At 35.4% G+C, this 288358-nt stretch overlaps 1 protein-coding gene across 1 annotated transcript; it reads right to left on the reverse strand.

Moving 5' to 3' along the window:
* Positions 1-103433: 103433 nt before the first annotated feature.
* On the reverse strand, positions 103434-105609 carry LOC149548144 (uncharacterized). The gene has a single exon (XM_089792166.1). It carries the CDS (start codon positions 105208-105210, stop codon positions 103903-103905), a length of 1308 nt encoding a protein of 435 aa, XP_089648292.1. The 5' UTR covers positions 105211-105609; the 3' UTR covers positions 103434-103902.
* Between the last annotated feature and the right edge of the window lie 182749 nt (positions 105610-288358).

Genomic DNA, 288358 nt, shown 5'->3' on the forward strand with positions numbered 1-288358 from the left:
AAGGATAGCATTTTCAAACTATAGCTTATAATCAAATTAATTGATTATTAGCAACTTGGTCTAGGTAAATGATTAATTAATTTAGCCAAAATGTTGAGAAGGAGGCTAATAGTCTAGGTGACTATTTTTAGGTGATTACAGTGTGCACATGTATATTGTATCCCACTTTGGGGATGTGCACTTGCACATGTGCGCAACCCTAGAGGGTGTGCACCTTCGTAGGTGTACAACTACGAGGGTGTGCACTGGGTATGGAGTCTATATAAGACCCTGAACCCCCTACTCTTCCTAAATTTTTGTTTCCTCCCTCCAAATTATGCACCTTTGCACCCTTTTCTTTTGCACAACCTCACACTCCACTCCCTCCTACACACAAATACAAACAAGGTCAACCCTTCATTAGGTATGCATATGCGCACCTTCATGAGGTGTGCATGTGTGCACCTTCATGAAACATGAAGAGGAAACTCAAAAAAAAAAACTAAAAGAACTTCTAAAGCTCCTATAAGGTGTGCATATGTGCACCTCTATGAGGTGTGCATGTGTGCACCTCCGCACACATTTTACAAGACTAAAAGAGCTAAGTACCCCTACCCCCATTTTGTACACACAATGCATAGTTGTGCACATACACATGTGCAGACCTTGCATAGGTGTGCATGTGTGTAGGTGTACAACTATGCACTTATCCTATTATTGGGTTGATTCAACACACCAGAGCACTTCTAAGGGTGCAATGCATGTGCTAAAATTCATAATAGGGCATTTTAAATGTGGGGAACTACTTTTTCATGGATTTGACCTATTTGGGTGTCATTCTAGGGTCTTTTAGGTCAAGTTTTGCATTTTAAACATGCAGATAAAATGGCATCCTCATCCTCTTCAATGGTAGAGAAAATGACACCAAAACTAGTTGTGTTTAAATATCAAGGAGCACCAAAGAAGTCAAGCTTCCAAGATGGACATGTAGAGATTAAAGACATGGATTTGGGACATATAGACTAGAACACATTCCTTAACATCTGCAATAAACCAAAAGAAAGATCAGCAATGGTATTTGCATTCATCCAATCTATCCTTTTGAAAATAGTATCTCACTTGACATCAGTTCAATCCTCAGAATTGACAATGACCTTAGCTGGGCACTATGTGATCAAAGAGAAGGTCATAACGAGCATCACAAGAGAGATAGTCCTAGACCTCCAACCTTGGAACATAGAAAATTTGTTTCACTTCCCAAGGGCAAATCAATACCTACAAATCTTATATGATGGGTCACAAAGATGGTACAAGGAGAACAAGAAAGAGGCAAAGGAAATAGTGCAATCCTCTTTCTTGATTGATATAACACTAGTGGGTCTTAGAGTAGGCAAAGGTGATATGACAAGGGGATACATGAAGGATGATATCAGATATGCAATTTTCCTATTGAGTAGAACTATATGTTTCCTAGTAGTAGGTCACCTTCAAACTTAGATGGTTAATTTCATTGAAACCATGTGAATGGAAAAGATGCCAATTGATTTGGCTACCATCCTAAGTGACAAGTTGGATGAGAAACTAGTAGATATCAAATTTGACCTACAATATGACATAATATATGTTGTACTTACTATTAGAAAGAACTATAGATTACCCAGGCCTTTACAGAGAGCAAAGCATGTAGGATGCAAATTCTTGGCCCTATGTGGTATACCCACAATTGGTAAAGAAGAAGCTCGCACTATGAAGTATGGAATACAAGTGGTGAATGATGGGTTTATCTTTGCAATTATCAAGTTTATTGGAGGAAACTATGCAAAAAGAATGTCAATAGAGGTAGCACCCACTAGTACATTTGGGGGTCATTTTTGACCAAAAGTTTCAACAATAGGCCAATTTGGCTTGTCAAATTCATTTTTCTAAATATGATCCCAATAATGTCAAAATTTTGATGAAAGTTAAATTTAGCATCAATATTTTGACATTGTCTGGGATATAAAGAAATTGAAACTTCATTTATTCACACAACAAAGGGCGGGTGGGAGGGAGGCTTCATGAAGATTTTTATAGCATCGTTGAAGGTAAGGGTTTTTATAAAACAATCTGCAAGGCTTACCTTGTTTCAAACCAAGTTCATTTTTTCTCCATCTGGTAAGAAGGTCATTGAAGAGAAGCTACCGACAAAATCAAGAGTGGAGATGAGATCTGGATATTATTAGCTTATCCATTCTAATCATTTTCTAGGGTTTGAAGCCAATTTGGTTAGTAGACTATTTGATGATCTATGAACATATCCAAAAACATTTAAGATATTTTATTGCTTATGTTATGACTCAGAATGATTTTGTACTGTTATATGTAAATATTTGTGTGTGTGGTTAATTTTAGAAAGACTTGTAATCTATCTTGAATTATAAAGAATGCATGTTGGTGTACACAAACAAGTGTTGCATTGCAATTTCCTCCAAAATCCAACAGGACAAATTTAATAATCAAGGTATGGATAATTTGATTTTTTTCTGATATTAGTTGTATATTGTTGACTTCTTATATTGGATGCATGATAAATATATTGTTGACTACTAAAAAGTAAGGAGCAATGCTACACCATTTTTCTTCAACATTATTCCTGCATACAAAATATCTTTAGGTGTTAAAATTTAAATTTCTTAGTAGGAAATATTTTTGATAGAAAGTGAATTTAAATCATATGGCAAACATAATCATCTAAAAATTGCTGCATATTAGCAATTTGGATGTCTTGCACCCTTACTGACCATGGAAGAAAACACTTTTAACGCTTTGTATTTAACATCCCAAGATAACTCCACCACATCTTTTAAGAAATATTTAGTGAGTTTAAAGAAAGCACTTAGTTTCTTAAACACATGATTCTCACTCATTTGTATTTTTATTAGAAAGAAATTAAATGAGAACAAAGATTAAACATTGTATCCATTGAGTGACCCATAAAACTTAATACATTAGTAATGCTACTGTTATACACTTCCCTGTATTTTTTTTGTTTTAAATTCTTCTTTTGATGTAAGTAATGGGTGTAATAATATTGTTTGGGCTTCTAAGCCTTCAAACTTAAAACCCACATCAAAAAAAATTCTTTCATCACCAAGGGCATACTTCCACATTTCTACTCACCCAATCTCAAGAGCCCATGATCTATTCTCTATCTTCTACAATGTTATTTCAGACTATTAGCTCACCAAGCATACTAGTTGCTTAACCTCAAATATTGCTAGAATATCCCAAGTAGGTGGGTGGTGGTAAAACAAGAACCACAATGGACATCTCCATCCTAATAACCTTGTACAAACCAATAATTGGGATTTTCCATCATGGGAATTAGGAGGGAGGAACCATTTTAGCTAAAATCATTATTATAGTCTAGGTTAACTAGCAAACCCAAATAAATGAAAACAAAACACAAACTAATTCTATTCAATATAAACTAATTAGTACACTACCAAATGATTAAAAACACAACTTTTCATGATAAACACAAGTACATACTGAACACTGCAAGAAGATCTTAGATTTGTACTTGTTGTCTACACATCTCTTTCCCACCAAAACACTTATTTATTTGATTCAAATTCTGTACAACACATTCCAACCCTTTCCTAGGTTGAAGATATTCACTTTAAAGGTCAAACCTCTTGACCTTACAAATTCATTCCTACATGTTCGATCAAAACAATAAATTGATTGTTGGTCTTCCATTTTTGTAAGAAAAGTTGCATGACAACTTTTTTTTTACAATTTTTGCAATTTTCCAATACGTCGAAAAAAATGACTTTAAATGCCTACCAATATTTCAAAACAAATGACTTTAAATGCCTTCAAATATTTGTTGCATGACAACTTTTTGTCAATTTTTGCAACTTTTCCATATTTCTAATCAAATGTCTTCCAATGCCTTCCAAGGTGATAAAATTGCATATGCAGATGTATGTATGTATGTATGTATGTTTATATATATGTATGTATATGTATGTATGTAAGTATGTATATATGTATGCATGTATATATGTATCTATGTATATATATATATATATATATATATATATATATATATATATATATATATATATATATATATATATATATATATATATATATATATATATATATATATATATATATATATATATATATATATATATATATATATATATATATATATATATATAGAGAGAGAGAGAGAGAGAGAGATCTTGTGGATTGTGGAGATTAGTGGAGATCTAGGATTTTGTTGTCGTGCCCTTGTGATTGTTGTATATTTATATATGTATGTATATGTATGTATGTAAAAAAAGAGATCTTGGCACAATAGAGAGATCCGACCATGGGAGAGCATTTGAGTGTGAACATAAAATTGGAAATAATTTATGTCATGTTTTCTTTTTCTTTTTTTATCGAAAATCAACTTCACATTATGTTGTAACTCTGGCATAGGTGTTTGAACTAGTTCCAAATAATAAAACAATGGCATTACCTCTAAACCATGCAAAGGATGTTGAAGTGGTTCCAAATAATAAAACAATGACATTACCTCTAATCCAACTAATAATACAAAAAAAAAAACTCATTCAACCCATGCTAAGTGACAAGCCATGTACATCTTTTTCAAGTTTGATATTTCTCTTTTTACTAACTCGCAATCCAAGAATAATTTTTCAAAACACATACTGACCAATTGGAGATTGAGCCAAAAAATTGTAAGAATGATTGTGCATGATAATCATCTTTTTACGTTATTTTTGGCATAGTTGTTCTTACATTTGATGATTTTTGGTGAGAACAAAATTCCAAAATAATCAAGTAGGTGATCCAAAATTAAATCATAATTGGTTGAGGCATGTCTAAATACCTTATTTCACATGTTATTAAATGTTTCTTGAATGTTAAAGGTAGTAACTCCTTATGCTCAACTCTTCATTGAATTTATTCTCACTACCACAATGACATTAACTCTAAACTATGCAAAGGATGTTGAAGTGGTTCCCAACCTTGAAACACTCTTATAACTTAAGAAATGGAAATGCAAATGCATATGCAATACATGAAAAAATGCACGACTTGTAGTCTTTATATATAGAGAGATATTTTCTAAGTTTCTTATTACATATTAGCACAATAGAAAAATTGTTCCAGATGCATACATATTCTAAAATCCAAATAATAATAAAATAAAACTCACTCAACCCATGCTAAGTGACAAGTCATAACGTAGTTCAATTGGTGTAGTTTCTAATTAGCTATGTTGATTACAAATTCTTGTAGAACTATCATCAAATTAGGTGCAATAAATGAACAATCAATTGTTCCCAGCTAGCATTAACTTGATTGGTCTATTTAGACCCATTGATTATTTTCACAAGTGTTTAAACATAACAATATAAGGAATGAGTTAGGATGTATATAGGTTAACCTTACATTAAATGTAAACTACAACGCAAAGGTTGCACTAGGGTATTATAGAATTGTAATTATAGAAAACTGCCTGATTTTCCTGAGTGGATGTATGATGGTGAAGAGTTGTATTAGGTGAGTAAAGCTCACTAGTGGTTATAGGAATACAGCTACGTCAAAACAATTAGAAACTAGGACTACATATTCATTAAAGTGAGTAGTTCAAGGGTCTTGATCACATATATATGAGTATTGAAGTACTATTTAAATAATAACTTGAATCATTGAATGTTTACAAGATCAAAGTATGTTACAAGTAAGTCAATCTGAACATTTTAACCCAGCCACATTTAAAAGATAATACATAATGAATAGTACAGATAATACACATGATAAGAATAAGTTTAGCAAATCAAGACCAACAATGTTGTCAAAATAATAAATTTAAATTATTAAAGACATCTTTTTTTAGCCTCATGGCTCAAAATGCATTGTCTAAGTAGTAGGTATGAAATAAGTTTAACAAAACAAACATTAATAGTGTTGGATACATTCCAGTCCCAGAAGCATCTCTTGCAATCACAACTGATGTCAAATATTTTTAGACTTGGTAGCAACTTCTCCAAACTAGCATCTTCTAAAAGAAATCCCTACATGTACCAATAAAATCAAAACTGGAACCTCAATTAAAGGTCCAATAGTTGTAGCTAGATTCCTCAGAATCTATACCAAAACTTGCAACAACAATAGTTATTGCTAGTTCAAAGTTGTTACTTGACGTAGTGAAAGATTGTGTAATAGACTAGGGATATGGGATTTTTCTAAAAAATGCATATAAGTTTTGGATAGCCTAGTCCATGTCAATGTCACTGGTCAAAACCCACATGTGGCATAAAGGATAAGACCAATTGTGGGCTATAGAGATCCAGGCAATGACCATGTTCCTCAATTAGGACTAGATAAATCTTTGGACTGGAAAGTAGAAAAACATATTCAAAATATTGAGGAATGAGCTATATTGAAAGTGTTCCTATTTATTTTGCAACATTCTGACTATCCAAGGATCTTTAAGATTAGGGTTGCAAATTTATACATTGGCGAGAAGAATTAATCCACACTCTCTGCATATACAATCCTAACATGTAATATTTCCTATCCATATAGGGTCTCCATGGCACTTTCCATGATTAAAATCCTTAGCCCTTTATAATAATATCCAAAACTAAGATTTAGTATTAAGAATTGGAACAGCATTGACAGAATAAATGGCCTGAAAGAAGTTATCTATTTCATTTATTCTTGGTAAATAAGACACCAATCAACTTACATGAACTATTTATTGGACTATATAAACATACAAAAGAAAGGAATAAGTAATGAATAATTAAGTCAAAATTGTTATGTCAAGAATTAGATTATTACAACTAGTGATTCGAAGAATAACCAATACACATGGTGTTGCATGAGTAAAGTAAAATGGAAGAAGATAAAATTTTATATTCAGATTCATATACTTACAAAGAGTCCTAAATGGAATCCCAAATTGATAATAGTGGGTATGGCAATGGTAGCCAATTCTAATTCACCCAAGTCTCCTGCAAAAGCCTGAGTCACAACACTTGTTCCATTCAGAGCTACACGACTAAATATGGTAGGCCATGCAATAGCCCATATTTTTATCGATTCATTTGGAATCCTCTTTCCTAACTCACTTGAACATTTAAATGATCCACTTTCATTACTTCCTTACAAATTACATGAAATTTCATTGCCCCCTACAAATGACAACAAAACTTCTACATCCCCACTCTATTCATCACAAATAAGGGAACCTTCTAAAGATTCTACCATATCTCCCATCTTTACAGCCAAATTTTAACATACAAGAGTCAAACGCACCATAAATCTATAAAATATAGCCCCAATGTGATAAATTTATAACACAATCATACATCAATGGGCATGTTGACAATGTCGATTGAAAAAATGATGATCCTAACAAGTGTCATACAATGAACATGTTCCATTAATAGTCTTCTAAATAGCAGTCTACTGTTAGAAAATACAAAATACAATAAATAATGACCATAATATTCTTTGATCAATTTTTTCAATGAGTAAAAAAAAAATTTAACTAGTGTTCATTGAATTTCAGTGATATATAATGAATCTCCTTCACATTTTCCATGGCTATAGAAACTTCTTTATTCTCATGGACTTTGTTGAGGACATCAAAAACTTGTGTATTTTACTATTTAAAAGGTTATTTTTGAAAGCACAATCTTCTCTAGTCTTCTGACCAAGATATTTTCATGCAGACAAATGCAATTCAAGATCTAATGGTGGGACTTCATATTCATTATAATTGACATTTTTTGCAATCTTGTAAGAAGAATCCATAAAATCATCAGAATAGCTTCTCTTAGTCCCTACATGTAAAACTCCAGGTTATTTTAGTGTGTTGATTCTGACAAAATCAATCTTTTTAAGATTTTTTTTATCATTCTTGTTAGCATATTATTAGCTTGATATATAATGAGAATATTTCTTTCTTTTTTTTGAAAAACTCTAGCTTTGGTCAAAATTTCAGTGCAGTTCGTCACTAATGGTATAAAAAACTTCTCAAATCATCTTTGGCTATGTCAATAGTTTGACAGGTTTTTCATCGATGGTATAACAAACTCATTGAAACATCTCTAGGTGGCATGATCACTTAATAGGGTTTGTCATCAATCTATAACATACTTGTCGAATCAACTCTAGTTGGCATCGATAGTTTGACATTTTGAATTAGTTTTCTGGCATCGGCATGTGACATAGATGGGGATAATTTTTTATTGATCTTCTTGTTGATACATCAACGAATCTAGGATGCATCAAAATTTCAATGCAATTATAGAGACATTGACTTTCGACATTTAACTATCAAAATTTTGACCAAAACTGTGTTTAAAAAGGGTCCAAATTTACTAGTGACCCACAATCATAGAGATCAGCACCTACTACATTTAGTTTTAAACCTTCCCATATCTTTTGGTATTTGGTACTCTTGAATGCCCCAAGAATATCCCAAGATACCCATCAAACAAACTGATACTCCTAGACTTCTACATATGATAGAGTGAGAAAACAACCTAAGAAGACATGGGTCTCACCCATCACAATTGATGCCTTTGAGGTGAAGTAAAAGCATGATATTTCCATCTTTGATTTTGAGTGGAATCAATATTTCTTGGAAGAATACAACTCCCCTTGCCCTTTCTTTGACAACATTGGAGTGGTGCAGCATTTGGTAGGGAAACAGTTTGTACATGTTGATGTGTTGGAGGATCATTAGATGAATGTTATAGATGACTATGATATTTTTATAAGGGATTATTATAGGATGAGTTTATACTTAGTAGAGAAAGCACTAAACATGAAGATTCCTCTTAAGACTATGGAGAAGAATTCCAAAGAAGTCTTGACCCCTCTCGATAACAGAGATAAAATCTATGATAGGATGATCATGAATGCAGAAATAGGGAGGGATGAGAATGATGATAGAAATCATCAAGACAAACATGTGGTCAAATTAACAAAGGAATTGATCAAGAAGCCATTTAGAATGGATCTAGTTCCTCAAGCCATATGCCCCTACAAGCCACAACTAGGCCAATCAAAGGAAAAGTTGCTAAGGTTATTGTGCCAACCTACCCCACTTAGTTGTCAGTAAGGTCAAAAATGGTTCATCAACACAAGTGAGAGGTTGAGTACTTTGAGGCTGATAGAGGCACAAAAAGGAAGAGAGAACGTCTGAAGGAAAAGAAACAAGAAAGTCAAACTCAAGCACCACCACAATAGGCACAAGTTGAGTATCAATTACAAGAGTATACATAAGATCCTTTAGAGTAGGTATAACCAGAATGGCTAGAGTAAGAACAAGTTGAGGAGAAGAGGGTTCTACTAGTAACAACTATAGAGGAAGAAGCCTCCCCCTTTGCTCCAAAGAAAACAAGAATTGAAAATATTGTGGTGGGTACACTGAGGAGGAGACTAAACAATAAAAGTACTCCATCCCCATAGGTTCCTAAGACCATCCTAGAAGATGAGGATGAAGAAGAAGGGAAACAAATATAATTTTTCCTCTTAATCCAAAGGACTTTCTTAACCAAAGGTGTAGAGGAAGAGAGGAGAAGAATCTCCATAAAAAAACCTCCATCGACTCGAAGAGAGCCTATCCAAGTATCAACATCAAAAGATGAATAGAAAAAGTGGATAGCAAAGATGGAAGGTGAAAGAACTTATGTCTTTGACCTTTTTGACTTTAACTTTATGCCAGTGGGTACTAAGATGGTAGGTGAGAAGATTAGTTACACTCCCATTAGTATGCCTTTAGGAGAGGATTTAAATCAATTTCCTCCTCTACTTCAAAGACCTTTTGGCATTCCACCACCACCATCACAGGATTTGGTTGTTCTAGACAAAGGGTTAGTAGCTTCACCTCCTCCAGCAAAAGAAGTAGAACCTGAAAGTCAAGGAATGGAGGAGGATGAATATCAACAACTTCATGCCAATGAAGTATTTGAGGAGGGAAAAATATAGGAAACTAATCAAAGTCCCCCAGATATAGAGGCTAGATCTCTTAATCCCAATAGAACACAAATATTCCTTCTCAAGATCTTTCTTAGTGCAAGAAGACTCTAGAAAGAAGTGATAAGGGAAAAGATCTTATTGTAGAACCAACCTCTTTAGCCAAGTACATATCACCCATTGGCACCACACTAGCATGGCTAAAGAGGGAGGTAATGTCTCATTAGAAAAGGTAGTTGGACCTAATAATAGAGGAGTGAATGAAGGAACTGATTAAAGTAGTGAAGAGGCCTGAGCCACCTAAGGGTGATGCAAGAGCACTGGCCTTCATATTAAAGAACCAAGAACAAGACCTACTTGCACATATTTTCATTCCTCCTCCTCCTCCTAACACCAAATGACTAACTCTAAAAAATTATCAAATCAAGGAGATCATGTTGGGAAGGCCCATGATGGACACAGCTAAAGTGATCATCACCACAAGCATGAAAGAGGTGTCTAGGCATGTGGACCAGGATGAATCAGAACTTATAACATTGTGAAAGTAGAATGAGCTATTGAGAGGCTACTTGAATAAATTTGTTAGCCCCATTGACCTATAGAATCTAGAGATCACTCTTGGAGTGGCATTAGGAAGAAAAGGAGCAAGACAACAGTTGGATCCATTTTTGGAGGCATGTCTACGATGGCATGATAGTTTTGAAGAGAAGGGATTGCAAATAATACAAGTCAATTTGAACCTATTACACCACATCCAATCAAGTTTCAACAAGTTGGTTCCTATAGTGAACCAAGATTTTGGGTTGATGGGTGAAGTACATACCTGGGCCAAGGACTTGCATGCATTAAAATCAATAAGAGGTCAAAGGTATTGAATTATCATGAAGGTGTATACTACAGAGGAGCTATATAAGTTTGATGATTGGATATATAAAATATTGGTAGGTAATAAAGTAATGGAGGGATTGCACGAAGATATCCAGCAAATTAAGGATAAAGCTCAAGAGTAGTTTTTGGAAGCAGAGAAGTATTATAGTGCCACTTGCCTTGAAATTTTTGAGGATGAGTCTAAGCCCAAGATTTTTGTAGTGAAATTAGTAGTCCAAAAATTTAGAGGGACATTTGAAGAAGCTTCATCAAAAGATGACATTAAATAAACCTTCAAAGCTGAAGAAGCATTGTTGGAACTAGACACCAAGCTTGAAGATTTTGTAGAGACAAGAATAGAAGTCAGCAATTACTGGTAAGTGGTAAAGAATAAATATGAGGCTTTGGATCTACCAGTAGATATCCTAGTACCTAAGATGATAGAAAAATTCAAGAATAAACATCTAGACATTATTTTTGTGTAAAGAGGGAAAAAAAACCCAGATGCTGGAAATTAAGTTTTGACACTTAGAAATTTTTTTAATTTTGGAACTTTTCACCAAGGTACATAGGTGCACTTTTCATAGAGGTGCATCAACAGTTTTGAGTAAGAATGAATGTGCCAATAGTTAGCTACCAGTTCCTAATTTGGAGCATTCCATGCACTGGAAATGCATTTCGACGGTAGTTCAACTCCCAGAAATGCTTAGAGAAGGTCAAGCTTCCATTTTAAGAGCTTCGAGAGACTCTCAGATCATCTTATAGTTTCATTCTTCTTATCTTCTCATTATTTTATTCTTTTGTGTCATGTAAAGGTTTATGCACCCATTAATGGATATAAACAAGGGTAGAGACCTACTTAGCACCATTTTAGTTTGTATATAATTAGATTTGTTTTATTAGTTTTTAGCATGATTTTGTATTTTAAAGAGATCTCACTCCTAACACAAATGGAGGAGATGATTTCTTATAAATACATGGATGTAATATGTACTCTAGGCTGTTATTTTGATTCATTTTGATTGCAGTTATTCTTGTTGGAGTGTGTTATTTTTGTGAATGCATGTTCATGAATCATAATGGAGCCAATGGTTTTATTATGTTTTTACGATTGTGCGATCTTTTAAAATTAGTGTTCGCCTCATATTAACAAATTTTGCTGACATAACAAATTGGAGAAAGGATCATCTTTGCTCTTTCATAATTTCTTGTCTTGCATGAGCATAGTTTTCGTGGCCTTATGATTTGATGAAACGTGAAACATCTTTTGATCTACATTGATTTTCCATCAAACATTGCTCCTAATTTCATTAGTTTCCTACCTGATCCATTTGACAATTTAATTCACAAATGTGTCGTTACCATTTTTTATGTCTATTAGGAGTTTCCATTTCATTTATTTTCTTTAAAATCTCATTACCTTATCTTTTTTATTTTCTTTTCTAACACTTGGTTAAAATAGGAATTCATATAGTTGCATCAATAAATTGTATTCATCATAAAAACATAAAATACCATAAATATATTTCTTTTGTGGTTACATTTTTCAACTAGCAATAGATCAAATAGATTATCCAAAATTGGTTAGACCCAGTAATGGCCCTCTCATGAACATACACATTTACCTTCAAATGAGTGGATTCTAGTAGGTTGTAAGACTGCCTGAAACCTTGGAGTTGATCCTCAATTAGCTTTTCAAGAGAGAGGTTTGAAAGGATCTATGTCATTCAACATCATGCAATATGAAATCTCAATAATACCCTTTTGGGAACACTTCAATATTTTGCGGGTTTCAAGTCCTCAATCTATCTGTACACACCTTTGCTATTTTTATGCCTAAAATTAAGGGTTTTAAGCATTTCCAATCAGCACCCGCTAGGGTCTCATGGAATGCATAGAAAAACGTATCTTAGAAAATGTTTCTCACACACATACCATCCTCATACATCCCTCCTCCTTCAACTCTCAAATTGAACTATCCAATACATTCAATCCATCAATTTCATCTTGCAAGCATTGTGATCGCCTAACCATGCATTGAAAGCTTGCCTAAGGCATCACTTGAAAAATAGAAAACAAGTTATAGAAAGCCTCTCCATTGGTATATACACTATAAAATGACTCCAATTCCATGTCCCTCAGATCCATGATGATTCCACAATGAGGATTCATGGAGGGGTCATTTTTCCCAAACTTGACAAAACAAGAACAACAGACTACCTATGTATGAAAGATTTTTCAACTATAACAAAATGAGCTCCTATAAACTTGAAATATAAATCAAAAATTATTGTAAGAGCATGAAATACAAGAATAAAATGAGAATAAAATTCATTTAATCCATTAGGGCATTTGAGCAATGAAAAACTTAGACATTTATCAATTCTGAACAGCAACTCATGTCTTTCAATTTTCAAAACTTGTTTATTACCAATTCTAACCCTTGGAATGGGTATCCTTCATGATTTTATATTTTCCTCAAGGGTTTTCAAACATTTATCCTAACTATCAACTTCATTCACCCAAAAATGCAACATTTTGTCAAAATCTTATCGAGCAACTTTTCAAAGTTGTTGACAACTTTTGCAACTCTTAGCAATTTTTACATCCAACCTTTGGAAAATTCCTAATAGGTTTAGTATGGTCCCTTTATGATCTCTAGGCATGATTTAGGATTCAGAGCATTTGCCTATTTGACAACTTTATAATAATTTACATATTTTTGACATCTTTTACATCTTTGCACCCAATGACAATGTATGACCTCCAACCTATGTAAAAGGATGTAAAAACATCATAGAGGACACAATAAGTTCAAAACCATACCTTCCTCATACTTATAGGGTATAATACCCATACCCCTAATCTTCTTAACAACTAAAACACAAAGTAAGCAAAACAACTCAAAAATAACTAGAATGGATTGAGCCTAGTCAAATCCATCTAGGAGAAAACACATAGGACCTTATAAGGTCCAAACACAACCAATTGACTTGGCTAAGGTTAGTACAAGCCAAAAACTAAAATGTGAAAATAGGACTCGGAGTTAGCCTAGGTGTTGTTGCACCATACTCCCCCAAACATTGAGGTTCAATCCATCCTTGGATTGAGCAAGTTGGTGTCTATACCCAACTTCTTAAAGTTTCCTTCTTGATCCAAGTAGCCTCTACATTTTCTTTGTTGTGCCACTTGATAAGATGTTCCCAATAAGTTGTAGTCCTAGTCTTCTTGTAAACCCTTGAGTCAAGTACCTTTTCAGCTACCTTAGGAGGTGGAGGAGTTAAGGTCGGGTCTTCTACATATTTAATGACCTCCTTAAGTATCAAATCATCATTTGGAGTAAGGCCTTTGTACCTAATTAGATCAACAATATTGAAAATTGGTAAAAACCTAATATCTTCAAGAAGTTCCACCTTGTAGGCATTATTGCCATACTTAACCAAGATTTCACAAGGTCCAACCTTCTCATCTAAATATTATGAGGAACTCCATTCTGTAACCTTTCTTTGTTTAGATGAACCATCACAAGATCCCCAACTTGGAATTTCACATCTCTTTTACTATCATCCACCTTATGCTTGAGTTTCCTAGCATTTTTAGTTAAAGTCTTCATTACTATTTCATGGACTTTCCTCATGGAGTGGGAAAATTCCTTATCATATCCACTACATTTTGCATCATCCTTCAACTCTCTTAGTTCAAACACTCCTCTAGTATGTAGCCCATAAAAAATTTCAAAAGGGCTCTTACCAATTGATCTATTGACGGTATCATTATATCCATATCCATCTTGTCCAATGAGTAGATCCCAAACCTACCCATATTCCTTTGTAAGACATCTCAAAAAGTTACCAAGACTCTTATTTATGACCTTAGTTTGACCATATGTCTAATGATGATAGGAAAATCCAAAAGACGGATTGGTACCTAGTTTGTGCCATAGTATTTTCTAAAAATGACTCATGAACTTGGTGTCCCTATCAGAAACAATACCCAAAGGTAAACCATGGATTCTTACCAACTCCTTGAAGAACAAACGAAAAATTTGACAAGAAACATGGATTATCTTATAAGGGATAAAATGAGTCATTTTTCTGAATCTATCCACTACAACATAAATATTGTCAAACCTTTACTTAGTCCTTGGTAACCCTACTACAAAATCCATACTTAAGTATTCCCATGGCTTGCTAGGAATTGGGAGGTGCTAATAAAGACCTACATTGGAAGATATATCTTTTTCCTTTTGACATACTACACAACATTCAACATATTATATGATATACCTATTCATTTTAGGCCAAAATTAGAACCTAGTGACTAACTCTTGAGTCTTATTGACCCCAAAATGACCACTAAGTGTCCCATTGTGCTTTCTTGAATCAAATTCTCCCCCATTGATCCCCTAGGAACACATAGTTTACTACCCCTAAACAAAAAATCATATTTCAAAGTGTAATCATAAAATTCACCATGGAAATTATTCTTATACTCCTTACATACCTTGTAAATATCTTCAAAATCTTCATCATTGGCATATAGATCCTTGAAGCTATCAATGACAATCCTCTGCAACTAAATCTCTTGTATTATTAGAAGTCACATGCTTAGGGCATCAGCTACCTTAGTATGCACTCCCTTCTTGTGATTGATGTTAAAGGTGTAGGCTTTTAGGTATTCAAGCCATTTCATGTGTTTGCTACTAAGATTGTCTTAGGAATTAAGGAAACTGGGGGCTTGGTTATCTGAATATACCACAAACTCCTTCGAAAGTAAGTAATGCCTCCACTTCCTCAAAGCTTGGACTAGGCCACATAACTCTAAGTCATCGGAAGAGTACTTCTTTTTGGCATCATTAGGCTTCTCACTACAAAAGCCATTGGCCTCCCTTCTTGGCTTAGAACTACCCCAATTGCCACATTGCTAGCATCACACTCCACTATGAAGAGTTTTTCAAAACTAGGTAGCACAAGAATGGGTTGAGTAGCTATCCTCTTCTTGAGTGTTTCAAACCCATCATTTTCTTGAGTCCAATTAAATTTTGTCTTCATTCCACCTTTGATCTAGTGTCTAACATTGGGGCACAAATAGCACAAAAATGTTTAATAAACTTCCTATAATATTAGGCCAAACCATGAAAACTTCTCACCTATATTGCAACTTTGGGAGTAGGCCAATTAAGGATGGCATCCACCTTACTCTAATCCATCTTCAAGTTCCCTTGAGACAAAAAAACCCTAGGTATACTAGCTCCTACTTTATGAAGTCGCACTTCTCCAAATTTATCATTAGCTTTCCTCACGTAATTTCTTGAAAACAATTTGTAAATTTTTAACATGCTCCTCTTTAGTTTTTCTAAAATTCAATATGTCATCTAAATAGACAATAACAAACTTACAAATGTAATCCTTCAATACCTCATTCAAAAGCCTCACAAAATTAGATGGAGCATTTGATAAACCAAATGTCATTACAAGTCATTCATACAAACCTTTTATAGTCTTGAAGGTTGTCTTCCATTCATCCCCTTCCCTTATCCTAATTTTGTGATAGCCACTTTTAAGATCTATCTTGGTTAAGTACCTTGCTTCCCCTAAATAGTCTATTAGGTCTTCAATCCTAGGTATTAGGAACCTATACCTAATTTTGGTCCCATTTATGTCTCTTGAATTAGAACAAAGTCTCGAAGTTCCCCCCTTTTTAGGTGCTAAAATAGTAGACACAACACAAGGGCTTATACTCTTCCTAATTAGGCCTTGGTCTAAGAGTTCTTGGATTTGTTTGGCAATTTCCTCATTTTTTTGAGGGTCATTTTATAGGCATCTTTATTAGGAAGGGTGGCTCCTAGAATAAAGCCAATTTGATGGCTAACATGTCTCTTAGGAGGTAGGGTAGCAGTTTGTCCATCACTAACAATGTCCTTCTACTCTTCAAGCATTGCTTGCACTTCCTTAAGTAATCGTGTTTTCTTTCCTTCCTTATCAGAAACTTCTTATTTATGTTTTAATGCTAGTGCTAACCCTACTCCTCCTTCCTCTAAGGTCTTCAAGAACTCCTTTTTACCCACCATGACGGCATTAGGACTTGGAGATTTCACCTCTCCTTCTTCTATTAAATATTGGATCTTGAATGTCACACCATCTTCCTTGAAGGAGTGTGCATTTTTTGCTCCATCATGCATTTCTCGCCTATCAAACTTCCATGGCCTTCCTAGTAGAAGGTGACATGCATCCATAGGTAGAATGTCACATAACACCTTCTCCTTATACATTCATATTAAGAATTCAACCCATGCTTGTTCACTTACAATAACATGGAGCCCCTTGTTGAGCCATGCAACCTCATAGGGATTGCTATGTGGAACTCTTTTCATATTCAATTTTCTAGTTGCCTCCTCTAATACGATGTTATCTATAGAACCTGAGTCTACGATGACCTTACCCACTTTTTCCATCATCTTACATTTCACCCTAAATAGTGCTCTTCTTTTACTTGGTTCTTCCTTTATGGGTTCCTTAATCAATGTCCTTATTATCATTAAATTTTCACCTTATTATGATTCTAAGGGCACTTTAGATGGTTTTTTGTTGTTGCTAGACTCTTCTTGCACATAATTGACTATTTTTACACTTCCTTGGGAAGTAGAACCCTTCTCAAGGAATCTATATGTAGGGTGTCACATCTAGTAGCAATTATAGCACTTCATGGTTGAAAAGCAGGATCCTCTACCTTGGTTGTTGCTTCTTCCTCTTCCACCATTGTTGGAATTTCTTCCCCTACTGAAACTTCCTTTATCAGAATTCCCTTCTTGTTTTTCAGTCCACTTAGCTTCCCCTTGGCTTCTTGAGTCTAAATCTCTACCACCATAACCTCTTGGATTCCTACCATCTTTGCCTCTACCCCTATCTCTAAATTTTGTGTCAGATTTTTTCTTGTTCTTTTCTTACACTTTCAATGCCAATTGGAAACATCTATGGATTTTTTTAGGTGTCCATAGGTTGATTTGTTCTTGTATGTTCCACTTCAACCCACCTAGATACCTAGACACCTTAATGGGTTCTTCTTTTGAGTCCTTGATCTCAAACATGACTTCTGAAATCATTCAATATATGTTATCACATCCATATCTTTTTTCCTTAAGCTTTTCCTTTTCTTTTGTATTTGAATATCATAGTCTTCATGTAGGTATTGTTCTTTACCTTCATCACCATGGCTTTCCAATTTGCAATTGGTTTCTTTTCGATCTTCTCCCTCTCTACTTGGAGATACTTCCACCAGGTTACTATTGATCCTCTTAGCCTAGATTTGGCTACCTTGACCTTTTGTGCTTCAGAGACCCACTCACACTCAATGTGGTTTTCCATCCCTTTAATCCATTCCATCACAAGTTCAAGGTCCATCTTCCCACTAAAAAAAGGAGCTCCTTTTAGGGCCTTTCCACCCAATTCCTTGATGGCTTTTAGGAATGGATCCTCATTCAATGGAGGGTATGATTTAGGAATTATGTCTTCCTCATCAGCCTTTCTCTTACCTTTATCACTAGTTTCTCCTTCTTGATCTATCTTTTTGGTTGCCTCGACAACTTCCTCCAATTCGTCATCTCCTCTAATGCTTCCTCTAGGAGCCTATTCCTTTTTTTTTCTCCTTCATCTCCTTGGAAAGTTCTTCATTTCTCAACATGTACACCTTCCCTACTGACTATTTAGTATACAAAGACATGCCACTAGCCCCAAATCTTTGGTGGCTTTGATGCTAGTCTAATGTAAGTTGGATTGTTTACTAGCCCTTTTCTTCACTAAGGGCTCACCTGAAATTATCTCATAGCATAGTAGGGTTCTCCTTAGTCACCCTAACCTCAAGAGGGTTGCTACCTTATCCTTTTCATTTCCCTACCCAACTACACCAAGGTTTTCACAACTTCCTCCCTTCCTAGAAACATCTTCCCTTGTCCTTCAAACTCACAATTTCATCAAACTTGGTCATTCTACCTTCAACATGGAGTGAAGGATGCAACTTTATTCTTTTTAGACTCCCCATATTCATCTTGTCTCAAATTCCACAAGTCTCCTTATCAATTCCTTCAAACTTGACAAAATTGTCCTAATTAGATCTATTAGAATTAAGCCTCCAAAGTTAGTTTTTGGGCTACAACTCCAAATTTCCCTTAACAAGATGGTAAACTAACCTCAAATATGGATACCCTAGGAACACTTCAATATTTTGTGGGTTCTAGGTCCTCAAGCTATTAGTTCACCCCTTTGCTATTTTTATGCCTAAAACCAAGGGTTTCAAGCATTTCCATTCAACACCTGCTGGGTCTCATGGAATGCATAGAAAATTTTGTCTTAGAAAATTCTTCTCATACACATGCCATCCTCATACATCCCTCATCCTTTTGGAACTCTCATATTGAACTATCCAATACATTCAATCCATCAATTTCATATTGCAAGCACTATGATTGCCTAGCCATGCATTGAAAGCTTTCCTAGGGAATCACTTGAAAAATAGAAAAAAAAAATTCTTCTAGGCCTCTCCATTGGTATATACAATGTACAAAGACTCCACTTTCAATTCCCTCAGAGCCATGATGATTCCACAATATGATTTATGGAGGAGTCATTTTTCCCAAAATTGACAAAACAAGAACAACAAATTACCTATGTACAAAAGATTTTCCAACTATGAACAAATGATCTCCTATAAAGTTGAAATATAAATTAAAAAGTATTATAAGATAATTAACTAAATAATAAAACAAGAACGTAATTCATTTAATCATTAGGTCATTTGAGCAATCAAAAATTCAAAAATCTATCAATTTTGAACAACAACTCATGTCTATCAATTTTCAAATCTTGTTTATTACCAAATCCAACCCTTGGAATGGGTCTCCTTCATGATTTTATAGGTTTATTAAGAGGTTTCAGATAGTTATCCTAACTATCAACCTCTTTCACCCAAAAATGCAACATTTTGTCAAAATCTTGTCAAGCAACTTTTCAAAGTTGCTAACAACTTTTGCAACCCTTAGCAATTTTGACATCCAGCCTTTGGAAACTTGCAAATAGGTTTATTATGGTTCCATGTTAGGGAATTATTTATTCTTAAGAGTATCAACTTACATTATTTTGACTAATTTCACCTATTTGACAACTTTGCAACAATTTACATATTTTTGGCATCTTTCCCATCTTGTGCCAAATGACAATGTATGACCTCCAACCTATTTAAAAGGATGTAAAAAAATCATAGAGGTCACAATAAGTTCAAAACCATACATCCTCCTGACTTCTAGGGCATAAGACCCAAACCCTTAACCTTCCTAACAACCAAAACACAAGGTAAGCAAAACAACCAAAAAAACAACTAGAATGGATTGAGCCTAGTCAAATCCATCTAGGAGAAAGCACATAGGACCTTCTAATGTCCAAAGACAACCAAATGAATTAGCTAAGGTCAGTACAAGCCAAAAACAAAAATGTGAAAATAGGACTAGGAGTTAGCCTAGGTGCTCCTGCACCAATGAGTGGTGTTGACTAATAATGAGTGCTTAGCATTAATCAAGGCTAAGCTAATTGGACAGGTGACTGAGATAGATTAACAATTGGCTACTTTCTAGACATAATTTATTGAATAGTTATCTTGGTTGATTGGGAATAGACTGGCCTAATTGACTCAATAATTATTTACATGATGGAGAAAACTAAATTGATTGATTAATTAGACTAAATTGATTGAAAAGAGGACCTTTTAGTCAATGTCGGCTAGATGGGTGGAACTGGGGGATTATTTACATTAAATAATTTGAAAATTTATTTAATTGTTCATGTCAGAATAAATAAATTAAATTATTTATTTATTTTTAGAAGAATAAACCTACATTGGGAAAATAGAAAAAATCAATAAATAAATCATTTATTCAATTTTAGAAGATGGGGTTAGTAATTGGAACTATTAGTTAATTGTGGTAACAATAACAAAGAAGAAGAATTTTAATTAAATAATTTACTTATTTAATTAAAATTAGAGAAAAATATTAGTTAAATAACAACTATTTAATTAATTTTTAGAAGCATAATCGAGGAGTCTTGACAAAATATTGAGTAAAATTTAAATGATTATATAATTAATTAAAATTGTTCAATTATTGGAATCTGAGAGAAATGATGATTTTGAATTCAAATCAGACAAAAAGATACAAATTAATTAAATAATAAATATTATTTCATTAATAAGAAAAAACATTAGTAAGATTATTGTGCACAAGCAACGGGACAATTTTTAGTGTCTACACCAAGAAGATAACACTTTCAAATCAGATAAAGAAATTACCAATGTTAAAGATTTGACTATAGAATTATGCATTTACATTCTCAAAAATAAATGTCTTAATCTATTGAATAACCTTCTTAAAGAGAAGAGCTTATTTTTTGAATATCCTCTTCTTTCTAGCCCACCATAAGCTTCATGCTACAATGGTACAAGAACTCCTTTAAAGGTCTACAAAGAAAGAACCTCTATGGAGGAGAGGCCATCTTGAAAGTCTACTAAAGATTTTTTTAATGGACTTGGCAATTCTAGCTTCTTTTGTAACCATTCCCAACATATATGTGTAAAAGAGCATTAGAAAAGCAAGTGGTGAGTGGATTCAATATGATTATTGCAAAGAATGCATTTAAATTCTTTAGCACTACAAAACTTGGTCAGCCAAGAACTGATGATGATTTTATTATTTTTTATGGTAACTTGAAAAATGTCCCTACTTTTGGTAAAATAGCATCATTCTAGTAGAAATAAGCCCTTAAATTAATATATTATTCTTTAAATGTTAAAGAGTGATAAACATGATTTTACTCTATGGCAGCTTGACATACTAGCTAAACAAATCAAATAATCAGATTCTAGAGAAAAGTAAACAATCCTTTGCTTAAGAATTTGAGAAGAGAAAGTATTTGTTCTTGGGGAAAGGGCATCTGCATGAAATCTTGCCACTCTACCAATTGTTTACATTCTAAAGAGAAAACACCAAAGTAATTTTTTAATCTATAACCTCATGTTTTCTTAAGAACCATCATAGTTTAATGGAGATTCTTTGTAATAGTGGCCATCCATGAATCATGCCAAAACTTAGCATAGTTGAATCTTGTGATGATCCCATGTTGAGAAATAATCCTCTTCACTTTAATATGGAAGATGACCTTATTTTGTCCATAAAATAGTTGAGAATCCATTATTTTGTCTCACCTCATCAAGTGGATGGATGTACTATCATCCATTAATGTTTGGTGATGGTAATTTTGTCTATATGATAACATCCTTCAAAAGTATAGCACATCTAAAATTTGTTTTCTGATTGTGAGATACATTGAAGATCTTATGTTGGAGAATAATCATCTTCACTTAATATGGCCAAGAACCTACTTTAGTCCATAAATAATTGAGAATGAAATATTTTTCTCACCTCATCAAGTCATAAATGCAATGTGCCCATTTGGAGGTCCTTTAGTAGTGCAATTGTCATCAATTTTTTGGGTTTGTGCCAAGCTATTGATAAGGGTAGATTGATGTTGTCAATAATCACAGAGGGTTTAAAAGCATCAAATGAAGCCTTCAAATGTTGTTTTTGAATTTTGGTTTGGGATCCAAGATTTTTAGAGGGAGCATCTATTTTAAGTACCCTAATGTTATAGTTCACTGGAAAGAGAATGAAAAGTTTTAAATAATGGGATGCTTAGAAGTGACTTTGAGAGTTAGAAATATTTTAAATGTAAACTAAATCACCTTGAGTTAAAAGTGATTTATTTAAATGGATGGGCTTTTATTATTTAATATTGCTTGTAAATTTAAAAGGGAAGAAATTTTTATTAAAGAAAATAAATATCATTCATCAAAAATAACAAAAAAATCAAGGGAAAAAGTGTTTTTCAAAAAAAGCAATGAAAGAGGAAAAGCTTTCTCGATTTTTTTTTTAAGAAAATGTATTTTTTTCAAAAGAAAAAGTAAAAAGATATAAAAGGAGGATTGGGGTTCTCATTTGGCCATTGTTGAGTTTATTATTTCTAATATTTCCCTCCAAAGAAACCCTATGTAGTTATAGAGTTGGACTTGGCTCAACCCAAGATTTGTGAGAGCAGAATCCACTACATGCAACATTATCTATGTTCTTGAGGGACACAATAAGGAAAATCATCTTGGTGACTTCATCTCACAGGTCACAATTAACCATAGTTGTGAAATTTATTTTGAATTTGGAAAAGACTTATAACTTATCAATTTGTCATAGGAAAATTGAAAAGGAAGAAGATGGAAGGGTTTTTTATACATACATTTATTTTGCTAATACATTACAAGGGAGGGATTTGTAGAGCTGGTAAAATAGGGTTTTGGTGTCTTCTTTAATTTTTTGGAGTCAACTAGTAGAATTGCATTGATATAATCTTCTTTGTCATTGCTAGATTTTTCTAAGAATTGACATCCATTTTAGGAGGGATAATTTGTGGATTTCATGAATAGAAATGTAATCTTATTTAATGATTTAGGTTGCTCTTACTTTTGGAAAGAAGTGCACTTTCAAATAAATAAATAAAATTGATTTCATATATTTATAAATTTACTTTTGACAATGTCTAACTCCAAAACGACAGGGTTTCTTCAAAGAGATGCCAAAAATAAGAAACTCAACATGCTCAAATGAAAGCGTAAATCCTCCTTTTATAGATTTGCTATTACTTTTCAAAAAAGTAAGCACCATTTTGCTATTTTTTCAAGAATTATTTTCCTACGTTCATTTCTTTTTCCAAAATACATGAAGCTTGAAATTTTAGGTTTCTTCAATAGAAAACATCAAAGCAAGGATAACTTTAAGAAAACCCCCATTGGAAACATGTGTAAAATTTTGGTGAATCAAACATTGGTTTAGGGGAAAATAATTAATTTCTACTAGCAAATTAATTTTTTTGAATAGGAAAAGATTTAATTTTATTGGTGATATTTTTCAACTCTATGAAAATTCTATAAAATCTTGGTGAATCTATCATTATTGATGAAAATTATGGACAAAAGTACACATACCTAGAAACCATGATTTTATTATCATTATTATTATATGAATCCTAATTGATTATCAAAGTTGGAGGTTAAATTTATCCCACTTTTATCATTATAGTTTATGTCCAAATTATCGAATGGTTGTATGCAAGCAACATCCCTATAAGTTATGATCATTGGAGGATCCTGAATCAATGACCTAAATCCTATTTTGGGAAAAACTTTTAAAAGGATACCAAGTTTTAAAGAAAGTCCCAAAAGTAAAGGTACATGTTCCCAATCAAATCGATTTTGGGCCAAAGTGAGAAAGGATAAGAAGTTTCATGGAAAGTCTCTGGAATAGAGATGCATGTCAAATCTACATACTCAATGTGTAACCTAACTTCAATTTTTACCAAATATTGGCTAATGTGACATCAATTAAGATAAGAACTAGAAATTTTAGGTGTATATATAATTTACCAATGGAAAAAATAGATTGTATTGGCAAAGTCATCACTAAAATACAAATACTTGTGTATTATTATTGGTGATTGGCCTAAGCATGGTGCCAAATTTTTGTAAAGTGCAAGTGACATGGCCACCCCAAAAGTGCAAAAACAATAGCCAAATTTTGGGTCCTTGATGAGTGAGATTAGCCAATTGGTGAATATTAGCCACTAACGTTATCCTTGCATCAAAGCATATTGCAATAAAAAAGAACAAAAGTTCCAATTGATCTCTCCACGTGAGACTTAATTTTGTCAAAATTTTCAAATCTAATGACCTTTTTCATCACTAATCTAGTCAATTTTCCTTCTCTAGATATTTGTTTCAACTACTCCACTCTCTTCTTGGATGGATCCTTCAATTTGCATCCTAATATTGTTTTTATTTGTGGCATGTTATGGCTCAACCCTCAATTGAAGATCCTTGATTTCTGCTTAAACTTAGGGTATGTCTCTAATAATGTTGTTGAGCTCATGTAACAATGTTATGGATATGATTGTTCATGCATTGCTTTAATTTCATACAATAAACATAAAAATAGAACTTCCAAGAAAATCAAAATTCTTTAAAAACTAATACTGAAATCCACATATTTTTTACATTTAGTCTTAAATAAGAGAAGTATTCATATATATATATATATATATATATATACATTGATTCTAACATAAGGAGCTCTCGAAGAAAAGAACCAGGAAAAAAAAATTGTTCATAACCCCATCAATAAGAAAAAGCAAAGCAGAAATGAAGGACTCTCAATCCAAATTATAATATCCCAAGAATGATACCTCCAATTTATAATTGATAGAGGAAAGAAGATAGAAGACCTAACACTAACATCTAAATATTATATACAAATATTCCAAAAATCACTTACACCCATACTTTGCCACTCAAAACATAATATATCTAGAGATGAAACCATAAAGCCGCATAAAAGTAGAATGCTAAAAAAATAATGCTTGTCCTTCATCCTCAACCAAATCCAACTGCTGAAGAAATCCCATACTGTAACCTATGCAAATAACAAAATGCAAAAAACACACAAACAAAATTTACAACATAATAAATCTCCTTATCCCTCTATAAAGCTTGTTGTAGGGTTTGAGTGTCCAAGCTTAAGGGTAATATCGAGAATGGGAATGGAAGGAGAAATCAGTGGGAACATGGGTTCCTGAGAAGAATCATGCTCCAAAAGATCCAAGATGGCATAAACAACCTGATGCACACTATTAACACAATCTCTAGACAAGTGATCACCCTATTGGTGCAAAGTAGTCTTAACCAGTCGAAAAGACCGCCTCTCTAGAGCCTTTTTAATACTCTTGAAAACCAAATAAACACCATGATTACTAAGAAGTTCATGGTGGTGAAATAAACTACCTATGAGAGCGGTGCCACTCCAAAGATCATATTTCTAGCAAGCTTTAGAAAGCTTGCCTCCTGCAAAAAACCAGTCTTGATAAATCTAGTAACTATCAACTCCAAATGAAACAGAGATTGCAACAAGTCCAGGGTATTTGACAAGAAAATTGATAAAATATGAGAAGGATAAATTATTCTTTTTCCTAGGGGGAAAAGAATAACATTCCCAATAATTCTCTTTATTCCTCTTCGTATATGTGGATGGTCACAGTAGAACATAGTTTCCAACATGTCATCTTTGATACAAACCAAAAATGGAATTTCCTAATCTTTGGATGTGTTGTTATTGGAGATTTGAACATAAATATCATTGATAATTTTTAGGTATGGGTTGTTATTCTCTATACTTAGTTTTTGGTTGTGTTTTTTAAACCTAGGCTATGATTTTGGTTGAAAATGAGTGTTTGCACTTGATGATCACATCTATTGGATCTCTAATATATAAACTCAACATTCTTGTTATTGTAAACTATAAAGTCATCTCCTTTCCTCTAAAAATAAAACATTAGAATGTAGATTGAATGCCATAAATATGTCCTAATTTTGCGTTCAACGCAAAGAGCTTCATGGGTTTTGTCCTACGAGCCAAAATTGTAGAGATCAAAATAATAGCACATAATAAAGTAATCCTCTCACCTAAGTTGGTGGCCTTATAGGAGAAAAATTTCCAAGGTTTGGAAAAGCAATGCTCATGTCCTTAATTCTCTAACTTGGAACCCAAGGAAATGGGAATGTTTTTACCATTCATATCTTTAAAAATCACCAAGAAGAGAATTATTAAAATAAGTATCTTCAATACTTCACTCAACCCCACTTTAACTCTTAAATGAATCAAATAATTTCACTCCATCACTTTAGTTTGTTGTCACTTATTTACAATATCAACTTGTCCCTTTATTAATACTTATCCTATGTGGAACAAAAATTAGGCTACTATTTTATTTAATTATACACAACTAAACTAAAGGGGACATTATAGCCCTCCCTTCCTGATATTTTTGGTCCTCCAACAATTACAAATTGGGATGTTACGGGATAAGCTCACATTCCCAAGTAGCATCCACAATTGACAAGTCATTCCATTTTATTAGATATTCTTGGACCACTTTGTTTCCCAGCTCTCTCTCTCTCTCTAATCACCAATTCCTTTAGTTACTAGCACCAAATTTCTTTCCTTGTCAAGTGATGGCATCTCTAGAGATGCATTTTTATGTTGAGTATTACCTTCTTAAGGCAAGAAACATGGAAAACATGATCTATGAATTCTCTATTTGTTAGCATACATTTTATGTTGATTCTAAGCATGTTGAATGCCATCTTTCAGTGTCATGATAATGTCCTAATAACTATGAATTGTCTCCTTTGAATAAGGGACCTTACTATTATCAAATGTCAAGTCTTCAAAAAATAAAGCACCATACCTGCACAAGGATTTGAATGGTAACATGCCACTTGACATGTGAAAGTTAGTATTGTAACAATACTCGCATAAATGAAGCCATCTAACTCAAGCACATTGTTGCACTAAAATATAATTTCTAAGGTATCCCTTATTCCACTTGTTTACAATTTTAGTTGCCTATCCATATAGGGATGTTAACTAGTGCTTGGAATCAATTCTTTACCTACCAATCTAAATAACTACTATCAAAACATATCGATGAATCGGATATCCTAATCACTAACAATGGTCTTAGGTAGGCCATGCAGCCTAAACACTTCCTCAAAAATTAATTCCACAATTTGAGGTATTGAAAAATCTCTAGCAATCACAAATAAATGGGGATATATTGTTAACCAGCCCACAATTACAAAGATGCAATATTTCTCCTAAATGTGTACACATCCTATAATAAAATCCATGGATATTCCTTCCCACTCTTGTTCAAGTATAGGGAAAAGCTAAAGAAGACCTACATGATTGGTATGTTCTAACTTATTATGTTGACAAGTCAAACACTCTCAAACATGTTGCAACACATTGTCCTTAACACCCTTTTAAGAGAATATATCTTGCACATGATGATATGTTTTGAAAAAACCCACATCTCTTGCTAGAGGGGCATCATGCAATGCCCTCATAATGATGTCCTTCAATTTATAACCTAGTACAAGATAGATTATGTTCTTTTAAATCATGTTATTTACTACACAATATGTGTCATCCTACACCCATTATCAACCAAATCACAAGAAAACATGTTTTTGGAGTACTCAATCAACATTTGAGATTTTCGTTAAGCTAAAATTTTAGTAAGAGAGCAGAGAGTTGGTTTCCTAGAAACAACATTAGAAAAAATATTATTTTTTCCTTGATAAATTCTATATCAAAATCATACACCTAAATCTTGCTTACCAATTTTCATTTTCATTCATTGACCTTTTTGTATTCCAATAAATGCTTAAAACTATTATGATTCATCTTGACCACAAATTTTGCACCCACTAGATACTATCTAAAGTTAGCTAGAACATGCATGATAGCTAGCATTTACTTATCATAAGTGGAGTACAATCTCTCTAGATCTCTAAGTTTTCTCTCAAATGCAATAGGGTGCCTATTCTACATCAAAACTACACCAATCCCATAACCTGATGCATCAAATTCAACAACAAAGGGTTGTGAGAAGCTAGGTAGTTTCCATATTAAACATGTGCTCATGACTTACTTGAATTTGTCAAATGTAATGTGTGCCTCGCCAGTCTAATGGAATGCACCTTTCTTGGTAAGATCTATCAAGGGTGATGTCAACTATGAGAAAACCTACGCAAATCTCTTGTAGCAACAACACAAACCTCAGAATCCTCTTAATTTATAATGTTCTTCATATGTGGCCAATCGAGAATCGCTTGTATTTTCTCTTGGTGTACCTTAACAACATCAACTCCAATTACATGTGTGAAGTAAAGAATCTCAGTCATTCCAAACTCACATTTGGGAGCCTTTGCAAATAGCAATTGTGCCATCATGACGCTCAAAACCACACCTGGTTGTTGCAAATGATCATTCCAAGTCTTGTTCTATATTAATGTTTCATCAAAGAAGGCCAAAACATATTTCCTCAACTACTCAAAAGGTGTGGTTCATGCAATATTGAAACATTGTTGATGTGTTTGTGATTCCAAAGGGCATGACAAAGATCTTGAAGTGCTTGTGGTGACAAGAGAAAGCAATATTTTGTATATCTTCTTCTTGAAAAATAATATGATGATAACCTAGATGAAGACCACCTTTAAAAGAAAGAAAAAAAATGTAGCCCCTTGTAACTCATCTAGAAGTTCACCAATCCTAGCAATGGGGTGCCTATTCTTAATGGTCCTTTTGTTCAAGGCTCTATAGTCTATGCATATGTTTAATGCCCCATCCTTCTTTACAAAAATACAACTAAAGAAGAAAAACAACATGAGTTGAGACATATATGACCCATTTTCATTGCTCCTTAATTGTCACATAAGGCATAATGACAAAAATATTTGCACCCTCCTCTAACTAAATAACATTTCCAAACCATCGATCAAGTGGCCCATCGACAAAAAGAGCTCCAAACAATGCACTATGCTTATCCAACACAATCTGGATATCAATATGATATTGTGGTTTACTAATATGGGAAGCTTTTTTGGACACAAAATAGTAGGTTTCCTACTCGACATCATCATCCTTGAATAGAGCCTTTTTTCTCCTAATTGAAACTACTCAAGAACCACCACATACCATAGCCTTAAGCATGGTTTTCTTACCATCAATCATGAATTCTAGTGATATATTCTTGAAGTCTTTAACATATAATTCTAGTGACTCTAACCAATGTATTCCTAATATAGCATCCACATTGATCAACCCAAGCACATAAAAGTCAGTTGTTAATGTGTACTCTCCAATCTGAATATTCAGGTGTGACACAACTCATTTACAACTTGGTGGGAAACCATCCACACACAAAACCACTAAATCCAGAGAACTCCTCAACCTAAAGTCTAGGTTTAATCAATAGTCCTTCACTAATATAAATATGCATAGCTCCACTAACCTACAAACAACTAGTTTGTTGTCCCTTAAGGAGACCTTTTAGCTGAAAAAGATAGTAGAGGGGTCCTCCAAATAAAGTGGCAATGTTTAGAATGTCTTTGACTGTAGTATCCTCCAATTCTATATGTTTGAATCTCCTCTACAACATCCTCATCAATATTGTCTTCTTGCTTATTGTGTTCCTCACCATCAAAATGGACCTCAATCAAGTGCACCTTCCCTTTTCCAAGGCAACAAGGACCTATTTCCCATGGTTCTATGCAAGAAAAGAATAATTTCTCCTCAACTCAATTTTAGATTCATATTCAGCTTAGAAGGCATGGTCTTTCACTAGTTGCAATTCATATTCTTTTGCTAATTGACTTTTTTTCTATCAGGTTTCAATGAGTTGAACTATTTCTTCTATGGCTAAAAGGAGAGTGTGACATCCAAGAGAGGAGATGGTCCAATAGCATCATCCAATGAACTAGGCCTATGAACCTTAATGAAACCCTTCAAATTGTCACTTAAGCATTCTACAAAGAGCATTGTGACTCTTTTTTGTGGCATATCAAGAAACATTACAGAAATCTTTTAAAATGTTGATGTAAGTTTCCAATTGTCCTACCTATTTTTGTTCAGCCAATTCTATGTAATAGAATTCTATGTCTTTCCTTTATTGCCTTCTCCTCTTCCATGGGCTTGAGTGCCAAAAAATAACTTAATTTATGAACCCATGAGCTTGTTGGTATTTCTTTAGTTACATTGCAGGTCAATAAAGAAATTTTATTCAAAGCATCTGTTGTAACATCCCAATTTTTGACCCAATTTAAAATGTTCATATAGTTGTTGAGTTTTCACGTGAAGTCAGTTGATAGTTAAAAAAAATTATAATCATGTGCTATGGTAAGAGGGTTAATCGTTATAATTTTATATGAAGATGAAATGCTAGTTAACCATTATGATGATATTTTAAAGCTATTTTGGGAAGTTGATTATTTATCATGAATTCATAGGAATTGAAAAAGTGGTTAGCCATTATGATCATTTATGATTAATAACTCGTTATAGTTTAACTGTGGAGAATTTCCTTATATGGAGCACATCAAAGGGGTGGAAGCATTGTCAGAAAAGAATTGGACACAAGGGCACCACCATCAGTGGAAAAATAGGTATGAACCTTGAATCACCATGGCTAAGGGTAAATGACTAGGCAAACAAGAGTGTACATTGGACAATACCATGAGCTATTGGACAATCAATAAAACATTAAACATTTTAACATAATCAAAATGTGTAACTTTAATGGTTTATGTTGACATTCTCATCACTTCAAAATAATACAAATATATGTATGTGCACATAAGAGTATGGTGTCACCATAGTATTAAATTATACAAGCTCATCCCTATTAATATACATATAGATAAATATGTGTATACCTTGATAGGATATGAAGATAAAATAATTTCCCAAGAATACACATATATCGATATGTGTATCCTAATAGGTATAATCTTGGACAAAATAATAATATGATGTCATCGTTCAAAAATAGTATATATATATATATATATAATTCTTTTGATTAGGAGACTTTTGAATATTTTCCTCATAACTATTAGAGATGAGGAATACACTTGGCATATTCTTTTAAAATTAGTGAACCAAGAAGCCAGTTATCTTTTTTTATAATTGCTACCAAGAGCTACAGCCTCCTTTAAGCCTTCTATATTATTTTTGTATGTCTTCATGCTCGAATATAAGTCTGAGAGAAAGCACCCAAATTCAGCAGTTCTTCTTTCACTCCCTCTTCCCTTTTCCTTTCCTAAATTCTATGATTGATATTGAAGATGAATCCAAGCTACTATTCTTGTCATCAAATGGTCTTTGATTCTAAACTCCACATTGAAAATCAGATTTTGAGAGCCAGCCATTCGAAGTTAAGAAAAGATCTATTTCTTTCATTGATCAAGTTATGTGATCAATTTTCCAAATCTTATTTGGTATATGTATTGCATTTGATAGTATAGATGCAAGGATAGTTTCAATGATTCATAAATAAGGATGCTTGGTTATGATATTGAATAGCACATTCGATCAAGCTATCTCACCATGTTAAGTCTAAACCAAATACACATGTCATGCTAAGATTTCCTCTTTGTTTTGGTTGGTCTTTTAGATTCAAGTTCTAATCCTTTGAAGTTTTCTTAAGTGAAGTTCTTGAGTCTTAAGGACTATAATGTGTCAATGCTGAAATATTATTTCTCTAAGCTGAGTTTTAGCAAATGAATTGATATCCTCTATGATTAGACACCTAGGACTCACCTAGTTAATTAGAAAAGGAGGAGGGTGAAGAGGAGTAAATAAATTTCTACAAGAACAAGAAAAATAGAATCAGAATTGATATTATAATTTCATTAATTTTAAAGAACTACTCAATAACTCATGCATGTCCATCCAATATGTACCTTCTTTCCAAGTCGAGTGGTGGAATTAAGTACCAATATGCTCTATGGATGGTCAAGGTGCTCCATGTCTATTCTAGGTAGGGAGGGCCTTTTCTCGAATGAGATTATGTGGAGATAATTTTAAGGGTCTGTGGTTGGGAGGTTAAACCCCTGACAATGTTTCCCCTCTCCACAAGACATCAGGACATGCACCAGACAAAGATAACTTATGCATTCAAAAATTTGGCAAAAATAGGTATTTACTTTTATGATGTTTATATGAGTAGGAGATATGATGGATTGATTTATATCATTGATTCAGTTATTCCTTTAATGAAAGAAACTCTTCATCAATGTAATTGGTAACTAGCTAGATCGATTGATCTTTCAACTAAACATAAAATATAGCTATATGCAAGGAATAGGTTTATTTGATGGATTGTTGTTTTTATCTTCATTTATTTGAAAAATGAATATGAGGGTACCTTCTAACTATATGTTATTTCCATAGTTAGCAATAGAAAGAAAAAGAATGAGGCAGTGGTATTTGACACCTTAAATGATATAGTGGTATTCGATGCCCTAAATGATATAGTCATATTTGACACCCTAAATTATATTGTGGTATTGATGCCTTAAATGATACAGTGGTATTTGTTGCTCTAAATGATACACTTGTATTGATGTCCTAAATGATACAGTGATATTTGATGCACTAAATGATACAGTAGTATTTGATGCCCTAAATGATACAATGGTATTTTTCATTATGATAAAGTGATATAGCTATTTGTTCCTTAAGCGGTATTTATGAATTGAACTAGGTTTTTTAGAAGCATCCCTAGAAGGATTTCAATTTTGAATTCTACAGTATGTAGATTTTAAATTCCTTGTTAAATTTATTGATGGTGTCTTCAAATGTTAGTTATAAAAAATTTGTTAAACTAATTGTAACCATTAATCTCATTCCCATGAATGTATATGTTATAACTATCTTCCTATGAATATGAAGTATTAACTATATTTTTTTGATATGTTAGTTGTTATTTAAGACTCAGGAAAAGAGGTTGTTACATATGGTATCAAAGCTCTGTGTTCGGCACTGAACCTTGGGCCCAACACTATTTTAGAGAAACTAATAATGTAATGTTGAAAGAGATTTATTTTATATAACTAAATATTTTACAATCAAACGAGGAATCATCCAGAATAGTTAGGAAGGGTTGAGATGGTGGTGTAGTCCTTATGAAATGAATAGATGAATAAATTTGTAAAATCATAAAAATTAATTGAAACTAAGGAAAAATGACATGATTAGCAAGTCGAGCGGTGGTGATCGGATTGTTCATTTGCCCATCTAAATCCTTAGCCAAGGTATATTAAGGGCATGCATGACTACATGGATCACTAAGCGGTCGGTGGTGCTAGTTGACAGGGAGAAGGTTGGTGGAGGTGTGTCCTCAACCTTGTCTATTTCTGAGTGGACACTCTAACACCAGGATGCTCGGATGGCAGGACTAGAATGATACATGTGCCTTATTCCAAGAGGGAGGGCCATTCTCAATAGAGAATGAAAAGATTTAACTAGGTCCAAATGTTGAGGCTTGCACAATACAAACTAGTTACTACAACCTTGATGTAGTGTTATCTAAACCTTGATGGTGACTAGATATTTCTTTTTTAGTTTCACATTTCCAACATTATACTTTATGTAATTACATTCATGTTCGTATGAAATGGTAGTTAATATTTTGTTATCCATTTTTAGAATTGAACTAAAGGGAAAATCAAATTGTGAACCTTGATTTTGAGAATTCTTTAACTTGAAAATAATAATCCTTTCTAATGTTATTGATTAAGGAAAATAGGTTTTCAAGGGGGGCTATAATCCTTTACATATCAAATAATTTTCAATGAAGCCCAAACTAAAAATACAATATTTTGAAGGTGAAACAGGTCGCTCGCCAAAAATAGAGTGACTAGGGTCGCCTCACAGATAACACAATGCACTACTACCACCTTAACAAGTTTTGAACGAGATCCTGAAATCCCATGGTTCCAAATCTAGAACCCTGTCAAACTACAAAGAAACAACAAGCCAAAAAGGCTAGGAGAGCCAAACAAAAAGGGACAGCCTTAAACATAATAGGTTAGCAGCAAGTTAAGAAAACTAAGCCTCAAGATTTACATCTCTATCCCTTTCTAATGTTGATTAAATGAAGGGAAGGTCATTTTGTACTCCAGTATGGAGTTAGCTCACTTGCATAACTAAAACTATCAATGCTTATTTATAGATGTAACTTTTTTTTGGGTTAGCTTTTTCCTTGAAACATCACATAAACAAGATGGGCATGAAATTCTAGGTCACACAATTGGGAAAGTTAAATTTCCAAATATTTATAGGTGATTGGCAACCACGCTCAGGTAAGCTATTCGATAAGAGCCCTATGTTAAAAAAAAATTAGATGCTTATTATCAATCCATGACCCAAGGAGGTTCAAGCTATGAAATTGTAGCATGAAAGGTAGAGTTCCATGAAAATGTAAGAGTTTTGTGGACTCAAAGTCTGAGCCACAACCAGAACATGGTGGACAAAACATACAAGCATCAAGCCGCACCCCCACCTCAGGAATTGCATGTGGGCATGTAGTCCAAGTTCTACGAAATTGGGATATAGATTGTGTGGTACCATGTCTATCCAAACCTCTATGGTTTTGATTAGAGGTATGATGATCTTTCATATCACAACATGTTTTAACCTTTTGGCACATTATTATATATACACGTGCAATATTGATGTTACATGGTAATGAAATATCAAGACATAATGAGCTATTTAATATTGTTTTAGACATGAAGTGTATTTCTATCATGAGATTGATTATTCTAATGAAATATTATTGTGATAAGATGGGCATGGAGGCCGAGGGTACATAGATGGAAAATATGGACCCACTAACCTTTTTCAGGTGATCTGTGAGTTTACAAGGATGATCTACTCATTAATGGGTACCATATACGAGATGGTATACATGAGTGATTTAAATTATGTGATCAAGTTATGATCTAGAACATTTTAGCTAAGGAATTACAAATTTTGAATGCTTATCTTACTCTTAATTATTGAACATTGAAAATTCTCTTATACGAGATATCAATATGAGAATTGGCCTAAATAAATTATGAGTGTCTACATGAGTATGACAGGGATACGAAATAGAATATCCTAAAACAAAATCAACTCAAGTGATGCCGATATGACTACAAGTATGATAAAGTAAACTCTGGGGAGTGTGTGTTTCATTTTGATTTTATGATATCATACAAACATTTTTCTAGAAGCAATGATGTAAAGGAATAATGAAACTTGATTTTTAGTAATGACTTAGATTTTGATTCAATTTTGACAACAAATGATATCATGATACTATATATACATCTTGTATTTGGAATATTATTTTAGTATCTAGAATTTTAGAGATGATCAAGGACGATGAAACATAAAGGGGAATGGTATGTTACATTCCAATTTTGGGTCCAATTTTAAATGCTCCTTTATAATGTTCGTTAAACTTTCAAGTTCATCGAGGACAATGAAACACAAGGGGAATGGTATGTTACATCCTAATTTATGACCCAATTCAAAATGTTCATATAGTCATTGAGGTTTCACATGATGTCAATTGACAGTTCAAATTTTTTATAATCATGTGAAATGGTAAGAGGGTTAATCATTATCATTTCATTTGAATATGAAATGCTAGTTAACTGTTTTGATGATATTTTAAATCTATTTTGGAAAATTGATTATTTATCATGAATTCATGAGAACTGAAAAAGTGGTTAGCCATTATGATCATTTGTGATTAATAACTTGTTATGGTTTAATTGTGGAGAATTTCCTTGTACAAAGCACGTCAAAGGGGCGGAAGCATTGTCAGAAAATAATTGGGCATAAAGGCACCACCATCACTAAGAAAATAGGTATGAACCTTGAATCACCATGGCTAAGGGTAAACAACTAAGCAAGCAAGAGTGTACATTGGACAATACCATGAGCTATTGGACAATCAATAAAACATTAAATATTTTAACATAAAATGTGTACTTTTAATGATTTATGTTGACATTCTCATCACTTCAAAATAATACACATATATGTATGTGCACATAAGAGTATGGTGTCACCATAGTATTAAATTATACAAGCCTATCTCTATTAATATACATATACATAAATATGCATATACCTTAAGAGGATAAGAAGATAAAATAATCTCCCAAGAATACATGTATTTAGATATGTGTATCCTAATAGGTATAATCTTGGACAAAATAATAATATGGTGTCACCATTTGAAAATATATATATATATATATATATATATATATATATATATATATATAATTCTTTTGATTAGGAGACCTTCGAATTCTTTCCTCATAATTATAAGTCTCTATAAGAGACAAGGACTACACTTAGCATCTTGTTTTAACATTTGAAGACACCATCAATGAATTTTGGTTTTGAATTCTACAATGCAGATTTTAAATTCCTTGTTAAATTCATTGATGGTGTCTTCAAATGTTAGTTATGAAATTTTTGTTAATTGATTGTAACCATTAATCTCATTCACATGAATGTATATGTTATAACTATCTTCCTATGAATATGAAGTGTTAATTGTATTTCTTTGATATGCTAGTTGTTAGTTAAGACCTGGGAAAAGTGGTTGTTACATATGGTATCAGAGCTCTAGGTTTGGCACCGAGTATTGGGCCCAACATTGTTTTTGAGAAACTGATAATGTAATGTTCAAAGAAATTTATTTTATATAACTGAATATTTTGCAATCAAAGCTAGAAAAATAACACTAGGGAATCATCCAGAATAGTCAAGAATGGTTGAGATGATGGTGTAGTCCTTATGAAATGGACAGATGAATAAATTTGCAAAATCATAAAAATGAATCAGAACTAAAGAAAAATGACATGATTGGCAAGTCAATCGGTGGTGATTGGGTTGTTCATTTGCTCATCCAAATCCTTGGCCAAGGTAGATTAGAGGCATGCATGCCTAAATGGATCACTAAGAAGTCTGTGGTGCTAGTTGACAGGGAGAAGGTTGGTGAAGGTGTATCCTCAACCTTGTCTATTTCTGAGTGGACACTCTAACACTGCGATGCTCACATGGAAGGACCAGAATGGTACATGTGCCTTATTCCAAGAGGGAGGGCCATTCTCAGTAGAGAATGAAAAGATTTATTTAGGTCCAAATCCCAAGGCTTGCACAATACAAACTAGTTACTACAACCTTGATGCAATGTTATCTAAACCTTGATGGTGACTAGATTTTTTTTTTTTCAGTTCCATGTTTCCAATATTATACTTTCTATAATTACATTCCTGTTCATATGAAATGGTAGTTAATATTTTGTTATCCATTTTTGGACTTGAACTAAAGTGAAAAAAAATTGTGAACTTTGATTTTGAGAATTATTTAACTTGAAAATAATAATCCTTTCTAATGTTGATTAAATGACAACGTCATTTTGTACTCCAGTATGGAGTCAACTCAATTTCATAACTGAAACTATCAATGCTTATTTATAGATGCAACTTTTGTTTGGGTTAACTTTTTCCTTGAAACATCATAGCAACTAGATGGGCATGAAAGTCTAGTTCACACAATTGGGGAAGAAAAATTTTCAAATATTTATAGGCGATTGGCAACCATGCTCAAGTAAGCTACTCGATAAGAACCCTATGTAAATTTGTTTTAGATGCTTATCATCAATCCATGACCCAAGGAGGGTCGAGCTAAGAAATTTTGGCATGAAAGGTAGAGTTCCATGAAAATGGAAGAGTTTTGTAGACTTAGAGTCTAAGCCACAACCAGAACGTGGTGGACAAAACATACAAGCATCAAGTCGCACCCTTGCCTTAGGAATTGCATGTGGGCATGTAGTCCAAGTGCTAGGAAATTGGGATACAAATAGTGTGGTACCATGTCTATCCTAACCTCAATTTTTTTGATTAAAGGTATGATGATCTTTCATATCATAACATGTTTTAACCTTTTGGCACATTATTATATGTACACATGTAATATTGATGTTACATGGTAATGAAATATCAAGACATAATGAGCTATTTAATATTGTTTTGGAGATGAAGTGTGTTTCTATCATGAGATGATGATTCTAATGAAATGTTATTGTGATAAGATGGGCATGGAGCTCGAGAGTACATAGATGGAAAATATGGATCCACTAACCTTGTTTAGGTGATCTGTGAGTTTACAAGGATGATATACTCATTAATGAGTACCATATGCCATATGGTATGTATGAGCAATTTAAATTATGTGATCAAGTTATGATCTAGAACATTTTAGCTGAGGAATTACAAATTTTGAATTCTTATCTTACTCTCAATTATTGAACAATGAAAATTCTCTTATATGAGATATCAATATGAGAATTGACCTTAAAAAGTTCAAAGTGTCTACATGAGTATGATAGGGATATGAAATACAATATCCTAAAATACAATCAACTCAAGTGATGCCGATATGACCACAAGTGTGGTATATCATACAAACATTTTCCTTCAAGCATTGAGATAAAGGAATAATGGACCTTGATTTTTGGTCATGACTAATATTTTGATTCAATTTTGACAAGAAATGATATCATGATACTATATATACATATTTTATTTGGAACATTCTTTAGTGTCTAAAATTGTAGAGATCATCTGAATGATGAAACACAAAGGGGAATGGTATGTTACATTCCAATTTTTTGTCCAATTTTAAATGCTCCTTTATAATGTTTGTTAAAATTTCAAGTTCATCGAGGACAATGAAACATAAGGGGAATGGTATGCTATATCCTAATTTTTGACCCAATTCAAAATGTTCATATAGTCGTTGAGGTTTCACGTGAAGTCAGTTGACAGTTAAAATTTGTTATAATCATGTGTGGTAAGAGGGTTAATCTTTATAATTTCATATGAAGATGAAATGCTAGTTAACTGTTATAATGATATTTTAAATCTATTTTGGGAAGTTGATTAGTTATCATGAATTCATAGGAATTGAAAAGGTGATTAGCTGTTATGATCGTTTATGATTAATAACTTGTTATGATTAAATTGTGAAGAAATTCCTTGTAGGGAGCATCTCAAAGTGGCGGAACCATTGTCAGAAAAGAATTGGGTACAGGGGCACCACCATCGTTGGGCAAATAGGTATGAACCTTGAATCACCATGGCTAAGGGTAAACTAATAGGCAAGCAAGAGTGTACGTTGGAAAATACCATGAGCTATTGGACAATCAATAAAACATTAAACATTTTAACATAAAATGCGTACCTTTAATGGTTTATTATGACATTCTCATCACTTCAAAATAATACATATACATGTATGTGCACATAAGAGTATAGTGTCACCATAGTATTAAATTATACAAGCTCTTCTTTATTAATATACGTATACATAAATATGTGTATACCTTGAGAAGATATGAAGATAAAATCATCTCTCAAGAATACACATATTTAGATATGTGTATCCTAATAGGTATAATCTTGGAAAAAATAATAATATGATGTCACCATTCGAAAATAGTGTAGATATATATAATTATAAATTATTCTTTTGATTAGGAGACCTTCGGATTCTTTCCTCATAATTATAAGTCTCTATAAGAGACAAGGAGTACACTTGGCATCTTCTTTTAAAATCGGTGAACTAAGAAGTCAGTTGTCCTTTTTTATAACTGCTACCAAGAGTTGCAGCTTTCTTTAAACCTTCCATATTATTTTAGTATGTCTTCATGCTCCAATATAAGTCTAAGAGCAAGACCTGAATTTGGCAATTCTTCTTTTGTTCCCTCTTACCTTTCCCTTTCTTGAATTCTACGATTGATATTGAATATGAATCCGAGCAACTGTTCTTGTCATTGAATGGTCTTTGATTCTAAACTCCGCATTGAAAATCAGACTTCAAAAGCCAGCCATTCAGAGTTGAGAAAATATCCATTTCTTTCAATTATCAAGTTATGTGATCAATTTTCCAAATCTTATTTGGTATATGTACTGCATTCGATAGTATAGATGCAAGGATAGTTTCAATGATTCCTAAATAACGATGCTTGACTATGATATTGAATAGCACATTTGATCAAGCTATCTCACCATGTTAAGTCTAAACCAAATACACATGTCATGCTAAGATTTCTTCTTTGTTTTAGTTGGTATTTTAGATTCAAGTTTTAATCCTCTAAAGTTTTCTTAAGTGAAGTTCTCGAGTCTTAAGGACTATAATATGCCAATACTGAAATAATATTTCTCTCAATTGAGTTTTAGCATATGAAATGATATCCTCTATGATTAGACACCTACTATTCACTGGCTAATTGGCCAAGAAAAAGAGTGAGGAGGTGAAAATAAATTTCTGTAAGAACATGAAAAATAAAATCACAATTGATATGATAATTTTATTACTTTTAAAAAACTAATCAATAGCTCATGCATGTCCATCCAATATGTACCTTGTTGCCATCTCGAGTGATGGAATTAAGTACCATAATGCTCTGTGGCTAGTCAAAGTGCTCCATGTCTATTTTGGGCAGGGAGGGCCTTTTCTCAAATGAGATTATGTAGGGATAGTTTTAAGGGTCCTCGGTTGGGAGGTTAAAACCCTAACAATGTTTCCCCTCTCCATAAGATATCGGGACATGCACTAAACAAAGATAAGTTATGCATTCAAACATTTGGCGGAAACAAGTATTTCCTTTTATGATGTTTATACGAGTAGAAGATATGATGGATTGATTTATATCATTGATTCAGTTATTTCTTTAATGAAAGAAACTCTTCGTCAATGTAATTGGTAATCGGCTAGATTGTTTGATCTTTCAATTGAAACTGAAATATAACTATATGCAAGAGATAGGTTTATTTGATGGATTGTTATTTTTGTCTTCATTTATTTGAATAATGAATATGAGTGTACATTCTAACTATATTTTATTGGCATAATTAGCAATAGAAAGAAAAAGAATGATACTGTTGTATTTGACGCCCTAAATGATACAATAGTATTTGATGCCCTAAATGATATAGTGGTATTTGACACCCCTAAATTATATTGTAGTATTTGATGCCCTAAATGATACAGTAGTATTTGATGCTCTAAATGATAAACTGGTATTGACGTCCTACATAATACAGTGGTTTTTGATGAACTAAATGATACAATGGTTTTTTATGCCTAAATGATACAGTGGTATTTGTCATTACGATAAAGTGATCTAGGTATTTGTTCCTTAAGCGATATTTATGGACTATTTCATTTTTCAATTCTATGGTGTAGATTTTTAATTCCTTGTTAAATTCATTGATAGTGTCTTCAAATGTTAGTTATGAAATTTTCGTTAAACTGATTGTAACCATTAATCTCATTCACATGAATGTATATGTTATAACTATCTTCCTATGAATATGAAGTATAAATTGTATTTCTTTGATATGCTAGTTGTTAGTTAAGACCCAAGAAAAGTGGTTGTTACATATGGTATCAAAGCTATGAGTTTGGCATCGAACCTTGGGACCAACATTGTTTTAGAGAAACAGATAATGTAATGTTCAAAAAGATTTATTTTATATAATTGAATATTTTACAATCAAAGCTAGAAAAGCCACACCATGGAATCATCCAGAATAGTCAGGAATGGCTGAAATGATGGTGTAGTCCTTATGAAATGGAAAAATGAATAAATTTACAAAATCATAAAAATGAATCAGAACTAGGGGAAAATGACATGATTGGCAAGTCGAGCAATGGTGATTAGGTTGTTCATTTGCCCATCCAAATCCTTGACCAAGGTAGATTAGAGGCATGCATGCCTAAATGGATCACTAAGAGGTTTGTGGTGTCAGTTGACAGGGAGAAGGTTGGTGGAGGTGTATCCCTAACCTTGTCTATTGCTGAGTGGACACTCTAACACCACGATGCTCAGATGGCAGGACCAAAATGGTACATGTGCCTTATTCCAAGAGGGAGGACCATGCTCAATAGAGAATGAAAAGATTTAACTAGGTCCAAATGTCGAGGCTTGCACAATAAAAACTAGTTACTACAACCTTGATGTAGTGTTATCTAAACCTTGATAGTGACTAGATATTTCTTTTTCAGTTGCATGTTTCCAACATTATACTTTATGTAATTACATTCCTGTTCATATGAAATGGTAGTTAATATTTTGTTATCCATTTTTGGACTTGAACTAAAGGGAAAGTAAAATTGTGAACCTTGATTTTGAGAATTCTTTAACTTGAAAATAATAATCCTTTCTAATGTTGATTAAATGACAAGAAGGTCATTTTGTACACCAATATGGAGTTAGCTCACTTGCATAACTTAAACTATCAATGCTTATTTATAGATGTAACTTTTGTTTGGGTTAACATTTTCCTTGAAACATCACAGCAATTAGATGGGCATGAAGGTCTAGGTCACACAATTGGGAAAGATAAATTTCCAAATATTTATAGGCGATTGATGACCACGCTTAGGTAAGCTACTCATTAAAAACCCTATGTAAATTTTTTTTAGATGTTTATTGTCAATCCATGACCCAAGGAGGGTCGAGCTAAGAAATTTCAACATGAAAGGTAAAGTTCCATGAAAATGTAAGATTTTTGTGGACTTGGAGTCTAAGCCACAACCAGAACGTGGTGGACAAAACATACAAGCATCAAGCCGCACCCCCGCCTCAAGAATTGCATGTGGGCATGTAGTCCAAGTGCTAGGAAATTGGGATACAAATAGTGTGGTTCCTGTGTATCCTAACCTCTATGGTTTTGGTTAGAGGTATGATGATCTTTCATATCATAACATGTTTTAACCTTTTGCCACATTATTATATGCAAACATGCAATATTGATGTTACATGGTAATGAAAATATCAAGACATAATGAGCTATTTAATATTGTTTTAAAGATGAAGTATATTTCTATCATGAGATGATTATTCTAATGAAATGTTATTGTGATAAGATTGGCATGGAGGTCAAGGGCACATAGATGGAAAATATGAACCCACTAACCTTTTATAGGTGATCTGTGAGTTTACAAGGATGATCTACTCATTAGTGAGTACCATATGCCAGATAGTATGTGTGAGTGATTTAAATTATGTAATCAAGTTATGATCTAGAACATTTTAGCTGAGGAATTACAAATTTTGAATGCTTATCTTACTCTCAATTATTAAACATTGAAAATTCTCTTATACAAGATATCAATATGAGAATTGACCTAAATATATTATGAGTGTCTACATGAGTATGACAGGGATACGAAATAGAATATCCTAAAACACAATCAACTCAAGTGATGTTGATATGACCGCAAGTACATTAAATAAACTTAGGTGAGTGTGTTTCATTTTGATTTATGATATCATATAAACATTTTTTTGGAAACATTGACGTAAAGGAATAATGGATCTTGATTTTGGGTCATGACTTAGATTTTGATTCAATTTTGACAATAAATGATATCATGATACTATATATACATCTTGTATTTGGAATATTATTTTAGTGTCTAAAATTGTAGAGATCATCAAGGACGATGAAGCACTAAGGGGAATGGTATGTTACATTCCAATTTTTGGTCTAATTTTAAATGCTCCTTTGTAATGTTTGTTAAAATTTCAAGTTCATCGAGGACAATATAACACAAGGGGAATGGTATGTTATATCCTAATTTTTGACCCAATTAAAAATGTTCATATAGCCATTGAGGTTTCATGTGAAGCCAATTGACAGTTAAAATTTGTTATAATCATGTGAAATGGTACGAGGGTTAATTGTAATAATTTCATATGGAGAATAAATGCTAGTTAACTATTACGATGATATTTTAAAGTTGTTTTTGGAAGTTGATTATTTATCATGAATTCATGGGAATTGAAAAGGCAATTAGCTGTTATAATCATTTATGATTAATAACTTGTTATGGTTTAATTATTGAGAATTTCCTTGTAGGGAGCACGTCAAAGGGGCGAAAGTATTGTCTAAAAAGAATTTGGCACAGGGGCACCACCATCACTAGGCAAATAGGTATGAACCTTGAATTACCATGGCTAAGGGTAAACGACTCAGCAAGCAAGAGTGTACGTTGAACAATACCATGAGCTATTGGACAATCAATAAAACATTAAACATTTTAACATAATCAAAATATGTACCTTTATTGGTTCATGTTGACATTCTCATCACTCCAAAATAATACATATATATGTATGTGCACATAAGAGTATAGTGTCACCATAGTATTAAATTATACAAGCTCATCTTTATTAATATACATATACATAAATATGTGTATAACTTGAGAGGATATGAAAGATAACATAATCTCCCAAGTATACACGTATTTAGATATGCATATCCTGATAGGTATAATCTTGGAAAAAATATATATATGATGTCACCATTCGAAAATAGAATGTTGTGTGTGTGTGTATTGATTAGGAGACCTTTGAATTCTTTCCTCATAATTATAAGTCTGTATAAAAGATGAGGAGTACACTTGGCATCTTCTTTTAAAATCAGTGAACCAAGAAGTCAGTTATCTTTTTTTATAATAGCTACCAAGTGTCACGGCTACCTTTAAGCCTTCTATATTATTTATGTATGTCTTCATGCTCGAATATAAGTCTAAGAGCAAGCACCCAAATTCGGTAGTTCTTTCATTACCTCTTCCCTTTTCCTTTCCTTAATTCTACGATTGATATTGAAGATGAATTGGATCTACTGTTCTTGCCATCGAATGGTATTTGATTCTGAACTTCGTATTGAAAATCAAACTTCGAAAGCTGGCCATTCGAAGTTAAGAAAATATCCATTTCTTTCATTGACCAAGTTATGTGATCAATTTTCCCAATCTTATTTGGTATATGTATTGCATTCAATAGTATAGATGCAAGGATAGTTTCAATGATTCCTAAATAACGATGCTTGGTTGTGATATCGAATAGCACATTCAATCAAGCTATCTCACCATGTTAAGTCTAAACCAAATATACATGTCATGCTAAGATTTCCTCTTTGTTTCAGTTGGTCTTTCAGATTTAAGTTTTAATCCTCTTAAGTTTTCTTAATTGAATTTCTCGAGTCTTAAGGACTATAATGTGCCAATACTGAAATATTATTTCTCTCAGTGGAGTTTCAACAAATGAATTGACATCCTCTATGATTAGACACCCAAGACTCACCTAGCTGATTGGCCAAGAAAGAAGGTGAAGAGGTGGAAATCAAGTTCTGCAAGAACAAGAAAAACATAATCAGAATTGATATGATAATTTGATTACTTTTAAAGAACTAATCAATAGCTCATGCATGTCCATCCAATATGTACTATGTTGCCAAGTCAAGTGGTGGAATTAAGTACCAGGACGCTTAGTGGCTAGTCAAGGTGCTCCATGTCTATCCTGAGCAGGGAGGACCTTTTCTCGAATGAGATTATGTGAGGATAATTTTAAGGGTCCACGGTTGGGAGGTTAAACCCCTGACAATGTTTTTCCTCTCCACAAGATGTCAGGACATGCACCAGACAAAAATAAGTTATGCATTCAAACATTTGGCAAAAATAAGTATTTACTTTTATGATGTTTATATGAGTAGAAGATATGATGGATTGATTTATATAATTGATTCAGTTATTCCTTTAATGCAAGCAACTCTTCGTCAATGTAATTGGTAACCAGCTAGATCAATTGATATTTCAACTGAACATGAAATATAACTATATGCAAGATATAGGTTTATTTGATGGATTGTTATTTCTATCTTCATTTATTTGAATAATGAATATGAGTGTACCTTCTAACTGTATGTTATTGCCATAGTTAGCAATAGAAAGAAAAAGAATGATACGGTGGTTTTTTATACCCTAAATGATATAGTGGTATTCAATGCCCTAAATGATATAGTGGTATTCGATGCCCTAAATGATATAGTGGTATTTGATGCCCTAAATGATACAATGGTATTGACGTCTTAAATGATACAATAGTATTTGATGCACTATATGATATAGTGGTATTTGATGCCCTAAATGATACAGTGGTATTTGATGCCCTAGATGATATATTGGTATTTGTCATTACGATAAAGTGATATAGTTATTTGTTCCTTAAGCGGTATTTATGGACTAACCTGAGTTTTGCAGAAGCATCCCTAGACAGATTTTGGTTTTGAATTCTAAGGTATGTAGATTTTAAATTCATTGATGGTGTCTTCAAATGTTAGTTATGAAATTTTCATTAAACTGATTGTAACCATTAATCTCATGCACATGAACGTATATGTTATAACTATCTTCCTATGAATATGAAGTATTAATTGTATTTCTTTGATATGATAGTTGTTAGTTAAGGCCTGGGACAAATGGTTGTTACAACATCCTTATATTCTATAGGTTAAGTGTCTTGCCTAACTTGTTCTCAAGGTCTCATGTCTGACCTTTCCAAATGGTTTCTAACCTTGTCCGTAAGTTGGTTCATGAAATGATTTAAGCTCATTAGTTGCCAATGCCATACATCAGCTAGAATTTGCATGCATTCATCTCAAGCCACCAAAATATCATATGTGATGTGTGTCTCTTCCTCCTGTACCTATAGAATTGTTCCCTTTCAATTTGACGAGGTAAAAGGGTGGGATGTAATGGTTAATCAAACCTTGTATATGTTGTCCTCACAACATTGGAAGTTGCTCTATCTCGGTTCCCATGTCCAGCTTCACTTCTGCTATGTAGACTACTTAGACCTTGATCATGTACAATCAACTCCCAGTTGTCCCGTAGCCGTGATCATTCTATCCTAGAATTGTTGCAACATTTGTTGTTGTTGGGAAAAAATTGTTGAGAAATCATTGAGTTGGCTATTCATATCCCTAGGCAAGCTATATACTCTTCTTTCTCTCATCTTTTTTTCAATTGGGTTGCTTCCAATCCCTTCCACTTGATGTCTAGATCAACTTCTTGTATTGTACTTGTGTGATTCAAATTTCAAACCCTCTAGAGTGCATGAAACCACCTTAATGCATTAGATTAGGAGCAAAAGGCAATCAAGTTTCTGGCATGCAACTGATATAACTAACATGCAACCTCCCAAGCTGGCAAGATTTGTGGCTCTAATGCCACTGAAATGTCCATTCTTCTAGAATTGATGGAATTTACAAATTTGTCTTGTTTGAATGCATTAATTTATGTTACCTGGCCACCCAACTTCATCCCATGGCCAGCTTATTACATGAAGTCTTAAATAAGAGAAGTATTCAAAATTTTGACCATGCACATACCTAGAAATTATGCCCAATCTTTGGATGTATTGTTCCAAGATATTCGGAGACAAATATTGTTGATAATTATCAGGCCTTGGCTGTTATTTTCTATACTTAGTTTGTGGTGGTGCTTTTTGGACCTAGGCTATGATTTTTGGTTGAATATGAGTGTCTGGACTTGCTGCTCACATCTATTAAATCTGATATATAAACTTAGATTTTGTTGTCACTGTAAACTATAAAGGTTGCCTCCTTTCCTCTGAAAAGAAAGGACCAGAATGTAGATTGAATCCTGGACATTTGTCTTGGGCATTTGTTCTGGGCTTGCATCCAACATAGTAAACTTTAGGGGTTTCATCCTGAGAGCCAAAATTGCAGAGATAAAAACAATATTGCATGAAAGAATATTTGTCTCACCCAAGTTGATGGCCTTGGAGAAAAATCACTCAAGCTAGAAAAGCAGCAATCACATCCCTAATTCTCTAACTTGGTACCCAAGGCAAATCATAAGAATGTTTTCTCCATTCAAATCTTTAAAAATCACCAAGAAGAAAACGCTTAGGATAATTATCTTCAAAACTTCGCTCAATCACATCCCTAATTCTCTAACTTGGTACCCAAGGCAAATCATAAGAATGTTTTCTCCATTCAAATCTTTAAAAATCACCAAGAAGAAAACGCTTAGGATAATTATCTTCAAAACTTCGCTCAACCCCACTTTAACAACAAGAGCTCTGGTAGAGCTAGAGTCCCTGCCTATTGTTGAAGAAAAATACACTTTGATAAATTTTAGCATGAGTTACATACTTGTTGGGAAGTTGTATACATGTCAAAATAATTGTTTTAAAGTTTGAGATCTAGACATCATATAAGAGATTGTCTATATAGGTTGGGATGTGCATTTGATTATTTATTAATTGAATTTCAATTAATGAATAGATATAGTAAATGTGCATCTAAATATTAGAGTTAAAGATGGACAATATATTTTGTCCAAAATTTACTATTGGAATGTAACAATTATAAAATTATGAAATTTTAAATTTTTAAAATAATTTTTCAAATAACTTTTAAATATTTTTACATGATGAAAATTTCATGTATTTTAAGAAGCATAGATTGTTTAAATATAAAATCTAAGCATAGATTATTTACAACATTCGTCTATTTAACTCCAAAATAGGAGAATTTTTTTCAATGTTTAATGAATGCTAATTTTATATATTGAAATTATTATTTAAAACTAAATATAACAGTTGAAAAAGTACAAAAACTATAAATTCTCCTCTTAATTCATATGATCAATATTACTTTTGTACTTTTTGTAGCAAATACTATTGCATTCACTTATGTCGAATTGATGAATTAGTTCTCAATCAATCAACCAATGACAAGTAATATTTTTTCTCCTAAACAAATATTTCTAATGTTTATTTATTTATTTATAATTTAAAATATTATAGAATTTATTTATCTTGATTCACAACAGAAGAAACAACGTGGGATGCTTATCAGTGTCTCATTCACGATTCCTTCTATACTTTGCTTTGGATGCCTGCCAGTGACAATCTGCTTCACATAGATCTTCAAGGGAAAATTACTCAAGGATAGAAGTTACTGAAAAAACTACGGGAAGCTTCTAGACAACCATTAGAAGTTTATAGAAGAATCTTGCAAAAATCTAGATTTGACTGCGTTAAATTAGGAGAAACGGTTCCATTCAAACAATTGAAGCTTAGCTAGAGAAGGCTATTTGCCAAGAAAGAAGGAAGAAATGATCTTCTGGACACGGGGAGGATTTGCCCTGTACCAACATACTCTCCTGAAGAAATATCCAGTCACAACATGTGCAGTTTCAGCTGCTTTCTTTGTTCACCGTGCCGCTGAAGGGAGACTAGTTTCGAAGTTTCTGGAACTTTCTACATATTTTATTTTATGATATTTTTGAATTCGAAAAAACAATTGTATCCCTAACAAAAATAAGAGCAGCCAATTGGAAAATAAAAATAATTTATAAATACTTCCAGTTTCAAGCATTAGAAGTTGATTTATTTTCACCTAAAAATTATTTCAGGTTAAGCACCTGGGAACATTAGTTCCCTGCCTATCTGTAGGCAGGGACTAATAATAAGGTGAATTAAATAAATTCACTTCAGCACGCTAGCTTTTTGCCAATTATTTAAAATATCACCTTGCCTCTCTATTAATAGATACTTAGTATATGAGAGACAAAAACTAGGGTAGTATTTTCGTTCAGTTATTTATGTCTAAGCCAAAGGGGACGTTACATCAATTCGTTCAGGTCCGCATTTATTTGTAGGAAGTTGTACCACTTGGCAGATGAAAATGCCAACAAAAGTATCCAACTAAGCTTCTTTCAACTCACATATGACATTACAAAACTCAAAAAGCTGATGTATCTCATGACATCCGATCCTTTAAGGTACGACCCACCCATCTTGGGAATGTATTGTTTTTTTTCCGATGTACGCTTAATATTATTGTAACATTATTATTTTGTCTAAATAAAGTCTTTATTTTATCAAAGATTCAAGCAAGTTGTGATTTATATTCTCCAAAAACAAACAACCCTTATAAGTAGAGAAATAGCTTATCCAGTGATCTACGTGGTATTAGATTTAAGTAGTAAAATATGTCATCAATTAACATGAGTTTAACGTGATGCTAATTTTGATTGTGTTTTCAAAGCTGGAACAATCATTCGAGTCATGCGGGGAATAATAGTATGATGTTTCATAAATTTTGGTTGTATGCACTGCATTTACATGTTTCGCCATTGTCACATTAAGCATCCAAGACCCGCCGACTTTGACTTCTTGCTGGTTCAGGTTCCGATATGTTCATTAGTTGTATAGATAATCATAAAACATAACTTTGGATAAAACATAAAAATTAAACACGAGCACTGGCGACCTGAAAATTCCATGTCAATCATCAAAAATTACATCGAAATGCTTTATGTTAGTGCAATTGCACATGGAGTATCAATGCCATCAATTGGTCAGTAACAACCACAAGCAGCACCAGTTCCACTTCCACTATGTACACCATACAAGTTCTATGTAGCAACCTCGTGTCCCTCATCCTTGATTGGGAATAAAGATAGCTGACTGTTTGGATTTTTTACTTTTTTCTATTAAATAATAGGTTTTTAGTTCCCAATTGAGTTTACCCAGGCTCGTGACCCAACCGTGTGGATTCCACCTGGAATCTTATAGGCTCAGAATATGACCCTGGCAAACACGGAGAAAATCAGATATTGTCTGAGTTTTTCCTTTCTTTAGAACCCAGTAACAAAGCTAAATACTAAATAGTCTTAATATCTGTGATACTAAAATCCAGCCAGACAAAGCAACACAGGCCAGATCCAAACCAGCTATGGTCCAATTTGACCTTTTTGTAGAACTTTGGTAAAGAAGTAAAAAATCCTAATATTTCGGATACCAAATACAGAAAGACAAAGCAGCTATCTCATGTGACTGGATGAATTATTTTCAGAACCCTCACCCTGTGGCAAAACTGGCGCTTCAAGTTCCTTAATTATGCACCATGTGTAATCCCAATACCTGATTGCTATTTCAGTTTTAATTCAAGCCTGATCCTATCAAGTACAAGATACAAATATAGTTTTCCAATCCTCTCAACAAAATTTACATTGTAAAAGTTGTCACCAATTATCATGAGTAAAATTAAACACAGAGCACTGGTGACTTGAAAATTCCATGTCAATCATCAAATATTAAATCGAAATAGTTTATGTCAGTGCAATCGCACATGGAAAATCAATACATATCACCATATAGCACTTCATCAAGAGTATCAATGCCATCGAGTGGTTGATAAGAACTACAAGCAGCACCAGTTCCACTTCCACTAGGCACACCATACAAGTTCTATGTAGTAGCCTCATGTCCCTCATCCTTGATTGAGAATAAAGATAGCTGGATGTTTGGGTTTTAACTTTTTTCTATTAAAAAATAGATTTTTAGTTCCCAATTGGGTTTGCCCAGGGTCCTGTCCCAACTATGTGGATTCCACCTGGAATCTATAGGCTCAGAATATGACCGTGGCAAACACAGGGAGAAAACCAGCTATTGTCTGAGTTTGGCCTTTCTTTAGATCCCAGTAACAGTTGTAAATACTAAATAGTCTTAATATCTGTGATACTAAAATCCAGCCAGACAAAGCAACACAGGCCAGATCCAAACCAGCTATGGTCCAACTTTGGCCTTTTTGTAGATCTTTGGTAAAGAAGCAAAAACTCCTGATATTTGAAATACCAAATACAGAAAGACAAAGCAGCCATCTCCTGTAACTAGTTGAATTATTTTCAGAACCCTCACCCTGTGGCAAAACTGGCGCTTCAAGTTCCTTAATTATGCAACATGTGTAATCCCAAAACCTGATGGCTCTTTCAGTTATAATTCAAGCCTGATCCTCTCAAATACAAGATACAAATTTATTTTCCAATCCTCTCAACAAATTTTACATTGTAAAAGCTGTCACAATTATCATAAGTTTATGGCACTGGTACTTTCAAGAGCACCCTCAAAGCTAGAATAAAATCAATACAATCAAATGTGCAGCATGTGTACACTAATATGTTAGCAAGAAACACTAATCTATTTAAAAACAAAAGCATTAACTAACAAAACTAGTATAAACTTTAGATGAGACAAAGTGAGGTCTTCAAATGAGAATATGAGTCATGGATAGGTTCTCTCAATGAGGATGATCACTTGATTAGTAGATGTGTCCTTTGATATGGATTTGGAATGTATGCTCAAGCTTCAAAATGCTTCAATGGAGATGGATTTGGGATTTTTGGTGTGGATATGTGAAAATGGTATGAACTTGGCTTCTCAAATTGACATGGTAACTTTAGCTTAAGGATTGTGATGATATGGCTTGGGAGGGGATCCAATTTATAGGCTAAGGGCTTGAGGGATGGAGGGGTAAGATGCAAGGATGGCAAGATGGTGAGGGAGGGCTAGGATGCACTCAAAGGGGAGCACATGGATTGTGCTTGTTTAGCACCAATAGGGAAGTGACACTTGTCACAAGGAGGATGAGTGTGAGAGGATAAGAAATGGGTTGGTCAAGGGCTTGATGAGGGTGGTTGAGTATGTAAGAGTCATGAGTGAGGATGTAAAAGCCATTTATGGCTTTGTAAGAGCATTCATGGCTTGGTGGTTGGGATATTTTGAGGGGAGACTTTGGTTTGGTTTAGGAAAGTCTTAAGCTTGCTTAGGAATGTGCAAATGATTAGGGGATGGGTTAGGCTTGGGTTAGGATTAGATTAGGGATGTTAGAGATGTGCAAGTGGATGGCATTCATGAGGGTGGGTGAGTTAGTGGCTAAGCTTAGTTAGTATGGGTGGATGGGGTGGATTAGGCTAAATGGAGGATTTAGGATAGTTTAGGGGCTATTAGATTTGAGGGCTTTATTTATCAAATAGATTTATTTAATAAATGAGAGTTTTGGAATTAGATGGGAGAATAGGATTAATTGATAAATAAAGAGGTTATTTGATTTATCAATTAGGACTATAGATAATTAATTAAATTAATCAACTAGAGGATGGCAAAGGATTTAATTAAATAAGAATTTAATTAATGATGCCTTTAGAGATAGCTAAATAGGATTACCAAAGCGGTGTAATCAAATTTAGGTGTCTACATTTTGCCCCTCTTTAACATAGTGTTGAAACAACACTATTTCAAAGAAGTTCGAATGGAGACGACACGAGGAAGATGTTTTAGCAACAAGGTTGCCCCAGTCTCGTATAAGAAAAGGAGAGACTAGACTTAGAGATGCCCCCCTCAAGAAGGCGGCGGGGAGAGAGGACGAGGGTCAACGGCTTCTTGAAAAGCAAAAGAAAGCGAGACGAGCAGAGACACAGATTGGCAAAGAGAAAGGGCGGAATTAGCTCAAACTCTCACGACGGAAGAATGACAAAAGGAAGTCAGATGCACAAGAGGAAGCAAGCATAGGACGATCCAGGATTGGGGAGGAGGAGTGAAGGGGTGGAGCGTGATGAAATGAGATGAGGAGGAAGGGATGGATGAGGGGAAGATAAAGTGGTTTGGATGGGGGATAATGGAGATGAAAGGAAGTATTACCACGTAGTTGAGCACAAGATTTAATATAGGAATGTTGGTTAATGGCCAAGGTTACTAAGAACAGCATGGCCTTTTTACCAACTTTCCAAAGGACATACGAACGGACGCAAAACAAACACGCAAGGATTGCCCCAGCATCGTACATGAATCCCAGAGGAAGCAGCGTGGAACCGAAACTGGGTAACCCATAAGCAGAAAAGAAAAATAAACAAAAGATCGGATCAAGACCGTACGCCCAGATTGCCCCATTCGCAGCATACCATGATAGGGAAGATCGTGGCAACCGTGAGGAGGGAACAAGGAGAGTGTTTGGAAAAGATACGTGAAGACCCAAAAGGGAAGAAGCCAAATAAAAAATAAAGCGAAAATTTAAAAGAGAACCCTTTGCCAATGAGATGGGTAGGATGAGGTACTAACGAACCAAGATTAGACAGGAAGAAAGCTATATCCTACAAGGATCCATCGGAGAGTACCTAAGCAGAGGGATAACACCTTGGGGACAGGAGATCGAGCTAAAGGATGCAGCGGAATAGCTAATCAAGATTGGTTACAAGTGTACAAAGTTGTTTGGTGTTGGTTTTGTGGGATGAGAACGTGTTTTGGAAGGGTGGGATGACCAAGAGGGGTAGGCAGGGTACCGGGGTGGGCTATAAGGGGCGAAGAGGGGGCTAGAAGGGGTCATCTGCAGTCAGATTGAGGGGGAGATATTACTGATTAGGAGCTCTGCAGCGGAGATTACGATGGCAAGTATTGGGCGACCAGAGCACCGAGCGGACATAGTGCGACGACTACGAGTACGAGGGACGCCCGATCGATCGGTAGGGTCTAAAACCTCTTCGTGATTTTTGTTTATGCATGTGTTATATCATTCCCGCGAAAGCGAAAACGCGATCCCGCAGGCACAGGTCTAGCGAGAACGCGAGCAGGATCAGCGGGATCGCGATCCCGCAAAAAATGGCGTCGAGTGGGAGGATGCGGGGGTTTAAACAGTCATTTGCGAGAAAGCGATCCCGGGATGATATTTCATGCGGGAACGGGATAGAGTCAGCAAGACCGCGTCCCCGCGACGAGGAATGCGATTCAGGTAGCGGGAACACGTCCCCGTGGGTTAAGATCGTTGGATAGCGGGAAAGGGGTTAAAAGGGGATAGTGTAGGAACGCGATCCCGCAGGATCAAGGGTCGGCGAGATCACCAGCTAGAGAGATCGCGGGAACGCACTAGCGGGATCGAGGGAAAAGGTCAAGGGATTTAGAGCAGAGTCAACCGCGCGATCCCGCTGGAATATAGTTCCATGGGAATGTGAGAGGATAGGCTTTGCAGGAACGTTGTTTCCGCAAGAACGTGGTTTTTGGAAAAATAAAGTTAGAAAAAGCTGGGGTTGAGGGAAGGGAGGGTGTAGGATAAACAAGGAGATAGAAAACTGACGGTTGGATTGGTTTTGGTTGTGTGCAGTGGTCGCTGGATGCATTAGTGTCACGGGAGCAGCGAGCAGCAGTGTTGCGCATGGGAGAGATGTTGACACTGGCTAACTGGGCGCGAGTCGAGGCGATCGGGCTAGGCCACCTGGCGAGGTTGCCCCATACTCGTATATGACGATGGTTACAGTGCTGTGCGAGAGATGGCACAGTGAGACAGCAACGTTTCACCTACCGACGGGGGAGATGATGGTGACACTGGAGGATGTGTACCGGATATTCAAACTGCCAGTGCGAGGGACGCCAGTCATGGCGACCAAAGAGATGACAGCAGAGGCGGCTGTGCAGAGACTAATGGGGCCAAGAGTGGAGTATAGGATCCGGAGGGGTCAGTTTGCATTGGACAAGCATCTGGATCGCGTGACGGCGGAGAGGCGGATCTACTTCTATGTTTTGGGGCTAGTTTCGGGGTATATTGCCCCAGATACAAGTGGTACAGGTGTGACGCTAACGTTGATACTAGTGGTGATGCAGATTGTGGATGCGGGACGCCCAGCTACATGGGGTTCTCTGATGTTGGCCAAATTATACCGAGACCTTCATCAGATAGTGTACCAGGGCAGCGGCCGACAGGGGAGGAGCATTGGGTTCTCGACACTGTTACAGGTGTGGGCATGGGAGCATATTGCAGTGCTCAAGCCATTGGGACGCAGGGATAGGCAGCCAAAGGAGCCATTGGTATATAGCTGGGCGGAGCCTTTGACATATCATCATACAAATTCAGTGGATTATTGGAGAGTGTGGATTGATGAGATAGTAGCAGTGGTGTGGAGGCCATACATGGGCCTGGGACCGTGGGCAAAGGAGGGAGAGCAGCTCCCCTACACCATTTCTCTATGCTTTGTGTTCGGGAGATGGGAGCACATTGTAGAGCAGTACAGGCCGGACAGGGCACTGCAACAGTTTGGGTGGTAGCAGGTGGCAGTGGGAGATCCGCACTGGTATCAGCGAGTTACCCGTGAGCCGGTGTTGATGTACGGGCCATCCCTACGGAGGGATGGGTTGTTGAGGGCGTGGCGAGCGCTGGAGCCGCAACAGTGGGATTGGTTCGGCGAGGCAGTAGATGCGGGCTCCACACAGGAGTACCGAGATACTTTTGTGAGGCCGAGACCAGTGGGGAGAGCACAGGGCAAGAGGGCAGCAGTGGTGGCAGGGGAGCTAGCCCGAGCAGCCCGACAAGGGCGATATGTGGCGAGGGGGTTGCGGCAGCGTGCAGCAGCGGTTGCACAGGAGGATGAGCCTGCCCGTCAAAGGAGGGTGGTGGGGGAGGAGAGGAGAGTTGAGCCAGAGAGGAGAGCGGAGGAGAGGGGAGCCCAACCAGAGAGAGGAGGAGAGGAGGCACAGGGGCGCTAGAGGGCGGCAGGGGGAGAGGCAGGAAGATCGTCTGCTGGGGGAGGAGATGACGGGTTGGCAGGCCGGTACGCCTCGCTAGAGTAGGCACACGCAGTGACAAGCCAGCTGCTCCCGGATTCGCAGCAGGAGAGAGATCAGCTCCGAGTAGAGCGAGATCAGTTCAGACAGGAGCAAGATATAGCCCAGGAGCAGGCAGACAAGGCAGGTGTGGAGGTGGGGAGGCTACAAACAGAGGTGGGCCGGATGGAGGGGAGGTTGGATGCTGTGACTACGGAGCGGCAGGGGGTGCAGGCTAGACTAGATGCCCTCCAACAGGAGCGAGATAGGTTGGTGGTGGAGGTGGCGACCTTACGGGCACAGGTGGCAGTGGGAGGGGGTTTGGAGGAGCTGCAGAGACTGTGGGCAAAGATGGAGGAGTTGAGGGAGAGGGCTAGGTTCTACCGGGGGAGGTACCATGCTGCAGTGCCAGCATCACAGATTGAGCATTACAGGCGGCCGACTCGGTCAGGCACAGCAAGTACCCACACAGGGATGCAGGGAGGAGGGTAGAGTGGATGGAGCACTGGGGGAGAGAGTGCAGGTGGGTCCCGGCGCACAAGGCATAGTCAGAGGGTAGGGCCGAGCCAGTGGCGTGGGATGGGAGAGGAGGCAGAGAGCTCTGGGGCAGGGGGAGGACTGATGGGGCCACCACCTTTACCACCACCAGCACCAAGGGCCAGGAGAGGGGCAGAGGAGGAGACTAATGATGCAGAGACGATGGGTTGACCATTGATGAGTAGGCGTCTTTTGTGTGGGATACGAAGTATCATGTATATATCGGCTTTTTGAGACACATTTTGTGCGGGCTCAGACCCATTTGTACTATATGGACATTGTACACTGATGGACTTTTATTCTTTCATTCTTTCATTGATATATAGATATGATGATTCTGGTGTTATATGTGTTATGGACTGGTGGGGTTTATGTATAGTGGTTGATAGTGATGTTTTGATGGTATTCCTGACGATCGCAGGATGCGACATGTGCTATGATTTTATGATTGTGCTGACAGTTTGTGATGCAGGATGTGATTTTTGATGACATTGTATACACGATATAATATGATTTTGATATGATTCAGCTATGATAGTGCAGATATGATGTGATGTGATTTTGATCTATGATATCGCAGGTGTGATGTGATTTGATGTGATCCTTGATGACATGTTTTTCCTTATGATATTGTAGATGTGATGAGATTTTCTGTATGATAGATATCATGTAGTATGATAGGTGTTTGATATGATCCTGATGATGTGATGTTGCTTTATGATAGATGTGAGGTGATCCCGGAGAATTGATTTCTTTGGAGAGTTATTTGGTATGATGTTGTATAAGTACAAACTATAAAAACAAGTGACAAAAATGAATTACCAACTAAAGGATAAACAACAGATTTATGATATGAAAAAATGAATATAATGACAATTTTAACACAAACTAAAGATGGATGAAAGATCTAAATGAATTACAAACTAAAAAAAAATGGAGTATGACTTAATGATGAACTACAATGCTAAAATAAAACCTATCCTAATGATAAATGTCAACAATGCTAAAATGAATCATAATCTAATGCTAAAATGAACTATAATCTAATGATGAATGACTTATGTTTAAGATGAACTAAAAGAGAGAACAGTAAACTTATGATATTCTACAAAGAACACAAACTAAAAGATACACTTGAGATTTTATGATAAGCAAGCGGGAATAACATAAAACACTGAATGCGATGATATTCCGCGATATGATAAAGGATACAAGCTATGATAATACGAGTTTTTTAGGAGATGCAAGACAAACAATGATGGTGGAATGAGATAACCAATGTTTGACTTATGATAGCGTTCTATGATATGAAAAGTGATCATAGGAGATACTGACTCTAAGGAGAATAATGTTGGAAAAAGAGTGACCAACAAACTCGCAATCAGGAGGATAGCAGAGATTTCTAGAGCTAGGATAGTAACTTATGATAGGGATCACATCATGATGAGAATAAGATAAGAATTTATGTTCGAGGCTTTGAATCAAATGATTCTGAGGGTGGAAAAAGTGATAGTTCAAGGGAGAGGGGTAATGGCAAGGAGGAGGAAGCTTGAGCATGGGGTACTTCGTGAGGAAGTACCACTATGTAGTGTGAACACTTAATTTGATATAGGATTGTTAGGGATCTGCCAAGGTTACTAAGAACGTCAAGACCTTTTCCCCAAAATTCCATAGGACGGACTCAAACAGGCATGCAAGGATTGCCCCAGCATCACACATGAGTCCCAGAGGGATCAGTGTTGGAATGATGCTGGATGATCCACAAACAAACGATACTACCCAAGTGCATCATGTTTTATCGAAAAGATGAAAGCATGTTGGAAATATGCAAGGATAATATCAACTGACTCTCAAGCAGCAAAAGATTGTGATCAAAACCAACCTTCTTAGTTGCTCCAGTCAAAACACACCATGATATGAAATGATTATGCCGATCTTGAGGAGGAAACAACAAAAGGTACGTGGAAACAATCAACCAAAAAGAGAAACAACAAAAGACTCCGCAAAGTGAAAAAGAAACCTTTTGCCAAAGAGATCAACAGACGAGCTACTAATGGGTGGCAACAAGACCTGGACAGTATGTACAAGTGAGACTAGTTAAAGACATGGGAACTTGAGACTAGGTAGCAAAACATAGTAGTAGGTATATGCGTGACAAGGGAAAGCTCAAGATGAGGAGATAGCGTTGTTATAATACATGGCTTTGTTGAGGTGGGTTTATGTAAAGCGTGATTTATGTACAGGGGTCCAGATATTGTTGTATTCACAGAGGTACGGTTTATGGGAGACAAAGGTTAGTGCAAGGGGCATGAGACACGTTATATGGATCGTATATGCTACATATGGTAAGGATAAAAAGCACATGATAAGGAAGATCTAGTAGAATACAATGGTAGGATACAGCGAGTATGATACACGGGATGCTATAATACAGGAATGAGGTGGGATGTTTGCATAGTGCAAAGTGCTAGAGGACGCAGTGGCGAAGCATGGTGAATAATGATAAGGAACACCTTGGAAAAAGCGGGGGGGGTGATAAAGGGGGTTGTGTCGGTGATAGATAATGGAAGAGTTGTAGTACACCTGGCACCTATTTGCTAGATTTTCACCAAGGACCTATCCAAGGCGCTTGAATTGCCAAGTTTTCACCATTGGACGCTTTATTTTTACTTTAGGCCTTTTTTCTTTCCTTGACTTGTAAATGCTGTCCTTTAGGCGTAGAATTTCTTGAGGTGAATAATGTTAGTAGGATCATTTAGAACTTCACCTTCAAGGGTAGATAGTTGATAGGCTCCTTAGCCAAAAGATGTCGTGACCACATAAGGACCAAGCCAGGTGGGCTCGAACTTGCCTTTCTTTTCTTTGTCAGCTTGAACCTTCATATTCTCTTTAAGGACCATGTCACCTTCCTAAAAACTGCGCGGATGGACTTTCCTGTTGAAATTGCGCTTGAGGCGACTTTGATAGACCATGAGATGGTAGTAGGCCTGTTGCCTTTTTTCATCAAGTAGATCAAGTTGAGTAAGTCAAGCCACTCTATATTCTTCATCAGATATCTGTCCTCGGAGAGTTTTGCGGAGTGATGGGAGTTCAACCTCGATAGGCAGGACTGCCTCAGCACCATAGACCAAGGAGTATGAAGTTGTGCTAGTGGCTGTATGGAATGAAGTGCGGTATGCCCAGAGGGTAGGATTAATTTGCAAATGCCAATCACAGTCGGAGTCATTGACAACTTTCTTGAGGATTTTGAGGAGGGTTTTATTAGTTGCCTCAGCCTGACCATTACCTTGTGGGAAATATGGGCTCGAGAAGCGGTGGTGGATGCGGAGGGAAGTGCACAATTCTTCCATATTTAAGTTTTCAAAATTACCTCCATGGTCTGTGAATATGGTCGCTCGAATGCCAAAGCGACATATGATATGATACAATATAAACTTTGACACCTGAACTCCCATGGCAGTAACAAGGGGAACTGCTTTGACCCACTTAGTGAAATAATCAGTGGCGGTGATTATCCACTTGTGCCCTTTTGAAGAAAGTGGTGCAATAAGACCAACAAGATCAAATCCCCAGCAGGCAAAATGCCATGGTGGTGCAATGGGTTGCAAGTCCTGTGTTGGAGCCCGGATTAAATTAGCATGTTGTTGATAAGGTAAACATCGTTTCACAAATTCACATGCATCCTGTTCTAGAGTAGGCCAATAATATCCAGCCCGAAGGATCTGCTTTGCTAGCACCATCCCGCTCGTGTGAGCACCACAAAGTCCAGCGTGTACCTCTTTGAGAGCCATCGCAGCCTCATTTTGATCTAAACATCGAGAGAGAGTATCATGATAACCACGACAATATAGGGTTTGGGCGATGATAGTGTAACGGGAAGCTTTGCGAATAAGGTTTTGGCGTTGGGTTCGTGTGAGGTGAGGAGATATGATACCATTTAGTAGGTAGGCATGAATTTCGTGGTACCATGGAGATTGGGGACCAACCAAGATACAGACCCGTGTTGATTCATCATTCTCATATGCAGGTTCATGTAGCTGCTCAACCAAGAATTCATATTGCATAGCTTCGTGTGGTATTTCTAAGAGAGAACCAATAGTAGCCATGGCATCAGCTGCCTTATTCTGGAGTCGAGGTATCTGTATGAACTGGCTCTGAGTAAAATGCTCCTTTAGTTGGTCAACCAGGTCTTTGTAAGGTAGTAACTTGTCATCCTTGGTTTGATATTCATCCAAAGCTTGTTTGATGATAAGCTGAGAATCACCATAGACCTGAAGCTCTGTGATATTCCATTCAATGGCAATTTTGAGTCCTGCAACAAGGGCCTCATACTCTGCAATGTTATTGGTACACCGGAATTGTAGTTTGAAGGATTTAGGGATATAATCACCTTGAGGTGTAACCAAAAGTATGCCCACACCGGAGCCATGAGATGTATAAGAGCCATCAAAATATAGCTTCCAGAGTGATTGTTTTTCTATCAAACAGAGGTATTCGTTTGGAAATTCCATGATGAGTGGGTGATTTGCAACTAAGGGGGCATCAGCCAAGTGATCTGCAATAGCCTAGCCTTTGATGGCCCTTTTGTCAACATACTGAATGTCAAACTCACTGAGAAGCATAACCCATTTTGCCAAGCGTCTGGTGAGTACTATACGATAGAGCATATATTTCAATGGATCAATCTTTGATATCAATTGTACAGTATGACTCAACATGTAGTGACGTAGCTTCTGGGTGGCAAACACTACTGCTAAACATGTCTTCTCCATTGGTGTGTAGTTGAGCTCATATCCCACTAATGTTCAACCGATGTAATAAATAGCTCGTTCTTTCCCTACATCGTCAAGTTGTGCTAGCAGAGCACCTAATGCTGTAGGAGTAGCTGTGATGTACAATATGAGTAAGCGCCCTGCAACTGGAGGAACCAAAATAGGTGGATTAGCTAAGTATTGTTTGATGAGCTCAAAATTGCACTGGCAAGCTAGGTCCCATTGGAAATTTCGATCTTCCTTAAGCAAGTGAGTGAAAGGTTGACACTTATCAGCAAGCTGAGAAATGAATCGCCAGACTGATTGGAGTTTTCCTTGCAAAGAACAAAGGTGCCTGAGTGTCTTAGGAGGAGCCATATCCATGATTTCTTTGACCTTCTTAGGGTCAATCTCAATACCGCACTGTGACACAATGAAGCCTAGGAGCTTTCCTGAAGTAACACCGAAGACACACTTCTTTGGATTTAGCATGAGACGATATTCTGCCAGTTGGTTAAACACTTCCTCGAGGTGAGATAAGTGGTCCAAAGCATTGAGAGATTTGACTAGAATATCATCCACGTAATCCTCAAGTATCTTATGGATTAGGTCATAGAAGATGACTGTCATCGTGCGCTGGTAGGTTGCCCCGGCGTTCTTTAACCCAAAGGGCATCATATTGTAGCAGAATGTGCCCCAAGGTGTAGTAAATGTTGTCTTATGCTGATCTTCTTCTGCTATACGAATCTGATTATATCCAGAGAAACCATCCATTAGTGACAAGAGTTCATGACCTGCGGTGAGATCCACAATCATGTCGATATTTGGCAATGGAAAGTCATCCTTTGGACAAGCTTTATTAAGATCCCGAAAATCGGTGCAAATTCTGATATCACCAGAGGGCTTGGTAACAGGTACCATATTAGAAATCCATTCAGAATAATCTATTGGTCGAATGATTTTGGCCTCCAACAACTTCTCTAGCTCTGCTTTGACTAATAAAGCTACCTTGGGGTATATTTTTCGAAGTTTCTGTTTGACGGGCTTGGCCCCTAGATCTACTGGCAGATGGTGTACAACTAGTTTGGGGTCCAACCCTGGCATATCCTGATATGACCATGCAAAGCGGCCTATATTTTCACGGAGGACTTCAAGAAGAAGCTCTGCTTGTTCAGGTGGTAAAGAGGTTGCGATGTATATGATATGTGGTATCTCTGTTAGATTAATATCTATAGGCCGAGTTTCTTCTGTCAAAACTGAAGATATAGGAGGTTGATGCTCCTGTGGGGGGAGGATGAAATCTCCATCCTCAGGTGCCTCTGAGAGGTTTTCACCGTTGGATACGTCCTTTATTTTTTTGAGTTACCCAATGGCGCTCCAGAGGAGTTTTCACCATGGGATGATTTTCTCTTATTTTTTTGCTTTTTTGTTTCTTTTGGGATTTCATTTTTGCGACTAGAGATTTCCTCCTCCCCAAAGTAACCTGCAGGATCCAGCTTGTAGACATATGTTGATGGTGGAGGCGACCGTTTATGTGGTGTTTCTGCCCCCATGAATTTAAGGAGCGCGTGCTCGGTAGAGAACTCGTCAACATGAACGACACTTGGTTGGTCCCAATCTATGAGTTCGAGGTGAGTGAGGGGGAGGTCTATGAGATTCAAGGATAACTGGCAGAGCACAGAGGCTCCAAGGATTATTTCGTCAAGGAAAATATCGTTGTAAGCTTTTTTTTCAAATTCCTCAGGGATGTCTTCAACCTCAACGAGAGTGTTTTGGATGTTCATAAAGGCGTGGCCTTCCGTTGTAGTGCCCCCAGTTGTGGGGAGTCCATAGCCTAAGCTTTTGGTTTTCTGCCCTTGGTGTGCTTCTATAGGTTGTCTCATACCTGATTCCTGGCAGCCTAAACCACCTCCCTGATAATCCCATTGCTCCGTGGTCAAGCGATGTGACCAGGGATATTTCTGTTTAAAGTGATCAAGAAGTGTTTCACTTTTAGGAGGTGGCTCCTTGTATAGCCATGTGTTAATGTCTAGTGTATTTTCTGCTCCATCAAGGATACCCTTGGTGACAAATGTGGTAGGGCCCAACTGGTGCAGTCAAGAGGTGGTTTCTGGTACAGCCCCTTGATGTATTGGGCATCCTTGATATGTGGGTCAAGTGGTAGAGTGCCAACAGCAAAAGCATCCGTGAGACTATACTCACCACAACCTTGGTAGTTGATCTTAACTACGGAGAGAGTGGAGGCTAAAATGGTGTCTGGATCGTGGCAGGTGCCAGAGGAGCTGGCCATGGTGGTGCCAAGTTCGATCCCAGGACAGTGATTGGTGTATGAAGCTTCAACTGTATTGCAATAAGCAAAGGGTTCAGGATCGGCGTGGATGGTTATCTCAATGCCATTATGCGAAAATTTGACGCACTAATGATATGTGAATGGAACGGCCTTCATGGCATGAATCCATGGACAACCGAGGAGGATATTATATGGAAGATTAAGATCAACTACATGACAAAGTGTTTCTTGAGTGGCTGGGCCAACTCTGATAGGGAGCAAGATGGTTCCTTCAGTAGTATGCTCCAAGTTGTCATATGCCTTGATGGTGATCACCTCGTTGATGATATCTACTTCAGTATATCCTGCCTGCTTGATGAACTTTAGAGTACATAGGTTTAGAGCCGATCCATTATCTATCATGACACGTTTAACTACAAAGTCAGAAATCATAACAACGATGCGAAGTGGGAGGATGTGATCGGGTTCAACTGTTGGGATATTAGTATTTTTGAAGGACAGGGCACAGGAGGCTAAAAGATGGCCAACCAAGTTGCGAAACTCAGTGGCGTTAATGTCGGAGGGGATGCGTGACTCACGTAGAGTGCTGTCAAGGATCTCTTGATAAAGTGGGCTTGTCCGTAAGAGATCCAGGATGGAGATCTAGGCCGGCGTGTTTCCAAGGTGTTCCAAGATGTTATACTGTGGCCCTAGTGAAGGTGATTCTGATGGAGATGCTCGAGATGGAGGTGGTCGTGCTGATGGTGGTCTAATTTGTGTGGATACAAGTGGACCAGCTATATTGAGTTGTGTCCGACAGGTAGCAACTGCACACTGAGTGTCTAGGCCTTTGATATTGATGACATTGATAGATGGTTCAACTTGGGATATGCAACCAATTAAGCTACCATAGTCTAAGTATGTTGAGGTATAATTCTGAGACGTGTCTCAGGTTGTCACCTTGTTTACCTGGAGCATTGTTAGGTTTGTTGACAGGAGGGTTTGTAGGTGCCTTTCCCGGTTTGGTGTTATGAGGAGGGAAAGCATTTTGATACATCATTAATCCTGCATTAGGTGAGGGTTGTGCCCCCACTGTGATCTCTTTCCGGTCAATGAGGTCCTATACATAATCCTTAAGTTGCATGCATTTAAGGGTAGTGTGCCCTTTGACACGATGGAATTTGCGTTATCTTTGTACCAGGATGCTCTAGACTGATTGGGTTCCAAGGGTTGTGTTTGTGGATATCGAACAAGGTTATCTTTGGCCAATTTTTTGAAAATTGTATCAAGAGGTTCCCCCAATGGGGTGTATGTTTGTGGTTGCCTCTGAACACGGGGTTTACTACCTGCCGACAATGTGATAGCATTAGTTTGATTATGTGGAACCTGTATTTGCTGATGAGTTTGCATGGGTGGTCGGTGATACGTAGGAGGTTGTTGTTGATAAGTTTGTTGTTGGCAAAATGTGGTGGGAACATTGGTAGCTGCCCCAACAATATGGACCTGTCGAGTGTCAATGGCACCATTTGTTACTGTATTCTTGTTTTTGTTCCAATATCGGGTTTTGTCATTGCTCGACCCACAGTCCTGGGTATTTTCTTTGTACAATCTGATGACACCATCCTTAATGAGGCCTTGCTCGAGGCCCATTCCTTTTTCTTTGATGTCCTTGTATGTTTGCAAACAGTTCATAACCATATGATGAGCGAGGCTAGGGTGTGCGTTGTTTATGAACATCTTGACAAGATGGCGCTCAGGGATGGTGCAAGAGATCCTTGTTGTGAGGATTTGCTAGCGTTGTAAGTACTCTGTAAGACTTTCTCCTCCTTTTTGTTTAGTGTGGACAAGGTCCACTACAGATAATTCAATCTCAACGAGATGGGTATATTGAGCAACAAAGGCCTCAGAAAGTTCTGCAAAAGTTTTAATAGTACCTTGAGGGATACGACAGAACCATTCCAAGGCTAGTCCTGCTAGGCTTTTGGGAAAGAGCCGCATGAGGAACACATCATTATAAGCTACCTCCTGACAATGCATATAGAATTCCTTAACATGAGTGACTGGATCACTCTTCCCCCTAAATTTGTCAAATTTGGGGGTCTCGAAATGTTTAGGAAATGGAGTCAATGTGATAGTCCTGTCAAAAGGGTATGGGCAATCATTTTCAAATTTGACAGTTTTGGTGTATGTCCCATCCTTGAGGGCTTTGAGAGCATCTTTCATCTCTTCCCATTCAAATTTTACAGGTGGAAGAGCGGGTGCCCCCGATCCAGGTGCCCCCGGTGTAGGATACGTGCCAGAGCCTAATGTGTGATATGGAGAACTCTGATGACCATATGGCGTCTGTGGAAAAATGGTTTGCATAGCCGGTGGAGTGGATGCTATGGTTTGCTGGGATGTGGGTTGTGCATACTGTTGCATCTACTGAGGTAAGTGTGGTAGATAACTATGAGGTTGCTGCCCTATGAGGTGGTTCTGTGGGGGTGCTTGGGCATACTGCTGATGTGAAGATTGCGGCTGGAATGGTGGTAATGCAGATGATGCATGTGCTATGCTCTGGGAATGTATACCATGCCCAATATATGTGGGTTGCGCGCCTGCTTGAGAGTAGGACTGATTTGGAGTAGGCGCAAGATAATTAATTTGCGGCAAAGTGTTTACTGTAGAGAACTGCAGTGGCGGTGGATTTGGGCTATTGCCTAGAGGTGGCATGGAGAAATAGTTGGTGAGGGGTGGGAGTGAATAGCTATGTGAAGCAGTGGATGACAGTGTCGAAGGTGTGAACGCGACTGCAGTGCTAGGGGGAAGACTAATGATAGGTGCCTATGTCGTAGCAAAATTCCAAGGTCCCAAAGGAAAAGCGGCTGAAGAGCTTTGGCTAGTTACAAAGGGGTTGATAGTGATGTTTGGTGGGATGGAGGATGAGGTATTGGACCCTAACGGTGGTATTTGAGTAACAAATGGACTAGATGCCATATGGGGTGGAAACGAAAAGGTAGTGCTACTAGATGCAAATGGAGGATTTGGTGGAGCGGAAAAATGAGTGGTGGAAATAGATGCAAATGGTATACTTGAGGTTGGTTGAGATGTAGTATGCACTAATGGTTGAGTGGGAATGGGGTGTGTTCGGTGGAATAGGAACTGGCACCTGGGTCGAGGGGATATTTGGGTCTGCTGGTTCTACCTGAGGTGGTTGCCATCCAAACAATGGGTGAATAGGATTTGTTATGTTGATAGGTGGTGGACATCCAAACTCAAAGACACCAACATTGTCTCATAAGAAATTTGCCATAATGGTTTCCTTGTTGCGATCTATGATGGCATTTACGATAGTAGCATGACCAGGTTGGTTCATGAAAGCCTCAATATCTATGGATGATCCTGGTTCTTCTGGGATTTGCGGTGGTGGGTCTGATGGTGTCATGGATACCACAGAGTATGGTTGAGCTCGAGATGTGTTACCACTATGACTAAGATCCATGTCTTTTTTCCGTGTGTGCCTACCAAAACATGTGGTGGGTGGCATGAAAGGATGCTTCTCCTAAATGCAGCGAAGGATGATACTAAGGGTGTTAAAAGGATATGATGCTAAGTGCAAGAAGCTTGTGTGTTCCTAAAATATGAATGTGGGAAATGTGATGGTGATGCGAAAGGTGTAACCCTAACCTTTGGCTCAAGGTGATGTGGGGCACCAAAAGCAACCTATTCCTAGCAAAGTGTTGTGTTTCAAGGATACTCAAGATGATGAGAGATGTGATGCAAAAATGTTTCTGAGTGAGGAAATAACACTGAGATTTTAACAACGCAGGTGGAGGATTCTTCTTCAACAACCTAAGATGAGGGGAGATGGTCTAACTTCAAATGCTTGAATGGGATAGTGTAATTCCTAGATGAGAGACTAAACTTATATGTGTGTAAGTGTGTGCGGAAAAAAGGAAGGACCTAATCAGAATGAGTAATAGTAGAGTTGTCGATAAGGCTTGTATTAACACCACGTCAAAGGGTTAGGTTTTGGATTTTGTAGTCCCATTCAGTTTGCAATGCTACTTCAACTCCGTCTTTCTCAATTTGATCCAATTTGGCAATCCTAGGGTTGGGGGTATGCTTCTTATGTTCTGCTTCGATTTCCTTATAGGCTGGTATTTGAGGAAGCTTAGCCTTCTTAAACTTAGTCTTAGGATGGCTTGACATGAGATATTTCCAAGGATTAAGATCACAACCGTGGGGTTCTTTGGAGGCAGTGACTACGCTAAGTATGCCCTATGCTAGGATTGACCAAGTTTGGCAAACATTCATTCAACAAGTAAAAGATCAAGCAATAGATAAGAACAACTAGATAGAAGTTTTGATTCCCAGAATGTGATACTTGCGCCAAGGAGTGTGTATGTTTTTACAAATGTTTCGAGCAATCACTTCAAGCACATGAACATCTCAGATGGTTGGCTACAAAGCTGATAGTTGGTTTATCTAGGGAGTCCTCGATATACACAAGGTACGTGAGGCCCAAATTCGTAGATGAAACCAAAAAGATGTCACACAATCGAGAGGAGCGGTAACCCACTTCTGCTCTTTCACTTCTCAAGGGTATAAAGTTCCTTGAGGCTTAGCCCGAATGACAAAATCTTGATCCCAAGAGAGGTGTCTTTGGATTCACCTCCCGATCTTTATACTCTGCCAGAACGCTGGAGTTGAGGTCGTCTCAAGGGGTGATGAAATCCCCAAGCAGGCCTCCTAAAACTTAAACAAGATTTTGGATCCTAATCTTATGCACCCAAGATGGCCTCGAAAGACGACAAGGGGAGAGAAGACTTGGATGATCTTGGGCTAAAAAACAGAATTCTTTCCCAACTGACACTTAAGTTTTCTGATCTAGACTTTTGAAAACACGCGTGATTAAGATGCAAAGGTTCAATTCCAACTTGAAATGTGCCAACAAAAGAGAAGTGATCGAAGAATGAATACACCAAGAAGATTTAGGGTCAACAAAAAGTAAACTCGCACGCCCGGAGGCCCTCCACGTCAAGTATCGATTGATTTTTCTTTAAGGCATTCAAGATTGAGTGTGATTTTGTTTTAAGCCCAAAATAAAGATGTGGGTAAAGTTCGATTTCAAGCGCGCGCTCAGAGGCCGTCCACGTCAATTGATTCTTCTTCAGTTTTAAAGCCCAAACTTGAAGTGTGATCGATTTAATCTAGATTTTTGGACATTCAAGAAATCTTATAAGTTAAAACAAACCCTCAACAACTAATTAAGTAGAATTCGATCGTGGAACACTTAACACTCTCTTAGGTAGACCCATCCCCATATATGGCGCTGATATTGCAACCAATGGTTAGAATGATGGATGATTAAAGAGGGTGAGTCCAATGAAAAACTACTCAATTTGACTCTTGTTGATTTGTTTTTAACTTAACCAATTTAGTAAGTGTTCAAAAATCAAACTTGCCTAAGTTGCATGCAAAAGAGAGATTTGTTTGTTCTTTTTAATGCACCAAAATGAAGTGTTTGATTTGTGGGGTTTTTAGACATACAAGTTCATTTTTTCAATTTGCAAAGACAAATGACGACTTTGACAAGACCAACAAAAAAAAAGGGAGCGTTCTCGCAAGGGTACCCGCGTTCCCGCAAGCGGGTTTGCGATCCCGCTAGAGTTCCTGTTCGCGGAAATGACAATCCCGCCACAAATCTGGATCGCGGGAATGACAGGAAAGACTGTTAAAAAGAATTGAAGCCGCGAACCAAAAACCCGAGAGCTCTTTTTTGACAGAATGATCCCGCGGGTTTATGCCCTTACAACGTTCCCGCAAGCGGGAGTGACGATCCCGATGTCAAAAATTTATTACAGTCCCGAGAAGTTTAAGATAGGAAATGGTAAGGCGGGAATGACGATCCCGCTGTTTCTGAGGCGCGTTCCCGCTAGAGGATTTGTCGGCGGGGATGAAAAGGCTTGTTTGATGATACGTGGCAGAGGCTGTGTTGATGAAGTGCGAACTCGCAGTCGCGGGTTCGCGTTCCCGCTGGAGAATAGCAGCGTTACCACATCACGAGATCGCGTTTCGATGGTCGCGGGGATGCAAAAAGTTGTGTTTTTTACCGTTTGTTGGGTGAAAACCGAGGACAAGGTTGGGAGCGCGTTCTTGAGGAGTTCAAAGTGGTCCTGCAAGAAAAATCAAAAGGTAACACAAACAAAAGATATTGCCATTAATGTTAGCTTTGCATGGTTAATCAAAACATGAAAATGAGAAATAAGCATGTAAAACTAGCATAAATGAAGATTAAAAATGACCCTTGCGAGATCCCACCGAGCGTGCCAAAATGTGTACACTAATATGTTAGCAAGAAACACTAATCTATTTAAAAACAAAAGCATTAACTAACAAAACTAGTATAAACTTTAGATGAGACAAAGTGAGGTCCTCAAATGAGAATATGAGCCATGGATAGGCTCTCTCAATGAAGATGATCACTTGATTAGTAGATGTGTCCTTTGATATGGATTTGGGATGTATGCTCAAGCTTCAAAATGCTTCAATGAAGATGGATTTGGGATTTTTGGTGTGGATATGTGAAAATGGTATGAACTTGGCTTCTCAAACTGACATGGTAACTTTAGCTTAAGGATTGTGATGATATGACTTGGGAGGGGATCCAATTTATAGGCTAAGGGCTTGAGGGATGGAGGGGTAAGATGCAAGGATGGCAAGATGGTGAGGGAGGGTTAGGATGCACTCAAAGGGGAGCACATGGATTGTGCTTGTTTAGCACCAATAGGAAAGTGACACTTGTCACAAGGAGGATAAGTGTGAGAGGATAAGAAATGGGTTGGTCAAGGGCTTGACGAGGGTGGCTGAGTATGTAAGAGTCATTAGTGAGGATGTAAGAGCCATTTATGGCTTTGTAAGAGCATTCATGGCTTGGTGATTGGGATATTTTGAAGGGAGACTTTGGTTTGGTTTAGGAAAGTCTTAAGCTTGCTTAGGAATGTGCAAATGATTAGGGGATGGGTTAGGCTTGGGTTAGGATTAGATTAGGGATGTTAGAGATGTGCAAGTGGATGGCATTCATGAGGGTGGGTAAGTTAGTGGCTAAGCTTAGTTAGTATGGGTGGATGGGGTGGATTACGCTAAATGGAGGATTTAGGATAGTTTAGGGGCTATTAGATTTGAGGGCTTTATTTATCGAATAGATTTATTTAATAAATGAGAGTTTTGGAATTAGATGGGAGAATAGGATTAATTGATAAATAAAAAAGTTATTTGATTTATCAATTAGGACTATAGATGATTGATTAAATTAATCAACTAGGGGATGGCAAAGGATTTAATTAAATAGGAATTTAATTAATGATGCCTTTAGAGATAGCTAAATAGGATTACCAAAGCGGTGTAATCAAATTTAGGTGTCTACACAGCATTCTTAGGATGGTTGGCATATTTTTCTTTTACTACATTCATATCTAAGGACTAATGATTAAATAAATTGTCTAAAATATTGTAATGTTAATAATTTCATGGGATGCAACAAGCATCTCAGTACACCACAAAAAAAGGCATATTTGTGGCAAAATTGTCCTTTGGGTTCCTCATTTCTGTGCAATTAGCTTTTTAGTTCCCAATTAGGTTTGCCCAAGGTCCTGTCCCAGGTGTGTAGATTCCACCTGAATAGGTTCAGATGTACGCAAGCCAAATCAATAGGCTCAGAATATAACTTTGGCAAACACAGGCCAGACCAAACTGTTTGTTGTATGAGTTTTGTCTTGCCTTAATATCTGTGATACTAAAATTCAGCAAGACAAAGCAACACAGGCCATATCCAAACCAACTATGGTCCGAGTTTGGCCTTTTTGTACAACCTGTTAAGAAAGCTAAACGTCCTAACATTTGTGATAGTAAAAGTAAAAACAAAGCAATCTCCTCTGACTAGATAAATTATTTTCAGAGTCCTCATCTTCTGCAAAACTTGCTCTTCTAGTTGCTTAACTATGCACCATGAGTAATCCCAATACCTTGATTGCTCTTTCAGTTTTATTAAAGGCTTATCCATCAAATACAAGATACCAAATAAATTTTCCAACCCTCTAGATAAATTTTACATTGTAAAAGTTGTCATGGATTAACAAGAGTCTATGGCACTGGCAAATTCAAAAGTATCTTCAAAGCCAGCTCAAAATCAATACAATCAAATGGGCAACATTCTTAGGATGGCTGGCATATGTTGCTTTTACTACATTTGCATCTAAGCACTAATGATTAGATAAATTGTCTAAAATATTGTAATGCTAATAAATTCACAATACGAAGCAAACATCTCAGAAGCTGAAACACCACAAAAAATCCAGATTTGTGGCAAAAATTGTTCTTTGGGTTTATCAATCCTGTGCCACGTAATATCTTGATCCATTCATTGCATTTCTCTTTCAGTTAAACTATTTCTTATTAATCTTTCTGAATGCGAGATGAAAAATACAGTTTCATAACTTCAATATAAATACCACCTTAGATATATGTATTATTAAATTATTTGTTCTTTAATAACATTTACACTGAATTACTGATCCAGTGCGTAGGGGTTGTCCCAGTGGACAGCAGTTGAAATTGTAGCAACTTAATAGTGTTAAAAGAAGAGACGTGTGGTAACAGCAAATAGTTCCTTGATTGTAAGTATATGAAACACAAATAAGTTAAAAAATGGAATATTACAAGGGAGTACACAACAAGTAATAGCAGATAATATACATGCAATAATTGCAGTATATTACCATATATGTAAGCTTTGTACCAGAGCATTTACATATATCTTTGTATGATAGAGTCTCAGATAAGTGCAAACAGATGGCATTTAATGGCAAGAGACATGTTCCACTTCCTCTATGCTACTAGTGGAATGTGTACCTTATGTAAGTTGATTGGAGTCATGCTGGCCGTGTGAAGGCTATAATGCAAATATGTAGGCTGATAGCATTGCTTGAAAGTGAGAATCAATATGCAAGTACCTCCTAGCTCTGCTCTGCTACCTTATGTAAGTTGATTGGAGTCATGCTGGCCGTGTGAAGGCTATAATGCAAATATGTACGCTGATAGCATTGCTTGAAAGTGAGAATCAATATGCAAGTACCTCCTAGCTCTGCTCTGCTCTACCAGCCTCTGCCATGTCAGTGTGTAAAAATGAAAAGAACATGAAACACATGATAGTCTGCATTCCCTGGATGAATATTGCTGCCATTCCACTGACTTTGCCCAGATACTTAGCATGAAAGACAATATCATGTTGAAGGTAGCTCTGAAAATTAAAATTGTAGGAACCGTACCTTTGCACCTTAAAACTTACAAAGTGGTGCTCCAAAGTGCAGTCAAAACTAAAGAACAAGATGCACATGATTACAACCTCAACTATCTGCTAATGTTGGTTATCTTTTTAAATTCACATCCATTATGCAGGGGTACAGATTGGCCTGCACACCTGGAGCATTCGCCCCTCTTGGAGAAGTAATGGTCTTGATCACATTATGTTTGGAGTACATGAACTAATTTTTTTTAAAAATTTACATGCTGACTTCTTAGTGCAAAATAGATGCTCCACTTCTGCAAGACAATCCATCCAAATTCCTTTTTCACAAATTATGAGGATGAAGTTATGAACAACTAAGGATATCAGTGAACCAGAATTAAAACTGTGCTTATTGTACTTCCTACATGATTTACTAGGGGGAAGATTCTAAACCTTGCCAGACATAACTCTTCTGCCACTATTGTTGTATATAATAGAAGGAAATGTGTGCCTTATGAATGTAGGCGGGTTTTTTGCACCGAGTCTACCTTGGAGAAAAGATATTTTGATGAGGATGTGTGATTGTATTTGTTAGTAGTTACATCTGGGCATGAGCTTATTTCCATGACAACGTAAACTGGAGTGGTTTGGGACAATTCTCCAGGCTACCCAAGACTGGCATTTTTTGGCCTCATTCAACCTCCAGAGGATTTAGAATGCCTGGGCCTTCTCTGACAAGAACTCGGCCACAACATCCCACTTTTCCTTCAAAACAGTGAAACCAGTTCCTGAAGTGTTGTTCATAATTGAAAAACGAATACAATGGATAAGCAAGGTGCCAGAAATTAGTGAGGCTTACAATGTTATCCGATTCTGTCTGAGCATCTTGTGTTGAAGTATGCTTGGTTTGCAGCTCTCTACATTCTACCTGTAGAGCAGTCAACATTTCTTCATTAGCAGCTAATTCTTCATTAAGCCTCTCCATGGCTTCATTACATCTCTCCAAGCTTAATCTTCCAGATACTTTATCAACAAGGTGGCTGTATTAAGCTTATTGATCTGCTAAATTCCTTGCAAAAATACTAATGGTTTCCACTTTTGGACAGAATGCATTTTAAAAAACTAACTCTAAATTCTTGCCTCTGAGATGGCGGGTCCTTTTCTTAAAGTCTCAATTTTCATACTGCAGCAATCAAAAAAAATCATGGTGAGGACAGTTTTTGATGCCTTGTACAAACTTCGGACCGAACCTGCGGTTTGTGGGTTGAGGTGCTGGATCTAATACAACTACAAGACAACAGAAGACTTGATCCATGTATGCTATGGTCATTAGAATTTGCATTGATTGAAATAAGTGAATTTCGTAAACATGTGAGTCACTACATGCATGAACACTACAATGCCAAGTTGTATGCTAAACTCCTTTCTTGGATGAGTTAATGACTACAAATTTTTGAAGGTGATCATACTCTACAACATTTATGTAAAGATGCCAACAAATGAAAAAAATCTGTTTTGGAAGCTTGTTCTGAACCATTGTATTGTCATGGTCATAATCTTTCAATGGTACCCCAACATTCAGTGCCCCACAATGCATTGGAACTAGAGAACAAGCTCTATGAAGTTGCAGGCAATGCTTTTAAGTTGGCAGACTTACCCAACTCAAATTCTGCCTTGGAGGATTCTGGATTCTGCCTTCAAAGCTATCACCTTCATCATTTTTGTTACATCCCAAGATTTTGACCTAATCTTAAACTTGTGCATAACCGTTGGATTTAACGGATTATTCTTTCATGATCATGTGAAATAGGTAGTTATTTTTATACGTTATATTAACTGTTAATAAAGATGGTCGTTAACCATCAACTGTTATTAGATAATTAGCAGTTGCTTGATTTAAAATAATGATTATTATGTTTATATGAAATTATTATAGAATTATTATTATGGCGAAAGTGTTTTCATGGGTGATTGCAGGAGAAGTTGTAGAGGGAGGGAAGCATTGCTAAATGAGATCATCGAAATGAGATGTTCACTTATTTCAGTCATCAGGATCAAAAGGTATGACCTTAAACTTCTTTCTAAAGGACGCAACAACTTGATCACAGGATACATTTATGGGACCCGCATGAGCTATTAAGAAAATACTCTAAACATAAAATAATCAAATTAAAATATAAAACATACCTCAAAGGTTTTTAGTTGATCTTTCATTATATATATATATATATATATATGAACATATAAATATAAAAATGAAATGGCACCATTATATTAAAATAATTTAATAAAATGATGTCACCCCATTGATATACTTACATGAACGTATGTGTATATATATATATAATATTCAAAATTATAATCTTTCCAACTCTTTCTTCCAACCTTTTTATTTTTTTTCCTTTCTCTTACAATCAATTTAAATATTTGGCAATTCGAATTGTCATATAATCTTGAAACCAGCGGAAGCCAAGAAGGCACGGCTTTTCTTTTAGCTGGAGCCTTGTATGAAGTCCAACACCCTTTTATAAATGCTCGTCTGCCTTGCCGGGGGACACAATCAACTTTAGCTTTCTACACCCCGACTTCTTTCTTTATCTCTACATTTCCTTATTCACTCTGTCACCTTCAGCACTAATATCACACAATCCCGTGAGCTGAAGCCCCTCCTTCCAGTCTAAATGTCCATCCAAGCAGCAACTCTACCGTATGAACTCGGCCTCTAAGAAATAGGTATAGTGCATAGTTACGTCTACAATGTCTAAAGGAGAGTAGATTGTCAATTCGAATTGCAGGGATTCAACATATTCAGTATATACATCAGGTCATGTGATTACCATTTCAATATGTCCATTTTCTATAGCAGTCGGACCTCTTTTCTTTGTCTATGATCATGTTATTTTTAACTTGCTGAATAATCACTATAATTCATAATGAACTGTCTTTTTACTTTCAATGTAACCAGAATCATCATAAAAAAAAGTTGATTTGTTTTCCTTTAAGAAAAGTTCTTTTAAATGTATCAGGAACCTATATGATTGATACTAATCTCAAGAGCAAGTTTTATAATGTTGCAATTCATGATGAAAGATATCAAGAGCAGAATGCTCATAAACTACCAATACATCTGGGATTCACTGGCAAAGAAGCCATGGAATGGTGAGAGGTGTAAAAAGAGCAGAATGCTCATAAACTTCTAATACACCTGGGACTCACCGGCAAGGTAGCCATATATGGTGAAGAGGTGGAATAATCCGCAAGAAAGCAAAAGAGAAATCAAACATGATTAACTTAAATGATAATATACTTAATAGCTCATGCTCATTCTTGTAATGAAACCTATTGTCAAGTCGAGCGGTGGTGATCGGGTCATTGAACCCATCGGAAATCCTTGGCCAAGGTAGTTTATAGGCATGTTTTCCATCTAATAATCACTTGATATCAGTAGCGACAGTTATGTAAGCATGGTCGGTTCATAACTGAGTGGACATTCAAAACACCAGGATGCTCAAGTGGCTAGACTGAAGAACATCCCAAGCCCGACCCCGAGGTAGAGAGGACCATTCTAATTTAATAGAATGTGTGGGGATAAGTATGGTCCGAGGTTGAGAGGTTAAGCCTATGTCAATGCTTCTCCTCTCGCCAATGTCGAGGCTTGCACAACCAGCTACAGATCCTCCAATGATACTCGTATGTTCCATTCCTTCTTTTCTTGTTAAGCATTTACTTTACTTGTTTGTTTCGTTAATCAGTTGATCATGAATATAGTTATGCTAGTTAGTCGTTAATCTAGTTATTTCAGCTGATCATGAATATAGTTGTGAATAGTTAATCGTTAATCTAGTTATTACAATTGATCATGAATACAGTTATGCTAGTTAATCGTTAATCTAGTTATTTCAGCTGATTGTGAATACAGTTGAGAATGGTTAATCGTGGATCTAGTTATTTCAATTGATCATGAACACAGTTATTTTCTGTTAATTGTTAAAAGCAGATAATGTCATGTGAAAAGGATTCAGTTTGTAGTTTAAACCGTCTTTGTTTTAGATATGTAAATCCGTTTGTTACAATTTTAACCCATCATTATAGCATTCATTTTTTTAAGTTAGTTGTTTGCTGTTAGTATATGGTAAATATGACAATAAACTTAACTGTTTTAAAACTCGAGCACTTGAAAACATGTGATATGTAGAAGCAGTGTTTCCAACATTCCAACCTTGGCCTCTATTATGTTTTGAACTTATTTTGTCATCTCAAGGTCCATACCAAGTTTCATTTTGTAACATGCAATCATAAGGAATTTAAATTAGAGTAGCTGGAAACTCCTCTGTTTCTCCTCGGGCATATGTATCCCCATATCTGATTACATATCTGACATGGCCCGGATACATGTCGAATAATGTACCCACATACTCTACTATTTGTGCATATTGTAGAGCGTTAAATAAACTTAAAAAGTATTCTCTAATAACTTAGAAAATAGTATAAATTATGTGTTTTTTTTATTAACGTTGTATCCAGAGGTATCCATATCCTATACCGCATCCATATTTGTATCCATACCATGTCTATGCAACTTTAATTTAAATAACAGTTAGAGTCTAGAGGCTTAGTTTCTTCAAAATATTTATCTTGATAATACAGTCCAGTGTAGGAATGAAAGATGGTCTCAACGGTTGACATTAAAACCAACTCAGCCAGGCAGAAAAGCCAGGCCAACTTCTGACTCTTAACTTCACATTATAATCTAGCAAAGGCCAAGATGTTAGATCTCGGTATAAGAGAACTAATCTTCCTTCAGGAATCCAGTAAAACACTCTAAAGGCGTATCAATTGTAATGAGAATTTTAATCTCTAGAAGACCCAAAAGGCATAGAAACTTTATATCATAATAATTATAACTGAAATTGTGATTTTTGTGTATAGGCGAATACAGACTAATTTTCAAGTACTCACATTTATCTTTCAAACACACATTAGATTAGCAAAAAAAAAGTGTTCCCATTAATGTTTCTCATGAATTGTTTCTAATATCTTTGTAAATGGGATCACAAAAAAAACAGGAATAAAACATTCTTACATGCTGAAATGGTTGATAACATGATACAATTTTCTTATACAAAGTACACATTTCACCCAGATTTTATCAATACTTCATGTTTTATCAGAACCAAAGCTGCTTTTAAAGTGGAGAGCACTGCAGTGAAAAGAAAAAATAGTCACAAAGCTCAATATATGCAATAGATTAAAAAAATATTACATTCGTTTGCATTTAGTGTTCTTAATTATGAAGTGCAACCAACCAAGCAAGAATATGCAAACAAGAATAATTGAAAGTGAGATCAAGAGTAATTGAAATTTGAAAGTAATTGACTTTCACTATCTCACTGATGTTTGTTTAATTGACTTTCACTATCTCACTGATGTTTGTTGAGTCATCTATGGCCATGCTGGTTTTCTTTTTTGTTGGTTGTTCTATCTGATTACCAATTAGGATAAAGATGGTACAGTAAATTCAGAGCAAAATCTGAATCAGAATGATATCCAAAGATGCTGAGAGTAGGGAGTTTGTGGTACAGCTTTAGCTGTTATTAAGATTTAAAAAAACTGGATGACTCACAGAAGAGACGTTACTGGGGCCATAGTGCAGTACGGTAGATATCAATTACAGAGCTGTATTATTTGCTGATTTATGTTGGAGTCTGCAGTTTTTGACAATACTCCGTAGATTTAATAGATTGAAATTGCTTGGCAGTTTTTTCCAATGTATCTACATTGGTTCTGTATTCTGATGGAAACAATAAATGGTTATCTATGGCCATGCTAGTTTTCTTTTTTGTTGGTTGTTCTGTCTGATTACCAGTTAGGATAGAGATAGTACAGTAAATTCAGAGCAAAATCTGAATCAGAATGGTATTCAAGGATGCTGAGTGTAGGGAGTTTGTGGTACAGCTTTAGCCGTTATTAAGATTAAAAAAAATTGGATGACTCACAGAAGAGCTGTTACTGGGGCCATAGTGCAGAAAATAGATATCAATTACAGAGCTGTATTATTTGCTGATTTATGTTGGAGCCAAGTTTGTTTAAACTGCAAAAACAAAGGTTAACTACATCAGTTCAGCATGAAACGACCTAGAGGGGAGTCCACATGAACTAGGAAAGAAGGGATAGGTGAAAAGCAGGCTCCCAAAGAAATAATGATGAATTGCTTAGGAGATTAAAAGCCCTTGAGGCCAGGTTATATTTGCATAAGTACAGAAAGGAAAAGGAGAACCTGTGAAGTGTTGTTAGGGTAGTAGACTCTATGTAGAGGCTAATTAAAGTTGTGACCAAACAGGGCTCTAAGCTAAAGATTGATATTTAAATATTTAAAGGAAAACTCAACACATTTATTCCTAGACTGGGTGTAGGAGTTGGAGTAATAATTCAAGGCAAGACACTGATGAAGATAATTCTACAAGAGTGAAAGTTGAAGCCTTGAGATTGAAATCACAAACCAATCTATGCCAAGAGAAGATCAAGGGTTGCAAAAGAAAAAATTAATGTGATACTGACCAACTTTGGACACTTCAAATTTGGATGGATATACATGGCAATGAAAGGTAAGAACCAACCCAATGTGTGAATGGATTAAAGTTTCAACTTCAAAATGAGTTCACCTTTGATGCAGGGGCATCTAAGGTTCCTAAAGATTCAGGCATTTTTATGGAAAGCTGGGGGTGCTCGGTCATCTCTATGGTGTTTCTCGGTTGGAAGCTTGACCGAATGGGCTTGGTGGATAAGCTTGGTGCTCAATCAAAGAAGGGTGGATGCTTGGTCGCTGAAGGTACTCGGTCGTTGTGGTGCTCGGTCGTTGTGGTGCTCAGTCGCTGAAGGAGCTCGGCAACTATGTTGGTTGCTCGGCAATGCTTGGGAGTTTGCTGACATTCGGCAGTGTGTTGGTGCCAACTGGAGTTCTTGGTGCATTTAATGCGTGTAGCGTATGATTGTGACATGGATTGATCTAGGAGTTTGTGTGGACCTATTTGGGTCTTGGTTGTCTCTCCTATGTGCATTTGATTTGTGTGGTAAGCCTTCTAAGGCATTTGCTATGTAATTCCTATTGGAGGCTGACTTATGGCTCAATGTGTATTTAGTGTAAGGGTTTATTTAATTTGTAGCTTACTAGGCCGACTTGTGGCTTAGTTGGGTATAAGTAGGGGGTCTTGTGGAATCTTTAGGCATTCATTCATTCCGAGGAGTGAGTCAGATTCATCCATCTTGGAGAAGAGGATGTGGAGGAGCGAGCTTTGAGAAAGGCTAGTAGTTGAGGCTTGGGAAACAAGGAGATTGCTTGGTGGGCTTGCGAGCACAAGTTTAGATCTTCCTTGGTGGGTTCTACCAGAGTGCAGATCTGGACTAGCTAGGGTTTGGATTGGATCTTGAGGGATCTTGCAGAACTATTACTTGCTTTGTATTTGGCCGTAACCGGGAAGGTCTTACAGCCCAACACATTGCATGTAATCAGTTATTTTATGAATAATTGTTGTGTTTCCTCTATGTGGTTATTTGTTGAGGGCTAGGACATCTCCTTTGGGGATTCTCCTGCTTTGCACTGTGTCAGGTGGTATCAGAGCTAAATTGTTCGTGAGCGTGTAGACTGATTGCCGAAGTTGAGGCAATTTGCACCAGGACCTTTGGTTGAGAGAAGTTGCTTTGAGAAGATCTTGATCTGGTGGTGGATTGTTCTTTCTAGAGTCCTAGATCCCTTGGTTGTGAGGTGGCAGATCGTGGTTCTAACTTGCAATTGCAGAGGACTTGCAAATGGATCGATGGATGCGAAGATATTGATCTATTGTTGATTTGTTGCAGAGGGTTTATGAAGTCTTGGAAGATGGCTCTAAGAGGATTGGACCTTGGAATGATTGTGAATCTCTGTGATGTGGTGGAGGAGAGGAGGCTTTCTGAGGTTTCTACTCAATTTGAAGCTAGTTTGGCTGATTGAATTAGGATGGGATGAGGAGGGCATTCCGTAGATGTTTGTGGAGTTGGAGTCTACCGATCCAGAAAAAAGTTGTCTAGCCGGTTAGAAGACTTGTTCGAGAGAGAAGAGGGCATGGCAAGGTCGAGGTGGAAGAGGTTGGTTTTGTTGATCAGTTTGTGGAGTCTGATACAGAACCTGCAGAGCAACTTGAGGCTGTTGCTGAGGATATTCCTAACCTTGTTGATGCTGAGATGGAGATTGGTTTTCATGATTAGTCTGTCGAAACTGACATGGAAATTGCAAAGCACTTGGTCGTGGATGATCTGGTTGTTGTTGGTGGTGAGTTATATGTTGCAGGGCATCTTGTTGTGAGCAATGAGATTGCTGGTGTTGAGAGTTTGTCATATGTTGCTAAGGGGTTACATATTACTACTGATGTGGAGTTTGTTGTTGCTGGTGTGGATTCACTCGTCGTTGATTTACTAATGAAGCATTATGTTCAGTTTGTTCCTGGGAGTGAGCATGCTAATTAATAGGTTGAGATTCCGGTGTTTGATAGGATGATGCAAATATGGATGATTTGCATGTTAGTTTTCTTGCCCCTGTTGGAGTGGAAGCCTTTGGTGAAGATGAAGACAGTTGTGGATTTCTCATTGGGAATCAAAGTGTGGGATACACTTTCCTTTGTACCCCAGGAGTCTGATGCAAGGGCATTTGAGGTTCCTAAAAATTCGGGGATTTTTATGGAAAATTGGAGGTGCTCGGTCATCTCTATGGTGTTTCTCGGTTGGAGGCTTGACTGAATGGGCTTGGTGGATAAGCTTGGTGCTCGGTCGAAGAAGGGTGGATGCTCGATCGTTATTGGGCGTAGTGTTGGCTAAGGTGCTCGGTCGCTCAAGGTACTCGGTTGTTATGGTCCTCAGTCGCTGAAGGAGCTAGACAATTGTGTTGCATGGCATGTGTTGGTTGCTTGGTAATGCTTGAGAGTTTGCTGCCACTCGGCAGTGTATTGGTGTCGACTAGAGTTCTTGGTGCATTTAATACATGGAGCATGTGATCGTGACATGGATCGATCTGGGAGTTTGTGGAACTATTTGGGTCTTGGTTGTCTCTCCTATGTGCATTTGATTTGTATTGTAAGCCTTCTAAGGCATTTGGTATTTAATTCCTGTTGGAGGCCGAATTGTAGCTCAACATGTATTTAATGTAAGGGTTTATTTAATTTGTAGCTTACTAGGCTAACTTGTGGCTTAGTTGGGTATAAGTAGGGGGGCTTGTGGAGTCTTTAGACACTCATTTATTTGGAGGAGTGAGTCAGATTCATCCATCTTGGAGAAGAGGATATGGAGGAGGAGCAAACTTTGAGAAGGGCTAGTAGCTGAGGCTTGGGAAACAAGGAGATTGCTTGGTGGGCTTGCGAGCACAAGTTTAGATCTTCCTTGGAGGTTTCTACTAGAGTGTGGATCTGAACTAGCTAGGGTTTGGATTGGATCTTGAGGGATCTTGCAGAAATATTACTTGCTTTGTATTTGGCCGTAACCGGGGAGGCCTTACAGCCCAACAAATTGCATGTAATCAATTATTTTATGAACAAGGAGTTGTGATTTAGTATCAGATCTTGCATTGTTGTTGTGTTTCCGCTGTGTGGTTATTTGCTGGGGGCTAGGACATCTCCTTTGGGGATTCTCTTGCCTTGCACTACGTCAACCTTGTAGACCTACTATGGACGAGACATATGAATATGCCCTTAAAAGCCAAAAAGGCAAGCCACAAAACTGAACTAGAAAAGATAGATGATCAGTGAAAGAGGTGATAGCTACCAAAATAGAAGAAAACAAGGTTCCTTGGAATGTGATATGAGTGAAGATCCAACAAAAGGCTAGAATGTGATAGCCAACGTTAGAGGAAGAGAAGGCTTCAAAGTAAGGGATAAGGAAGCATCCTTTTGGAGATTAAAAGCCCTTGAGATGTTTCATATATAGTAAAGAACATGTTGCTTATATAGCCCACAAACCTTTAATAAAACATAGGAAGAGGAACTTCTAATAGAGGAAGTTGAAGCAAATATAGGGGAGAAATCGAGGTTGCGAAAAAACTTTAAATTTGAGGACAAGTAGGAATTGGAAGTTGATTTGAGGAGAAAGACCATGTTAACTTTGTGGGTGGCCAAAAATGTGCCCCACATGCTAATTTTTTGATTTTTAATCTAAAGAGCATCTAAACCCTAATTTCAACCAATAAAATATGCATTGGGTCATATGATGATCATTCATTCATCTCTCAAGCATTTTTCACCATTTTCACTTTGGTCTACAGTTGAAGCATTTTTCTTTGAAGGTGAATGCTACGGAGGACTCAAACCCGCATCAAAGACTTAGGAATCATTGGGGAAGGCAGATTTAGTGGTCAAAGGTAAGTGAATCTTCATTTTGTTCAAGTTTTTAATGAATTTTTCAAGATTTTTCATGATCTTTTAGGAAGTTTTAAGTCTTTTTTCAAAAATTTTAAAGAATTTTTTATTACTCTTATAATTTTTATGCATATTAAGGGGTTATAATGTCGATTAATTCTTTTGCAATACTGTGTGAGATTTTCTTTTCCATTTCAGGTTCATTATTCAAAGTCAAGCAAAATGGCTAGAAGTGCAAGTGGAAGCTCTAGTTCAATAGCTATAACAAATCCCTTTAAAATTGATGCAGTTTCATCACTTTGGCATTACACAACAATGATTAAGGCAGTGCCAAGTGGTGGGAGTTATATTTGGCAGTGTAACCATTGCAACGTAGAGTATTTGAGATAATACTATCGAATGAAACCTCACTTCATTCCTAGCACTGGAAAACGAATGGAACCTTGTAAGGGGGGAGATGAGAACAAGCTACCAACATTTAATCTTGCAATATGATAGAGAACAAGACAAATATGATAGGAGAAGCAATAGAGGAAAGATATTGACTACTCCATCCCCTGCCCAGACAGCCTCAAGGAAATCTCTTAATGGCCTAGTAAAATCTCTTAGCCCACATCCTTTCTTACCAACACCATCACCTTCTGAACCACAAAATGTTCCATGAAAAAGAGGTCCATTGGATGTAGCCTTCAAAAATGAAATGAGAGAAAACTATTGCTCCTTGATCATATGCAAATGGGCTTCCATTCAATCTTGTTAGATCACCTTATTAGCGGGAGATGGTGAGTACCCATTGCAAGGCACCTCCTTGTTATGTTAGTCCTAGATATAAAGAGGAGGGAGCCACGTTATTGTCAATGGAGAAGGCCTCGATAAAGATGCAATTGAGAGTGATCAAGGATACATAGGCAAAAACAAGTGTGTCCATCATTTCTAATGGATGGAAAATTTGCGAGTATAAGCTTTTGATCAATGTTATAGCAGTGTTGATGTCCTTGTACCATTCATTTAAGGCATACATCCTCTAGTTCCTAAACTTGTTGAACCAATCTGTTGGTTCGCAAAACCACAGATTGGAAATTCAAGAGCTTTGCCAATTCTTCAATAGGATTCCAAATCAGTTCTGGCCAATGAACGGGAATAATTCGAATTCCCCTACACTTCAGGCTTTGCTACACCTAGGCAGGTCAAACTTTGCTTCAAACCTGATCATTTGGCTCAAAGTTTTTCTATGGCAAATTTAACTTTGTGAGTTCCCCAGTTGGCAAGGTCATTGAACTCGGCCAAAATGAAATTGAATGCTGAGTGCTTAAAATGGTTGAATGTTTATTAAAGTTTATTGATAATTGATAAGATGCTTGCAAGAAGGAAAATATAAATTTCTGACTTCAACCATAATCCAAATAATTGACCTTCAATGATTTAAAAGACCAGTGCCTTTTCTTGTTCCACCAACAGAGTCAACTATTATGAAGATTATTGCGTAAAACTCTATGAGACAATATTTCATCAATAATATCATCAATTACTCCTGAACTCTGCAAAAGACAAATCTTATATGCAATTCGCTGTCAATCTAAAAGGAATTTAACTTCTTTGGCTGGAAGTCCGATTAGATAGAGATAAGGAAACACGTTATATATTCCACACTATCTCAATTGTCAAACAAAGAATGTAGGAAAATATCCAATGCAAAAATAAAACTGTCAGAATAATTCAATAATCTATGTATTGATCATAAAGGACGAATCCACATTTTAATTGCACTTTCTTTGCCTCAAATAAATACAGACAAAAAGGGCTTTTATTTCATTATTAAAACATAATATTTGCATTTATATTAGAGTCATACTTTAATATTTAATCATATCCTTACAATTGAATATATCTCTCCCGAACATTTCTCAATATGTTTTATTTCTTCTTCTCTCGAAATGGACCTCTGATTTATATATATATGTGCTTTTTATTTCAAATAAAGGTGTGTCACTTACTCAAAATAGACGTGTCTATTCATTTAACAATTTTTTTTCTTAACAATATCGTTAATATTCATGACGACTAACCACTGTCCTTGTGATTATATTGGGCCAAATGTGTGTGTGCTTTAAAATTAATTCATAGGCAATTCCCGACAGTATCTACAGGCTTCAAAAATTTGGTTTGAAATTTGAATACTTTTGATTTTATACTCGACGACTTTATTCTTGATCAAATGAAGACACGGGCTTTTCATTTCATTCACTTATAACGTGGTCCACATCCAACGCTGTGTGAGATGGACATCACCGTGAGTTTAACCCTTCCATTTTATTGCGTGTCTCCATATGTTTTCCTCCACAAACGGTGATGTAGCAAGACTCATTTGACAGGGAGCCTCTGTAAATTTCCAGCACTCAAACATATTTTTCTTATTACTATATTCGATCCTGTGAATATTTTATCCTTTGTCTTCCGTAAAACATCTGGTCTTCAGTATTCGCTTGCGTACGTTCGAGCATTGAGGCCAGTAATATATTTTCGTACAGTTTGAACATTCTCTGCACCTTTCATGAGCTGGCGAACATGGAGGGCATAGCATTCTCTAGAAAGGCGGACAGGAGTACTTCCATCCATAACATACGTCTTTAAATAATTTACGACCTGCATATGCTATACTTCCACTTTGAACATCTTCTCAATGTACATTCACCTCCTCGATGGACTGAGGTCTATCGTAATGTTCTGAACTGTAATTTAATAGGGACAGATTAAAGTTCCACCTGTGCTCCATATTACGTGGCCTGGAAAACGAACTCTCTGTCATCGAGAACACATTCATCCAAAAAACAAGGCATATTCCAATTCATGTCAACATTTAATGCTTCGAATAACACTTTTTTGGCACGCCAATAATTCATTTGTTTTTGCTTTGATGATATACACTTTCTTTGATATGATTACAGATAATGAACGTGTCCTCACCACTGATCATGACTCAACTTCCTGTAGTTTCGTTTTGGAATATTCTCATGAGGTGTACTAGGCATGATAGTCTTCTATTCACTGGGAGGTTCGAGTGTTCATTAATTTACTGGTGACTATATCCCTTCATCATAACAGGGACACTCGAATTTACTTGACAATAGTGTCTTTCACTGTTCCAGACTGCAATGAAACTCCCTTTCTTTCTTTTTGCTGTTAATGGTTTTCACTGTCTGGACCTCTGTATACACAATATCTATTAACATACCCTCTTTATCACTGTAAACTTATCCAGCTATGAAGATATGTGTTTGTATGTACTGTTGACCCGTCATGCACCAAAACTGAATATGTACAATCATCATTGCTGATTAGGACAACTCTCCATGCAAGTTGCCATTCCTTAGACCATAATTGTTGTCCTGTTCTATATTCCATTTGAGGTCAAACATAATGTTATTGCGTATATTTCCATGTTAACATACACGTTATTTGTATGCTGCAAACAGTCAGTTCGCTGTTCACAATGAACGCATGATATCTCAAACACTCGCACACGACGGCAACCGAGTTAAACTTCCAATAAAACTCTGTTCTTTGTTTGCCGTAAAAGAGCATGTTTCACACATCATAGCCCATTGTATCTGAAATTCTTTTTGTATCAACTGGTTTCTGCTAGTTCATTGTCTTTTGTTCATTCTAATAGAAATGATGTTTTAATAAATCTGTCTTTGGTGAGTATGCTGTTTGACCTTCATGTATCTGTCACTGATTTCTGTAAAATTTGGAATCCAATCTTTCTATGTTTATATAAATCTGTTTGCTGCATATGATTACTTTGTCCCAACTTCAGTATCTCTCAAACCATTGTATTGTCCTTCTTGTCATTAATGGATTGCTGCTGTTTGTCTATTCATTCTTTCTTTAATTCTTTGTGAACCACTTACAACTGCCCTGCTCATGACTTTTAATGCTTTGAAGCATATTGTTTGAATATAAGTAGTGGGTCAGATCTAAAGATTTTCCCTTTGGCATGATATTTGAGGCTCTAAATTTTGCCAAAATTCCATCACAATCTAGGACCATCAAAAGTGATCTTTTGTGCAATCTTCATTGGTTGAATTTCAATCTCGTATTCCTAGATAGTGGCAACCCACTTCCCTCTTCTTTCACCAAGTTCATTTGCATTAACAATGTCTCCCTGCGACGTTAGGAACTACAACGTGTACCTTGCTTCTCAATATAAAGTGTTTAAACTTCTTGATCATCTTTACTAGTGCATTACCTTGCTTCTGAACATTGGGATACTTCAATTCTGCATCTTTCATGGTACACTCATTAAGGCAATGGGATGCTCCTCTTCTTCTATTCTCTGTGTGAGTATTGTTGCACAAGTGTGATCTGAAGCAAATGAATACAGATAGAATGGCTTAGTATGGTCCAGCCTCACAAGAACTGGCACATTAATGATAGCCCGTTTAATTTGTTTAAAATCATTTTTTGTTGTCCAGCTCCAATCCATTTTTCCTCCTTGAGCATACGGTTCATAGGCTTCACTATCTCTGCAAATGTTGAAAAGAATATTTGTACAACATTAATCTTCCCAGCGAAAGATTTCAATTCTTTCTTACTGCCTAGCAGACTAAGTTTCAAGATGGCCTCAGCTCTATCTGGATCAATCATTATTCCTTTCTCTGAAATCACATGTCCTAACAATTTTTCTTCAGCAACTCCAAACATGCACTTCTTCAGGTTGAGCAAGATTCCATACTTCCTACACCTCAAAAATACTTTCCTCAAGGCTTCAACATGATCTTGTCTCTTTTTTGAAAAAATTTGAGGTCATGCATGTAGATGATGATACATTTATCTCTCAAATCTTTAAAAGCAATGTCCATGGACCTTTAAAATGCTGCTCCTACGTTAATTAGGTTGAAAGGCATCCTCCTATAGGCAAATGTTCCCCAATTGATGAAAGTCGTTTTCAATCTGTCTACTTCAACTAGCACTTGATTGTATTTAGAATACCCATCCATAAAAGACATCGTCTATGATCCACTCACTATTTGTAATACTTCATCCAATGATGGAAATGGATAGTTGTGTTTTTCCAATGCTTTGTTCAAATTTTGAAAACTACATACAACTTTATTTCTTCATTCTTTCTAACAAGGACCGAATCGGCAACCCATGTTGAGTGTCATACTAGAAATATGATCTTCGTTGTCAACAACTTCTTTACTTCATGATAGATCAATGCTTCTAACAAGGGATTTACAGGCCTTTGACATTTGTCGAAATGGGTTACTCCCCTATTTGAGTGGTATTGTATGTGTGATGATGGATGGATTGTATATCTTTAAGACCTCATAGTTCCATGCTAGGACATCTTGAAATTCCCTCATTAATTTGAGAATGTCTTCTTTGTCTTCTAGAGTGCAAACCTTCCCAATGAAAACATTCTTTGGATCACAGAGTGTGATCCGAAACGTTGACACAAAAAACTCCAATCTCTTCCAAAAACTGTTGCTATACATGATGGATTATGGAAAATTGATGTGTTTAATTCTTTGGATCTTCATCCATTCCGAGGTTTGCCTTTTCACATTCACCCCCTTCAAAGGGTTGATGCTTGATCTTGTTGAATTGGTTCACATCAAATATCCTTTTCAACTGGATCATCCCCCTTTGGAATAGTATTTGTCTTTAAATTCATGATCCCTTATGGATCTACTTCTACTTCTTTAATCTCATCATCATCAATATATTGTGCTAGGAAAACACTTGTGCTTGTCAAAAAATTCAATATGTGCCTATCATCATCAAATACCTGAAAGTTTGTCAGGTTAATGGGAATTAATGGTACTGATACAAGTTGTACCATAATTTTCTTTAGTCCTTCAAGAGTGAGGGGTGTCAATGAACTTGTTGTTTGTGGTAAAGCATTTGCTTTTATGGTTTATGTTTACATGCACTTCTTCAGGTTGAGCAAGATTCCATACTTTCTACACCTCAAAAATACTTTCCTCAAATCTTCAACATGATCTTGTCTCTTTTTTGAAAATAGTTTGAGGTCATCCATTTAGATGATAATACATTTATCTCTCAAATCTTTAAATGCAATGTTCATGGCCCTTTGAAATGTTACTCCTACGTTAATTAGGTTAAAAGGCATCCTTCTGTACACAAATGTTCCCCACTTGATGAAAGTTGTTTTCAATCTGTCTACTTCAACTAGCACTTGATTGTATTTAGAATTTTAGAATACCCATCCATAGCTCTCAATCCTCTTGTGGCTGCCAAAATAAACGATAGGCATCTGCCTTAGCCAAGATTTTGACCAGATATGAAATGAGATCGATAACTCGAGTGCCTCAAATAAGGGATTCTTTTGAGTATTAGTAGCATGCATTTGTAAGACGGTTTATGATCCACTCACTATTTGTAATGCTTCATCCAATGATGGAAATAGATAGTTATGCTCTTCTGATGCTTTGTTCAAATTTTGAAAATCTACATACAACCTTATTTCTTTGTTCTTTCTCGCTAGGACCGAATAGGCGACCCATGTCAAGTGTCATATTGGAAATATGATCTTTGTTGTCAACTTCTTCACTTCATGATAGAATAGTGGTTCTAACAAGGGATTGACAGGCTTTGACATTTGTCGAAATGGCTTACTCCTCTATTTGAGTGGTATTGTATGTGATGGATGGATCATATGTCTTTAAGACCTCATAGCTCCACGCTATCACATCTTGAAATTCACTCATTAATTTGAGGATGTCTTCTTTTTCTTCTAGAGTATAAACCTTCCCAATAAACACCTTCTTTGGATCTTCTTACATTCTCAGGTTTACCTTTTCACACTCACTCCCTTCAAAGTGTTGATGCTTGATCTTGTTGAATTGGTCCACATCAAATATCCTTTTCAACTGGATCATCCCCCTTTGGAATAGTATTGGTTTTTAAATTTGCTTATGGATCCACTTCAATCTCATCATCATCAATAATTTGTCCTATGAAAACACTTGTGTTTGTCAAAAAAAATTCAATATGTGCCTATCATCATCAAATACCTAAAAGTTTGTCAAGCTATTGGGAATTAATGGTACTGATACAAGTTCTACCATAAATTTATCTAGTCCTTCAAGAGTGAAGGGTGCTAATGAACTTGTTGCTTGTGATAAAGCATTTGCTACTTTATTAGAAGATTGATATCCAAACTTTATATTGAATGCATCAAAGTTCATTATGAGATCCTATACTATGTTATGATTCAACGAAATTGTAATCTATGTACTACTAAGTATGTTTCTCCAATGGACTGGTTAACTCATATCCAACCCCTGATCCTTTCTTAGTTTTAGATCCATCAAATCTCAATGTCCGCACTTGATTATTTCCTTGAAGCTCTCTTTGAGGATCTCTATACATGCTTAATTTGGCATTCACTTCTTCCTTGTTTTGTTGTATTGGGGCTCGATTCCACTTTGCTCCCATCTTATTATTTTTTTGGCTATGTCTTCTTGTGGAGAGTTATGCTTTCAATTTACTTTATCATATTGGGTCCCTTGCATATCTTCCAACTTCAATGCTCCAGGAGTTCTTTTCTCCACCTATTCTAATGTAGTTTTGCACATGGGGCAAGACAATTCTAAATGGAATACATTGTGTATCCTGCACCAATTAGGCAATATCAAGTCTCACACTGAGGTATGATTTCCCAATTCAAGGCCCTATCTTACACTTCTCAACAAAAAAATCTTGGAATTTTCAAACATTCCTCCTTCATAAGAACATGAACCTTGGTCATTTTCTATGGATACTTCTGTAGAGTTTTGGTCTCCACCAGTTCTTTTCCTTTCTGATTATGAGAAGTTTTTAACATTAATCTCTTGTACCTTTGATTTGTGGTTGCCAAGATCCATCTTAGCCAAAAGGATCTCATTGTTCCCCCATATTCTGTTATTGTCAATTTTAATCTTGGGGTGCTTTCTACCCTTATTTGATTTGGAATTCCTCGCCAAGGCAACATATGCGAGAAAACACTAGCCATGTAACCATTCAACCTCCTTGTTCAATCCCTTCCTAGAAGCATGCCATATGCATCTAGAATGTGTATTACTGATATATCAATAAATTGCTCCATTTTGGGATCCAATGCTAACTACATATGTATATTACCAGTTATTTAATTCACCGATTACTAGAAATTGTGTCCTAATTGCATGACCTTGTTTGTGCTTGTGGGGATAAGTCCCTATCTATTACAAATCGCAAAGGGTATGACATCGCTTGAAGCTCTTCAATCAATCAAACAAGTGTATAATAATTTGCCAAAAAATGTCATGGATAAGGGGAATGGAGCAGGCTTGTCTTTCCCTCATAGAAAACGATTGGAGTATCTTTTCTAGTGGTGATCTTTGTTTCCATCTCCATTACTCTATCCCCTTCTTCTAACTTAATAGTATTTTGTTTCTTCATGGTGCCTTCGATCACAGTGAAACTTTGAGTTGTATCTAGCATGCTTTGTGCAATATATATTGGTTGTGTCAAATCTTGATGGTTGTGTTGGTTCCTAGAACCGCAGATTGGAAATCCAAGAGCCTGCCACTTCTTTGATAGGACTTCTCAATCAATTTTGGCCAACGAATGGGAATACTTCTCAATTCCCTTGCACTTTAGGCTCCGCTACACCCAGGCAGGTAAACCTTCACCTCAAATGCTGACTGCCTGGTTCAAGGCTTTTCTATAGCGAATTTAAACTTCTGGAGTTCTCCAGCTGGCAAGGTCCTCGAACTCAATTTAAATGGAAACTGGACGCTGGATAATGGTTGAATATTTTGTATAATTGAATAATAATTAGTTTGATGCTTGTAGGAAGTAAGTTATAGATTTTCTAACTTCAATAATAAAAAGTCCAGTGCCTCTGCTCATCTGGGCAATAGAGTCAACTTCAGTGAATTTTCACGTACAACTTTATAATGTTTCACACTTTACTGCCAACAATTAAATAATCAAGATGCGACAGACCAAATATCATGCAATCTTAAATTAGTCCAAATTGAACTTTAACTCCTCTGGTAGGAAGACAAACTGGATACAGATACGGAAACCATTTAATATTTCACAATATGTAATGATTGAATTTAAAATGCTAAATGATCGTGTCCACTTTTCTGACATTTAAAATTGTATACAAAATTCCAAAAACAACAATTGCAAAGGACGATTCATTTGCAATTTAAATCTCCACACCTTTAATAATAAACAAAGAACCTTTTATTTTCTTACAAAAATAAAATAATAGAATTTATATTACAAAGTCATAATATTGCTCCTTATCCCTCCATACAATAAAAAAATATAAAATACTCCTCCTTGAGAATATGAAAAATGTTCGGATATCCATTGTTTTTCAAATTTCTAACTTAATTTATATCTTATCTTTTATGAGGCATAACTTTTCAAACACGTAAGGTCATACCCCTTGTAGACATAAGTTACGTCTCCTCTTAATTGAAATATTTTTAATTTAAAATTTGATTTAATAATTTCAGTTTCTGTGCATTAATGGACTTTAGTTTTAATAGATTTATTTGTTTCAAAGTCTTCATCGTATAATAGATGTCCCTTCATCTTCATTCGATATGCAGTGTGCTCTGGTGAATCAAATCATGTCAAAGCGGTATTCTGCCTCATCTTTAGCTTTCGTTGCCCATGAGTTGAAAGGGATAATATTATCTCTTATATCTCTTAAATATTGTCGCATCTTCCTCCAAAACAAAATTGTGCAGGTTGCGCGATAAGCCATCAAATACTAGCGTCATATGGTCCAAGCAATATCCATGAACTCTGCTGTGTTCCTTGTTGAAGTTTTGCTAGGACCTCATCAACTACGGCTCCTTCATTCCGATTGTGCATCATCAGGATTTGGGTTCAACTGGCCTTTCCTCCATCAGGATTTGGGTTCAACTGGCCTTTCCTCCTTCCACAATTTTCAACCGCTGAATGCATTTTTTCTATGCACACATCATAAATACTATTGTATTAGTAATAAATCAAATCTTTATTATTTTTGGTTTTGCCGGCAAATACCATTCCATCATCTCCAGGCATTCAGGCTGCTGCTCCATATCTTCAATTTGTTTATGATCAGAGGACATCACTGGGCTATGGCTTCAGTGGGGGAACACTGTTCTTTCCAGGCAAGTTTAGAAACCTTACTGCAGATGTTTGGCTTCTCAAGATTTACGGCAACTTGATATCTCAAGACTCCACCTCTTAATTAGTTCCAGATCTCCTCCTGTCACTGTGTAATTTATCCATATTGTGTGTGTCTACAAATGTTGCACAGCTATTACACAAGTCACAGTGCATGACTTGACAGGTTAACTTCAAAAATGGTATTTATTGTTACCTGAGAAATAACTATGGACAGATACATATAAATCCCTATGACTCTGTTGATAGGATCGAAACTTTCACATCACTGCTGTAGCATTAACAAACTGTACATATTCTGGACTCCACCACTGTTGTCATTATGATTTTAAAACAATTGTTTATTCCATAGGTCCAGGTGATCTTAGAAATGCATGTCATACAGTTTCTTCAGATATGTGAAAAGTAGCAAGAGGAATCTTTTTGATTGTATATCCAAGTACTACTGGCAGGAGAATACCATGGATGAACAGTTTATAAACTTGGATGTGATGCAGAATTACATGACTGAGCAAAATTGTATAAGACTCCATGTGAAAAGGCTGATCTTTTTAGAGTTGGATTTGCATAAGACAAATGGTGTGTGAGGCTTGGAAATATGGAAGGAAAAAATCTATCCTAATAGCCACAAAGCTAATAATCTAAAAGATAAAATTGATAGTGATATGGCTTAAAAATTGTACAAAAATGGAGATTATAATTTTATAATTTTGAGCTCCATCAGGTTGCATGTATTTTGGTTGTCATATGGAGTGCTTTGCAAACCATTTGTATTTTAAGCCAGGTTTGCAAACTGGGAAGCTCTAGTTGTTTGCAAACTAGGAAGCTCTAATTGTATTTTGAGTAGTACTTCATGTGGCTTCATTGTGGCCTCCTTGATTTGTGTTATCCTTCAAGTTATTCAGGAACACATCTCTTACCTCTGCTATCTTCGTCAGCTCAAACAATGTCAAATTTATTTTGACCTTCTTCAATTCCTTAGTCACACTATGTCCCAACTTCCTTAGCCCTTCATCACATAGAGGATTGCTAGTAGCTTGAGCATTTTTATTGCTTTGAACTCCACCCTTTCTTTGAGTATTATTGGGGTTTTAATTACTTTGTCATATTCAGGTGAAATCTTTGGGTAACCTAGTGGCCTGCTCATATTTGGATGTAGGGGTGTGTTGAAATTGTTGGGAGGAAAAAATGAGGTTAAAGGCTGATTAGTTTTCTCATTCCTCTGATAGACTTTGTATCCATCATTTACTTGGGATTGTTGGAATGCATGCACCTCCTTAACGCCCTGCACCATAATGTTATCATTCAATTGGGGAAATAGATATCATGTCCCTTGTGTTTTTTCTTGCATTAGTTCGTTTGTTGCCCCTAGTGTGTATTCTAAGCATGGTGTCCCCACTAGACCATTAGCTAAGGTTGGTGGAAAATTTCCATTATGTTCTACGTATGCTTCAAATTGAAGTAGGTACGAGTACTCCTCAAAAGTCAAGCACCAATCATGTCTTGTAGTAGGAACAATATCATATCCAGTAACCAGAGGATTCTCCTGATTACTTGAAACATCCAACACGTTTTGAAACGAATTTGTTGCTTTCTTCAATTCTGGACACTACAGCTCTGAATATTGATTTGTTTCATGTATTCCATACCATTCTAATAATGTTTTCTCAGCTAGGAATATCTTCTCTGTTAGCATTTTCTCTAAGGCTGGTGGGTTATCGAATAGCAACACTAGATTTTCATTGTTTGGATTCTTATTCCATGTCTTCTTTTGATAACCTTGATAGTTGTTATATCCTTGATTGCTTGACTAAGTGCCACCTTGATAACTACCTCCTTGATTGTTCCTTTGGAAATTACTATCTTGGTTACTTCTTTGATAATTTCCATTTTGATTGTTTCTTTGATAATTTCCTTGATGGCCCCCCTGGTGGCTATTTTCATGTCCTTGTAAATATCTCTATACGCTTTGAAGTTGATTGTTTTGATTTCTTATCAATGTGGTTTTTGTGGACAATTTCTTGACTTGTTTGATCAACTCTTTTATCTCATTATTTTCTTCTTGTATTTTGTAGATATACTTACTCCTTGAAGATATACAAGTAGCCTATAAAAGTCAATCCCCAGGATGCAGCATGACTTGGTTTGATGAACCTTGGTACATAGGTTGTGGAACTCGATTACCTAGAACCATCAGACTCAAACCTATCAATGGTCCTTATATGTTTTGCTTCATTTGTTTACCCACCATTATGGCCTTAGCATATTCCTCATTCAAAATTGTTAGCGAATTAGGCAAATGTCTTGTAAGGCATTGTAATACATTTCAAGCATGTCTACATCTTCAACCGTGTAAGGAGCTTGAAGCCTTGTATATGCTTTGTTGAAGCAATTATTGAAAAAACTAATCGATTCATTCTCTTCTCTCCTAATGTCAACAAACTGCTTGTGCAAATCCAAAGTTGAGATGCGAATCACAAACTTCCCAAAAAATGTTGTCTTCAATTATTCCCACATAGTAATAGATGAGGTTGGCAAGTGGACAAAACAATAGAAAGCTTCATCTCCTGGTGAACGAGGGAAGAGCCTGCATGAAACATCCACATGTTAAATCCTCCTATGACACAAAGAATCCTCAAAAATCTTGATATGCTCTTTTGTCATTCAATTGGGATCATTGACATGGCACTTAGAGAGAAAGAAGGATTCTTTGGCAAATCGTGACAGGCAGAAAAAGTAAGCAAAGATGCGTTATTTTGTATCGAAGTTGTCACTATCATTGTTTGAACTAGTTGAACTGATGTAGCTTGAGCTTGAGCAATCTACACTTGAGGTGTTTGGAATGAAAATTTTGAAGGCGCGGTTATGTTGGAGTTCTACTTGCATGACTTGAAAGACCAGCATCACTCGCAATGTGAGCTACTCAATGACTTCTCTTTCTATGGAATTGCAATTCTGCCAAATCGTCATCTTGTTTTGGAGTTCATCACAATACCCTTTGAAATCGTTTTGATTGTAGCTTTTCAAACCTTTTTGCTGAGAACAAACCAATCTTCCTATCCAACTTGTATCAAGTATTGATCTTCTTCTTGATTTTCTTGAGCTAATCTTTCCACTTTTCTTTCCCTTTGAAGCCTCTTTTGGATTTTCCTTTTCACATTCTAACCTCCTCTGAATTCTCCTTTCTATTATTCATGCGTGCCTTTCTTCTTCATTGAATTGATCAATAGTATCTAGATACTTTAAGTTGCTTCTCCTCTATCCCCAAGTTGTATTAGCGTAATTATCTTGAAGTGTTTCACACTTTTCTTTGGGTGGACGTGATTTAGGAAGCACCATTCTTCATCATCTTTTGTTTGGTCAACAACCATTCAATTGTGCTTTCATGTTCTAGCCTTTTTTAGGCTTTATTCAATTCTTTGGGCTTTTTCATCTTCTTTATCCAACAAATCAGTAATGCCTAAGTATTGACAGATATTTAACCTTTGATTCCAAGCATGTGAAATGTTGCAATGATGTCCTCTTGAGGTGATTACCACTTTTTGGTTCTCACGATCGAGGAAGCACCATGTTACACAATTTTTATGTGTTGTTGACTACTTCTTGAGTGAACTTCAAACGAGGCCCTCATAACGCCATTTTATTTTGATGTGAGTTTTATTCCACTACAACATGCAAAACTAAATACTTCATATTGTGAATGGAATACCAAATTTTCAACCCTTTCTTGAATAATGACACCTTAGATGCTAAAGATTGCAAAGACAAATCACTAAGGCAACTCCAAGATTCCTTCAAATGATGGATACTCACTCAATAATAATAATGTGATATATTGGTATCACAAGGGGACTTACAATGTTCGCAAAGGTTTATCAACTTGACTTCGAATGATATGGCTTTGCAATATGCAATGAAAATATAATGACTTCAAGCTTGTGAACTTGAACTAACGAATTTAGACTACTTTCTACTTCTATCCTAGGATACAAGGGCTTGTGAATATCTATGCGATATTACTAGGTGTAGTCTTGTGACTCTTGCCATCAACTCCATGCACCTAGTACAATCTTCTAAGGTATACTTGAAAGATATTCAAATTACTACCATTCCATTGATTACATCTATAAATGCAAATCAATAAGCAAGCACTAATTGAAGTTAAGCTTATGATTTTATGTCATGTAACCATGTAACGTGTACTTACAAGAAGCAAGAAGCTAGTGGTTTAGTCTAAATGTGTGCACCAAAGATAGTTCTACAACGACTTGTATCTAATATAAACTAATTGAAACAAATTCTAAGTAACTGCTTGAAAGAAAATCTTATTCTAATTGAGAGATGTAAAGACCATGCAATACTCCAAAATGATCATAGATATTCACCATGTCAACACAACGAGTAGAGAGCAATTTTAGTAGTAATTTGGCAACAATTCTCCAACATAACTCCTTTTAGAAATGATAAGAGCAAACCTTTATATAGGGAGCTCTATTACAACAAATGGAAAAAAATCAAATCATAATCAATGGTCGAGATTAATCCACAAGAGCCCTAATTAGGGTTTCCATCAATGCTAACAAAAATATTAAATGCCCACTCAATTATGATTAAGCATCACAATGTGAGCCAATAGAAAGATTACATTTCTTTTCAAAAACCAATGAGAAAATAGAATAGGCATAACCATTAGATAAGATGCACCAACAAATGCGCCAATGAGAAGAGAGATTAAGTAGAAACTTGTAGAAGAAGCCACCAAATGGACTAAATCAGAAGCACCACCCTGTGGGCCAACGATAAAATTACAATGCTTTCATTAACCAATCAGAAAATAGGTTAGGTAGAGGCATTAGATGACTTCCACGTTGACACTTGGTATAATTTGATTGGTTGGTCCTCAACATGTGCAACTTTGAAATTTCTAATTGGCTAAGGATGAGTGTGTGCCACCTCAACATGCATATCACATAGACTTGAGAAATACCCCTTGATGATGAGAAAATATCTTTTGATCCTCAATCTTATCAAGCCTTCAACTATGATGGCTCATATCCTCAAATTGCTTTCATGTTCATGCATTTTTCCACGCTTCGGAGCTCTTCACCTTGAAATGTCCTTATTTACATAACTTGACCTTGCACAACTTGATTTCATGTCGGTGTCTCAACCTTGGTATATCACTTGTAAGTGCGGCATGTAGTTATATTGATCCAATTGAACTTGGATTTCCAAAGGAAATTCAAGTTTGATAATTATCTCCTTCATTTGCATACTTGATTGCTGCCCTCGCACAACTTGTCCTTTGAATTTCACTTCAATGCCCTTAAACTTGGGCTCGGACTTGTTAATTTGACTTCAAACAACCTTGCCACCCCTTCTTGGAATTCAAACTCTAACCTTGTCCATCATGCTCAAATTGCATCTTCAACACCTGTCATGTCTAACCTCCAAAACAATTTCATTAACTATATTTTCATATTTCGAATTTTCATTTTGAAAAATCATGCAATGGTTAGTAATAACAAGCTAAGATTATGATGATTACAACCATATTGAACCACCTGCCATGTCTAACCTGCAACACAATTTCATTAACAAGATTTCCATTTTTTCAATTTTCATTTTTTTTAAAGTCATGACATGGTTACTAATAACAAGCTAAGATTGCGATCATTACAACCATATTGAACCACCAACACAACCCTTAAATCAAGTTTAACATGCTTTAAAAGTTCACATTCCAAACTCTCAATCCAAAATTTTCTTTTCAATTTTAACTCAAACTATGACCATAATCTTAACATCTATACCTCCACATCCTTAGCAACATTATAAATGCTGAAATCTATATCTTGCTGGTAATAAAATCTGAGTTTGAAAACTTCAGACTTATGGATAAAATTTGCTAGACAAGCCTGATTTTGTCAAAATCTGAGCAAGCTTATTCGAATTTCTTGGTCTGAGATGGTTACCATGTCCAAATTAAACTCAAGGTTGACTGATCTTCATACACAGACTGCAACTTTAATTACCAAGATTCAACCTTTTGATGGAACTTCAACTGCCTTGATGCTATGTTTGATCGCATATGGCTCTTGATCCTGCTCGCTGCCTAGATGTTCTATAGTTTATGTGAACTTTGATCTGCACTCTACTTAATACTATGTCAAATTCCCTGCTTCTTGATATGAGATTCGATCAGCATTGGGTGAAGCTGATTGGCTCTGCCTTTCTTTTTTAATTCCACCTGCACTAGATGATTTGATCTGCACCTAAGCATATTTTTTATTTGTGACTTAAGATGAATCACATAACCTCCTTATATAAGCGACTTTGGGAGATGAAACATGCCCCTTCAGGTAAAGCCAACCTTGGTTAGGCTGGGCTAATTAAACAAAGATCACACCCCTGTACAGTTAAGAAACTATCATATAAGCAAACAAGATCAGCCCCTATAGGCATTAAGAAAGTCACACTCTTCTGTGATTCAAAATGGTTTGTTAAATTATTGAGTTCAGGACTTTTTTGATTCAATTATCTCCCCCTTGCACTTTGATTTTGTCTCCCTCCATTATGATCAAAATAGCTACATCTCTCTGGTTATAAATCATAACTCATCCACATTAAAAAAAATCACCTCTGTTGGCCACTGAAATCGCACTGTTCATTTATTAATTGTCTCTTGACATTGCCATTTCAAGAGGGAATTGCATTTCCCCATGCTTAAAATCAAGCCTACTTGTCATTGGTGATCACTGTCAAAGGTGATGCAATCGCAACCCTTCTACATATAATAAAATCTCCACTTAAATGGACCCTTACTAATGAAGATCGTAGGCCATTGATATAAAAAAATCATATGCCATTGATTAAAAATCAATTGTCATTTACCACTGAGATTCACACCATTAATCATGAATCACCTTTCTCCCATACTAAGATCGCAGCCTTCCCCCATACTAACAAACTCCAGCTTTATGGTGGGATGTTGATCTGGAAGATGTCACATAGATTAATGAAGAGAAGGCACATCATTCCCTGAGGCTCCATTGGCTGAGGCAGCACCTCATAGTGTATGCAAAGTTAGCAGATGCCAATTAGAGGCTGTAAGCATATTTTCTGTGTTTTTTTTAATTTTCTAAGTGACACTTGCAGCCTTTGGACTTTATGTTGAAATTTTTATATAATATATATGCACATAGATAATGACAACAATTAAATTTAGTTAATTTGATTGTCAACTCTCATGCAAAATCTCACTTCAACCCTAATATTATTTATTTAGGATTCTATAACATATATGTTAAGTGCCTTATCATTGCCATAATGTGATATTTGAAATTTCTTACCTTTTCAAATTTCCCCTTATTACAATAGCTCCCCTGCCATCCCCTAAAGAATGGCCTCCTACAAATCTGTCCCAGAAATGCATCATCCCATCCCCTCCAATCACTGTCCCAGAAAAAGTGGAGTAGCATAAACAAAATGACTTTTATGCTAAGAATAGTTTAAATGCACACCCACCATTATTAATCATGAATCACCTTACACCCACCATTATTAATCATGAATCACCTTTCTCCCATACTAAGATTGCACCCACCCCCCATACTAACAAACTCCAGCTTTATGGTGGGATGTTGATCTCAAAGATGTCGCATAGATTAATGAAGAGAAGGCACATCATTCCAAGGCTCCATTGGCTGAGGCAGCCCCTCATAGTGTATGCAATGTTAGCAGATGATAATTAGAGGCTGTAAGCATATTTCTGTGTGATTTTTTCATTTTGTAAGTGACACTCGCAGCCTTTGTGTAAAGTTTCTGCAAATTCTAAGTAACCAGATCTGAGATAATACCTTTCTGTATGGTTGCTGTTCTGATCTTCCTTCTATCTGACCTTGAAATAAGATGTCGATATTAATTGTTATTCTGAAATATATTTGTCTCAGCAAGTATTTGATTTGTGGCAGAGCTGCTTAAAGGAGCAGACTTGATATTCTATTGTGTGCTCTTTAACTACAACCACACCTTACTCATTTACCATAACCAAAAGGCATGCCCCTTAAAGGTACACGACCCTATCTAGGTGGGCCCACAATGCTCTCTCATAATCGGTGCCTAGAAGGAGATATGGTTTAACAAACAAACATCACTAAATTTAGTTAAGGTTAATGCTAACATATACTCATCACAATAAATCGCCGATCATGCCTAGTCAAGGTGCAATGTGTTAATAAGCCTTCAGATGGTATTACATGAAAGATGAAGTCTATGTGATCTGCACAGTCAAACCAGTATGATGATCGTAGTTATAATTTTAACACGTTGGACTTTATGTTGTAAATTTTTATATAATATATATGCACATTGATAATGACAACAATTGAATTTGTTAATTTGATTGTCAACTCTCACGTAAAATCTCAATTCAACTCTAATGTTATTTATTTAAGATTCTATAAAGTATAGTGAGTACCTTAACAATGCCATCATATGATATTTAAAATTTCTTACCTTTTTATATTTCCCCTTTTTACAATAGCTCCCCTGCCATCCCCTAAAGAATGACCTCCTACGAATCTGTCCCGAAAAAGCATCATCCCATCCCCTACCATCTGTGTCCCAAAAAAGTAGTGTGGCATAAAAAAAATGACTTTTATGCAAAGTATAGTTTAAATGCAGGCTCACGTAACATTAAATTTCTCACTCAAATACCATTGGTCAAATGATCAAGAAACAATTGCCAACACAACTGATGAAATTGCACAAATTAATGCTGGTAGTGTGAATGAAAATGAGCAGCCAAATGCAAGTGCATGAAGGCAACAATGACACAATGGAGCAACGGCTGACAGAGATCATCAAGGCATGTAATATGTGAATGTTTAAGTGGTAAATACCTTGTCTTCATGCAAGATAACAGACATTTGATGATGTAAGTTATCTATTTACATGAATATCTTTAATACGCTAGCAAGGACATCTTATCCAGGAAATCAAGCACTAGAGCACTGACAAAACAAATTATTCCGTGTGACAAATAGAAAAGTGCCGGCATTGAACCATAAACCATGTGACGAAGACATGAATGTCGGCATTAATCATGAAACCCCATGAATACCTTGTTTTTAGCATGAAATCCATAGTCCAAAACTAAGTTGGCAGACTGGATTTCAGGCTCAAACTGAACAGACATGATCTTCAAAACCAAATTTCAAGCATTCATCTATATGATATATCTGATAACTATGCATCTAGTAGCATAGAGAAGATTCCGGAAATATTATAAATGGCTTTAAAACTGTACCAAATCAACAGTGCAGGTTTGCTACATACTTGCAAAGATAATATATCATTGAGTTGGTGTGGTTTGATGGAAAAAAATTCAAACATAATATTATATAGATTCCTTTTCAAGCCAAAATTTGAAAAAGAAGCAAAATTTTGATAATATGGTTGCATTTAAATTGCTCGTCATGTCTCTCAACTGACTGACAGAGGAAGCAGTTGCCCAGACAGTCTCAGCATTATGTCAGACTCCAGAATCTTCTTAACAATTAATTATCTTTCTTTCAATTTCCAGAGCATTGCAATCAGTGAGATTCTGATGAGTAATTGTGTTAGATCCAAGAGCAATTTGACATTTATCGTCAATCGTTGAATTTTAAGAGCAACGATTTTGCAATCAATAAGATAAATTATTTGTTACAGACGAAATCGTCAGTTTCGCAAGGAGAAATACAGATGGGTTTACCCACCTCCATCATACCTGGACTATAGACCAAAAAAATGGCCTGTCACTCGTCTTCCCATGCTATCAATACATGTAGAACTTATTCTACTTCCAAATGTTGGACTCTTCTCCCCTAACCATCTCACTCCCTGCATCTCTGTCCCAGTCACCTTCATCATAAGAAAGCTTCTCCAAGCTTCCGGTAACATCATCCGCTTGCGATTGAGGCTCCTCCTCTGAGAACGCCGAAAACCTACCAATCTGGGGCAATCTACCTTCAGCCCTCACAATCATCTCAGCCATCTGATCCAATTCAGTGTCACTATCACTTTGATCGGAATCATACTGGTACCCGTGATCAATTACCGTGTCCTGAAAGTCAAGAATTTCATCAAGGATGGCCTCTTCGGCAGACCACTTGTGCACAACAGTATGAATTGCATCCCAGGCATTTCCAGAGGTAACCTGATCCCAGGAGAGCCACAAATCAGCATGCCTTATCAAGGCACGGCTATCTCCAAGGACAACAGTTCTTGTGTTATTCTTTCTGGCCTTATCTAGCATGTCGGCGAAATCAGAGTCGTCGGAGATAAGAAACATGCAATCAATACCTCTACTCATGGAATGCTGAATTTGAGCTTTTAATGCTGCATCTGCAGCCTGCGGTTTGTCTTCCACTGTTTTCACATAAACACCAGCCCTTCTGAGCTCGGAAGCCAGACCATAGCCAACCTTGGGAGTTACCAGAGTCCGAGCTGCATTCCGATATTTTTCGTCACTTTCCCTAAACTGCTCCCTGAATTTGGCCTTGCGCTTCCCTTTGAGAGAATTCATCCTGCTCAGCTTCTTCTGCCTCTCTCTCTCATGAAGTTGCTTGAAATGTTTCTTCAAGTCCACATTGGTCTTGCATTTCCTCCCACAAACTCCACAGATATAGGGTTGCTCTGGTTTGATGAGGCCTCTGCTTTCCATAAAGTCCACTTGTTTTCTTTCACGCCTCTGCTCTACAATCCATTGAGGGACATGGGTGAATGCATGCCTGTTTGCGAAGGCTGCCATGTCAACAACTTCTCCAAACTTTCCAGCAATCTCTCTCACTGCAACTGCTGCATCAAATGGAGCAACCCTTGGAGGCTTGTTATCCAAATCCCAGTACACAGCCACCTTTTTCTGCGTCTTCCTGGGAAAGCCCTCGTCATTGATTACCATTGCCATTGTCCGACTCTGTCTCCGCATCTTACATATTGCTATTGTGGGTTTAACACTTACTTGTAGCCTTTGCTTTCCGAATTTTGATGGGATAGGTTTTATCAATATGTGGGACTGGTAATGAGCAGGGATGATCCAGAGCTTACTTGAATTGGAATTGCTATATAATGGGATATCCAGTAGTGGAAGGGGAAGGAATGCCATCTGCTTCTCTTCTTCAGATAATATGATTCCTTTAACACGGCAAGGTATTCCAATTGCAGAACTCAGAATCGGTGGTGAGATAATCGACGAAGAACAAGTAGCCACACAGCAAAATCTAACTCAACTGCAATACTCGGATTCAGTGGTAATCTTAATCTACCGATACCAAATAGCCCTGGAGAACTTTCGCGTTTTGATTTAGAGCAAATGCTACGAGATGAAGCTCGATTAATCCCGCTTCTACCTTGTTCCGCTAGATTAGTTCCGCTCTTATCTTGGGCTGATCATGTGAGTTCCATAGGCTCCTTTTTTTATTTTTAGATGGACGGTTCAGACGTGCCAGGCAGCTCAGCGAGGCATGAAACCTGTGAGCTACCAACCAGCGAAAGCCATCTAGATGTTTGGCTGTCGAAGTCTACAAGCTCCTAACCAATGAAGGCCACCTAGACATTTTAGAAACCCGATATAGGCCCACTTAGTGGTTCGTGTGTCTAAAATGTCTTTGGCTTAGAGCCAAGGACTGAAGAGCATCCACATTGCCAAATTTGCCCAGGGCACAATCCCGGCCTCATCCCTTATGATGTCCTTGGGCCTTGCACTCAGTAAGACTTGATCCGTGGTGGGCTCTTTGTGAGCCATTCAACTTCACCAGTAGACCAAGGGCCCGTTGACATAGGCTACTTTAGTCTCGTAGACATCATTAAAATCCGTCATATCATATCATATCCCTACAAAATTGAAATTACCAATTTTTCCTTGGTATGCTAAAACTATGTCGAAGAGACCATAGAAAACATTTTTGATCTAATTTTTTGTCAATGGGAAAAATGTAGAGCTAAGATGTAGCAATAGGTCTAAATTACACTAGCAATTGCACGTTTTTGTGTTTGCAACAATAAGTTGATAGATGTTCAATAATAAAATTATTTATTAAAATATAATCTTATCTAAGAAAATTAGATTATTAATAATTTTTAATTTAAATAACATAATATTTACTAAAATCTTTTTTTTTTAAATCATAAAAAAAACTCCATTAAAAAATCTATTATGAAAAAATAATGTCTCTAACAAATATTATATTGACTAAATAAATTATAGAAACTAAAAAACAACGTTACTATGGAGATCACAAGTAAATATTTTTTTGAATAAATAGGAAAAGAAAAATAATAGTTAAAAGTGGAGATTTAAAATTTAATAGTTTTCAATTTAAATAACATAATATTTATTAAAATCTTTTAAATGAATAATAAACATTATTTATTTAAATTCAATTTAGAAAAAAATAATCATTTAAAAAAATCCTATCAAAAAATCTATTATGAAAAATTAATAAGAGCAATATGAAAAAATAACAATGTCTAACAAATGGCGAGCGGGAAGGGGAGCGGGCAGGGGAGAGATGGGGATGCACATGTTCAAATTTCAAACCTGGCACTAGGCGGGAAACCTCGGGGAGGTGGATCTCGGAAACTAGGTACGCAGGATGGGATCCAGGCTGACTGTGGAGAGGCAGAGTCTGGGGATAGGGACCAACGTGCAGCCAGTAGAACCCAGGATAAGCCAGAAACGCAATCCAAGGTGGACAGGCCAAGAAATCTCCCAGTGAAATGGGACTCGCTCTTTGGTGTTAAGCCTTCTGGTAAGTCCTCTTTCCCTTCAGTTAAGGTTGTGTCAGGCCTGGAAAATGGATCGTGCACAATAGCCATTCTAGATGAAATTCTTGACCACAGCATTGCTACAATGGCATCCACACTTGTGGGGAAGTTTATGGGTCAAAGACCAAACATCGATGTAGTTCGGTCCTTCACAAAGCAAAAATTGAGTCTGAAAGGGCAGGTCAGTGTTAATGCTATGATAAAGGGATTTCTTTCTTTTGAATTCACCTGTAAAGAGGATATGGCTGACATCTAGTGTAAGGACTCTGGATCATTGGAAGGGCTACCCTGGTGCTGCAAAAATGGTCTTCAAAATTGGATTTAAACGAATCTTTCTTTCAACAAGCTCCAGTATGGGTTAGACTCCCTGAGCTGCCCTTAGAATTCTGGAATGAGGATGTTTTTATGGGTGTGGCCAATTCTTTTGGAGAGCTTCTCTCAATAGACCCAACTACTGCTTCTAAGAGCAGGCTGACCTATGCAAGGATCAGTATAGGTGTTAGGGAAGGGGTTGATATGCCTAAAGTGGTGTGCTTTCAGTCAAAACTTGGCACTCATATTTAGCAGTTGGATTATGAGAGTGTCCCGTTTGGATGTTATCATTGTTTTAAGACAGGCCATAAGGCTTTTCAATGCCCGAAAGCAAAGTTAGTTCAGAAGAAGAATCCTTATGCTACTTCTCTCTTCAGGGTCAAGAAAGTATGGAAAAAAAAGACCATCAACCAGGGCCAGAAGGGTCCTCTTTCGACGAATAAGAAGGTTGCAAAAACTTCAAAGAAGGTAAATCAAATGCAACCTTCTGATTCCACTTTGCCTTTGGGCACAGATGGAAAGACTGTTCCTCAGGATGTGTTGTTGAAGACATCCCTGAATTCCTCTCTAGTCATTAGGGAGTGGCAAATGATTAATGTCCATCCCCAACTGATGGAGGGTGCTCTGGTTGAGGAAAGGTTGGATCCTCAAGTGATTTCAGGAGATTTAGAAGGCAAGGATGCCCCACAGCAGGCTGTTCAGGAGGCTATGATGTCAAGTTCTCCACTTTCTATAAGAGGGCTTGACCTAGCTTCCATTGAGGAGGAGAAGGATAGAGTTAATAGGGATATTATCATCTATCAAGACCCAGAGGAAAATCTTGTTTCCTCTATAGCTAGAGGGACCAGTATAGGAAAGATGGATGTTTTGGTGAAGGATATGGACCAGTGGGAGGATCTTCCAAGCAACCCAAAGTTTGCTCTCAAGGCTTCTAGGTCGTTGAATTTTGGCATGGAGAGCGAAGTTCTTCTATCCCCAAAGCCCAGGAAGAAAAATGTTAGAGAACCTTCTTTGGCCTCTCCGGTGGAGACTAGGAGCAGCTGCAAACTAGATGTGGGCCCCAAAAGAGGCAAAAAATCAAAGAAGGAAGCCAGAGAGGAGGAGACTAGAAGAAGCTTGGTGAATGGGCGCTAGAGAACTCTTCAAGAGTGTTCCAAGAATTAAATATGAAGATCATATCATGGAATATTAGGGGTCTTAATGGAGCCCATAAACAAGAAATTATCAGGAACCTGATTAGATATCAGAGACCAGAGATCTTGATGATCCAGGAAACTAAGATGAAAAAGGACTTTTTGGGGAAGATTAAGTTTAGCAACTTGATGAGTGGGGAGGCTTCGAACTTTGATGATGCCTCTGGGGGTCTGTTGGCCCTTTTTAACACCAAAAATTTTAGAATGGAATCTGCTTACAATGAAGGTAATATTCTTTTGTGTAAAGTTTTTCATATCCCTTCCAATGATTGTTGGTTCTTGTTGAATTTATATGCTCCCAACAATAAGAGAGAAAGAAAGAATTACTGGACTAGAGCTCGAAGTCTGGTGCAGAGTAGCAATTTAAAGAAAGGAATTATTATGGGTGACTTTAACACTCCTCTGTTGGATGAGGAGAAGAAGGGAGGTCTGTCTCTGGATTGGGAAAGTAAATATGACCTATCAAACTTCATTAATGGTCTGGCTTTTCTGGATATGGACCTCATGGGAAGTGCCTTTACTTGGTCAAATAAATGCATTGGTTAGGACTGTATTCAGGTCAGACTGGACAGAGCTCTTATCACTCCCGACTGGTTGCAGTCTTCCTCTTGCAATTTAGCTCTTTTGCCTAGAGTGGGTTCAAACCACTCCTCTATTTCCCTTTCGGTTGTTCCTATAGGCCCCAAAAGGCCTCCCTCTTTTTGTTTTGAAAAAATGTGGACCTCCCACCCTGATCTTTTAGACAAGATTAAGCTCTGGTGGAGTATTGATGTGGAAGGCACAACTATGTACAGGGTAGCTAGAAAACTTAGCAACGTTAAAAGAATGGTTAAAGCTTGGAACAAGTCTGATTTTGGCCGCATATTCTTTGAGAAGGAAGTCCTATCTGACAATCTTTCTTCTATCCAAGCCTCTATTCAGGAGGATGGGTATGATGAATTAAACAAGGAGGCTGAGTTGTCTATCCTTTTAGAATTACACAACATTATCAATAAAGAGGAGAAGTTCTGGAGACAAAGATCAAGGGTTAACTGGCTCAAAGAGGGAGACCAGAATACGAAGTTTTTTCATTTTTCTACTATAAAACATCGAGCTAATAACAGAATCACAGGTTTAAAGAAAGGACAGGGTATGTTGACCAAGGATGATGAAATCTCAATTGAAGTTGTTTCTTTCTTCTCCTCCCTGTTGTCTTGGGATCCTATGCTATCCAAAGTGGATCAAGATGACATTGTTTCCTGCATCCCTTAGATCATCCATCCTCACCATAATAAACTGCTTCGGACCATTCCCTCTGATTCGAAAGTTAGAGAAGCTCTCTTCTCTTTGCCGACCAATAAATCTCTTGGCCCTGATGGTTTCCCTACTTTCTTTTTCCAATTGTTTTCGCCAGTTTTGATGAAGGATGTGGTGAAGGCTATTCAGGAATTCTTTGGGGCCAGAAGCATTTTAAAGGAGATTAACTCTACTTTTTTAGTTCTCATTCCTAAAGTTCCTGGAGCCAATTCCTTGGACAAGTTTAGACCAATTAGCCTATGCAATTCTTTTTACAAGATCATTTCGAAGGTTTTTACTTCCAAGTTGCTCAAGCTCCTCCCTTTGATAATATATTAGCAACAAACTGGATTTGTCCCGAGCAAACAAATTTTAGACTCGATAATGACAGTGCATGAAGTGATTCACTCTATGGAAGCTGAAAAAAGGGAAGGGATGTTACTTAAACTGGACCTATCAAAAGCCTATGACCGGGTTGACTGGTCTTTCCTGGATATGGTGCTTAAGGCTTTTGGGTTTGATGACAAAACATGTAAGCTAATTTCTCAGCTGGTAACTACTTCCTCACTTGCTATTTTAGTTAATGGATCCCCCTCTGATTTTTTCGAACCTTCTCGCGGTCTTCGTCAAGGGGATCCTCTTTCGCCTAATTCTCTTCATAATCTTGGCGGAATGCATAGGCAGACTTATTGAGAAGAATAAGAAGGAAGGGAGAATCAAAGGTATTAAACCCTCTTCTAAAAGTGCCCCTTTTATGCATCAACAATTTGTTGATGACACTATAATGGGAGGGGAGGCTTCTGTTAAGGAGGCAAAGGCAATGAAGGACATTTTGGATACCTACTCCAAAGGGTCGAGATAGCTCATCAACTAGGATAAGAGTTATGTTTTCTTTATCAACACTCTTGAGGACAGATAGAAGAAAATATCTAGAATTATGGGATGTAGTGTGGGGAAGCTTCCCTCTACCTATCTTGGACTCCCATTGGGCATGAATCCTCTTGATTTTTTCTGGAATGACATTATGGACAGATTCAATAAGAAACTGGTTGGTTGGAAAGGGACCTCTCTAAGCCAAGCTAGAAAATGCCAACTAGTTAAATCCACCCTTCAGAACTTGCCTGTTTATGCTTTGAGCCTTTTTGTGATCCCTGTGAAATTTGCTGAGACGATGGAAAAAATTCAAAGAGACTTCTTATGGACGGGGGCTGAAAGGAATAAAAGGTATCCCCTAGTTGCTTGGGAAAAAGTTTCCTCCCAAAGAAAAATGGAGGTCTTGGCATCAAGAAGCTAACTCACCTCAACAAGGCTCTTTTGGCTAAGCAAATATGGCATATCTTCAGCAGCACAAGGGAATGGAGAGACATTTTAGTAAATAAGTACATAAAGAGGCCCTTTAAACAGTTTACCCTCTTCAATGAAGATATCCCAAGAGGATCTGCTATTTGGAATGGTTTTTTAAAAGTCAAGGACCTAGCAAATTCTAGAGTCTCTTGGAAATTGGGAAATGGGGAGGATATCTAATTCTGGTCCTATAGCTGGCTTATTCAGGGCCCTCTTATGAACAACCCCAGCTATGAGGTCTGGGTGAATGACTGCATCAACCATTTTGGGGAGAAAGTTAGTAACTATAGGAACGACCAGGGATGGATAGACCTTTCTGTCATCTCTGAAGATCTTAATCCTATTATGATAATGCTAAACTCTATGGCCCTAAATAACAACAGGGATGAATTGGTCTAGGGAGATAACGCCAATGGGTTATATACTGCTGCCTCTTGGTATTCAGCCCTTTGGAGATTAATTGAGGTTCCTCCTTGGTCGAGGGCTTGGCTCCTTGGCCTCACTCCAAAAATTAATGTGTTCTATTGGCTGGCTCTATAGGAAAAAATCCTCACCCAGGATAACCTCATTAAAAGAGGTCATATTATGCCCAACAGATGTGTGTTATGTAAAGATCAGATGGAGACTGGCAATCATTTGTTCATTCACTGCTCCTTCTCTAGGGAGGTTTGGGTTTTCCTCACCTAAGACTTGGGCTTCAGTTGGTGTGTGCCTTTTAACCTTTTGGATCTCTTCTGTCAATGGAAATGCATGTTCAATAGGTTTGATCTTCAGGAATTAAGTTCCTGGATCTTGCCTCATTTCTGTTGGAGCATTTGGAAGGAGAGAAACAACATAATCTTCAGAGATAAAGAGGAGCTGACTATAGTGATAGGGAAGAAAATATTTGCTAACATTAAGGAAAACTATTTAGTGAGGAAAGGGGGAGATATAGAATTAGGTGGCAGAAAAAAGGAGAAGGCAAAAGACAGAAAGACAGGAAGACAAATGGCTTCTCCCCCTGGAAGGATGGAATAAAGCCAACTTCGACGGAGCTTCCAAGGGAAATCCTGGCTCCTCAGGAAGTGGAGGCATAATAAGGAATGAAAATGGTGATGGTATTGCGGCTTTTCCCCTCCCGCTGGGATTTCAAACCAACCACTTTGCGGAAGAGAATGATGCGTGTAATGCTATCAAACTGGCTTTTGAAATCGGAGTTACTAACCTTTGGCTTAAAGGGGATTCAAACAACATTATAAAATGTATTAAAGGCAACTCTCAGTCATCATGGTCGATTGCAAATCTTATTGATGAGACACATGAGACTCTTGCCAAATTCAGTAGAGTCCACGTCACTCATATATTTCAGGAAGCTAACCCGGTAGCCGACAGGTTTGCTAATATAGGGGTCGGCGCAAACCAAATAATGACATGGCATCCCAGAAATAGTTTTTCGGTGGATGTCAAAAGCATGATCGAACTGGACAAGATCCAAGGAAGTACGGAGAATATCAATGTGTAATTATGAGTATGAATGGATTAAGGGGAAAGGGTACTTCCCAAAAAGGTAGCATGGGAAATCGTAATTGCTATAATTTATTACAAACTATTTGACACGCTTTGTGGGTCATTTTTTGCATTTGCAATAAGAGCAATAGAAAGGTTAATTCTTTCTAAATTCTGCTCATACATAGAGGGTCCTATCAATTACAGTGCGAGGTGCATATGAGAATTGAGTGTGTGTAGAGTACAGATATGGTAAGCGAAAGGTGTAGAAAGGAGCCGGTGGGTGAAATAGAGAAATGGAGGAGCAGGGAAAAAGTTTGGGAGCAGCTGGATCAGGGCAGGATTACCAGATACATTACGAAACTGCATGGATTTGATCAAGAGGTGACCAACAGTATGGTTGGATCATGGAAGGATGGTGAACGGGGTTTCTTTCGAGATCACTGAGGAGGTGATATCAACCGTTTCTAAAATCTCAATTGAGGGTTTTAAGCTCTTCAGGGACAAGAAGCTCTCCGCTAATGCTGTGCGGGATTTTGTGAAGGATGCGGAGGAAATAAAAGCCCTAAAGAAGATTGACACGTACTATGTTCCTGATACCATGAAGAAACTGTGGAGGTATGTTCTGAGAGCTGTAATTGAGTATATTACTCTGGACCCTAGGTTTGATCGGGCTCGTACCCACCACTTTGTTCTTTTGAATCATTTTTGGCACAGCTGTAAAATTTCTTTTCCTTTTTACTTGTTAACTTTCATGAGCAAGGCAGTGGATAGCTTCACAAAGAAGCCCACTAATAACCTCGCTCTGCATAAGGGGCTCTTGCTGCTTATTTATGAGTACTTTAAGGCTCAGACAATAAGCAATGTCCCCCCTCAGACTGAGAATGAGACCTTTGGAAATTCCAACTTCTCTTTAGACTCAAATGATATTCAGAGCTTAAGCTTTGACGATGGCATGATTTCTTCAGCTGTTAAAAAAGTCACCCATCTGGTCAAGAATTCGCCTTCTTCCATAACCCCTAGTAGAAAAAGCCCTAGGGTTCATGGGCAGAAGCAACCTGTGAAGGAAGAGAAGGTTGACAGCGATGATGAGGAGGATGTGGAGACGAAAGAGGAGGAAAAGGAGATACAAGAGGATATGAAGGAAGACCGGGGAGGGAAGAAAAGAGGGAGGGTCTAGAGGATGAGAGAATGCAGCAAGAACTGGATATTCGTTGCCTCTTTCTCCTATCCATATTCAAGCCCAACCTGAGGAGCAAAAAATGGATTCTGAGACCGAGGGAGGGGAGGTGTAGGTTAAAGACGGGAGGAAAGCTTGGAAAAACTTTAATGTTAGGACCTTGAAAATGAGCATTTTTAGAGAGGCCATAAACCCGTAGGTCCTCGTGCAAAACCAAGAAGGGTCGCGGCTTGAAGAGCTCATAGACCCGGCGATTGTGGCTATTTCGGATAAAGCAAGGGAAACTGGGATGAACCTCTTGAACAATGCCCGCAACAGTATGATTGATAACTTCATATCAATCAAGTGGCTTTTCCATGAGCTGGAGGAGGTCAAAGAACAGGTGGGTCATATGGAGGAAAACAGGAATGGAGTGGATTCTGATAATAGAGACGGCCACAATGAGAGGCTCAGTCTGGCAGAGAGAAGGATTAACAACCTCGAGATCTACAATCACAATCTCTCGAACTAGATGATTTCGCTGCTAAGCTCCATTAACAAAAACATCATATCTTTAAGTGGTTGGATCAAAGACAGATTTATGAAGGAAGATGAGGAAGGAAAAGATAGGGAAAAAGCCAGACTGGTGGTAGACCCCGCAAAGGACAACACCAACAATGGTCACGACCAGGAGGATCAAAGGGCGCACCAACAGGAGGTTGAGGAGAACCAGATGGCCTATGAGGTTGCTTAGGTCATGCAAGAGCTGGAGAGAAAGAATGAGGACTAATCCACTGCCTATTCTTTTGTTTCTATCAATGCTTTTTTTTGGCTTTTTGTCAGGGCTTTTGCCTTTGTCGGTTCTTGTTCTTTCTGTTCCTAGTCTTTTCTATGTTCTCTGTTTTTCGGTTGGGCCTTGTGCTTATTATCAGCCTTTGAACTTGAACTCTTTTGGCTAGGCTTTTCTTGCTTATTTTCAGCCTTATTAATGTTTTAACTCTTGGGTTTCAGGGTCCCTGTAAAACCTGTTTATCTAATAAAAAACAATGTCTAACAAATATTCTATTCACTAAAAAAACTTATAGAAACTTAAAACCAATATTTAAAAAATAAAATAAAACTAATAAAAAAACAATTAAAATAATTTAAAAACTAAAATCTAAATCAATTTCAAAAGTCAAAAGTTAAATAAATACAGATCACAATATGAGCTAATGTGGAGATTGCACGTAATTATTTTTTAAATAAATAGAAAATGAAAAACAAGAGTTAAAAGTGGAGATAACAACTAATAAATATCAATATAACAAGAGTTAAAAGTGAAGTGAGATAATAAAAACAAACCGATAAATAATTAATGGGAAGAAATTACATTTTTCCACCAAATTGACAACTTTTCTCAGGAACAAAATTCTCACAAATAGCCTATCGGCTACATCAAAATCAGAACATTGAAATGTAGTCATACATAATTTCAACATTTTTAATTGTAGATATATAGATGAAGATGGAAATAAACATAAATATATAGAGATATATATAGATAAATAAATAAAAAGTATAAATACTTTTATCATTTAAAAATATATTTAAATAAGAACTAATTGATTGAATTGTTCATCTTTCTTATTGAAAAATATAAAATAAAACTTATAATATATGAACATATTTTTCTATTAATTCCAACACATACTTCCTAATTATCTAAATTAATAAAATAAAATATCTACAAATAAATAAATTGGCCAATAGATTTGATTTGTATTCTTCTTTGCAAAAATGATAAGAGAGATTTATATTGTGGATTATGGTTTGTTAATTTTTTATTTTCAAATGACATTTTCAGTTTACACCATAAATTTTAATTTTAAATTTTTTTATTATATTAGTTCAATTTATTAATGCTAATTCATTTTTAAATTTTTTTATATATACATATTAAATATATTTTTAATATAAGATATTAAATTTAAATATTTAAATATATTTTTAAAAATTATATATTAAATTATAATTATATTTATTACTTATTTTATGTATTACAATTATTAATTTAAATATTATATAAAATAATACATAAAAATTAAAAAGTTTTATTTGAGAGTTTTGTATTAAATGGTGCTAATCTATTATATAGGTCTCAAGTAAAATAACAAATTATCTTATATAAAGTTGACCATAATGCATGAGGTAACTAAGTTATTTTGAACTTGGTGCTACGAATAAATTATTTTAAAAATTTATAAATACTAATCTAAAAATTATGGTATGGAAAGGGGGGAAATACAATAATGGGGTTTTTTCTATGTGGTTTTGGAAAATTTTCTTTCTAAAATTCAATTTCATCTTTGCTAATTTTCACTCGAGCCAATAAGATTTTAGGTAAGTTATATTTTTGTAGTTTAATAAATATGAAAAAAATCAAACTTTGAAAAATATTATAGACTAATTGTTGACAATACGGTTGGATAGATGTCTTGATGGTTGTCATTTATGACAACATACATTTATGCATTTAGAGTTAGAAAATTGTCTAAGTCTTAGACAATTTGTAGTAGCACAGTGAACAAATGTTAAGTGTACAGATGACTCGTTGTGAGATAGTTCATGCGCAGTTGAGGGAAGCTTCATGATAGTATCATGATGACATGTGCCAGTGTGCAGATGTGTACATATGGTACAGCGTGAGATATGGTTAAAATACCAGTGCGGGTATTTAGCAATATAGAACATATCATAGCAGAGAATTGCATTCTACAGCTTCAGGAATTATTTTGGTGACAAAATAATTACTAATTTATGATGAGTCAACTATGTGGATATTAATCCATAAGTTATTTTATATTATGTCAAGCGTGTGAACACATGAAGGTCGATTGAGCATAGTTTTGTAATTATGCAAGGTATAAGTAAAGATCTTATCTTGCATAGATAAATGTCCTATCTATGATAGATGAGCAAGTGTTATATGATGCGAACTATTGTATAGAGAGCTTGAAAGATTTGTGAGCCTTATGTGATGCCAATTCTAATGTATGATCAGAACAAGTGCGAAGTACAATAGACAACAAGTATTGTATGTATACCTATTCTTGTGAAGAACTGAATTGTATAATTACATGTTAGGCCAATGGGCTCTTATTGCATACATTGTATTTGTTCTACCAACTCCTAACAGGGTTGTGGCTTCTAACAAGGCCTAGTCTCCTAACAGGGACTCAAAACACTATATGTATTTCATAGACTCCTAATAGGGTCAATAGCCTTAACAAGATCATATTGTGTAGTGAATCATCTAGTGGGTATCATCCCCATTGAGGTTTTCCCTTGGCCAGGGTTTCCCTAGTTAACAAATAATGGTGTTATGAGTTATCTATGTGCATGGTTATATTTATTGTTCAGGATTATTGGTTTACTTTCATATGCAAGTTATAAAGTAATTAACAATATTCAGTTGTGAGAAAATTTTTGTAGAATACTAATTCACACACCCCCCCTGCCTCAGTATTATCTATTTTAACAATTGGTATCAGAGCATAGTTACTTTGAAGAAGTTTAACATCTTAAGTAAGATCCCTAAAGATATGAAATAGTTGAAGAAAAACCTTGAAGAAGCTCTTGAGCAGATTGATCTTCTTACTGAAGAAAGAGATAACCCGAAAGATAGGTATGAAGATGCAAAAGTTTTCATTGGCAAGTTAAAAGACAAGATTGATGATTTAGAATCTATCAAGGAATCAATTGTGCAGACTAGTGAAAATGATGAAGTAGGAGATCTTCAGAAGGAAAATGAGATCTTGAAACATGAATTGAAAATTGTTGAACTTGAGTCTTAAGAGAAATAGTGGCAAGAATGAACCAGAACTGAAAACTGAGAATGCAGATCTTAGATCTTAGTTAAGTCTAGTTACATCTGAATTAGATACTATCAAGACTGAACATGTTGAGTTAGAGAAGTACAACATTTTGTGAAAGGAGAATTCACACAAGCTAAGCAACAGTTAGAAAAACTTTATTCCAGTAGTGAAAAGATGGATCAATAGATATTTCATTAGAGACCTTCTTATGACAAGACAAGACTTGGATATCTGTTTGGAGAGAAATCAACCAAGAAAGTTAAAATTAGAAGAGAGCCTAATCCAATTATTGAATCACCTAAGGAATCTGATATGAGTAAGGTAGAATCAAGCACATCTACTGAAGTATCAAAGGAAGTAGAATTGATTGATTTTTTAGCTAAACCTGATGAACTTAAGAAAATAGAGTAAGTTGATAAACCTAAGCAAGATGAACCACTTAAGGAAGTAAGACATGAGTTTAGAGGTAGATGCTTCATATATAATGAAGTTGGACACATGAAAAGAGATTGCACAGGTAAGTCTTTTAAACCCATTACTGATTTCTATTGTTATAATTGTCATGGCTATGGACATAAGGTAGTAGAATGTAAGAAACCTAAATTTGATGGTAATAACGCAAATAATAGAATATCTAGGAATATTAACCCTAGATGTAGTGAAAGAGGAAGATCACAAAATAGATCCAATTATGGAGAGAAATATAATGGAGAGAAGAACTAGTTTGTGTATTCCAAGTGAAACAATCCTAGACACACTGCAAGAAATTGTAGAGCACTTGAGAATCAGAATGGAACTAATCAAAGGAGAAATGCACTTGTATGTCAATAATGTAATAACTTCAGACACACAGAAAGATATTGCAGAATGGATAAAAGAGACATTAACAAAAATCTGAATAATAGAAGGAACAACAACATAAATGATAGAAGGAATGTTAATGGCAGTGACAACAGTCAAAAGGAAGCCATTAAGGAACATGTTGATGAATTCAAAGAAGCATTTGTGACAGCTAAAGATCTAGAAAGCTCTTATATAGTTTTGGAGGAACAAATTTTTGATGCACCTGATAAGACATTGAAGTCACAAGTTGTTTGTGACTCATCCTATCTAAATTAAGCAATTTTATCTGTGGGAGTGCATCAGTTGGTCAGAAATGATGTTAGAGAGAGAGTTGGATGTTGTGTAGTTAATAAGAGGTTAAGGACATAGAGAGAAGACTATGGTGAAGTGCTCAAGTTTTGATATGATCGCAGTGAGCAGGAATTGAGAAATCAAACTTAAAGGTATACAGAGACGGTATTTGAATCTGTGGTAGATATGCATTTAATGCACAGTGAGATTTGAAATGATTTAAGGATCGCAAGCAAGAATGTACCATTTGTTCATGCAAAGTGTCTTGAGCAAATTGAAGAGCGATTTGACATCTAATTAAGTTAGAAGTAACGTTTGAGAAGTGAAAAGTTGTAGAAGCCCTAAATCATGATTTTAAGGTATTTTGTGAAGCTTGAATCTAGTATTTTAGTATTTACAACTCAATGGAAAGTCAAAATGTGTATGATGTAAGTGAAATACCATGATATAAGTTTAAGAAACACCTGTTTATTTCTTTATTGGATGATATGTTGGGTACATTTTTGCAAGTTCCAGAAAATATGTTGCATGTCAAGGATATTAGAAGTTACATCATTGTAAGATTGAGAACATGGGTGATGAGGAGATTCATGAGGACATGGGAAGGATGTGTAATAGTGACTTATCCTTGAAGTCTGAGTATGCACACCTAGAGAATTTGAATCTAGTGAAGTATATGTTTTATATAGAGTTTGACAATCATAATTGGACCTGAATAATTTTAAGTAGGGTACATGATGATATGTTTTGGTTAGGAGATGAGAAGATTTTTATTGAAAATGACCTAATTCACAAGGTCATGGGATTGAGTAATGAAGATTGCAATCCAATCAATGAGAAAAAAGTTAGGAAGATGGTTGAGAGAAACCTAAATATGAAGTTTGATGGGAGAAACATTAGGGTGGACTTCATTTAGGATAGATGAGTAAAGTTGTTAACCAAGATATTAGGGTACAAGTTGAACCATGGATCAAGGGTTAACTCAGTACCAGCTGGATTTTTGCATGCAGCTTATGTAATGGCTATGCAAGCAAGAAAGGTTAATTTATGAGAGATTATCAAATTGCAACTATTGGATTACATTGCAAAGATTAAGAAGACATAGAATGCAGTTTTCAAATTTGAGTCCTTGTTGAATCATATATTCTTTTATGCTACAAGGAAGTTTCTTGGATTGATAAGTTGGGATAGCTACGAGTGCGCAATGAAGTTGGTAACTCAATGCTATAGGTCAAAACCAAAAAATGTCAGAGATGATGACATCGACAAAATGATGAAGAATTTCTAGTTTGAGATAAAATAGAGGTGTACCTCCCTCTATGGTAGAGAAGTACATGGAAGAAATATGCTTCAATGGTGGAAACTGACAACACTTGCATGGAAGCAGTAATTCCCAGAGTTAAATTTATAGAGCCTATGCAATATGAGATGATCACAAAGCTCATAGAAGGGTATGAGCAGATTATTCTTGAATCTAAGAAGGATATTGAGTGCCCTAGATGGGGTACATATGAGGAAAGGATGAGAATAGTTCATTCATAACTATACAACAAAGAAAGTAAGAAAAAGGTTGAGAAAGAGATAGATTCCATCCTTAAGGAATCAGGCATGACTAGAGAAGAGTTTGATGAGATTAAAGGTATTGCACTGGAGATGAAGGCTAGTGGAAAAATTGAAGTGTTGGCAGCAACTCCCATTGCAGTTGTAGGACCTTTAGAGGGTGTGATAGTAGCACAGCCATGTGTGCAAGCCCCAATTGCACCATATGTATCAATTCCACCATTACAACCAATCAAAACAAGGAGTGATCAACCTAGAAGTTAGCTAGAGGTTGAATCATCTGTTGTGCAAAGGAAATTAGATAGATTAGTAAAGGTGAAGCATGAACTTGCACCAACAACCAAGAAAAGGGTCAAGAAGAACACCAATGGACCTGGAAAGAGAAGAAAGTCAGCACAAGTCAATGATTCTAAGGAATCAGAGGATGAAACTATAGATAGACCAATAGTCCAAAATGCGCAAGAAGGAAGAACAACAACTAGAAAGAAAGCATGGAAACCAAAGGTAGAAAACCTTAACATGAAAATTATTAATGATGAAAATTTCGTATAGTTGAGTAAATATTATGATTTGTATAGTAATATGGATAGAAGACAGTTATAAAATGTCATTGTAAGGAACATGATTTTGAGGAACAAAAGGTTCGAGAATATATAGAATAAAATACCAGAGGATCTATACAGTAGACTTGTAAATAGGAAAAGGAGGATATCAAAGGAAAATAAGAGTATGAGGATCACAATGATCAATAAATTATGTGATGTTGATAACAAGGAGGAATCAGATAGAATTTTGAAGGGTATCAAGCCCTTGTTGAGGAGCAAAAGAAGATAAATTCTTCTGATGGGAGGCCACTATGAAGATGTTAGGAAAGAAATCGAAGAGGCAATTGTAAAATATATGACCTTAGTGCCTGAGGTGAGTGCATAGTCTAAACCTAAGAGTCCAATATATTTACAAGTACATACACCTTCCAAGGAAAAAGGAAGAAGTAGAGGAGACATAGTAGGCACCCTCACCACCTCACATTGTTATGGGTACTAATTCTATACAAGTGGATAGTATGCACATAACTATGGATATAGAGGAGAATCCTTTTTCAACATTTGGCCAATCCATTGTTGGAAATATTATTGCTTACTCTAGCTCTGATGATGAGGAAGAAGAAATGAAGAAAGAGGCAGAAGCAATAAGAAAGGAAAGAGAAAAGGCATAGAAGAAAATGAAAGAAGAGGAAGCAAAGAAGAAAGTAGAAGAGGAAAAGAAAAAGGGAGAAGATGAAAGGAGGAAAAGAGAAGAAGAACAAAAAGAGAGAGAAGAAGAAGATAAGAAGAAAGCTGAGGAGGAAGTAAGGAAAGAAGCAAAAATGATAGTCAAAGAAAAGAAGAAGGCTGAGGAATAGAAGAAGAGTGTAGAACTGAAAGTAGTTCTACTCTTTCTTGTAGTAGCTCCAATGACACCAAAAACAAAATCAATAAAAAATCCATCAACGACAGTGGTAGTGACATTAGATGATGAAGATTAGAAAGGCTTGATGAGCACATTGAGTAAATTGTTTGAGAAAAAAAAATCAGTAAAGTCTTTGGAGAAGACACTAACTGAAGTCTTGGACAGAATGCAAAAGATAGTTACAACAACTATAGTTATTCCAGACTTGCAGTCAAAGGCCATGGAGTTGGTGAAAATCTTTGATAAGGAATTTACAACTTTAGTAGAAGTAGCTTTAGTCCAAGCTTAGGTAAGACATGATGCAACACTATTTAACATGGTATGCACCAATGTGCAAAATGATCTGAAGGCACTTGATGGAAACATTAAAGGATTGAGAAAAAATATTGATGAAGGGAAAAGACTATATGGACAATGTGCGTAGTCATACAAGTACCTTACAAACTTTGAGAGTCAGATAAAAGGTAAGTTAAGTGAACTTGAAACACTTTTTGTCAAGTTACAACTTCCAAAATCCAGAATTAAAGAAAATGGAGTAGAAGTGGAGAAGATACATGATGCGATCAGAAACTTGGAATCTGATAAAGAGAAAGAAGCAAGGAGACTCTCTAGTCTTAGAGAAATTTTTTCATCAAAAGTCAACATTTTATAGAGGAAACTTGAGGAATGTCTCATAACTAAGGCTTCCTATGACAAGTTTTCCTATACTGACTTGAGTGCAGTTGAAGTGGCATCCTATGCACTTTACGCACTAATTAGTATCTCAAAGATAGTAAAGGAGAACTGGAAGAAAGAGATAGAAAGACTAAAGGTTATTTATGAAAATTGTTTTTCTAGATTAATAGGTTGATCAACTATAGAATGCCAAAAGTTTTGTGGACACAAATTTTGACACCTTTATCATTGATGTCAAAGGGGGAGTATTATGTAGATATTATGTAGAGTATGAAAACTGTATAGATGTATTTGTATATGTAAAGGGGAGCTCACATATGTATCAATATAAGGGAGTGATAAGGAATGTAATGATTCATCAAAACATGAATAAATTGTTATATTTTGAAGGCAATTTTGTAGTTACTTTTATTTTGTTTTTGTTATGTATGACATCATTTTAAGAGTTGGCCAATTTTTTCAAATGTTTCCATCGATGCCAAAGGGGGAGATTATTGGAAATGTGGTGAGATAGATGTCTTGGTGGTTGTCATTTATGGCAACATACATTCAACATTTCATTTATGCATTTAGAGTTAGAAAATTGTCTAAGTGTTAGACAGTTTGTAGCAACACAGTGAACATATGTTAAGTCTATGGATGACTTGTTCTAAGTTAGCTCATGCATAGTTGAGGGAAGCTTCATAAAAATATCATGATGATGTGTGTCAGTGCGTAGATGTGTAAAGATAGTACGATGCGAGATATGGTTAAAGTACTAGTGCTGGTATTTAACATTGTAGAATAGAGCATAGCAGATAATTGTATTGTACAGCTTCATAAATTATTTTGGTTAGGAAATAATTACTAAGTTATGATGAGTCGAATATGTGGATATGAATCCATAAGTTATTTTGTATTATGTCAAGGATGTGAACACATGAAGGTCGATTGAGCATAGTTTTGTAATTATGCAAGGTATAAGTAAAGATCTTATCTTGCATAGATAAGTGTGCTATCTATGATAGATGAGCAAGTGTTATATGATGTGAACTATTGTACTAAGAGCTTGAAAGATTTATGAGCCTTATGTGATGCAAATTTTGATGTATGATCAAAACAAGTATGAAGTATAACAGACAACAAGTATTTTATGTATATCTATTCTTGTGAAGAACTAAATTGTATAATTGCATGTTAGGGTAGTGGGCTCTTCTTGCATAGATTGTATTTGTTCTACCAACTCCTAATAGGGTTGTGGCTTCTAACAAGGCATAGTCTCCTAATAGGGACTTGAGACACTATATGTACTTCATAGACTCCTAACAGGGTTAATATCCTTAACAAGATCCTATTATTTAGTAAATCATCTAGTGGATATCATCCCCATTGGGGTTTTCCCTTGGCCAGGGTTTCCCTAGTTAACAAATAATGGTGTTATGAGTTATCTATGTCTTAGAAACAATAATCCACCAAGATAACTAAGAGGGATGGGGGGGGCGGGAGGGGGCGGGGGGGGGGGGGGGGGGGGGGGGGGGTGAATCAATTATCCGACAATTAAAACATTTATCTTCCTTAAATAAACTTAACCATTCAACCAAAGTAAATAACAACCATACAAAGATGCACATAGACAATTACACCGTATATGTTGACTAAGGAAACCCTTGATCAGAGGGAAAACCATGGTGGGAATGATACCCACAAGATGATGTACTAATATAAATATTCCTTGTTAGAGGATGAACCCTATTAGGAGTCTATTACAATATTCAGTACATATGAGTCCCTATTAGGAGACTTTGAATCTCTGTTAGCAGATTCCAACCCTATTAGGAGTTGTAGTTCAATATATGCAAGATAAGCCCACTACCCAAACATGCAATTTCAACTACAAGAAGAGCCCACTGCTCAAACATGCAATTTACTATTATGTTCTTCTTTTTTTGTCAATTGAACCAATCACTGGTAGACCTTGTAGAGTAGGTAACAAACCTTAGATCCAAATATAAAACCTCAGATCACTCAGTAAAACCTTGGTAATGAAGTTTCCTTCACTTTCGTACTGCTCTACTCAACTTTGCATTTCGTTGTTACTATTGCTTATCATCAATCAAAAACATGCCATATGATAAAGTAAAATGTCCTTCCTTTATATTGAGTCCTCAAAATGGTTCCCTGAGTCAGCTATTAGACCTTAATTACTTGTTATAGGACCACAGAACATGTTACACTTAGCGATAACATTAATCTTTCACTTTGCAATTTGAATATCTTTCTATACATGGAATATTATGATGAGTGAACTTAGCCACGTCATCACCAACATGTATTCTTTACATCCTCAACCTTGATTCTCAAAATAACAACTCTGCTGAGAGATATAACAAGTTTACTAGAACATGCCTCTATAAACTCTATCTCAGAAAAAACATCACCAATACTTACATAACTTCTTTCAGACTTTTCATTTCTTCTTTAGATGTTAACTGCATATACTAGATACTTAGATGTATCTCTCATAACCTCAAATAGTTAGAATACTCAACTAGTCATCTATACCAACTTGATCTTTCCATTGTTCTTGTGTCAAATACCACAAAAAACTACTATGTTGACATCAATGACAAACTCAGTCATGAATGTAACATATCATCATAGTAACATATCTATAATACTCCCCCATAGGAATATCATTAGAATTTATGCTTTCAATAATTCTCACAACAATCTCCCCCTTTGGCATTGATGGAAACATAGATGAAAAACATCTATTTCCAAGAATACAAACAAAAGACTATTCATCTTCTTTTCAAATCCTCTTCATCAATCATTCTCCCCCATTGATATACATCAATGTGCTTCAAACTATCATTCCATGCTATACTTCTTTCAAACATATTGTACTCATGCCAAACTTCTCCCTACTATCATGTTTTACATGTTGTTTTTCATGCCGAACTTCTCCCCCATTGACATCAATGTTAAAGGTTTCAGCAACCAATAAAACTGCATCAACAACTAATTCTTACTAGCTCAAGTGTCCAAAGACATTGTTCAAAACAACATCCAACAAGAGTCCTAGATGATCTTGTCCATCACAGATACTCCCCAATATAGGAAGCATCAACATTTAGTCTCGACAATAATGGTGCTCTATTACATTGGACTAATGCACTCTTGCATCTTCTACTCTGATGTAGGAAGGGGCATAAGCCTAAGCATACCTCGCAAATATTCAAAAGTCTCTTTGGGAAGAGGCTTAGTGAATATATCTGCAATGTGCTCTTTAGTGCTCACATACTCCAATCTAATTTTCATTTTTACAACTTTCTCTCTCAACATGTGATACTTGATAGAAATGTGCTTGGTCTTAGAATGCAACACTAGATTCTTAGACATATTTACATTGCTTGTGTTGTCACAATGTATAACAATAGGCTCACTAATTTCTATCCTTATATCCTTTAGCATCTGCTTCATTCAAACAACTTGATTGCAATTGTTTGCTACTGCAACATATTATGCTTCTATTGTACTTTGTGATGTGCAATCCTACTTCTTTCTTAACCAAGAAACCAATCTTCCTCCAAGAAAAAAGGCTCCACCATTGGTGCTCTTTTTTTCATCCATGTTGCCTGACCAATCATCATCAGTATAAGCACTTAGAGTAAAATCAATAAACCTATCATACCATAATCCAAACTTAGATGTTCCTTTCAGATATCTAAATATCCTTTTGATTGTTGCATAATGTGCTTCTCTAGGATTGGCTTGGAACCTTGCAACAATTCCAACTACATTTTCTATATCCAACCTTGTGTGAGTAAGATATTGCAATCCTTCAATCATAGATCTGTACTTCTTCTGCTCAATAGTAGGTGTCTCATCCTTTGTAGATAACTTGTGTCTAGTTACCATAGGTGTTCCAATGGGTTTGCATGTTTCCAAACCAAACCTTTTCAGTAAATCCTTCAAGTACTTAGTTTAAGAAACAAAGATTTCTTCTTTATTCTATACAATCTTTAATCCTAGAAAATATTTCATTTCTCCTATCATACTCATCTCAAATTCTTTCTTCATCTCATCTGTAAACTTCTTACTTTCCTCATCATTTCCTCCAAATATAATATCATCAAAAAATATTACCAAAATCATCAAACCATCATCAGTTTCTTTCCAATATAGATTACTATCTTTCATACCTTTGCTATATCGAAGCTTTGTCAAATGCTTGTCCAACCTTGCATACCAAGGTCTTGGTGCTTTCTTCAAGCCATACAATGCTTTCTTCAACTTGTATACTATGTCCTTATCATTTTCCAAAGGACAACCTTTAGGTTGCTCAATGTACACTTCTTCTTCAAGTTCTCCATTCAAACATGCCGACTTGACATCATCTAGTACACTTTGAATTTCTTCTTTGCTGCATAGGCTAAGAATAATCTTACTACTTCGATTCTAGCCACTAGAGCATAGGTTTCATCATAACCTATTCCTTCTTGTTGTGAGTAACCTTTACATACCAATCTTGCTTTGTTCCTTACAACTTCACCTTGTTCATTCATCTTGTTCTCAAATACCCATTTAGTTCCTATCACATTCTTGTCTACTGGTCTGGGGACCAATTCCCATGTCTCATTCTTTACTATCTGATCCAATTGCTTTTTCATAGCTTGTTTCCAATTATCATCTTTACATGCTTCATCTGCATTCTTGGGTTCAACTTGAGATATCAAACATAGTTCTTCATTGAATCTACTTCTTGTCATCACACCTTTATCTCTACTTCTGATGATCTTCTCAAATGGGTGATTCTTTATCATATTCTTTCTTGAAGTAGGAGTTATTGTCTCAACTCTTGGCTATACTGAAGTTTCTAAACTTTGTTCCTGCCTTGGCTCTCCTTCATTCTACAAATCATTGTTAGTCTCAAGAAATACTTCATTATTCCTTGGCTTAGTAACAACATCATCATTTGAATTGTAATCAACTATTCTCTCTTGTATCATGAATTTCTCATCAATTCTCATATTTGCACTTTCCATAATAGTCTCTTCTATTGCTTGCTCTTCATTAACCAATCTAATTTCATCAACGTTGTCTTTCAAGGATCTTTCCATACTTGCTCTAAATTCTTCAACTTTACCAAAAAGTAGATTCTTTCTAGCTTTTCTTAATCTCTTAGGACATCTAGATGAAAAATGAACAAACTCTTTACATGTCCAACAAACAAAAAATTTCATACCTTTTGGTTCTCTCTTTGTAAGTAGATCAATACCTTCCTTTATCTTTATGTCTTCTTTTGATCTGGATCTATCTTCACTTGTGCTACTGTTTCCTTATATACAACAGAAGATTCTGGATCTAAAAACTCAATGCTCTACTCTTTACACAAATCTGATAACTCACCAAGAATTTCCATCATTCAGGAGTCAAAATTTCTTCTGTCAAATGTAGGACTATCTTTCCTAAACATGCTTGCCATGGATCTCCCAAAGTTGTTAAACTTTATCTTGAAGGACCTGATGGTCTGATACCAATTGTTAGAAAAAATAGTCCACTAAGATAACTGGGGGGGGGGGGGGATGGGTGTGAATCAGTTTTCCAACAATTAAAACATTTATCTTCCTTAAATAAACTTAACCATTCAACCAAAGTAAACAAAAACCATACAAAGATGCACATAGACAATTACACTGGATATGTTGACTAGGGAAACCCTTGATTAGAGGGAAAACCCCGGTGGAAATGATGCCCACAAGATGATGTACTAATATAAATATTACTTGCTAGAGGATGGACCCTGTTAGGAGTCTATTACAATATTCAATACAATGAGTCCCTATTAGGAGACTTTAAATTCCTGTTAGAGGATTCCAACCCTGTTAGGAGTTGTAGTACAATGTATGCAAGATGAGTCCACTACCCAAATATGCAATTTCAACTACAAGAAGAACTCACTGCTCAAACATGCAATTTACTGTTATGTTCTTCTTTCTTTTGTTCTTTCAACTAAACCAATCATTGTCAGACCTTGTAGACTAGGTCATGAACCTCAGATCCAAATATCAAACCTCAGATCACTCAGCAAAATCTCGACAATGAAGTTTCCTTCACTTCTACATTACTCTTCTCAACTTTACATTCTACTATTACTGTTGCTTATCATCAATCAAAAACATGCCATATAATAAAAAAAAATGTCCTTCCTTTATACCAAGCCTCAAAACAATTCCCTGAGTTAGTTGTTAGACCTTCTCAATTAATTATTATAGGACCACATTAAGAACATGTTACACTTAGTGATAACATTAATCTTCTGCCTTGCAAATTGAATATCTTTAGCCATGTCATCATCAATATGTCTTCTTTACATACTCAACCTCAATTCTCATAATAACAACTCTACTAAGAGATATAACAAGTTTACCAAAACATGCCTATATAAACTCTATCTTAGAACATGCATCACCAAAATTTACATAACTTCTTCTAGATTTATCATTTCTTCTTCAGACGTTAATTACATATACTAGATACTCAAATGTATATCTCATAACCTTAGATAGTTAGAATATGTAACTAGCCATTCATACCAACTTGATCTTTTCATTGTTCTTCTATCAGATACCACATAAAATTTCCATGTTGACATCAATGAGAAACTTAGTCATGAATGTAACATATCATCATAGTAAAATATCTAAAATACTCCCCTATAGGAATATCATCAGCATTCATGCTTTCAATAATCTTGCAAAACTATGTGTATGGTTATATTTACTGTTCACCATTGTTGGTTTACTTTCATATGCAAGTTATAGAGTAATTAACAATATTCAGTTAAATGAAAGGTTTTAATGATGCCCACAAGACCATTAGTTTAAGTGACCAAAAGCCCAACTAAGAAGCCTGCTGAGCTTTCTCCAAATTGTTCTTTTTGTTATGAATTTGTATTAGAAGATGAGTTGTCACGTGTAACCTTGCCTCCTTGAAAAGTTCCATCATGTTGCTCACTTGTAAGTTGTCCTTGTAATTGTTGTGAATATCTTCATAAGTAACACACTCCTTAACAAAGTGTCATTCTATTTCCACCACTTCTTTGCTGCGAAAGGTATAGATTCTCTCTTCCCACTCTTCTTTAGGCACCTTCCATCTACTAGTTTCACATCATAAATAATGAGAGTTGGTCCATACCTGAACAATTAAAATTTTGGCCTTACATTTAATTATGGATCCTATATATTATTTGTCTCCATGTTCCCATGTGTGATTAAATTCTTTAATAGAATTTTTTTGCTACCTAATATATTAGTCCATATGATAGTTCTAAATTTCTCTAACACCCATTTGTTTATCTCTATATTGGTGTTTGGACACTCCTGAGGGTTAATGTTCCATTTTTTCAACCACTTTTTGTTTTGTTTCCTTTATGTTTTTTTTTCTACGTTTTAGCTCCTCCTCAACCACCAATTTAGGCCAATGATGATTATCCATATTTCCCACTTTTTTAAATAGCTAAGCAATCAAATAATTGTTGAGACCTCAACTAGAAACATTTCCACCTCTGCCAAAAAGATCTCATTAGGCACTATTGACGTCACCTTGAAATTAGACATAATGAGATGTTTTTGGATTATTTCTATTTGCCACCATTTATGATTTGATACATTGCTCCTCCAAACTTTACACCCATAAAGAATAATCGAAACCACCAAAAGACCAAAGAGGGTCTTCCTAGTTTTCCAATCCCATAGTTATGCTTTCCTGCATCTATTCCGAAGGAGGTAAGAGTCCTTCCATCCCCCTTGTATTCTTTTAGATTTGTGTGTGTTCCAACTTAGTCTATAATGAAAGTTGATTCCCAAATATTTGTACTCCTCCACAATTTCTCATGCGTTGCCCTTGAATATGAATGTGTGTTGTTGTTTTTTCTTTTTCAAAGAAAAGATCATGACTTTTGTTTTAGAAATATTGAATTCCATTCCAACCTCTTAGTAAAAGATCTCTAGGTTTTTCAAATGCTTTCTCAAATCTTGTGCAAATTTTTCCATAAGGACATGGTCATCATCATAAAGGAGTAATTTTATCACATAACCTACCTATTGCATGCCTTCTCCCTTATCTTTGTTTATCCACTCTTCTAGTTTATCAATGTATAGGCCAAATAGTGTAGGGGACAAAGGGCACCCTTTCTTGACCCTAATGTCACTCCCAAAACACTCAGACATACCCTCTTTAGTTTTGACTTTTGTTTGAACTAGTTCATACAACTTATAAACAATAGCCATGTATTATTTTGGTACTTCCAATTCTTCCATTATATGCCAAAGCTTATCCCTAGGGATAGTGTCAAAAGCTTTCTTAAAATCCACAAAGCAACAAAAAACTTTCACTCCCTATTTTTCCCACACACTCTCAATGATGTACCTTAGAGTGATGCAATGGTTAATGGTGGAGTATTTTGGTCTAAACAAGCCTAACCCTTTGTTTTTTTCCCCTCTTTTTCTGCCCAATCATTGATTCTATTCTCTAACATACTCCAAAATATTTTTCCTAAAAGAGGGTTCACCATAATGGTATAGTAAGTAGAGGGGTTTTCGACATCCCCACTCTTGTATAGGGGAATAACCATGCTAGTGGTCCACTCAATAGGAAAGCAACCTTTAGTAACCTTATTAAAAATGTTCTTGATGTGTGGGGCCAAGTGATCTACTCCCCACTTTAGAAATTCTACTTGTAGATCATCAATATCTTGAGCTTTGCCACTTACTAGCTTCTTTATACCCCCCTTAATGTCTTTGATAGAAAATAATTTTGCAGTAGTGCCAGTTATAGAAGGTGAGACCTCCCCATTTGGTCTCTCATATAAGATCTTTGCATAATCCAATCATTCAGTATCTGTAATATTATTTTCTATTTTTTTAACCTGTTGTAATTCTCTCCAAAAGTCCTTAGGATTGTGTTTCCCTAACAAAATTAGCTCTTTCCTTCAAGAAATCACATACTTATCTTCTTTAAATTTTATCAATTGATTGTACTCCTTTATGTTTTCTTTTCTTTCTTTAGTCCATTTAAGAGCTCTCTTTGCAAATTTCAATTCTTTGTCATGCCACAAAATAGTCGAAAAGGTGTTTGAAATGTTCCCTTTTGGTCTTGGTCTATAACATCCCTTTAAGGAACTTTGAACTAACGGGGTCAACATGTTTTTGTTTATGTTCTCACTCTCTCTCTTTTTGTCCCTCAAATTATTGCTATGATTAATTAACTGAATCTTTTTTTCAAGAGCATAGCTAAATATCTCTTTATCCTCATTGTTTATGAGGATTTTACTTGGATTATGACCTTTTGTGCTAAAATTTTGGGTATGTTCACTTTCAAACCCTCTTCCTCTAACATCATATCTAATATGAGATAGAGAGGAGGGATAAGCATATAGAGAGGAAGGGTAAGAAGATAGAGATATAGATAGAAATGGAGATGGAGATGGAGATGGAAATAGAGTAGAGGGATATAGAGAGAGAGAGGAGACATATATAGATGAAAGATCAATAAATATGTTGAGAAGGAGATATAAAGAGAATGAGATAGGGAGGTATAAAAAAATGAAGATAGAAGCATGAACTGATATATATAGAGTGGGAGAGAGAGAGAGAGAGAGAGAGAGAGAGAGAGAGAGAGAGAGAGAGAGAGAGAGATGTCTACAAAGAGGAAGAAGAAGGGAGAGGGGAAAAGACATATGCATAAAGAGAGAGAGAGAGGGAGAAATGTATAGAGGTAGTGGTAATAGAGGAAGAAAAAGGTAGATATGAAGATAGACTAAGAGGGGAAGAGGGTGACAAATAGATAGAGAGATAGAGAGAGGGAGAGGGGAAGACAAAAAATAGAGACAGTGAGATAAAGAGGAAGTGATAGAGAGATATACATGAAGAGAAGTGATAAGGAGAGATAAAGAAAGAGATATATGGTGAGATAAAGTAATGAAGAGATAAAAATATAAGGAGATATATAGGAAGAGAGGGTGCAATGCCCCTCCTATTTTATTTATGCATACCATCTTATTAGATGTGGCTTTGGCCTTATATGCTTGTATTGTGTGATCATGTTGGATTGGTGAGAGGTTTGTACCTTTAGGGTCATTTGGTTTGTCATTGCATCAGTAAGTTATTTATATTTTATACCTAGAGGTGAGAACTATTATGTTGTGACTAGTTTTATATCTAATTTGTGATGCCTTTCTTTGGGCTCTTCATGTGTAAAATTGCTTCTATATGATTGGCTGAATTTTTAACTGTAATTATACATTCATATTGTCATTACTGTCAAAAATATAAAGAAGAGGATATTGGTTGATGATCACTCTCATCAAACCCTACTCCATTGACCAAGAAAAGAGAAGATAAACGTGTAAGTATGATATAATTATACTGAGCTTAGTATACACGGAGCGATCCTTTACTTATAGAGCATAGACTACATTGAGAAAGGTAAGCATTACCGAGTTAGGACACTGAGTTACAAAATTTATAGAAGGCATAAAATGGATTATTTATCGAGTTATGTGGGAAGCACATCACTATTTGAAATAACAAAAAATCTTGTGTGGAATGATCATCGAGTGGAAAATATGTCTATACTAATCAAGCCTATAAGATTTATTAAGAAATATAATCCAATTGTGAGTGATTCCAAGGTACAAAAGAGACAAATGAAAATAGAGAAAAGTAAATGGAAGGAACATAAAGAGATAAAGATTATTCTAGATCGTTGATTTCGATCTATGTTATATTCTAGATGTTTCCTAACCTCTATTTATGTCAACGATTGAAAGAGTCAAAGAGAATACTATATAAGGACCCTTAAGAAACAATTCAAAGGTTGTTGTTATCGTTGTTTTTTTATTATTGTGAAGTTATAAGAGGGATGTACTAGAGGATGAGAAAGAAATTCTACAATAGATCAAAGTTTCAAGCAATGTATGAAAGGATTTGACAAGTCAATCACATGAGGTGATAAATCATTGAGCATAAAGTGGGATCTGATTGGCAAAGTAAGTTACATGTATACATATCAATTTATTGTTATTCTTTAATCATTGTAGTAGATAAAATCCTTTCAAAAGGTAGACCTAGTAGTCTTATTGTAAATCTCTTGACCAAGTATACACTTTGCATAGTGTTGCACAATCTTGAAAAATGTAGATCCTTGTAGATCTTTTATATTACTCCTAGTAGAGTAAGTCACTAGAGGTGACATAATATTGTAGCCTTAACAAGGCAAACTCTTATTGCAGTATTGATGGATTGTGGGTTCCATCCGCACCATAGTTTTCCCTCCAACCAAGGGTTTTTGCGTGATCATATAAGTGTGTTATGAGTCATGCTTTTGTGGTTTATGTTTACATACATATGTTGAAGTAGATTAGCTATGTTTAGTCTCATTTCAATATTGAAGTAATGAAAGTGTGTGTCTACCGAGTGAATGAACTACAAAAGGATAGTAATATTTGAAAGAGTACTAAAGTTTTTTAGGATATTGATTCACCCCTTGTCTTAACATCTTACCTCTACTGAATAATCCAAAAATTGGTATCAAAGCCAAGCTATCTTGTCAAGGGGTTTAACTAGCTCATAGTAAATATATGAAATATGGAAAGGTATAATCTTGGTAAGATTGTTGAGAATTAGAAGTTGGAGCTACGAATGACCCTAAATTAGATAAATGACACAATATATCAAGAAGAAGTGATCAAGGAACTATTTGATGGAAATATGTCTAATGAATATGATGCTTCCATAGCTAACCTCTTGGAGAAAAATCATAATCTTACCTAGCAGATAAAATCATAAAAAAGAGAACAAGAGTACAATCTACAAGGATGTGTGGAGTCTTGGAATAGAAGAGACAAGTTGAGGATGAGAAAAAAATGAGTAAAGAAGATAAGAGACAAATCACTACAAGACTAGATGTAAAGGATGAAGAAATCACACGACTGAATCAGAATCACTATGATTTGGTAAATTAGTTACTCAATGCAAACACTAAATTGGAAAAAAAGATGAAAGAGATAGTTGAGTTGAGTTGAGATATGAAAATGAAAAGCTAAAGAATGAACTTAATGTTGAGAAGGAAAAAATTGGAAGGATGAAAAGATCAAAAGGTAGTATAAGAAAGTTGGATGAACAACTAAGAGAACAAAGGTGACCAAGTGACACCAGTGGATTACATTGTACCAATAAATATTGTAATGCCCCACCCAGAGATCCTTGGAACAAGGATAAATATAAGCCAAGATAATATTTTTTTTTAAACAAGTATGGATGCACATAACAATTGACATACAAGGATCACAAAGATGGCAACAGAAGACTAACCAAGTTCCAAACATCAATGGATCTCCAAACACCACTACTAACCAAAACATAAACAAGAAAACAAAAGAGATCAACCAACTTGAAAGACAAAAGCTGTCTCCTAAAAATTGGCTATGTTTGAAATCCTGAAGCCCTAAAATTTGGCTAAATCTAAATTCCTGAAGTCTTGAAATTTCTTAGAATCTCTATCTGAGCTCATAGAGGTCTAGAACCTATCTCAAAAGACTCATTGCATATATTAAAATGTATCTTAAGTATAAGGAATTAAATATACATCAACTTATACTTAAATGATATATTTTAAACCCCATAGGAAATATGTTTTGAACTAGGAAGGTGTAAAACCTAAAAGGGTGTCCAAAACCAACTTCTAAACTTTTCTCAGACAAGCCTAGATAGCCCTTGTTTTTTGTGTGAGGCCAATAGAGTGCTAGATTCTTACATGAAGATGTGCCACATGCCATGCGAAGAAGTGCCTTTCCACATGAAGATGTGCTCAAAGGTGCAAGGAAGTGTTTGGCCATATGACCAAGACACCCCAAAATTGGTGTAGGGTTTCATGCAAGAAAGTGCCAACCCACACGAAGAAACCCAACACACCATGCAAGATCTTACATCCTTGCGCAAGGATGCATGATTTCATGTGAAGTCCCAAATCAGCACACAAGAAACAAAAATGCAGAAAATACTAAGTTAATAAAATTTATCCACACTGGGGAGTATCGGATCCACATTTTGAGGCAAGGACACTCGAAAAATAATTGAAAGATGAAAAGTTGGAATCTAACAGTCTAACAATCAGTGAAGGAAAAGTATGAAAGGGAACATCGCAGTGTACTAAAGCAACATCATAATGAACAATACAACCAAACTAAGTACATGGTTCCTCCCTATACACTCGAAAGTGTCCCACTCTAAACCATTCTATCCAAACGATTCCATGAGTTCGGAATGCTTGGATGCCGGCTTAGAGCTCCCTATCCACGGAGTGCAAGAGAGTATATTTCAAAAATAAAAAGGCTCTCAGATGAGCCTTAGAGATACTCTTCTTGCTAGTAAACCATGCAATGGGAGGTTCCAAAGACAAGAATGCAAGAATGCAAATGTCCCAAGGAGTTCCTCAAGAATGCAATGCAACTAAAGATTAAACTAGAATGAATATGAAAAATGCAGCTATTCTAAGCATGGATGAGAGTGTTACAATCCAAATATTAAGCTATGTGAGAGATTATTGCAAAATAGAAGCTAAACTAACATGCAACATGAATCTAAGCTAAAATGCCATGGATGAGAGAATGTAGACAAGGAAGAGAAGTTCTCCACAAAGCTCCAAAGAAACCTGTTAGAAAATTTGCAGCATAACAATATTCAAAATGAGGATGGATAGAGGGGGAAAGCTCTCTTCCTTTTAAAGATGTATGGACGGTAGAGATCAAGATGAAGATGGTGGATGATCAACGGTGGAATTCAAAAATAGGAGTGATCCATGTGCACACACAAGTCAACCAATAGAATATAAGTTGACTTGTCATATAAGACAAAAGTCACAAAGTCTTTTCTTTTAATTGCAAAATAGAAAAAGGACTTTATGTGTACACTTTAAGTGGGTTAGAAGAATGGGGTCTTTTATTTAATTAAAAGGGGGCATGTTCTTTTAATCAAATAACGAACTTAGGATAGCATAGTCAAACTATAGGTTATAATCAAATAAATTTATTATTAGCAATTTGGTCTAGGTAAATGATTAAATTAATTTAGCCAAAATATTGAAAAGCGAGCTAATAGTCTAGATGACCATTTTTAGGTGATTACATTTGCCCCTCTTTGACTAATGCGTGATCGATCTGGGAACACATTATGTCAAAGAAAATTGAAGCCAAGTAGGCAATGGTAGATATAGATGTCTGATTCCGAAGAGTGAAATGCAGAAATAGATGGCAAGTCCTGAAAGCACAGCCTGATAGCAGTAGTACTGAACACTAGGAAGATGATGTTAGGATCCAAAAAGAATTCTAACACCTAGCAAAGCGAATAGATCAAGAGAAAGTGATAAGGTGAAACAAATGCTCCTAAGAAATAGATAGCTGTAACAATTAGCAATAGAGTATTTCTGCCCCCTCGGGATCGAAATCGAAATGAGGTAAGAGGAAGCAGAAACTAGCTAGATATGAGAAAATCGAGATATAGTAATGTCTGATATGACAGATAAATGATTAGAACCCAAGAATGACTATAAGAAATTGATAAAATGCCCTAGTTTGACTAGAGTTGACCTTGAAGGATATAGCATAAAAATTAGGTCAAATCTAGTAGAGAGATGATTTAGATGTGAAAAGGTGAATAGAAGTAGATATGAAGCATAGAAATGATGAAGTCATGAAGAAATGAAGATGCCCCAGTGATAATTCAAAGATTAGACCTCAAACGGTCAGCTAACTACTCAGAAGAAGTTAAAATTTTAAAAGACAATTTTGACCATCAAGATGAACTTGAATTTGGATTTCGATCCCGAAAATGAATCTAGGACGTTGAAATTATTTAAGAGGTCAAAACTTTATATAATGTGATGATAAGATAGAAAAGAGATGAAGTGAAAGATTAAGAAGGTGAAAAGACATGAACAAGAAGAAAGTAAAGAAATATATGAAAGGAGTTAGCTGATATGTCCACAAAAAAGATGAAGAGAGAGCTCTCCCCATATGCAAGAATGCAAGACTATGCTAGAAAATGAACCTAAAATGCAAGCTAAAATGCAAAGTGGTTTACCAGCAAGAAGTGCATAACATTTAGACTCTTAATTTCATCATTGAGCATTTATTAGGGACATCATGAGATCATACAACCATCACTAGTATAATTATGAGGATATGAATATGATTGATATCAGATAGGTATGTGGAAATCCAATCTAAGCATCAGAGACATGTAAGTCAAGATAACTACGCGATTAGATTCTCTAAGTTTAATTTAGCAAGATCATGCCTATACCAAGGCATAAGTGCCAGGATAAACCCTAAGTGCGGTCTTGCAAAACAGTCAAGGATGATACATTTGTAAGTCAAAATGTTGGATAGGACAAGCATAAATGCTTACAACACTATAGAAAAACAAAGTATACCCACAAGCAGAAATCAAGAAAATATGTCCCATGCCCCCAGTCTTCTAGTCAATGACATCATTGAAAGACTATTAGGGAGGGAACATATGGAAAAGAAATTATCATCGACAGCACACAGAGTAGATAAAGATCAGCATAGCTCAGTCGTTTAAGTGTTAAAGTGCATGTGTATAAGTCACTTGGCCATTTCTTCAAGACTTGATTCTGATAGTGAGAAATATCGTGACATCGGAGACCGTAGGTAAACTATCTGAAAAGTGTTGAAAAACACTTGATGTCAAGGTGGGGGAAGTGTTGAGAAACACTATTTTGTGAGTTGTCAAAGAAACCCAAATGCACAAGAATACCTCAAAAAGGCTAAGTATTTATGCCCCCAAGATGAGGACAAAAAACAATTCCAAGCTAGGAAATGTGTAGTAAAGTAGGTGATTGAGACTGATAGACATAGGTGTGAGGGTTTCAAGTAGTGCTTGTTTTCAGGTTTTCACCACTTGACAGATTTTTTCAGGACTTTTTTCAATTTTTTTGTATTTTTGTATTTTTGATTTTTTTGGTGATACATCAAAGTGCCTATTGCTAGGTTTTCACTAAGAAGATCTTTTTTTCAGGACATTTTCTAGTTTTTAGGATTTTCTTAGCATCATATATGATTTTTTGGATTTTTTAGAATAATTTAGAGATCACTAGTTCTCAAGCAAGATCACATCATTTTCTCCTAATGTCTAGCAAGGTATAGGACACGATGGAGAAACAAGCTAGTGGATAAGCAGAGATGGATAAGAAAGGAGTATGAAGCAAGTAAAAGTGATCCTCAAGGACTAACTCCTCAAGAGTACCCAAGCTAAGGAAACAGGTGAAATAGTCATATGAAGCATGTTTTGGATAAGCAATGGAAGAAATGAGCAAGATAGCATGTAGGATAAGTAGTGAAGCCAACAAGTGAGATAGCATGAAGCATGTAGTTCAAAAGAGTAGCCATGTCAAGAGACCTATGAGAACCATTTTCATTTATTATGATCAAGACCAAGGGGTCAACTAGATAGGATAGTAATGGGACAGAGCAATAAAAATAAAGCTCAAGATGGAGGCTATGAGGGAATGATAAAGCACAAATAGATAATCTCATGGATAAGATAGCCAATATGCAAAGATAGCTCAACATTGTCAAGATCAAAGAGAGAAGAGGGGATAGATGGATGATGGAAGAATTATGCATGATTCCTGTTTGCCAGGTTTTCATCATGGTACTTATCCAAGGTACCACAAGATGGAGTTTTCACCATAGGATGCATTTATTTCTCTTTACTTTTGCTACCAAGGTGCCACAAGAAGTAGTTTTCACCAAGGCACATTTTTATTTATTTTTATTTTTTATAGAAAGAGCTCAAGCTTTTTTAATGTAGATAGTGCTCCTATAGAAAAGATAAGTCATGATAAGCCAAGACCATAGAAAGGTATGCTCAAAGATGTTGATAGGGTGATGAAAGAGAAATGGTAGTAGGAAGAGTATATGGAGGATAATAGTTCATGTATAGAAAGTAAGTGTAAGCTTTAGAGGATTTCATGAGGGTAGCTGAAATATTGGACAAGATCAACATTGACACACACCTTGAAGGGTATTGGAACAATGGAGGAATCATGGATGAAATAGATTGAGATTTAGATGTATGATCTGGTAGAAGAGATTTGGAAAAAAGTCGAGTGGAAGGCTTTGGAATATTTTTAGGAAGATTTTTGGAAGAAGATGGAATGGAAGCCTTTGGAAGCTTGAATGTCAACTTTGAAGTATTTTCAATATTCAAGTCTTTTAAAAGAGACTTGGAAATCCACATAGCTTTAGATTTTCCTTTGGATACTTCAAAACACATTTCTTTAATAATGGGTTTAGGAACCCATATTTTCTTTGATTTAACTTTTTTAATAGTGGACCTTTGCGGTCCCTTTTGTGCATTCTCCTTCTTAGCATTCACATGTCGATTAGATGGGACATAGTGATCTTTCTTTTTCAATGGATTCTTATGTTTATTCTCACTTCCAAAGGACTTGAGATTTGTGGATGAATAAGGCTGATATGACTGGTTTAGGTGGATAGATGGGTGATAATTCATCAAGGATGAGCGTCTTTGTTGATCTTGAGGTATGATAGGAGAGCTAGGGAATGAGCTAGGAGTGAATGTAGGAGATGGAGGAACATAAGGCCCCAATATGGATGGAAGGTTTGAATGCTTTAGCTTAGATGGATAAGGACCAAGGGTAGATTTAGAAGAAGCAAAGGGATAGTGGGAAGGGATATCAATATCTTTAGAGTGAGCACCATGGTCAAAGCCATCAATAGACTCATGTGTACCTTTGATAGGAACAACATTTTTAATAGAAGCACTTGAAGCTTGAGCACAATTTTGAAGTGGTTGTGGAGAAATAGAACATGAGGGGATGCTTTGATCTTGACAAGTAGCTTTGGATAGCATATGAAGAGAACTTTTTTCATAATTTTCAGTAAGCTCAAGGGAGATAATGGAAGTGGTATCTTCATCATACTTAGGAGGTGGAAAAGATATAGGATATGGAGGGGAAAAATCTTGAAAGAGATGAAAGGGTGCTTGATCTTGATCTTTCTTGACATTTATAGGTTTTTCATTTTGAGAGCCCTCTTGACATGAAGCCACTTCTAAAGAAAAGGGAGAATGAAGAGTGAATGGAGTAGTGCATGAAGGTTGAGGATGTTTAGGATTGGTAGCATGGAAAATTTTTGCAGCCAAGTGAAGGTTAGCTTGAGTTTCTTTTAGAGATAGCCCTTGAAGATACACGTAGTCTATGTGGAAAGCATTAGGTTCTTTATTTGATGGAGACATGTTGGAAAGCTTTGAAGTGTTGGGAGATGCACGAGTGTTGGAAGAAGTGGAAGATGTAATGGAGCCACTACTAGACATAGGTTCATCAACGTAATCTTGCTCAAGAGAAGTATCTTCAGCACATGAGTCACTAGAGGTATCAATAATTCCATTATCAATAAGATCTTGGATTTTATGTTTTAGCTCAATGAAATCCAAAGTACTATGCTCATTATGTTGATGATAATCACAATAGATATCCAAGAATGGGTTTCCATATGAGCTAGACTTAGGTAACATGATGATCTTATTGCCAAGAAGTTTTTGCAAAATGTCATCATAAGAATCTTCCAAGGGAGCAAAAGTTCTATTAGAAGTATGTCTAGAGTCCTTTTGTTGTTTCTCAAGTGAATAGCATGCGTCCATGTCTTCATTATTATCTTGGTCAAAGATAGGTCCATCATGAAATTTTGGCATAGGCTCAAAGGAGGTATCACTTGCTTGTTCTCTAAAGAGGTCTTTAGATCTAGAAGATGAAGACATTTGATGTCTTGAAGTAGAGCATGTAGACCTAGAAGAAGAGGATGAACTCAAAGAAGGTGACTCACATAAATGTAAAGATATTAAAGAAGATTCATGTAATGATGCAATCTTCTCCTCTAACTTTTTCTCAAGTTTAGACTTCATTTCTAACATGCGCTTATAGAGATGAAGGTAAGAAAGATCATTTGTCTCTTCTAGTTCTTTGTATTGTGCATATAGATCTTGAAACTCTTTAGTGACATGGAGGATATCATGATCATCTAGATTCGGTTGAATTTTGGTAGCACAAGTTTTAGATCCCATAGTTTTAGATCAAAGCCAAGCATAAAAGAGCCTAGAGGATAACTTGATGTTGAAACTATAGGAGGTAGAGTGTTCACTTGCCAAGATAGTAGAGAGAGATTAAAGTGACTTGTCAAACAATATGTCCAAGAAACTTATGACATGAATGACTCAAGTCAATAGCTAGGCAAGATGCCCAAATAGCCAAATAGATAGAGCAAGCAAGGTGACAAGTGAACAACTTTCCCAACCCAAGAGTGTAGTCAAGAAATCAAGGAAACCATTTTAGCAAAAGGATAACTAGCAAGCAAACATAGACCATGAAGACAAAAAGACCAAGAGCACTAAGACCAAAAATTCACTTTAAGCATGTTCAAGAACTAGAGACATAGCAAATCAAATTCAAATGATGAGACTCCCCTTAGGAAGCAACACAAGAAAAATGTTAAGACTTGATGCTTTGACTTGGTTGACAAAGTTTGACAATAGTTGATAGCATAGAAAGTTTGATGTTCAAAAATAATTTCTTTCCAAGCAAGATAGTGACTCATGAAGTAGTCTTCAAACAATCAAGCAAGGGACAAATCAACCTTGCATGATACAAGCATATGTGAGGTCTTAAAAGAAATCCCTAGAACTATCATCATGTGTATGTTCAAAAGATTTCCATAGGTCTAGCACATTTGAGAACACATCAAGCAATATCTACCTAAAGGACATGGTTCATTACTCAACAACTTGGCCCACACTTGATGCTCCTTCGCCTCACACCAAGTGGTTGCCCACAAGAGATATTGAATTTTTCATGGAAATGCCATAAGCATAACCAAGGGAACACAGATGGTGAGTGTAAAATCTTGGGGTGATTCGGGTAGTCCACTAGGATCGATCCTTGCACCAAGAAGTTAAGCGGCTAAAAAAGGTAGTTACTAACTTAGGGTGTTTAGATAGGGCTTCCATTCATAGTGTTCCTCTTGCTCCCAATTATGGGACACCTCACCTTGCAATGAGTAACCGATATCGCGATCACAAGAGTACCTTAAGCATTCTTGCCTAGTGATCTCCCTATGGTCGAAATCCCATAAGCAATCACACTAGGCAAAGAAAAAAACTATGTCTACCAAAGTTTTGTGTCTTTGATAGCCTTGAGTTTATAGTGGGTTGGAAGAGCCAGGTAATCGGCTTGTCCCCACTTGGGTCGTTCCTCTCAGGTTGTCCAAGAGCAGGCCCTCTAAAGGATTCTAACTACACAAAGTGGATCAACTTTTGGAAGTCAAGATTTCTGGTTCACCACAAGGGTGAAGAGCATACTCTCCTATTCCAATTGTTTTCTACCAAACACACCAAGAAGATTTAGTTACCCCTTTCTTTTGAAACCAAATGGCAAGTCAAGATTTCTGATTCACCACAAGGGTGAAGAGCATACTTTCCTATTACCAAAAGACTCCAATCACAAGTTTTATGTGCCTATGAAAAATGAACAATTAGTCAATGCCACACATGGAAACACAAAAAGCAAGAAATTTTGAGTTTTTATGCTTTGGACAGCCCTGCAAACAATGTTAGTAGCCCTTGCGCATTTGAAGCTTTGACATGCGTTCTTTTTATGCAATGTTTCAATTTTTTTTCATAAGGATGAAAACCTGTAATCACAACTTGTTAGCACCAAAATTTAGTGTGAAATAACATAAAATTCTGCAATAAAAAGTGGTGAGTTTCCTCAAAAATCCAATTTATCTTCCAACCAAGTGCATGTAAAGAAAGTGCAAGTTAATCACAAATGCTCTCATTTTTACTCTTTGATTTTGGCCTAGTCAACACGATTGGACTTGTTTGCTATTATTTCTTATCCAAAAATAAAAATAAAAAGAAGAAACCCATATTAAAAATCAGAGACCTTTCCAAAAATGCAAAAAATTTAAAAAAATCTCTTGATTTGCGCTCTAGAGATCGATTTTGTCAAAACAGGCCAAATTTATCAAATCAAAATTTTTATCCTTAATATGACCTCAAAATTAAAAACACAAAGAAAGAACCCCCATTATAATTGAAAACTCTTTCTGAAAATGTAAATTTTTTTGAAAAATTCTCTCATTTGCAATCAGAAACGGCTTTTTATGAAAAATAAAGAAAAAATCATAACTCCCAAAAATAATGTCAAAATGCTCTAAAAATCGGACTAAGATATTTTTATTACATTCCCAACTTGCAAAAAAAATTTCAGAACCAAACTCCAAGCGGTTTAAAAGATATGATCAAATCTTTAAACCAACTAGATTTTTGGCCTTCAAACCAATCTACTTATGGGTTGGCCTTAAAACCCAAGTGATAATTTTACAAAAGCACTTGATTAGATCCAATATGATACTGTAAAAAACTAGAGATGAAAAATAAAAAGTAAATGGAGGTAAAATTTTGATTTAAGCCCGACGGTGGGCGCCAAAAATGTACACTCGAAAGTGTCCCACTCTAAACCATTCTATCTAAACGATTCCATGAGTTCGGAATGCTTGGATGCCGACTTAGAGCTCCCTATCCATGGAGTGAAAGAGAGTATATTTCAAGAATAAAAAAGCTCTTAGATGAGCCTTAGAGATACTCTTCTTGCTAGTAAACCATGCAATGGGAGGTTCCAAAGACAAGAATGCAAGCATGCAAATGTCCTAAGGAGTTCCTCAAGAATGCAATGCAACTAAAGATTAAACTAGAATGAATATGAAAAATGTAGCTATTCTAAGCATGGATGAGAGTGTTACAATCCAAATATTAAGCTATGTGAGAGATTATTTCAAAATAGAAGCTAAACTAACATGCAACATGAATCTAAGCTAAAATGCCATGGATGAGAGAATGTAGACAAGGAAGAGAAGTTCTCCACAAAGCTCCAAAGAAACCTATTAGAAAATCTGCAGCATAACAATATTCAAAATGAGGATGGATTGAGGGGGAAAGCTCTCTTCCTTTTAAAGACGTATGGACGGTAGAGATCAAGATGAAGATGGTGGATGATCAACGATGGAATTCAAAAATAGGAGTGATCCATGTGCACACACAAGTCAACCAATAGAATATAAGTTGACTTGTCATATAAGACAAAAGTCACAAAGCCTTTTCTTTTAATTGCAAAATAGAAAAAGGACTTTATGTGTGCACTTTAAGTGGGTTAGAAGAATGGGGTCTTTTATTTAATTAAAAGGGGACATGTTCTTTTAATCAAATAATGAACTTAGGATAGCATAGTCAAACTATAGGTTATAATCAAATAAATTGATTATTAGCAATTTGGTCTAGATAAATGATTAAATTAATTTAGTCAAAATGTTGAAAAGGGAGCTAATAGTCTAGATGACCATTTTTAGGTGATTACACTCCCAACCATAATAGCATCATAAGGCCATTATGGACCCTAGCCATCCCTCATGTGTAACATCCCAAGCTACCAAAAGGATCGTTGGTACTATCATATAGGGACAACACTACTAAAACATGCTATAACATAAGCATAAGGAAATCTAACCTGCTAGGAGTAAAGCATAAGATAATCTTACAAATACAGATAACATCATCTATCATATACTAATCATCATAATAAGGAAATGTGTCAGTAGCTAACATCATCAAAACATGATATACAAACATCTCAATGAAAGCATAAATCATAAGAAAGCATACTATGGAACCTGAAGTACAAAGTGAAAACATCTAGCAATGGTCATGCTAGAACAATAGACCATCTCTGTACACCAGTCCCTAGTAGTGGTATGGGTAGCTACACCTTCCAACCAGATGGCACTTGTAGGTCCACTCTTACTGTGCTAATGGAGATAATGATCCAACCACAAACACATGCAAAGAAAATGCCCATGGCTAACACACATGCTAGACAATATGATGACTAAAACCAAGACAAAGACAATGAATAAACTATAGGTCCTAGTTAGACACTCAAAGGGCTACTAAGTAGGGGCTGACATCATGGAGAGTCACTTGGCATTGACAAGCCCAAGCTAGTATTGGCAGCTAAACTCCCCGACAAGAAATGCACACTCTAGGCGATAGTTCTTCCCAATAGAAGGCACACAAACCCAAAATTTTAATTATCTTATATTTTATTACCACCCAGTGTTTTATTTAGTTATCACTTATATAAAACTTCCTTTTCCAACTGGAAAATAGTTACCAGGTTGCGAGATAGATGCCCCTCCATATGCTACCCTACCCTACCCATACTCATCCAATGATGAGTTCCCATAGGCATGTAAACTCCCAACCCAACCCAATGATCTTATTTCTGGAAGTACCACAAAATATTAGGACTCACAAGTCACTCAATAAATGTACATGCACATACTTGTGTGTGGCGCACCACCATTACAAAGATCATAACACAAGGACTCGATGAGAAAATAATATAGAAAGTCAGTCGACCAAAAATAAAATTGGGAGGATGGATGCGACATGCATCTCAATACAACATAAAAGTACAATAGTGGTCTAACTAACATCCAAATGGATCATCTAGGTCCAAGACCCACATTGTGCTAAGAAAACTCGAAAAAATAGGGTGACACACAAAATGAAGTAAAAACTCCAAAATGGGAAAACTTCAAAATTAAAACCCATTTGGTCTTTGGGTACAAAACCCCCAAACATCTAATAATATTTGGGTTCAGACACTATATGCAAAAATGACCAGCATAATCGTGTGAAACCCCAAACCCCCATCCCAAAAATTAGGAAAATGTTCATACCTGACCAACCGGGCAAAACCAACAAACAAAAACGGAGGGGAACACTAGTTCTCAGCCTCCAAACAAATGGCTACCAAAAATAGAACTAAAACAATAAAACAAAAAAGCCCTACTTGAAAGCAAAAGGGGCAAAAACTAAAACCTGCACAATAAAATAAAACGTTCGTCGAAGTTCCTGAAAATCATGGCAAAGCAAGGTCTACCTGAGCTGGATCCAACAAGATTGACTTCGTAAAGATCCCACACTCACAACTCCTAGAACAAACAAAAATCCAATCCTTCAAGAAGAGGATTTTATAAATGCTCTCAAACTTCTATTTTCAAAAGTGAGAATTGAATTAAAAAAATCCCTTTTTCAATACTTATTCACTTTTCGAGTGAATAGTCAATTAGGTAAAATAGCCAGCTAGAGTAGCTAGACTCCAAATCAACCCAAATGAAAATAGGTTATTCCTCATAATGGGAATTCACCTAAGGCAAAGTTGCCAGAAATTAAATTCAAGAAGATTTAAAGGTAGAAAACCTAAAATAATAGAAATCACTAAACAACTTTCACGACAATGCGAACCTCTAAATGTACAGACACGCTCACTAGTCTAATCACATAATGATGCAGATGAGTTTGGATTTACTAATCACCAAAAGGTTTTAATTTAAAACAATTAAATAAGGATACGTTGACCATACAGGGATGATATTGGTTAAATATGAATGGCTGAATCACTAACTCCATGTGTCACTGCTAGGGATATAATTCCTGCACACTAAACACACGATCAAGTGCAATTGCATATAATATCATAGCCAAATAAATTTGCATTAAATGCCTAATTAATTCATTTACATCACTCACGTTCACATAAAGCATAAAGATACAAGAATGAAGTAAATAACCATAGTATAAGTCCATCACATCACATAAACAAAAATATGACCAAATACTAGATAATTAGGTATCATTATAGATCTACTTTCATCTCAAAATGGCATCAACATGAAAATATGATAAATTGAACAACATAGTAGTAAAGTATCTATGGTACTGAATCAAAGTATAACATTTGACCCTCAAGTCATCTCAAAGTACATATAATAAGAGTATCAAGTATCTCTTGAATCAAAATAGATAAGGTACAGACTACAAACACGAGAGGCACTACAAATATACTACCAAGAAAGGAGAGTCATCTAAGAAAGTTGAACAAAGGAAAGTCTATAAAATTCCCAATCCAAAGAAGCCTACATGTAGCTACCATTGCGGAAAACCTAAACATATGGCCAATGTCTACATGAGAAAAGTAGGTAAGACCAATGTTACTCCTAAATTTGATAGTTATCATTATAATTGCAATAAAACTGGTCACCAAGCATATGAGTGTAGCTCCAAGTTCAATCATCCCCCTAAGAAATATGAGTACAATGGATATTTTTATACTTACAATAATTTTGGACACCTATCACAAGGTTGTGATTCTTAGAAAAATTCCAATTAGGAAGCAAGAAAGAAAGTTAATACATTTAATTGGGATTATAACATGTGGATTACTTACACTACATGTGGAAGATGTGGTCAAATTGCAACCAATTGTAAGAGATTACACTTTATAGGATGACCTAGCAATTGGAGGAATACTCGAATGACATGTTATCATTGTCACAAGGTCAACCATTTAAGCAAAAATTGTAGGTACCGAGTGTCAATGCTTAAGAAGGAAGATGCCAAAGGAAAAGGTAAAATCAATGTTCATGAGATTCATGATTAGATGCAAAAGATATGAAAATGGAAGCCAAAAAGAAAGTGAATCAAAAAATGTTGTGGTTCGTGGAAACTCATCAAATGGATTAGGTGATACCTCTAATACCAACTGAATCATGCAAAGAGGTATGCATTAGAAATAGGGAATACTAAGAGGAGGGGTGAATCAATATTCTACAAACTTTTTTTGCCAACTAGATATTATTAATTACTTTGAACCATGCATAAGAGAGTAAGCAAACAATGCGGAACAATAAAAGTAACCATACACAAATAGAACTCATAACACCATATTTTATTAACTAGGGAAATCTTGGCCAAGGGAAAACCCCAGTGGAATGATGCCCACAAAGATATATTGATATATATGTTTCTTGTTAAAGGATGGACCCTATTAGGAGTCAATAAGAAAATTTAGTATATAGAGGAGACTTTGAATCCTTGTTAGGAGATTCTAACCCTATTAAGAGTTGTGGTATAATGTATGCAAGAAGAGATCACTACCCAAACAAGTAACTGAACTTTAAGTTCCTCAAATATAGATGTTGTAACTTCTTCTCAGTTGATCTCTAACCTCATCTTGATCTCGGATCACAAAATCGGGTTCTCAAAAACTTTGCATATATCACTTCACAAAAAGTTGACATATCACTTTCACATAAAAAATGTACACTTAACATCACAATATATCCTTTACATACATACCATGACTTTTCACAAATTGCTGCTAGATTGGCTAAGACCATAATATACTTTTCCAACTAAGAGTAAACATCTAGAATGTCGGCCCTAATTGGTAAAGTAATTATTTTTTAAACAAAATAATTCTTTTAGCTTTCATTCCAGTGTCCTGTACATCTTAATTATCATTCTTTTGTACTATTCATACTAATGCCCAAGGTTATACACATCATCACCAACATGTATATTGTCTGCATCTCACCTTGCTAGTCATAATACGACATTAGAAACATTTTACATATAAAACACTACATTGTTGTAAACCATTTTTATACTTAGACAATTTTTTGAGTACCAAAAAGCTAAGCACCTTTATTTCTGAGGTTTACTAAAAGTATGTACATCATATGTTGCCATTAATGAAAACATTTACATATCTATATATAGCCAATTTTCAACGATCTTCCCCTTTGGTATTGATGGCAACAAAGTAAAGAAAATTGGCTAAGTAACAAGACTTTACTAAAATCGACATTACATATCATCCATTACAAATGCTCCCCCTTTTAATATGATTACTACATACATAACTCACTACAATTTTCTTTTACAAATTCTCGCCCTTTGACATCAATGACATGTTGGAATTATAGATGAAGTAACTGAGAGGGGGGGTGAATCAGTTACCAAAAAAATAAATCCCGATCCCTTAGATGTCTTAAATAACTAGTTACTGCTGTAACTCAGTAAACACTTCACAAAAATGTTGTAACTTGCTAGATTAACCTGTTACTAATATTTAGGTATTCATAATTATTAGCATGCATGCAAAAGTAAATGAGCACAAGAGACATCAGATTTAACGTGAAAACCCAATATGGGAAAAACCACCAAGTAACTAGCTACCAATTTTCACTCTTTTGAAGTGAGCCTTGTTAAAGGTTACAATACACACTGTTAGGTGTGACCCTTTTAGAGGATTTAATCACCCTGTTAGGAGTGGCCTTGCTAGAGGTCTTTAGAACAATTCAATTGAACTGTCACCTTGTTAGAGGATATACAAAATGGTTGTTAAACCAACTCTATTAAGAGATTTTGAATCATTGCTACAATGGTTAGAAAGTAACAATGAATTGACTTGAATATGATGCAACTGAATTTGCTGATTACAGATCTCTATTCTACACCATTAGATCCTCCTTGATCAAATATAGCTTTTCCACTCCTCAATGATCTCTAATGATCCTTCAAAATTTTCTCTCACAATAATCAGTCCTCCTTCACATTCATATCACATCAAATCCATCACACACTTAGAATTTGCAACTTGACCTCTTATATATACCATTCAAATTATCAAGTCGACTCATTCACATGTTACATTTACCAATAAACTGTACATTAGTTGGATACAAATATTACATTAAACAAATAAACTTTATTTCACAAAATAATGAAATCTTTTATTGGCTGACCCTGCTCGATAAATAATACTCCAGAAACAATTTCCTGAGTTAACCATCTCAACTCAGTTAACACTACAAAATCTACAAAATCCTTTGGTTGCTGAGTGAACTCGGTAAGAATCAAATTTCCTTCACTGTCCATGAGAGCTTAGTAAGAACTATCTCTACCATACTTCCCTTTGATTATCGAGTAATCTTGGTAACAACTGAATTTCCTTGCTTAACCTTGAAAGCTTGGTAACAACTGAATTTCCTTGCTTAACCTTGAAAGCTTGGTAACAACTGTTTGCACAAGGTAAAGCTTGAGAATGCTCGGTAGACACTGCAAAACTTCTTTGCTAACCTTCTAAGCTCGGTAGACTCTATCTAATAACTGATATGATATTTTTATAACATTAAAGACAACACACAATTGAACAATTGTATCCAACAATCTCCCTCTTTGGCATTGATGACAACACAACATGTCATAGTAGAATGAAATTTGACAACTAGTCTTCTCTGACAAAATGCTTCTCCCTCTTATGTTTCATTCCACAAAACTCCTCAAATACAATAATCTCCCTATTTCATAGTAATCTCTTCCTCTTGCATAAACTTTCTTTTTCTTGCAAATTTCAGAAAGATATGATAGTAAACTCTCCCTCTTTGACAACAAATGCCAAAGACAACACAACTTCAAGTGAAATTCAATGTACCTTAAGTACTGATTCATATGCAATGTTTTTAATACTTCGCTACATCAACTGATAGATCTTTTAATTTTGTTCATGTTGATGCATCACTAAAATTGTATTTTAGTGAGCTTCAGATAGGGGAATGACCCCTAACTTACCTCTTAGATACAATAATGTATCCTTAGGTAAATGATTTGTGAATATGTTAACAATTTGTTCCTTTGTATGGACATATTCCAATCTGATCTCCTTATCCTACACCAGTTCTCTGACAAAGTGATACTTTATAGCAATATGCTTAGTTTTTTAATGCATCACTGGATTCTTGGATATGTTAATTGCACTCGTATTATCACAAAACATAACAATAGGTTCTTTGATTTCTTGCTTCATCCCTTCCAATAACTATTTAAACCAAACAATGTTTGAACAGTTTGCTATTGCTGCAACATATTCAACCTTTGCTATGGACTGGGATGTACAGTTCTACTTTTTACTTGTCCAAGAAACCAACCTCTTTTCAAGAAAGAAAGCTCCTCCACTTGTACTCTTTTTCTCATCAATGTTGCCTGCCCAATCTACATTAGTAAACACTTTTAAATCCAGATTTCCTCCAAGTTTATACCATAATCCATAATCTTCAGTTCCTTTCAAATATCTCATGATCCTTGTGATTACCATCATGTTATTTTCTTTTGGTTTTGCTGAAATCTTGCTACAATACCACTGCAAGAGCAATGTCTGGTCTGGTATGCACTACATACTGCAACTTTCCAATCATAGATCTATACAATGTCTGATCCACTTCCTTTGATTCATCGTCCTTGGTAAGTTTTAATCCAGTACACATAGGAGTCCCAACTGGTTTGCAATCTTCCATACCAAAATTTTTCAGTATCTCCTTATGTATTTAGATTGAGTGATGTAGATGCCATTCTCATTCTGTTGAATTTGAAGACCAACAAAGAATTTAATCTCACCAAACATTGACATTTCAAATTTCTTGTTCATTTGTTCTGAGAATTCTTTGCAAAGATCATCATTTCCTATGAATAAAGTATCATCTACAAATATTTTTGCCAAAACAATCTTATTATTTGGTCCTTCCTTAATGTACAAGCTACTGTTATCATTAGTTTTTTAAAAATCAATCTGAATAAGATAGTTATTTAGTCTTTCATACCATGCTCTAGGGGCTTGTTTTAGACCATACAATTTTTTATGTAATTTGTAGACCATGTCCTTCTTGTCTAGATCAACAAAACCTTTAGGTTGTTCAATGTAAACTTCTTCATCTAGTATACCATTGACAAATGCTGACTTGACATCCATCTAATAAATTTTGAATCCTTTGTATGCAACATATGCAAGTAAAGTTCTGACACCTTCCAATCTTGCAACAAGAGCCATAGTCTACACCTTCTTCTTGAGAGTATCCTTTGCATACCAGTCTAGCTTTGTTCCTTGACACCTTACCATCTTCATTTAACTTGTTTCTGAATACTCACTTAGTTCCAATCACATTTTTGTCTTTAGGCCTAGGTACAAGAGTCCATATTTTTTTTTTCTCTATCTACTTTATTTCTTCATTCATAGCTTCAATCCAACTTTCATTTTCTAATGCATCTTTGACATTTCTAGGTTCAAAATCAGCAAGTAAACAAGTGCCTTTCAACTTACTTCTTTTCATTGTTCCTTCAAATTTATCTCCAAGGATTTGATCTGGTGCATGATGCTTCCTGACATACTTGGCTAGCACAAGCTCCTTGCCTTTTGAATGCTTTGCATTTTCATCCTCTTGCACTTTAGCTTTAGGTTCTGGTTGCTCGGGCTCGATAACTATTGATTTAGTAGCTTTTGTTTGCAACTCGGGTCCTTGTAGCTTAGTAGGTATTGACTCGGTTTGAACTTCCTGCAACTTGGTTACAGAAGACTCTGGAGTAGAAGATTCTTGATTGAAAGGTGTACCTAGCACTGTATTAGGTTCAATGAAAACAACTATCATGTAGTTTCCTTAGGTTCCCTTTTGCTTTCTTCTTCAGTTCTTTCTACAAACTCATCAACTTTTACATGTGCACTTTCTATGACTTTGTGAGTAGACAAATTCAAACATCTATATGCTTTACTCTTGCAAGAATATCCCAAAAATATTCCTTCATCACCCTTCACATCAAATTTATCTTTTCTAGATTTTTTCAAAATGTAACATTTGCTTCCAAATACTTTTAGGTAACTTACATTGGGTTTGTAGCCATACCATAACTCATAGGGGGTTTTGAATGAGTCTTTCTTCAGTTGTACTCGGTTCAAGGTATGAACTACAGTACTGATAGCTTTCTTTCATTATTTGATAGCAATGCTCTTTCCAATCATTAAAGTTCTTGCACATTCCATGATAGATCTATTCCTTCTTTCAGCTATTCCATTTTGTTCAGGAGTTCCATGTGCTGAAACCTGTCTTTTAATTCCCCTTTCAATGCAAAAGTTATTGAACTCATATGAAATGAATTCACCACCTCTGTCTAACCTCAAACATTTTAGCCTTTTCCTATTTCCTTTTTACTCTGGCCAAATACCATTTGAACTTCTCAAATGCTTCTAATTTCTCTCTTAGGTACATGACAGTCATCATTTTTGAGTAATCATCAACAAAAAGAATGAAGAACTTTTCACCAGTATAACTTTCAATTTCAATAGGTCCACACAAATCAGTATGCACAATTTCTAAAATTTCTTTAGACTGATAGTTCTTGCTTTTAAAGGTAGTCTTTCCCATCTTGCCTATTTGACAATTCTTGCATAGACCAACCTCAGGTTTCTTTATGTTAGGAATGCCTCTTACTTTCCTGAATTTACTTATTTTTACTAAGTTATCAAAGTTCACATAACACAACCTCCTATGCCACAACCAACTTTCTTCAACTTGAGCAATAAAACATGAACATTCACCAAGTTCAAGATAAAACAAGTTACCTTTTATTTGAGTGCTTGATCTAATCAGCTTTCCTTTGCCATCCAGCAGTCTTGCTTTTCCATGCATAAATTCCACTTTGAATCCATTATTGAGTAGCTATGCCACACTTAACAATTTTTTTTTTAGTCCTTCTACCCAATATGCATTATCACATACAAGTTCTTTGGTTAGTGAGATTCTTCCTTTTCCTTTTATGCAACAAGCTTCATTATTACCAAATCTCACATTGCCACCATCATAGTCTTTAAAATGTTCAAACTTAGTTTTATCACTAGTCATGTGATGAGAAGAACCACTATCTATAATCCATGTATCATTTTTTCTCACATGAGAAATAAGTTCCATTTCGTCATCATTATTAGACTCATCCTTTATAGTAATGTAAACAATTTCATCTTCTTCTTCATCATCATAATCATTAGAATCTTTAGCCATGACACATGTTTTCTTACCTTTATCCTTGAATGATTTGAAGTCTTTCTTGCCATTGTACTTGTGACCTTTCTTCTCATCCTTATTCTACTTATTTGGGCACCTAGCAGCAATATGTCCAATTTCTTCACAAGAAAAATAGATTAGAGGAACCTTACCTTTGTATTTCCCTTTGCCTCTTGAATATTTCCTTACTAGCAGAGTTTCAACCACCTCAAGATCACTGTCTAAACTCTATTTTGATTCTTCATCACTACCTAACTGAGGATCCTTTATCTTCTTTCCTTTCTCATTGAGTAAAAGCTTGGCTTCAAATGCTAATTCAATGTTCTTGGCAGCTGGAACATAATTATCATAGTTGTCTAGCTCGAATGCAGTCAATCTTCCAACTATGGCCTCTAAATTTATCTTATGATTTGCTTTACATCTTCTTTCTTGAATTGCAAAAACTTTGATTGCATAAATAGGAAGTAGAGTTCTAAGAACTTTACTTATAATTGTTTCCTCTTTGATATTTCCTCCAGATGCTTTGATTGCACTAACACATGCTTTAACTCTTTCAACATATTTTGCTATGTTTTCATCCTCTCTCATCCTCATCTGATCAAATTGCCCTCTCAAACTTTCTACCTTGGCTCTTCTCACATTATCATCACCTTCATAGATCTCTTTCAGCTTGTTCCACATTTCAAAGCCAGTTTTATAATCCTTGATGTCATCAAATTCTTCATAACTTAGGGCAGATGCAATATCTATCATCATGTTGTTGTGAGTCTTCTTTTCAGCAATATCATTGATAGATAATGTACCAACAGGTTTTGCATATTTTTCATCAAGGTACTTTAGCCTTGAATCACCAATAGAAGCTGAAATGAAGTCTCATCAATCCTTGCCATGCCAAGAAGTTGTCCCTGTTAAGTCTTAGAATTTCCCTCTTGTAAGACATCCTGATCTTTAGCTTAGATGCTTGAAATCTTTTCCTGCAAGCACCAAATGCTCTGATACCAATTATTACAATTATAGATGAAGTGATTGAGAGGGGGGATGAATTAGTTACCACAAAAACAAATCCTAATCCCTTAGATGTCTTAAATAACTAGTTACCATTGTAACTTGGTAGATTAACCTATTACTAATCTTTAGGCATTCATAATTTTTAGCATGCATGAAAAAGTAAATGAGCACAAGAGACATCAGATTTAACGTGAAAACTTAATATGGAAAAAACTACCAAGTAACTAGCTACCAATTTTCACTCTTATGAAGTGAGTCCTGTTAGGAGCCAACCTTATTAAAAGTTACAATACACATTGTTAGGTGTAACTCTGTTAGAGGATTTAATCACCCTATTAGGAGTGACCTTGCTAGAGGTCTTTAGAACAATTCAACTGAACTGTCACCTTGTTAGAGGATTTACAAAATGGATGTTAAACCAACTCTGTTAAGAGATTTTGAAATCACTGCTACAATGGTTAGAAAGTAACAATGAATTGACTTGAATATGATGCAACTGAATTTGCTGATTACAGATCTCTATTCTACACCATTAGATCCTCCTTGATCAAATATAGCTTTGCTACTCCTTAATGATCTCTGATCATCCTTCAAAATTTGCTCTCACAATAATCAGTCCTCCTTCACATTCATATCACATCAAATCAATTACACACTTAGAATTCACAAATTGACCTCTTATATATACCATTTAGATTATCAAGTCGACTCATTGACAAGTTACATTTACCAATAAACCATACATCAGTTGGCTATGAATATTACATTAAAAAAATAAACTTTATTTCACAAAATAATGAAATCCTTCATTGGCCGACCCTGCTCAGTAAATACTACTCTAGAAACAATTTCTTGAGTTAACCATCTCAACTCAGTTAACACTGCAAAATCTGCAAAATCCTTTGGCTGTTGAGTGAACTTTGTAAGAATTGAATTTCCTTCACTATCTGATGACAGAGCACTCTGCTACCACTAACAAAGGTATGCTCTGATACCACTGATGTAGTACTGCTTTGCTACCACTGACAAATGTATGCTCTGATACCATTGATGTAGGGCCAACACCAACCTTACAACTCACAACCAAAATCAAAACAATATGGAGATAGAGAGATGACAAAATGCTTCATAAAGCATCCATTAATACTTGCAATTCATTACAATATTCTCCAAATGAAAGAACTCCAATGGTCCTGGCTTTGTTTTATTTTGAGTTTGTTTGAGCTTCCAATTTTGGTGTTGAAGTAGAGGCTTCTATTTTCCTCTTCTTTGCATTCGAAATCCAGGTTCCTTTCTAAGTTTTTATGCTTTCTATAGTTGTTTTCTTTGGTATTTGAGGGATATCATTATCTGTTGTGGGGGGGGGGGGGGGGGGGGGGGGCATTTTCTTTTCTGTACTTTAATTCAGAATAAGACCCTTCTACTTCCCTCTTCTTCTCTCAATGACAGACTCTTATGTTGCCTACCTTACACCACACAACTACCATACTTGGAAAGGACAGATGACTAGATTGCTTATGGAAAAGGGGTTATGGTCATGTCTTGATGCGGCTTAGCCAATCCTACAGAGGCCTTATGAGCTTCTTATGCAGCGCAATAAAATGGATGAGGCAAGGGGCCTCATTGCAGTGAGTATTTCAGATGGGTTACTATTTCACCTGGATGGTTTGAATACACCCAGGGCTATGTGGGACAAGTTTTCAACCTTATTTAACATAATGAATCAGTTTAGGGTTCTACCGATAGATGTGGAGTTTACCTCCTTGATTCCTAAATCATTCACTGACATTGAAGATTTCTTGATGAAATTCAAGTCTCTATGATCTATGTTACAAGTTGCTGGAAAGACAAAATCTGATAATGAGTGCATCTTCCTGATACTATCCAAGCTTCGAGGACCTTATCAGATTTTCACTTCTACCTTCTACTCCACTATGGATGCTCTAGGTGCATGACATGTTATTCCCTCTTTTGAGATCTTTTGTGACTGGTTGACTCATGAGCAATCAAAGCTCACTCAAATGGATTCTCTTACTGGTTCACAGTCACATGCATTAATTGCCAAGCCACCTCAGAGCACATAAAAGCCAAAGCATATATCAGATTCCTCTTCTCAGCACTCTACTAGCCCACTATCTTCTTCTAAGAAGGAGAAACATAAGATTGAGAGACCTACATGTTCCTATTGTCAGAAGGGAACAAATGATGAGTCACTTTGCTATTAGAAGAAGTTTGATGGTTATGAGAAACAGATAGTGGATTTTGAAGCTCTTCTTCAGAAGAGCAATCTTTCCTCTCCATCCTCTTTTGGCTCATAGGGGTCTACTTATCAGTCTTCTTCTATAAATCCTATACCTAGACATGATCTTGGAAAGGGTCATGCATTATGGGTTTCTTTCACATCCCCTTCACAGGTCCCTTGGATACTGGATTCAGGTGCTTCTCACCATATGGCATCTTCTCGAGAGATCTCTTCTTTTGAGGCTTCTCCTATTCCCCATATTATCATTGGGAATAACACTATTATGATAGTCTATGGCAAAGGAATTGTATGCATTCAAGATGGCACATTCAATGATGTGTTGTATGTTCCATCTCTATCTGCAAACCTTCTCTTGGTTTATTAGATTTCTCATAGTGGGTCCGGGAAGATAGTTAAGTTCACTCCAGATTCAATTTTCATTAGGGATAGTATGACAGGAGGTATTATTACTATAGGGACAATTGATCTTTCCACCCATCTCTACTCCTTTTCACATTTTGGTCCACCTTTGCTAGAGCTCGACTCTCCTCCTTTGAGAGAGCATCATGTGGTATAGTCAGGTTGCTTGAACCTCTGTGTGGTTCTTGAGACTATTGTTGTGACTGCCTTGCCACCTCCTCTTGAGATCTTTTCTATTTAGTAGGGTTCTTCTTCAGTACTGCCTGATCCTCTAGCTCCATTCATCAAGCCACCAGGTGCAGTTGTTAAGGATTCTATAGAGGACATTCATCTCCTCTTCGATGATAGTGTCAACACACCTGTCATACCACTTACATTGGGGATTCCCTTTTAGGATCCTCATGTCTACTCCTTTGAGCATTGACTTAGCCTTCTAGTGGCACCTAAGCTTTTGAGGTTCCCTCTCCAGTGTCCACTAACTTTCACTCCTTTGCATTGGAGTCATAATGGTTTGTTCATTGATCCAGGGGTTCTTTCATTCCGGGGGGGGCTTTGGAGCCTCAACCCTCTCTCATGGGGGGACAGGGGGGGGGGGGGGGGGGGTTGAAGTCATGCATTATACTTATGGCTTTGAGAGAGCCTCTTGAAGTCATTACATCTCTTCTTGGAGAGGGATTTTTCCCACTGGGTTTTCTCCTTTACTCCGGTTTATAGAGATTTTCTTGTACTGGGTACCTGATCAGGCCTTGTTGCTAGGACCCATTTGTTTTTTTCTTTCATAGCTTTGTTAGGTAAGTTTACTCCTTGCTTCCAGCTTAGGGGGGGTATTAGAGTATTTTTTCATTTATGCTTATTAATTAAATCGTATTGATTTAATTAATTAAGTTTCTATTACTCTAGTTACTTAAGCTTCATTTAGATGCATTATTAATTAATTATTAATTAATAATGTGCAACCTAGCTTTTTCCTTTAGGGTTTCTATCTCACCTTTATAACGTTGAGCCTTGTAATTTTTTCATTATCTCTTATGCATTTTTTAGATTTGGGAGCATCTTTTCTTCTGTCTCCATTCTTCTTCTCTTGTGATAGGTTATTGGCTAACAGGTTCTTCTTGGGTTGTGTAGAATTGATATTAATCAATTCTTTCACTCTTGACTTTTCTGTTCTTCTTAATCAATTTTTTCAAAGATGAGATCAAGTTAGTTTGATCATCATCATCACCTATAAGGTTAGTGAGAGATTTAAGAGTGGATGGGCTAGATGCTTTCACCACATCTTCCTCTTGTTTCTTCAGTGTTTCCTTCTTTGATTTTCTCTCTTCTTCTTTTTCATCTCTTTTCTTTTCTTTCCTTTTCTTTCTTCCTACTTCTTTCTTTTCTTCTTCTAACTTCTTTTCTTTTCTTTCTCTCTCCTCTTTTCTTCTTCTTTTTCTTCATCTCCTCCTCAAGAAATTTCAACTTGGCTTCTTCAACCTTTTTCTTTTCTTCTTCTAGTTGTCTTTTCTCTTGTTCAACTAATCTCAACTGATCCTGAATATCTTCTGAATAAGATTCAAACTAATTGAAAAGATTGTCATCAATGTTAATAGTAACATTTGTCTAATCAATCTACATAATATCACCACTTATTGATACTTCTAAAGTTTTCTCTACAGTTGTAGGTTCTATGTTTAACTCACTCATCATTTGATTGATGACTGTTGTAGTTTCACTTCTTATAACATTCTTTTCTCTCAAATGAACAAAAATGGCCTCATCTTACTTCACAACTAAGGTATTAGTCTCTTCATTAGTTTCTTGGTTTCATCTTCATTATCTATCTTGCACATAGTTCTTAGCATTGACTTCTGAAGTTTCATGTCTTCTTCATGAACTGGTGCCTTCTTAGCTATAATTCTATCATAGACTTTTTGATTCATCACACATTTAATACTCTCAAGTTTCAATTTATTAAGAATCATATATCTCACAATAGAGATATCTATTTGTTCCTTCTCAATATCATTGTATAAATCATAGAGCTTGTTCATCTACACAAAGTTTCCTTCATTGACGATGGTTATGTTTATTTCCTCTATCTTTGGTTTCCATGGTTGCCTTGTCTTACCTACTAGCTACTTGGAAATAGTAACCTTTTCTAGTTGTTTGACTTCTTCTTCTTTGACTTCTTCCTTTCTAGAATCTTCAATTGTCAACAATTCCTTCTTCCTTTTGCCAAGTCTAATAGTTTGTTGCTTGACTCTATTTGCCTTGTGAGTCTTAACTTCTACTAACCTCTCAGACTTCCTCTTAGGTTCACTAGGTTGCTTTCCTAATACAACAACATATGGAATGCTCTATTCTATGAGAGTTTTTGCAATAGATACATTAGATGCTTCACCAACTGATAGGGGTGTCACATACATCACACCTTGTTCACCACTATGTTTCAGTCCGAAGATCATTTGTCTTACTGCCTGTGACTCACTTTCTGTCATACTGGCCTCACTCAGTGCTTTCTTCACTTTAGTTTTAACTTTCTTATGAGATGCTTCCTCTAATGATGCCTGGTAGGCTAATTGAGTTACCTCCTCATAAGTTCTAAATCTATATGAAGTTTGATCTATTTCAGATTTCAACATTAAATATATGTAACCAATAGCTACATCATCATTCAACTGATAACCTAAGGGCTCAAGAAATGTTTCCCTTAGTTCTACTACTTCAATATAATTTAGATCTATATCCACCACAAAACATATATAATTCTTAAATTTGTCAACAATTGCAAGGACTCTTTTGAATCTCTATTTCATCTCATTCTGAAATATACTCATAATCAAATTTCTACTATCCAATATTTTCTTTGTAGGATGCCTTCTGCACACATCTATTATCTTGTCCATAGTGCATCTTTCACTACTCATAATATCAGTAACTGATAGAAATAGAAATCTCTTAAGTACATGAAAGAAAATGTGATTAATTAGAGACTAAAATCTAAATACACCATTCTTAGTCCTCTTAATCCTTTCCAAATTCTCAAGTAGTTGCACTCTCAGAATCTCACTCAAATTCACTTGTTCTTTCTCAACACAAATCTTATAAGCTACATAAATGAAACCTGCTAACAACTCATCACTTTTGGAACTTTCACAAATAGAGTGTGCAATAATTATACTCAACAATCTCACATCATGTTGTCTGTTGGTGCTGATCACCATTATAAACTATTTTGGTGTTAAGTTCCACTTTCTTCTTAATTAGTTTATCTCCAATGGGTACACTACCTTGCTTACTAAGACCAATAACCCCATGTATAAGGTCAAAAAAAATATCAACTATGTCTTCTCCCCTCAAAGTCTTTCCATTGTGAATTTTGCTTAATATAATCTGAGTCCATTCTTTGGTATCAAGTTCATGGTAAAAGTAATATCTAATTATGTCTAAATCCTTCAGATGCTCATATCCAAACTTTATAGTCATATGATGATTGGAAAAAATTTCCATGTCCTTTTTCATGAATTCACTTCCAACGGTCTCAAATTTACTAGACAAGTAGCTTCTTATATCATCCAAGTAGACTACGTTGTTCGGAGTAATAGATAAAGCTGAAATAGGGTTTTCCTCTAAGGTTTTCATAGGAACAACCTTCACTTTGGGTCTATCAATATTCTTAACATTTTGAAATATTGACATATCCATAATTACACCAAATAAAAAATTATCCAACAAATTTTGCACAAGAAATGATAAAAATACCTTTTTTCAAAGTAGGTTTTGTTCATAATCACCTTACAAATCACTTATGTATGCTCTAATCTTCTGAAATGATTCACAATGTGAAAATAATCAAGTTTGTACTCCATTTATCCAACTTGAACTTGCATTAATTGCTTACTTTGCTAACTCGAGAAAGCTATTAATTACATTCTGAAACCAAATATCTACTCAAGATCACTTGTCTGATCTTCAAATGCTAGCCAAGGTTAACTATAGCTTCCATCCATCATAACAATTCTTCATAGAACTTTTCTTCATGAAACTTGCTGTAAAAACATAGATTCCATCTACTATTATAGAATCTACCTTCTTTGTTTACAATAATAACTCTGATTTCCTTTCTAATTTGTTACTAAAAGCTCCAAATTTCAAGTGAGCTTAGCCATAATCTAGACTCATCTAGATACACCTTTTCCCAACCTTGCTACTCATAGTTCTTATTGAAAATTGGTTTATTGTGATATGTAATTGTTTTTATTCATGGCAACACATGATATACATGTTGATAGGAAACCTCAGAAATAAAGATACTTAGTGTTTGGTAATCAAAAAATTGTCTAAGTATAGAATTTGGTTACAACAACTTATTGTTTTGTTTATAACATGTTGCAGACATCATATTATGACTAGTAAAGTTACATGGAGATAATATACATGTTGGTGATGATGTGTATAACCTCAGAAGTTGTATGGACTGTACGAAACATAGATAATCATATTTTGATGAAGCAGGACAGTGGAATTGAAAAAAAGAACTATTTTTTTTACAAAACAATTACTTGTCCAATTAGGGCTGAGATCCTAGATGTTTACTCTAACTTGGAAAAGTGAATTGTGGTCTTAGTCGACCCAACAATATTTTATGTAAAGGCATGGTATTTATGCAAAGGACTTCTTGTGATAAGAAGTGTGCAAGTTATCTTTTGCAAGTACTATCTTGTAGGATTGTGAAGTGAGTGAATTTTTGTGAAAGTGATATATGCGAGGTTTTTATGTGAGCTATCTGGTGATCCAAGATCAAGTTGAAGATCAGAGATTAGTGAAGGAACAAAGATAACAATAAATTACATGCTGGAGTAGTGAGCTCCTCTTGTAGTTGAAATTGCATGTTTGGACAGTGGGCTCTTCTTCTATACATTATACTACAACTCCTAATAGGGTTGGAATATCCTAACAGGGATTCAAAGTCTCCTAATAGGGACTCCTTATACTAAATTTTCTCAATGACTCCTAACAGGGTCTATCCTCTAACAAGGAACTTATATATTTGTATATTATCCAGTGGGTATCATCCTCACCGAGATTTTCCCTTGGCCAATGTTTCCCTAGTTAACAAAATATGGTGTTATGAGTTATCTTTGTGCATTTCTATTGTTACTATTCAACATTACTTTATTACTTTTTTTATGCATGGTTTAAAGTAAGTAATAATATCCAGTTGGTACCTAAAGTTTATAGATTACTGATTCACCCCCCCTCTCAGTAATCCCTATTTCTAACAATTGGTATTAGAGCATAGTTACTTTGAAGAGGCTTAATAGCTTAAGTAAGATCCTTATGGATATGAAACAGTTGATGAAAAACCTTGAAGAAGCTCTTAAACAAATTAATCTCCTTACTAAAGAAAGAGATAAGCTAAAGGACATCTATGAAGACTCCAAAGTATACATTGGTCAATTGAAGGAAAAGATTGAACATCTAAAATCCAAGCCTGAATGTACCAAATCTGGAACTACTTATGATGACTATTCAAAATTGAAGATAGAGTACAAGATCTTGAAGCATGAGTTGAAGATTACAAATCTAAAGCTAACTTTGAGAAATGATCCTAGCAAAGTTGAATCTGATTTGAAGACTGAAAATGTAGATATGAGAGCTGTACACTCGAAAGTGTCCCACTCTAAACCATTCTATCCAAAAAATTCCATGAGTTGGAATGTTCGGATGCCGGCTTAGAGCTCCCTATCCACGGAGTGCAAGAGAGTATATTTCAGCATGAAGGCTCTCAGCCAAGCCTTAGAAATGTACTTCTTTCTAGTAAACCATGCAATGGGAGGTTCTTTGAGACAAGAGCAAGAGTGCAAATATCTTCAAGGAATTCCTCAAGAATGCAATGCAAATGAAAATTAAGCTAGAATGAGATGCAAAGTGGAGCTATGCTAGAACATGTATGAGAGTGTTACAATACCATTATTAAGCTATATGAGATTAAGCTACATGTAAAAATGAAAGCTAAGCTAAGATTCTATGGTATGAGAGAATGTAGACAAGAAATAGAAGTTCTCCACAAAGCTCCAAAGAAACCTGTTAGAAAACCTGCAGCATAACAATGTTCAAAAGATGGATTCCTTTGAGGGGGAAAGCTCTCTCCCTTTTAAAGATGTACAGATGGTGGAGATCAAGATGAAGATGGTGGATGATCAACGGTGGAATTCAAAAAGAGGAGTGATCCATGTGCACACACAAGTCAACCAATAGAATATAAGTTGACTTGTCATATAAGACAAAAGTCACAAAGCCTTTTCTTTTAATTGCAAAATAGAAAAAGGACTTTATGTGTGCACTTTAAGTGGGTTAGAAGAATGGGGTCTTTTATTTAATTAAAAGGGGACATGTTGTTTTAATCAAATAATGAACTTAGGATAGCATAGTCAAACTATAGGTTATAATCAAATAAATTGATTATTAGCAATTTGGCTTAGGTAAGTGATTAAATTAATTTAGCCAAAATGTTGAAAAGGGGGCTAATAGTCTAGATGACCATTTTTAGGTGATTAAATTTGCCCCTCTTTGACTAATGTGTGATCGATCTGGGAACACATTATGTCAAAGAAAATCGAAACCAAGTAGGCGATGATAGATATAGATGTCTAATTTTGAAGAGTGAAATGCAAAAATAGATAGCAAGTCCTGAATGCACAACTTGATAGCAGTAGTACTGAACACTAGGAAGAGATGATGTCAGAATTCAAGAAGAATACTAACAATTAGAAAAGCAAATAGAGTGAGAGTAAGTGAGAAGATCAAACAAATGCTCCTAAGCAGTGATAGAGTATTTCTGCCCCCTCGGGATCGAAATTGAAATGAGGTAAGGGGATGCAAAAACTGGCTAGAAATGAGAAAATTAGAATATAACAATGTCCAAGATGACAGATAGATGATTAGAACCCAAGAATGACTATATAAAAAAATTGATAAAATGCCCCAATTTGACTAGAGTTGACCTTGAAGGACATAGCATAAAAATTAGGTCAAAACGAGTAGAAAGGTGATTTTAGACATGAAACAGTGAATTGAAGTAGATATGAAGTATGGAAATGATGAAGACATGAAGAAATGAAGATGCCCCAGTGATGATTCAAAGATTAGACCTAAAAAGGTCAGCTAACTGCTCAGAAGAAAGTAAAATTTTTAAAAGACAAATTTGACCATCAAGATGAACTCGAATTTGGATTTCGATCCCGAAAATGAATCTAGGACGTCAAAATTATTTAAGAGGTCAAAACTTTATATAATGTGATGACAAGATAGAAAAGAGATGAAGCGAAAGATTAAGAAGGTGAAAAGACATGAACAAGAAGAAAGTAAAGAAATATATGAAAGGAGTTAGCCGATATGTCCACAAAAAGATGAAGAGAGAGCTCTCCCCATATGCAAGAATGCAAGACTAAGCTAGAAAATGAACTTAAAATGCAAGCTAATATGCAATGTGGTTTACCAGCAAGAAGCGCATAACATTTAGACTCTTAATTTCATCATTGAGCATTTATTAGGGACATCATGAGATCATACAACCATCACTAGTATAACTATGAGGATATGAATATGATCGATAATAGATAGGTATGTGGAAATCCAATCTAAGCATCAGAGACATGCAAGTCAAGATAACTACATGATTAGATTCCTTAAGTTTAATTTAGCAAGTTTACACCTTTATCAAGGCATAAGCGCTAGGATAAACCCTAAGTGTGGTCTTGTGAAACAGTCAAGGATGATACATTTATAAGTCAACATGTTGAATAGGACCAGCATAAATGCTTACAACACTATAGACAAACAAAGTATACCCACAAGCAGAAATCAAGAAGACATGCCCCATGCCCCCAGTCTTCTAGTCAATGAAATCCTCGAAAGACTATTAGGGAGGGAACACATGGCAAAGAAATCATCATAGACAGCACACAAAGTAGATAAATGTCAGCATAGCTCAGTCGTTTAAGTGTTAAAGTGCGTGTGTGTAAGTCACTTGGCCATTTCTTCCAAACTTGATTTTGATAGTGAGAAATATCATGACATCAGAGACCGTAGGTAAACTATCTGTAAAGTGTTGAAAAACACTTGATGTCAAAGTGGGGGAAGTGTTGAGAAACACTATTTTATGAGTTTTCAAAGAAACCCTAATGCACAAGAATACCTCAATAGGCTAAGTAGCTATGCCCCCAAGATGAGGACAAGAAACAATTCCAAGCTAGGAAATGTGTAGTGAAGTGGATGATTGAGATTGATAGACACAGGTGCAAGGGTTTCAAGTAGCGCATGTTTCCAGATTTTCACCACTTGACAAATTTTTCAGGACATTTTCTGATTTTTAGGATTTTTTTTAGCATCATTTATGTTTTTTTTGGATTTTTAAGAAGATTTTAGAGATCACTAGGTTTCAAGCAAGATCACATCATTTTCTCCCAATGTCTAGCAAGGTATAGGATATGATGGAGCAACGAGCCAGTGGATAAGAAAAGATGGATGAAAAAAGAGTATGAAGCAAGTGAAAGTGATCCTCAAGGACTAACTCCTCAAGAGTACCCAAGCTAGGGAAAGAGGTGAAATAGTCATATGAAGCATATTTTGGATAAGCAATGGAAGTAATGAGAAAGATAGCATGTAGGATAAGCAATGAAGCCAACAAGTGAGATAGCATGAAGTGTGTAGTCCAAAAGAGTAGCCATGTCAAGAGACCTATGAGAACCATGTTTCATTTATTATGATCAAGACCAAGGGGTCAACTAGATAAGATAGCGATGGGATATAGCAATAAAAATAAAGCTCAAGATGGAGGCTATGAGGGAAATAGAAAGCACAAATAGAGAATCTCATGGATAAGATAGCCAATATGCAAAGATAGCTCAACATTGTCAAGATCAAAGAGAGAAGAGGGGATAGATGGATTATGGAAGAATTACGCATGATGCCTGTTTGCCAGGTTTTCATCATGGTACTTATCCAAGGTGCCACAAGAAGTAGTTTTCACCATAGGACGCATTTATTCCTCTTTACTTTTTCTACCAAGGTGCCAGTAGATGTGGTTTTCACTAAGGCACATTTTCATTTTTTTCATTTTTATTTGCCTTTTTTCTTTTTTCTTTTTCTTTTGAATTTTTAGAAAGAGCTCAAGCTTTTTGAATTTAGATAGTGCTCCTATAGGAAAGATAAGCCATGATAAGCCAAGACCATAGAAAGGTATGCTCAAAGATGTTGTTAGGGTGATGAAAGGGAAATGGTAGTAGGAAGAATATATTGAGGATAAGAGTTCATGTATAGAAAGTAAGTGTAAGCTTTAGAGGATTTCATGAGGGTAGTTGAAATATTGGACAAGATCAACATTGACACACACCTTGAAGGGTATTGAAATGATGGAGGAATCATAGATGAAATAGCTTGAGATTTAGATGTATGAGGTGGTAGAATAGATTTGGAAAAAAGTGGAGTGGAAGGCTTTGGAATATTTTTAGAAAGATTTTTGGAAGAAGATGGAATGGAAGCCTTTGGAAGCTTGAATGTCAACTTTGAAGTATTTTCAATATTCAAGTCTTTTAAAAGAGACTTGGGAATCCATATAGCTTTAGATTTTCCTTTGGATACTTCAAAACACATTTCTTCAATAATGGGTTTAGGAACCCATATTTTCTTTGATTTAGCTTTTTTAATACTGGACCTTTGCGGTCTCTTTTGTGCATTTTCCTTCTTAGCATTCACATGTCGATTAGATGGGACATAGTGATCTTCATTTTTCAATGGATTCTTATGTTTATTCTCATTTCCAAAGGACTTGGGATTTGTGGATGAATAAGGATGATATGACTGGTTTAGATGTATAGATGGGTGAAAAGTCATCAAGGATGAGTGTCTTTGTTGATCTTGAGGTAATATAGGAGAGCTAGGGAATGAGCTACGAGTGAATGTAGGAGATGGAGGAACATAAGGCCCCAATATGGATGGAAGGTTTGAATGCTTTAGCTTAGATGGATAAGGACCAATGATCGATTTAGAAGATGCAAAGGTATAGTGGGAAGGGATATCAACATCTTTAAAATGAGCAACATGGTCAAAGCCATCAATAGACTCATAAGTACCTTTGATAGGAAAAAAATTTTTAATAGAAGCACTTGAAGCTTGAGCACAATTTTGAAGTGGATATGGAGAATTAGAACAAGAGGGGATGCTTTGATCTTGACAAGTAGCTTTGGATAGCATATGAAGATAACTTTTCTCATAATTTTCAGTAAGCTCAAGGGAGATAATGGAAGTGTTATCTTCATCATACTTAGGAGGTGCACAAGATATATGATATTTAGGGAAAAAATCTTGAAAGAGATGAAAGGGTGCTTGATCTTGATCTTTCTTGACATTTATAGCTTTTTCTTTTTGAGAGTCCTCTTGACATGGAGCCACTTCTAAGGACAAGGGAGAATGAAGAGTGAATGGAGTAGTGCTTGGACTAGGCATAGTAGTGCATGAAGGTTGAGGATGTTTAGGATTAGTAGCATGGAAAAGGTTTGCAACCAAGTGAAGGTTAGCTTGAGTTTCTTTTAGAGGTAGCCCTTGAGGGTACACATATTGCATATGGAAAGCACTAGGTTTTTTGTTTGATGGAGGCATGTTGGAAAGCTTTGAAGTGTTGGGAGATGCATGAGTGTTGGAAGAAGTGGAAGATGTAATGGAGCCACTACTAGACATAGGTTCATTAATGTAATCTTGCTCATGAAAAGTATCCTCATCGCATGAATCATTAGAGGTATCAATAATTCCATTATCAATAAGATCTTGGATTTTATGTTTTAGCTCAATGCAATCTGAAGTAGCATGGTCATTAGATCGATGATAGGCACAATAGGTATCCAAGAATGGATTTCCATACGAGCTAGACTTAGGCAACATGATGAGCTTGGTGCCAAGAAGTGTTCTCAAAATGTCATCATAAGAGTTCCCCAAGGGAGTAAAATTTCTCTCAAAAGTATGTCTAGAGTCCTTTGGTTGTTTCTCAAGTGAATAGAATGCATTCATGTCTTCATCATTATCTTGGTCAAAGATAGGTCCATCATGAAATTTTGGAATAGGCTCAAAGTAGGTATCGCTTGCTTGTCCTCTAAAGAGTTCTTTAGATCTAGAAGATGAAGACATTTGATGTCTTGAAGTAGACCATGTAGACCTAGAAGAAGAGGATGACCTCAAAGAAGGTGACTCACATGCATGTAAAGACCTTAAGGAAGATTCATGTAATGATGAAATCTTCTCCTCTAACCTTTTTTCAAGTTTAGACTTCATTTCTATCATGCACTTAGAGAGATGAAGGTAAGAAAGATCATTTGTCTCTTCTAGTTCTTTGTATTGCGCATATAGATCTTGAAACTCTTTAGTGACATGGAGGATATCATGATCATCTAGATTCGGTTGAAGTTTGGTAGCACAAGGTTTAGATCCCATAGTTTTAGATGCAAAGCCAAGCATAAAAGAGCCTAGAGGATAACTTGATGTTGAAACTATAGGAGGTAGAGTGTTCACTTGCCAAGATAGTAGAGAGAGATTAAAGTGACTTGTCAAACAATATGTCCAAGAAACTTACGACATGAATGACTCAAGTCAATAGCTAGGCAAGATGCGCAAATAGCCAAATAGATAGAGTAAGCAGGGTGACAAGTGAACAACTTTCCCAACCCAAGAGTGTAGTCAAGAAATCAAGGTAACCATTTTAGCAAAAGGATAACTAGCAAGCATGCATAGACCATGAAGACAAAAAGACCAAGAGCACTAAGACCAAAGAGCCACTTTACGCATGTTTAAGCACTAGAGACATAGAAAATAAAAATCAAATGATGAGACTCCCCTTAGCAAGAAACACAAGAAAATGTTTGCATTTGATTTTTTGACTTGGTTGATAAAGTTTGATAATAGTTGATAGCATAGCAAGTTTGATGTTCAAAAACAATTTCTTTCCAAGCAAGATAGTGACACATGGAGTAGTCTTCAAAAAATCAAGCAAGGGACAAAGCAACCTTGCATGATACAAGCATATGTGATATCTCAAAAGAATTCTCTAGAATTATCGTCATGTGTATATTCAAAAGATTTTCACTGGTATACCACATTCAAGAACACATCAAGCAATATCTACCTAAAGAACATGGTTCATTACTCAACAACTTGGCCCACGCTTGATGCTCCTTCACCTCACACCAAGTGGTTGCCCACAAGAGATATTGGCTTTGTCATGGAAATGCCATAAGCACAACCAAGGGAACACATATGGTGAGTGTAAAATCTTGGGGTGATCTGGGTAGTCCACTAGGATCGATCCTTGCACCAAGAAGTTGAGCGGCTAAAAAAGGTAGTTACTAACTTAGGGTGTTTCGATAGGGCTTCCGTTCATAGTGTTCCTCTTGCTCCCAATTACGGGACACCTCACCTTGCGATGAGTAACTGATCTCGCGATCACAAGAGTACCTTAAGCATTCTTGCCTAGTGATCTCCTTATGGTCGAAATCTCATAAGCGATCACACTAAGCGAAGACAAACACTATGTCTACCATCGTTAGTAGCCCTTGTGCATTTGAAGCTTTGACATGCGTTCTTTTTATGCAATGTTTCAATTTTTTTTCATAACGATGGCAACCTGTAATGACAACTTGTTAGCACCACAAGTTAGTGTGAAATGACATAAAAATCTACAATAAAAAGTGGTTATTTTCCTCAAAAATCCAATTTATCTTCCAACCAAGTGCATGCAAAGAAAGTGCAAGTTAATCACAAATGCTCTCATTTTTACTCTTTGATTTTGACCTAGTCAACAAGATTGGACTTGTTTGCTATGATTTCGGATCCAAAAATAGAAATGAAAAGAAGAGACCCATACTAAAAATCAAAGAGATTTCCAAAAATGCAAGAAATTCAAAAAAATCTCTTCATTTGCTCTCTAGAAATCGATTTTGTCAAAACAGGCCAGATTTATCAAATTAAGTTTTTGATCCTTAATAACACCTAAAAAATCAAAACAAAAAAAAATTACCCCCCTTAAAATTCAAAAAACTTTCTGAAAATGTAAGTTTTTCTGAAAAATACGCTGATTTGCAATCAGAAATGAATTTTTATGAAAAAAAAGAAAAACTCATAACTCCCGAAAATCAGGTCAAAATGCTCTGCAAATTGGACTGAGATATTTTGAGCATATACCCAACTTGAAAAAAAAATTTCAAAACCAAACTCCAAGTGGTTTAAAAGATATGATCAAATCTTTAAACCAACTAAGTTTTTGGCTTTCAAACCAATTTACTTATGGGTTGGCCTTAAAACCAAAGTGATAATTTAAAAAAAGCATTTGATTAGATCCAATATGCTGCTGTAAAAAACCAGAGATGAAAAATAAAAGAAAATGGAGCTAAAAACTTGATTCAAGCCCCACGGTGGGTGCCAAAAATGTACACTCGAAAGTGTCCCACTCTAAACCATTCTATCCAAACGATTCCATGAGTTGGAATGTTCGGATGCCGGCTTAGAGCTCCCTATCCACGGAGTGCAAGAGAGTATATTTCAGCATGAAGGCTCTTAGCCAAGCCTTAGAAATGTACTTCTTGCTAGTAAACCATGCAACGGGAGGTTCTTTGAGACAAGAGCAAGAGTGCAAATATCTTCAAGGAATTCCTCAAGAATGCAATGCAAATGAAAATTAAGCTAGAATGAGATGCAAAGTGGAGCTATGCTAGAACATGTATGAGAGTGTTACAATACCATTATTAAGCTATATGAGATTAAGCTACATGTAAAAATGAAAGCTAAGCTAAGATTCTATGGTATGAGAGAATGTAGACAAGAAATAGAAGTTCTCCGCATAGCTCCAAAGAAACCTGTTAGAAAACCTGTAGCATAACAATGTTCAAAAGATGGATTCCTTTGAGGGGGAAAGCTCTCTCCCTTTTAAAGATGTACGGATGGTGGAGATCAAGATGAAGATGGTGGATGATCAACGGTGGAATTCAAAAAGAGGAGTGATCCATGTGCACACACAAGTCAACCAATAGAATATAAGTTGACTTGTCATATAAGACAAAAGTCACAAAGCCTTTTCTTTTAATTGCAAAATAGAAAAAGGACTTTATGTGTGCACTTTAAGTGGGTTAGAAGAATGGGGTCTTTTATTTAATTAAAAGGGGACATGTTGTTTTAATCAAATAATGAACTTAGGATAGCATAGTCAAACTATAAGTTATAATCAAATAAATTGATTATTAGCAATTTAGCTTAGGTAAGTGATTAAATTAATTTAGCCAAAATGTTGAAAAGGGGGCTAATAGTCTAGATGACCATTTTTAGGTGATTACAAGAGCAAGTCTAGCAAAGAAACCATCTGAGTTTGAAACATTGAAAGAATATCATGAAGAACTCCTTAAGTATAATACTATTGTGAAAGGTGAATTGATACAGTGCAAATAACAACTTTAGAAGCTTTATTTTAGTAGAGAAAAACTTGATGATTCAATGTCTATACACAGACCTTCTTATGATAAGACTGGTCTTGGCTATCTAATTAACATGTTTGCGAAGAAACCTGAGATTAGATCAGATCCAAAAGAAAAAGACAAATCTAATGATAAGATTGAGTCCAGTCAATCTTTTGAGAGACCTAAAGAAGTTGAGAAAAATAAGGAAGTTGAAATCTTGGATGAACCAAAGCAAGTAGAGACTCCCAAGGAAACTAGGTATGAATTTAGAGGTAAGTTCTTTTTATGCAATGAAATAGGTCATATGAAAAGATATTGTACTAATAAGTCATTTAATCATGTGAAGGACTTTTATTATCACAATTGTCATGGTATGGGTCATAATGCAATTGATTGTAGGAAACCTAAGTATGATAATGATAGAAGAAATAGTAGAATTTCTAGATATACTAACCCTATAGATAGAAGAAGATCTAACAAAATGACATCAAGAGAAGGAAGATCTTATGAAGATAGAAGACAGATCATGTTTTATAAGTGTAACAACTTAGGACACATTACTCAGAATTATCATGCACCTGATGATCAACAAAATCCTAGAAACAAAACACCTGTATGTCACTTATGCAAAAACTTCAGACACACAATGAAGTACTGTGGAATGGACAAAAACTTTGGAGACAGAAGGAACAATGGAAGAAACTTCAAAAATAAAAGTAATGATAGGAATGATAGAAGGAACCATGAAAGGAACTCTAAAACTAGCAGAGATAATGAAGAACACATAAACATTATGAGTGAACTTCGAGAAGAACTTAATGGAGCATTTGTGAAAGGAACAAATATCCCAAAAGAAAAGTTAGATGATGATGAGATAGGAAGATCAAAGTCATTTATTGAGTTTGATTTAGTTAAGTTGAATTAAGCTTGTTCACAACATCAAAATCTGAGAACTTTAGTCAGAGACAAAATTAGAGGTAGAAAAGTTGGGAAAAGGTGTATCTAGTTATGTTTAGATGGTACCTAAGCTCACTTGTGATTTGGAGCTCATCTAAACAAGTTATGATGAAATTCAAGGTTACTGGTATTACAGTAAAGATTGATTCTATAATAGAAGATGAAAAGTAAGTTTTTATACAGAATTTCATGATGTGAAGTCTTGAGGATGTTTGTCATGATAGAAGGAGGCTATAGTAAACTTTGGGTGACATCAAAAGATTGGATAAATGAGTTTTAGCAATTATCTGATTACAAAATGTAATTGATAGATTTTTCATATTTTTGAAGTATGCAATTAATGCAAGCTCAAGTTGATAAATAAATGGAGTACATAATTGAATTTTACTTCATTATAAACACATTCAAAGTGAAGAGCATTCAGAAGTGACTTGTTAGAGTGATTTCAAAGCAAACCCTATTTTCAGAAAGAGGTATTTATCAATTTTTTCCCATAAATTTGTTTGGTAAAAGATATTGTTTGAGAAAGATCATGGATATGTTAGTAGTACATAGTGTTGAGAATGAAGATAGAACTAAGTTTAAGATAGTTTTCATTAAACCTAATGAAGGAAACTCTAACTTTGCATTGTTTTTCACTTGAACAACTTAGTTTACCTTGAAGACGTAGAAAGTTATTTGGATTACAAGTTTGAATCGATTTGTAGTGAATATATGAACAAAGATACGGAATTGGTCTTTAACCATGACATGACAGTAAAGCCTAGATTTGAAGATTTAAGGGAATTATACTTGTTTAAGTATCATTTCTATCATGAGTTAGATACAGATGAATGAATTCAAATCATATTGAGTAGGATACATGATGGAAAACTGTGGATGCAAGATAATGTAGTAGACATTTCTGCCGAAAGTGTAATGCTATACTAAGGTAGTATATAATGGAAATGCTATGATAATCAACTCCATCAAGCATGATGATGTGATATTTCTCAGTAGAATTATTGCTTATTTAGTTTGTGCAAGTTTTAAGATAGATGAACTTTTAGAAGGATTCACATATGTAGCTTATAAGATATGTGTTGAGAAAGAGAAAGTTAATCTAAGTGAAATATTAAGAATGCAACTTTTGGAAAACCTTGAAAAGATTAAGAGAACAAAGAATGGTGTGTTTAGATTCTAATCATTGATAAATCACATATTCTTCCATGTACTAAAGAGATTTCCTTACTTATCAGTAACATATATAACGAGTAGTGACATATGCACTACGGAGAAGATTTTAGAGGTATGTAGAAGACACCCTATAGACAAAATATTGGATAACAGAAACTTAATTATGAGGACTTTTCAGAATGAGATGAAATAGAGATTTAGGATTTCACCAGCAATTGTGGATAGATTCAAGGAGGATATATGTATTCTAGTTGATACAGATCATACTTATATTCAAGAAGTGGAACCTCAGGAGACATTTTTAGATCCTTTAAACTATGAATTGAATGATGATGTTGTAATTGGTTACATTGATTTGTTGTTAAATTTAGACAAAAATAAAGCTGAATATAGATTTGGCACATATAATGAGATCACTCAGCATGCTCATCAAGAAACCTTAGAGAAGGCATCCCACAAGAAGGTTGAATCGATAATGAAGAAGGCACTATCAGAGGCCAGAATGGCAGAGAGTGAATATGAGGCTGTGAGACAGATAATAAAACAAGGTGTATTAAACATACAACCCTTGTTAGTATCAATTGATGAGACAACTTCAAAACAAAGCATTCCATATGCGGAAGTGTTCAATGTTCAACCCAGTGAGTAGAAAAGAAAATCAGAGAGATTAGTGGAAGTAGTTTCCTCAAAAACTAAGAGAGTCAAATAGTTGGCCACAGGACTGGGTAAGAGGCAAAAAACATTGTTGACAATTGAATCTAGTAATGAAGAAGAGAAGGAACAGGAAACCAAACAAGTAGGAAAGGTGAATCCACCTAAGCAAGTAGCAGGAAAAGCTCGGCAACCATGAAAAATAAAGATTGAAAAGATTAACACAGTGATTACCAATGAGGGAAAATTTGTTTAGATGAACAAGTTTTATGATTTATATAATAACTTCAAGAAGGATCAGATTGATATATCTATTGTGAGATATATCATAGCAAACAATCTAAGTTTGAAAGATATTAAAGGAGTAGTGAACCAAAAAGTCTATGAGAGACTTATTGAGAAGAAGATTCCCACAAGAGAAGAAGATCTTGAACTTTAGAAGTCTATGCTAAGGACTATCTGCAAGACTGATGATGAAGGTGAAATAAAAGGATTGTTGAATAACCTTGCTCCATACTTAAGAAATAAGTTGAGACCATTTTTACTCATGATTGGAGAAAATGATAAGTTGAGAAAGGAGACTGTAGTAGCTATCAATAAGATATTGATAGAGTCAAAGACAACATCTCCTCTAGCTCCTAGAACATCAGAAGTGTCAGTAAGTGGTGACACTATGCAGATTGATCAAACAAATATTATAATTAACATTGATGATACCGATCCATTTAGTGGTTCTGAGCCAAAATAATTAGACACCAAGGATGTTGAGGAAAAGTTGAAACAAATTGAGGAAGAGAAGGGAGTATTGGAAATTGAAAAGAAGAAAATGGAAGAAGTCAAGCAACAATTGCTTGAGGAAGATAGGAAAAAAAAAGGAAGATGAAGATAAGAAAAGGATTGCAAAAGAAGAGGGGATAAAGAAAACTAAGGAAGAAGAGAGGAAAAGATCAGAAGAGAAGAGAGAAAGAGAGGAAAAGGAAAGGAAAGAAGAGGAAGAGAGAAGAACTAAAGATGAAGCAAAGAAATAGAGGGAGGATGAGACAAAACCATCTAGTTCATCCACTCTGCTCTCTCTTGCAAGTTTGGATACTAATGATGATGATCAAACTAATATGATCTTGTCTTTATCTAAACTTTTACAGAAGAATACAATAGTGAAGAGTCTACAGAGATCATTAATGGAAGTGTTTGATAGATTGCACAACACTTTGACAGTTCAACATACTAGGTCAGATCCTAAACAAAGAGCACAAGCAATGCTAAAATCCTTTGATGAAGAATTTACTAATATGTTGAATGTTGTAAAGGTGAAGGCTCAAATTTCCCATGATGCTAACCTATTTAGCACCATCTACTAGAACATCAAGAATGACTTAGTCAATCTTGATACATGTATAAAAGAACTTCAAAAATGTCAACAAGAAGGGAAAAGTTTGTATGTTAAGTGTATCTTATCATACAAGTTGACTAAAGAATTGGACAGTCAGATAGAGTCAAAGATGAGTGAGCTAGAGGCTCTATCTAGCCAGATCTAGCATCCATATAGAAAAGTAGATGATTTTGAGAGTCAAGTTGCTAGTGTTCATAGTGACATCAGGAAACTGGAAATTTAGAAAGAGCAGATCTTGAAGAGAACATCTAATTTCAACGAATCTATTGCTTTGAAACTATCTTTTGTTGAGAAACAACTAGAGGAATGTGTCAAGGCCAAGGACACATATACAAACTTTTTGTATTCAAATATTAATGCAGTTGAGATTGCATCATATGCTTTATGTGCAATTCTCACATTAGCTGAGTCTACCAAGGAGACATGGAACAAAGGTATGGACAATATGAAGACCATTTTTTATGATTGTATGAAGATAATATCAACATAATGAAAGACAATAGTTTCAATAGTTTTGATAGTTTTTGGACAGAATCTTGACATTTTGACCTTTGTCATTAATGTCAAAGGGGGAGAGATGTGAAAATTGTATACATGACAAAAGGAGAGATAAAATGGGGAGAAATACATATGAAAGTATAAAGTATATTGTAAGGGGGAGCATATGTAAAGCTAAACAAGTTGTAATAGATGTAATGTTTATATGTTGTTTATGTTAAGTTTTTGTCACTTAGCCAGTTTTACCTATTTTGTTGCCATCAATGCAAAAGGGGGAGATTGTTGACAATGGCTAATTGTGATATGTAATTCTTGTCAATTATGGAAACATATGATATACATGTGGTGGTGGGGCCTAGAGTGAGTGAACATTCATACATGATTAGTGTGGTATCAATCACCTTGACTGATCAAGCAAGTTGGCCCACCCCATTCCCCTACTATCCATAGGGCTCAATCCACCCCCATTCATACATGATTAGTGTGAGTTCACCCAGTGGCTCCAACTACCAGTCTACCCCATTCCCCTACTATCCATAGGGATTTGATAGGAAATCATAGAAATAAAGATACTTAGTGTCTAGAAAATTGCCAGAGTATAGAATTTGGTTTACAATAGTGTATTGTTTTGTTTATAACATGTTGCAAACATCATTTTATGACTAGAAAAGTTACATGGAGATAGTATACATGTTGGTGATGATGTGTATGACCTTGGAAGTTTGTATAGACTATACGGAACAAAGATAATCTTGTTTTGATGAAGCAGGACAATGAAATTGAAGGAAAGAATTGTTTTGTTTACAAAATAATTACTTGTCCAATTAGGGCCAACATCCTAGATGTTTAATCTAACTTAGAAAAGTGAATTATGGTCTTAGATGATCCAACAATATTTTATGGAAGGCATGGTATTTATTCAAAGGACTTCTTATAATAAGAAGTGTGCAAGTTATTTTTTCAAGTGCTATCTTGTAAGATTGCGAAGTCAACAAACTTTTGAGAAAGATATATATGCAAAGTTTTTATGTGAGCTATCTACTGATCTGAGATCAAGCTAAAGATTAGAGATTAGTTAAGGAAGAAAGATAATAGTAAATTACATGCTAGAGTAATGAGTTCCTCTTGTAGTTGAAATTGCATGTTTGGGCAGTGAGCTCTTCTTGCATACATTATACTACAACTCATAATAGGGTTGGAACAAATCCTAACAAGCTTGGAATCTCCTAACAGGGATTCAAAGTCTCCTAATAGGGACTCCTTCTACTAAATTTCCTCATTGACTCCTAACAGGGTCCATCCTCTAACAAGAAACTTATATATCAGTACATTATCTAGTGGGTATCATCCCCACCAAGGTTTTCCCTTGGCTAGGGTTTCCCTAGTTAACAAAATATGGTGTTATGAGTTATCTTTGTGCACTGCTATTATTACTACTCAACATTACTTTATTACTTTGTTATGCATGGTTTAAAGTAAGTAATAATATCCAATTGGTGACTAAAGTTTGTAGATTACTAATTCACCCCCCCTATCAGTAATCCCTATTTCTAACAGTTCTATCTCTATCTGGAGTTTTGAGTTTTGGTGCAAGCTTAATTCAATTTAGTTGAATCAAACTCAATTCTAGCACCAATCTTTTTGTCTCTACACCATCGAACTTTTCCTCATAAATATTTAATCCTTTTAGAAATGCCTCATCATGTTCTTCTCGAAGTTCACTAACTACATTTATTCAATCTTTATTGTCTTTCTTAGTTTTAGAGTTGCTTTCATGATTCTTTCTGTCATTTCTGAAGTTTCTTCCATTGTTTCTATTCTTGAAGTTTTTTTCATGATTCTTTCTATCATTTTTGCAATTTATTTCATTGTTGCTTCTGTCCATTTTGCAGTACTTTGTTGTGTGTCTGAAGTTGTTGCATAACTGACATACTAGGGTTCTACTTCTAGGATTTTGTTGATCAATATGTGCTTGACAATTCTGGGCTATGCGTCAAAAGTTGTTACACTTATAAAACACAATCTATTTTCTTTCATCAAAAGGTCTTCTTTCTCTTGATGTCCTCTCACTAGATCTTCTTCTATCTACAAGGTTAGTATTTCTAGACATTCTACTATTCCTTTTATCATTGTCATATTTAGGCTTCTTACAATCAATTGCTTTATGACCCATACCATGACAAATATGACAATAAAATTTTATAACATGATTAAATGACTTATTTGTACACATTATTTTCATATGACCTATTTCATTACATGAAAAACACTTACCTCTAAATTCATACTTAGTTTCCTTAGGAGATTCCACTTGCTTAGGTTCATCCAATTTCTTAGTTTCTTCTCTAGTCTAACTTCTTTATATTTATCTAAAGATTGACTAGATTCAATCTTATCATCATATTTATTTTTTTCTTCTAGATCTGATCCACTTTCAAGTTTCTTTGCAGACATATTAAATAGGTAACCAAGATAAGTCTTATCATAGGTAGGTCTTTTTATTGACATAGATTTATCAAGATTTTCTCTACTAGAATAAAGCTTTTCAACCTGTACCTTACTTTGAGTTAGTTCACCTTTCACAATAGTTTTGTACTTTTGAAGTTCTTCATGATCTTCTCTTAATGCTTCAAGCTCAGATGCCAACTTTGCTAGATTGGCTCTAAGATCTAAATTTTTAGTCTTCAATTCAGATTTAACTTTGTTAGAATCACTCTTCAAACTTAACTTTAGATTAGTAATCTTCAATTCATGCTTCAAGATCTTGTACTTTGTTTTTAACTTTGAATATTGATCATCACTAGTTTTAGATTCAGTAGATTTAGGCTTGCATTTGAGATGTTCAATCTTTTCCTTTAGTTTTCCAATGTATACTTTGGAGTCTTCATATCTATCCTTCAGCTTATCTCTTTCTTTAGTAAGGAGATCAATTTTTTCAAGTGTCTCTTCAAGGTTCTTCATCAATTGTTCCAGATCCATAGGGATCTTACTCAAGCTATCAAGCCTCTTCTGAGTAATTGTGCTTTGATACCAATTGTTAGAATTAGGGAATACTGAGAGGAGGGGGGGGGGGGGGGGGGGGGGTGAATTAGTATTCTACAAAATTTTCTTGCCAACTGAATATTATTAATTACTTTGAACCATGCATAAGAAAGTAAGAAAATAATGTTGAATAGTAAAAGTAACCATACACAAAGAGAAGTCATAGCACCATATTTTGTTAACTAGGGAAACCATGGCCAAGGGAAAACCCTAGTGGGAACGATGCCCACTAAGATATACTGATATATATGTTCCTTGTTAGAGGATGGATCCTATTAGGAGTCAATAAGAAAATTTAGTATAGAGTGTCCCTTTTAGGATACTTTGAATCCCTGTTAGGAGATTCCAACCTTGTTAGGAGTTGTGGTATAATGTATGCAACAAGAGCTCACTGCCTAAACATGCACTATCAATTACAAGAAGAGCTCACTGCCCAAACAAGTAACTAAACTTTAAGTTCCTCAAATATAGATGTTGTAACTTCTTCTCAGCTAATCTGTGACCTCAGCTTGATCTCAGATCACAAAATTAGGTTCTCAAAAACTTCACATATATCACTTCACAAAAAGTTCGCATACGAATTTCACATAAAAAATGAACACTTAACCTCATAAGATATCCTTTGCATACATACCATGCCTTTTCACAAATTGCTACTAGGTCAGCTAAGACCACAATATACTTTTCCAACTTAGAGTAAACATCTAAGATGTTAGCCCTAATTTGTCAAGTAATTATTTTATAAACCAAATAATTCCTTTACCTTTCATTTTGATGTCCTATAAATCTTAATTATCATTCTTTCGTACTATTCATACTAATTTATGAGGTTATACATGTCATCACCAACATGTATACTATCTCTATCTCACCTCACTAGTCATAATATGACATCAGAGATATTTTACAAATAAAACACTGCATTGTTGTAAACCATTTTCATACTTAGACTATTTTTTGGGTACCAAAAAGCTAAGTACCTTAATTTCTGAGGTTTACTACAAGTATGTACATCATGTGTTTCCATTAATGACAAAATTTACATATATGTATATAGCCAATTGTCAACAACAAGGAATTACATTAGAACTATTGTATCTTACATCAGTTCCTTAAGTTAATGAAGTGAAGTCCATATCAACATAATGTATAATGAAATAGGATAACTCATGTAAAATTAGAAGTTAGTGCATTTGATGAGTTATATTGAGAAGAGTAGTAAGTGGAAGTTGAGTATTGACCAAGCGAGTGAAATTGATGGTATGTTTACTATGTCAATTGAGCTTGAGATAGAAGCATTGCTTAATCAAGTATCCTATAGCAATCGAGTGAAGTTTTAGGAAGTAAGTACATTAATAAAGGATTTAGTATGAAGCATTTATTATACATTGAAAAACACAAAAAGTAACTTTATTATAAATTGGGGTTCAAATTGCTCATTTGTTCACCCTACATTTTTTATTTTTCAAGAGTTATTTGTATGAATATGAGCGATTTGTGTGCAATGTTAAAATTTGGAGCTTGATATTGTGAATTTGGTTGAGAATTTCATTGGAGAGTTAAATTTGGAAAAAGAAAGAACAAGCCAGACCTATTTCTATTTCATTTACTGAAACCCTAGTTTATAATGGTGTCATGTTCTATAACTTTGAAATTAAGAAAGGTTAGTAAAGTTAAATTGATTTGTAATGAGAACTATGAAGAACTAAAATAATTTTGTATCATGAGATTTCCACACAATCTGATAAAGTTGGAGCACTTTTGTCAATCTTCCAAAGGGTTTTATTGTTTCGAGATATCCGCGCATGTTACCACAACAAAATTGGTGAGGTAGGCAATTATGAACTGTAAGAGACTTATGAGAAATTGTGTATGGATGGAAAATTGAAGGAAGAACACAAGAACCTAGAAGCAAAAGGAATCAATCATGTCCTACATTTCCCTAAGGTTTTTGAAGTAAAGAAGATATGTATTATGTTAAACAGAGTTCATAACATAACAATGTGATTGAATGAACCAATGAAAATCACCAAAGATGTTATTCACATGGTAACTGGGTATCCTATCATGAAGAAAGCCAAAGAAATTAGACCTATGTCAAAGAAAGATATTGAAGATAATACAAAAGCTAAATGAGATGGAAGAGGTTTGAAGATCTCTACAATTACAGATCTAGAGACAAGATTGGGCATGCATGTTGGCGCATACAAGATTTATCAATCTAGCAAACCTAACAATATGTTGTGTATAGCCATGGATTTGACATACAAGATTGTGAAGAAAGGCTTCAAGATTGACCTTACTGAGATACAACTGAAGCAACTAGCTAAAAACATGAAGACTATCAAAGTTGCAAAGACCAACACTTGCAAATTTGGTTTGTTGTTAGTATGTATATTTTTATATATGAAAAATTATTTCCCCACTATTGGAAGTGTTAATTGGGACGTGAAAAGACCATTTTTTTACCAAATAAATAAGTATATTGAGAGGTTTGGAGATGACTTTGAAAGTGTAACATCTACATACTTCAATGAATTCAAAGAGAGAATGCATAATAGGTACATTATTCCACCTCAATTGGTTAATAAAAATCATAACAATATATGCTTTCTTGTTGATACTGATAACACCTTGATCCAAGTTATTAACCTAAGGGTTGCTTGGTTGGAACCTTGAATATAAGGTAAAATATTGATCAAGCTATAGAGGCAATTAAAGAATTTCTTAAATGACATATGCTTTCATGTTGATACTGATAACACCTTGATCCAAGTTGTTAACGTAAGGGTTGCTTGGTTGGAACCTATGGAATATAAGGTAAATATTGATCAAGCTATAGAGGAAATTAAATAATTTCTTAATGAACTTGTGAATAAGCTAGCCAAACCTTTTGCCACTCATGAGGTAGCAAAGGAAAGAATCAAAGTGGATATTACAACCCCTAGAATTGAGAGGAAAACATAAAAGATAACCAATACTCTTGAAGAGAATATTGGAGTAGAAAAGAAGGAACTGGTCCTAATGATCACCAAGGGGAAAGTTGAAGATGAGGAGATAAAATAGGATAAAGGAAAAGTAATTATTCTAGTTGAACCAAAGGTGAAGAAAACAAAGAGAAAAGTTTTTGCAACACTATCTAGTGCCAAGAATACTAGATCAAGAACCAAAGTTGCTAACATTGTTAAGTCACCACCATTAAAAAATGGAGTTGTGAAGATATCAAAGGCCACACAATTTGAAATGAAAACATATTAAGAGGGGAAGGATGTATCTGCATCTTCTAGCCTGCAACCTAAGAAAAGGGGAAGGGGATTGATAGTTGAAGAAGAGAAGAGTGAGACAACTATTAGAAATAGGAAATACTGAGAGGGGTTGAATCAATATTCCATAAACTTTTGCCCAACTATGGATATCTTTAACAATCTTAAAACATGCACATGTGATTAAACTAAAAAGTAAACATAGTAGTAACATAATATGATGCATAACACCATTATTTGTCAACTAGGGAAACCTTGGCCATGGGAAAACCCCAATGGGGATGGTTCCCACAAAATGATCCACTAATCAAAAGTATCATGTGAAAGATATTGACTATGTTAGAAGTCTATTACATATGTATAGTGTCTCTATCCTTGTTAGAGGACTAGGCCTTGTTAGAAACTTTAACCTTATTAGGAGTTGGTATTATAATTACAAAAGTAGCAAGATGGTCCCACTACTCAAACATGCATATACAATGATATATTTTGTACATAAAAGGTATATATATAGAAATCTCTTAATAATGTTGATATCTTCAATATTTGATTTGTCTTTTGTAGTTCTCTATATAAATATCTTCATTGTTGGAAATGTAATGATGATTGAGTGATTGAGAGGTTAGGGGGGGGTCGGGGGGGTGAATCAAGAACCACTTAAAAATTCTTTCTCTTAATCCCACTTTATTAGATTATCTAATATACTTGCATGCATGAAACATAAAAGTAACAACACCATAACAATTTGACACAATATTTGGTAACCCAAAAACCCTCCAAGGAGAAGGTAAAATAGTAGTGGGGATGACACCCTTCACTACTATAGTAATAAAGTTGGCTTGTTAAGGCTTAAAAATGATCACTTAAGGTGATCTACTCAGTTAAGAGTAAGTAGGACTACTATGTCCACCTTGTGAAAGGATTTATACAATACAATAAAGTATGCACTCAATCAAGAGATTCTACAAGGACTATTGGGTCCACTTGGTTAAAGGATTTGAGACTGATACACCTATTTGGATGAATCAATAGGTTGATCTCTACTATGTAACTTTGTTTGTTGATGAAGATCCTTTGAATATAATAGTGATCACCTGACTCTGATAGACGAGTCTCTTCTTTACCTTTGTACTACTTGATAGCCTCCTAATCAATCTTACCTTCCATCATACATATTCACTTATGATAATAAAATGTAACTCCATGACATATTTGGATGAAACAAGATATATTACTTATATATCTATCCAAATAATAACTCTACATTAGGTCAGCTATAATAACATTTCAATAGTTTCAAAAACAATTACCAAATCATCTTAGTGTTGATACTCGGGTCCAATAGCTTACTTAAGTGATATGGGAGACACTCGGGCAACACTGTCAACTCGGCTAACTCTCACAATCGATTGACTTTGGATGTTTGGTTCACATTAATCACTTGAAAAACTCAATTGGTTTGGTCTCCACTATTCTTCATGCTTCGTTCTCATTCTATAAACTAATTTAGTTTACACTAGAGCTTGGTTGATGCTGTTAGCTCAGTTCATACATGAGCTTGGTTAATACTCTTTTGTCTAGTAGCTCGGGCTATACTGACTTCCATGATGACTTAAGTGTTTTGGCACTAATTGACAATATGTCTTTCCATAGGGTCAACAGTCTCCCTCTTTGGCATTAGTGACAAAAGCACTTGTTCTACACAAAATCTTCAAAAAAAAGTCAGTCAAACTCCCCCTTTCTATGTGCTCTGTTCTGCAACTTGGTTTGAACTAAAAAATCTGTTTTTGATTTTTCAAAATTGTTTTTGTTTATCTTTTTTTTTTTTTTTTTTAACATATCTTTTTAACAATTCTTTTTCTATACATATTTCCTCCATTATATATATCTTGCATATATATGTACTTTCCCCCTTGTTTTTGTTATAAATGCCAAAATTTACAAGGTTATGAGAAAATGAGAGAGGAAATCATGATGTACATTCAAAATTAAAGACATATTCTCATACCAATTATCTTGCAATATCTTTAAGATGTGCAAATCTATCTGAAGCTCAACTGATAACTCCAACATGTGCATTACCACTAAAAGGTTTGTGTCTTTGACTAGTGTCTTTATATGTTCAATTCTTTTCTACATAATATCCATATGGGGACATCATGCTTTGAATGCCTATCAAAGTTTTTCTTATTTATTCTTGTTTCTTCTCTTAATAGCTCTATCTAAAGATCTTATTGAAAATAATTATTCAATTGTATATTGTCATCGATGTTACACAAATGCTACATTCTAACATAGCACTACTACTAGTAACTAAGCTCAAAAGACTCTAGTATAAGCCTAGTAGAAGTTTAGAATTAGCCAAGTTTAGTGGTCAAGTGTTAACCAAGCTAGGTTGGTCATTGAAGGATTCCCATGTAAAGTGAGTCAGGTCGGTTAGCAAAGGGGTTCATTGTAAATTGAGTCAGGTCAGTTACCAAGGAACTTAGTGGTGACCGAGTGAACCAATTTTAGTGTCAACTGACCTGCAATAGAATAATAATAATACCCCTTTTTATTTTTATGCAAGATGACTTGATGGATATTAATTAATTATTTGTAAGGGTATTCAAGGTGACTTGACATTGGGTTTCATATATATAAAAGGTCAAGTTGTGGATTGAAATATGAAGTACTGGAAGAAGATAAGATGTGAATAAAGAAGGATATCTGATTAAGGGTAGAACATCCAAGGAGCTAAAAAAAAAAATTCTAATCAGGAAGGATCTAAAGGATAGGATAGAACAATGATATGAATATGTAAATCAATTGCTTTAATAATTAGGTCAATCATTGTTACTCTCTAACAATTGTAGAAGTAAAGAGATCTCTTAATAGAATTGACTTAACAATCATTCTTGTAAAGTCTCTAACAAGGTGGCATTTCTATATTGAAGTGTCTTAAAGACCTCTCACAAGGCCACTCCTAAAGGGTGATTTAAATCCTTTAAAAAGGTCACACCTTAATAGTGTGTTTTGTAACATTTAATAGGGTTGGCTCTCAACACAACTCACTTCAGAAGAGTGAAAAGTTGTAACTAGTTGCTTTGGTAGTTTTTCCAAATTGGGTTTCCATGTTAAATCTTGGTGTCTCATGTGTTGATGTTATTTTCTTCCTGCTTTATATTTCTACAACTAAGTTAGTAAAGGTTAATACACATTAACATCTCAAGATTGCTTTGTTAATTGAGTTATATTGAATATCTAGTTCTAACCAAGTTGTGCAAGGATTTGAGTTAATAATAAGTTTGTATTGACATCTAAGTGATTTGGAATTATTTTAGTGGTAACTAATTCACCCGTCCCCTCTTAGTTACTCTTCTTGTATTTCCAACAATTGGTATCAAAGTTGTTGGTGCTTTCAAGGATCTAAGCTAAAGATCAAGATGTCTTACAAAAGAGAGATTCCTAAGTTGAATAGAGAAATCTTCAAATAATGACAAGAACTCATGAAGATGCATTTGTGAACCATTGGAGGTATAGGCCTATGCTTCTTGGAGAACTAGTATGTGGCACCTCTTGATCCTTTGATTGTGGATCAGATGGTGGATAAAAAGAATCACAACACAATGATGATTGAAAATGCTTCTTCTCTCAATTATTGTGAATTTGATGAAGTCAAATATTGTCCTACTACTCATAAAATGTAGATCAAGATGGAAAAGGTCTATGGAGGAGATGATAATATGAGGAAAGCCAAAGCATAAATTCTAAGAGGCCAATTTGATCAGATAAAAATGAGAGAAGATGAAAACATTGCTAAGTACAATAAAAGAATCAAAATAAGTGTGAGTGCAATCAAAGTTGCAATAGGAAAAATAGATTATGTGACAGTAGTCAACAAGGTATTAAGAACTCTTCTTCCTATTTATGAAATTAGAGTTTCATCTATTCAAGAGATGAGATGTGATCCCAAAAAATAACTTTGGATGCACAAGTGGGAAGGTTAACCACTTTTAAGTTAGATAACTTTGACAACTATCTTCCTAGATCTCACAACATAGAATCAACATTCAAAGAAAAACTAACTCTTGGTAGAAATGGAGGAAACTCAAAAGGAAAACAAAATGACAGTGAAGAAGATGAAGATTCAAATGATGAGCTTGAAGCCATTGAAGGCCTAATTGCAAGAATGTTACCTAAAGGCAAAGGTAAATATAAAGCAAAAATTCCATTGATTTGTTTCTCTTGCGAATAAGTTGGTCATATCATTGCAAGGTGTCCAAACAAAGAAAACAAAGATGATAGAAAGTTCAAAAATTTCAAAGGAAAGAAAATGTCAAAAGATACAAAGGCTACAAGGACAAAGGTAAGAAATCTTATTATATTGCTAAATATTCTGACAGTGATGATGAAGATGAAATGGTATATATTGATATTAAAGATGAGTCAAATGATGAGGATAATGAAAAGATGGCACTTATTTCTCATGTTATAAAAAATAACACATGGATAATAGATAGTGGTTATTCTCATCATATATCCAGTGATAAAACTAAGTTTGAACACTTGGAGCACTATGATGGTGGAAGTGTTAAATTTGGAAATAGTGAACCATGTTATGTGAAAGGAAAAGGATGCATTACATTGATTGATAAACTCAAATGTGACAATGCTTACTGGGTTGAAGGACTAAGACACAATCTTCTAAGTGTGGCACAACTAAACAACATTGGATACAAGGTTGAATTCATGAATGGGAAGGTTAGGCTACTAGATGGTAATGTAAAACTTGTTGGAACTAACAATCAGACCAAAGATAATCTATTGTATCTAGATCTCACTAAAAGTTCATGCTTTTTGACACAAGTAGAGGAAAGTTGGTTATGGCATAAAATAATGTGTCATGTAAACTTTGACAATATGGTTACTATAACTAAGAACATAAGAGTAAGAGGTATTCAAAATCTAAAGAAACATGTAATGACTATATGCAAACAATGTCAGATTAGAAAGATGGGTAAAACTAGCTTCAAGATTAAGAATTACAATACTAAAGAAGGCTTGGAACTAGTTCATATATATCTTTATGGACCAATATACATAGAAAGCTATAGTGGAGATAAATATTTCATTTTGTTTGTTGATGATTATTCTAGGATGATGACAATAATGTACTTGAAGGATAAATTTGAAGCTTTTCAAAGTTCAAGTGGTATCTAGCTAGAGTTGAAAAAGAAATAAGAAATAATTTAAAATGTCTAAGGTCATATAGAAAAGAATAATTCATCTCTAATGAATTCAATAAATTCTACAATGAAAGAGGAATCAAAAGATAGGTATCTACACTTGGTACACCTCAACAAAATGACATAGTAGAAAGAAGGAATAGATCTAACATGGATTGTGCAAGAACAATGATGATAGAGAAAAATGTTGCATCCAAATATTGGAAAGAAGCAATCAACATAATAGTTCATACCTTGAATCAAATTCAACTGAAGAAAGAAAGTGTATATGTAAAAATTGATGAGTTTGTAGAAAAGAGTGAAGAACAAAGCAACGAGGAACCTAAAGACTACAAAAAATTTGTTTACTTTGAGCTTGATAATTTACCAAAGGTACAAACTATTAGCATGAATGCTGATGATACTACTTTAGGGAGTATTATGAGAATTGTAGAGTATTGACATGTTGCATTTATAACTATATTTGTTATTGATGTCAACATAGCACAGTTTCTATAAAGACTAGCTGAGTAGTAGACATAGATCTTGATGGTATGGACAATGGTTTGATTATTTAGTAATGTGTAGTTACATACATATTTGACAGTGTCCTAATGACATAGTCAAGCTTTCAAATTTTGAGTCAAAGATGTATAAAAGATTTACCTGATTTACAGAGAGAAGTTCAGAGATAGAGTATTGGGAAAGTAGTTCTTGATGTTTGTTGGATATCTTACATCTTAGATGTAAAGAAGAGATGCACAGTTAGGAAGTGATAGAGGACAATCAACTGATGACATCAGCAAGTGTGCAAGCCCTAGTATCACACATGTGAAGTTTTGTATAGACTATGAGCTGACAATGCTATTATAATTGTAATTAATTAATTATCTTATTATAATTAATTTGGAAAGCCTCAAAGCAAACTCAAGGAATTATTATGAAGATATGGTATAAAGGAAAGATGTTTTACTTGATTGTAATGTGTGTTCATGTATTGTGATAATCATATGAAGTGCAAAGTGTGAAAAGGAGTAGAGCACTTACTAAATGTGAGTAAGCAATCCAAGGGATTATTGGATGCGAGATTTGTGATTTGGTTACAAGATTAGAAGGTGTAGAGGCCCAGTTGATAGGATAGAGAAAGAGGAAGGAAAAATATAGTACCATTCTATTATTCTACAAGAAATTATACATAGATCATTTGGACAGTGGGTTCATTGGTCTTGTCCTTTAAGTTGTTTGGGTAGTGGGTCCAGCTATCTTCCACAACTTCTAATAGGGTTGAAATCTCCTAATAGGATTCAAAGTCTCATAACAGGGACTCATATGTATTGAATGTATTCATAGAATCCTAACAGGGTCCATCCTCTAGCAAGAAACATTTATATTAGTACATCATCTTGTGGGTGCCATCCCCAATGGGGTTTTCCCTCTCATCAATGGTTTCCCTAGTTACCATATCTTGTGTTATTGTGTATGAGTATCTTGTTATGGTTTCAATTTATATTAATCATATGGTTAAGTTTGTTTAAGGTTGATAATTATGATAATAGTTGGATAACTAATTCACCCCCCCTCTTAGTTATATTAGTGGACTATATATTCTAACAATTGGTATCAGAGCTTCAAGTCCTTGAAGGATAAGATTTTTGGACTAACCACCAATGTTCCCCTTTAGGATTCATGACATGGCTTAACCACCTCCCGTGTTCTATAAGTCTAGTGGTTGAATCGAGCATTAATAGGTCAATATTTTGGTGAAATGACAACCCCAGCTTGTAACAAGTGGTATCAAAGCTTGATTACAAGTTTGAGTCTCCTTAGGTAACATTGAGGGGGGATTTTTGGACTAACTGCCAAAATTTCCCTTCAGGATTTGTAACATGGATTAACCACCTCTTGTGTTCTATAAGTCTAGTGGTTGTATTGAACATTAACAAGTCAATCTTTTGGTGCAATGACAACCTTAGATTATAACAAAGCTTAACAACTTTGGGAGATCGACGATGAATCTTTTTAAAAAGGATAGTCCTAGATTTGATGGGGCTAAATATGAAAGTTGGAAGGAGAATATGGAGACTCATTTGTTGTGCATGAGTCTGGGATATTGGATCTTGACAAAGGGAAAGAAGACAATCATTGAAGAAGAAAAGCTTGAAGTATGTAGTGAAGAAGAAAGATATCTATTCATGTGTAACATGAGAGCAAGAGAAGTTTTACTAAAAAATCTCCCAGAGAATGAATATAGTAAGGTAAAGTCACTTGCAACATCTTATGAAATTTGGAAAGCATTAGAATCTACTTTTGAAGGTAATGATCATGCAAATAGAATGAGATTAAAATATTAGATATGTGCATTTCAAGATGCTAAAATGATGGAAGATGATTCTATAAGAAGTTATGTTTGTAGAATATCAAAAATTGTTGTAGGAATTTGGTCTCATGGTGGAACCTGTAATCACCTGTAATTTTCTTTGACATAATGTGTTCCCAGATCGATCACGCATTAGTCAAAGAGGGGCAAATGTAATCACCTAAAAATGGTCATCTAGACTATTAGCCCCCTTCTCAACATTTTGGCTAAATTAATTTAATCATTTACCTAGACCAAATTGCTAATAATCAATTTATTTGATTATAACCTATAGTTTGACTACGCTATCCTAAGTTCATTATTTGATTAAAAGAACATGTCCCCTTTTAATTAAATAAAAGAACCCATTCTTCTAACCCACTTAAAGTGCACACATAAAGTCCTTTTTCTATTTTGCAATTAAAAGAAAAGGCTTTGTGACTTTTGTCTTATATGACAAGTCAACTTATATTCTATTGGTTGACTTGTGTGTGCACATGGATCACACCTATTTTTGAATTCCACCATTGATCATCCACCATCTTCATCTTGATCTCTACCGTCCGTACAACTTTAAAAGGGAGAGAGCTTTCCCCCTCAAAGGATCCATCCCTCATTTGAATATTGTTATGCTGCAAGTTTTCTAACAGGTTTCTTTGGAGCTTTGTGGAGAACTTCTCTTTCTTATCTACATTCTCTCATCCATGGCATTCTAGCTTAGCTTACTTTTCATTTTACATGTAGCTTAAATCATATAGCTTAATAATGGTATTGTAACATTCTCATACATGTTTTAGCATAGCTCCACTTTTCATATTCATTCTAATTTAATCTTTAGTTGCATTGCATTCTTGAGGAACTCCTTGAGACATTTGCATTCTTGCATCTTGTCTTTGGAACCTCCCATTGCATGGTTTACTAGCAAGAAGAGTATCTCTAAGGCTCAGCTGAGAGCCCTTGAACTTGAAATACACTCTCTTGCACTCCGTGGATAGGGAGCTCTAAGCCGGCATCCAAGCATTCCAAACTCATGGAATCATTTGGATAGAAGGGTTTAGAGTGGGACACTTTTGAGTGTACATTTTTGGTGCCCACCGTGGGGCTTGAATCAAGTTCTAGCTTTATTTTCTTTCATTTCTTATCTCTGGTTTTTTACAGCAGCATATTGAATCTAATCAAGTACTTTTTTAGAATGATCACTTTGGTTTTAAGGCCAAGCCATAAGTAGATTGGTTTGAAGGCCAAAAACTAGTTGGTTTAAAGATTTGATTATATCTTTTAAACCACTTGGAGTTTGGTTCTAAATTTTTTTTTGCATGTTTGGTATGTGTTCAAAATGTCTCAATCCAATTTTCAAACCATTTTGACATGATTTGTGGGAGTTATGGTTTTTTCCTTTTTTTTATAAAAATCTATTTCTGATTGCAAATCAACGCATTTTTCATAAAAACTTACATTTTCAGAAATATTTTTGAATTCTAAGAGGGGTAATCTCTTTGTGTTTTGACTTTTGAGGTCGGATTAGAGATCAAAAACTCAATTTGATAAATCTGGCCTATTTTGACAAAATTGATCTCTAGGGAGCAAATGAAGAGATTTTTTTGAATTTCTTACATTTTTGGAAAGCTCTCTAATTTTTAGTAGGGGTCTCTTCTTTTCATTTCTATTTTTGGATCCGAAATCATATCAAACAAGTCCAATCTTGTTGACTAGGTCAAAATTAAAGAGTAAAAATGAGAGCATTTGTGATTAACTTGCACTTTCTTTGCATGCACTTGGTTGGAACATAAATTGGATTTTGGAGGTAAATAACCACTTTTTATTTCAGATTTTTATGTTATTTCACACTAACTTGTGGTGCTAACAAGTTGTGATTATAGGTTGCCATCCTTATGAAAAAAATTAAAACATTGCATAAAAAGAATGCATGTCAAAGCTTCAAATGCACAAGGGCTACTAACGATTGTTTGGAGGGCTGCCCAATGCATAAAAACCCAAATTTTCTTGTTCTTTACTTTTACATGTGCGACGCATACTAGTTTATTTTTAGGCACATTAAACTTACAATTGGGATCTTTTGGTTATAGGAGAGTATGCTCTTCACCCTTGTGGTGAATCAGAAATCTTGACTTACCATTTGGTTTCAAAAGTAAGACGCAACTAAATCTTCTTGGCGTGTTTGGGAGAAAATGATTGGAATAAGAGAGTATGCTCTTCACCCTTGTGGTGAATCAGAAATCTTGACTTCCAAAAGTTGATCCACTATTTGTGTAGTTTAGAATCCTTTAGAGGGCCTGCTCTCGGACAACCTGAGAGGAACGAACCAAGTGGGGACATACAGATTACCTGGCTCTTCCAACCCACTATAAACTAAAGGCTATCAAGGACACAAAACTTTGATAGACATAGTGTTTTTCTTTGCCTAGTGTGATCGCTTATGGGATTTTGACCATAGGGAGATCACTAGGCAAGAATGCTTAAGGTACTCTTGTGGTTGCGAGATCGGTTACTCATCGTAAGGTGAGGTGTCTCATAATTGGGAGCAAGAGGAACACTATGAATGGAAGCCCTATCTAAACATCCTAAGTTAGTAACTACCCTTTTTAGCCGCTCAACTTCTTGGTGCAAGGATTGATCCTAGTGGACTATCCAGATCACCCCAAGATTTACACTCACCATATGTGCTCCCTTGGTTATGCTTATCGCATTTCCATGACAAAGCCAATATCTCTTGTGGGCAACCACTTGGTGTGAGGTGAAGGAGCATCAAGCATGGGCCAAGTTGTTGAGTAATGAACCATGTCCTTTAGGTAGATATTGCTTGATGTGTTCTCGAATGTGCTAGACCTGTGGAAATCTTTGGAATATACACATGATGATAATTATATGGCTTTCTTTTAAGACCTCACATTTTCTTGTATCATGAAAGGTTGCTTTGTCCCTTGCTTGATTGTTTGAAGACTACTCCATGTGTCACTATCTTGCTTGGAAAGAAATTGCTTTTGAACATCAAACTTGCTATGCTATCAACTATTGTCAAACTTTGTCAACCAAGTCAAAACATCAAGTGCAAATATTTTCTTGTGTTACTTACTATGGGGGGTTTCATCATTTGGCTATGATTTGTTATGTCTCTAGTGCTTAAACATGCTTAAAGTGGCTCTTTGGTCTTAGTGCTCTTGGTCTTTTTGTCTTCATGGTCTATGCATGCTTGCTAGTTATCCTTTTGCTAAAATGGTTACCTTGATTTCTTGACTACACTCTTGGGTTGGGAAAGTTGTTCACTTGTCACCCTACTTGCTCTATGTATTTGGCTATTTGGGCATCTTGCCTAGCTATTGACTTTATTCATTCATGTCGTAAGTTTCTTGGACATATTGTTTGACAAGTCACTTTAATCTCTCTCTACTATCTTGGCAAGTGAACACTCTACCTCCTATAGTTTCAACATCAAGTTATCTTCTAGGCTCTTTTATGCTTGGCTTTGCATCTAAAACTATGGAATTCAAAGCTTGTGCTACCAAACCTCAACCAAATTTAGATGATCATGATATCCTCCATGTCACTAAAGAGTTTCAAGATCTATATGCACAATACAAAGAACTAAAAGAGACAAATGATCTTTCTTACCTTCATCTCTCTAAGCGCATGATAGAAATGAAGTCTAAACTTGAGAAAAGGTTAGAGGAGAAGATTGCATCATTACATGAATCTTCATTAAGGTCTTTACATGCATGTGAGTCACCTTCTTTGAGGTCATCCTCTTCTTCTAGGTCTACATGCTCTACTTCAAGCCATCAAATGTCTTCATCTTCTAGATCTAAAGACCTACTTAGAGAGAAAGAAAGTGATACCTCCTTTGATCCTATGCCAAGTTTTCATGAAAAACCTATCTTTGATCAATATGATGAAGACATGGACACATGCTATTCACTTGAGAAACAACAAAAGGACTCTAGACATACTTCTAATAGAACTTTCGCTTCCTTGGAAGATTCTTATGATGAAACTTTGCAAAAACTTCTTGGTAATAAGATCATCATGTTACCTAAGTCTAGCTCATATGGAAACCCATTCTTCGATATCTATTGTGCTTATCATCAACATAATGAGCATAGTACTTCAGATTGCATTGAGCTAAAACATAAAATCCAAGATCTTATTGATAATGGAATTATTGATACCTTTAATGATTCATGTGATGAGGATACTTTTCTTGAGAAAGATCATATTAATGAACCTATGTCTAGTAATGGTTTCCTTGATAACTCCACTTCTTCCAACACTCATGAACCTCCCAACACTTCAAAGTTTTCCAACATGCCTCCATCAAATAAAGAACCTAATGCTTTCCACATTGACTATGTGTATCCTCAAGGGCTACCTCTAAAAGAAACTCAAGCTTACCTTCACTTGGCTACAAACCTTTTCCATGCTACTAATCGTAAACATCCTCAACCTTCATGCACTACTATGCCTAATCTGAGCACTACTCCATTCACTCTTCATTCTCCCTTGTCCTTAGAAGTGGCTCCATGTCAAGAGGACTTTCAAAAAGACAAAGCTATAAATGTCAAGAAAGATCAAGATCAAGCACCCTTTTATCTCTTTCAAGATTTTTTCCCTCCATATCCTATATCTTGTCCACTTCCTAAGTATGATGAAGATAACACTTCCATTATCTCCCTTGAGCTTACTAAAAATTATGAAAAAAGTTCTCTTCCTATGCTATCCAAAGCTACTTGTCAAGATCAAAGCATCCCCTCATGTTCTACTTCTCCATATCCACTTCAAAATTGTGCTCAAGCTTCAAGTGCTTCTATTAAAAATGTTGTTCCTATCAAAGGTACTTATGAGTCTATTGATGGCTTTGACCATGTTGCTCATTCTAAAGATGTTGATATCCCTTCCCACTATCCCTTTGCATCTTCTAAATCTATCCTTGGTCCTTATCCATCTAAGCTAAAGCATTCAAAACTTCCATCCATATTGGGGCCTTATGTTCCTCCATCTCCTACATTCACTCTGAGCTCATTCCTTAGCTCTCCTATAATACCTCAAGATCAACAAAGACACTCATCCTTGATGAATTTTCACCCATCTATACATTTAAACCAGTCATATCATCCTTATTCATTCACAAATCCCAAGTCCTTTGGAAGTGAGAATAAACATAAGAATCCATTGAAAAAGAAAGATCACTATGTCCCATCGAATCGACATGTGAATGCTAAGAAGGAAAATACAAAAAAGAGACCGCAAAGGTCCACTATTAAAAAAGCTAAATCAAAGAAAATATGGGTTCCTAAACCCATTATTGAAGAAATGTGTTTTGAAGTACATTCAAAGGAAAATCTAAAGCTACATGGATTCCCAAGTCTCTTTTAAAAGACTTGAATATTGAAAATACTTCAAAGTTGACATTCAAGCTTCCAAAGGCTTCCATTCCATCTTCTTCCAAAAATCTTTCTAAAAATATTCCAAAGCCTTCCACTCCACTTTTTCCCAAATCTCTTCTACCACCTCATACATCTAAATCTCAAGCTATTTCATCCATGATTCCTCCATCATTCCAATAACCTTCAAGGTGTGTGTTAATGTTGATCTTGTCCAATATTTCAGCTACCCTCATGAAATCCTCTAAAGCTTACACTTACTTTCTATACATGAACTCTTATCCTCCATATATTCTTCCTACTACCATTTCTCTTTCATCACCCTATCAACATCTTTGAGCATATATTTCTATGGTATTGGCTTATCATGACTTATCTTTCCTATAGGAGCACTATCTACATTCAAAAAGCTTGAGCTCTTTCTAAAAATTCAAAAAAAGAAAAAGAAAAAAATAAAAAAAACATGAAAAAAAAATGAAAATGTGCCTTGGTGAAAACTACTTCTTGTGGCACCTTGGTAGCAAAAGTAAAGAGAAATAAATGTGTCCTATGGTGAAAACTACATCTTGTGGTACCTTGGATAAGTACCATGATGAAAACCTAGCAAACAGGCGTCATGTGTAATTCTTCCACCATCCATCTATCCCTTCTTCTCTCTTTGATCTTGACAATGTTGAGCTATCTTTGCATATTGGCTATCTTATCCACCAAATTTTCTATTGTGCTCTCCCATTCACTCATAGCCTCTATCTTGAGCTTTATTCTTATTGCTCTATCCCATTGCTATACTATCTAGTTGACCCCTTGGTCTTGATCATAATAAATGAAACATGGTTCTCATAGGTCTCTTGACATGGCTACTCTTTTGGACTACACGCTTCATGCTATCTCACTTGTTGGCTTCACTGCTTATTCTACATGCTATCTTTCTCATTACTTCCATTGCTTATCCAAAATATACTTCATTTGACTATTTCACCTCTTTCCCTAGCTTGGGTACTCTTGAGGAGTCAGTCCTTGAGGATCACTTTCACTTGCTTCACATTCCTTTCTTATGCATCTTTGCTTATCTATCGGCTTGTTTCTCCATCGTGTCTTATACCTTGCTAGACATTGGGAGAAAATGATGTGATCTTGCTTGAGAACTAATGATCTCTAAAACCTTCTAAAAAATTCCAAAAAGAAATCATATATGATCCTAAAAAAAAATCCTAAAAATTAGAAAATGTCCTGAAAAAATGATCATCTTAGTGAAAACCTAGCAATAGGCACTTTGATGTATCACCAAAAAAATTCAAAAAATCATATATGATCCTGAAAAAAATCTTAAAAATAAAAAAATGTCCTGAAAAAAAGGATCATCTTAGTGAAAACCTAGCAATAGGCACTTTGATGTATCACCAAAAAAATAAACAAAATAAAAAATACAAAAAAATTGAAAAAAGTCCTAAAAAATCTGTCAAATGGTGAAAATTTGGAAACAAGTGCTACTTGAGACCCTTGCACCTCTGTCTATCAGTCTCAATCACCTGTTTTGCTACACATTTCCTAGCTTGGAATTGTTTCTTGTCCTCATCTTGGGGGCACAAATGCTTAGCCTATTGAGGTATTCTTGTGCATTAGGGTTTCTTGGACAACTCACAAAATAGTGTTTCTCAACACTTCCCCCACCTTGACATCAAGTGTTTTTCAACACTTTTCAGATAGTTTACCTATGGTCTTTGATGTTGCAATATTTCTCACTATCAAAATCAAGTCTTGAAGAAATGGCCAAGTGACTTACACACACGCACTTTAACACTTAAACAATTGAGCTATGCTAATCTTTATCTACTTTGTGTGATGTCTATGATGATTTCTTTACTATATGTTCCATCCCTAATAGTCTTTCAAGGATGTCATTGACTAGAAGACGGGGGCATGGGGCATGTTTTCTTGATTTTTGCTTGTGGGTATACTTTGTTTGTCTATAGTGTTGTAAGCATTTATGCTTGACCTATTCAACATTTTGACTTACAAATGTATCATCCTTGACTATTTCGCAAGACCGCACTTGGGGTTTATCCTGGTGCTTGTGCCTTGATACATATGTAATATTGCTAAATTAAACTTAGGGAATCTAATCACGTAGTTATCTTGACTTACATGTCTCTGATGCTTAGATTGGATTTCCACATACCTATCTGATATTGATCATATTCATATCCTCATAGTTATACTAGTGATGGTTGTATGATCTCATGATATCTCTAATAAATGCTCAATGATGAAATTAAGAGTCTAAATGTTATGCACTTCTTGCTGGTAAACCACTTTTCATATTAGCTTGCATTTTAGGTTCATTTTCTAGCATAGTCTTGCATTCTTGCATATGGGGAGAGCTCTGTCTTCATCTTTTCATAGACATATCGGCTAACTCCTTTCATATATTTCTTTACTTTCTTCTTGTTAATGTCCTTTACCTTCTTAATCTTTCGCTTCATCTCTTTTCTATCTTATCATCACATTATATAAAGTTTTGACCTCTTAAATAATTTCAACATCTTAGATTCATTTTTGGGATGAAAATCCAAATTCGAGTTCATCTTGATGGTCAAAATTGTCTTTTAAAATTCTACTTTCTTCTGAGCAGTTAACTAACCTTTTGAGGTCTAATCGCTGAATCATCACTGGGGCATCTTCATTTCTTCATGTCTTCATCATTTCTATGCTTCATATCTACTTCTATTCACCTTTTCACATCTAAATCCTCTTTCTACTCAATTTGACTTAATTTTTATGATTTCTTTTTTGCGGTCAACTTTGGTCAAACTGGGGCATTTTATCAGTTTCTTATAGTCATTCTTGGGTTCTAATCATCTATCTATCATCTTGGACATTGCTATATTCTAATTTTCTCATGTCTAGCTAGTTTCTACTTCCTCTTACCTCATTTCGATTTCGATCCCGAGGGGGCAGAAATACTCTATTGCTGATTATTACAGCTATCTATTTCTTAGGAGCATTTGTTTGATCTTCTCACTTGCTCTCGATCTATTCACTTTGCTAGGTGTTAGAATTATTTTCGGATCCTAACATCATCTTCCTAGTGTTTAGTACTACCGCTATCAAGCTATGCATTCAAGACTTTCTATCCATTTCTGCATTTCATTCTTTGAAATCAGATATCTATATCTATCACCGCCTACTTGGATTTCTATTTTCTTTGACATATCTTTCTATAGTTTGACTATGCTATCCTAAGTTCATTATTTGATTAAAAGAACATGTCCCCTTTTAATTAAATAAAAGAGCCCATTCTTCTAACCTACTTAAAGTGTTGCATTCTAACCCGCCTAATGTGTTGCATTCTTGCATCTTATTCAAAATGAGGATTGAGGGGGAAAGCTCTCTCCCTTTTAAAGATGTATGGACGATAGAGATCAAGATGAAGATGGTGGATGATTGCTATATCTGTCATCTTGGACATTGCTATATCTCAATTTTCTCATGTCTAGCTACTTTCTGCTTCCTCTTACCTCATTTTGATTTCGATCCCGAGGGGGTAGAAATACTCTATTATTGATTGTTACAGCTATCTATTTCTTAGGAGCATTTTTTTGACCTTATCACTTGCTCTCAATCTATTCACTTTGCTAGGTGTTAGAATTCTTTTCAGATCCTAACATCATCTTCCTAGTGTTCAGTACTACTGCTATCAGGCTATGCATTAAGGACTTGCTATCTATTTCTGCATTTCATTCTTTGAAATCATATATCTATATCTATCACTGCCTACTTGGCTTTCTATTTTCTTTGACTTAATGTGTTCCCAAATCGATCACGCATTAGTCAAAGAGGGGCAAATGTAATCACCTAAAAATGGTCATCTAGACTATTAGCCCCCTTCTCAACATTTTGGCTAAATTAATTTAATCATTTACCTAGACCAAATTGCTAATAATCAATTTATTTGATTATAACCTATAGTTTGACTATGCTATCCTAAGTTCATTATTTGATTAAAAGAACATGTCCCCTTTTAATTAAATAAAAGAACCCATTCTTCTAACCCACTTAAAGTGCACACATAAAGTCCTTTTTCTATTTTTCAATTAAAAGAAAAGGCTTTGTGACTTTTGTCTTATATGAAAAGTCAACTTATATTCTATTGGTTGACTTCTGTGTGCACATCGATCACACCTATTTTCAAATTCCACCATTGATCATCCACCATCTTCGTCTTGATCTCTACCATCCGTACAACTTTAAAAGGGAGAGAGCTTTCCCCCTCAAAGGATCCATCCCTCATTTGAATATTGTTATGCTGCAAGTTTTCTAACAGGTTTCTTTGGAGCTTTGTGGAGAACTTCTCTTTCTTATCTACATTCTCTCATCCATGGCATTCTAGCTTAGCTTACTTTTCATTTTTACATGTAGCTTAAATCATATAGCTTAATAATGGTATTGTAACATTCTCATACATGTTTTAGCATAGCTCCACTTTTCATATTCATTCTAATTTAATCTTTAGTTGCATTGCATTCTTGAGAAACTCCTTGAGACATTTGCATTCTTGCATCTTGTCTTTGGAACCTCCCATTGCATGGTTTACTAGCAAGAAGAGTATCTCTAAGGCTCAGCTGAGAGCCCTTGAACTTGAAATACACTCTCTTGCACTCCGTGGATAGGGAGCTCTAAGCTGACATCCAAGCATTCCAAACTCATGGAATCATTTGGATAGAAGGGTTTAGAGTGGGACACTTTGGATAGAAGGGTTTAGAGTGGAAAAATAATTGCTTTTGATGCTAGATCTCAAATCAAGGTAAAGGTAAAAATTAGTTAAAATGACCTCTAGAGGTAATAATTTTTTTTTTAGAATTCATTTAAGCTTCAACGAACTTCAATATTTTCCTTCCAAATGATTTTGATGCTCAATAATGAATTCTACCTGTTCCTCTAAGAATGCCCTGAAAAATACAAATAAGCTTATAGAGTGAACTATTGAACATCTGTGCAAAATCTGACTCCATATTTGGAAAATCCATCTCCTTCTAGTTCCAATGATATATTGGAGTGCATATTTTGGGCAAGAAATTCTCCCTTGGTGGCCATTTGAAGTTTTAGGCTACCAACCATGAACTGTCAGTTTAAATGGATGAATTTGAATTTTTTAAAAAAAATCTATAGTCTAAACTATGGAAAATAACATTTTAAGCAAAATTTTCAAATTCTCAACTTAATCATTCAAATTGGAAAAGATATTATTTTAAAAAATTCCCTTATATCTCCCTTGGCCACATCAACAGTGCCACTTATTATCATGCTATTGGTCCTCTGACCACTATCGGGTCCCACAACATTTACCAACTCTCGCGAGATTTTTGGATTTTCTGGGAGGGAATCCTCAACTTTTTGATGCTTTTCTTCCTTTGCTCTATCAATCAAAATATTTTACTATTCACTAGCTACCCAAGTGGGCCCCTCCTTAGGGCACGACTTCCAAAAGTCCTTGTCTTATTGACAATAAACAATGTGTGTGGAATATTACTTAAACATTAAAACATTTCTTCGCTTGCCCCATGTGGGATAAAATGTTTGAACGATTTTCCCCTTTTCCTTCTCTCTAAAAGGTCTCCTCCATTGATGAGGATGAACATTGAAGGCTTGATACTTCTATGCAAATTGGGTGAGAAGATTCCCAGAACTGCACTAGACTTTCACATGTGTTGAAATGGCTTCTCGAAGAACTGACACCTACTTCAGAATGGGTGGTAATATATTGAAGTCCTCCTATTTTTTTGGCCTAATTGTAGCTTACTTGGTATTGTCAAATTTTGAACATTCTACATCCGTTAGCAGACACAATAGATGGTTACTTGAATGGGAGTAGGATTCAAAAAACCTATGCTTTATAGCCTTCAAAGCATTTTAGGTGGCAATCTAGCTTCATCAAACATCATAAGTGGGGTAGGAACATTGTCTCTTGAGGCACTAACTTCATGTTCCATCCGATAAGCATCCACAGCTCCTAAACTAGAAGGCTAACTAGCCAAGTGTGTTCCTAAAGATTGCTTAATAGGGGAAACACCATAATTGGGCCGATTTGGCCTATACTTGAAAGAGCCGTTCAAGTGACCTAGACCTGTGGTAGCCACTTTCTTATAGGCAGATAGTTGTATGCTTCTGCTATGATGTGCTCCCCTGTAGCTTATGTAACAATTCTTGTCGCTTTCCAAATCAACTATTGTGCTACCATATTTTTCCATTAATGTTGATTAAACAAGTTTTGGTTTTCATGCAGAGTAGATTTTGGCCTCCAATGGGAGTATAAATTTTTGGTGGTACATTCTCCAATTCAGAGGGCTCCTTTTGAATTGTTGTTAACAAATTGACTTCTTTTGCATCAAACAACAAGTGTCATTTTCCATTTATAAGATGCAACTTCTTTTAACTAATCACACATTGTGCACAATGAAAAATGTTTTCAACCAACAACAAGGACACCTCCTTAGTAGTGCAAATAGTTGTAGCATCTACTTGGACCTTCTGGCTAGTTCCACGCCAACCAATATACATGTACTGAAAGGAAGAAATTGCATGCAAGTAACCCCAATAGCTACATTAGAATAATTTTGCAAAGGAAGAAAGAGGAGCGATCGTGTCTCCATGGTGATTAATTATGATGGAGGAGGGAAAATATAAGAGGCAAGATGATCCATGTTTAATTTGTACCAAGTAAGAAAAGATTTTACGCTTTTGCAAATCAAAACTTTATACACATAAGGCTCACTTAATTGGATCAAAACAATCATAGAGAAAAGGATACTCCTCCCTTTGATAGGATAGAATCCAACCTTTGGAAGTGAAACTCTATTTCCTGGATTCATATAGGTCCCCAAACATTGTCAAGCATTCATAATTGGAAACCTTTATGCAACCATAACTTAGAGCTCAAGATTTTGCTTCCCCAAATTTGTACATTCAAACTAGCTATAGGTCTCAGCCCAAGTTAAAAAGAAAAAGAAGACTCCTTCAATGTAAAAATTTCCTCATAATTGAATAGCCATTCATTTAATGTGGCTTCACTAATTCTTTTAGAGCACCCAAATTGAACTAGTTTCTTTCAAAAAAAAAAGCTAACAAACATCAGTTTGAACACACTTGTTTGTACCACAAGGATTCATCACAACATTCTATTTTGTACTCCAGTGTGTGAGCAATTTGTCACTTTTTGGATTTTAATTGTAACATGTGTAAAATGGATGCAAATTAGGTGACCATAGTCGTTCTAACCTTTTGAGACATTTTGTCCTTCATAGCATGTTGTTGTTTTGATGAAATCAGTCAGGCCCCAAAGTGGGTCCGGCTAAATTTTTTTTTATTTTCAAAAAACTAACCTTCAAATTGATCCTTTGACTGGAAACAGTTTGGATCACTTCAACTTTTAAAACTTAATTCACCCTTTTCTACAACTTGTGAATTTCATGCCAAGAGGTCCTTTGACTGGCTTTAAAAATTGATTAAAAAAACCTGACTAGGCTCTGAAATCAAAACTACTAATTCTCTATTCCACACACTCTTACCCTATCAAATCTCATCTCATGATAGATTTTCAATCAAAAGATATTGAATGCCAATGTTTCCCTCTTAGAATTGCCTGCAATAAACCATGTTAGAAAACAATAAATCACATTCAGATTTGGCTTTGAAAACTAGGAAAACTGACACTTGAGGAAACAAAAACTAGGGCATTAGTTCATTGTCATGAGGAAAATATGAATCTACAACTAGGGCTTATGATGAATAATAAGACACATTTGGTGAATGTTCAAAGTGGGCTACTCAGATTTGTAAGACTGGAAACATTGGTAGAAAAGTAGTTTTTGCAAATGGAATGGACATGGGAAAGTGTGTAGATGGATTCATCAAGATTTGAAAATTGGCACGCTTGAAGAGTTTTTAGATTACAACACAATGATATAATCCATTTGATCTCACCTATCACAGATTTTGAGTTATGACATCACAAATAGGGGTACTGACTGATCTGCCTTTACTGACACTAGTAAAATTTTACAAATTGCATTTGGAATCACATTTGAAAACTAATCGAACAGATTTTTCATAAGCTCAAACTTGAAACATAGAAATTATCTAACCTCTAGAATGCAATGCAAAAGGAATTTTCTCATTTTAGTCAACTGGGTCAAAGTTATAACGAGTCCTTTCGGGGCCTCCCATAATTTTGAACAATTTACATTAGCATGACAACAATAAATGACCATCTTTGAGGGATTCAAAACCTAGTCAAATGGATTCAAAATGACTTAAAATCTAAAACATAGGCTCTTTGGTATGGACACTAAACACTCCCATGATTTCTTTATCATTGGCTTCATCACTATTTTCTTCAATTCTCAGTTGAATCTTGTCTGCTTATCTCCTTTTTTAATTGTATCCTCATCCTTTATAGGTTGTTTCATGGTTAGGCTTGTCCCTAGAGTAGCTAGAGCTTGTTTCTCAATTACTATTGGGGTGGATGAGGGATTTTATTGCTTTTCTTCACCACTCAGTTGAACTACATTAAACTCTTTAGACTATAGCTCGGGTGCTACCTTGTTGATCTCAAAGCTTGATGGAGTGGATGGAGGAGATTCCATGACCTCTTTTGCAATTTTCTCAAGATAAAACTCTATAATAGTTTGAACCTCTAGTAGATCTCCTTGTTCTTTTATATCAATTTTTTTTACACATATTAGATGTGGAATATACAACATCCTCAATTTTATTGGAAAAAATATAAAAAGCTTTGAATCTAAGAGTCTATTTGTTTTCATATTTTGACATTACCTTCTTTAATTCATTCTCAAAGATATTTGGCATTAGCTTCCTTAGAGTTTTCTCTTTGATGTCTTTCTTTGTCTTGACTGCATTAGTCCAATGGTGAGAAACAACTTTTAGTAAGGTTTTAGGAGCATGACCTTTTAATTCATTGGGTTCATACTTCCATCTAGTCATTTTCCCTACTAATGCCTCTTCAATTTGTTTCTACTCCTCTTTATTTCTATATTCATACTTGAGGTATCTAAATTTAGCCATGCCACTTCCTTCCTTTATTGATTTCAACCTTTGTTCAAAATTAGGTGGGGGATTCTTCAGTGAGATGATTGGATTGTTATCTTCATCATCATCATCACTCTCATCATCAAGCCTCAATTTCTTTCTTATCTTCCTAGGATTTGTGGCAATAATCACACGAGTAGAAGACACTGCTGATTTCCTTGATGGTGTTTTTGCCTTCTTCTTTGGAGATTCCTCTACCTCTTCTTCTTCATGACCACCTTCCTCTTATTCTTCCACTTCTATATCATCATCTTTACCCTTAGTAATCATGAGAGAGGAATTAGATTTGGAAAATTTCTTCTCAAGGTTTTCAATCCTTTTCTTTCCTCTCTTCAAAATTTGAGGGATTTGAATCTCAAGTGAGATTTTGGTCTTGTCTTCTTCATAGGTTCCAAATTAAGTAGCCTTAGGGTCCATTGGTTCATTGATAAGGGCTTCAATTATTTTTCTTGTTTCATCAATGTTAACTTCATAACCCAATGGTTTCACCCATGCAATCCTAGGTCTAAGTGCATGAACATGAACTTTGTCATAGTTAATTGGGAAACATATGTCTTGCTCATAATCATAAACTAATTGCCTAGGGATCTTGAACCTATTTTGCATCATCTCCTTAAATATCTCAAAATAATAATTCATGATATTATCACCCATTTCAATGATGAAATTATTGATCTAATATAGCACAGGTGTGTCCTTCTTCCATACAACATTTTCTTTCAATGGAAATAATTTTTGAACATAGAAAATAAACACATCAGAAGAGAGACAAACTTACATAGATTGTTCTTGGAAGCTCAAATTCTCTCCATGTTTTTTCTCAATTGAATACATTGTAGCTCAAAAAGATCAAATGATAGGTTCTTCTTTACCAATGTGTACACTAGGTCAACTACTTTACATGGAATGTTGTTGAGTTAGCTTGAAGTGTAGATCTTGTGGGCTATTCCATGAATTCTAAACTTGATTTCTATATCAATAAAATTATTCACTTTCATACCTCTATCATCCCATTTAGGTACGATTAGCTTAGACAATTCTCCTTGTGCTAGGCTCTTGGTTGTCTTGGACTTTAACACTATTCTTCTATTTGTCCTAGTGCATCTGATATATTGATTTGTACTTTCTTTCTTTCTTAATTAGAATTGGTGTAGGATCTTATTGGGATCCTTGTATACTTATTTAGAGGTGATTGAATCACCCAATTCATTGACTTGGGTGTCAGTGACTTCAGAGTTTTGAATTGATTTTTCTAGAGGTTTCCTTACCCATTGCTAATTTCTTTAAGTCTTGATCTCATCAATCTTAGTCTTTCCTATATTTTCTTCATTGGTATTTGTAGTAGCTTTGTTCATACAATTTCTTGCTAAATGATCAATTTATTTGCATACATAACATCTTTGGGTAGGCTTCATTTTTTTGAAGTGAGTCCTCATATAGTTTGATCCAATGTGTCTATATTCTCCACATAGATAACATCTGTACCATGTGTTGTAATCCAAATTGATAAATTCTCCTAGTCTTGGTCCAATGTTCTATTACTTTTTTATGCACTCTAATTATTTATGACCTTGCTTGTTGCATGCAAAACACTTCCCTTAAAACTTTGATTTGTCTTTACATTCACTTTCTCTATGACTAGGCTTATTGCAACTATAGCAATTTGTAGTGAATTTTGACTTTCCATTAATCCAATATTTGTTTGACGAGTGTCCTATCTTTCCACAATGATTTTATGTAGCCCTTTTGTTCTTTTGAGCTCCTTGTTGTGATGATTCTCCTTGTTCAATGTAACCCTATCCTATTTTCCCTTTGTGTCTCTTCTGAGATAGTTCAACCAACTGATTCATGCTTTCTTGTGATCTCATTATTCTTTCATTGGTTTCTTTTTCTACTCTAAGACAATTTTTGAGTCTATCATTTTCTATCCTTAAATTGACAACTTCTTGATTTGCACTATTAAGCTGATCTATCATATCAGCCTAATGTAGTAAAAGCTAGTGGATTTCATTGTCCTTTTCTTCTAGTCTAGTGTTGAGTAATATTTTGTCTTCATCTATAATCTCTTTGTCATTTTCAGCTTTTTTCTTTTGTTCCATAACTTTACATATCCTAATTGAATGAATCTCATATTCTATCTTTAACTTTTTGACTTCTTGCAAAATAAGGTTCCTTCCAAGTAGATCTTCTATAGTTGCATCCGCTTCATCTGAAATCCTTTCTCTACAAATATCTTCAATTTTTTTTTCTATGTATCGATTGTCATTCATATGTACTACTAACACTTTTCTAATTTTTAGAGATTGAGAGAGTTGATTCTTCATTTGATTGATTTGTTCCAAGGCCACATGTAGACCCAAATTTTCATTCACAATAGCTTTCTCTAGCTTGTACACTTCCATTGCTTTTGATCTTTTCTCTGAATCTGTTAAACTTCTGATAAGAGAACCCTGCTTTGATACCAATTGTGGAAATGTAATGATGAATGAGTGACTTAGAGGGGGAGGGGGAGGGGAGTGGGGGTAGGGGATGAATCAAGAACCACTTAAGACTTCTTTCTCTTAATCCCACTTTATTAGATTATCTAATCCACTTTTATGCATGGAATAGAAAAGTAACAACACCATAACACTTTGACACAATATTTGGTAACCCAGAAACCCTCCAAGGAGAAGGTAAAATTGGGGTGGGGATGACACCCACAATGCTTCACTACTATAGCAATAAAGTTGTACTATTAAAGCTTACAAATGATTACTTTTGGTGATCTACTCAATCAAGAGTAAGTAGGACTGGTAGTTCCACCTTGTGAAGGATTTATATAGTATAATAAAATATGCACTTGGTTAAGAGATTATGCAAAGACCATTAGGTCCACTTGGTTAGGGGATTTGAGATTAATACACCTGTTAGGATGAATCAACAGGTTGTCTCTACTATGCAAACTTGTTTGTTGATGAATATCCTTTAAATAATATAGTGATCACTCACTTGTGATAGATGAGTCTTTGCTTTGCCATTGTACTTCTTGATAGCCTCCTAATCAATATGCTCTTCAATTATACATATTTTATTATGATAATAAAATGTAATTCCATGATATATTTGCATGAAACAAGATGTCTTCCTTATATATCGATCCAAATAATAACTCTACATTAGGCCATCTATAAGAGAATTTCAATAGTTTAAAAAATAATTACCAAGTTAGTTCAGTGCTAATACTTGAGTCCAATAACTTACTAGAGTGATATGGAGACACTTGTGAAACATTGTTAACTTGGCTAACTCTGGTATTCGGTTGACTCTAGATTCTCAGTTCACATTGATCACTTGGCAAGCTCAGTTGACTCGGTCCACACTACTCTACCTGCTCGATTCTCATTCTGAAACTAGCTCAATTTACACTAGAGCTTGGTTGCCATTGTTAACTCGGTTCATACATGAGCTTGGTTAATACTCTTCTATTTGGTAGCTCAGGCTATAGTGACTTCCATGATGACTTAAATGTTTTGGCACTAATTGACAACATGTAATTTCCATAGGGTCAACACTTCACAAATACTGTCCTTTTGGTACTATAACATAAAGTTTTCATCATATAACAAGTGTATTTCAATGTAAAAATACATTCTGAACTTTGCATATACAAATCTTTCCTTTATACCTTTCTATTTTGTCATGTTGGCATTCAAGTATTCACATATATGTGTCCCAAAACACAAAATTGATTTTTTCCAAGTTAGGGTTAAAATCTAGGATGTCATCCCTAATTAGTTAAGTAAACCAAAATAATTCTTTAACACAATTTACCATTTCCTTGCCTTTGCTGTATTTCTTCCTATACATGATTACATCTGATAAACCTTTAATAACTCTGTCCATACAACTCATAATGACATGCACTCTAAGAAAAAGGATCTTTATACCCTCTACTAACTTTCCTCAAGTGTGCACATGCCAATATGTTATGTGTGAAGTTTTCTAATCAAAAAGGTGTCTTTGCTAATAGTTGGATTTCATGACACTTAGACAGTTTTCTAAGTTATCTACCCCAAAAGATGACTCCATAATCTTCTTAGTAAATACTGTTGGTGTGAATAAGTATTTACTATTTACATTTTACCTAAGTTTACTTAGGTTAATGTATTAGCATATTAGTTGTCATGTAGACACCTAGGAGTTTGCATATTCATATGAGTTGTCATGTAGACAACATAGTAGTTTGCACTCCAATTGAGCATATGTTGTCTACTACATCTCTTTATGAGATACACCCTTTGAATTCTTATCCTCTCATAATTGCACATACATTCATGCACAATGGAGGATAATTCACTTTTAGTGGACATGTGCTTAGTTGCTATGCTTATCTCTTTGCTGACTCCTAGTCATATTAGTTGCCTTTATATACAAGATACTTCTATAATGTATTCATCCAATTATCTGATATCCAATCATCTAATACCCATTCTCATTTGATTATCATTTGTCTCACTTGTGTTATCTACTAAGTATCTTGATCTTGGCATTGAATTATTTGCCTTAGGCAAATTCTTACATGGTATTAGAGCCATAGGAGTTTCATTGCATAGCCATTGGAGATTTTTTTTTTTGTAGGTCAAGATTGGAGCTTGCTAGTGCAAATCAGATATTGGTATCACATTTAAAAGGTTAATAAACCCCCAAATTGACTCTTGCTTCATCAAAATTAGACATCTGAGGTGAAATCTAGAGTCATTTGATTTTTGGAGGTGCAACGATGGTGATTCAAGAAAAATAGTTACAGAAGTGATTTTCAAACAACAATATCTCCCTCATATGAACTCCTTTTTTTGAGCAATTTTCTTATTTTGGGGTACAATTTTGTGATCTATACATTGTGTAGGTTGTTTGTGATCTCTATTCCTAAATTTTTCTAAAAATTTCCAATCCCAATTTTTACAACTTCAAAGGTTGCATTCGGGCTCATATGGACACATATTTAGGTACTATTTTTTTCGAAAGTGCATGATTTTTTGTCTACTTTCCAAATCTAGTACTAGTTTGGAGTAATTTTGGGTAGACATAGTACTTTCAAAATTTGGTCATTTTTTGCCTAGTTTTACACTTGTAATTAATTTAGATCCTTGAGAGATTTGGTGTCTTATGTACTTGATTCCGCTATAGCTTCATCTTTTCTGTTGTAACCATAAAAATTAGAAGTTCACTTTGGTCTATTTTGACAAGTGCCAAAAGCATCACCTTTGGGTGGGGGGTGGGGGGGTGATTCTTTGATTGAGTAAAAGGGGGTTTGTGTCTTGTGTTCTTATGTCTCTTTTTCTCTCTTGTACTCCTTTAATTTTTTGCATCATGGGTTCACCTAAAATTCCACTTTTAACTTCACACAATTATACTACATGAAAGATATTGTATTGAGTAGACTAATGAAAAAAGGTTTAAAACTATATGTCAATGGTACAATTGTAAAATCCACTAATGTTGATGCACAAGTTGATTGGAAAATTAAAGACAACCAGGCTTTAAAAATTATTAGGAGTTGTGTTCATAGAGATATTTTCTTCCATATTTCTAGCTTTAAGGATGTCAATGGTGCTTGGGACAAACTTGAAGGGTTGTATGGTAAGGTGGATGAGGAAAAGGGATTCCAAATTGAGAATGATCTACTTCTCTTGGATCCTAAGAATTTTGACACAATTCAAGACTATCTCAACAAAGCTAATTAGTTGAGAGCACTACTTAAAGATTGTGGTAATCCCATGAAGGATAATATAATGATTCATCACATCTTGAAGAGGCTACCTTTAGAGTATGCATCTTTTGTTTCAAGTTACAACACTCACAAGTTGACCATGGGAAGTGCCTTCACTAAGCCTTCATTTGATGCATTTGTAGAAATATTGATGTTGGAACAATTCAAGTTGATAGATATGGGAATTCTCAAGTCATCAAAGTCCAAGGCATTGGTGGCAAGTAATGAGTACCAAACAAATCAAAGCGACAAAAGTTTCACCAACAAAAAGAAAAAGCAGTGAAAGCCAAAATCACAATCAGAGACACAACAATCTTTCTCCTCACATAATTGGATGAATACATTATAGAAATGCCTTATATATAAAGGAAACTGATATGAGTAGGATTCAACAAAGAGATAAGCATAAAAACTAAGCACATGTCCACCAAGAGTGGATTATCATCCATTGTGCATGAATGTATGTGCTTTAATGAGAGGATAAGAATGCAAAGGTGTATCTCATAAAGAGATGTAGTAGACAACATGTGCTCAATTGGAGCGCAAACTACTATTTTGTCAACATGACAACTCATATGAATTTTTGGAGGTCAAAAGGTCAAAAAATCAGGAACAGAGATCACAAACAACTTGCACCAATGTGTCAAAAGGTCAAGATTAGGGAGATATCATTGTTTAATAATCACCTCTGTAATTATTTTTCTTGAATTGTTGTTGTCGCACCTCCAAAAATCAAATGACTCTAGATTTCACCTCAAATGTCCAATTTTGATGAAACAAGAGTTGATTTGGGATTTGGGATTTTTTCTATAGGTCAAGATTTTTTCAAAAGGTCAAAAAATCCCAAATCAACTCTTGTTTCATCAAAATTGGACATTTGAGGTGAAATCTAGAGTCATTTGATTTTTGGAGGTGCGACAACAACAATTCAAGAAAAATAATTACAGAGGTGATTATTAAACAATGATATCTCCCTAATACAAACTCCTTTTCTCAAGCAATTTTTTGTTTTGTTTTGGGGTACAATTTCATTATCTACACATTGGTGCAAGTTGTTTGTGATCTCTGTTCCTGATTTTTTTTGAAAATTGCAAATCCTAATTTTTACAAAATTAGAGGCTTTGTTCGAGCTCATATGGACACATATTCAGGGGCTATTATATTTGAAAGTACATGAATTTTTGTCTACTTTCCAGATTTGGTATCAATTTGGAGTAATTTTGGGTAGACATAGTACTTTCAAAATTTGGTCCTTTTTTGCCTTTTTTTGCACTTGTAATTAATTTAGATCCTTGAGAGATCTGGTGTCTTATGCACTTGAGTTCACTATAGCTTCATCTTTTCTATTATAGCCATCAAAAATAGAAGTCCACTTTGGTCTATTTTGACAAGTGGCTAATTGTACATGCACTATATATAAAGTGCCAAAAGCATCACCTTTGGGGGGGATTCTTTGATTGAGTGAAAGGGGGTGTGTCTTGTGTTCTTGTGTCTCTCTTATGTTCCTTTAATTTTTTGCATTATGGGTTCACCTAAAACTCCACTTTTAACTTCACACAATTATACTACATGGAAAGATATTGTATGGAGTAGACTAATGGAAAAAGCTTTAAATCTATATGTCAATGGTACAATTGTAAAACCCACTGATGTTGATGCACTAGTTGATTGGAAAATTAAAGACAACCAGGCTTTAAGAATTATTAGGAATTGTGTTCATAGAGATCTTTTCTTCCACATTTCTAGCTTTAAGGATGCCAAGGGTGCTTGGGACAAACTTGAAGGGTTGTATGGTAAGGTGGATGAGGAAAAGGGATTCCAAATTTAGGATGATCTACTTCTCTTGGATCTTAAGAATTTTGACACAATTCTTTTTTTTTAAAGAGGGGTAAATGCTTTGACCTGGAGCTATGAACTAGTGAGGCCACAAATGGGGGCCCAAATCCCCATTAGATTTGAACCTTGATGGCAAGAATAACAACTCAACAACTTAACCATCACAACATGCCACTATTGGCAAGAATTTTGACACAATTCAAGACTATGTAAACAAAGTTAATTAATTGAGAGCACTACTTAAGGATTCTGGTAATCCCATGAAGGATGATAGAATGATTCATAATCTCTTGAAGAGGCCACCTTTAGAGTGTGCATCTTTTGTTTCAAGTTACAACACTCACAAGTTGACCATGGAAAGTGCCTTCACTAAGCATTCATTTGATGCATTTGTAGAAATGTTGATGTTGGAACAATTCAAGATGATAGATATGGGAATTCTCAAGTCATCAAAGTCTAAGGCATTGGTGGCTAGTAATGAGTACCAAACAAATCAAGGTGACAAAAGTTTCACCAACAAAAAGAAAAAGTAGTGGAAGCCAAAATCACAATCAAAGACACAACAATCTTCCTCCTCATAACAAGCCAATTCTTCTTGATATATGAAGGGAAACAATAGCAAAAAGGATAAACTATTTTGTGCATATTGAAAGAAACCAAATCATGATGAGCATCATTGCAAGACTAAGAGAATAGATGAGTTGAAAAACTTAGGAAGAAAAAAATCAATGTACCAAATGCTTCCAAGGATTCAAATCCATCCACTTCAAAGGGAAAAGGACAAGCACTTATGGAAAGTTAAAGTTCTTTAGTTGAATGGATTCTTGACTTAGGTGCCTCACATCATATGGGTCTTCAAAATGATACTTTTCCTCATTGGAGCAATCTATGGTACCTCACATCTTTGTAGGGAATGATACACAAGTGGAAGTTGAAGGGAAAGGACAAGTTGAGATGGAAAATGGAGAGTTCAAAGATTTTCTCTATGTTTCTAACCTTAGCTTTAATCTCCTTTCAATTTACCAAATCAGTCACTATGGAGGTCGAAAGAAAGTTGAGTTCCTTCTTGATTTAGTAATGGTGTGAAATCTTAAGGATGATTCATTGGTTGTAGTGGGTAAAGTTAATCATGACACAAGGCTTTATTCTTTCTCCCAATTTTTTCCTAAGTCTCCTTCACATGCCTTGTTGACACATTCACAATCACAAAGAAAATTATGGCATGAGCGGTATGGACATCTTGCCTTCCACTATCTTCAATAACTTAGCTCAAAAAATATAGTCAAAGGTGTACCTACAATCAAATTTTCTAAGGGTGAATTTTCAACTTATTCAATGGATATGCATCTAGAAGATAAGTTTGACAAAGCGAAGTCTTGGAGAGCATCAGTAGTTCTTCAGTTGGTTCACATTGTTCTAGCAGGCTCTTTTTCAGTGATATTAGTTAGCAATGGTCACTATGTCCTTACTTTCATTGATGAATTTTCACACTACATATGGGTCTATTTTCTTGATCACAAGAATGAAGTGTTTAATAAGTTTCTAGCCTTGAAGAGTCATGTTGAGAAGAAATCAAGTAAAGCCATCAAAGTTCTTTGTATGGAAAATGAAAGTAGATATGTGAACTCAAGACTTAGAGACTTTTGTGAACTTGAGGGTATTGATCTTCAGAATCTAGTAGCATTTAGTCCACAAAAGACAAGTGTTGCAACAATGAGGATTAAAACTCTTAAATCAATGGCAAGTTGCATGATTCAAGCTAAGTCTCTTGATCCATCACTTGAGGTAGAAGCTATAAGTAGTGCCAATTACATCCTTAATAGGTCTCCTCATAATGTCTTAGATGGAACGACTCCTTTTGAGGCATGGTGCAAAAGAAAACTAGTTGTGAAATACTTTAGAGTTTTTGGTTATCCAACATGGGCACACATATCTTCAAGGGAATGCAAGGCACCACCACCAAGGCCTTATAGTTTTATTGGATATGAAGAAAGTGTTAAGGCATATAGACTTATGGATCCTAAGACTCATGAGATATTCATAGAGAGGAATGTGCACTTTGAGGAAAGTTCAATGAGCTTATCCTCTAATCCTCTCCATACTTCATACATTGTGGAAATTGATAGTGACAATAGTGATAGTGATTAAATAGGTTAACTTGTGGGGGATCCTTCTAATAGATGCAAGATGAGGTCACAATATCAACCAATTCCACATGCATACATTGCTATAGTGATAGGTCCATGTAATTTAGTATAGTTGGGTACACCTTGTCTTCTAGTTCCAACATCAGGGGATGACTACTTGACCTATATTTTAGGTTTATTTGTGGAGTCCTACATAGGAGATCTGGGAGACATTATTGATGATATACATATTCTCTTTGATGAATATGATCCTTCAGTTGTTACGAGGGAACACTCTGACCCTCTTGTCCATTCTCTACATGATTAGTCTTACAAGGTTGATAAGATTGTGGATCCTTATGTACAATAGTTGCAGGAGGTCTCTTTATTATTTGAGGAGATAGTTGGTTCTTTGGGATATGTTCTACATCCATCCTTGCTAGATCTAAAATTATTCTTTTGAATAGTGTTGGAAGGGGTGACCATCAGTATCAACATAAGGATAGTTGACCATTTTTTAGAGACACCATTCATCTTTGGGACTCTTTCTACACATTGGGGAAACATCTTATATGTACCTATGACATTGTTTCTTCCTAAGGGGAGGAACATTATTCAATAGTCATGGATCAACTTCTACATTCATTCTAGAGAAACTATCACCGATGAGCATTCTATATTGAGGGGGGACTACCTTGTCTCCTTTCTTTGTCTTCTTCTTTTTCATCTCCCTTTTTGGGGGATGGTTTTTCCCATGAGGTTTTCTCTCTTTCTCCACTTTATGAGAGCTTGCATGTTTCTTGCATTTTGTACATGGGTACCTAACATGGTGTAGTAGTTGGGACCCATATTACATTCTCATCTAGATTTTGTAAGCTTAAGTGCATTCCTCTAAGTTTCACTTAAAGGGGGGTGTTGGTGTAAATAAGTATTTACTATTTACACTTTAATTAAGTTCACTTAGGTTAATGCATTAGCATATTAGTTTTCATGTAGACACCTAGGAGTTTGCATATTCATATGAGTTTTCATGTAGACAACATAGTAGTTTGCACTCCAATTGAGCACATGTTGTCTACTACATCTCTTATGAGATACACCTTTGCATTCTTATCCTCTCATTATTGTACGTACATTCATGCACAATGGAGGATACTCCACTCTTGGTGGACACATGCTTAGTTGTTATGCTTATCTCTTTGCTTACTCCTATTCATATCAGTTGCCTTTATATACAAGGCACTTCTATAATGTATTCATCCAATTATTTAATATCCAATTATCTGATATCAAATCATTTGATATCCATTCTCATTTGATCATCATTTGTCTCTCTTGTGCTATCTACTAAGCTTCTTGATCTTGACATTAAATTATTGCCGTAGAAAAATTCTTACACGGTATTAGAGCTATACAAAATTCTTACATGGTATCAGAGCTATACAAAATTCTTACATGATGACAGAGTTTTCTAAGTGTGGAAAGTATTTTCCAAGTGTCAAAACATCACCAAGTTTGTCTTTAGAACCTGAGTTACAATAGTTGGGATAACTTCATGAATTATGATGAATTTGGTATAGTAGCCAACTCTAGTAAGTATATATATATATATATATATATATATATATATATATATATATATATATATATATATATATATATATATATATATATATATATATATATATATATATATATATATATATATATATATATATATATATATATATATATATATATATATATATAAAACTCATTGTATCATATCCAATAGTATCAATGAGAAGAGCATGAGTGTGAGTTGAAGAAGGCTAAAAATAGTATAAGGAACAATAGAGATTTATCTATCACAACAAGGTGATCATTACAATTCAAGGGTTCTCATTGAACAAATCAAAGTTGTAGATTAGAGATCAACCACTGATTCATTCTAATAGGTGTATCAATTAAATCTTTTAATTGGGTAGACTTAACAGTCTTTTACAAAATCTCCTAATAGAGTGCATACTTCATTGTATGTTTGTAAATCCTTTAACAAGGTGGAACTCATAGTCCTTATTGCTCCTAATAGGGAAAATCATTAGAAGTGATCAATTGTAAGCCTTGATAGGATAACTTTATACTATAGTACTAAAGCTTGTGGGTATTATCCCCACCTAAATTTTACTTTCTAATTGGAAGGTTTCTAGGTCACCATATCTTGTGTCAAAGTGTTATGAATGTTTTATTGCTTTCATTCTTTCATGCATGCAATTAGATCAGAATAATATATGAAGGATTAATTGGTGAAGTGAGTTAAAGTTTTATTGGTTCCTAATTCACCCCTCCCCTCTCAGTAACCTAGCCTACCTTATATTTCTATTGCCACATTTTTAGTCCTCCATTCTCAAACTTCCAGGTGAAGTGCTAAGTTAGTGATTCATGCAATGCACTAGTATAGGTTACCAGTAGGGTTTCCTCTCTCATCTTTCCCTTTGAGTGGCCTAGGTGGGAATACAAGAGAAATGAAAATGTTTTTAATTATGCTAGGTAATTAGGATGAGAAGGGTAAGTTAATGCATTCCCTAGATTAGAGAGAGAAACAATTCTATTCATAAGAAATCCTAACTCTATGATCAAGTGTTCCATTGATGACTTGATATAGGTAGAATGAACAAATTATGGGCATATCTAGAGAAAATCGTAGTGAAGAACACAAGGACCAAGGTTAAAGAACATGGTGCAAAATGAAAAGAACAAGCTAGAAGCAAGATTAGTTGATCTTGATGTAGAGTGAGCACTAAAGAATGTAGAAATGTTAAAGAAAATGGTTAAAGGTGACAAAGACCAATGTTGATCTTAGATCGATAACGTAAATCACATCTAAATGTCTATGTCCAAAGTTTGAAAATATCACATGCTCGTAAGTTGGTTTTGGCTCGAAGAATTTTAAGTTGTAAAGTAGAAAGAGCTAACCACTGTAGTCAAGGTCTAAGTGATTGCATCATCGCAAGGAGTTAAGACTTACTTTAGGTTAAGGTTGCAAAGGAGTGAATGTTCTTCATTGCATCATCATAAGAGTTAATAGATGAGTTAAAATCTTAAGTCATGATGTTGTACCTGTCCCATTTGATTTCTATAAATCATCTTGATGGATGCAACATTGATGATCTTTCTTGATGTGGGATCATGATTGGGACCATGAGTGGTATACAACCTTAAGGTGAATGGATTTATGTTACTATATCAGTTGCTTTGATTATGTTTTTGGCTACATTATGAGATTGTGATTGATTTATGGTTCACTAAGGTTTGTGCTAGTGGTTATCGATATCGATGTGGTATCATGATGTTGTTCTGTGATTACCCAAATATGTGTATAGAGATTGCACTATGTACTATTACCCTGCTACACTAGAATAGGTTCCTGTAATAGTGGTTAGTCATGTTTATGATTGTGTTCTCTTATGTGTTTTAAGTGCCTTTTTAATGTTTTTTAAACAACCATTATTAAATGCTTAAATAATTAGAAATGGATTGTTCATATTGGATTCATTGGTTATGTGTTGTAGATATTTACCTTGTTATATTTTGATCTGAGATATATTTTTTACTCATGTTATGTTTTACATTTGAGATGACCCGAGCATCAGGTATTATACTAGATTTCAGTATCATAGATGTTAGACTACTATGCTACTCAGTTGATCATATTGCATGATGATGCCATTTTGAGATGACAGTGTGTTTTATGATGATATCTGGTTATTCAGTATTTGGACATATCTCTGATTATGTTATGTAATGAATTTAATGCTATGGTTATTTGCTTCATTCTTGCTTCATTATGCTATATGGAAATGTGAGTGATGTAAATGAATTATTTTGATATAACTGAATAAATGGTTAAATTAGTCATTTAATACATCTATTTCTCTAGCTATATTATTGTATGCAATCACACTTGATCATGTTGTTTAGTGTGCAAGATTTATATTCCTAGCAGTGGCACATGGTTTTAGTGATTCAACCATTCATATTTTATCAATGTCATCCCTGTATGGTTGATGTATCCTTATTTTAATTATTCAATTAAACTTTTCAGTGATTATTAAATTCGAACTCATTTGCATTTTTTGATTAGACTAGTGAGCATGTCTACGCATTTAGAGGTTCTCTTTGTCGCGAAAGTTGTTAATTAAATTTTTGTGATTTTGGGTTTTCACACTTTTAATTTTATTGAATTTAATTTTTGTTAGCTTTTCCATAGATGAATACCTATTTCGAGGAATAGCATGTTTTCATTTGGGTCGATTCAGGGTTTAACTAGGTTGGCTGGTTATTTTCCCTAATTGATTATTCACTTGAAAAGTAAATAAGTATTGAAAAAGGAATTTAACTCTTCACTTCTCACTTTTGAATTAGAAAGTTTTAGAGTAAAATCCAAAATCCTCTTCATGAGGATTTACTATTTTGTTTATTGTGGGAGCTATGGGCATTGGATCATCACAAGGTTGGTCTCATTGGATCCAGCTCGAGGAGACCTTTGAGTGTTGTGATTTCTGGCCACTTCTATGGAGATTTTATTTTATGGTTCAAATTTCTATTTTGCCCCTTTTGGCTATGAGGTAGGGATCTCCTATTTTATTGTTTTGGCTTCATTTTTATTTCTATTTTTTGGTAGCCATTTGTTAGGAGGCCGAGAACTAGTATTCCCCTCTATTTTAGTTTGTTGGTTCTACCCAGTTGGCTGGGTATGAACATTTTCCCTATTTTTGGGATGAGGGTTTGGGGTTCTATGCCATTATGTTGGTTGTTTTTGCATATGGTGTCTGAACCCAAATTTTACTATATTTTTGGAGCTTTTGTGCTCATAAACCAAATGGGTTTTAATTTCAAAGTTTTCCAATTTTTGGATTTTTTACCTCATTTTGCGTGCCACACTATTTTCTTAGGTTTTCTTGGCATGATCTTGGTCATGGACCTGGATCATCTATTTGGATGTTAGTCAGATCATTATTACACTTTTATGTTGCATTGGAATATGTGTCACATCCGTACTCCTGACATTGTGTTTAGTTGAGTGAGTTCATGATGTTTGATCTTGTTGCATCATTGAGATTTGTGTAGAATCCATACTCTCAGATTGAGGCTAGTTGAGTAATTTCATGATGTATAGTTTTATTGCCTTTGAGATTTGTGTAGAATCCATCCTCCCAAGTTGCTTTTAGTTGAGTGATATTTTTCTTATGTTCTCATCCAGTCCTTGTGTTATGATCTTTGTGATGGTGGTGCACTACACATGAGTACGAGCATGTACATTTGTTGGGTGACTTGCAAGGCCCAATCTTCCATGGTACTTCTAGAAGTTACGATCATTTGGGTTGGGTTGGGAATATGCATGCCTACATGAACTCATCATTGGATGAGCATGGGTGGGGTAGGGTAGCATATGGAGGGGGCTTCTATCTCATAGCTTGGCGATCATGGCACCATAGGTTGGCAGAGGGAGCTTTAATTAAGTGATAAGTAAATAAAATGTGTGAGTGGTAATAAAATTTAAGATAATGAAACATGTTCTGTGCTTGAGCCTTCTGTTAAGGGAGTTGAATCTGCATAATTTGAGCTTGAGCTTTTTGATGCCAAGTGACTCTCCATGATGCTAGCCCCTATTTAGTAGCCCATTAAGTGTCTAACTAAGACCTATAGTTTATGCATTATCTATGTTCTTGGTTTTAGTCATCATACTATCTGGCATGAGTGTTGGCCATGGATATTGTGCTTTTTGTGTATTTGTAGTTGGATCATTATCTCCATTAGGATTATAGGAGTGGACCTACGGGCTCCACGTGGTTGGGAGGCATAGCTACCTATACCACTTCTAGGGATCGGTGTACAGAGAGGTCTACTATCCTAGTGTGACCATTGCTGGATGTTTTCAATCGATAATTTTGGTTATGGAGTATGCTATTATTGAAATTCTTGGATATCATGTTTAGATGATGCTAGTTTATTTAACCCATTCCTATATTGATGTTTAGCATATGATTAGATGATATAAATTTCTTCGTTGGTGTATCTATTGCTTATTGGTTTAGCATGTTAGATTTCCTTTTCATATGCTATTTAGCATATGATAGATAATGAGTTTGATTTTTAGGATTATCTTATGCTTTACTTCTAGCATGTTGGATTTCCTTATTCTTATGTTGTAGCACATTTTAGTATTGATGTCCTCATAAGATAGCAACGACAATCTGGTCAGTAGTTTGAGATGTTATGCACGAGGGATGGCTAGGACCCACAATGGTCTTATGATGCTATTAATGGTTGGGAGGAACCATGTACTTTGGTTGTACTATTCATTGCAATTTTATTTCTATTATTTCAATTTTGATTTAGTACACTATGATGTTACCTTTTGTACTTCCCTTTTATCAAATTTTAGCTTTCTGTCTTTTAATTATTGTTCGAGTGTCCTTGCCTTGAGATGTGGATCCAATACTCCTCAATGTGGAGAATCTTTATTCATTAGCTTTTTACCTTTTTGTTTTTTGGTGTGTTGTCTTGGAATATCATGCAAAATCATGCTTTCTTGTGTGAGGATGCAAGATCTCACATGAGGATGCAAGATCTCATGTAGTGTGTTGGATTTCCTCATGTGGCCTTTAGCACTTTCTTGCATGAAACCCAACACTAGTTTTAGGTGTCTTGGCTGTTTGGCCAAGTACTTTCTCATAATGTATGGTGCACATCCTTGTGTAGAAGGTACTTCCTCATGTGGAATGCTACACATATTTACACAAGACTATGCAAGTCTGTGGTCCTTGAGCAAAAAATAGGGGGTATCTCCACTAGCTTTTGGGGATCAATTTTTTGGTGATTCTAGTACCCTTTGGGTTTACTTAGTTTTCCATGCTCTGATAGATTTTAGATTCTTTGTGCTATTGTCTTTTTGGGTTTCCATTTCTTGTTGTGTGTGTGTCAGTTTGGGTAGTGGCATTTGGATATTCATTGGTTGCCAAGATGGTGGTTAAGTCTTTTGTTGTGATCTATGTGATCCATGTATGATGTTGTCATTGCACTCATACTTGTTCAATTTTTTTTAAAATCTTGGCTTGTAGTTTATCCTTGTTCCAAGGATCTTTAGGCAGGGCATTACACATGAGGTTGTGAACAAAGTCAAATCAAATGAGTAAGGTGATCAACGGAAGCATAAAGTGGCAAAACAGTTCTGACTTTTTAAGTTGGGATGATACAAAAAAAAGAATATGATAGTTAAAGATCAAAGGCTATCACATATTTGCAAGTAGTTAAGATTAACCATGAGTTAAGGTAGTGAAGAAATGAAAGCTCCTTGTCACAACATCATAGGGTTAAATGGTGAGTCTGAGTTTTAAGTTGTGATCTTGCAAACGAGGTAACAATTAAACTCAAAATGATCTTTGCAACTGTAGATGCTAAAAAATGGTTTGCGTCTATAGTTTCATAACATTTTCACACTAACTTGTCCCATTTTCTCATTTTACTAATTCTAGTCTTTTCGCCAACTTGATTGTCATCTAATTATATTTCAACAATATCCTCCATGATTCATACCCCTTTTCACATAAATTGTAGATCATTTCATAATCTCATCCGCTCTACCCAAAACCATTTCAACATCAAAAAAATCCTTTCTAATCAACAAGGAATCATTCCTAATCAATCTAGAACATCCCAAATCCACCATAATCAACCTAAAACATGTCAAATACCTCAAATCAATCATCATCTATCAAACCCTAGGCATTTTCATGTCTCTGAGTGCCTTGGAAACTTATAATTTTTTATCAAACCTATCAAATATGATCTTAGTACCATTATGTCCCTTGGTGCTAGGTCAAATTTGTCATTCTTATCATTCAATTTTTGACATTGTCGAGTCTCTCAATGTCAGATCATGGCATCATCCAATTTAATAACATTGAAATTATCTGTTGATATTATTATAATCAACCCTATCAATCAATTTTGATCCTATAGTATATATACAATGTCCGTTAAATGTTACATGTCCTTAATCCATGTCATGTGTCCTTGTCATGTTATCAATCCTAATTAGTCAATCAATTTGATCATGGCTTTGATCTACCTATCATTAACCTAGTTGATCTGCATAATTATCACATTTCATCAACTTGGTCAATCATTTACTAATTTATCCTATAGGATTAGTTAACCTATAATCTAATCCTATGTTAGTCCAATCGTTTTCATCTCACATTACTAGTTATTCTTCCTAACTAACATTCTCAATTAATTAATATTAATTAATTAATTTATTCATCATTCTCAAATGATGGAAATTCTAAATTTCCTAAGTTCTATTTTCCACCTCTAATTTTCATTTTAATAATTTCCATTTGTGTGGATATATGCATTTTTAATTCAAATATTCCACATAATCTTGCCACATGGACATGACGCATCATAGATTGTATCCTCGCACTTGGCTAAAATATGTCATAACCCATATATTTTATTCCTTATGCATGTCTATAATAAGCCTCCATCATCATAGATTCTTGGCTATAAGTGGCTTTGAGGTGTCATGTGCATTTCATAGATTCTCCTCCACTTTTAGCGATGTTGACTTTTATATGTCATATAAACCTACAAGTGGCTTTGAGGTGTCATATGCACGTTATAGACCTTCTTCCACTTTTAGGCATGTTGACTTTCATATGTCATAGAATCTCACATTTGGAATCTTTTGTCATATGCATCATGGATATCCTAAGGAATATCATGCCAAGTTGCACATTTGCATTGACAAGTGTCCACCCTCTCATTCAATTCTCTCCTCTTGCATGTTAGCTATAAATTGAGCCTTCTTACTCCATTTTTGGGTGCTCAACATTTTTTTTCAATATTTCTCTTCAACATCTGTCATCTCTTAGCATTCATTAGGCTTGAAATTAATCTTCTAGTACTCTCAATAGCACCATCTCATCATTGGCTTTTGCTTTGCATTGTGTGCACTATAAGAAATTGGAGCTACATTAAATGGAGAAGAAAGGACATGGGAGCTACAACTAAAAAAGGGAGTTTTACTTTGTGTTGCTTTCTTTATTTTATGTGGCTTTCATGGTACACTAGAAGGGTATTAAAATATGTTTATTGAGTTTTGTGATTGCTCATAGTATGTTAGATATTAACCAATTTTCTAAGCCTACCCCTACTGGGGCATGCTTTTATGGCTTTTTCATTAGGGTTCTTTGATACAACACTCTAAATCACATTGTATCAAAGAGGGGAAAAATGTAGATGCTAAAAAATGGTTCACATCTACAATTTCATCACTTTTTCATACTAACTTGTCCCATTTTCTCATTTTACTAATTTTGATCTTTTGGCCAACTTGATTGTCATCTGGTTATATTTCAACAATATCCTCCATCATTCATATCCCTTTTCACATAAATTGTAGATCATGTCGTAATCTCATCTGCTCTACTCAAAACTATTTCAACATCATCAAAATCCTTTCTAATCAAATCAAAATCATCCCTAATCAACCCAAAATCATCCCAAATCAACCATAATCAACCCAAAACATGTTAGATACCTCAAATAAATCACCATCTATCAAACCATAGGCATTTTTAGGTCTCTTAGTGCCTTGGACACCTATCAAATTTTATCAAACCTATGAAATATGACCTTAGTACTATCATGTCCCTTTGTGCTATGTCAACTATGTCATTCTTATCATCCAATCTTTGACATTGTTGAGTCGCTTAGTGTCAGATCATAGCATCATCAAACATATCTAATAACATTGACATTATCTATCGATATTATTATAATCAACCCTATCAATCAATTTAAATCCTATAGAATTTACAACATCTATTAAATATTACGTGCCCTTAATCCATGTAATGTGTCCTTGGCATGTTATCAATTCTAGCTAGTCAATCAATTTGATCACTGCTTTGACCTACCTATCATCATCCTAGTCAATCTACATAATCATTGCATTTCACCAAAGGATATTATCACATTTATTTCATCAAATTGGCCAATCATTTACTAATTTATCCTATAGGATTAGTTAAACCATAATCTAATCCTATGTTAGTCCAGTCATTTTCATCCTACATTACTAATTATTCTTCCTAACTAACATTCTCAATTCATTAATATTTATTAATTAACTAATTCATCATTCTTGAACTATGGAAATTCTCAATTTCCTAAGTTCTATTTTCCACCTCTAATTTCCATTTGTGTGGATATATAGATTTTTAAATCAAATATTCCAAATAATCTTTCCACATGGACATGACGCATCATAGATTCTATCCTCACACTTGGATAAAATATGCCATAATCCATATATTTTATTCCTTACGCATGTCTATAATAAGCCTCCATCATCATATATTCTTGGCTATAAGTGGCTTTGAGGTGTAATGTGCACATCATAGATTCTCCTCCACTTTTAGCCATGTTGACTTCCATGCATCATAGAATCCTACAAGTGCCTTTGAGGTGTCATATGCACATCATAGATCCTCTTCCACTTTTAGGCATGTTGACTTTCATACACCATAGAATCTCACATTTGGCATCTTGTGTTATATGCGTCATGGATATCCTAAGGAATATCATGCCAAGTTGTGCATTTGCATTGACAAGTGTCCACTCTCTCATTTAATTCTCTCCTCTTGCACATTGGCTATAAATTGAGCCTTCTTGCTCCATTTTTAGGTGGTCAACATTTGTTTTCAATATTTATCTTTAGCATCTATCATCTCTTAGCATACATTAGGCTTGAAATCACTCTTCTAGTACTCTCAATAGGACCATCTCATGATAGGCATTTTCTTTTAATTGTGTATACTATAGGCAATTGGAGCTACATCAAATGGTGAAGAAAGAAGGAAATGAGTTTTACTTTGTGTTGTTTTCTTTGTTTTATTTGGCTTTCATGGTACACTAGAAGGGTATTAACATATGTTATTGAGTTTTGTGATTTCTCATAGTATGTTAGATATCAATCCATTTTATGGTCCTATAATTGGTGAACCCGACGTGAAGATCATGCTTAAGTAACTTGGGTTTCTTGTTTTTGTGCTTGTAGGTGAAAGGAAGGAGCTCATTTGGAGGAGTATAATGACTATATGCTCTCTCTTATCACACCTACTTAAATTAGAGGCCCCACTAACATAATTTAAAGCTTTTATTTATGCATTTTTGTAGCTTTCTATCCTAGGGTACAATCTTCTCTATTAGGGTGCACTTAGGACCTTTAGGAAGCTATTTTAGGAGCCTTGGAGTCACCATAACCCTAATATGTTATTCACACTTGACCAACTGCACTCCAAAACCACCAACTACAACCTTCTCGGCCTCAAATGCACCATAAGCACACTTTGCACTATCTAAGTGCATTGTGTTGAGTAGGTTTCTAAATTTCAAGTTCTGGGTATTGTTTTGGCCTCATTTCCCTACAATCTGCACCCATTCTCCCAATTGCACTTAGAAACTTCCAACTATTCTCAAACTAGCCCCAAGTACACCGTGGCCATAGTTAGCACTTCCTAAGCACATTTGGGGGCCTCCTCAGTGTTTCTAGCCTTCTGAGGAATAGTCTACTCTATTAGAGCATAGTTGGTTCACAAAAAGCACCTATTTTGATCAAAATCTACATCTAGGGTTTCAATTTCATTCGAGGACCTAGGATAGATGTTTTCATGTTATTGATGATCTATTTGCAACATGTGATGATCATTGGGAGAAGACATATCATTTACAAATTACTAATGCTTTTTTGTAGGACGTTGTTGAAGACTCATGTGCTTGTATAAACATTGTGTGTGGATTTCTTAGATTAGATAACACTTTATTTGTTTCACTAAAAAGAAATTTTATTTTCTAGCTGGTGTCCATGCATTTTTTATAACCTCATGAGTTACATAAATGTATTCTCTCCCCTCACCATTCATGGATCTTGGGTGCAAGAGAAATCTATGTAACTACTTTAGAGAGGCCTACCTTGGACCCATGACTCACCACTTGATGAGCCCTAAGGGACAACCTCAAAGTAGTAATAGGCCAAAGGTAGGTCAAAATTCTAGCTACTATAACAAAATTGATATGATTAATGTCATGTTGGCAGTATCACTGTGTGATAGCTCTCCTCCAGTACCCTTTTGGTGCTTCAAACCCTAGTTCTCAAGGCTAGGAGACCTTCTACAAAATATTATCATTCACATGACGAATGGAATGCTCAATCTAAATACCTTGTTTTAGATGCCAAAAACCTTTCTATCCACTAGCTTAGGGGGTCACCCATGCCTATGAAGACATCCCACATACTCGCGGTCCCTAGTAAAGGCAACAACCCCTTGGGAAGTGATGACCCTTGGGATTCGAATCTAGGTAGCCATTAGAAGTGAGTGCTTTGTAAGGGGGAGCCTATGGTGCCAAGATCCTAGGTTGTCCACTCTAGATAAGCATGACTGAACTTCACTTCAAGTGGGAATTTAGTGGATATAGTCTCAAAGCCTAGGTTGTGGTGTGTTTTTTCACTTTAACAACAACTATTCTTGTTTATTGTGTCTTGTGTGTATCAACAACATTAATCAAGATAAAGCCAAATTTTCAAATTTACATACACCAACACACATGTAAACCTTGAATATTGTCACACATTATCAAAATCTTACACTTCTTGTCAAAACATTGCAAACTTTGTCCAAACACTTGAAACTTCAAAAATATGGCAACTTATAACCTTAGGAGTGCTTGACATGACTTAGATTCCATCCTTGCATAGCATACCATTGCACTTATCATTATTTAAGCTTCATCTTATTAGACCTCATTTTGCTTCCCTCATCTTGCATATTGCATGCCTTAGGCTTCACTTTGCATCCCTTAGTCTTTGCATTCCAACCCTAAATCTGCATCTTGCACAATCTAACCCTCATTCCATGTGTCCTAACCATCATTTTACACCTTCATTCTGATCATAGCACTACCCCCTACAATTTACCTCTCTAGAACATTAGTCTCTAAGTCACCAAGCCCAAAAACCCCTTAGTTTCATACCACTTTATCAACTGCACTCTAACTAGCCCCAACTACACCATGGGAATAGTTGGATCTTTTTGAGTGCACTTGGTTGCTAGAAAACATGTTTTAGACTTCTAGATAGCATTTTTGGACTTTAGGAGTGTCACTAGGTGCCTAGATAGGTCCCCCTTTCTCAACATGTCCTTTACTACATTTTGCATCTCCTAACCTTCATTGTGCACACTTTAGGCTTTATTCCTTATGTTATAACATTCATTTTTCATCCTAATCTAATCCTAACATCATCCCCATCAACCTAGCTCTCTGGTATAACAATCTGACAACCACTTAGTTTAGAATTAGTAAACATTCAACTCAATCTCCCAACTATGCCATGAAACTACCAAATGCACTCAAACTGACCCTTAGCACACCATAGGTGCAGTTGGTACTATCAAAGTGCACTCAATTCTATCATAATGCACTTGGTTATTAGTAAGACCATTTTGGGCCTCCAGACTACATTTTAGGACCCTAAAACTACATCCATAAGCCTGTGTAGGTCCTCATTTTGAACATGACCCAAACCAAAATTTTGTACCCCAAACATCATTTTTCATCCTAAGACCTTTAAATATCACATATTCAATTAGAATAATCTTCATTTTGATCCCCCTAAACCTCATTTTGAACCTTAAAAACCTTTAAACTTAGTAAAAAATCAGAACAAAGTAGGAGTCTTAGAGTATCTCTTAATGTTGATGGATGATGGATATTGACTAGTCCTTTTATCATCTTTTTTATCATTTTCTTATGTCAAACTCTATATATTTCTTGATGGATTTGACCTTGTCATTTTTATCAACTTGATCTTTTTCAATTTTTGTCTTTTTTTTTATGAAGATCCAAAGTCCATCTTCACAAGGTTAAACTCTTAGACTAATACTTTCCAAATATTTGATCCTAAGTTCAAAACCTTGCATACACTCTTGTCATAGCATTATCATATTCCTAGTCTCCCTAAACATCATTTTGGTTAACCCTAGTTTCATAACCACTTCATCTTGCACAGTTCAAAACTCTAGCATCTCTTCCAATATCAAACACCATCAACTTGTCTATCAATTAACTTGTCTTCTTGATCTCTTATCCCCATGTTGAATGTCCGAAACATCATTATAAACCTTAGCATACCTTCCTTCACATAATCCACCTTGCATACATCAACCTCTAACATCATTCCCAAGTCCAAAGTCTAACCCTGTTCTGCCTTTTGCATACCATAGAGTCATTTTCATACCCATAAGTCAAAATCCAAAACAACATTCACATTTGCATTTGTGCATCATTTCCTTAGGACAGTTGCATCTTGCATATCAAAACTCTAGGTCATTTTTCACTTTCATAGATTTCATAATAAACTCAAACACAAAAAAAAAGAAAAAAAACATATCTTGCATACCCACTTCTAGATTATCACGTTTTGCCCTATTTTACAAACTACAACCCTGTTTTACCAATTGCACACTTCAAGTGCATAGTTGGTAGTTTTAGTGTGCAGTTGGTAGTTTTAGAGTACATTTGGTAATTAGGGATTTTATTTTAGGTTATAAAACCCTAAACTACATTCTCATAGATTTCATTACATCCCTAAACCCTAGAAAGTACCTAAAAACACTTAAATTATTCACACTTTGCATATTTATCACCTTAACACATCCTTTTACAAATTGCATACCTTTTGGTTACCAACTACTTACCTTCAGGGTCCCAAGTGTACCAAGGGTAGACTTGGTACTGTCAGAGCATAGTTGGTAGTTTTAGTGCATACTTGGGACACAAAAGGTCTATTTAGGGTTTTCTCCATTTCATTTTCACCCTTAGGTATCATGCCAACACTTACAAGGACACAATCAACCCAAAGACCAGAAGCACTATATCAACCCTTATTTTTTGAGGTACAAACACAACCTAAAGCACAACCTATTCTCTTCCAAGACAAAAGAAGGGCAAGAAATCCCAACAAATGTTTGACAAGGAAAAAAATGAAGCATCGCAACCTTTACTCATGGACCCATTAACCATGTATCTGGAAGATCATAACCATCAAGGAATGACACAACTGACCCTAAACAAAACATCTACTATGAAGTTTCCTCTAAAAAAATTTTCTACACACAGAATGGTCCAATGGAGCCCTAATTTTCAATCCATATTCGTGCGTATACCACCCATATGTGGAAGTGTACCTACAACTCCCGAGGATGAAGAAACTCACCCATTCAAATTCAACAAACCTAACATGAATACCTTTAATCCTCTAAACATATACAGTAGTTTGCACCTAAGTGATCATTTTGACATAGATTATGGAATCATTGACAAAGAAATGGATAAGGCTTACCAAGACAATACTTTTCACAAAAACTTTAAACTTTTGGCAGTCCAAGAGATCATTAAATTTAATCCAAACTTGGAGGGACCTAATTCCAAACATCAAAACAACGCAACATTTAAAAACATACAACCCATGATTAATTTGGGCTTGAACAAAGGAAAACAACCTTTGGAATTTTCAAACACACATATAAAACCTATAAGAACTCACAAAGAATCAACCATTGAGATCCTCAAAAGTACTTTTGAACACATTAACATCAATCTATTGTTTGACAAACCTACATCAATAAATGGAAACAAGACTCTTCCAAAATATCCCAAAAGGATGTTAAAATTGACCTCAATCAAATAAAGTAACAAAAAGAAGTGCCTAAGAGGACTTGCACTCTAGGGATGCCAAACATACCTCCTTTGGAGGAAAATCAACAAAGCACAACTTTTCTCCTAACTCTACCAACTGTTATGATCTCAAATGTTATGGAGCCCCCTATGAGTATACCATGTGAACCATCCATTGCAAAAACCCCTATTGACATACAAAGGAAGAGTCTTATCGACATTACACCCATTCCCTAAAGGAATACATCCCATTTCCAAATTAATATGATGTCCCAAGGAAAAACATCTAACACAAAAAATATCAAGACCCAAACATGATGTTTACTTCTAAGGGACATAGCCAACTTCTAAGACAACAACAACCCATAGTGGTACAAGGACTTAACATCCTTAACACACAACCCAGTTAAAATCCACTCAACATGCATCCAACATATCAACATTAACAACTGTAACAACCTCAAGTGGTACAAGGATCCAATGTCCCTTGTGCACAACCTAGTCTAAATACACTTGACTTACACACAATGTAATACAATTCCAAACAACAAGAGAAACTAAAAGAAAAGTTGGAATACCAAAGATGCCTAGAGCAAAAAATTGCCTATCAACAACACTTGTTACAATAATAACATATGATACAACAACCACAATAGATACCTTTGCAACAACAGTCATATATATGATCTTACATTCAACTAGCAAAGATATCCCAACAAAAACCACAACAAATTGCACAACAATAACCACAAAAATTGATGCAACAATTACCCATGGTACAATAATCACAATCAATACCACAAGTTCCATAACAAGTGCCACAATGAGTCCAACACAAGTACCACAAAAAGTACCACAAAAATATGTACAATAACAAGGACCATTTTGTCTCTGAGGTGCCAACATACCTCCACCTCCCAGTAACACATCACTTGAGTCTTCAGATAAAAATATGTCAAAAGTGAATAGACATAGTTTTCACTATAGCAAGAGATCTACTCAGACATAGAAGACTCAAAGAAAGAACCATAATTCAAAACCCTAACAAGGACTTATTACATCAATTCAAACAATTATCCAAACAAGTTGAGGCATTGTGAGCCCATAAGAAACATGCTCTATACATAGAAAGCGACTTATGTCTTAGTCCCTTTGAAAAAATTCTATATATTCCTCCATTTCCAAAAAATTTTGAGGCACCAAGATTTGAAAAATATTGAGGAAAAGGAAACCTAGTTAATCACATCAGGGAATTTTGTCCCTCTTGTACTGAATTTAGTGATGAGCCCATATACCTCATGATACTATTCCCTTGTTCTATGGGGGGACCACACTCAAGTGGTACTCCAAACCACTTGGTAACATAAAATCTTGGTCAGAATTAGTAGACAAATTCATCTCCCACTTTTCCTTCTACATTACAAATGAGGTGACACTTTTTGATTTCTGCTCAACTAAACAAAAGATGAGAGAGTCATTCATCACATTCATATTATGTTGGAGAAACCCAGTCAGTCAATGCTCACTGAATAAATGTTTAAGTGTGTGTGTCTAAGTCACTTGGCCTCTTCTTCAAGACTTGATTCTAATAGTGAGAAATATCGTAACATTAGAGACTGTAGGTAAACTATCTGAAAAGTGTTGAGAAACACTATTTTTTTACTTGTCAAAGAAACCCTAATGTACAAGGAAAGCTCAATAGGATAAGTAGTTGTTCCCTAAGATGAGAACAAGAAACAATTCCAAGCTAGGAAATGTGTTGTAGAGTGGATGATTGAGACTAATAGACATAGGTGCAAGGGTCTCAAGTAGCACCTTTCTAGGTTTTCACCACTTAAAATTTTTTTCAGGACTTTTTCAATTTTTTTTTTGGTGATACATCAAAGCACCTATTGCTAGGTGTTTTAAGTAGTCAAGGGATTAAGTTTTGAAGTGGTGACAAGGGAGAGATAAATGTTTGCATGCCATCACATGGTTAGAAGACTGTGAAGTCTAAATTGTATGATGGTGTGAAAGGATTATTCTATGATGTTCATGGGGTTGCAACAGTCAAGGGGTAAAAGTGATAAAGAGCTACAAATCAGGGATGATATAATATGAAGGGAGGCAAAATATTTCAAGGATATTGGTCCACAAGGCCTAAGTTTTGACTATAGTTGACTTGTCAATTTATCTGACTTGGCATGTTGAGAAAAAAAGAAAAAAACTCCTTAATGGAAAATTAGATCCTTTCGATCATCTGTAGGTCACCTCCAGTGTTCCCCATGCCTAATGAATGCAAAGGACTCTCCTCTCACCATTTTGCTTATCTTTCTACCCAATCAGATGATAATGGTTGCCATTTCTATCTTCTTAGGGCTCTATTTGGTGAAAGATATGATTTTCCTTCATTTGGATGTGTACCCAGATCAAATCTTCCCCATATTTGTAGTGATTATTCTTTGTAGCTTTAATGGTAGTGGTTGAGCTAAGGCTTAGGGTAGAAGCTATCTTAGTTATGCTTGAACTATAAATGAAAGTTTTGTAACTCTTCCAAGGGTCAATCTTTCTCTGATTCTATAGCAACAATATTCTATACTTTGTTACTATAATTCCCTTTTCTTCTAAATTAATATAATTCTTTGTTTCATCTCTTTCTTCCATTAATATACTATGCAATACCTTCTTTCCTTGTGTTAGTGTATTGTCTTTACTCTTTAATTGTATGATTTTTTCCACTTGGTCTTTGAATGATATAGAGGGAAGTCTCTTCCTTATAGCATTCTTTTGGTTTCTGATCTGCACATAGTTGTTGGGTTAAACAAGGATTGAGTCTATATATTTTGAGGTTATATTGATGAACTATGCATTCTTAGGTAGATATAAGATTGAACATATATTTTGGTGTATCACCCCCTTTAGATTAGATTAGGTAGTTTGATTTCATGCATCTCCTTCTCCATTTTCCTCTCAAGTGTAGTTAGGTACATCCTGATAGTAAGGAAGCTAAACTTCCCTAGTGATTTGACCTTGGAGCACAAGTCCCACACTTGGAGGTCATTTTCATGTTACACGAGGTCACCTAAGAAGTAGCTCTTCAAGTAAGGGTGCAAAATTTTGTGTCAACAATCACCATGATCTTTCATATTGTAGTTTTTTGTGAATGAAGCAATCTGAGAGAAAGGTTTGGATCAATTTTTCATTGTTTCTTGTTCTACCTATGAGTTAGTTGGATTTAACCCTTGCATATCCAAAGATGTGATCACTTTTGGTTACATGGTTCACTTGGTAAATATTTCTTGTTTGTGGGTTACCCAACATTGTTTCCACTCTGGCTCCTTTTTTGATTCATGTGTGACACTTAGGGAATCCTTGCATATATATTTTTACTCAATCTTATGCAACTACATCAATAAGGCTTAATCTTTTTGGTAGCCTTGGTAGGTTCCTAATATTTCCATACTAAATTAAGTTCTCAACTACATGGTGGTAGTCTGTCATAGGGTGCCCTGTGCTTAAGCTTCACAGGATTCCATCCCATCACACATTCAAAAAGAAAAAAATAAAAATTATTTTTCCAAAATCCCAAGAATCCATTGATCCTAATCATCCTATCAAAATATCCTATCCATATCAATCCTACAATCATGCTCCTATTGAATCTTACAATCCCAAAATATCCAATGTTTCCAATTCCCATCCATCTCACACTCACTATCCTAAAGGTTCAGTTACAAAAGCCAATCCCCCCATACACCCATGATTTCTTCATCTATGTTTAAATTTTGTATGAGTAATTCCTTCCACACCTTCGAGTTGTAGTTAGTTAGTGATATATTGCATTTTCCCATTCTTTCACTCATTGCATTCTACTTTCATTTTGCATTTTTCATCTTAAATATGCTTGAATTTCATTCGCATTGCATGATTCTTATGATACTTCATTCATTTAGTTGCATTTTAATTACATTCCTCATTCATTTTAGCTTTACATTTTCTTTCATTCACTTTTTTGTACTTCTATTTAATTAAAATAGTTCATTAGATAAATCTCACTAGAATCATTACTTCTTGCATATTACTTCATTAAGTTCATTTTTATATCATTCAATGCATATTAGTTTATTAAGTTCATTTCAATATCCTAATTTTAGTTGTATATTTTTTCATTAGGTTCCCTTCCATAATCATCATTTTAGGTGTATATTTGTTCATTTAGTTTATTTCCACAATCATCATTTTATAACCATATCAATTCATTAGGTTCATTTCCATAATCATCATTTTAGGTGCATATTAGTTCATTTATTTCATTTTTGTAATCATCATTTTAGGTGTACATTAGTTCATTAGGTTCATTTTGATAATCATCATTTTACGTGCACATTAGTTCATTAGGTTCATTTTGATAATCATCATTTTAGGTGCATACAAGTTCATTAGGTTCATTTCCATAAACATCATTTTAGGTGAATATTAGTTCATTAGGTTCATTTCCATAATCAACATTTCAGGTGCATATTAGTTCATTAGGTTCATTTCCATAATTGTAGTGCCTCTCCCATTTGATCTCTAGAAGTCATCATGATGGATGTAACCTTGATGATCTTACCTTGTGAGTGGTCTATGCCCTTGGGGTGATTTGACTATGTTATTGTCTTAACTGGATTAATTTATGCTTATAACTGACTTTTGTTTTTATGACATGTTATATGGTTTCATGGAGGTTTGTGCTAGTGGTTACCAACATTGATGTAATATCATGATGTTGTTCTATGATTACTCTGAGATGTGAATAGTGGTTGAAATATGCATTATCCATCCTCCTGCACTTGACTAGGTTCCTATAGTAGTGTATACTCATGTGTTTGACCATGTTGACTTATATGTTTTAGTGTCTTTTTATGTTGTTGAACAACTAATATTAATTCCATTATTAAACACTTACATAATTAGAAATGATTTATCCATGTTGGATTAATTGGTTTATCATGCTATGGATAAGTACCTTGTATTTTTAGTAATTTGTGCAAAATGGGATTCTTAACTAATTATTTAAATGAAATTAAATAGATGCTTTAATTATGCAATTTCACATAATTGTTTCTTTGACTATTATATATTGTGCATCTACACTTGATTGTGTTCATTTATTGTACATGACTTATATCCCTGGTAGTTGTAATACCCCTAAATTGGAACATTGGTATGCTCAACCAATTTTGGTCTATTGATCTTACCTAAAGTCCTATTGTACTAGACAATTCTAATTTTGATAATCACTACTTGACCTAATTGTCAAATGCAGAAAATCCCTAATCTGCATTAATCACATGCTTTATTTAATTCCTAGATATTAGCTCAAATTAGCTAAGTTAAACCTATTAATTGATTTAATTTAATTATGAGTCTTAGTAATTAGATTAAATTAAAGTCACCATTTAAAAAAAATATACATGAGGATATAAATGCATTTGATTTAATTAAATATCCTCAATCTAATTATTTAATTTAATTATTCAATTAATTAGTTTATCCATATAGGGGGTCATATTTACATTTAAAATCAAATATATTATATTATTCTCTCTTTCTAGATCAGAATTGAAAATTCTAAGTGAACTAGAATTAGAAAATGAATTAAGTTAGTTAACTCCTTATCACACTCAAAAATATTAGTCAACTTCCTTTTCACAAAGGAATTTTCTATTCTAACTAAATCTCATCTTCAATCTCGACCATTCATTTTATTTGATCTTGACTGTTGATCAAATTATTGGATTCTATTTAAGAAGCCCTCAACATCTCATTAGGAGGAATGCACATGAAAAGTACTGAACTAATGCCAAATTGTTGACTCAATCATTTGCATTCATAGCTTATTACTTTCACATTTGCAATTTCATATAGTTTGAAATGCATACATCTAGATTAATTGGCTTATTTTATTCTTAGATTAATATTCTTATCATATAGATTAATCTTGCATTTCATATAGATTAAAATTCTTCGTACTAGTGGTTTGGTTGCTGATCTCTAAAATCTGAGAGTGGACAACAAAATCCAATTAGTTAGAAGGCAATAGATTGATTTGTTAGATCATTCCGGATGAACAATCCCATGTTCATTTCAAGATGTTCTAGCACGTAAGGATCATGTTGAAGTGTCTGGTTAATTCCAAGGTGCACAATTAGCACATACATTTTTGGCACCCATTGTGGGACCGAAAAATCATTTTTTTTGCCTCCACTTTTGAAAAATTTCAACATTATGATGTTTTAACATTTATGTCTATACAATTCAATGGTTTCTCACACAATAAGATCAACTCTCACATGAAGAAATATAAATATTGCCTATAGTTCTACATTTTCTCACACAAAAAAGTGTATTCCTACACAGTTTCTTGTGCGGTGCACAACATATTCTCACCCTAGTTTGTGTAGAATTTTGCATGAAACTCGACACCAGTAAAAGTAAATTTCAATTTTTAGATTCTTTTTTTCATGTTGCTGTTTAATATGACACTTGTTTCTAAAGCATTTAGTTTCTAATTTTTGATTATTCATAGCCTAACAATGGTGTGTAGATCATTTGTTGAAGATACCTTATCATTAACTCACAAATAGTACTGATAGTTTTATTGCAAGATGCCTAGTCAAAGATTTACATGTCAAAGAATGAATTTAAGCCCACTCAGATATTGTGTCTTTTTAATGCTTTCTTACACACATAGTTTAATAGTGCTTGTGACCTTTGTAGGGATCTAGATAAAGTAATAGGGGAGTATGCTCTTCATTACTTGGAAGTGATTCCCAAGAGTAAATTAGAAACCTAGACACCTTTGGAAGATACTACCTAAGGGAGGCAAGAAATTTAGCAATTCTCCTATACAAATCTTTTTTATGAAGAGATGATGACTTCTTTTTAGGAAAATCAAAATCTTCAGAAGATACATATCGGGATTGATAAACTTAACTCAGTGATGAACATGTTCTATGTGTCTGGGGAAGGTGACAAGGTAGAGGATTATGCTCTTTTCCCTTTGGGAAAATTAGAAACTTTGACCCTTAAATTTGAGCCACCAATCCAAGTCAACCTTTAGAGGGCCTACCAAAGCAATTTAACCTCTGGGAATGACCCAAGTGAGCACACACCTTTTTTTGATGATTCCATCTCACTATAATAAAGAATATTTGTAGAGCGAAAGACTCCAAAGCCATATTAATTTCTTCTTCTTGATTCTGATATTGCATATCAAGAAGAGGTTGTGTCTGTTGCACTAGGTGGTGCCATCCCCAATCTTGCTAGTCAAGTGTGTGCACTTATAGATGCTGGTGTGGGATGATAGCCTCAAATTTTTTTGTAAAGCCACTAGGGATTAATGTGAACAAAACCCAAGTAAAAACTTTTAGATAGTTGCTACCTGGTTCACCTTCAAAAGAGGGCATAATCTTTGTGCAAGGAGGGGGAAGAATCTCTTCTTTAGATATTCACCAAAGGCATGTACCTATATGTTAAAGGGTGGTATACACCATTGATCCCTACCATAAGGGTGATCATTGAGTGTATATGTTATTGAGCCCTTGGAATAAACCAAAAATATGAGTGCCCTGTAGTGGGGTGACACGGTTGTGTGAGGTGAATGCATGCAGATAAGTTGTGAGACAAAGGTTTTTCTTCCTCCACCATTTTTGGTTATAGGGATAAAGAGTTTCTTTTTGGTTCTATAAACTATCCAAATCATCCAAACAAAAAAAAGAAAAGACTCCCTCATCCTTCTAGGTTGCTTTTTCCTCGATTGGATTGTTTGAGACTATTGCTTGCATCCCTTCTCTGGAAAACAACTGTCTCCTTTCAAACCAACATGATATCCAAAAATCTGAAAAATGATTTCCATATCTACCTAAAACTTACAAACACTTTCACTCCTTTGTTTAGAAACTGTCAAAATCATTGAAAATCTCTTCAAGTACAATCCAGACATGTAAGTTTTGTCCTTTTCTCACTTATAGTTCTACAAAACTTCATGCAAGAAAATTGTCAGTTTGCATTTCCTCGTGGGGTTCTCTACATTTTCTCACATCTTTTGCTATGAATCTTTGCACAAAACATTGTCAAAATATTGAATTTTGAGTAAAAAACTTGTCCTTTTTGATCAAATTGTCCTTTCCTTGTGTGGATTTGCACAAATTCTTGCATGAGAAAATAGGTCTAAAATTGTTGTTCTGAATTCTCACCTAGTTCATTATACTTCTTCATGCTTCTCTATGTGGATCTTCACGCAAACTTTTTTCCTAAAACTATCAAAATTGTTCTGCTAGGGTTGTTTTCTCACCTAGTTGTTTGTACTTCCTCACCTTGAAGTCATTTCCTTGCATGAGTTTGTCCAAATTTGTCCAAAACAATGAACTATTATGAGCTCCTTTATCAAAATTTGATCCAAGTTTGATCTATGTCTGGAAACACTTAGTTTTTTACTTGTCCACAACAATGTCAAACTTTGATTTCTTACCTAGTTGACAACTTGTGATTTACATACAACCTAGTCTCCTTACTCATTTGTCTTGTTCTACTCTCTTGTGTTCATTACGCCTTGCATCACAATAGTCATAACTCTTAGTTATTCTATCCATTTCTTAGACTAATCATACATAGATATACAACACTCTTACTCACTTTGAGACAACGTTCTAGTGTGATCCTTGTTTAAGCTTTATTTTAATTAATTGTTTATGGTTGTTGCCACAAGGAGTGGAAACTTGTTTTCTCCCTACAGACCTTTATGTGGTAGAACTAGAGGTAGAAATCACAATGGATGTTACTTTCTAGTTTATACATAGTATGAATCTAGTGAAGAGTCCTCATGATCTCTTTCACCTATTAGTCCACCTAGTCCTCGAAGAACATTTTCCATAAACTTTAAGCAAACTAGGAATCCCTTGTATCAAGAGAATCTTGGAATTGATAGAACACATCCATCTTTGAATGAAATAGCTAAATTCTCATTTAGAACACCTTTTCAACCAATATATACCAAAAGCTTTTACACTCCTAAAATGATTGATCAAGATCAAGAAACAAGAGACCATAGTAGAAAACAAGGCTTCCAAAGAAATGAAAGACTGAAAGAACCTTACAAATACATGAATGAGTATGAAGACACTAAAGAGATACCTCTTGAAGAAATAAAGAAATGTTGTAGGGATAAAAAATTTCAAAAAGTGATGGAGATCATACTTAATGAAGAGAAAGAGAAATACTTTCTCAAACTCACTCTAGAAGGAGCAAAACTATCTAAAAATTTTAATGTTGAAACAATTGTCACACAAGAAGAATAAATTGAAATGTCCAAGTTACAAAACCAATTGAAGTCCATGCAGGAACAATTGGCCAAAATGATGCATGACAAGGATAAACCAACAAAAAACATACACTTTAGACATCATTTCTTCATTTCCTTTGGACAAAAGTTTGGATATGCCTCCTTTTCTAAGAGGAGTTGAGTTACCCAAATATGATAATACTTTGTACTTATGATCCCCAAGATCATTTGAGGAAATTTGGTACTTTATCCATGGAATTGATACACAAACAAACATATCTTATGCATTTATTCCTACAAAGTCTAGGTAGTCAAGCCATGGAATGGTTTTCAAGGTTACCTACTAGTATTAAAAAATTTGATGAGATCACTAATTTGTTTATTCAGTAATACTCACACAACATACAACATCTAGTCAACATATGTGATCTATGCAATCTCAAACAAATGGTTAGAGAACCTTTCCTCATCTTTCTTTAATGGTAGCAACAATTATATACCAAGTATTGACGAAAGATTCCTGAAATGAAAAAAATTGACATCTTCTTAGATAATCTCTTACCTGATTTTGGGTATAAAGTACAACTTCAAGGTCCATGCACCTTTGAAGAGATGATTACACAAGCTATCTAAATAGAGGTGTTCATGGTCAAAAAGGGCAAGATAACCCTTCAAAAAGACATTAAGAAAGGATCTACCTCTTGTAGGGACAAGTAAAAGTATGTGAACAATAAATGAGAGGTAGTACACAATGGAGTAGTTGATAACATTACTCCCAAACCTGCTAAAATGGATTTCAATCTCACAAAAAACATCAAAGCATCTAAGATTACTGAAAAATCTCCTCCTGATAACAAGACATTCGGGAACAAAATCAAGAACTCATCTTGGGTTACACAAAAAAAGAAAGAGTACACACCCCTTGGTGAACCTCTGGATGTGGTCTATAAGACCTTGCTTCAAAATAAGATCATTTCGCCATTGGATAATTCTCATCCTTATGATCCACAACCATGACCCACATGGTGGAATGAGATTGCATTTTGTAAAAACCATTAGAACAAGGGTCACAAAATGAGAAATGGCATCAACCTACATCATAACATTCAAGACTTAATTGAGAATGGTGAAATTTTTGTGGATAGACATAATAAGAATTCTGATCACAAGGCTTTTAGGGAGCCATTTCCACCCTATGAGAAGGGAGAAACCTCTAAACATAAAACTAATAACAAGGTAAACTATACATACACCTATGATGATGATGTAATCAACATGGTTGAACTCGTGGACTTTGAAAATTGTGATGATATCATAATTAAAGGAAAACATGACAACATGACATCAAAAACACCATTTGTCTTAAGAGGTGCTACATCTCCTACAACTAATCAAGAACCTTCACAATCTTGTGCTATTGTCATTACATGTTCTCATGCAAAGATAGTATTTAAAGGCCCTATGCCTTCTGCTCCCAAGGTAAATCAACATAAAGACAAACCTATTGTTGTCCCATCTAGAAAAGGTACAAAAATTACAACATCTTTTGTAGTTACCAACTATAGTATCCTTGACCAATTGTAATGGATGAGTGCTTGAATACAAATCTTTGAATTACTTAAAATCTATCCTACTCATAGGAAAATTCTTGAGAAAGCCCTCAATGAGGCAAAGGTACCTCAAGATCTTGATCTTAATAGGTTTCAATCTATGGTGGGTCACTTGACCTAACCTCAATATTTGTCCTTTTTTGAAGAGGATGATAATTCACTGAGTCATCTACATAACCAACCATTCTCATTGATAATAGAGTTGGTCTAAACATTTGTTCTACTACTTTTCTCAAGAAATTGGGTTATTTTGAAGAGCCTGTTGATCCTCGTTGCAAAATAACCATCAAGGCATATGATGAAGTTGAGCATAAATTCCTAGGTCTTGTTGTGTTGCCACTTTGAGTTGGTCCAGTAGAAAGAGGTTTACTTGTTAGGTCCTAGACATTCCCTTGGCATATAATATCCTATTAGGAAGACCATGGATAGATGAAATACAAGTTGTGCCTTCAATGTACCATTAATGTGTCAAGTTTCCATTCCAGAACTCTAAAGTTACCATACTTGCTAATACTAGTTACACTTATAACATGCTAAAATTTTCTTAAAACTTTGTACTTGCTAATAGGGAATCTATAGATCATCATGCTGATAAGCTGAAACAAATGGAGAAGTTGCTCAAGTTGACAAAAATTGGGATGGGTGAATACCACATTGAACCTATTCTATCTTTGACATCTCTTCTTGAGTCTCCTTGCCATTATGGGAGACCATCTAAAGTAAAGAAACCTTTTGTGCTATCACCTCAGACTAAGTTCATCGATACCTTTGCTAAAGATACTATACCTCTAGAAGAGGAAGATGAAGATAAAGCCATCACTACATGGATATTTATAGAGAAAAATCTAGTGGATCTCATAGAACAGTCTCATTAGATTACTTCTGAGAAGTATGGTCTAGGCCTTAAAATCATGAAACACTTTGGTTACAAAGGAAATGCTCCAATTGGATGTAACAACAATGGCTTGATTGATCCTATCAAAGTAATAGCTAGAAGGTCTCAGGATACAATAGGTCTAGTGATGTAGGCACATCCTGGCTGTAAGAGCAATCTTGCATCACCCAAAAATATTTTCTTTATATTCCTTTCTATTTTAATAAGGACTAGTAGATAGGGTGGTTACTATTTATGGGAACTTGCTATTTTTATTAAAATTTTCATACAAGCTTAGAATGGTCTCATTTTCTATATGAAGGTTTATTTTAGACTTGTAATCATGCCATAAAAATCTTGTTGCTCCAGCTTAAGTATTAAAGAAGTTATTATGGATTTTAAGTGGAAAAATTTGCAAAAAAATCTTTAAGCTCACTGTTAGATGCCTTAGAGTGCCTAGATGAGGTCCAAAAATTTGACAGAAGGGCATTTGTATTGTTTCAAGCCTTTGGTTTAGGAGCTAGCATTTCTAAAAAGTGGTTACAATAACCAATCAGAGCAACAATTTGTGAGTTATGGCTTTTCAAAGTTTGGCTACCCAAAATATCAAAAATAATAGTCAAAGATGTATTTGGCTAACTCTATATGTATTTTTAGGGTATGTCAGACCTAGATGTTAAATTTCAATGTCTAAAACCTTCCTGGGTGACATAAAATTGCCTATTTAAGAAAGGCCTAAACATTGTCTAGGACAACTCTGGGTGGTAGTTTGTGACTTAGTCTTGTAGGTTACTGTAATGAAGGTGCTCATGTGGGTTAGCATTTTGTACTTGTGAATTTTGTAATTCCTCATTTGTGGCATAAATAAGAAGTCCACATTTTGTTCTCACATTTGTTGTTATTTCTTTGTTTCTGTGATGAGTTTGTGGTTTTAAGGGGAGCACCCTTCATCAAGTGGTATCAGAGATAGAGTTCTTGAGTGTGTGGATAGATTTTCAACTATGAGGCAGTTCACACTAGGACCTTGGTTTGGGCTAAGCATGTAGATAGATTGCCGATTGTGAGGCAGTTTGCACTAGAGTTTCAATAGAAGCATGAAAATGCCTCCATAAAGAGAGTGTGGAAAAAGAGCTATAGGTGTTACACTTGAGGGTTTCCTAGCCCTCCAAAGACAAATGGAAGCATTGAAAGAAAGAAACCTAGAGAAAATAAATCTTCCTATAAGAGATGAAAGCACGGATGAGGATGAAGTAGTGTTGGTGTAAATAAGTATTTACTATTTACACTTACTTAAGTTTACTTAGGTTAATGCATTATTTTAATATTTATTTATTAGCCACCTAAGAGTATGCGTACTCTTGTGAGTTTTCATGTTGAAAACATAGGAGTTCACACCTCTTGTATGCACATGGTGTCTACAACATAGGAGTTAGCACACTAATTAAGCACATGGTGTCTACAACCTTGTCATTCTTATCCACTCATCTAAAATGATGGATAAGGCATGTGCTTAGTTGTCATGATTCTTATCTTATCTTCAGGTTCTTTCTAGAGACATTCTAGGTGCTTCTTAGGAGGCCTTTATATATAGGTACTCCTAGTGTGTTGCATATACTGAACAGACCAAAGTATTAGGACATACTCTAATTAATTGATCATATCCATTTTTTGGTCTACAGTTGTGCTTGTGTTTGAGTTCTTAGTTCTTGGGTGAATTTTTCCCTAAGACAAAATCTTACATGGTATCAGAGCTTGGAGATTTTCTCATCACATAGCCATTCGAGACCATTGTTGCTTCAACACCTCAGCCCAAATCCCGAGTACTGTAGAAATTGGGAGTATCTAGAGCTAGATCTAACCTCACCATTGCATCCGGAATGCTCATTCAGTGCAGATCAACTATAAACTCAGCTATTTTGGCCCAAAGTCAACCGTGAGGCAAATCTTTTTTGCAAATCAGCACCTAGAGGCCCTAATTTGTAGTTCGAGTATGGTCATTTACAGATCTATTCAATTAGTGTTCAGGTCTATAATTTTTTATTTCTCTACAATTATTTTTGTCAATATTTTTTACCCTTTGGGCACCCAAAAAAGATTTTTTTTTTTGTAGAATTGGGCTATCAGATCTTGGCCCCACAATTTGGGAATTATATTCAGTAGTTGTACCATTCAATATTCACAATGGGCTTCAACACAAATTTAGGTGCATCACAGTAATTTTCTAATGACAAGACTGCACTGTATAATTTTTTTGCCACGAAATTTGACACATCTACATTCCAACCAGACCAATCCACTTCTCACCAGTGGCAACTTCCACTAAGCCTACAATGACCCTTTGACATTAGGTCCATGGGCTTTTTCTTTTATTTCACATGGGTTTCATATTACCCACGTATGTGGGACTAAACCAAAATTACTCAGTGATATTAAAGCTTTTTCTGGTATCGAATAACCCATGTCCAAAACTATTTTTTGGTAGGTTCAGTGATTGTTTCCCAGCATAGTTTAAAGGAGTTTTGGCACCCACCATACCATATTTTGGCATGCACATTTTCAAAACCATGGTGTGTTTTGGCAGCCCAGAGAACTTCAGTAATGTCACATTGTCTTCTCTGGCGACATTTTTGGCCATGTACTATAGTTTTTGGTGCACTATTTTTTTATTTGACTACTTGCATGAGTTTTTGGCTTCCAATCCAACAATGCCACATGTACATACATATTTGTATGTAGGAAAAACTATGACTGCTGACCCTACACATCACCTACCACCAAGCATATAGTCAACAGGTGACTCATCACCAACGTTAGTGGACATGCAAGATACATGTCCACAACTATCTGTACTTCTGTATAGTGTATGACCTTTGACATGTGTACAGTCTATATAGTACAGACACCTAGTCATCTTGACATGTCAACAAGGGGCCCAATTTTTTTACTGACATCAACATTTCACTGGGTTAAATTTGACGACCATTTGACCATCATTCCTAGTCAATTTTCAACTACAGTAATAGTCATTTGAACATCGAATTAAATCACATAATTTTCCTACTAGACCCCTCTCTAGATTGCTTTTTGATTTGGTAGCCTAACTTTGCAAGCCCATAACCTGGACATCTGAACAATGATTCAGGTACAATATTTTTTGAAATTGGGTAGAATTTCTTGAATTTTCTAGTGGTGGTGGTTCTTTCCAGTTTTGGTGCAAGGATTTTTTAGAGATTGCATTTTTTGGTGACTATACCTGCATAATCCTACTTTTTGCAACTTCAAACGCTCTGTATGGGCTCAACTAGCCTCTTTTTCTGGTTCCATTTTTTTGAAAGTGCATTATTTTTTGTATACTTTCTAGATTTGAAGTCAGATTCTAGGGTTGTGTGGATAGAAATATCACTTTCAAAACTAGGGCCTTTTCTGCATTGTATAAGGAAGTATTTCCTTATTTATGTTTCGATGAATTGATCTCTAACATTGAAGAACAACCACCTGTTACTAGACTGTTGGTTATCATTTGTTCTAGTCTGTCTTCTTTTCATTATTATAAGGTGGTTGCCAAGTTATGGTATCCATATAATCTTTGGATGTATCTTTGGGAGAAGTATGGAGATCCAAACATTCCTCCATTCCTAAAAGATCTCATACCTCTAGTTGTAGGTGACTCCTCTTTAGATGAGATCACACCTCTAGATCCTATTGCTCTTATTGATCCTATTCCAGCCACAAATGCTTTAGATTCAGTGCAGCAAGACCCTTTATGTCTTCCTACTCTACCTTCATGTGAAGACTTCATTTTTACCCTTGCAGGCCTGTTCATGGAGTTTCACATTGAAGATGTGGGAGACACTATTGATGACATTTGTCTTCTCTTTGAGGTGAATACTTCACTCATTGCTGTAGTGATAGATTCATGTACTTTAGCACAACAGGGTACACTTTTTCTTCTAGGTGATGACTTCTTGTCCAAAATTTCAGCTCTATTCATAGAGTCAAACATAGTAGATTTAGAAGACTTCTTTAATGATCTACCACTTCTCTTTGCTAAGGATGATCCTTCTATAGTTGTTGTGAGGGCTCACTCTAACCCTCATATCCATTCTCTACATGATTAGTCTTTCTAGGCTGATATGGTTGTGGATACTTATGTAAAACAATTGCAGGAGGTCTCTTTGTCCTTTGATAAGACTGTTGGCTTTTTGAAATATGATCTACATCACTCCTTGTTTGATCTGCACTTCTTCCCAATAGTTTTGGAGGAAGCCATCATCAATATCAACATAGGGACACTTGAGCAGGTTTCAGAGACACCATTCATCTTAGAGATTCCTTCTCCATACAGGGGATGCATCTCCTTTGTACCCTTACATTTGTTTCTTCCAAAGGGGAGGAACATCATTCAAAGGTCATGGATCAACTTCTACATTAGAGCATTTCTCATTGATTGACACACTACCTTTAGGGGGGGTAACTACCTCATCTCCTTCTCTTTCTTGGGGGGTACATTTTCCTCTTAGGGGGTTTTGTCTTTCTCCATTTTTATCTTGTATATACTCAATGTATGTTGTAATGGGGGGTCTTGATTACTCCATCCATCCATGCATCCCTTTTCATCTCTCTTTTTGGAGGAGGGTTTTTCCAACAAGGTTTTCCCTCTTTCTCTTCTTTATGAGAGATAGCATTGCATTTTCATTAGGTACATGGGTACCTAACATGGCCTAGTAAGCTTAAGGGCATTCCCCTAAGTTTCACTTAAGGGGTGTGTTGGTGTAAATAAGTATTTACTATTTACACTTACTTAAGTTTACTTAGGTTAATGCATTATTTTAATATTTATTTATTAGCCACCTAGGAGTATGCATATTCTTGTGAGTTGTCATGTTGAAACACAGGAGTTCGCACCTCTTTTATGCACATGGTGTCTACAACATAGGAGTTAGCATGCTAATTAAGCACATGGTGTCTACAACATTGTCATTCTTATCCACTCATCTAGAATGATGGATAAGGCATGTGCTTTAGTTGTCATGATGCTCATCTTATCTCTTGGTTCTTTCTAGAGACATTCTAGGTGCTTCCTAAGATGCCTTTATATATAGGCACTCCTAGTGTGTTTGCATATATTGAACAGAGAAATGTATTAGGACATACTCTAATTAATTGATCATATCCATTTTCTAGTCTATATTTGTGCTTCTGTTTGAGTTCTTAGTTCTTGGGTGAATTTTTCCCTAAGGAAAATTCTTACAAGTAGAAGAAAATGCCAAAGCATAGGCAGTTCTACACCCAGAGGAAGAGAGGCTTTTTAGGGCCATCTCCAAGATTGGAAAAAGACCTAAGTTTTAAGTTCCTGCAATTTTCAAGAAATCTTAACCCAGAGGAGCTAATTGATTGGATCAATGAATTAGAGTACTTTGAGTATGAAGATATTGAGAATCCTGATAGGGTCAAGTTTGTGAAGGTGAAACTGAAGGGACATGTAAATATTTGGTGGTAGGAGGTTTAGTTGGAGTGAAATAGAATGGGAAAAGAAAAAATCACCAGATGGGAACATATAATAGCTATACTAAAGTGACAATTCATTCCCATAGATTATGAGCTTGATCTATTGAAGAAAATGCAAAGATTGAAGCAAGCAGAAAAATCTGTTCAAGAGTATATCGAAGAGTTCTACTGAGTTCTCATTAGAACCGGTCATGAAAAAGCTGATAAGGAGAAAGTGGCCCATTATCTTTGTGGGTTAAGGCCAAGCATTCAAGATGAGATGAGTTTGGTTTGAATGAATAGTATTAAGGAGGCATACAAGTTTTCCCTAAGAGTTGAAGAGAAACTAAGAAAGAAGTTTGACAACAAGAATAGCAAAAGAGGTCGTGGTGGAAGATTTGGTGGATGATTTTATGGTGGTTGTAATAATGATCAAAAGATTAAGGATGAGGATAGAAGTAGCAGAAAGAACCATAGGGAAAAAAATTCCAATCATTTCCATGATCAGAACAATAGACATCAAAGAGGAAGAGGTAGAGGACAAGGATCTAGACAAGGAGGCTTCTGTGGGAAATGTTTCACTATAAAGAAGAAGGACATAGAGCAATTGAATGTTCCCAGCACCAAGGAATGAAAAATCAAAGAACAAAAGGCTAGACTAGAATTGCACATGTTGCTAAAGTTGCTAGATCCTCACATTCTAAAGATGATAAAAGAGGCGAAGTATTAGGTAATAGAAGATTCCTACTAAGTGGTGAGAATGAACCTAATCAAAGAAGGAGTTTGTTTTGCACAAGTTACAGATGTGAAGATAAGTGTTGTGATGGGATCATTGATGGTGGAAGTACTGACAATTTGGTGTCATAAATGATGGTTACCAAGTTGAAGCTAAAGAGATAGAAACACCCACATCCATACTATATTGCTTGGGTGCAAGATGACCACAAGGTCATGGTCAATGAATAGTGCTAAGTGAAGTTCAAGATTGGGAGCTACCAGGATGAGGTACTTTGTGTTATCATACCTATGGACATATGTCATATGTTGTTTGGTAGGCTGTGGAAATTTGATAGGCATGTTGTACATGATGGACAAGAAAATACCTACAGTCTAACCAAGGATGTAGTGAAACATAAGCTGAAGTTGTTGAAGGAGAAAGAAGAAAATGTATGTAGTGCTACTAGAATATGCTTTATTGAAGGAAAAGAGTTTCTCAAAGGTATGAAGTGTGAGCATATGTGTTTTTCTATAATTCCAAAAGTTAGTAAAGAAGAAGAAGAGAAGTACTTGGAGAACTTATAAATATGTTGAGAGAGTTCTCTAATATGGCATTAGATAATGTATTTGATGGATTGCCCCAAATGAGAAAGATCAGTCACTAGATGGATTTGGTTCTAGGAGCCAATTTTCCAAACAAGGCAATGAATAGAATGACACCAGTAGAAATTCAAGATTTGAATAGACAAGTTCGTGAGTTGTTGCAAAAGAGGTTGATTCAATAGAGTCTAAGTCCATGTGCTATACTAGCCATATTAGCACCAAGGAAGAATGGAGAATGGAGGATGTGTATAGATTCTTGTGCTATCAACAAGATCATAATCAAGTACATATTTCCATTGCCAAGGATGGATGTTATTATGGAATATTTGAGTGGATTTGAGTATTTCACAAAGATAGATCTTAAGAGTGGGTACCATTAGATTCACATCAGAGAGGGTGATGAGTGGAAGACTTCTTTGAAGACAAAATAAGGACTCTATGAGTGGTTAGTCATGTCTTTTGGGCTAACCAATGTGCTGAGCACTTTCATGTAGCTCATGAATGAGGTATTGAAGTAGTTTCTGGGTAATTTTGTTATTGTTTACCTAGATGACATTTTGATCTTTAGTAAGACATTGGAGGAACATTTGGTCCATATTTACAAGGTGTTTGATAAGTTGAGGGAAAAAAAGTTGGTGATAAACCTAAAATAGTACAATTTTGTAAAGAACGAGTTGGTGTACCTAGGATTTGAAGTCTCAATAGAAGGTATGAAAATGGACCCAAAGAAAGTGACGGCTATCCTTGAATGGTCTACTCCAAGGAGTGCAACAAAGGTAAGATCCTTTTATGGACTGGCTAGTTTTTATAGAAAGTTCATAAGAGGTTTTAGCAGTATTTGTGGACCCTTGAATGAAACAGTGAGAAGGGATATGAAAGAATTTAAGTGGACTATAGGAGTAGATAAGATATTTAATCTGTTGAAACAGAAGGTTATTGAGCAGCATGTTTAACACTTCTTGATTTTAACAAGGTATTTCAATCAGACTGTGATGCTAGTGGTACTAAAATAGGAGCTATTATGAGCCAAGAAGGTAGACCTATTTCTTATTTTAGTGAGAAGTTGAATGATGAAAAAAGAAAATATTCTATTTATGATTAGGAATTTTATGCTATAGTTCAAGCATTGAAGAAGTGGAGACACTATCTTCTTCCTAAGGAGTTTGTTTTGTATACTAATCATCAAGCTTTGAAATATTTAAATAGTCAAGGAAAATTGAACCAAAGCCATTTGAAGCAGGTTGAGTTTTTGTAGAGTTATACATTTGTTTTGAAATGTAGGAGTGGGAAGCCTAAAAAGGTTGTAGATGCGCTTAGGAGAAGACAAATTTTACTGATAGAAATGTTGATAAAGGTGATTGTGTTTAAGGAACTCAATATTTTATATCCAGATGATCTTGATTTTTGTGAAGCATGGAGGGCTTGTATATAACCTGTTACATGTGATAGGACAAACTAGCTGGATTTCATGATCCATGATACTATGATGTTCAAAGGAAGCCAATTGTACATTTCTAGAAGTTCAATGAGAGAGAATATCATCAAGGAGAAGCATAGTGGAAGATTGGCTGGACATTTTGGTAGAGATAAGACCATTTCTTTGGTTTCTTAGAATTATTAGTGGCCATAGTTGCAACAAGATGTAAAGAAATTTGTGCAAAGTTGTAGAGTATGTTAGATGACAAAAGAAGTGAAGCAAAATACAAGATTGTACCAACCATTATCTGTACCAGAGAATTTGTGGGAGGATATCACGATGGATTTTATTCTTGAATTACTGAGGACTCAACATTAGCATGATTCTATTTTTGTGGTGGTTGATGGGTTTTCAAAGATGACACATTTCATTCCTTGCAAGAAGACTAGTGACGTTGTTCATGTAGTAGAGTTGTCTTTTAGAGAAGTGGTGAGACTACGTAGTCTGTCAAAGACTATAGTTTCAAATCATGATACCAAACTTGTTGGGTATTTTTGGCATACATTATGGAAGAAATTAAAGAAGGAGTTGAAGTTTAGTCATCACATCATCCACAGAATGATGGATAAACAAAAGTTGTGAATCATAATTTGGAAAACTTGCTAAGATGTTTGGTTGGAGACAAGCCAAAAGGATAGGATATTATTTTACCATAGGTGGAATTTTCATATAATAATTCTGTCAAGAGGAGTATTGGTAAATCACCATTCCAAATTATATATGGGAGTAGTCCCAGAAATGCTTCTGAATTGTGATAGTTAGATAAAGGTGAGATAAGTAGTGTTGAAGCTGAAGAATTTGCTAAACATTTGAAGAACATCCATGAGGAGGTGAGAAAACACATCATAAATATGAACACATTGTATAAGGCTAAGGTAGATGTGAAAATGAGGTACAAGGAATTTTAGATTAGAGATGAAGTCATGGTTCATTTGAGAAAGGAGAATTTTCTAGTGGGTACATATAATAAGATGAAGATGAAGAAGTTTGGATCATGCAAGATAGTGAAAAGGCATGATTTTAAAAATGCTTATGAAGTGGAGTTGCTTGCTGAATTGAATATTTACCTAGTATTTAATATTTCAGATTTGATAGAGTATTATGGAGGTGATGGAGATGAAGTTGTAGAAGTGTAGTAAAGTATTCTAGCAAGTAGTTCGGCTACAAAGGAGATTGAGGAGATACTAGATAGTCATGTTGGAAAAAGTGCAAGGAACATAATTTATGAGGAATACTTGGTCAAATGGAAAGGGAGATCAGTAGAGGATTCATCATGGCTAGCAAGAGAGGAGGTTAGCCATCTTGGTTTTTCTCTGAACACCTAAGATGTGATGGAGTAACTTCTCAAATTACCCCAGGTGTCTGATGTAGGAGCATCTTGGGTGTAAGAGAAATCTTGCATCACCCAAATTTTTTTCTTTTAAGTCCTTTCTATTTTAATAAGTACTAGTAGACAAGGTGGTTACTATTTGTGGGAACTTGCTATTTTTAGTAAATTTATCATACAAGCTTAGAATGTTCTCATTTTCTACATGAAGGTTCATTTTGGACTTATAAGCCTACCATATAAAACCACATTGCTCCAACTTAAGTATCAGATAAGTTATTACAAATTCTTAGTGGAAAAATTTGCAAAAAAATCTTTCATGAGTTGGCATTGTCAAAAAGTGGTTATAATAGCCAATTAGAGCAACAGTTCATGAGTTAGGGCCTTTCAAAGTTGTACTACTTGAAATATCTAAAATAATTATCAAAGATGAATTTGGACGACTCTATATGTATTTTTAGGGTCTGTTAGCCCTAGGTATTAAGTTTTAATGTCTAGAACCTTCTCGGGAGACATAAAGTTGGCTATTTAAGAAAGGTCCAAACATTGTCTAGGACAGCTCTGGGTGGTAGTTCATAGCTTAGTCTTGTAGATTATTGTAATGAAGGCACCCATGTGGGTTAACATTTTGTATTTGTGAATTCTATAATTTTGTATTTGCAGTGCAAATAAGAAGTCCGCATTTTGTTCTTGCATTTGTTGTTGTTTCTTTGCTTCTATTTTGAGTTTATGGTTTTAAGGGTAGCACCCTTCATCATCTAGGTTTTAAGAAGACTCCCTTCCATCTAGGGATTAATAAATTTATACTAGAATTTGAAAGTGTTTCTAAACATGAGTCACAAATAGAGTTAGATAATCACAAGAACAACTTTGATGATTAGAATACTTATCCTTATCCAATTCCTTTTGATTTTGCTAAATAATTTGTAGAGCTAGAGGACTTTGTACTAGGTGTTAGCACTATGGATGTTGATACTGATTCTTCTAAGAACACTATTGATCCTCCCCATATTCAACATGAACAAGGAGAGTCCAATCATAGGATATCATTCAAACAACTTTGTAAAAATCAAGATGATAATGAAAGTGAAGAATGGGTTCCTATCATTGCTGGGGAATTCTATAGTCTGAGTCCATGTAGCATAGATCCACTAGAATACGAATTTGATTATTTTTCTAAGGAAACTATAGACAAGGATGTAGATCAAGTTCACATTTATGAAAATCAGCTTGAAATAGGTGAACAATCTAGGGGTCAATTAGATGAGTCTCATCCTACTAGTGTTAATGAATCTTTGATTAATGTCATTAGAACTCAAAGGTATTTGAATGCACCTTTGGACAAAATCACTTTAGGTCTCAAATTACTTTTCCAAGCATTTGATGAATATCCTATGAATTCCATCAAATGGCCACATCTCTCTCACTCACCTAGCCCAAACTCATAGACTAGAATTGCAATAAATCTAGTGAAGTCCCTATATTCCAGAATGACTATGCTCTTGTCTACTTCTTAAACATTGCCGAACTAGTAACATCCTCCACTAGTGAATGGAGTGTCAATATTACTACAGATGACATCAAATATCTTAGTCACACAATAAAAAGAAAAATAAATAGAAGGTCCAATGGTGAAAACCACATTGTGGGAGTATTGGAACCTAAAATAGTAAAAATAAAAGATGCATCCAAAGGTGAAAACCTCTCTGAGGCACCTAAGGATGAGATATTTGATGCACTTCCTAGTCATTTCCAAGAGAGATCATCAGTGTTGATAGAGCCAACATAGCCAATCAACTTGGGAACAAAGGAATAGCCTCACATGATATGCATTGCACAATATTTATCTTTAGAAAAAAGAGAGGAATTTATTGCCTTCTTCCAAGAGAAAAAGATTAAATTTGAATGGACCTACTTAAAAATGCTAGTCTTGGATCCTAATATCATCATGCATCATTTATCTACTACACCAAGAGTAAAACTAGTCAAGCATAAGCTCAAGAAAATGCATCCTCATGTGGCATTACTTGTTAAAGTTGAACTAGAAAATCTTCTAAAAGCTAGTTTTATCCATGTTATTGACTATGTTGAATGGATTTCAAACATTGTTTTAGTTTCCAAGCATGATAAATCTATCTGAGTTTGTAAAATTTTTTGACATCTAAAATTAGCATGTCCAAAGGATGATTTTCCACTTCCTAACATTGATATAATAGTGGATATGACAGTAGGATGTGAAATGTACTCACTCATGGATGGTTTTTCTGGTTATAATTAGATCAAAATTGCATTGGAAGACCAAGAGAAAACTTCTTCTACTTGAGCATGGGGTACCTTCTATTGGAATGTGATGCCATTTGGTCTAAAAAATGCTGGTGCCATGTATCAAAGGGTAGTTAAATCATCTTCCATGCTATGATTCATAAGATGATGGAGGACTATGTCAATGACACCTTGGTCAAGAGTACACAATACAACACTCATCTTAAAGATTTGGGACCAATCCTAGATTGTATCAAGAATTTTAGTTTGAGATTAAACCCTAAGAAATGTGAATTTGGTGTCACTTATAGGAAACTACTTGGCTACATTTTCTTTGCAAAAGGAATCAAGGTGGACCCAAAGAAAGTTCAAGCACTCACAAAAATGCCTCCATCCCATAATATCAGTCAAATGAGAGGCTTGAGAGGAAGACTTCAATCTATTTATAGATTCATCTCACAGTTGGTGGATAGGTCATGGCCTTTCACTAAAAATCTACATAAAGATGTGAAATATGACTAGAACAAAGATTGTCATTAGAGTTTAACAAAAATAAAGCAATACCTTGCTAATCCACCGATCTTGATGCCTCCTATCTATGAGAAACTTCTCATTTTGTATGTCTTAGCAAAAACGTCATCTCTTGGTATCTTGCTTGCTCAAGAGGACAATGATAACAAGGAATGAGATATCTATTATCTCAATCGCATGTTGATTTCTTATGAAATGAAATATAGCATCATTGAAAAAGCTTGCTTGGTGGTTGTCTTTGCTTCTCAAAAGTTGAGACACTACATACTTGCTCACACTACATGACTGGTTGCTAAAATTGATCCACTAAAGTACTTACTTAGCAAGCCAGCTCTAATAAGAAGGCTAGTGAAATGGGTCATGATACTAAGTGAGTTTGATATCATATATGTTGAAAGAAAGGCTATCAAAAGATAGACAATTGTTGATCAACTAGCAGAAGCATCAATGCAAAATCTTCTTCCACTGAATATTGACTTTCTTGATGAATCTATTTCAATGCTAACACATCAAACCTAGGAGATGTCCTTTGATGGTTGCTTCACACAACACAGATCTAGTGTTGGGCTCTTATTCAGAACACCACAAAAGTATTCAATTCCAAAGGTGTACAAGATCTTATTTCCTTGTACAAACATTATTATAGAATATGAAGCCCTAATCAATGACATGAAGATTGTAGTTGAATGGAGAGTAGAAGAATTGAATATCTTTGATGATTCACAGTTGGTAATCAACCATGTCAATGATGTGTACCAAATAAAGGATGAGAATTTGATACCTTATAAACTAATGGTGGATTATTTGAAGAAATACATTGCTCATATCACTTTTCAAAAAAATCCTTTGGTAGAAAACAAAGTGGCTGATGCAATGGCTACTCTCAGTTCCATGCTATAGATGCCTAAGAATGATTTCTAATAGGAATTCCTGATGGATACATTACTCTACCCCATTTATAATTTACCTAAATCCTAGATAATCTAGTCTATTGTAGGACATGACTCATCTTGCTACTATCATATCTACTCTTACCTGCATGATCAAACAATTTTGGATGATCTAACCTAGAACATAAAACATCACATTATTTGTAGTGCTTCACAATATGTTATTATTACTAACTACTTGTTTAGGAGAGGTCTTGATGAAATACTCCTTAGGTCTCTACAACTCAATGAGTTCAAATGCACATTAATCAATGTACACACGACTATTTGTGGATCTCACTCTAACAACTTGACACTAGCTTGTAAACTTATTAGAACTAGTTCCTATTGGCTGAATATGGAGCAAGAGGCAATTAAATACTCAAAGTCCTACAAATAATGCCAATTCCATGGAAATATTATTCATGCTCCAACTAGGGAGCTAATTCCATCTATCACGCTATGGCCATTTCAACAATTGGCCTTCGATCTAGTGGGTTAGATTCATCCATCTTCTTCAAATGGACACATGTTCATTATTAAAGTTACAAACTACTTTACTAAATGGGTGGAAGTAGTCCCTCTTTCTGTAGAAAATGGAAAAACTATGGCTTTGTTCATTCTAAATTACATCATATGTAGGTATGGTATACCATCCTCCATCATTATTAACAATGAGAGACAATATAAAAACAAGGATCTTAAAAAATTGTGCTCAAAGTTCAGAATCAAGTAGTATTGGTCTTCTATTTATTATCTTCAAGGTAATAGCCAAGCAAAAGTGTCCAATAAGGATATCCTTAAGATCTTACATCACATAGTCAATAAATTTGGAAGGGACTAGCACCTTGAGATTAATCTTGCTTTATGGGATTACAAAACTAGTATGAAAACTCCAATAGCAACAATACCCTTTGCTTTGGTATATAGAGTGGATATTATGCTACCTATTGAGGTTGAGATTCCTACCTTGAGAATCTCCATGAAAGGCCTCATTATTGATGATGACTACAGAATATCTTAGCTTCAAGAGCAAGAATTGTTAGATGAACATCAACAAGTGGCATGTGATCATCTCTAAGCTTACCAAAAATGCACGTCTAAGAGCCAAAATAAGAAAATTAAGCCATGTGACTTCCAAATGGGTGATCTCATCCTGAAAAAAAAACCTAAGAATTAACAACAACAAATAAAAAAGGGGAAGTTTGAATCCAATTGGCTTGGTCCATACATAGTTACTACAATGTTTGGATCTAGTGCTTATCAACTTTCAACAACTAAGGGAGAATCGCTTACGGAGCTAATCAGCACTCTCCATATGAAGAGGTTATATAGCTGACATGCATTCAAAAGCTCTTTGTACATACTTAAAGTTCCTAAAAAAATCATTATCTTGGTGAAAACCTAGGAATAGGTGTTGACCCACCTCATAATAGGTGTATCATAGTCATGCTCTAAGCCATACTTAAGAACAATATATTCAAACCAAGGACTATTTTTCCCACTATGAGGTGCATCTAATCTTGTCAACCTAGGGACATATACTTGAAATGATCAGCATAGTATGTGCACCAAGTCTCTTAATGAGTCACTAAGCTTATGCTGGAGGATAGTAAAATGCAAGGAAAAGAACTTACACTATTGCTGCAGGAAACTAACACACTTAACTCTATGAATACTAGAAATAAAATGAAAGGATAAGAAATATTCCAACTTAGTTCATCCACTATAACTATTCTCACATATGCTGAAGGAACATTCACAAAGTGTGATGCTACAGGAAGGAACTTACAACTTCTACTTACAACACTACGAATTCTTGGAAATAAATCTATTCTATCCTAATCTAATCCACCTTCCAAGTGGGCCCCCTTGGTTGGCTTCACTAAATTACTAACACAAGATAGAAGCCAAAAACTATTTCATTAGATTTCATAAATTCATTACATAACATAGAACTATAAAAACACAATTATAAAAGTTAACAGTTTGTTCTCATAAACTCTTTCTTCTAATTGGCTATACTAACACACTTGATTTGATTCCTATATATAGGAACACTTATTCCATAATAGAAAAGTAAATAACCTAGCTTTAAATTTGCAGGAGAGAAAGAAGGAAATAACAACTCAAGGCAAGAAGAAGAAATAATGGCTTAAGGTGGGAATAATAAAGTTTGAACATCCACTTTCCATAGAATAAATGTAGAGAGGGCAATAAGTCTTCATAGCTCCTCCTTACTTGCTACCGTGTCTTCTGGAACTATTACAACTTTCCTCCACCATGGCTACTCCTTAGCATTCTCTTCTCCTTGAATGCTGTTGGCACTCAACTTTTGAATTCTTCCAATCATCTTTTAGTCTTCATTAACAGGTTAGTTACAATACAAAGACATGTTTGAAAATCAAATTAAATTCAAATATAAGAACACACATTTTGATAACTATATGAAATATTGCATAATATATATAATACTAGCAAAAGATGGCATAGTTTCTACCCATAGGTTTATCATAGGTTCGGTAAACATAGGTCCACAAATGTTTTGATAGAAATAAAGCAGACTATCAACAAAGTGTCTTAAAACTATTATGAAATAAAGGCAATATTTGGTCTCATCATTGCACTTCCTTGTTAATGAATTGAACTAATGCTTGTCCTCAAGCATTGCACTTCCTTGTTAATGAATTGAACTCTCCAATTTTTGTCCTTCCTTTTTTTTTGCTCTTGAAAGTGTAGTAAAATCCTCTGGTTCTCTCCCACACTTCCTTTCTATGATCTTCCTGCAGCTTGTTGAGTCTATAAGCATTAATGTCATACAAAGGCCATAGGAGCATTGGAGGTTGCATGGTTAGGGGACACCACAACTCTGGTATGGTTTGCTTCCCTAACTATAAATATTTTGGAACCCTGTGAAGTGATGCCTCCATCTACTTCTAGCACCAGTCATAGCTCTCTGGAAAGTAAAGTAGGGAAAATTTTCATAATCAACATAAACCTTAGCTCTGGCAGCAAAGATCCTATCCCTTAGTTCTAGATTCTTCTTTCCATAAGTTAATCTGAACCAATCCCTAAGAACTTCATCTAGCTTGCTACTCTCTACTCTTAAAAGCAAGGGTTCTGTCCTTTCCTCATCCCTATAATTATTCAACTGCCTATCATAATTTTCTTCATTGGGCATCTAGGACATGAGGGCTCTTAAGTGTATATCCCCTATGTAAAGCAAGGGATTCCATTGAGTCTCTGAAGGGATAAAAAAATTATGAACATATAATTCACAAAGTAAATTCTACTGCTAGGGTGGTAGAGTCTGATACAATCCATAAAATTGTTGTGCTAATTTCAAATCTATATTAATATTCTTAACAGTTAACATTAATTGAAACAAAATAAATTTTTCTTTCAAATAGAGAGCATAAACTCTTGGTGGTGGTCTACAAGCAAGGGCCTAATCAACTTACTTGAGGGCATGGTCCATTCGTTGCTTTTGGCTTGCTAACTATTCCTTTAAATTTGCAATTTCTTCAACTTGAGATGCTATAATCTTATTCATCTTTTTCTTCTCTTCTTTCGACAAGGCCGCAGCAAACAGATGCTATCCATACAACTAAAAAATGAGTTTCTGTAGTGTGATAGAACTACTGTCTTCTTCTTAATGATTTCTTTTCCTCTTCCTTTGTTCCTTCCATAAATGTTCTACAAAACTAGTAATCCATGTTGATTTATGGGGACTAGGGCAGTGTTTGGATCAACATATTTAGGAACTATTTCATCCCTACAGATGGAAGTACTTGGTAGGTCTATTGGGGTATCATCTAGATTTTCTTTGATTTCATCTCTACCTTCCTCAATAGGATTTTTGGGAATGCTTGTAATCTTAGGATGGGGAGGAGAGTGATAAAAAATAATTTTTATAGGGGATCCCCTAGTGGATGTTTTAGACAAAGTAGAATCCTTAGAAACTCATCCTCTCATCCTAGGGCTTCTCCTTACGAGGATTTCTTCTTGCATCATAGCCTTTTGCCTAATTTTCCCTTTGGGTGTCTTTGCTATAGGAATAGTTGCTGTAGGAATTTTTTTTGTTCTCTTTTGTCTCACAATTCTAGGGTTTGGCTCTTTCTTTTCCTGAATAGAGATTTCTTCTTATAGTTTTCGTTTCCTCTTGGCTCTGATAGAAGAAGATTTTAGGGTCTCTTGCATAGGTGAAGGCATGGTCTCTTGAAAAAGAATAGTTTCTTTCACATTTCCTTGGGTATTTTTTTTAGCAGGCTCATTGGTGGAGACATTTTCCTCACTAGGTTGTTCACTTGGGGTACCTTGGGGTTGCAGAGTTTTGGCTTGCACAAATTCATCCCATGTCATGGGAGATACATCCCCAAGTGACCTCTTTATCAGTAACTTGATTAAGGCATGACGAGTAATGGAATTATCTTTTCCTTTCTGAGTCTCTTCTACACTAATATAGAGCATATTATACAAGAAATTTGGAATGTTTATTGCAAGACTATGCCTTACACAACTAAGTAATTTGGAATGATGTGCATGCAAGTATGAGAATCTACCTTCACATGTAAAATACCTAATAATATGCATGGCTAGTTCATTGTATGGTGGCAGCAATTCCATTCTCTTGCAACCTTGCTTTGTAATGTCCATATAAGGATTAGGCAGTCTAGTAAATTGAGCTCTTGCTAACCTTGCATCATGTGTGCTAGGGTAATGTTCTCCAACTATAGGTAACCCAGTTACTTTAGTAATGTGTTCCTCTATTGCAATCACTGTTAAACCCAAAATAGAAGCTTCACCCTCATCAAATGTCCTTGTGAATTCTATGACCACCTCTTCATCATATGCAGTCAAACTCAAGAAATACCCTAGCCATCTGCATGCATTAAACCTTCTTATGACTTCTATGTTTGAGAGCAACATAGTATGTTCCACTAGTTCTCTCCTCTGCAACTATCCACCCATTTTCTTAACACTTACTCTACTTGCTCTATTTCCCCCCTTTTGAATTCAAGCTGCTTTGTTATTTTATAGACTCAACTCACACTTCTTTGTAACAACATGCAATTAATATCATAACAAATTGTTATGCACAATAATATGGCTTTTAATGAAGGTAAATCATGAATATGTGTGAGAATCATCCGAAAATGGGGTTTGGATCTCATAAAATTTAAACACAAGTCACATCATAGCTTGACATAGAAAATCATTCAAAAATAAGTGGTATGACACCTCACTTGTGTACTTATGAAAATTAATTTTCATTAATGAAGGGAATGAAAAGATTTGGGAAAAACCTTAATGGATAAATAGAAATGCCATTGGATATTAGTGACCTTCCCCGAACCTTGCTAAATATGGACAAGTGTCCATACTTGTCAGACTTAGAATGGGTAAGGGACTGGCATAACACCGCCATCATATAAATTATGTAGTATTAAATATAATTAATGAAATCTATGGACTATAAGTGAATAATAATTTGAAAATGTTATACCTGTCAATCTAAGTATTGCACATACCAAAAAAAAGGTGGTAGAAGTGATATCATCATTGACAACATCTGTTAGCATCTCACAAGGTTTATTGAAAACATGAGAAATTGATGATGTGGAAAGTGGGTGGATGGAAGATAAAGAAATGAGACAAGGTGGATGGGTGGAAGGTAAAGAGATGAGATGGAAGGAGAAAGTGAATGAAAAAGTGAACTTTATGTGAACATAAAGTCTTTATTATGAGCATGCACAAAGAAACTAATGTTGAAGAGCAGTAGTCAGAAGGTTCTTTATTATGAGCATGCACAAAGAAACTAATGTTGAAGAGTAGTAGTTAGAAGGTTGACACCTTCGGCTGTAGGAAGAGTTATCTGATGTATATTTGAATTTGGTCTCTAAAACTGCTGTAGGAACTCTGCTTTGGTTTGGTGCCATTTATATAATTTGAGTCTGTGACCATTGAGTAATAATTTGAAAGGTACTAGATCAATGGTAGTTAGTTGAAAAACTCCACTATCAAATACATGACTAATTTCATATGGTCCCGACCATCTTGTCTACAACTTTCCTGGCATATGCTTAAATTGGGAATCATATAGTAATGCCTAGTCACCAACTTGAAATTGTTTACTGATAATGAGAGTCATCCCATTATTTCCTTTGTTTCTATATTAGTTCAATGCGCTCCAAAGCAACTTCATGCATTTCATCTAAAGAGTTGAGATGTAGAAGACATTCTCTTTGTGCTATAGGAAGTTTAATATCCAATGCCAGTGCTATCTATAGAGTTTTATGTTCAAATTCAATTAGAAGCATTGCTACCTTTCCATATAGGAGCTCAAATGGTGTAAATCCTATAGTAGTCTTCTAGGTTGTTCTATAAGCCCAAAAAACTTTTTGTAATCTGCTAGTCCAATCCCTACGATGTAGATGAACTATTTTGGTTAGTATGTTCTCCAGTTCACGGGTTGTGACTTTTGCTTGTCCATTGGCTTAAGGGTGATAAGGACTGGATTTCTAGTGCCTAATGTTATACTATTTCATCAAATCTGAGATCAGGTTAGAGGTAAATTGTATGCCTTGATTAGTAACTAGCTCTTTGGGTACACCATAGTGAGTAAAAATTTCTTTGTACAAAAATTCAAGAAAATTTTCATCACAAGCATGCTTCATGGCCTTGACTTCAACCCATTTTGTTAGGTAATCAATACACATAAGAATATAGGATTTCCCATTAGATGAAGGATCAATTGGACCAATGAAGTCCATGCCCCATTCGTTAAATGGTGTTAATGCCATCTAAGGATTAAGATGCATTTCATCTATTCTTGTTGGTCAGCCCATCCTTTGACACTTATCATACTTCCTTGTATAGTTGGCTACATCTTTGTGAAGTGTAGGCCAATAACAACCAATTGTCAAGATTTTCAAGGCTTTTATTTTTGCTGCAAAGTGTCCTCCACATGGTTCATTGTGACATGCATGTAGAATATCATATGTCTCATCTTCTCTCACACATCTTCTCATAACTTGATTAGGTCTAGTGTAGAACAAGAGAGCATTTATCCAGGAGAAACATAAACTTTTCTCTACAAGCAACTTATTTTCCTTGTAAGAAAAATGTTCTGGTATTTTATTGGCTAAAATGTAGTTAGCAATATCTACATACCATGGAGTTTGAACAACAATATGAAATAAATTCTCATCTAGAAATGCATCATCTACCAAAGTAGTGTCAATATCATCATGATGGATTCTTGATAAATAATTAGCTACAACATTGGCTTTTCTAGGCTTATCAACAATAGTTATATCAAATTCTTGCAATAACAGTAACCATCTTGCTAATCTACTTGTTATAGTAGGTTTATTCATGAGATATTTAATTGTTTCATGATCAGTATGAACAAATATGAAATAACCAATTATGTAATGTTGAAATTCGTTCAGGGCATAAACTACTACTAACAATTCTTTTTCTATCACTGTGTAGTTTAATTTTGGTCCATGAAGGCTCTTATTGATATAATAGATTGCATTTTCTAGATTTTGGGATTGTTGTGCTAGGACTATACCTATGGCATAATTAGAGGCATTTGTATATATGTGAAAAAGTAAGTTCCAATTAGGGCCTTGTAAAAATGGGGTTGTAGTCATAAGTTTCTTAAGCTGCAGGAAGGCTTCATCATATTCAGATGTCCAGCTAAATTTAGCTTCTTTTGTAAGTAACTTATATAAGGGACTAGCTATTTTGCTGAAATCTTTTATGAAATATCTATAATATCTAGCATGGCCTAGAAAATATCTTACATCTTTTGACTTTGTAGGTATGGGCAATGTTTGAATTACCTTTATCTTAGCTAGATCCACTTGTATTCCCGCAGTTGATATGAAATGACCAAGTACAATGCCTTCCTGCATGAGCATGAAACACTTTTCACTATTAAGTGCCAAGTTATGTTCTTGACACCTTACCAAAACCTTTTCAAGATTCACCATTGCTTCTTCAAAAGTTACTCCAAATGTTATGAAGTCATCCATGTATATTTCCATACAATCATGTTATATATCAGCAAAGATGCTAATAAGTGCTTGTTGGAATATTGCAGGAGCATTGCATAGACCAAATGGTAAAACAAAGTATGCAAAAGTATCCCATGGACATGTAAATGTGGTTTTTTCTTGATCCTCAGCAGCAATACTGATTTGCTTATAACCACTATACCCATCTAGAAAAGAGAAATACTTTTTTCCAACTAGTGTGTCCAGAACTTAGTTTATGAATGGTAAAGGAAAGTGATCCTTTTTGGTGGCCTTGTTCAATTCTCTGTAATCTGCACAAATTCTTTGTTTTCCTCCTTTTTTAGGCACTATGACTAGGGGTGACACCCATCTACTATCAGATATAGGATAAATAAAACTAGCATCAAGCAATTTTTGTAATTTAGTTTTACCTATTTCTCTAAGGCTTTGATTTATCCTTCTCTGGGGTTGATGGAGTGGTAAAAAAACTTCATTGATGTAAATCATATGGGTGCATAGTGTAGTAATCAATCCTTTCATATCACTATAGTCCCATGCAAAGGCCTTTTCATGCCTTTGAAGTAATTCTTTTGACTATCCTATCTATGTGGGTGTTAATTTGGGATTAACATGGAGATTATGACCTTTAGTCAGTTCAACAGTAGTGGTGGACTCTATCATAGTAGCTTCAGATATTGGACTTGCTTCTAATTCACAAGGTAAGAGTGGATACAAAATTTCAAGTTCTTTGAGAAAAGTGCAATTCTTATCCCATTCCTCATATGTGATTAATTCCAACACAAAACTTTTAGATACATCTTTTCTTACCACACAACTGTTAGTGAGGATACTCTAAAGTACTGAATCTTCCTCTTGCAATTTTAGAAAAGAATGTCTATGTAACATCATGAGTTGTACTATAGAGTTTAACTCTACTCCTTCATCTCCTAAATTTGGCCAAACAAATGTGCTTAAATCTAGTAATGGTTGGGCTAGAGGATATAAATCAAATTTCTTTTTTGCTTGGCCATTTGAGATGGTCATATTCCCTGATCTGCAACTTATATTTACATCAGCTATGGCTAACCATGGTCTACCAAGGATGATAGGGTAATTAGATAGAATAACTTTGGGGGATAATATCATAAAGTTTGCAAGATATTCTAGAGAATCTAAGGTTACAATTATGTTTTCTATCATCCCATTAGGTGTAACAATAGAACTATCTGCAAGTTGCAAAATTGTTGCTGTAGCCCTTAGTCCTTCTATTTTCAACTTCTTCATAGTATCCTTGGTCATAAAATTTATAACAACTCCAAGATCTATTAAGGCATTTCTAACAAATTGACCATTTATACTGACATTCATTATTGGACTTCCTAGATCAGAGTATTTTGGTGTAATCAATTTCCCTAGCATGATGTCAACCAATTGTCCCACAACATGGACTATGGTGGGATCCTTTTTCTTCCTTCCAAGTTTCTTCAAGCAGGCTTCCCTAATAGCTTTTCCATAAACTAGAACATCCTTAATGGCTTGAAACAGGGGTATTTGGACATGTATGTTTTTTAGCTGATTGGTAATATTAAAAGGTTGTTCCTTTGTTTGTTCAATATTTTTTGTATCAAATTTTCTGGAAAAGGAGGTTCCACTACTGGTTGAGCTTGGGTTGACATAGTAACATTGGTTGAGTCATTTGTTTCAGCAATTGAGGGTTCTAATGCTACACAAGAGGGTCTAGTATTTCAGTTATAAGAGGCAGTTTAGGCACTGGTAAAGTCATACTAGATCTTAGGTGTATATCTACAACACCCAAAGCGTAAGTAGGATACTACTGAGCATCAACACTATACATGGGCTACTATGGTTGTTGGCTATTTGGGTTTGGCTAAGGTTGTATAGGCAACTATTTTTTCTTTTGAGGTCTAGGATTTGCAAGTGGTGGCATTAGAGTAGGTTGCTGAACTGGAGGTGGTAATTGTGGAGCACCAATATTTTGGTCAGGCCATTATTGAGATCCCCTCCATTGGTTTGTAGACTACCAATTCCCTTGGGGTGGTTCCCATTGGTTCTGCTAGTTCTCCCAGTAGTTTTGTTGGTTTTTTGATTGGTTACTCTATTGGTTAGGCCAGGGTGGTTGGGAATTCTGAGGCCATTGGGATTGTTGTGAGTTGTTTTGTCCAACATTGTTCCAATTAGGTTGATTTTTTGGAGGACCTTGGGAATTACAATTTTTCCATTGATTACCATATGAATTTAAATTTTGTAAAGGGTCATGAGGCATACCTTGAAGTTAAGCCCATGGTTGGCAATGAGAAACAAAAAAATACTTGCTCATCATCTCCATCTATCTTGAAGTACTCAGTTGGAAGATGCTGGTTTTCCATTCTTGTGACCAATTTACATTGGCAATGCTTCTTTTGCTTTTGGAAATGAGGGACGTATTTAGCTAGTTGTAACTCAACTTTTGTATACTTCTTCTTTGTAGTCATTGTGTCTAGATGTGCAGTGACATCATTGATGATGTCTTGTTTGAAATCTGACAATAGGTTAGATATTTCAAGTTTTGAAATGCCTTGACTAATTCCTTTAGTGACTATGGAATGAGGTCCTTAGCCTTTCTTCATGGTTGACCTTGAATAGTTTTGAAAAATCTTCTTGAGGTCCTCCCAAGAAGCTTGATACACATCACCACTAGCCATCAGGTCTAGTGCTTCTAGATAGTCATCATTCACACCTCTTAGAAAGACTAGCTTTTGTGAATCCTTGGACAACACATGCTAAGGGTTCTTCTACAGTGTAAATAAAAAATGTGAAACATAGTCTTCCAATGTTTCTTCCTTCTTCTGAGTTACCCTGAAGACATCATCTCCTCTTGAAGTAGATGCTTTGCAATACTCTTTGTACTTATCTAGAAACAAATTTGCATTTCATCTCAACTTCCTGCTACATTGGCTCCTAAACCCATGAACCATTATAGAGCTGATTCTTTCAATGTTGTTGGAAATAATTTAAACTTATGGAAATTAGTGTTGTAGTCAAATCTATGACAAAGTATTTCAAATTTAGAAAAGAAAGTATCAGTGTCTTTAGTTGCAAGGCCATAGAACTTTGGAAGGGCAGCTATAGGTATATTCTTGAGATTATCAGTATTTACAAGGCTTGGGAGAGGAAATGGAAAAGTAGGTTGTGCCATGATTGGAGGTATTAGATTATGAGGTTGCTACTAAAAAGAGACATTGGGTACTAGATGATTAACAACTGGTGGATTTAGAGTAGTGTTATCAAGAAAACTAGCCAATACTTCAGTGAAAGGTTGGAGACCACTTGTATCTATTGGTTCAACTTTTGATGATGATGCTATGAAAAAATAGGGCTTGCATCTTCAAAAGGTAACTCAACTTCTTCTTCTTCAATTTCTTCATTGAAATTAATAGACTCTCGTGGAAGAAATCTACCATATTCATCTTGTCATCTTCCTCTTCGATGCATGCAAGAAAACTTTTCACACTGGTGAAAGAAACTTCAAACTGGAGATTTCTAAAAAAACTTATCTAAGAACTATGACTCAAAAATGATCCTAGCTTGACACCATCCTTGACAACGATGCCAAAAATGATCCGCATCACAATAAGTGTATCAGAGTCATGCTCTAGGCCATGCTTAGGAATAATATATTCAAACTAAGGACTATTTTTTCCACTATGAGGTGCATTTAATCTTGTCAACCTAGGGACATATACTTGAAATGGTCGGCACAGTATGTGCACTAGGTCTCTTAATGAGTCACTAAACTTATGCTGTAGGAAAGTAAAATGCAAGGAAAAGAACTTACACTATTGTTATAGGAAACTAATACACTTAACTCTATGAATATTGGAAATACAATGAAAGGATAACAAATATTTCAACTTAGTTCATCCACTATAACTATTCTCACATATGCTACAAGAACATTCATAAAGTGTGATGCTAAAGGAAGGAACTTGCAACTTCTACTTACAACACTACGAATGCTTGGGAATAAATCCATTCTATCCTAATCTAATCCACCTTCCAAGTGGGCCCCCTTGGTTGGCTTCACTAAACTACTAACACAAGATAGAAGTCAAAAAATATTTAATTAGATTTCAAAAATTCATTACATAACACATAACTATAAAAATGCAACTATAAAAGTTAACAGTCTGTTCTCATAAACTATTTCTTCTAATTGGCTAAACTAACATACTTGGGTCGATTCCTATATATAGGAGATCAACACTTATTCCATAACAGAAAAGTAAATGACCTAGCTTTAAATCCACAGGAGAGAAAGAAGGAAATAACAACTCAAGGCGGGAAGAATAAATAATGGCTTAAGGTGGGAATAATAAAGTCTGAACAGCTGCTTGCCATAGAATAAATGCAGAGAAGGCAATAAGTATTCATAGCTCCTCCTTACTTGCTGCTGTGTCTTCTAGAACCATTACAACTTTCCTCCACCGTGGTTTCTCCTTAGCATTCTCTTCTCCTTGAATGCTGTTGGCATTCAACTTTTGAATTCTTCTAATCATCTTTTAGTCTTCATTAATAGGTTAGTTACAATACAAAGACATGTTTGAAAATCAAATTAAATTCAAATATAAGAACACACATTTTGATAACTATATGAAATACTGCATGATATATATAATACTAGCACAAGATGGCATAGTTTCTACCCATAGGTTTATCATAGGTTTGGTAAACATAGGTCCACAAATGTTTTGATAGAAATAAAATAGAGTATCAACAAAGTGTCTTAAAACTATCATGAAATAAAGACAATATTTGGTCTCATCAGGTGCCTTGATAATACCAAAAAATGTTTAAAAAGATAAAAAAATCCAAATAAAATGAAAAATTAAAAAATACCAAAAAAATAAAATAAAAAAAATAAAATAAAAAAAATAAAAATAAAAATAGTGCCATTGATGAAAACCTAGCAAACATGCATCATGGTAGCAAAAAAAAAAAATCTCTGCCAAGAAGGTGAAAATCTGGCAAATAGGTGCCTCTTGTTTCAAATGCTACATCTCACAGTGCATCTTTTGGCTCTAGTATAGTTGATTTCCTACTTTTGTTTGTTGCTTTCTCTCATGTATCCATGGATTGAATCCTATCATAGTCTTGGAGGAAACACCTATAGTGTCATAGAAATCCCTTTTGTGTCAATCACCAGTTGTTCTAACTAGGTCTACCTATTGTCACTTGTGTCACTCTAGAGATCCTCTCGAAGAAAAAACTATAGAGTTTTTTCTTGACAAAAATCTCTTAAGCTTTAGTCACTAGTTGTTCTAACTGCATCTATCCACTATCATTTAGTTTCCCACTACGGTTCTTCTCAATGAAGCTTTCTCTTTGACGTCAGTCACTAGTTGTCCTAACTAAGTCTATCTACTATTATCCTCTTATTGAAGAGATTTATTTCACATATTTTTTGAACATGGATGCATGACATCAATCCTATAACACAGAAACTGAGCTGAAAATGTTGAACTTGTTTGAGATATGATGAGTTTTTCTTTGTCTATTTTGCTTTCACTTTATCATTTCCCTTTGAGAAACTCAATGATGTCACTTTTGACTAGAGAGGTGAAGACTGGGGGTATGATGTTTTTTTGTCTTTCTATTTGATGGTTTAGTTCCAACGATTTGAAACATCCATATAAAATGGATGTCCACTATAAGAGCCTCTATCTCATGTTGGATGGTCATGTGTACCTCGACTCCTTTTGGAGGGATACTTCAGTGAGGTTGGTTCTTTTCCATACTTTTTTGAGTGAATTCTCTATGCTAAAATGAATACTGATACTCATCTTGCTAAGGGAATGTATGGGTCACTATGAGTATATTTAACATAGTTTTGTCTTAGGTTACGAACACAAGGGTCATTGCAAACATAAACATTACTGAATACTTAGCATTAGAAGGATCTCTTGTGTGTCTAGTGTGTTTTCATGCAAGAAACATTTTGATCATCCTAACATTTATGCTCTAATGCTTATGTTAACCTGATAAATTAAAAGGGACACATGTTCTGGTCATTCTAGCTTCTCGTGCCTTAATGCTTACATTTACTCCTAACAAAACTAAGATACATGTCATATTCATATTCTCATTATTGTGATGTTAGTGTGAATTGTATGATATTTGTGGGTCTAACTAAACACTCTATGATGATAACTTTATGAGTTTTCTAACTAGAATTAGGGTCACATCTAACATAAGGGTTGTATTACATACTCCAATTGCATTACAAAACAATTCGATCACTCCTTTACTTGCATCTTTCAACATGAGAGGTTGTCAATTTTTTCAAAGTATCATGTTTCTTCACAACTGCACAAATATTCAACTCCTTTGTTTGTCCCTCTTGACTTTCAAGGGATACCTCTCATTAACAATGAAATTGAAACCTACATGAGATGTTAGTTGATTCACATTTTTCATTTCATATACATATTTTTATATTCATGTCATCTACGCTACATTCATATATCATATCAATTGCATTTAATCAATCATAGCATTCACATCTCATGTACAATAGCTATAAGAGAAAAAGTGATACATGAAAAGGTGCTCAAATCAATGATCTCATATATATCAATATCTCCAGTGGAGTCAACTATACAACAATACAAAAATGAGTGCTACTCGAGAAATCTAAATCTCAAAATGATACAAAATGGTGCTTGCACACCAATCGATACATAGCCAGAACAAAATTAGAAGAGAGAAAGCTAACTATTTCCTTCTCCCTCATCCCCTAGTAGAGGAGGAGGAGGAGGAGCATCTACTTTCATAGGCGATTGTATGCTATTTGATGCTCTAGCATACTCTAGAAATCTTGACATCTACTTTGAAACCTCAAGCATTGTGGCGATATAACTTGCATAGTAGTAGACCAGTTTGGCACTTTGTAATCAAGCCTCCTCTTGTTGCTACTCTAATTGCTCATGCAACTCCTAGATCTATTGCTCTCTATCACCTAATCTCATATTATGAAAAATTAGCTATATTTATATCTCACTCAGCTATCATTTTGTCACTCTTAATCACTCCCTAGTCCTCAAAGAATCCTAGTGTGGCTCAAGAGCAGGCTAGTCATACATCTCCTCATCACCCACTCTGTGCTCTGCCTACTCTATAGGCTATTCTTCCACCCACTTCCTTTAAAAATCATCGCTGATGGCACCCAAGGTACCCATCTCACCCTACAGATGCCTATGTCCTATCCCACTCCCACTAGCACTTAGATCCTCTCTCATCCGATGAGGAGGGATCTACACTTGCATTATGCACTACCTAGGTCTCTACTACTACTTTGGTGGCTACTGTAGTAGTTGTTGTCACTACTGTTGTGGTGCCTACACTAGCTTTATAAGCACTTCCATCCCCACCAGGTCTATAAATTGAGGGAAGGGATAACTAAGAAAATGCTCTCTATATGCTGGAATCATCCCTCATCTACAATTACAACCATGTAATCCCATTGTGTTAGGGTGAGGGAGTGCACATCGATCATTGAACTCATAGGGTCTAAGCAAAAAAACCACCCCTTCTCCACCTTCGAGGTGAAGTGGATTTAGGTGTAGTACTCCTATAAGATATTATATGGTTGGCCATACTACCACCACATGTGTATCAAGGGGAATATCTTGATCATCTGGATTGACCAACCAATTAGTGGCCAAGAGGAAAACATATGGCCAAGCTCCACTTGCACATCATCCCACACCTTTGTCTCTCTCCATGGCTACCATACTACTACTAGATCATCAAGCTAACCTTACCACTACTCAGTCTTACCCAAATCTATCTAGGTCATTTATCCTTGGTATTTGCAGATGTACGACTCATGGTATTTCCTGATATTAGCACAAATAGGCCTCGTAATGGGCAAGTGCTCCCATGCCCATAAACACCTGCAACCATGCTCTTGTTCTCATGATTATGACCTCACACATCTCATGGTACATGTGGGCCAGCATACATTGACCTAATCCAAAATTTCCTAGCTCATCCAACATCCTCTACAACATCCATCCCCATCCACACTCGAGCCCATGTTGATCTCTGTTGAGCATTAGAAAGAAACTCAAGAATACACCAAGTACTGCTGACAACCTATGGGTAGGACCATATGTCTATACCAAATCTTCCTAGGTGATAGCTCTTCCCATGATTAGATTCTCTTGGAAGATAGCCCTCAGCACCAATGTACCCAATCTCGGTTGAGTGTCATACTCAACTTGTGGCCCATGGAAGGGTATTCGTAGTATCTGGTAGATGTCCTCCAATGTAATGGTCATCTCTCCCACAGGCAAGTGAAAAATTTTCATCTCCAAATGGAAACACTCAACAAGTGCTATGAGTAATCCATGATTCACCCACATATTGGGGATATCACACAGATGGGAAAGGCCAAGGGAATCCATATGTCTAAGCTTCATAGTGTATCTAGCTGATGAATCAATGCCTTGATGGGAGGATAGTGTGATCTGAATGCAACATCTGGAAAGCTAACTTGCAAACAAGAAAATGGCATGAACATGATCAGTATTTATCATATGAAATATCATACTATCCATAAATATGCTATGACATACATAAGACATTCAACACCGATTGATGAAAGTGCATAATAACAATGAAAAAATCAAGTTGTAGTGAAGTTTCTCATACGATGTTACACTTTCTTGTGTGAGATTACATTTTTTCACATGAGATTTCAATTCTTTGCATGAGAAAATTTACTACAAAAAGCGATAAAGCAATATTTTTTAGGGTCTCTCGCATGAGAGATGGGTACCTCCTATGCGAGGAAGCCCAACACCCTACACAAAGAAGTAAGCTTTTGGTACTTCCTCACGCAAGGAAGCCTATCAACACATGCTAAAAATGAAGTTTTTATGTGAGACCCAATAAAAGCACATTTTAAAAGGACAAAACATCAAAAAATTGACTGAAATACTAGAAATTTTAAATGAAAAGGAATATAATCACCTACTCACTAGAGGCTTGTAGTTTGCTTACCAACTATGTCACCTCGAATGCTCGAATCAATGAGGATGTACGGGGACCACCATTTTGCTTTAGAGCTCCTTCTTTACAAAAGACAAAAAGCACAAATGATTTGAAAATGACCGTTTTGGCCCTTATATAGGTTTTGACCTAGTTTTTCAAAGTGCTTTGATTGACATAAAAATCACCTCGTTAGCTAATCTAGTTGCTTTGAGCTCATTTTTGTGATCGAATTCAAAATTTGACACACTTGAACAACTCAAATTCAAACTTTAAATTTTTGGGACCAACACAATCGAATGCTTGCGCAATCCATTTTTTTGATACTTTGTGAATCTTGGAATATTTTCAAATCATATTCTCTTAAAAAATTTCTAACTTTTTTGAAATAGTCAACTATGGTAAACTTTGGTCAACCAAAGTCAAACTTGGCCTTTTGGACCTCAAAATCACTCAAAATCAACTCCAAATTTTCTTCATGTTCTTGTGATTCATTCTACATTCTTTTGAATCTTGGATCACTTACGTGTCTTCCAATCTATGGCTCCACATCATTGTTCTGGTGTGCCATCTTTCAATTTCGCTCCCGAGGGGGTAGGATAATTACATCATTGAATCTTTCAAAAACTGGCTTCAACTCAATCTGAAACTATGTCCTGATCGCTAGGGAAATTTCATCACTTGGGGCATCTTTATTCCCCAATTTGGCATCATATGCCATCTATCTCATCTTTTGATTAGCTTATCACACTTATAATAGTCCTTGTCATAGTTCGATGGACAAGTATCAAGGCATTCTGACCATGACTCTTGAGGATCAAGCCTAGATTTGGGGATGATTCTACAACTCATGATTAGGTCCTATTATCTTTTATGGACCAAAGTTCAGGTGTTCTACCTAGACTCTAGAGGATTAAGCTCCGTTTTGGAGATGATCCTAACTCTTGTTGAGAACTAAGCTCCATTCAAGAGATAATTCTAAACTCTCACTTTTAATCACTATTTAATGGGTAGGTATTGAGGCAATCTAACCTTGACTCTTGAGAATTGAGTCTTATTTTGGGAACAATTCTATGAAGTTTGATAATCTTTGTTCTTTCATATTAGTATCTAGGTGCTCTATCTAGATTCTCTAAGGTTTAGCTTTGTTTTGGAGATTACCTTTAAAAGCTCATTGGTTGGTCTCTATGTCATCAATCTTGGAACCAATCTCACTTCTTGTTCTATATTATCAGACTTCTAATTTTTTTGAATCAACATGTTGCTCATACATTCATTCAAAGAGGGGTCAATGTAATTCCCCTAAATTGGCACATTGGTATGCTCAACCAATTTTAATCTATTGATCTTACCTAAAGTCCTATTGTACTAGGCAATTCTAATTCTAATAATCACTACTTGACCTAAGTGTCAAATGCAAAAAATCCATAATCTTAATCACGTGCTTTATTTAATTCCTAGATATTGACTCGACTTAGCTAACTTAAACCTAATAATCAACTTAACTTAATTATGAGTCTTAGTTCTTTGATTAAATTAAAATCACCCTTTTAGCTAATATACACTAGGAATCAAACATATTTGATTTAATTAAATATCCTCATTCTAATTATTGAATTTAATTATTCAACTAATTAGATTATACATTTATGAGGTCATATTTATATTTTTAAATCAAATATCTTTTATTATTCTCTCTCTCTCTCTCTCTCTCTCTCTCTCTCTCTCTCTCTCTCTCTCTCTCTCTCTCTCTCTCTCTCTAGTTCAGAATTGGAAATTCTGAGTGGACTAGAATTAGAAAAGGAATGAAGCTAGTTAACTCCTTATCACACTCAGAAATGATCAGTTAATTTCTTTTTAACAAAGGAATTTTCTATTCTAACTGAATCTCATCTTCAATCTTGACCGTTCACCATTGATCACATTCTTGGATTCTATTTAAGAAACCCTCAACCTCTCATTAGGGGGAATGCACATGAAACGTATCAAACTAATGCCAAATTGTTGTTTTTGTAATTTGCATTCATAGCTTATTGCTTTCATATTTGCAATTTCATATAGTTTAAAATACATACATCTAGATTAATTGGCTTATTTTATTCTTATATTAATATTCTTATCACATGGTTAATATTGCATTTCATATATATTAAAATCCTTCGTACTAGTGGTCTGGTTGTTGATCTATCAAATCTAAGAGTGGACAAAAAAATCCAATTAGTTAGAAGGCAACAAATCAATTTGTTAGATTATTCTGGATGAATAGTCCCATGTTCATTTTGGGATGTTTCTAGCATGCAAGGATCACGTTGAAGTGTGTGGTTAATTCCGAGGCCCACAATTAACACATACAATAGTAGCACATGGAGTTAGTGATCATACCTTTCATGTTGAGCCAATATAGTCCTTGTATGGGTAATGTATCTTCATTATTATTTTAACCCTCCGGTAATTGGTAAATTTAGATTCATTATGCATATGTGTCTAGACCCGTGATGATGTCTATGCTTTGAGGAATCCATAGTGGTCATGGAAGTTATTTAATTAAATGATTTTTAATGGCTTAGAGGGATTTTATTTATTTGATTAAGTTTATTTTATTTTTCTTGACTAACTTGTCGTCGATGAATTCCAATTCAATTAGAATGACCTAATTTAATTTAGGAAAAGGGAGAAAATAGATTATTAAGTGATTTAATAATCTATTTTATAAGTCACTTGATAAAGTACTTATATTATGCCAAAAGGGAGTTTCTCTATGAACATTTTTATTTTCATGTTTTTGAGAAATGAGAAATTCTCAAAAATCCTCTTGGAGAAATTCGCTCCAAAATCCTCTTGGAGAAATTCCTTTATTTGCTTTTTGTGATCGATCTATTTTGTAGATTCAAGCGTGGAGTGTTTCATTGGATTCGTGTCAGAATTGCTCCAATTATTTGATTATTTCATCTGATTTGGCGGTCCATTTATTTTACTATGGTTTTTCCCATTTCGCCCACTTGGCTCTGAGGTAGGGGATTTTCATTTAATTATTTTGGCTTCATTTTAGTTCCCATTTTTTTTTATAGTAATTTGATTAAAGGTTGAGAACTACTGTTCCCCTTTATTTTGGTATGCAAGTTCTACCCGGTTGGTAAGGTATGAACATTTCAGCTTTTTTGAGGGTTTTAGTTTGAAGTTTTGAGCTATTATGTTGGCCATTTTTGTATATGAGCTTAGAACTTGATTTTTATTTTATTTTTTGGAGTTTGGAAACCATTTGGATTATGGGTTTTGGTTTCATCAATTTTTGACAACATTAATTTTTGGGTAATCTTCACATTGCCTCATTTTATGTGCCACCCAGCTTTCTTGGGTGTTTCTTGAAATTTTTTTTGATTGTGGATCTGGAATGTATATTAGGTTTCCAATCCAGCCATATATTTACTTGCATCATTGGGATTTATGTGGAATCCTTACTCCCAGATTTAGGCTTGTTGAGTGAGTTCATGATGTTTGGTGTTTTATTGTCTCACTAGGATTCATGTCAAATTTGTACTCGTGGATATAGGCTAGTTGAGTGAAATTATAATTGTATCATTTTTTACATTTCTCATATCCAACCCTTGCATTGGTTTTATGTGATTACATTCATGAAGTTGGTTGTGCCCACACACAAGCACATGCACATGCATATGATAGGATCTTGTGAGACCTAAATTCCAGATATAGACTAGTTGAGGGTTTGTTTATTTGGGGGTTGGGATTGGAACTTGCATTATCTTTGGGAACTCATTGTGTGATGAGCATAGATGTGTGGAGTGACTTCTTTTGATACCCCAGACTAGGGATGACAATGTATATAAAGAGGTTTAAATAAGTGGTAACAAAATTAGCTAATGGGTAATAAAAATTAATTTAGATAAGGGAACACTTGAACTTTCTTTGATGCATCAGTGTGAGGGTGTGTGGTGTCTATATGTTCTACAGTCTTTTGCAAAAGCTATTGTGAGGGAACGATGTTCTGGCCTCCTAAGGGTGATGATTTCACACCACATTTAACTTGGGCTTTTTGATGCCAAGTGACCTACACTCCACTAGAGTCCCTACATAGTTATCTTATAGAGGTTCTAACTAGTGACCTAATGTATTGCATTATATTCATGAACATATAGATGTTGGTATCATACTTGATTGACATGTGCATTAGCCATGGGTGATGTCTTTGTGATTGTGGTCAGGTCATTATCTTCATCAACATGATAGGTGTGGGCCTACATGAACCACTATTGAGAGATTGTTGGAATATTGGTTGGAATCATAAATGCTAATGATATTCCTATAGGGAATACTACTATGATGATATGTTACATTCATGACTACGTTTGTCATTGATGTCAACATAGCAAGTTTTCTATGGTATTTGATAGAAGAACAACAAAAAGATCAAGTTGGTGCGGATAGCTAGTTGAGCATGATAACCACCTGGGGTTATGGGAGATACTTCTAAGTATCTAGTATATGCAAATTAATTTCAGAAGAAAAAAGGACAAGTCTAGAAGAAGTTATGTAAGTTTTGGTGATGTCTATTCTAAGATAGAGTTTACAGAGGCATGTTTTGGTATACTTGTTATATCTCTTAGCAGAGTTAATATCTTGAGGATCAAGGTTGAGGACATGGAGAAGACATGTTGATGATATGGCTAAGCTTTCTTATCATATTATTTCATGTATGAAAATTTATTCAAGTTTCAAAGCGAAAGATTTGTGTTATCGCTTAGTGTATTGTGTTCTTAATGTGGTCCTATAATAATTAATTGAGAAGGAGTAACAAATAACTCAGGGAATTGTTTTATAGACTTAATATAAAGGGAGGAAATTTTCCTTTATCATGACATGGTGAGAATGTGAATTATGAATGTTCGATAAGTAGCAAAGAGTGCAAAATGTGAAGTTGAGCACAGTAGTGCAAAAGTGAAGGAAACTTCAGCCCAAGTTTTGCTAAGTGATCTAAGGTTTGATATTTGGATCCAAGGTTCATGACTTGGTCTACAAGGTCTAACATTGATTAGTCTAATTGATAAGATAGAGGAAAGAGCAAAGGAAAGAGGAACATAATAGTAAATTACTTGTTTGAGCAGCGAGAACTTCTTATAGTTGAAATTACATGTTTGGGCAGTAGGATCTTCATGCATACATTATACTACAACTCCTAACAGGGTTTGCACAATTTCTAATAGGGTTGGAATCTCCTAATAGGGACTCATTATACTAAATATTGTAATAGACTCCTAACAGAGTCCATCCTCTAACAAGGAATATTTATATTAGTACATTATCTTGTGGGCTTCATTTCCACCGAGGTTTTCCCTCTAATCAAAGGTTTGCCAAGTCAACATATCTAGTATAATTGTCTATGTTCACTTTATTATGGTTTATGTTTACTTTGGTTGAATGGTTAAGTTTGTTTAAATAAGATAAGTGTTTTAATTGTTAGATAACTGATTCACCCCCCCTTGCCCCCCCTCTCAGTTATCTTGGTGGACTATTATTTCTAACAATTGGTATCAGAGCGTCAGGTCTTTGAAGAAAAAGTTTAACAACTTTGGGAGATCCATGGAAACCATGTTTAGGAAAGATAGTCCAAAGTTGATGGAACAAATTATGATAGCTAGAAAGAAAATATGAAGACACGTTTGTTGTGTATGGGTCTAGGATATTAGATCTTGATAAAATTAGTGAAGTCAATCATTGAAGAAAAGGATTTGGAAATTTGTATTGAGGCAGAAAGAGATCTGTTCATGTGTGACATAAGAGCTAGAGAAGCACTATTGACTACACTTCCTAAAATTGAGTACAATTAGGTAAAATCACTTGCTACTTCATATTTGATTTGGAAAGCTTTAGAAAATTGTTTTGAAGGTGATGCACATTCTAAAAAGTTGAAGCTACAAAGTTGGATTTGTGCATTTAAAGATACTAAGATGATGGAAGATGAATCTGTAAGAACATATATAGGCAGGATATTAGAAATTACTACAGGTATTAAAGTTCAAGGAGAAACCAAAGAAGAAGATGAGGTTATATGGAAGATATTGAAAAATCTAACACCACCATTTAAGACAATAGTTTAGATGATACAATTGTTGATTTCATGTACCAAAGATTTCACCAAGGAGACATTACTTGGAAGACTCAAAGTAGTTGAGAATGAACTTTGACAGTCTTGAGAGTTGACCAGAATAGAGCTAGACAACCTTTAGTGTCTTGAGTATTCGACCTGATCACAAGTGCTAGAGGAGATTTTTCAAGCGGCAATAGATCTGAGGAAGATAGGAAGATTAAAGAAGGAGTAGCCCTTCTAGTAAGAAGAGAAAAAGGAGGTAAGAAAATCTTTAAGTGTTGGACTTGTGATGAATATGGTCATTATGCATCTAAGTGTCCTAAAAGGGAGAAAAAGTATAAGGGAAGTTACAAGCCTAGAAAAGATAGAGAATGTTTGTATTCAAATGAAGATAATGATTCTGATGAGCACATATTAAGTGCTAGTGATGATGAAATTGGATTTGTGGCAATTAAAGAAGAAATTCTAGAGAAGATAGCTTTGGTATCATAGGTTGAGAAGAAATCTAATTGGATAATTGATTGTGATTGTTCAAATCATATGACTGGTGACATGAATAAGTTTTTTGACTTCAAAAGTTAGGATGGAGGAATTATTAAAGTTGGAAAAAATGCAACATGCCAAGTAAAAGGTATTGGATCTATAACTCTTGGTGGTGAAACTAAGACTAAGGATGTACAATTTTTTGATGATTTAAAGAGTAATCTTTTGAGTTTTGGACAACTAGTAGACAAAGGTTATTAGTTACAGTTCACAAAAAAGACATGCATGATCAAAGATAAATATGGAATGGTAATTAGAATAGGAACCATATGTAGAGATAATGTATTTCAATTGAATCCCACTAAAATGACATTTTTGGTTGCAAACGTAGATGGTAGTTGGTTATGGCATAAGAGATTCTATCATACAAACTTTGATAGTGTTGTGAGGACTAGTAGAATGTTTTCTATTAGATATTTTCCAAAAATTTTAAAGCCTACTAACACAATTTGTAAAGAGTGTGTTTTGGAAAAGCATAACATAACTTCTTTTCCCAGCAAGAAGTTTACCACTACAATGAAGTTGGAGTTTTTACACACAGATCTTAGTGGTCCTACAAAGACTAGAGAATTCTATGGTGAAAGGTATTTTATGATTCTAGTTGATGATTTTTCTAAAATGATGTGGGTTGCATTTCTTAAAGAGAAATTTGAGGTATTTGACAAGTTTAAGATATTCAATAATAGAGTGAGAATGAATTTGGTATGAAGATTAGATGTTTGAGATCAGATAGAGGAGAAGAATTTACTTTGAATGAGTTTAATATGTTTTGTGAAGAAAATATAATTAAGAGACATCTATCAACTCCAAGAAGCCCTAAATAGAATGGCATTGCAGAGAGAAGGAACAGGTCTATTACAGAAGCTACAAGAGCTATGTTAGTAGAGAATGATGTATCCAAGATATTTTGGAGAGAAGCTATGAATATAATAGTCTACACTATGAACAGAGTGCAAGTCAAGAAAGACACAAACAAGACATCTTATGAACTATGGTTTGGTCACTCACCTATAGTTAAGTATTTCATAATTTTTGGAAGTAAGTGTTACATAAAAAGAGATGATGACATTGGTAATTTTGATGCTAGAAGTGATGAAGGTATGTTTCTTGGTTATTTATTAAAAAGAAATGCTTATAGATGTTATCATTAGAGAACTAAGACTATTATGGAAAGTGCAAATGTGAGAATAGATGAGAAATTCAGAATTCAAGAGAAAATAGTTGATTAAAATTTAGATGATGATGTTGTTACTAAGCCAGGGAATGTTGAGGTATTTCTTGAGTCTAACAATGATTTGTAGAATGAAGGAGAGCCAAGGTGGGAACAAAGCTTAGAAACTTTAGTAGAGCCAAGATTTGAGACAACAACTCCTACTTCAAGAAAGAACATGATAAAGAATCACCCATCTGATTAGATCATTGGAAGCAAGGAAAAAGGTGTGATGAAAAGAAGTAGAATAAATGAAGAACTATGCTTGATATCTCATGTTGAGCCTAAGAATGCAGATAAAGCATGTAAAGATGACTATTGGAAGCAAGCTATGAAAGAGGAATTGAACTAGATAAAAAATAATGAGACATGGGAATTAGTCCCTAGACCACCAGAGAAGAATGTGATAGGAACTAAATGGGTATTCAAGAACAAGATGAATGAGCAAGGAGAAGTTGTAAGAAAAAAATCAAGATTGGTATGTAAAGGTTACCCACATCAAGAAGGAATAAATTATGAAGAGACTCATGCTCTAGTATCTAGAATAGTAGTAAGATTATTCTTAGCCTATGCAACACTGAAGAAATTCAAAGTATATTAGATGGATGTCAAGTCAACATTCTTGAATGGAAAACTTGAAGAAGAGCTATACATTGAGAATCCTAAAGGATTTCCTTTGATAGATGACAAGGACATAGTATGCAGAATGAGGAAAGTTTTGTATGGATTGGAGCAAGCACCCAGAACCTAGTATGCAAGGTTGGACAAGCATTTGACAAAACTTAGATATAACAAAGGTATGATAGATAGAAATGCATATTGGAAAGAAACTAATGATAGTTTGATGATTTTGGTAATATTTGTTGATGACATTATATTTGGAGGAAATGATGAAGAAAGTAAGAGGTTTGCAGAATAATTGAAGAAAGAATTTGAAATGAGTATGATAGGAGAGATGAAATATTTCCTAGGATTGTAGATTGTACAAAATAAAGAAGGAATCTTTATTTCTCATACTAAATACTTGAAGGATTTACTGAAAAGGTTTGATTTGAAAACATGCAAATACATTGGAACACCTATGGTAACTAGACACAAGTTATCTACAAAATATGAGACACCTACCATTGAGAAAAAGAAGTAAAAATCTATGATCAGAGGATTGCAATATGTAACTCACACAAGGCTAGATATAGAAAATGTAGTTGGAATAGTTGCAAGATTCCAGGCTGATCCTAGAGAAGCACATTATGCAACAATAAAAAGGATATTTAGATATCTGAAAGGAACTTCAGAATTTGGATTAATGTATGATAGATCTAATGATTTTATTCTAAATGTTTATACTGATGTAGATTAGGCAAGCAGTATGGATGATAGAAAGAGCACCAATGGAGGAACTTTCTTTCTTCGAGGAAGATTGGTTTCTTGGTTAATCAAGAAGTAGGATTGTACATCTCAAAGTACAATAGAAGCCAAGTATGTTGTAGCAACAAATAATTGCAATCAAGTCATTTGGATGAAGTAGATGTTGAAGGCTATAAGGATAGAAATTAGTGAACCTATTGTTATACATTATGACAACACAAGCATGGTAAATATGTCTGAGGATCCAGTGTTGCATTCAAGGACTAAGCACATTTCTATTAAGTATCATATTTTGAGAGAAAAATTTGTAGAAAAGGAAATCAGATTGGAGTATGTGAACACTAAAGAGTAGATTGCAAATATATTCACTAATCCTCTTTCCAAAGAGACTTTTGAGTATTTGCAATGTATGGTTGGGGTTATGCCCCTTCCTACATCAGAGTAGAAGATGCAAGAGTGTATTAGTCTAGGGTAACAGAGCACCATTATTTGTTTGGATTGGATGTTGATGCTTCCTATATGGGGGAGTATCTATGATGGAAAAAGTCATATAGGAATCTTGCTGATATTGTTTTAAACAATGTCTTTTAACACTTGAGCTGAGTAAGTATCAGTTGTTGCAGAGTTTGATGTGGTAGAGTTGGTTACCTTTGACATTGATGTCAATTGGGGGGGAGTATTACATGAAAAATAGTATGTTGAGGAAGATGTTTGATATAAGAAAAGTATGAAAATTTTAGTTTGGTGTAAAGCACATTGAGGTATATCAATGGGGGAGTATATTGATGAAGAGGATATGAAGAGGATTTGAAGATGAACAGTCTTTTGTTGGTATTCTTAGAACTAGATGTTTTTCATCTATGTTTCCATCAGTGCCAAAGGGGGAGATTGTTGAGAGATTGTTGGACTATTGGTTGAAAGCATGAATGTTGAAGATATTCCTATGGGGGAGTACTACTATGATGATATGTTATAGTCATGACTAAGTTTGTTCATTGATGTCAACATAGCAAGTTTTCTATAGTATCTGATAGAAGAATAGTGGAAAGATCAAGTTTGTATAGACAAGTAGTTGAGCATGATAATCGCACGAGGTTATGGGAGATAATTTTGAGTATCTGGTATATATAGTTAATGTTAGAAGAAGAAAGGACAAGTCTAGAAGAAGTTATGTAAGCTTTTGTGATGTCTCTTATGAGATAAGGTTTATAGAGGCATGTTCTGGTAAACTTGTTATATCTCTTACCGGAGTTGATATCTTGAGGATTGAGGTTGAGGACATGGAGAAGACATGTTGGTGATGATGTGGCTAAGCTCACTTGTCATAATATTGTGTGTATAGAAAGTTATTCAAGTTGTAAAGCAAAAGATTTGTATTATCACTAAGTGTAACATGTTCTTAATATGGTCCTATAATAATTAATCAAGGACTAACAACCATTTTAGGGAATTGTTTTATGGAATTGATATAAAGGGAGGAAATTTTACTTTATCATGAAATGATGAGAATGTGAATTGTGAATGTTCGATAAGTAGAAAAGATTGTGGAATGTGTTCAATAGAGTAGTGCAGAAGTGAAGGAAACTTCATTGCCAAGGTTTTGATGAGTGATCCAATGTTTGATATTTGGATCCAAGGTTTTTGATTTGGTCTAAAAGGTCTAAAAATGATTGGTCTAGTTGAAAAGATAGAGGAAAGAGAAAAGGAAAGAGGAACATAACAGTAAATTACTTGTTTGATCAGTGAGCTCTTCTTGTAGTTAAAATTGCATATTTGGGCAGTGGGCTCTTCTTTCACACATTACACCACAACTCCTAATAGGGTTGGCACAACTCCTAACATGGTTAGAATCTCCTAATAGGGATCTAAAGTCTCCTAATAGGGACTCATTGTACTAAATATTGTAATAGACTCCTAACATAGTCCATCCTCTAACAAGGCATATTTATATTAGTGCAACATCTTGTGGGCATCATTCCCACCAGGGTTTTGCCTCTGATCAAGGGTTTCCCTAGTCAATATATCTAGTGTAATTATCTATGTGCACTTTATTATGGTTTCTATGTACTTTAGTTGAATGGTTAAGTTTGTTTAAAAAAGATAAGAGTTTTAATTGTTGGGTAATTTATTCACCCCCCTCTCAGTTATCTTGGTGGATTATTGTTTCCAAAAACCACATGGTTGGGAGATGTAGCTACCTATACTAATGTTGGGGACTAGCGTATAGAGATGGTCTACTTCTAGTTTGAGGTTGATGCTAGATATTCACTTGGTACTTTGGTGATTTTGGAGTATGTTCTCTTATGATGTATGCTTTACTTTGGATGCATTTGATATCATGCTCAAATGATGATTAGTATGCTACTAGATGCATTCCTTTATCTTGATTATTGTATCTTATTTCTTTGTTGATGCTTCTTACCACTACTTTGGATTAGTGATGCTATTGGTAGATTATTATGTTGGATGTATTTATGTTTTATGTTGTTTAAATGATGATTTTTGATAAGAAAAATCTCATGAGACAACTCCAATGATCTTGTTGGAAAATTGAGATTCATGCTCGAGGGTGGTTAGGGCCCTTGAGGTCTCATGATGCCATTATGGTAGGGAGGAAATGAGCATGATTAATTTTATTCGGTTATATCTCCTTGATAGATTCATTTTACCATGATGTTTCTTATGCTCTTTTTGTAGATCAATGTTGTTGTTTAGAGGAGTGTATATTATTATGATGTGTATTTTAACTTTATTCAAGTTCCTTGATTTATCATTCCTCAAGTTACATGGATCTAGTACTCCCCAGTTTAGAGGTTTCATACTTTAGTGCATTTGTCCTTGCTTTGTGATCTTGTTGTTGGGTTTTGTCACCTAGGAAAAGCATTATCTCACATGAAGAGTCTTGTGCAAGTATGTACTTTCACATGGGGAAATGCAAATTCTCATGTAGGTGTGTACTTGCTTGCATGGCAGAGCCAAGTCTTGCAAAAACCTAGTGTGGAGTCTTCCCTAGTTCATGGAGGATTCTCATTCAATAGCTAATCCTATTTTACATGAGCATTATTGTTGTCTTCTCACATGGGAAATAGTGAGTGTTTTTATGCCCTTGGTGAAGATGCAATTTGTAGTCTTGATTAACCTTTTGGGTAGTGCATCTTCCCATTTGAAAATAGATCAACCTTAGGGTGTATAAAATATATCGTTTACGTATAAGATATATTTTAATATATGAAAATATTCTAGAAAATTTCAAAGCTTCATGATTTTAGACATAGCCAAATTTTAGGGCTTCAAGATTTTAGACTTAACCAAATTTCAAGATTAAACATTTGTCTTTTAGCATGTTGCCTAGTAGATGATGGGGACACAACCCAAGCATAGAATGGACACAACAAGAAAGGGGAAAATTTTATTAACTATGAAAATATGCTAATACATTTAGTACAGAGAAAATAGACTTCAAAACATGCCCTATGGGCTTACAATAGCATAAATCTAGAGATAATTTCTCCTTTTAGTACCTCCTCTCAACTCCACTCTGAACTACCTTTTATAATGCCAGAAATGTTCTTAAATAGACCTCAGAGGGTTAAGGATTAGGAATACATTCCAAAAAGTTCTAGTTGGCATCCACTGACCAAATAGAAGGCTCTAGAAGTCGCATTGGAAGTCGGCACAAAATTAGAAGAATCCAGAAACAGTAACCAAACTTTTGGGAAGCATAACTTTTGAATCGTAGATTTGATTGACGAACTGTTTATATTTCTGAAAAGCTCTCAAAGTGATCTATAGCCCTATTAAAAAAGATTTGCTTGTCCCCCATTTTTTGGCCTTGTTTGAGGTCATTTAATGCCCCTAACCTGACTTTGAAGCATTCTTAAGATGTCTCCAGAAACTGAAAAATTGTGATAACTTTCAAACCGTGGGGCCTTTTGACCTGATTCTTTTTCTGGAATGCCATAAATTACAATGAAAATCATCCAATGAAATTTACACCTTCTATTTCACCAAAATGATGCCTCAATTATATACTCCTATTTTATCAACATTTACACGTATCCCAAGGTGATTAAAAACTCTAACCCAAAACACTAATAATGGAACTGTGAGAGTTGGAACCATTATTAGACCCAAATGGGTATCCAAAAATGAAAACACATGAAATAGAAACTAAGTCTAAGTAAATTTTTTTCAATGACATAGGATTGCCCTTATACCTCTGGATGCTCCTGCATCAGACACCCAGAGTAGATTGGAAAGTAACCCTGTCACTTTATGAATGGTAGAGGAAATCCCAAATGGGAAACCTCAGCTGCTGATATCCAAGTTGAGTCCTCTATTGGCTATCCTTTCCACTTGACCAGATACTCTTCATACTGCCTATTTTAGGTACTCCTACCCACACGACTATCCAGAATCTCCTCTATCTCCTCCTTCTTAGAAGTATGAATTGGACATGGTTCTAACATCAGCTCCTCATTTGCACCATCATCATGATACTCTATTAAGTCTAGAATGTTGAAAATGGGAGAAATGTGAATTCCATCTAGCAAGTCTACTTCATATGCATTTTCTGAGTCATGTTTCTTCAAAATTTTGCAGGGGCCAAATTTCTTCATTTTCATCTTGTTGTAAGTACCAGCTAGAAATCTTTCTTTTCGTAAGTGTACCATGACTAGATCCCCTACTTGAAACTCCTTATGTCTTCTCTTTTGATCAGCCTTAGCTTTATACTATTGGTTCATCTTGGTAATGTGTGCCTGGATCTCCTCATGTAGATGCTTGATATGTTCAAAAAATTCTTCAGCTTCAACACTTGTCCTCTCCCTTTGCTTAATATTCCTTAATTCTAGTGCAGTCCTTGGGCTACTTCCATATACAATTTGGAATGGTGATCTGCCAGTACTCCTATTTATAGAGTTATTGTAAGCAAACTCTGCTTTTGGTGAATCAAATCCCACCCTTTGGGCTTATCCCCAACTAAACATCTCAGCAAATTTCCCAGACTTCTATTTACCACTTCAGTCTATCCATCAGTCTGCGGGTGATGTGTAGAACTGAACTTCAAGTATGCTGATGTTTCATGCCATCTAAAAATTTCCTTCCATCAACAAGACAAATCCTAGCACTGCTACATACCTTTTTTCCTTCCTTTTTCATGGGCTTCAGTTTGTGGCAAACTCCATCCTTTGTTAGGGAGTATGTGTTTGTATGACCATCATGTACTGCATGCCTATCAAACTGCCACAGTCTACCCAACAATAGATGGAAAACATCCATTGGAATAACATCACAGAGAACTTCATCATGGTAACTCCCAATTTTGAACTTCACTAAACATTATTCACTTACCAAGACCTTATGATCATCTTTCACCCAAGCAATCTGATAGGGCTGGGGGTTTTTCTCCCTCTTGAGCTTTAGCTTAGAGACCATCTCCTCTGATACTAAGTTATCAGTGCTACCACCATCAATGATCACATCACAACATTTATCCTCACACTTGCACTTGGTATGGAATAAAATCCTCCTTTGTCATGGTTCAATCTCACCACTAAGTAGGACCCTTTCATTTACTAAAGTCTCTCCTCTTTCTGCATCCTCTGAATGTGATGATTGTGCATCCTTAACCACATGAGCAACCCTAGCTTGACCCTTAGCTCTCCTATCTATCCTTCCTTGTCATTGAGGGAATTCAAAGGCACGATGACCTTCTTCATTACAATGGAAAAAGGTACCTTGGAAGCCTCCTCTTCCTTGTCCACATCCTCTACCTCTTCTTCTCTGTTTTCCAAAATCTTGATCACGAGAGCAGTTGAAACCCTTGTTCCTCTGGTTCCTGCTAGTCCCCACATCTTCATTTTTCTTTTGGGTTTCATTTCAACCTCCAAATGACCTACCACTACACCTTCCTCCTTGACCATGCCCTCTTTGTCTCCCTTCAAACCTCTTATTTAGCTTTTCTTCAACTCATAGGGAAAACTGTATGCCTCTTCAACACTAGTCATTCTTACTAGACTTAATTCCTCCTAGATGCTAGGTCGCAACCCACTGATATAACAA

This window comes from Cupressus sempervirens, chromosome 7, assembly GCF_028749045.1.
Source record: "Cupressus sempervirens isolate cs-2001-9-10 chromosome 7, ASM2874904v1, whole genome shotgun sequence".
Lineage (NCBI taxonomy): Eukaryota > Viridiplantae > Streptophyta > Pinopsida > Cupressales > Cupressaceae > Cupressus > Cupressus sempervirens.

What these genes read in the sequence shown, in the direction of transcription:
- LOC149548144 (XM_089792166.1), bottom strand. Translation starts at nt 105,210, where the DNA reads ATGGCATTCCTTCCCCTTCCACTACTGGATATCCCATTATATAGCAAT.